We start from the raw sequence: 245,419 nt of genomic DNA on the forward strand, positions 1-245,419 counted from the left end.
AACCCACTTGCCTCATGGCTTCCCACCTACAAACACAAAACAAACATTGTTCAGGGAACCGCTGCCCAAGACACCCTCCTGCAAACAGCACTCACAAGCTCACCTCCTTAGTGCACATCTCGGTCTTCCTCCGTCTCCCTTGAGTACCCACAACACTGCTCTGCATCTGCAAAAGCAACACAAACTGCAGCACCCAAAGGCAGACCTATCCCCATTCCACTCCCCATCACCACTCCACTCTGCACGTTGCCATTGCTAAAACCCACAGGCAAGGCACCTCCAGCTCCAAACAAACATGCACACACACAAACAGCACACCCAAACACAGAGCAAAGCCCTAGGCAGAAAGAACGATTCCCATGCATAAGACCCTGCTGGCCACAAAGCCCTACAACAGCACAACCGTGCACCTCAGAGGCTCAGGAGAAGCCTAAGAAAGAGTCAAATGCCACAAGCTGTGACAGCAAGGGACCAGCAAAGCCAGGACTACGGAAGCACAAGAGACTGGTCAAAAGGACCCAAGACTGCGACCATGCAGGCAAGAAAACCCTGAAAGGATGCCGCAGAAGACGAGCGAAGAGCGGCCGCCGCAGAAGACGAGCGAAGAGCGGCCGCCGCAGAAGACGAGCGAAGAGCGGCCGACAAGTACTCAAACATCACCACAAAGATGGCCAGCCACAGACAGCTATGATGCTAATTCAGTGCAACACACCAGCCCTTCTCACAGGCAGCACAGAAGGAGATATGATCCATTGGCACAATGCTGAGCACTCGGGCCACTCAAAAGCCTCCGGATGCCTACCATGCTACCGATGCAACATCTGTGCCATGCTCCATGAGCACAAAGAACAAGAGCAACATCAACACCTGAGCAAAACACAGGACACCTACAACACACACAGAACACAGCACACAACAACACAGACACAGGCTGGAGCTGCCCGGACTACCACACCCCCCTCTCCCTCTACCTCACACACAGCACCCACCCTCACGAGGCCTCCACACTGTAATGACTGGCAGCCCAGGCACACACCCACCCACACACCCACACCACCCAAGACACACCAACACCCTTGACCCCCTCCACTTAGCTTGGGCACTGCCGTGCATCACCATCCATCCTCAAGAGCCAGCCTCGATGCCAGGCACCTCCTCTCTGACCTTCCTTCAGTCACAAACCTTCGCCCTCACCACCTGCCAAAACAGAGCACAAACCATCACCTGCATGCCACACAGCTCCAGCCTCTTCCCCAAAAAACACCCTCCGCCGAAACACCACGGTCCCTCCGCTCACTTGAAACACGTCCCTTCCAAACTCAGACATCCTGCCCAGCACTAGGACACCCACAGCACCTGGGAAAAACAACACAAAGTCACTCTTCTGCCAGGCAGCACCCAACAGCCCTACTACAAAGGGCACACCGTGCCACTCACCTCAAATCCTCAGCCATCCAGGAAGAGGCCCCCCACAGCACCTGAAAAAAGCACAACAAAAGACATTACTGAGAGGCAGCCCGACACCACCCAACCAAATGATAAAGCTCTCAACAACAAGCTGCCCCCTCTTACCTGCTCAGCCTCTGCCTCAGCACTCAGCTTCTCCACACCACAACTGCATCCTGCACCTGCAAAGTCAGAGAAAACACCACACCTTGAGGGGATGTTTGCAAAACCACACCCCGTCCACACCCACCCCTTGCTCCCACACTTTTACCTGTGCTGCTCACCCTTCCCCACTGCCATGCTACAGGAGGCCACACCAAGCTCTGCCACGCACCTGCAAAACCAGAACAGCACTGGGCAACAGGCACAGCACCAACAACACAACAGCCCCGCTCCACGCTCTGCTCCATCTCTCACACCAACACTCACCTGGCCAGGCTCCTCCTAGGCACAAGCAACCCACTTGCCTCACAGCTTCCCACCTACAAACACAAAACAAACATTGTTCAGGGAACCGCTGCCCAAGACACCCTCCTGCAAACAGCACTCACAAGCTCACCTCCTTAGTGCACATCTCGGTCTTCCTCCGTCTCCCTTGAGTACCCACAACACTGCTCTGCATCTGCAAAAGCAACACAAACTGCAGCACCCAAAGGCAGACCTATCCCCATTCCACTCCCCATCACCACTCCACTCTGCACGCTGCCATCGCTAAAACCCACAGGCACCTCCAGCTCCAAACAAACATGCACACACACAAACAGCACACACAAACACAAAGGAAAGCCCTAGGCACAAAAAACAGTTCTCACGCATAAGACCCTGCCAGGCACAAAGCCCTACAACACCACAACCCTGTGCCTTTCAGGCTCAGGAGAAGCCCAGGAAAGACTCAAATGCCATGGCCTGTGACAGAAAGGGGCCAGCAAAGCCAGGACTGTGCATGCACAAGAGGCTGGCCAGAAAAACCCAAGGCCACGATCACACAGGGAAGAAAACCCTGAAAGGGAGCCCCAAAGGCAAAGAAGCGCGGCCGCCGAAGAAGAGGCGAAGAAGCGCGGCCGCCGAAGAAGAGGCGAAGAAGCGCGGCCGCCGAAGAAGAGGCGAAGAAGCGCGGCCGCCGAAGAAGAGGCGAAGAAGCGCGGCCGCCGAAGAAGAGGCGAAGAAGCTATGTTGCAAATCTGCAACAACACAATGCCCCTTTTCACGGGCGGCACAGCAGATACAATCCCTTTGCACAACACTGAGCGCTGAGGCCAGTCCCAAAGCCTACAGATGACTACTGTGCTAGCCCTGCAAACTCGTCCTTTGTGCTCCAGGAACACAAAGGACAAGAGCAACAGCAACACCTAAACAAAAGACAGGACACCTACAACACACAACATACAGCACACAACAACACAGACACAGGCTGGAGGTGCCCAGCCCCAAGCACAACCCCACGGCCTTGACCTCACCGAAAACAATCATCCTAAAGCAATACACTCATGGTCAGCAAACACACACACACACCCCTACCCCCAGGACAAGCCAACCCTTGACCCCTCCACTTAGCTTGGGCACTGCTGTGCATCACTGTCCATCCTCAACAGCCAGCCTCGATGCCAGGCACCTCCTCTCTGATCTGCCTTCAGTCACAAACCTTCACCCTCATCACCTGCCAAAACAGAGCACAAGCTGTCACCCGCACACCACGCAGCACCAAACTCTTCCTCCAAAAACACCCTCCTCCCAAACACCACGGTCCCTCCGCTTACCTGTGCCCCGTCCAAACCCCAACATCGTGGCCGGGCGGACACCCGCAACACCTGGGAAAGGCAACACAACACAGTTACTCTTCCGCCAGAAAACGCCCAATAGCCCTACAACAAAGAACTCACCGTTCCACTCACCCCAAATCCTCTGGCAAAAGGCCCCCCCACAGCACCTGAAAAAAAGCACAACAGAAGACATCACCAAGAACCAGTCCAACACCCCCCAGTCACAGAATAAAGCGCTCAATGACAAGCTGCCCCTCACACCTGCTCAGCCTCCGTCTCGGCACTCAGCTTCTCTACGCCACCACTTCACGCAATGCCTGCAAAAACACAGAAAACACCACACCTTGAGGGCATGCCCACAAAACCAAAGTCCTTCAGCACCCACCCTTTCCTCCCACACCTTCACCTGTGCCGCTCCACTCTGCACGCTGCCATTGCTAAAAATCCACAGGCAAGGCACCTCCAGCCCCAAACAAACGTGCACACACAAACAGCAGACACAAACACAGCAGAAAGCCCTAGGCACAAAGAACAATTCTCACACATAAGACCCTGCCGGGCACAAAGCCCTATGACACCACAACCGTGCAGCTTCAAAGCTCAGGAAAAGCCCACGAAAGAGTCAAACACCATGGCCTGGGATGGAAAGGGGCCAGCAAAGCCAAGACCATCACTGGACAAGAGGCCAGCCAGAAAGAAGCAAGGCCATGATCACACAGGGAAGAAAACCCTGAAAGGGAGCCCCAAAGGCGAAGAAGCGCGGCCGCCCGAGGCCGGCCACAGATGCTACGATGCAAATCTGGCACGACACAACGCCCCTTTTCACGGGCAGCACAGGAGGAGATGCAAACCCTTCGCACAACACTGAGTGCTCAGGCCACTCCAAAAACCTGCAGACGCCTACCGTGCTAGCCCTGCAAAGTCTGCATCGTGCTCCATGAGCACAAAGGACAAGAGCAACATCAACACCTCAGCAAAACACAGGACACCTACAACACACACCAAACACAGCACACAACAACACAGATACAGGCTGGAGCTGCCCGGCCTAGCACACCCCCCTCTCCCTCTGCCTCACACACAGCACTCATCCTCAGGAGGACTCTACACTGTAATGACTGGCAGCACACGCACACACACACACCCCAAGACAAGCCAACACGCTTGGCCCTCCCAACTTAGCTCGGGCACTGCTGCGCCGTCCTCAAGAACCAGCCTCAATGCCAGGCACATCCGTTCTGCTCTTCCTTCAGTCACAAACCTTCGCCTTCACCACCTGCCAAAACACAACACAAGTGGTCACCTGCGCGCCAGATGTCTCCAGCCTCTTCACCAAAAACACCCTCCTCCCAAACACCACGGTCCCTCCCCTCACCTGCATCCTGTCCAAACTCCAGCATTGTGGCTGGGCGGACACCTGCGGCACCTAGGAAAGGCAACACAGTTACTATTCTGCCAGGCAACGCCCAACAGCCCTACAACAAAGGACACACCTTTCTACTGCAGCTCACACCCTCAGCCACCCCAGAAAAGGCCCACACAGCACCTGAAAAAGCACAACAAAAGACATCACAGAGAAGCAGCCCAGCACCAGCCCCACGGCACAGTAGAGCCCTGACCCAAACAGCTCCCCCTCTTACCTGCTCAGCCTCCGTCTCAGCGCTTGGCTTCACCACACCACAACTGCACCCAATGCAAAAAAAACTAGGGTACAAAACTAGGAAAAAATGTTTTCCCTGAACCCCTCCTGTCTCTTCTTTTCTGCAGTCCTGCAGAACAACAAACAATTCCCCAACTCTCATCATCTCAGAAGAGCCCAGTGAAGAAGCTGCATCCCTTCCGCAATAAACTCAAAAACACCAGAAAACAACAGTGACCGTCAACAAAAGATACAACAGGATATTCAGAAGCCCTTTTTCAGCCCAAACAACCCACACCGACATGCTACCCAAGAAAAACCCTATCTCCTACAAACACTTCCCTCTCATAATCACAGCTCCAGCTCAAGCTGCCTCATTGCTCTTCTATTGTTCAATGCCCTTCACATCTCCAAGCGTACAAATAGGTCTTCCAGGATAGTTGTACATCCTCAAATGCAGTTATTTGCTAAGCCCATTACAAACTACCACTCCCACAGCAGATCAAAGGCAGAATGAACTCAGGGAAGAGAGACCCCCACTTTATATAACCCTAGGCCCCACCCACTTCCCTACCCAGAAACCCTTTGGAGGGGAGGGGCAAACAAACAGCAACCATAAATACATAGGGCTAGGCAGAAGCAATTCTTCTTCCACTCAGCATCTAGAACAGAGAGGACAGAAGGGATAAAGAGACCTCTTCTATGAAATAGAACATCTGTTTTGTTACTGAGACTTCATATAGTATCTACATTATCAAGAGGTAGGTCATTAAACTCCTTTTTACCTTAACTAACACAAGCCTTCAAATTAAAAACTACAAATGAGTTCTGGTTATACTTAGGAAAAAAACTACAACATTCCACAGCGCCTACAAAGGGAATGCTATACCATAGTCCTCTAATGGGTTCAGGTCTGCATAGAATACAGCTGCTCTGGCACGGCAACATTTCCTGAAGGGCAAACCAGGATATCAAAATGAACTCTGGGAACAAGCCCTCTGCTGTAATAGGAACACTTCCTAAGAGGAATGGGTCTTCTATAGTACCTAAAATGATGAGGAAAAAAAGTCAGTGGCTGGAATGACTAGTTGTCCAGGAGAATACTATATCTGTATCACTAACTGGAGAACTGACACAAGGAGATCTCAGGATGGCTCCAGAGGGCACAACAGGGATGCTAAGAGGGCAGAAAGACCAATGCAGCATTCTGGGGCACAACAAAGAATAATCCAGAATAAAATAAAGGGGCTCCTCACAAGTCTGCAGGACCAATGGAAGTCTATGCAACACAACAAAGCTCTACAGAGGACTCCAGATTGGATTACACATTTCCAATGGAGACTAGAGAACAATAAAAAAAAAAAAGCCAGTAGAGAATAACTAGAGTTTCCCCAAGGGGTCCAAGGGAAAACAAGGCTGCTAAGACCACTAGATGATGAACAGAGAGCACTGTTCAGAAAAGTTCTGAGGACACTACAACAATCTTAAAGGATTGACAGAGCCAAAAGATGGCTCTGGGAAAAAAGGAAAGCTGAAAGAGAACTCCAGAGTTCACTAGAGGGGTGCTAAAAAGCCTACACGACCAACAGAGGTCTGTGGGGAAAAGATAAAAGGCCAAAAAAGTGGGCGGGGGGGGGGAGGGGAGAAAAATTGAGAGCTGCTGAAAGGGCTGGAGGGCCAACACAGAGCTCCATGTTGCAACAAAACACTCCAGAAACATTTTGAGGCCACTACAGGGGTCCTAAATCAGTCTAGAGGATCAAGATACAGCTCTGAGAAATGAGGAAAGCCAAAAAGAGACTCCAGAGCACACTACAGGGGTTCTAAGGGGTCTACATGGCCAAAAAGAGAGTCTGAGGTGCAAGGAAGCCCTCAAGAGGAGTTCAGATGTGACTACATGGCTCAAGAGGGGTCTAGAGGGCCAGAAGACAGCTCTGGGGAACAAAGAAAGACAAAGAGAGGTCCCAAATACAAGACCAACAAGCACAAAAAACTTCTAGAGCACAATTACAGCCAAAAGAGGGTTCCACAACAGACTGCAGAGCTGCAAAGACAGCTGCAGGGCCAAATGAGGGCTCTATGATCCAACAAAGACCTCCAAAGGGCTTTGGGAGGGACTACATGACCTGGAAGTCCAAAACAAAGCTCGGTAGCACTAGGAAGGCTGGAAAAGGAGTGCATACACACTAGAAAGGTACTGAGGGGCCCAGGAAGCCAACATACGTTTGCAGGGAAAGATAAAAGAGGAAAGGCCACGCAAGAACAGAGGACTGTCAACAGGGACAGAGAACTAACACATGGCTCTGGGAACCCAAAGGTCTCCAGAGGACTCCTGATGTGAACACAGGAGTTCTAAGAGCTCTGGGGAGCCCCAAAAGCGAAACCTTCCAGAGTAGTCCGGAGGGAACTAGACGGGTGGGCCTAACCGCAAAAAAGCCTCGGGGGAACACGAGAAACCTGCGGAGGGGTTCTGGAGGACCTACACAGTACCAAAGGGGTCTGGAGGACCAGAAGACCGCTCTGAGGTACAACAACTACAGCAAGACTGATTCAGAAGACACGAGAGGGCTTCTAAGGGCTCTCCATAGCCACAAAGAGACTCTGGGGAAGGAGGAGGAGCTCCGTAGGGATTCTGGGCCACCTAGACAGTTTCAGAGAGCTCAGCACAAGCAAAAGACAGCTCTGGGCAGCAAGGAAGAGCCAAAGAGTGGTGCGGAGTGCTCTACAGTGGTGCCAAGGAGCCTAGGGAGCCAAGATCCAGCTCTTGGGCATAGGGAAACCTGCCAGAGTAGTGCCGAGGGCACCAGAGGGGGCCCTCAAGGGTTTACATGGTCCAAAATCCCACTCTAAGGAAGGAGGAGGAGCTGAGGAAGGGGTCTGGGCCACCTAGACAGTGCCTAAGGGGTCCGGAGAGCCAAAACAGTGCTGTGGTCTCCCCAGGGGCTCTGAGGTGGATAGAGCAGTGCTAAGAGCTGTGGGGGGCACCTACACAGCTCTGGGGCACGCCAAAGGTCTCCCCAGGGGCTCTGAGGTGGAGAGAGCAGTGCTAAGAGCTGTGGGGGGGCCGAAGACAGCTCTGGGGCACAGGGAAACCTGCCAGAGTAGTCCCGAGGGCAGCAGAGGGGGCCCTCAAGGCGTGTGCCTAGCCAAAAGACCACTCTGGGGAAGAAGGAGGAGCTGAGGAGGGGGTCTGGGCCACCTAGACAGTGCCTAAGGGGTCCAGAGGGCCCGAAGACAGCTCTGGGGCACCCCAAAGGTCTCCCCAGGGGCTCTGAGGTGGATAGAGCAGTGCTAAGAGCTGTGGGGGGGCCGAAGACAGATCTGGGGCACAGGGAAACCTGCCAGAGTAGTCCCGAGGGCACCAGAGGGGACCCTCAAGGCGTGTGCCTAGCCAAAAGACATCTCTGGGGAAGAAGGAGGAGCTGAGGAGGGGGTCTCGGCCACCTAGACAGTGCCTAAGGGGTCTGGAGGGCCAAATGAGTGCTCTGGGGCACCCCAAAGGTCTGCCCAGGGGCTCTGAGGTGGATAGAGCAGTGCTAAGAGCTGTGGGGGGCACCTACACAGCTCTGGGGCAGAGGGAAACCTGCCAGAGTAGTCCCGAGGGCACCAGAGGGGACCCTCAAGGCGTGTGCCAGGACAAAAGACCACTCTGGGGACGGAGGAGGTGCTGAGGAGGGGGTCTGGGCCACCTAGACAGTGCCTAAGGGGTCCGGAGGGCCAAAACAGTGCTGTGGTCTCCCCAGGGCTCTGAGCTGGATAGAGCAGTGCTAAGAGCTCTGGGGGGCACCTACACAGCTCTGGGGCACAGGAAAACCTGCCAGAGTAGTCCCGAGGGCACCAGAGGGGGCCCTCAAGGCGTGTGCCTAGCCAAAAGGCAACTCTGGGGAAGGAGGAGGAGCTGAGGAGGGGCTCTGGGCCACCTAGACAGTGCCTAAGGGGTCTGGGGGGGCCCGAAGACAGCTCTGGGGCACGCCAAAGGTCTCCCCAGGGGCTCTGAGGTAGATAGAGCAGTGCTAAGAGCTCTGGGGGGCACCTACACAGCTCTGGGGCAGAGGGAAACCTGCCAGAGTAGTCCCGAGGGCACCAGAGGGGGCCCTCAAAGCGTGTGCCTAGCCAAAAGACAACTCTGGGGAAGGAGGAGGAGCTGAGGAGGGGGTCTGGGCCACCTAGACAGTGCCTAAGGGGTCCGGAGAGCCAAAAGACACCTCTGGGGCACGCCAAAGGTCTCCGCAGCGGCTCTGAGGTGGAGAGAGCAGTGCTAAGAGCTGTGGGGGGCCTGAAGACAGCACTGGGGCACAGGGAAACCTGCCAGAGTAGTTCCGAGGGCAGCAGAGGGGACCCTCAAGGCGTGTGCCTAGCCAAAAGACAACTCTGGGGAAGGAGGAGGAGCTCAGGAGGGGCTCTGGGCCACCTAGACAGTGCCTAAGGGGTCTGGAGGGCAAAAAGACACCTCTGGGGAACCCCAAAGGTCTCCCCAGGGGCTCTGAGGTGGAGACAGCAGTGCTAAGAGCTCTGTGGGCCCCGAAGACAGCTCTGGGGCAGAGGGAAACCTGCCAGAGTAGTCCCGAGGGCACCAGAGGGGGCCCTCAAGGGTTTACATGACCCAAAACCCCACTCTAGGGAAGGAGGAGGAGCTGAGGAGGGGGTCTGGGCCACCTAGACAGTGCCTAAGGGGTCCGGAGGGCCAAAAGAGTGCTGTGGGGCACCCCAAAAGTCTGCCCAGGGGCTCTGAGGTGGAGACAGCAGTGCTAAGAGTTCTGGGGGGCCCAAAGACAGCTCTGGGGCACAGGGAAACCTGCCAAAGTAGTCCCGAGGGCAGCAGAGGGGGCCCTCAAGGCGTGTGCCTAGCTAAAAGACCACTCTGGGGAAGGAGGAGGAGCTGAGGAGGGGCTCTGGGCCACCTAGACAGTGCCTAAGGGATCTGGGGGGCCAAAAAACAGCTCTGGGGCACAACGAGTACTGCAATTGTAGTTCAGAAGTCACGAGAGGGCTTCTAAGGGCTCTGCATGGCCACAAAGAGACTCTGGGGAAGGAGGAGGAGCTCAGGAGGGGGTCTGGGCCACCTAGACCGTTCCTGAGGGCTCAGCATGAGCAAGGGACAGCTCTGGCTATCAAGGAAGAGCCAGAGAGTGCTGTGGAGTACTCTAGAGCAGTGCGAAGGGGCCTAGGGAGCCAAGATCCAGCTCTGGGGCACAGGGAAACCTGCCAGAGTAGTGCCGAGGGCCCCAGAGGGGGCCCTCAAGGGTTTACATGGCCCAAAACCCCATTCTGGGGAAGGGGGAGGAGCTGAGGAGGGGTCTGGGCCACCTAGACAGTGCCTAAGGGGTCTGGAGAGCCAAAAGACAGCTCTGGGGCACGCCAAAGGTCTCCCCAGGGGCTCTGAGGTGGAGAGAGCAGTGCTAAGAGCTGTGGGGGGGCCGAAGACAGCTCTGGGGCAGAGGGAAACCTGCCAGAGTAGTCCCGAGGGCACCAGAGGGGACCCTCAAGGCGTGTGCCAGGACAAAAGGAGACTCTGGGGGAAAAGGAAGACCTCTGGAGGGGGTCTGGGCCACCTAGACCGTTCCTGAGGGCTCGGCACGAGCAAGGGACAGCTCTGGGCAGCAAGGAAGAGCCAAAGAGTGGTGCGGAGCCCTCTAGAGCAGTGTGAAGGGGCCTAGGGAGCCAAGATCCAGCTCTGGGGCACAGGGACACCTGCCAGAGTAGTGCCGAGGGCCCCAGAGGGGGCCCTCAAGGCGTGTGCCTAGCCAAAAGACAACTCTGGGGAAGGAGGAGGAGCTGAGGACGGCGTCTGGGCCACCTAGACAGTGCCTAAGGGGTCCGGAGGGCCAAAACAGTGCTGTGGTCTCCCCAGGGGCTCTGAGCTGGATAGAGCAGTGCTAAGAGCTGTGGGGGGCACCTACACAGCTCTGGGGCACAGGGAAACCTGCCAGAGTAGTCCTGAGGTCACCAGAGGGGGCCCTCAAGGGTTTACATGACCCAAAACCCCACTCTAGGGAAGGAGGAGGAGCTGAGGAGGGGGTCTGGGCCACCTAGACAGTGCCTAAGGGGTCCGGAGGGCCAAAAGAGTGCTGTGGGGCACCCCAAAAGTCTGCCCAGGGGCTCTGAGGTGGAGACAGCAGTGCTAAGAGTTCTGGGGGGCCCGAAGACAGCTCTGGGGCACAGGGAAACCTGCCAAAGTAGTCCCGAGGGCAGCAGAGGGGGCCCTCAAGGCGTGTGCCTAGCTAAAAGACCACTCTGGGGAAGGAGGAGGAGCTCAGGAGGGGATCTGGGCCACCTAGACAGTGCCTAAGGGATCTGGGGGGCCAAAAAACAGCTCTGGGGCACAACGAGTACTGCAATTGCAGTTCAGAAGTCACGAGAGGGCTTCTAAGGGCTCTGCATGGCCACAAAGAGACTCTGGGGAAGGAGGAGGAGCTCAGGAGGGGGTCTGGGCCACCTAGACCGTTCCTGAGGGCTCAGAACGAGCAAGAGCCAGCTCTGGCTAGCAAGGAAGAGCCAGAGAGTGCTGTGGAGTACTCTAGAGCAGTGCGAAGGGGCCTAGGGAGCCAAGATCCAGCTCTGGGCACAGGGAAACCTGCCAGAGTAGTGCCGAGGGCCCCAGAGGGGGCCCTTAAGGGTTTACATGGCCCAAAACCCCACTCTAGGGAAGGAGGAGGAGCTGAGGAAGGGGTCTGGGCCACCTAGACAGTGCCTAAGGGGTCTGGAGAGCCAAAAGACACCTCTGGGGCACGCCAAAGGTCTGCCCAGGGGCTCTGAGGTGGAGAGAGCAGTGCTAAGAGCTGTGGGGGGGCCGAAGACAGCTCTGGGGCACAGGGAAACCTGCCAGAGTAGTCCCGAGGGCACCAGAGGGGACCCTCAAGGCGTGTGCCAGGACAAAAGGAGACTCTGGGGGAAAAGGAAGACCTCTGGAGGGGGTCTGGGCCACCTAGACCTTTCCTGAGGGCTCGGCACGAGCAAGGGACAGCTCTGGGCAGCAAGGAAGAGCCAAAGAGTGGTGCGGAGCCCTCTAGAGCAGTGCGAAGGGGCCTAGGGAGCCAAGATCCAGCTCTGGGGCACAGGGACACCTGCCACAGTAGTGCCGAGGGCACCAGAGGGGGCCCTCAAGGCGTGTGCCTAGCCAAAAGACAACTCTGGGGAAGGAGGAGGAGCTGAGGACGGCGTCTGGGCCACCTAGACAGTGCCTAAGGGGTCCGGAGGGCCAAAACAGTGCTGTGGTCTCCCCAGGGGCTCTGAGCTGGATAGAGCAGTGCTAAGAGCTGTGGGGGGCACCTACACAGCTCTGGGGCACAGGGAAACCTGCCAGAGTAGTCCTGAGGTCACCAGAGGGGGCCCTCAAGGGTTTACATGACCCAAAACCCCACTCTAGGGAAGGAGGAGGAGCTGAGGAGGGGGTCTGGGCCACCTAGACAGTGCCTAAGGGGTCCGGAGGGCCAAAAGAGTGCTGTGGGGCACCCCAAAAGTCTGCCCAGGGGCTCTGAGGTGGAGACAGCAGTGCTAAGAGTTCTGGGGGGCCCGAAGACAGCTCTGGGGCACAGGGAAACCTGCCAAAGTAGTCCCGAGGGCAGCAGAGGGGGCCCTCAAGGCGTGTGCCTAGCTAAAAGACCACTCTGGGGAAGGAGGAGGAGCTGAGGAGGGGCTCTGGGCCACCTAGACAGTGCCTAAGGGATCTGGGGGGCCAAAAAACAGCTCTGGGGCACAACGAGTACTGCAATTGTAGTTCAGAAGTCACGAGAGGGCTTCTAAGGGCTCTGCATGGCCACAAAGAGACTCTGGGGAAGGAGGAGGAGCTCAGGAGGGGGTCTGGGCCACCTAGACCTTTCCTGAGGGCTCGGCACGAGCAAGGGACAGCTCTGGCTAGCAAGGAAGAGCCAGAGAGTGCTGTGGAGTACTCTAGAGCAGTGCGAAGGGGCCTAGGGAGCCAAGATCCAGCTCTGGGGCACAGGGACACCTGCCAGAGTAGTGCCGAGGGCCCCAGAGGGGGCCCTCGAGGGTTTACATGGCCCAAAACCCCACTCTAGGGAAGGGGGAGGAGCTGAGGAAGGGGTCTGGGCCACCTAGACAGTGCCTAAGGGGTCTGGAGAGCCAAAAGACTGCTCTGGGGCACGCCAAAGGTCTCCGCAGGGGCTCTGAGGTGGAGAGAGCAGTGCTAAGAGCTGTGGGGGGGCCGAAGACAGCTCTGGGGCAGAGGGAAACCTGCCAGAGTATTCCCGAGGGCACCAGAGGGGACCCTCAAGGCGTGTGCCAGGACAAAAGGAGACTCTGGGGGAAAAGGAAGACCTCTGGAGGGGGTCTGGGCCACCTAGACCTTTCCTGAGGGCTCGGCACGAGCAAGGGACAGCTCTGGGCAGCAAGGAAGAGCCAAAGAGTGGTGCGGAGCCCTCTAGAGCAGTGTGAAGGGGCCTAGGGAGCCAAGATCCAGCTCTGGGGCACAGGGACACCTGCCAGAGTAGTGCCGAGGGCCCCAGAGGGGGCCCTCAAGGCGTGTGCCTAGCCAAAAGACAACTCTGGGGAAGGAGGAGGAGCTGAGGACGGCGTCTGGGCCACCTAGACAGTGCCTAAGGGGTCCGGAGGGCCAAAACAGTGCTGTGGTCTCCCCAGGGGCTCTGAGCTGGATAGAGCAGTGCTAAGAGCTGTGGGGGGCACCTACACAGCTCTGGGGCACAGGGAAACCTGCCAGAGTAGTCCTGAGGTCACCAGAGGGGGCCCTCAAGGGTTTACATGACCCAAAACCCCACTCTAGGGAAGGAGGAGGAGCTGAGGAGGGGGTCTGGGCCACCTAGACAGTGCCTAAGGGGTCCGGAGGGCCAAAAGAGTGCTGTGGGGCACCCCAAAAGTCTGCCCAGGGGCTCTGAGGTGGAGACAGCAGTGCTAAGAGTTCTGGGGGGCCCGAAGACAGCTCTGGGGCACAGGGAAACCTGCCAAAGTAGTCCCGAGGGCAGCAGAGGGGGCCCTCAAGGCGTGTGCCTAGCTAAAAGACCACTCTGGGGAAGGAGGAGGAGCTCAGGAGGGGATCTGGGCCACCTAGACAGTGCCTAAGGGATCTGGGGGGCCAAAAAACAGCTCTGGGGCACAACGAGTACTGCAATTGTAGTTCAGAAGTCACGAGAGGGCTTCTAAGGGCTCTGCATGGCCACAAAGAGACTCTGGGGAAGGAGGAGGAGCTCAGGAGGGGGTCTGGGCCACCTAGACCGTTCCTGAGGGCTCAGCACGAGCAAGAGCCAGCTCTGGCTAGCAAGGAAGAGCCAGAGAGTGCTGTGGAGTACTCTAGAGCAGTGCGAAGGGGCCTAGGGAGCCAAGATCCAGCTCTGGGGCACAGGGAAACCTGCCAGAGTAGTCCCGAGGGCCCCAGAGGGGGCCCTTAAGGGTTTACATGGCCCAAAACCCCACTCTAGGGAAGGGGGAGGAGCTGAGGAAGGGGTCTGGGCCACCTAGACAGTGCCTAAGGGGTCTGGAGAGCCAAAAGACAGCTCTGGGGCACGCCAAAGGTCTCCCCAGGGGCTCTGAGGTGGAGAGAGCAGTGCTAAGAGCTGTGGGGGGGCCGAAGACAGCTCTGGGGCAGAGGGAAACCTGCCAGAGTATTCCCGAGGGCACCAGAGGGGACCCTCAAGGCGTGTGCCAGGCCAAAAGGAGACTCTGGGGGAAAAGGAAGACCTCTGGAGGGGGTCTGGGCCACCTAGACCTTTCCTGAGGGCTCGGCACGAGCAAGGGACAGCTCTGGGCAGCAAGGAAGAGCCAAAGAGTGGTGCGGAGCCCTCTAGAGCAGTGTGAAGGGGCCTAGGGAGCCAAGATCCAGCTCTGGGGCACAGGGACACCTGCCAGAGTAGTGCCGAGGGCACCAGAGGGGGCCCTCAAGGCGTGTGCCTAGCCAAAAGACCACTCTGGGGAAGGAGGAGGAGCTGAGGAGGGGCTCTGGGCCACCTAGACAGTGCCTAAGGGGTCTGGAGGGCAAAAAGACAGCTCTGGGGCATGCCAAAGGTCTCCCCAGGGGCTCTGAGGTGGAGAGAGCAGTGCTAACAGTTCTGGGGGGCACCTACACAGCTCTGGGGCAGAGGGAAACCTGCCAAAGTAGTGCCGAGGGCAGCAGAGGGGGCCCTCGAGGCGTGTGCCTAGCCAAAAGGCAACTCTGGGGAAGGAGGAGGAGCTGAGGAGGGCTCTGGGCCACCTAGACAGTGCCTAAGGGGTCCGGAGAGCCAAAAGACAGCTCTGGGACACAACGAGTACTGCAATTGTAGTTCAGAAGTCACGAGAGGGCTTCTAAGGGCTCTGCATGGCCACAAAGAGACTCTGGGGAAGGAGGAGGAGCTCAGGAGGGGGTCTGGGCCACCTAGACCTTGCCTGAGGGCTCAGCACGAGCAAGAGACAGCTCTGGCTAGCAAGGAAGAGCCAAAGAGTGCTGCGGAGTGCTCTAGAGAGTTGCGAAGGGGCCTAGGGAGCCAAGATCCAGCTCTGGGGCACAGGGAAACCTGCCAGAGTAGTGCCGAGGGCCCCAGAGGGGGCCCTCAAGGCGTGTGCCTAGCCAAAAGACAACTCTGGGGAAGGAGGAGGAGCTCAGGAGGGGCTCTGGGCCACCTAGACAGTGCCTAAGGGGTCCGGAGAGCCAAAAGACAGCTCTGGGGCACGCCAAAGGTCTCCGCAGGGGCTCTGAGGTGGAGACAGCAGTGCTAAGAGCTGTGGGGGGCCCGAAGACAGCTCTGGGGCACAGGGAAACCTGCCAGAGTAGTCCCGAGGGCACCAGAGGGGGCCCTCAAGGCGTGTGCCTAGCCAAAAGACAACTCTGGGGAAGGAGGAGGAGCTGAGGAAGGGGTCTGGGCCACCTAGACAGTGCCTAAGGGGTCCGGAGGGCCAGAAGACAGCTCTGGGGCACGCCAAAGGTCTCCGCAGGGGCTCTGAGGTGGATAGAGCAGTGCTAAGAGCTATGGGGGGCCCCAACACAGCTCTGGGGCAACCCAAAGGTCTCCGCAGGGGATCTGAGGTGGAGATAGCAGTGTTAAGAGCTCTGCGGGCCCCGAAGACAGCTCTGGGGCACAGGGAAACCTGCCAGAGTAGTGCCTAAGGGCCCCAGAGGGGGCCCTCAAGGGTTTACATGGCCGAAAACCCCATTCTGGGGAAGGAGGAGGAGCTGAGGAGGGGTCTGGGCCACCTAGACAGTGCCTAAGGGGTCCGGAGAGCCAAAAGACAGCTCTGGGGAACGCCAAAGGTCTCCGCAGGGGCTCTGAGGTGGATAGAGCAGTGCTAAGAGCTATGGGGGGCCCCAACACAGCTCTGGGGCACCCCAAAGGTCTCCCCAGGGGCTCTGAGGTGGAGAGAGCAGTGCTAAGAGCTGTGGGGGGCCCGAAGACAGCTCTGGGGCACAGGGAAACCTGCCAGAGTAGTCCCGAGGGCACCAGAGGGGGCCCTCAAGGCGCGTGCCAGGCCAAAAGGAGACTCTGGGGGAAAAGGAAGACCTCTGGAGGGGGTCTGGGCCACCTAGACCTTTCCTGAGGGCTCGGCACGAGCAAGGGACAGCTCTGGGCAGCAAGGAAGAGCCAAAGAGTGGTGCGGAGCCCTCTAGAACAGTGCGAAGGGGCCTAGGGAGCCAAGATCCAGCTCTGGGGCACAGGGAAACCTGCCAGAGTAGTCCCGAGGGCACCAGAGGGGGCCCTCAAGGGTTTACATGACCCAAAACCCCACTCTAGGGAAGGAGGAGGAGCTGAGGAGGGGTCTGGGCCACCTAGACAATGCCTAAGGGGTCTGGGGGGCCAAAAGACTGCTCTGGGGCACGCCAAAGGTCTCCGCAGGGGCTCTGAGGTGGAGAGAGCAGTGCTAAGAGCTGTGGGGGGGCCGAAGACAGCTCTGGGGCACAGGGAAACCTGCCAGAGTAGTCCCGAGGGCAGCAGAGGGGGCCCTCAAGGCGTGTGCCTAGCCAAAAGGCAACTCTGGGGGAAAAGGAAGACCTCTGGAGGGGGTCTGGGCCACCTAGACCGTTCCTGAGGGCTCAGCACGAGCAAGGGACAGCTCTGGCTAGCAAGGAAGAGCCAGAGAGTGGTGCGGAGCGCTCTAGAGCAGTGCGAAGGGGCCTAGGGAGCCAAGATCCAGCTCTGGGGCACAGGGAAACCTGCCAGAGTAGTGCCGAGGGCCCCAGAGGGGGCCCTCAAGGCGTGTGCCTAGCCAAAAGACAACTCTGGGGAAGGAAGAGGAGCTGAGGAGGGGATCCGGGCCACCTAGACAGTGCCTAAGGGATCTGGAGGGCCAAAAAACAGCTCTGGGACACAACGAGTACTGCAATTGTAGTTCAGAAGTCACGAGAGGGCTTCTAAGGGCTCTGCATGGCCACAAAGAGACTCTGGGGAAGGAGGAGGAGCTCAGGAGGGGGTCTGGGCCACCTAGACAGTGCCTAAGGGCTCAGTACGAGCAAGAGACATCTCTGGCTAGCAAGGAAGAGCCAAAGAGTGCTGCGGAGTGCTCTAGAGCAGTGTGAAGGGGCCTAGGGAGCCAAGATCCAGCTCTAGGGCACAGGGAAACCTGCCAGAGTAGTGCCGAGGGCCCCAGAGGGGGCCCTCAAGGCGTGTGCCTAGCCAAAAGACAACTCTGGGGAAGGAGGAGGAGCTGAGGAGGGGTCTGGGCCACCTAGACAGTGCCTAAGGGGTCCGGAGAGCCAAAAGACAGCTCTGGGGCACGCCAAAGGTCTCCGCAGGGGCTCTGAGGTGGAGACAGCAGTGCTAAGAGCTCTGTGGGCCCCGAAGACAGCTCTGGGGCAGAGGGAAACCTGCCAGAGTAGTCCCGAGGGCACCAGAGGGGGCCCTCAAGGGTTTACATGACCCAAAACCCCACTCTAGGGAAGGAGGAGGAGCTGAGGAGGGGGTCTGGGCCACCTAGACAGTGCCTAAGGGGTCCGGAGGGCCAAAAGAGTGCTGTGGGGCACCCCAAAAGTCTGCCCAGGGGCTCTGAGGTGGAGACAGCAGTGCTAAGAGTTCTGGGGGGCCCGAAGACAGCTCTGGGGCACAGGGAAACCTGCCAAAGTAGTCCCGAGGGCAGCAGAGGGGGCCCTCAAGGCGTGTGCCTAGCTAAAAGACCACTCTGGGGAAGGAGGAGGAGCTCAGGAGGGGATCTGGGCCACCTAGACAGTGCCTAAGGGATCTGGGGGGCCAAAAAACAGCTCTGGGGCACAACGAGTACTGCAATTGTAGTTCAGAAGTCACGAGAGGGCTTCTAAGGGCTCTGCATGGCCACAAAGAGACTCTGGGGAAGGAGGAGGAGCTCAGGAGGGGGTCTGGGCCACCTAGACCGTTCCTGAGGGCTCAGCACGAGCAAGAGCCAGCTCTGGCTAGCAAGGAAGAGCCAGAGAGTGCTGTGGAGTACTCTAGAGCAGTGCGAAGGGGCCTAGGGAGCCAAGATCCAGCTCTGGGGCACAGGGAAACCTGCCAGAGTAGTGCTGAGGGCCCCAGAGGGGGCCCTCAAGGGTTTACATGGCCCAAAACCCCATTCTGGGGAAGGGGGAGGAGCTGAGGAGGGCTCTGGGCCACCTAGACAGTGCCTAAGGGGTCTGGGGGGCCAAAAGACTGCTCTGGGGCACCCCAAAGGTCTCCGCAGGGGCTCTGAGGTGGAGAGAGCAGTGCTAAGAGCTGTGGGGGGGCCGAAGACAGCTCTGGGGCACAGGGAAACCTGCCAGAGTAGTCCCGAGGGCACCAGAGGGGACCCTCAAGGCGTGTGCCTAGCCAAAAGGCAACTCTGGGGGAAAAGGAAGACCTCTGGAGGGGGTCTGGGCCACCTAGACCTTTCCTGAGGGCTCAGCACGAGCAAGGGACAGCTCTGGGCAGCAAGGAAGAGCCAGAGAGTGGTGCGGAGCCCTCTAGAGCAGTGTGAAGGGGCCTAGGGAGCCAAGATCCAGCTCTGGGGCACAGGGAAACCTGCCAGAGTAGTCCCGAGGGCACCAGAGGGGGCCCTCAAGGCGTGTGCCTAGCCAAAAGACAACTCTGGGGAAGGAAGAGGAGCTGAGGAGGGGATCCGGGCCACCTAGACAGTGCCTAAGGGATCTGGGGGCCAAAAAACAGCTCTGGGACACAACGAGTACTGCAATTGTAGTTCAGAAGTCACGAGAGGGCTTCTAAGGGCTCTGCATGGCCACAAAGAGACTCTGGGGAAGGAGGAGGAGCTCAGGAGGGGGTCTGGGCCACCTAGACCGTTCCTGAGGACTCAGCACGAGCAAGAGACAGCTCTGGCTAGCAAGGAAGAGCCAAAGAGTGCTGTGGAGTGCTCTAGAGAGTTGTGAAGGGGCCTAGGGAGCCAAGATCCAGCTCTGGGCACAGGGAAACCTGCCAGAGTAGTGCTGAGGGCCCCAGAGGGGGCCCTTAAGGGTTTACATGGCCCAAAACCCCACTCTAGGGAAGGGGGAGGAGCTGAGGAAGGGGTCTGGGCCACCTAGACAGTGCCTAAGGGGTCTGGAGAGCCAAAAGACAGCTCTGGGGCACGCCAAAGGTCTCCCCAGGGGCTCTGAGCTGGATAGAGCAGTGCTAAGAGCTGTGGGGGGGCCGAAGACAGCTCTGGGGCAGAGGGAAACCTGCCAGAGTAGTCCCGAGGGCACCAGAGGGGGCCCTCAAGGGTTTACATGACCCAAAACCCCACTCTAGGGAAGGAGGAGGAGCTGAGGAAGGGGTCTGGGCCACCTAGACAGTGCCTAAGGGGTCTGGAGAGCCAAAAGACTGCTCTGGGGCACGCCAAAGGTCTCCGCAGGGGCTCTGAGGTGGAGAGAGCAGTGCTAAGAGCTGTGGGGGGGCCGAAGACAGCTCTGGGGCAGAGGGAAACCTGCCAGAGTAGTCCCGAGGGCACCAGAGGGGGCCCTCAAGGCGTGTGCCAGGACAAAAGGAGACTCTGGGGGAAAAGGAAGACCTCTGGAGGGGGTCTGGGCCACCTAGACCTTTCCTGAGGGCTCGGCACGAGCAAGGGACAGCTCTGGGCAGCAAGGAGGAGCCAAAGAGTGGTGCGGAGCCCTCTAGAGCAGTGCGAAGGGGCCTAGGGAGCCAAGATCCAGCTCTGGGGCACAGGGACACCTGCCACAGTAGTGCCGAGGGCACCAGAGGGGGCCCTCAAGGCGTGTGCCTAGCCAAAAGACAACTCTGGGGAAGGAGGAGGAGCTGAGGACGGCGTCTGGGCCACCTAGACAGTGCCTAAGGGGTCCGGAGGGCCAAAACAGTGCTGTGGTCTCCCCAGGGACTCTGAGGTGGAGAGAGCAGTGCTAAGAGCTGTGGGGGGCACCTACACAGCTCTGGGGCAGAGGGAAACCTGCCAGAGTAGTCCTGAGGTCACCAGAGGGGGCCCTCAAGGGTTTACATGACCCAAAACCCTACTCTAGGGAAGGAGGAGGAGCTGAGGAGGGGGTCTGGGCCACCTAGACAGTGCCTAAGGGGTCCGGAGGGCCAAAAGAGTGCTGTGGGGCACCCCAAAAGTCTGCCCAGGGGCTCTGAGGTGGAGACAGCAGTGCTAAGAGCTGTGGGGGGGCCGAAGACAACTCTGGGGCACAGGGAAACCTGCCAGAGTAGTCCCGAGGGCAGCAGAGGGGGCCCTCAAGGCGTGTGCCTAGCCAAAAGACAACTCTGGGGAAGGAGGAGGAGCTCAGGAGGGGCTCTGGGCCACCTAGACAGTGCCTAAGGGGTCTGGAGGGCAAAAAGACAGCTCTGGGGCACCCCAAAGGTCTCCGCAGGGGCTCTGAGGTGGAGACAGCAGTGCTAAGAGCTCTGTGGGCCCCGAAGACAGCTCTGGGGCAGAGGGAAACCTGCCAGAGTAGTCCCGAGGGCACCAGAGGGGGCCCTCAAGGGTTTACATGACCCAAAACCCCACTCTAGGGAAGGAGGAGGAGCTGAGGAGGGGGTCTGGGCCACCTAGACAGTGCCTAAGGGGTCCGGAGGGCCAAAAGAGTGCTGTGGGGCACCCCAAAAGTCTGCCCAGGGGCTCTGAGGTGGAGACAGCAGTGCTAAGAGTTCTGGGGGGCCCGAAGACAGCTCTGGGGCACAGGGAAACCTGCCAAAGTAGTCCCGAGGGCAGCAGAGGGGGCCCTCAAGGCGTGTGCCTAGCTAAAAGACCACTCTGGGGAAGGAGGAGGAGCTCAGGAGGGGCTCTGGGCCACCTAGACAGTGCCTAAGGGATCTGGGGGGCCAAAAAACAGCTCTGGGGCACAACGAGTACTGCAATTGCAGTTCAGAAGTCACGAGAGGGCTTCTAAGGGCTCTGCATGGCCACAAAGAGACTCTGGGGAAGGAGGAGGAGCTCAGGAGGGGGTCTGGGCCACCTAGACCGTTCCTGAGGGCTCAGCATGAGCAAGGGACAGCTCTGGCTAGCAAGGAAGAGCCAGAGAGTGGTGTGGAGTACTCTAGAGCAGTGCGAAGGGGCCTAGGGAGCCAAGATCCAGCTCTGGGCACAGGGAAACCTGCCAGAGTAGTGCCGAGGGCCCCAGAGGGGGCCCTCGAGGGTTTACATGGCCCAAAACCCCATTCTGGGGAAGGGGGAGGAGCTGAGGAGGGGTCTGGGCCACCTAGACAGTGCCTAAGGGGTCTGGAGAGCCAAAAGACAGCTCTGGGGCACGCCAAAGGTCTCCGCAGGGGCTCTGAGGTGGAGAGAGCAGTGCTAAGAGCTGTGGGGGGGCCGAAGACAGCTCTGGGGCACAGGGAAACCTGCCAGAGTATTCCCGAGGGCACCAGAGGGGACCCTCAAGGCGTGTGCCAGGACAAAAGGAGACTCTGGGGGAAAAGGAAGACCTCTGGAGGGGGTCTGGGCCACCTAGACCTTTCCTGAGGGCTCGGCACGAGCAAGGGACAGCTCTGGGCAGCAAGGAAGAGCCAAAGAGTGGTGCGGAGCCCTCTAGAGCAGTGCGAAGGGGCCTAGGGAGCCAAGATCCAGCTCTGGGGCACAGGGACACCTGCCACAGTAGTCCCGAGGGCCCCAGAGGGGGCCCTCAAGGCGTGTGCCTAGCCAAAAGACAACTCTGGGGAAGGAGGAGGAGCTGAGGACGGCGTCTGGGCCACCTAGACAGTGCCTAAGGGGTCCGGAGGGCCAAAACAGTGCTGTGGTCTCCCCAGGGGCTCTGAGCTGGATAGAGCAGTGCTAAGAGCTGTGGGGGGCACCTACACAGCTCTGGGGCACAGGGAAACCTGCCAGAGTAGTCCCGAGGGCACCAGAGGGGGCCCTCAAGGGTTTACATGACCCAAAACCCCACTCTAGGGAAGGAGGAGGAGCTGAGGAGGGGGTCTGGGCCACCTAGACAGTGCCTAAGGGGTCCGGAGGGCCAAAAGAGTGCTGTGGGGCACCCCAAAAGTCTGCCCAGGGGCTCTGAGGTGGAGACAGCAGTGCTAAGAGTTCTGGGGGGCCCGAAGACAGCTCTGGGGCACAGGGAAACCTGCCAAAGTAGTCCCGAGGGCAGCAGAGGGGGCCCTCAAGGCGTGTGCCTAGCTAAAAGACCACTCTGGGGAAGGAGGAGGAGCTCAGGAGGGGATCTGGGCCACCTAGACAGTGCCTAAGGGATCTGGGGGGCCAAAAAACAGCTCTGGGGCACAACGAGTACTGCAATTGCAGTTCAGAAGTCACGAGAGGGCTTCTAAGGGCTCTGCATGGCCACAAAGAGACTCTGGGGAAGGAGGAGGAGCTCAGGAGGGGGTCTGGGCCACCTAGACCGTTCCTGAGGGCTCAGCACGAGCAAGAGACATCTCTGGCTAGCAAGGAGGAGCCAAAGAGTGCTGCGGAGTGCTCTAGAGAGTTGCGAAGGGGCCTAGGGAGCCAAGATCCAGCTCTGGGCACAGGGAAACCTGCCAGAGTAGTGCTGAGGGCCCCAGAGGGGGCCCTTAAGGGTTTACATGGCCCAAAACCCCACTCTAGGGAAGGGGGAGGAGCTGAGGAGGGGGTCTGGGCCACCTAGACAGTGCCTAAGGGGTCTGGAGGGCAAAAAGACACCTCTGGGGCACCCCAAAGGTCTCCCCAGGGGCTCTGAGGTGGAGAGAGCAGTGCTAAGAGCTCTGCGGGGCCTGAAGACAGCTCTGGGGCAGAGGGAAACCTGCCAGAGTAGTCCCAAGGGCACCAGAGGGGGCCCTCAAGGGTTTACATGGCCCAAAACCCCATTCTGGGGAAGGGGGAGGAGCTGAGGAAGGGGTCTGGGCCACCTAGACAGTGCCTAAGGGGTCTGGGGGGCCAAAAGACTGCTCTGGGGCACCCCAAAGGTCTCCGCAGGGGCTCTGAGGTGGAGAGAGCAGTGCTAAGAGCTGTGGGGGGGCCGAAGACAGCTCTGGGGCACAGGGAAACCTGCCAGAGTAGTCCCGAGGGCACCAGAGGGGACCCTCAAGGCGTGTGCCAGGACAAAAGGAGACTCTGGGGAAGGAGGAGGAGCTGAGGAGGGGGTCTGGGCCACCTAGACCTTTCCTGAGGGCTCGGCACGAGCAAGGGACAGCTCTGGCTAGCAAGGAGGAGCCAGAGAGTGGTGCGGGGTGCTCTAGAGCGGTGCAAAGGGGCCTAGGGAGCCAAGATCCAGCTCTGGGGCACAGGGAAACCTGCCAGAGTAGTGCCGAGGGCACCAGAGGGGGCCCTCAAGGCGTGTGCCTAGCCAAAAGACAACTCTGGGGAAGAAGGAGGACCTCCATGGCGGCCTCTGGGGAACAAGAACAGTCCCAAGGGGTCTGGAGGGCCTAAAGAGGACTCTGGGGCACAGCGTTCGGTTCAAGAGTCGTCCCGAGTATACTAGATGGCTGCTAGGAGGGCCGGAGGGCCACAGCGGGGCTCCAGGACAAACCAAGGTCTCCCCAGGGCTTCTGATGGGACTAGAGGGGGGCTAAAGGGGCTGGACGTCCAAAAGACACCTCTGGGGCCCAAAGGAGGCGGCAAGAGTAGGCCATAGCACACTGGAGGGGGCCTTCAAGGGGTTTATGGGGGCCAGCAGATGTCTGTGGTGAGAAGAAGGTGGCCTAAAGGGGGCTCCAGAGCAGAAGAGAGGGCTGCTGAGGGGGCTGGAGGGCCAACCCAGGGCTCCAGAGGGTTTGTGAGTCGACTCCAGGGGGCCTAAGGGGTCTCGAGGGCCAACATACAGCCTCGGGGAAGAAGACAGGCCAAAAGAGTAGCCCAGAACACACTAGAGGGATGCTGAGGAGACCCGATGGCCAACAAATTAAAACCTGGGGAACAAGGGTGACCTCAGGAGGGCTTCAGAGGCAACTAGACAGTTCCTAGCCAAAGGAACTATTTGCCAGCGGAGGGCTGGCAGACAGCTCTGGGCAGCAAGGAAGACACAAAGAGTGGTCCAGAGTGCCCTGGAGTGGTGCTAAGGGGCCTGAGGAGCCAAGATACAGCTTTAGGGCTGACAGAATGTTGGAAGAGTAGGCTAGAGCGCACTAGAGGACCGCTTGGGCCTCCATGTCCCTGAAAAATGACTCTAGGGAACAAGGAAGACCTGAGGAGGGGTTCTGAGCAGATAAACGGGCGCCTGTAGGTGCTGGAGGGCCAGAAGACAGCTCTGGAGCACAACAAGCATCCGAGGACTGGTTCTGAGTAACAAATGCCTCTGGAAGGTTTCTGAAGGGACTAGAGGGCCAACAGAGGTCTGTGGGTCAAAATTCAAGGCCAAAGTGGAGAGTAGGGCAGCCTAGAGGGGTGCTAAGGGCTCCAGAGGGTTAACACAGAACTCTGGGGTACAACGAAATCCTACAGGGCAGTTCCAAGGGGACTACAGGGGTCCTAAGGGGTCCAAAGGGCCTGACTGTTCTGGGGCAGAAAGAAGTTTGGAAGAGTCATTCAGAGTGCACTAGAGGGATTCTCAGGGGTCTAACATTGCCAAAAAAAGACTCAGGGGTCAGGAGGGCCAAAAGACAGCTCTGTGGCATAATAAAGGCCTCTAGAGGGGTTCAGGGGTGACTGGAAAGGTTCTAGTGGGTCTAGAGGGCCAATAGAGCTCTCTGGGGCACAGGAAAGGCCAAAAGATGGGTACCGAGTTCACTAGAAGGGTCATAAGGGGGTTATATGATCAAAGGAAGCCTCTGGGAACAAAGGTCCTAAAGGATCCTGAGGGGGAAAAGAGAGGTCCTAAGGGATCTGGAGGGCTAAAAGAGGGCTCTGGGACACAATTTTGGCCAAAAGAGACACCTAGAGTAGACTAGGGAGGTTGTAAGTGGGCTAGAAAGAAAAAAAAAAAAAAAAAAAAAAAGCAAGGGGGCACAATGAAGGCAAAAGGAGGGGTTCTGATGGGACTGGAGTGGTCCCCTGAGAGCTAGAAGGCTAACAGAGGGCTCCTGCACAACGCAGGCCAAAAGAGGGGTACTGAAGGAATTAGGTCCTAAGAGAGCTACTGGACCCCAAGAGGGCTCTGGGGCACTACAAAGGCCTCAGGAGGGGTTCTGAGGGTACTAGAGGGCTCCTAAGGACTCTACACACCCAAGAGAGCCTCTGGTGCACAATGGAGGGCTTCTGAGAGGATTGGAGCAGGCCTAGGGGGACTAGACATCAAAGAGAGGCCTCTAGGGCACAGTGAAGGCTTTGGGAGCAGTTTTGAGGTAACTAGATTAGAAAATGGAAGAGTCTTGAGAAGATTAGAGGGCATTCATTGGGTTCTAGGATGGCATGTCAGAAGGATGTCTCCAGCTCAAATCAAGGGCTCAGGAAGGGGTTGTTAGGGAGCCCAAGGGCCAAAGGAGGCATTCTGTGGGGATTAGATGCCGGGGTCCTGAGGGGAAGAGACAGCACACAGTGGGCACTGGGGCACCCCAAAATGGAAAAGGACTGGTTCTGATGGGACTAGGTTGCAAATGGCCCTGGAGCGCGACAGGAGAACACAGGGTTCTGGGGTGCTTTGAAGAACAAACATGGGGGTTCTGAAGGGAGTAGAAGATAATTGAGAAGGCATAAGGCAGGCTGCAAGGAAATGGAGGGCTATAGTATGCACTAAGAGGCAAAGAAGGAGAACAGAAAGGGATCTGAGAGAAACAGAACTCCCAAGGAGGAGCTCAGGTGGGATTTGGGGGCATTTAGGCAATGCTGGAACACAATGAAGGCCAGCAGTTTTGAGGCTACATGCCACATGGATTGATTTTGATCAGACTAGAGAACACAGAGAGCTCTGAGGTAAAAGAAAGGAAGATGGAGGAGTCTTGAGGGGACTGGAAGGAAAGGGGACCTGATGGGATAGAGGGCACACAGAACGGTCATAGGGATAGGGCATAGAGAGGACTCTGTGGTGCAATCAATAGAAAAGGAGGGCTTCAGGGCACACTGAAAGGGTGCCATGAGCGCCCAGGGTTCTGGAGTGCCCTCAAGGCAAACAAAGGTTCCTGAGGGGAGCGTGTGGCAATCAGAGGGCTGCTGATGGGACTAAGAGACAGTGAGGTGGGCCCTAAGGGGCTCAGAGGGCAAACAGAGGCATCCTGAGAGGACTACAGGGAAAAACAAAGGCTCTGGGATGCACTAATGGCAAATGGAGGGGTTTTGAGGGACCCAGAAGAAAGAGAGAGGGGACTTAATAGGACAAAAGAACAAACATAGGAGTCTTGATGCTACCAGAAGACCCACAGACACTAAATGGCAGAGTAATCATGCAGGAACTAGAAAGCAGCAAAGACTTCCGAGGGGACAGGAGAACAAATGGAGTGTCTTGGAGCACACCTGAAGGCAAATGGATAGGTCCTGAAGGAACTAGGGAGCAAACGGGTGAGTCCTGGGGTGATGAGGCAGAAAACTGAAGGTTCTGGGACATTAACTCACCTGCCATAATCCTTCCACTTGGACCCTGCCTCTTACCTCTGAGAAGCAGGCCTTTGCTTTCATTCCGCAGGCAGCTGTCAGCTGTTGCGTAGTCTTGGCAGACAACTTGAGGATCACTGCCCAGGCAGTCTTGACCTACAACACCATGTGCTCAGAACAGTTCTCAGGAAGTCATGTAGAGTCATAACCTGAAGGGCAAAAAGCAAATCTCTTCAGGACAGTTCTTATTTCATCATAGGAGCATTTTCCCCCTCTCTTCTCCGCTGTACTGCCTCTAACAACACATCTTCCTCATCACTGTTTTCCCCTGCTACTTCTACTCCTGTCAGTTGCCCCTGCATCTTAGTCCTCTAAAGCACCTGTTTCTCATCCACATGTACTTTTATGCCCTGTTGCCCATTCCCCCTCCTATTTGTCCTATACCAGGCAGCTGAGACCCCCTGGCCTAGCTCTTAGCCGCACACCCCTTTTGATCCGGCCAACAGCTCTAACAGAGCAGAGGGCAGCACAGAGGGTGGATGCGAACATAGCACACCTAGGCACTGAGCAACACAGAAGCAGCAGCAAGGCATCCAAGAGATCCCATGTTTGTAAAGAAAATATGTAGAGGCAACTGGGGATCCTCTGCAGCTGTGCCCAGGGCTCCTGGAGGCTCTTTCCACCCAGTTAAAGGTAGCTGAACACAGTGACCTTGGGAGGCAGTGACACAGTCCCTGGGGCTGCTGTGGGTGCCTGCGGCTGTTCCAGGGTCTCTCCGGCTCTTTTAGGGTCCTCGGACAGCCACAGTGCTGGTTGCGTTTCCTTGTGCTGCAAAACAGGACAGCTTTGCACCATTCCCTCCCAGCGCCACCACTCCTCATAGTTGTTGCTGCCTACCTGGCCCCAAGCCTGAACAAAGCTATGACTATCAGGAGCCCCCACCGCCCCTCACACTCTCCCTGCCCTCCCCAGGGACAATAGGGACATCCCCAGGCCCTGGGGAAGAACCCTGTCTGGGCACACCAGAGATGGAAAATACTTCCTGCCCTGTACCAGGGAAAGACAGGGAAATTCCACTGCCTCGGTGACCCATGGACACTCTCCTGGGAGCAGCAAATGTCCAGTGAGGAACAGAGACACTGGGCCAATGCTGCAGGGCTGAGAAGGCACAGACACCTGGAACTACAGCTCCTGGTATGCCACAGAACACAACGTGGCCAGCGGGTGGGAAACCCGCTGACAGCTGCACCTCCTGCCACCTCGAGAGACACAAGATGGTCTCCCAAAAGCCCCGCAGGGGAAGGTAACACCTGCCAGCATGCCCTGCAGATTAAAATGGCCGCCGGGAAAGCTACTGCTGGAAGACTACTCCTCCCGGCATGCAGAGCGAAGCAACATGGCCGCCCGGAAGCTCAGTGCCGGAAGTTTACTACTCCCAGCATGCAGAGTGAAACAACATGGCCGCCCGGAAGCCCCGTGACGGAAGACGACTGCTCCCGGCAGGCAGAGCGAAACAAAATGGCCTCCCGGAAGCTCAGTGCCGGAAGTTTACTACTCCCGGCAGGCAGAGCGAAACAACATGGCCTCCCGGAAGTCCCGTGCCGGAAGGCTACTGCTCCCGGCACACCGCGCAAAGCAACATGGCCTCCCGGAAGCCCCGTGACGGAAGACTACTGCTCCCGGCAGGCAGAGCGAAACAACATGGCCTCCCGGAAGCCCCGTACCGGAAGACTACTCCTCCCAGTATGCAGAGCGAACCAACATGGCCGCCCGGAAGCCCCGTGCCGGAAGACTACTGCTCCCGGCATGCACGGCGAACCAACATGGCCGCCCGGAAGCCCCGTGCCGGAAGACTACTCCTCCCGGCATGCAGAGTGAAACAACATGGCCGCCCGGAAGCCCCGTGCCGGAAGACTACTGCTCCCGGCATGGCCCGCGAAACAACATGGCCGCCCGGAAGCCCCGTGCCGGAAGACTACTGCTCCCGGCATGGCCCGCGAAACAACATGGCCGCCCGGAAGCCCCGTGCCGGAAGACTACTGCTCCCGGCATGCCGCGGTCCTCAGCGCTCTGTGAAGCTTGACCCTCGGGCGATTCAGTTCCTTCCCGTCCCAACCACCGTCCCGCCCCCTGACACCCGGACGCCGCCGAGCCCGGAGCGCGGCCCCGCGATCCCCAACCCCGGCCCGAGATTCCCCCGACGCCGCCGGACCGGCCCCGGGTCAGCTCCGACACTGCCCCTGCCCCCACTGCGACTCTCCCAGGCCTTCCTCTGGGATCTCTCCTTCCCCCGCCCCCCCCGACACGGTCCCGGTCTGACCCAGGACCCCCCGCGCCACTCCCACCGCGCAATAAACCAACCCCGCCAGCCCCGACGCCCCCCCGTCCTCCCTCCCCCCGCACCACTGCAGCCCCGACGCCCCTTTTCCTTCCTCCTCCAGCCCCGGTGCAACCCCTTCCTCGCTCCACCCTCGCCCTGGCGCCCCCCTTTTCTCTCCCCTCCTCGCCCCATCACAGCCCTGGCCCCCCTCCTACCTCTCCCCCAGCCCCAGCGCACCCCCTTCCTGACCACTCCCCGTGGCCCCGGTGCTCCGCTCTTCCCCACCGCCCAGGTGCACCGCCATCCTCGGCGCAGTTTCCGCTGGCCCGAGATGCTCCCGTCTGCCGGGACGCGCGCACCCCCCGGCCCCGCTCACCTACTCCGCGGTGCGGCCGCAGCGCCGGTCCCGGCGGGCGGTGCTCAGAGGCAGCTCCGTTGTCCCAGACCGGCCCCTGCACGAGCTTCCTCCCGACTGCGGCCCCAGCCCCGGCGCATGCCTGCCGTGGCCCCCAGCCCCACCTGGGGCTTGTTCCAGCCCCAGGGCCCACAGCTGCAGCCCTCAGGAACCAGGGGAAGGGAATTACCCTCAGCCCCATCAGGGACAGCTGGGGCTGCCAGGGCAGCAGAGGCACCCCAGCGCCTGAGAGGTGCTCGCTAAAAGCTGAAGGGAGAGCCCTGGGGGGTACAGAGAGGAAAAGGGAGTATTCAGGGCACAAGAGAACAAATCGAGACCTCTGGGTGCAATAGAAGTTAAAAAAAAAATATTACCAGGTGATGATAGAGCAAACAGAGTGACTCTGGGGGCACCAAAAGGCAAAGGCAGGACCCTGGGGCACACCAAAAATCACCCAGAAAACTCTGGGACAGGGGATAAAGATCCTCTGGATCTTTCCAGGGATCCTTGTCCTGGATCCCTGGACAAGGAACTTTGCAGTGTGCTGCAAAACAAACATCGGGCCCCAGGGCACGCGGAAAAGCACACAGAGGGCTTGCCAGCAACCCAAAACGTGAATTGAGCTGTCCTGAGGACCACCAAAGGGCAAATGCAGGGCTCTTGGGCAAACCAAAATTCAAGTGAAGGGCCTTTGTGCACACTAAAGTGGCCACAAGGCATGTCAAAGGGCTCAATGCAGCTGACGGCAAGGTGCCTACAGGCTCCCCCTTTCCCCAGGAAAACTGTCTCCCAGCACCAGGCACACAGGCCCCCGCCACCGACACATGAGGGACATTGCGGAGTGCTGAAAGCAAATCTGAGGGCAGTCTGGGGACTTCACATGGCCCTGGGGGGGGCCCTGGCTGCCCCCAGGATAATGGAAAACTCCACCAAGAGCCCCAAGGGTCGAGGCAATGCAAGGGAAGTTACCCCGAGCCCTGTGAACAGCACTGGGGTCCCTGGGAACCGCAGGGACCCCCAAGTACAAAGGATGTGGGGACCAGCTCCCAATCCCAGACACAATGTGTAACCTCCTCCCCTGGGCATCATCTTCAGGCAAAGCGACGGCAGGAACCACAGACACGAGTGCAAAGAATAAAGCAACTGTTTATTGTTTTACTGCGCAGAAGCAACACCTGGGAGGGAGTTTGCCATGGAGCTCAGTGCCAGCATGCTTCCCCTTACCCTGTGACACCTGAAGAGTCATCTCTGCACCAGCGTTCGTCGGTCCTTTGGGGAAGGGTCAGCTCCTGCTGCTGCCCTTGACGCGGCAGGCGTCTGAGTAGCTGACAGCCTATCCCCTCTACTTTTTCCTTCAGGGATAGGATTCAGCTCTGACAGGTGAGAAGATCTTTGATCTCTGATCCTGCCTGTCTGCACTACTGCCCTACCCCAGACTAGAGCCCTGCAAGACACTTTCACAGCTCTCACCTCACCTGTCACATCACCACTCTCAGTGCGATGGGCCTGCGCCTTATCAAATCCAGACCTCAGGTCAGTGCACAAAGCTGAACGCTGGGAACAGGGGAAGGTTAGGAACCCCAGAGAAGGGTTTGCACCCTGCTGCTTAGGCTTCGGGGCTTACAGTTTATTATCTAAGGATTCAGCCCTTGTCATTTATCAGTAAGGCGTAAGCCCTGAACCCTAAGTGACAAACTGCAAATCTTGGAACCCAAGTGGTTGCTTTAAAATTTACGGATGAGGTTGGATTTTAAATCCTGCGCCCTGATCGCTAAGTCAGCAAACTGTAAACCCTGACTGATAAAGACAGCCCCACAAAATAAAGTAATAAACCATAGCCCCTGAGTGACAGACCCTCAACAACAAACTAAACAATAAACCTCAAGTGAAAAACTCCAAACCCTCAGCTTTAAGCAAGAAACACCAAAGTACACATGAGCGTGCAAGTTTTGCCCACAGCTTAAGAAGTTTCCCCTTCATTTAGAAGTACAGCAGAACAGGAAGATATGCATCAGAATCATGTTACAGTTGCTGTTTATAAGCTTGGTCTTAGCCACCATTCAAATGTGAGCACATGCAAGAATCGCTCCACAGGACTGCAGTAAGCTGCACTTCCACTGAACCTACCTGAAACATTGCAAGCGCTTATTCAACTCCATTACAGACAATTAATATTTTTGGTCCCCTCAGCTCCATGGGCAAACATCCACAGCCAGTGACTCCAGCAACCACCTAGGGGACAACCACCTTCCACCTCCCAGCCCTGCACACACACAGTGCAGCCCCAAGACTTAGCTGCGTCCACGCTGCAAGTCAGAGCTCGACCTTCATGGCCAGCCACAGATCTCCGCAGAGCTCCCAGCTGTGACACCGCTCCTTCGACTGCCAGACTATGCTTCAGCACCTGCAAAGAAGCCAGAACAGTTACTGAGAGGCCAGGCAACTGCGCAGCCCTCCTAGAACTACTCCCTAGTCCAAGGCCCGTAACTGTTCCCACAATTATGACTGACCCTCTACACTGCTCCAGTCACTCTCTCAGGCTCCGTTTTATCGCAAGGATGTCACGGCAGCCCTCACATACAGTCAGGCTCGCTCAGGCACTCGGCCACCTCCAGCCTTCGGTAGATGGTCCTCCTCAGGGAAACTGTGCTGCTGACGGACACTCTCAGAAAGCACTGTCCAGCCAAGGCAGGATAAAAACTAAGGCCTCCAAAAACTCCAAACTCTGGAGGCTGAGCTGATGGGAAACTGACTCTGGCCTGGACAATGACAGAAGAAGGATTTTGCTTCACTCGTTCAGGCTGCCTAGCATGTGGCCCAAGTCAGACAGACCGTGCTGGATAATCCCTGTGACATGACAGCGTGCCGGAAAGCAGAGTTGAAAACAGGCTCCTGGAAGAGGAGCAGAGTAAGGCTGATGTAGGGAAGACAACAGTTTGCATAAAGTCAGAAAACAGGGCTCAATGCCAGCGACACGATCACGACTCAAGCTGCACCGCGCAGCAGCCCTGTCTGCGCACAGGCAGACAAGACACAGTAACTGCAGACTGCACTGACGAGTACGACAGACAACAGTAGCTCCAGACTGCCCTACCACAAGCACCTGTCCTAACACCCGAGTACTCGGAGCCTCTGCTAATCTCTGCCTCCACGACAGCTTCCCCAGAAGCCTCTTCACTGTCTACCACATCCCCCACAGCATCTATGGCCCATTAGTGCTCCCCCACTGCACATCCGCAGCCCCATGCCTCTGCACATAGAGACACTGCAGGGGTATCTGACATGACCTGAACCAGGCAGATTGATGGGACCCTCTGGTCGCTACTGATCATCTCTGCTGAGCACCAATTGCCTCTTGACTCCTTCCACACCAGACAAAACACAAAGGAATGATGAACTTTCAACTGGACAGAGGAACAGGGAGCAGAACAGAAGGAAAGAGGGATAGAGAGCTTGGCTGACAGATGGAAAAAGAAAGAGAAGGACAGAGACCTAGCCCCAGGGTCAGGGCCCTGGACAAAGGAAGAGAAAAAGAGGACAGAGGGCCAGACAGGTGGAGGGCTGAAGAGAGGACCAGGGAGCAGAAGAGAGAAAAAGAGGGATGTAGAAGTGGACAGAAGAATAAAGAGAGGAAAGGAGGGAAGGGGAAGCAGACAGAGGGATGGGAAGCAAAAGAGAAGGGTGGAGAACCAGACAGAGGAACGGGGACTGGAAGAGAGGGAAAGGGAGCCAGTCAAAGCAATGGGAAGAGAGCGAGAAGGACGAAGAGCCAACCAGAAAGGTGGAGAGAAAAAAAGTAGGAGGGAAAGTCAGACAGAGAGATGAGATAGAGCAGGGGAAAAGAGGGATAGGGAGACAAATAGATGGATGGGGAGCTGAACAGAGGGACGGAAAGAGAAAGAGAAGGCTGGAGAGGGGGACAGAAGGCTGGAAAGGTACAAAGAGACAGACAAGAGCGGCAGAGAGTGGCAGTGGGAGGGGGAGCTGGACAGATGGACAGCGGGCAGGTAGTGGGACAGAGAGGGGAAAAGGATGATCGAGAGCTGGATAGAGTGATAGGGAGCCAGTTGGAGGGAGGAACATATTGACAGAGGGATGGAAAGAGTACAAGAGGGATGGGGAGCTGGGCAGAGCAACGAGTAGTTAAACAAAGGGATGGGGCACCGGACAGAGCTATGGGAAAGAAAGAGAAAGATGGAGAGCTGGACAGAGGGACAGGGAGCAGAACCGGATGGACCCAGGCAGCCTGCCCGGGACAGCCCTCGACCCGCTCCAGCCCCGCTCACCCGCCGAGCGCTCTGCACACCGTTTTCCCCAAGTCCGCCTGTGGGCCTGCTTGCCCGAATCCCTGCACCTCCAGAGCGCCTGCGTCCGCGAGAGCGAGGGCGCACGCACGGGCCCACACCGGGGAGGAACCTTGCACTCCGTCACGCCCTTTTACTACTGCTTGTGCATCAGCCCCTTTCAGACCGTCACGTGCGCACGCTTAACCCCCCAAATTCTCTCAGCCCTTAACAACTTCCGTACTCACAGCACCTAGCTTTCCCACGCTCTTCCCCGTCTTGTTTGAAAACCCTCCCAGAGCTCTTCTGTACTTACGTGCTTCCTTAAAACAGCATCACCGAAATCAACAAAACGGGTCGAGCGGCTCCTCCTCAGGTTGCTGGCCCTCGGAACACTATTCTGCAAATGAATCAAACCACCAAGGTCACCGGGAGGTTCCTGTTTTGGAGCTTCCTCTCCCCCCTCCCGCTCCCCCCCCCCCCAAGCTTTCATTACGGTTCCCTAACCTGGGCAAACGCAGGTCCTCCCTTAAGCACTGCAACAGTTTTTATTCTGGGGTCCCAAGTTCCCGTTATTACTTGCTGCTAGGCAGCAAAGCAAGGCGAGGACAGGTCGGGTCACAGGTTACCCATCTAGCCATCCTAAATTCTCATTTTAGGCCTCGCCGGTTACTCCGGGTAAACAGACCAAAATAAAGCTCCAGACAGGCAGGTGAGGCTTCACACAGACCTCGCGGGCCTGCTAGCGCCAGCGATGCCATAGCGACTGGGCTACCAGGCGCTACTCCCCCCTCTCCTTTGCTGGTCCACGAAGCGTGGCTCACGGGTCACGGTAAGGACGCTGCCAACCTTCCTACGGCCGAAGGCTCCTCTTCGGAACCGGGCAGAGAACCTTTCCGCTGGCATTTGGATTCTCCTGGCCGCTCCTGACACGCGATAACTGACAGAGGTCTGAGGGCAGCAGCCCGTAGTTCTTCACGGCAGCATATAGTCCTTCCCCAATGTTCCGAACGCCTAGGATTAAGGCAACGTATAAACACAAAAATACTACCGCTATGGGGTGGGTGTAAAGCCAAGCTACAATTCCTGCAGCCAACGAAAACCTCTCCGTGTCTGACAGAACGAGCCACGCGCATCAGCGCCTACGGCTCAAGGCCAGCAACCCCTCCCAGGCGCCGTTCTTCTGGCAGGCTGCGGGTCTGAACTCCTCCGTCTTGTCTGGCACAGGATAACTTTGTCAGCCAGCGCTCATCGCTGGGGGCACGGTAAAATCCATCGCCCTACCAAAGCATAAAGCACAGCAAAAAAAGCGGAGAGCGCCGCAGGAAATTTTTAAGAAACCAAACTCGTTTATAGGCGCAAAAAGCACACACACTAAGACACACGCAAGCAAGATCAACGATAGCATGCAAGGCACAAACACCGCTTCCCCCAGCCCCCGTTCTGGTCACTATGACGACCCTCGGGTTGCTGTGAAAGGGAAGCGGGACTAAGTAGCCGCTAGAGATTAATCTTTTGGAAGCCTTCTGCGTCCACATTTGTGGCACAACCGCGCTCTGCCCCTCATTCAACTCAGACACGCAGAGGAAGATCCGCTCCTCGTAACGCTTGCGCAGCAACCCACCCCCCGTTACGCTTCGTGCCCGCTGTGCCACTTGGAGAGAGGATGCGCTGCTGTCTACTCGTTTCCCTGGCATTAGCTGTTCCAGAGGGAATTGAGCAGATCGGCCTGCATCTGTGCCATCAGAGGCAAAAAAAAATAAATCTCAAGGGCAGCTACAGCCCAGATTGCCACTAAGCAGTCCTTCTCGCAGCCGGAGAATTTCTGTTCGGGCCTCAAAGGGGATGGATGTAAGGATGCTGCTGCCAGCACCCGCTTTCCCTTACCGCTGTTTTCTAACGGTGCTGCTCCCGCGGAAGCAGCAGACGTGGAAAGCATTGCTGAGAAAGGCTTGCCTCGTCCCGGCAACTTTAGGGCAGGAGATTTTTTACAGACGCTTCTCTCAGTTTAGTGAAAGCGGCGTTGTGTTCCTTGCTCCGGCTCCGTTCCCGACTCCCTCCAGGAATTTCCGCCACGGTCTGCTGATGCCCGCAAAGCTATCTTACCACTGCTGGAGGAAATTAAATCCTCCTAAAAATCGCTCCAAGTCGGAACTGATGAGGAGGACCCTAAATGCCACGAGGCTTTGGCCTTTCTCCTATCTCCCCTCTTCCTCTTTCCCCAAATACCATGGCCATGTCACTAGCCTGGGGTTGCACTAACTGAGCCTTCCTGAAATCACTCTCTTAATTTTACAATTCAGACACCTCTCTCTCCCCTCGCTTCCTTCTCGGTAACTCTGGTCACTTGACTATCATTCCCCTAAGATAATAATTTGCTGTCTTGTAGCTTTTAAAATACGATGCTTCATAGACACACGAAGTCTACACGTGCACAGAAACACACGCACGCAGCATACTTTTTGTAGCGCGTACAGACCTGTGATATGTTGGCCATCTGTTATCCTGATCCCCATCGATGGCGATCCTTCCTCACCAGGAGGAACGGGCTTTGCCTCTTTGGGAGACGGAGGCAGCTTTCGGCTGGTTCCATTTGATTTCATTCCTCCAGCTCGCTTACGTTTTTCCGGTCTCTCCAGTTTCAGCCGCGGCAATTAATCTACAAAGCATCACATCTTTCCCTTTTCGTAGATGCATGTAAGATAGCGACACCAAACAGAAACACCCAAAGCAAAACTACGGCAGACACAGCTAACAGTAGCCACAGGGTAGGAACGGGTTACTTAGTCCTCAGCGCTGCCCCTGGGAGACAGAAATAACAGGCGTTTGTTATCACTAGTTGCCCACGCCAGAACACCTCCTTCTGTAGCAGTTTCTGCCGAGATGAAGGGTCCGCTAAACTTCGTTCCGGCTTCCTTGTTTTATCCGGTGCCTTAGGTATTAATCGCCAAAAACCGCTCGCCCGTCTTTTCTCTTCGTCAGCTTTTGCTATCGTTGCTTCCATCCCTGTAACAAACAGGGATTGTTAAACTTGCGTTTTTACCTCCAATGAAACACTTAAATTCACGTGTGTTCTTTTCCTCTTTACCATGTTCTTCCCCCCCCCACCCCGCCCCGTCCTTAAAGGAGAGGTCTTAATACAGCGCTTTGCATCACGCGACGCGTTACAGGGTAAACAGTTTGGAAACATTACATACGGCCGTTAGGACTAGGTTATCGGACAGGCAGGCACATCCCCTAATGCTCACCCACGCCATTGTTAGAAAAGGGATTTAATTTAGCTGTAGCCCAACTTAGCACTAGTGCCTGAAGTAGACGAAGGCTGCAGGCGTGAACTGGAAATGAGCTCGAGAGACAATGCTGAGGATGCGACTGCAAACCCAGCTAGAACCAGCCCTCAAAGATACAGCACGCACTGGACAGAGGTAACTTCAGGTAAGATAAGGCACCGTGAAACAGGCACATAGCAACCGTCCCGGGATGCAGACGTGAACCAATCAAAAGGGAAGAGACCACCGACTCCAGTACACAAGACTGGAAGAGACTGTCGCTGGCAGGTGGGGAAATAAGACTGTAAGGAGTAGAATTACCGGCAAATTTCTTTGTTCGGGGTCCTTCCCCAGAGGCACCCAGCTCGAGCTGTTACTTTGCTGTACCGGCGTTTAAACAGATAATTAATTTTGCTGCTAGACGTCCGCGAGACTCTGCTCCTCAGAAACCTAGGGTCGAACTGTTTCCATAACGCCACCTTCCACGACAGCTTATTCGTTTTTATTCCGGTTCGGTGTGATTGTACTGTTCAGTGTCCTTTCTTGAACCCTCGCGTACGCGTGCTTAACCGGCAAGTCTCTTGGTCTTTAACTACGTGGAAGAACGACAGCGCTTCGTTTGCCCGCCTCCGTTTCAAACCTTTTGTTGACACGGCTCCTAGATTCCTCCCGTACGCGGACGCTCGCTTCAGAAGCGATGCCCAAAGCGAACAACTGGATCACTAGGTCTAGCTGCTTCTCTTCAAGATGTCCTCCTTCGATGGGTTACCCTGCCAGACAAACCAACAAGACCGATGAGGCCATGAGGGGATCAGACTTTTGGATCGCTTCTCTAAGGCTTTCAGGGTGATTGATGTAACCGCTTCTCTTCGCGTTACTCAAAGCTACGTTCCTCTATTACTTGGGACTAAACCGTTTCCGGTGTCAGAGGGGCTTGCTGTTTGTTTCAGCTTTACACGCAGTCCATAATCTGCTAGGCATCATCTCTAGTCCCTTCCGCTTTCACAACACTTTTGGTAAGTAAAGGTGGTAATTAACAGTACCCATCGTCCTATGGGCTGGAGGAGCACCTCTCTCCTTCTCCGAGGACAAGCCACATTTAGAGAGTCCTCTTGCACGCGCAGAGGGAAAAATCTGTTTGCCACCTCTGCATCTATCTGTCCCCGTTAGTCACCAAGAAGGGCTGTAAGTTCCCTTTTCTCTAAGGAGAGCAGACAAGAGGAGGTGTCAGGCTGCTGTGCCACTGCTGGAGACACCCACACCCCCGTGCAGCGTACGAGCGCCTGGGCAGACGTCAGAGGCAACGGGGGACCCATCAACACATATTGGACTGGGGAACCCCGTGGCTTCGGGGCAGCTGTGCAGGAGGGCGCGGGGCTCAGCGAGGCTCAGGGGGGGTTACAGTCAGTTGGTGCCCGGGTTGGCTGGGGCCCACAGTCTGTGCCTGCGACTGGGGGAGGCCTCAGGGTGCCTGGGCGTATTTTTCCCCTGTCCACCTTCTCGTTTCCCTAGCTACAACTCTCAAGTAAACGTTCTTGGGGGCACGCTAACTGCACCTGGCTCAAAGTGACCTTAAATCGGTTTGGTCCGGTAGCTTTAAGCTTCCTTGCGACTTACCAGCACCCTCGGGCAAGCCTGCCGCGACGGGAGCCGTCCGCCCAGCGCCGCTCCGGGGCCCGCCAGCCTCGCCGCTCCTCCCGGCCGCCTCCGCAGGGGCGAGCGCCCGCCCCGGCCGCGCCGGGGAGGAACCGGGGCCCTGAGGGCGACACACGGCAAACGGACGGTCAAACCCGCGCTCCCGGCAGACCCTGGGCCGCGCTGCCGGCGCCAGGCCCGAGCCCCCTCCCCAAACCTCGCCCCGCACCTCCGCCTCCACGCAGCGACGGCCCCAGCGGGCAGAAACCGCCCGACGCCCGCGACCGCCCGAGGGGACGCGCTCACCTCACCGGGGCCCCCAGATCCCCGACTCCGGGCGGCCTCGGCCCGCACCCGCCGCCGTCCCAGCGAAAACTCCGTCCCCGCGCGCCGCCATGCTGCTCCCCGCCGCCGCACATGCGCCGCCCTCCGCGCATGCGCCGATCGCGAACAGGGCGCGGCAGCGCCGGGGGCCCGGCTATCGAGCACCGCGCATGCGCCGGCTCCGCCCCGGGCGGGAGGGGAGGGGAGGGGAGGAGCGAGGAGGGGAGTGGGAGGGACGGAGGGAAGGGGAGGGGGCGAGGGGGGGAGCGGGAGGGGGGGCCAGGCGGGGAAGAGCGCCCCCGCGTGCTCCCGGCGCGGGGCTGCAGCCCGCCGCCCCCGCCGCGGCCCCGCGGGGCTCGCGCTCAGCGGCGGGCGCCCCGGGGCTGCTCAGTCCGTGCCCGAGAGCCCGCGGCGATCAGCGAGCGGGCTCCGGTGCTGCACCGGTGCGAGGGCACCGCGGAGCAGCGCCGAGGCGGCACTGCCCGTCCCCGCGACAACAGGAAGGAAGCACCAGTACGGAAAAGCACTCTGCGCTGCGGGTCTGTGAGCACGGGGAAGGGGCGAGGAGCGCGGCCCCTTCGCTTACCCGTTACCCAAACACGGCGGAGTAGGGGCGAACACGGCGACCGGCACTGCGCGGGTGCGCGCCGGCTGGCTGCAGTATTCTCCGTACGCCGGCGAGGGCAGCGGCGGCTGCAGAACTGGCGTTTCGACACCGGAGGGCAGCAGTGAGCACAGGGAAACCAGTGCGCAGGCGGGCGCCTTACCGGTGCAGTACTGGCTTGTCGACACGCGAGGGCAGCAGGGAGCACGGCGGGATCACCGCGCATGCGCTCGCTCCCTGGGTGCAGTACTGCACTGTCGACACGCGAGGGCAGCAGGGAGCAGGGCGGGATCACCGCGCATGCGGTCGCTCCCTGGCTGCAGTACTGCGCTGTCGACACCCGAGGGCAGCAGGGAGCACGGCGGGAACACCTAGCATGCGCTCACTCCCTGGCTGCAGTACTGCGCTGTCGACACGCGAGGGCAGCAGGGAGCAGGGCGGGATCACCGCGCATGCGCTCCCTCCCTGGCTGCAGTACTGCGTTGTCGACACTCGAGGGCAGCAGGGAGCAGGGCGGGATCACCGCGCATGCGCTCCCTCCCTGGCTGCAGTACTGCACTGTCGACACGCGAGGGCAGCAGGGAGCACGGCGGGATCACCGCGCATGCGCTCGCTCCCTCGCTGCAGTACTGCGCTGTCGACACGCGAGGGCAGCAGGGAGCAGGGCGGGATCACCGCGCATGCGCTCGCTCCCTGGCTGCAGTACTGCGCTGTCGACACCCGAGGGCAGCAGGGAGCAGGGCGGGATCACCGCGCATGCGCTCGCTCCCTGGCTGCAGTACTGCACTGTCGACACGCGAGGGCAGCAGGGAGCACGGCGGGATCACCGCGCATGCGCTCCCTCCCTGGCTGCAGTACTGCGCTGTCGACGCCTGATGGCAGCAGGGAGCACGGCGGGATCACCGCGCATGCGCTCGCTCCCTGGCTGCAGTACTGCGCTGTCGACACCCGAGGGCAGCAGGGAGCAGGGCGGGATCACCGCGCATGCGCTCGCTCCCTGGCTGCAGTACTGCGTTGTCGACACGCGAGGGCAGCAGGGAGCAGGGCGGGATCACCGCGCATGCGGTCGCTCCCTGGGTGCAGTACTGCGTTGTCGACGCCTGATGGCAGCAGGGAGCAGGGCGGGATCACCGCGCATGCGCTCACTCCCTGGCTGCAGTAGTGCGCTGTCGACACCCGGGGGCAGCAGGGAGCAGGGCGGGATCACCGCGCATGCGGTCGCTCCCTGGCTGCAGTACTGCACTGTCGACACTCGAGGGCAGCAGGGAGCACGGCGGGATCACCGCGCATGCGCTCGCTCCCTGGCTGCAGTACTGCACTGTCGACACGCGAGGGCAGCAGGGAGCACGGCGGGATCACCGCGCATGCGCTCGCTCCCTGGCTGCAGTACTGCGCTGTCGACACCCGAGGGCAGCAGGGAGCAGGGCGGGATCACCGCGCATGCGCTCACTCCCTGGCTGCAGTACTGCGCTGTCGACACTCGAGGGCAGCAGGGAGCACGGCGGGATCACCGCGCATGCGCTCCCTCCCTGGCTGCAGTACTGCGCTGTCGACACGCGAGGGCAGCAGGGAGCAGGGCGGGATCACCGCGCATGCGGTCGCTCCCTGGCTGCAGTACTGCGTTGTCGACACCCGGGGCAGCAGGGAGCAGGGCGGGATCACCGCGCATGCGCTCGCTCCCTGGCTGCAGTACTGCGCTGTCGACACCCGGGGGCAGCAGGGAGCACGGCGGGATCACCGCGCATGCGCTCGCTCCCTGGCTGCAGTACTGCGTTGTCGACACGCGAGGGCAGCAGGGAGCAGGGCGGGATCACCGCGCATGCGCTCACTCCCTGGCTGCAGTACTGCGCTGTCGACACGCGAGGGCAGCAGGGAGCACGGCGGGATCACCGCGCATGCGGTCGCTCCCTGGGTGCAGTACTGCGTTGTCGACACGCGAGGGCAGCAGGGAGCACGGCGGGATCACCGCGCATGCGCTCGCTCCCTGGGTGCAGTACTGCGTTGTCGACACCCGAAGGCAGCAGGGAGCACGGCGGGATCACCGCGCATGCGCTCACTCCCTGGCTGCAGTACTGCGTTGTCGACACTCGAGGGCAGCAGGGAGCACGGCGGGATCACCGCGCATGCGCTCCCTCCCTGGGTGCAGTACTGCACTGTCGACACCCGAGGGCAGCAGGGAGCACGGCGGGATCACCGCGCATGCGCTCGCTCCCTGGCTGCAGTACTGCACTGTCGACACCCGAGGGCAGCAGGGAGCACGGCGGGATCACCGCGCATGCGCTCACTCCCTGGCTGCAGTACTGCGTTGTCGACACTCGAGGGCAGCAGGGAGCAGGGCGGGATCACCGCGCATGCGCTCCCTCCCTGGGTGCAGTACTGCACTGTCGACACCCGAGGGCAGCAGGGAGCACGGCGGGATCACCGCGCATGCGCTCGCTCCCTGGCTGCAGTACTGCGTTGTCGACACGCGAGGGCAGCAGGGAGCACGGCGGGATCAACGCGCATGCGGTCACTCCCTGGCTGCAGTACTGCGTTTTCGACACGCGAGGGCAGCAGGGAGCAGGGCGGGATCACCGCGCATGCGCTCGCTCCCTGGCTGCAGTACTGCGCTGTCGACACCCGAGGGCAGCAGGGAGCACGGCGGGATCACCGCGCATGCGCTCGCCCCCTGGCTGCAGTACTGCGTTGTCGACACCCGAGGGCAGCAGGGAGCACGGCGGGATCACCGCGCATGCGCTCGCTCCCTGGCTGCAGTACTGCGCTGTCGACGCCTGATGGCAGCAGGGAGCACGGCGGGATCACCGCGCATGCGCTCGCTCCCTGGCTGCAGTACTGCACTGTCGACACCCGAGGGCAGCAGGGAGCAGGGCGGGATCACCGCGCATGCGCTCACTCCCTGGGTGCAGTACTGCGTTGTCGACACCCGAGGGCAGCAGGGAGCAGGGCGGGATCACCGCGCATGCGCTCGCTCCCTGGCTGCAGTACTGCGCTGTCGACACCCGAGGGCAGCAGGGAGCAGGGCGGGATCACCGCGCATGCGCTCGCTCCCTGGGTGCAGTACTGCGTTGTCGACGCCTGATGGCAGCAGGGAGCACGGCGGGATCACCGCGCATGCGCTCGCCCCCTGGGTGCAGTACTGCGTTGTCGACACCCGAGGGCAGCAGGGAGCACGGCGGGATCACCGCGCATGCGGTCGCTCCCTGGCTGCAGTACTGCGCTGTCGACGCCTGATGGCAGCAGGGAGCACGGCGGGATCACCGCGCATGCGCTCGCTCCCTGGCTGCAGTACTGCACTGTCGACACCCGAGGGCAGCAGGGAGCAGGGCGGGATCACCGCGCATGCGCTCACTCCCTGGGTGCAGTACTGGTTGTCGACGCCTGATGGCAGCAGGGAGCAGGGCGGGATCACCGCGCATGCGCTCGCTCCCTGGCTGCAGTACTGCGCTGTCGACACCCGAGGGCAGCAGGGAGCAGGGCGGGATCACCGCGCATGCGCTCACTCCCTGGGTGCAGTACTGGTTGTCGACGCCTGATGGCAGCAGGGAGCAGGGCGGGATCACCGCGCATGCGCTCGCTCCCTGGCTGCAGTACTGCACTGTCGACACGCGAGGGCAGCAGGGAGCACGGCGGGATCACCGCGCATGCGGTCACTCCCTGGCTGCAGTACTGCGTTGTCGACACTCGAGGGCAGCAGGGAGCAGGGCGGGATCACCGCGCATGCGCTCCCTCCCTGGCTGCAGTACTGCGTTGTCGACACGCGAGGGCAGCAGGGAGCAGGGCGGGATCACCGCGCATGCGCTCGCTCCCTGGCTGCAGTACTGCGCTGTCGACACACGGGGCAGCAGGGAGCAGGGCGGGATCACCGCGCATGCGCTCGCTCCCTGGCTGCAGTACTGCACTGTCGACACGCGAGGGCAGCAGGGAGCACGGCGGGATCACCGCGCATGCGCTCGCTCCCTGGCTGCAGTACTGCGCTGTCGACACGCGAGGGCAGCAGGGAGCACGGCGGGATCACCGCGCATGCGCTCGCTCCCTGGCTGCAGTACTGCGCTGTCGACACCCGAGGGCAGCAGGGAGCAGGGCGGGATCACCGCGCATGCGCTCGCACCCTGGCTGCAGTACTGCACTGTCGACACGCGAGGGCAGCAGGGAGCACGGCGGGATCACCGCGCATGCGCTCGCTCCCTGGCTGCAGTACTGCGCTGTCGACACGCGAGGGCAGCAGGGAGCACGGCGGGATCACCGCGCATGCGCTCACTCCCTGGGTGCAGTACTGCGTTGTCGACACGCGAGGGCAGCAGGGAGCAGGGCGGGATCACCGCGCATGCGCTCACTCCCTGGGTGCAGTACTGCGTTGTCGACGCCTGATGGCAGCAGGGAGCACGGCGGGATCACCGCGCATGCGCTCCCTCCCTGGCTGCAGTACTGCACTGTCGACACGCGAGGGCAGCAGGGAGCAGGGCGGGATCACCGCGCATGCGCTCGCTCCCTGGCTGCAGTACTGCACTGTCGACACGCGAGGGCAGCAGGGAGCACGGCGGGATCACCGCGCATGCGCTCACTCCCTGGGTGCAGTACTGCGCTGTCGACGCCTGATGGCAGCAGGGAGCACGGCGGGATCACCGCGCATGCGCTCCCTCCCTGGCTGCAGTACTGCGTTGTCGACACGCGAGGGCAGCAGGGAGCACGGCGGGATCAACGCGCATGCGCTCGCTCCCTGGGTGCAGTACTGCGTTGTCGACGCCTGATGGCAGCAGGGAGCAGGGCGGGATCACCGCGCATGCGCTCACTCCCTGGGTGCAGTACTGCGTTGTCGACGCCTGATGGCAGCAGGGAGCACGGCGGGATCACCGCGCATGCGCTCGCTCCCTGGCTGCAGTACTGCGCTGTCGACACGCGAGGGCAGCAGGGAGCACGGCGGGATCACCGCGCATGCGCTCCCTCCCTGGCTGCAGTACTGCACTGTCGACACCCGAGGGCAGCAGGGAGCAGGGCGGGATCACCGCGCATGCGCTCGCTCCCTGGCTGCAGTACTGCGCTGTCGACACCCGAGGGCAGCAGGGAGCACGGCGGGATCACCGCGCATGCGCTCCCTCCCTGGCTGCAGTACTGCACTGTCGACACCCGAGGGCAGCAGGGAGCACAGGGAAGCCCAGTTCGCCCTCGCTGGCTGCAGTACTGCGTTGTCATCGCCCGAGGACTTCATGGGGGGAGTCGGGGGCAGTGCTCCTGCGTTTTCCGCCTGGCTGCAGTTCTGATCTGTAATCAGGTTATGGCAGCTGTGAGCAGTGCGGCGGCGCTGCGCAGGGGTGAGCCGTCCTGCTGCAGCGGTGGAATTCCATCGCCCGAGGGCAGCTCTGCGCAGATCCGCACCAGTTCGCAGTCGTTCCTCGGCTGGCTGCAGTACTGGGGTTTAACCACCCGAGGGCAGCACTGTGCCTGCGTTAATCACCGGGCTGCAGTACTGTTTGTCGTCACTTGGGGGCAGCAGGCAGCAGAGCGGTGCTGCTGCGCCCGCCTGAGCTGAGCGGCTGCAGTAGTGGGGTGTCGCCGCCCGAGGGCAGCAAGGAGCTGGTCCGCCTCAGTGCGCGTGCAAGACACCGCTGTCTGCAGTACGGGGCCGCCCGACCAGAGGGCAGCAGCGGGGGCGGTGCAACCATGCGCATGCGCCGGTCGGCTGGTGGCCACGTGGAGCGTCCTCTGGCGGCGGCCGCTCCCCGCCCCCCCCCCCCCCCCCAAAAAGCGGCCGTTTGGGCCTCCCCGACGCTTTCGTATCGTCCCCGCTGGGCACCTCTCTCCTGCCGGAGGAGACGGTGGCGGGGACCTCCCGAGCACCCCGTGTCCCGGCGGCGGCGCAGCACCGGGGCGCAGCAGCGCCGAGGGGTGGCGGCAGCACCTGGGCGAGCAGGCGGAGCAGGCCTCGGGCGGTGGGGCGGACCGGGTGCCCGCAGTCAGGGCCCAGGGCATGGGCCCCAGCCGGGGCTTGCCTTGTCCTCATCGATGTATGGCAAGCTTGCAGCCACTTCCATCTGGTTAGGGAAAACAGCATCATTCCCTTGTTCCAGCTCTGCTCCTGACGCCTTTCCAGCACCTCCCATTGCAGTGGGCTGCTGCTACTAGAAAGTTATGGATAGGCTGCTCTAAGAAATGCGACCCTCTTAACTCAGGACTGATGGGAAGGACCCTTTATTTCACACAAAGCTTTGGCCTTCTGTCAGCTTGCTGTTTCCCCAATTACAGAACCCGTATACTGATCTTGGGGTTGCACTAATTGTGTGCTGTACTCAAATTGACCTCAAATCCTGCCCCATACAGTGATTTTTTTAAGGCTCTGATACTTTGCTCTTGCACCTCTTCTGTAGCTCTGCCCACCACTGCATTCTCCATGTAAGATAACACCTTTTCTGTATTCTCTACAGGCAATTCTTTAATGCCTCTGACAAGGACCACATGTTATTGCAGGTGCATTGTTAAACCCCTACCAGACTGGAGGCTAGGAATGTTGTTTGTCTCTTATCTGTAAAAGACAATCTGTAAATGGACTTTTCTTTAGTAAGGGGAATGGCAAAGAAACAGCGCTGTAATTGGCAGCCACTTGTTATCATCTTGCCACTTACCAACACCCTTGGGCACACGAGGTACATAGGAGCTATCCTCCCTGGGACACCATGCAAAAATACTGCTTGAGGGGCGGGCGGCCTGCTTCCCCACACCTTCAGGTCATTTGCATCTACATGAGTGAGGGCACCCATACAAGCCTCCTTTGGGGAGGACCCTCAGCCCTAAAGGCAAGACCAAAACAAAACAGGGAGAGTCAAATACACATTCCAGGCAGACCCTACCCTGTGCACTCACGGTGCAGAGTACTGCCAGGCCCCTGAAACCCCCCAGGCTTTTTTCCCCACACCTTTGCCTTGAGGTGGGCAGGAGAAATCCAGGCACCCGCAGCCACCCCAGGGACACCCTCACCTCTCTGGTACTGCCGAGCCCTCAGGGCAAAGTGGTCCTGGTCCTTACCTGCCCTAGGTGACAAGAAACTCATCACCAGCACACAGCCCTACAGTGTGCCCACCTCTGCTCCTGCTGCTTCACCCAGGCTTCATGACTGAAAGTGCACCCGCTTCCCTAGGGACACAAACATCTGTTTGAATAATGGCGACAGTCTTGCTACTGGGGATCACTTGACTCTGTTCCCCATGGACAGCCATGTTTCTGCGCTCCAGCATCATCCAACTCCCTGGAGCAGCACAGGGCAAAAGGTATTTTTGACCTACAAACATTTCAGCACATAAGAATGAAATGCTGTGATGGCATATCTTACTTGACAAGCTTATTTCTATATGGGGTGCAAAGTAAACTCTAAGCACTGCTGTAATTCTGGATTTGAAATGCACATGCATTATTACTGTAAAGGCCAAAGTAATGATTTCTTATGCAGAGAAACAAATTCCAAACCCTGCTACCTATTAAGTGCCACCACAGTTATGACTTTATGGAAGGGGACAGACGCACCCTGTTTTGATATAATACCTTGTAAATGGGGCAGGAACAAGCGCAGACTGGACCAGCAGCCACCAGCACTGGCAAATTCAAAATGCTCATTTACAAATCTGTTACACATGTGCGTATGCACAAACACTAGCACACTGCCCACTCACTGAGACAGATTCTCAGTGACATGCCCAGGGAGTGCAGCAATTAATTCCTGTGATGACCAGATATTTTGTGATCCAGTTGGGGGCGAGAGGGGAGAGAAAAATTAGTAAGTCACTGCCCAAAGCAGCCCTGGACAAGGGCTAATTTATTGTGTGGGAGCGGGGAAAAAGTGTGTAATGCAAAAAGTGTATGCATTCATATAGTTCTACTTTTTTTCAATATCTGAACAAATGCTTTTTCTTTCTCCCAGAAGAGTTCAGCACGCGCTCTGGACAAACACTGTAAGGCCAGCATATCCTGCCTCAATATGAATAAATGCCAAACAACACTGAATGCTGTTAAACAGCTGTTAAAACCATCAGGATTCTCTTTCTCCACTCTCTACAGAAGCTCAGTAGCTAGTCCTCCTCCTTCTGTCTTGACACGTCTGGAACACTGAGCTATTGACTACTCTCAGCTGCCTCCTGCAACACTACATCAGCATTAGAAGCACATCCACCATGCTGTTTGGTACTGGCTCAGAAAGGTGTTTCCTTTACTCTGAAAAAAAAAAAAAAAGGCAAGGTCATTCCTGCAAAGCACATACGTATATGAACATAAGCACGAGGGAGGTGATGCACAATGACACAATCTTTGTTTTACACTCAGTTATGACGGTAAGACAGTTAAGACAAACGTCAGCATAGAAAGATGAAAAGGTTTTTCAAAGAGGGCAAATGACAGCTGGAAATACTAGCCTCAGAGAGAGACAGAACCTGTGACCACCCAGTGGTACATTTGGTTCACAAACCTGAATGATGCACAACAGCATATCCAATAGGCTGACACGGTGCAAAGAGATTCCCCTCCCTTCTCCCCAGGCAAGGAAGATAAATGAGTATTAGTTTCATTCAAAAAAAAAAAAAAGAACAGTAATTCTGTAAAGTCCAGATGTTTCCACCTTTCCACTTTGAGACAAAAAGGCCCTCAAAACATATTAATGCATGCAAAAAACTGCCTGTGCGCTCAGTTTCACAGCTAAGTGACTTTGCTTTCTCTCCTGTTTAAAAACATACATAACCTGACACCTAAGAGTTTGGGCAAGGGAAATGAAGAGCAGAAATGTCTCCAAATTCCAGGGCCGAAGTTGCACCTTGGCACACAGTTACAGCATGCAAAGTCATTATTACAGCTGCTAATGGAATATTATCCTTTTGTGCAAAAAATATTATCCTTTTGTACAAGTATAAAGTGAATGTACCATAAAAGCCAGGCATAGCGAATGAGTTTCTCTAGGATTTCAGGTTCAAAATGAAGCAAGGATGTCTGAGAGAACTGGGGCACATAGGAAAAGGAAATGGGGTAGATGTCTTGAGATTTTTTCCGATCTTGAAGTGGGATTATAAAACCATTCCCATTGTCTGTGTTGGCTGTTGTCAAAAACCTTTTATAATGGAGATTCTGAAATCTGCTGGGGCAGATCCCAAGTAAGGGATGTTTGCATAGAGTATGTCTACCGCACTAAAGCATTAAAATATCAGCACTCTGATCATCTTTTGTGGTCCCACAGGCAACAAGCCAAGAAAGCTTGTTCAGTTTCTAACATATCTGGAATTTTTGAGCAACGATCACAGCCTAAAGGCTGTTACCATGTGAAAAAGACTAATGGCTTGATCACCCATAAACCACTTACCTGGCTTGAATACTGCAGGTATTAATAATGAAAGTATACAGCCTTCTAAAAAGGGCAAATACTGTCTTTTAGAAGTTTGTAGTAGATCCTCAGGGTTGTAATTTCTTTTGATTGTTAGCCACGTTCTTGCAAGCAAGCTGCAAAAACTTTAAGACAACAGAAAACTTTGCCTTCAAGTCAGAATTTTCTGCTCCCTGGGGCTTACAGCAACTCTATTGTCTGGTAAAATCTGTACTAAACCTTACAGCAAATCACGAGGTGCTTTCTCCAGGAGGTCTGACCACTGTATCCCTTTCACTGCAGGTTTTTCTTAATATCATGGTCCATGCGATAAGCAAAATTGTACAATCAATGTTTAAATCTGCTTTAAGTGCTTTTCAGAAGAGAATAGCTTATCAAAATGAGATATTACAGCGTTTAGTCTTCACTACATGTGGTACCTTGATGGCATGGACTTATTTAAAACACCAGAAACGTACACTTTTCACAGTATGTTCAAGGAAGAAACATACACTTCGTCTCAAGCATGACTGTTGGTAAAAAGCTACAACGGCGTTAGATAACAAACCTAGACAGGCAGTTACTCACTTCAGGCCTTTGGCTCTAGGCGCTTCCAGTGGATGCAGTCAAAGATCTCTTTTTCACGACCCACTGGTAGGACCTTCCCAGCAACTCCAGCGAGCGTGTAATAGATGAGATTTAAAAGGCAGAAATTCTGTACTACCCCAAACTGCCAAATGAACTGCAAGATTAAGACAAACTGCTGCAAGCAAAATGGATTTGGACAGAAGCCACAGACCTTTTCACGTGATCACAGCGGTATCGAAGTATTAGGTCCTATTAGTGCCAAAGCAAATGAGACATCTAATTGCCTTTGAGGCCACAGGCTTATGCAATTTTAAAATGAGAGAAATGGATAGTCAGTCCTCCTCCCCTCCACATCAGGTAACACCTTTTCTTTATTCTCTGCAAAAACCATTCTAGCACTTCTCTAACACGACTGTGTGTTACTGCAGGCATATTGTGAAATCCCCATGGGACCTGAAGACAGGTTTGTCTCTAAATGTGACAATCAATCTGTAAATTGATTTTCTTCAGTAAAGTCTAGGAAACACGTAGCTCTATAACTGACAGCCACTTGTTATCTTCTTGGAACTTTTCAAAACCCTCGGGCATGCATGCTACACAGGAGCTATCTTCCTGAGGATGCCACACCAAAATCCTGCTCAAGGGCCAGCCCAGCTCCCCACATCTCCAGGCCGCCTGCATCTGCAAGAGTGAGGGTGCACACATCAGCTGCTTTGGGGAGGAACCTCACCCCTAAAGTTGAGAGTGACAAGGAGACTGAAGAAAGGGGTACGGAGGACAGAAGAGAGAAACAGAAAGGGAAAGAGAGGGACGGGGAGCCAGACAAAGGGATGGAGAGAGAGACAGGGATGGGGAGCCAGACAAAAAGACAGCAGGCCAGAGCGCAGAACAATGAGTTAAAAAGAAGGCTGGAGAGGCAGACCAAGAGATAGGGAGCAGGAGAGAGGAAAAGAGGAACAGAGAGGATGAGAGGGACAGGGCAGGGAGGGGAACAGAGAGGGGAGAGGAAGATAGCGATAGAGAGAGGGACAGGGGTGTGGAAAAAGAAGAAAAGACAGCGAGCCAGACAGAGGGATAGAAAGAGATGGATGGAGGGCCTGCACAAAGGGACACGGAGCAGGAGAGAGGAAGAGAGGGATGTAGAGGTGGACAGAGGGACAGGAAAAGAGAGAGGACAAGCTGAACAGAGGGATGGGGAGGGAAGAGAATAAAAGAGGGATGGAGAGCTGAGCAGAGGAACAGGGAGTCAGAGGGAGGACTGGAAAGAGCAAAAGAGGGATGGAGAAGCAGAGGGATAGGGAGAGAAAGAGAGGGATGAGGAGCTGGACAAAGGAACAGGGAGTGAAAGAGAAGGATGGGGAGGTGCACAGAGGAACAGAGGTCCAGAGAGAGGAATGCAAAGGTAGAACGAAGGATGGGGAGAGCAAGAGAGGGACAGGGATCTGGACAGAGGTGCAAAGGGCCAGACAGTGGTATGGGAAGTGAATGAGAAGGCTAGAGCAGTGGATAAAGGACTGAGGAGCCGACAGAGAGGTGGGAAGCAGAAGAGAGGAAAGAAAGATGTTGATAAGCGCCACACAGGCAAGCATGGGACTCAGGATGGTGCAGCCCATAGAAGAGGGATTTGCTCTGGAGTGCTCCCCAAGAGTCTAGGAACCTCAGGTGCACCACGGCCAGAGTCACCACACTGTGGGGTTGCCATAGCCCTCCAGTGACCCCATGAGTGCAGAGCAAACCTGCTCAGCAAAGGGGAAGTGACACCGCAGACTCACATCATAAGCATCTACGTACTGCTGAATATGCATACTGATAGGTGTTGAATGTGCATACCGATAGCTGTTGCCCATACTGCTGAGCATCCTGTTAACCATCCTATTGGTATCCATACTGTTATCGCCTGAGGACCTCTGTTCTATTGTCCAACTGTGGTCTGGCATTGATCAACTGAATAATGAACTAAGCCTGGGAAGGAAAAAAGGAAGTCACATACCTCTGTGTGGACTCAGACTCACTGTCAGCTGGCCTGCGGACCCAACAATCCACCCGTCAGTGGGGACGCCCCTGACGCCAACCACCAGAGAGAACCTGAATCGTCTCGGCACAGCTCGAGCGTGGTGAGAACAATCTGGGGAAAACTGTATCGGCAGGGTGGCCCATAAGGACAAGGAAAGGGCGAGAGCGGTCATTATACCGTGCATCTGAGAACGGTCATTGTACCGTGCATCCGTGGCTTAACCACAGAGCTCTGATACGTGTATTCTATGTTTAGTTCTTTACTATACTTTTTAGCTTTGTTATACTTGTAAATTGACTGCTGTTAATTGTTTAGTGTTGTCCAGTGTCCATCCTATGTGTAGAACCGCTCAGCTCTAATAAATTCTTACATCTAACAAAGGATGATCTCTCGAGTTCAGTGCAACTAACCGCAGAAGCCAAAAGAATCCCAAACACCCCTCTAGCGGTCTGTCACAGAAGAAGAGGCAGACAGAGAGCTGTAGAACAGGTGGCCAAAGGGTTGGAGGGCTGGCCAGAGGGAGGAGGAAAAAAAGAGACAGATGGAGACAGATTAGAGCCCTAAGAAAGGGATGGAAAGAGAAAGATGGAGAGATGAAAAGAGGGATAGGGAGGTGGACAGAGGGAAGGAAAGAGAAAGATGGAGAGGTGGGCAGAGGCACAGAGTGAGGAAAAGAGGTACAGGAACTGAGACCGAGGGATCAAAAGAAAAAGGGAAGGATGGGGAAACAGGATGAGGGACACTAAGAGAAAGAGAGGAATGGAGAGCTGGACAGAGGGATAAAAAGAGAGGGACGGAGGACCAGACAGAGGGATGGGGAGCAGAAGAGAGATGAAGAGGAATGTAGCGGTGGAGAGAGGAACAGAGAGGAAAAAAGAAAGGGGAGCTGGACAGAGGGCTAGAGCAAGGAAAAGAGGCATGGGGAGGCAGAGGGACGAAATGGGAAAGAGAGGCATAGCGCGATAAGGAGAGGGATGGAGAGCCGGACAGAGTAATAAAGAGTGAAAGAGAGGAAAGGAGAGATACAGAGGCAGAGAGATGGACAGGTAGCTGGACAGAGCATACAGAGTGATAGGGAGAGAAAGAGAAGGATGGAGAGCTGGACAGAGGGACGCAGAGAGGAAAAAAGGGATGGGAGCCAGACAGAGGGATGAGGAGCAAAACAGAGGAAAAGAGGGATGTAGAGTCAGACAGAGGGACAGGGAGTTGGAGAGGCGGGTGGGGAGAGAGAGAGAGAGAGGGACAGGGAGAGATGGAAAGAGGGATGTAGAGCCACTCAGAGGGATGGAGAGGGAGGAGAAGAGGGATGGAGAGCTGGACAGAAGGATGGAGAGAGTAAAAGAGGAATGGAGAGCCATGGAGGGATAGCAAGAAAGAGAGGGATGGGGAGAGGGAAAGAAGGTCGGGGAGAGGGAAAGAGGGATGGGAAGCCAGACAGAGGGAAGGAGAGAGGAACAGAGGGATGGGGAAAGAGAGAAAGAGGAATAGGGAGCTGGACAGAGGGATAGGGAGCAGAAGAGAGGGACAAAAAGAGAAGAAAAGAGGAGAGATGGAAAAAGAAAAAACAGACATGGGGAACCAGACGGCACCACTAACCAGCCACATCTCTCCACTTCACACACCATCCTATCTAACACGTTCCCCTGACAAGAACCACAAAACTGACATATGTTAACCTACCCACCACCACAGACAAGCTACCCAGCTATAAATATTAGTAACCGTAGCCATTTTTTTTCAGCTTACACAGTAACTGAGTTACCAGGTAGCTTCAAAAAAAAAACGCCCTACCAAGAAAAAAAAAAAATTCTCCCCAGGCCAAAAAAGCTGTAGTACAAATGCATTAAAACGCCACCACATAAAGTGGATGGGTGAAGAAGAAAAACCAAACAGCTGGCCAACCAACAAAAGTTTTTTTTTTTTTTTTTAACTAAAACTGTAAAACAACAAAAATGAAAAAAATCCACAGGCATAGAGGGTGAGACACATTCATCACAATACCAACACATTCAATAACCATATAAACTTCCATTCACCACTACACATCACACCTTAGAAAACCATAGCCTTACATTCATCCCCAACCTCTCCACCTATACAGATACACACACTGCAGGAACACTTGACCAACTCAAACCCACACAATAGGAACGCTGACCAACTGCAAACCATTCCAACTGTGAAGAAGGCCATGAAATTTCCTGTAGCTCAGTTTGTGCCCATTGTCTCATGTCCCATCTCCGGGTACCACTGAGAAGAGTCTGGCTCTGTCTTCTTCACGCACTCCCATCAGGTATTCATATGCATTGATAAGATTCCCCCTCAAGCTTTATCTTCTCAAAGCTAAACAAGCCCACCTCTCTCTCAGCCTCTCCTTGTATGACTGATACCCCAGTCCCTTAGTCACCTTAGTAGCCCTTCGCCGGACTCACTCCAGCACATCCATGTCTCTTGTACTGGAGCGCCCAGAACCGAACACAGTTCTCCAGATGTGGTTTCACCCATGCTGGGTAACTGGCTACCTCACATACCAGTTACCTCACCAGAAAGGCTCATAAGATGCACCAGAGCTCCAGCAAGTTTTAAAGGTCCCACGGGTGAACCAGGACCTTCTGAGAGAAGCTGGGATCCTCAGTGGGTGATGCCTTGAGCACAGGCCATTCACAGGGTGGTAACAGCCACAGCCAATCAGGGGTGCAAACACAACAGAAGACACTCTCACCAGCCCATCACCTTCCACAAACCCCTGGCTGACCCAGGAGAGTGCGACAGGAATCCCCAGACTGTCAGTGAGGAAAGGCCCAACATCAGGACCATGTTGCCTGCGATAAACCCTGACTCCTGCAGTCCGCTCTGCTAGTACCGACAGCTGGTGCTGAGGACCCCACAGGGGTGCCAGGGACTGACCACCTTGGCGCGTGTACGTACCTCATCCAGACCCTGCCACCCTCTCCCCTGCCCTGTGCTGCCCAGCCCCGCCACCCAACCACTCCCAACGCCTGCTGCCGCGCACGGCTGGGAGGCCGCGCCACGCAGCACACACAGGGCCCCAAACGGCCACGCGGAGGCCCGCCGCCGGCGACGCGCCGCAGTGCGTGCAGGGCCCCAACGTGGCCAACAGGAAGTCCGGTACCAGAAGGCCACCCCTCCCCGCGGGCGGCCTGGCCAACATGGCCGGCCTGGCCAACATGGCCGGCCAGCAGCACACGGCCAGACGACTACAGCTCCCAGCGTGCCAGTCCGGCGCGGCCGACCAGCTGTCCTGCCGCGGGGATCCTGCACATCCCAGCATGCTGCGGGAGCCAACATGGCAGGCAGGAAGTCCTGCACTGGACCGCATCTCCCAGCTCTCTGCAGGGCCCGGAGGCGCTGGGAAGGCGCTCTGCGCCTGCCGGGGCGAAGGTCGGTTTTGCTCTTGGAGTTTCTCGCTGTGTTTTATGGCATACCCGTTCACTCCCTGCTCCCGAGGACTGGGAGTCTGGGACAGGCAGTCAGGCACATGGCATGGCAAAGGATCCCCTTCCCGTAAGGTCCGCTCCCACAACAACACATCCCAAAGAAAGCTAAGAAAGCTCTGCCTTCCTAAATGCGTCGCTTCTACCAGCTCTTGCCCCCAGCCACATACAAAACTCCCAGAGACTTCGGGCCTTTACATGGAAACTCAATTGCTCACAACTCATTGTACAAACGGAGGATTCCAGGACAGGGGAGAAAGGGCCTCAAGCCCCGTCAGCTCCAGGGAATGGCTGTGTACTGTTGTGACTGAGAGCTTGGGCTGCAACAAAAGGGCTGAGACCTCCACAGTGTGCCCTAAACATGTTTGCAGGGCAGCCACAAGCCCTCACATGCAGTTGTTCATGTCTGGGCAGTTTCCACAGAGACCACGGAGGGGACTTAGCACAAGATCTCAAGACAGCCACCTTCCCACCCCACATCCTCCATAAAGACGGCCACAACCCTCAGCCCCAGCTGTACCTCTTTTGAGGCCACCGTGATCATCCTTACAACGACCAAGATAAGTCCTGAGGCCGTCATGATCCTCCACACGCTCCCATCTTCAGATGGGGAGGGCATGGAGAAAGTGGCCATCTTGCAGGCCCCAACCCAAGAAAACCACAAGCGTTGCCATAGCACATGGCACTGGGTGGTGTGGGTGCCATGGTGCCGGATGACGTAAGAATGCCACTGGAAGGTGTTGCCATGGTGGGAGCAGGCACTGGGCCTGTCCTAGGCATGCAAGACCCACTGCGGGGCTAGTTTCAGGCCCTGAAGGATCCCACAGCTGCGTGGGAGGCAGTGAGACCTGCTCAACCTGTGGCCACGACAAGTTCCAGCTCAGCTGCGGTGCCCAGAGGATGCTGGTCCTGCCTGAGGGGACAGGGGTGCCTCCCTCCCAACAGCTGGCAGCACTCTGCTGGGCACCCTGCCCACGCTGCAGGCAGGAGGCTGGAGCTCTCTCCATGCTGGATGCTGCCAGAGTCTTAGCCCTTCCAATTGGCCATTTTGTCCCCGTACCTACAATCTTTGAGGGCAGGCCCTTGTCCTCTGCCTTGGCCATATTGCTGCACTAAACTGCCCACATTACCCATCTCTGGGGGCCTCTTGGGCTATTTGGGGGTGGGGGGTGGGGGGTGCACACTGTCTTGGTCTCAAGATCCAGAGGTGTCTGGCTCAGTGACCGATCTGGGGCTGAGCAGGAGGCAGGATTTTCCAGTGGTTCTCCACGAGGGGACTTGGCTGCCACTGGGTTCTTCCACTTTCAACTATATAGTGACCTTGGGGAGGAAAATAGGCAGGAAAGGATGTCAGAGGAGGGATAAGACCACAAAAGCTCTTGGACCAACCCTCACTATACCCAGCCACGTTTCCACAGGGTAGGAGCAGGGGAGGTGTCCCCAGGCACAGCCTCAATCTACAGGTAGGGCAGGAAGTCTAATCCCCTACTCTCATCCATCTCTGCCCACAGGCCAACATCAGATACCCTAAATATAAGTCTTGGCCAGGGCCACAGCTTCAGCACAGGTCTCAGGGCTGCATTCCCATGCCCAGCACTGCATCTCTAGAGACAGGATGCTCAGGAACTGCTCCAACATCAGCTCCTGCATCAGTTCTTGGTGCAAATCTGGGACTACAGGCAGCATTGACACAAGGCCTGCAGACAGCTAAGCACCTTCCGTGGTACCTCTGGCTCCCACACCCCTAATGCTGAACTCCATTTCTAAGCCCCAACTCTAGCCCCTACATTTAACCCCAACCCCTACCCCTCAACTCTAACTAGCCTCTAATCCAAACCCCAACTCCATACTCAACCCCCCCAACACTAAAGTTAGAACCTAAGCCTAAACCCTGCCCCGAACACTAACCCCAATATTAACATGGTCCCTAAACCCTAATCCTATATGCTAACCCTCTCAGCTCAAATCCTAAATTAACTAAGCCCTAATAATTGTAACCTGAATCCTTAATTAAACCAAACCCCTAATTTAAAGCCTAACTTGAATCCTAATCCAACTCCTAATCCTACCCTTCTTCCTAAATTAACCATGCCCTCAGTCCACTTGAAACTTAACTTATTTACCCTAAGCCTAATATTACCATCACCACAACCTTCCTCATAACTCTTCATCCTGGAATCTGCCTTATGTAGGGTACAGAGGAGGAGGGGAAAAAAAAAAAAGTGTCTTGCAACTTTGTCCCTCCACAGAACATTCAGAAATGTGTTTGTTTCACTACTTCCCTCTCTCTGTCACTTCTTGTCCTGCTCTTAGAACAGCACTCTCTCCTAGATTATAAAACTATACCAGGAAAGGATCAAATTGTGTAACACCATCCCAGGGTGGAGCCAGGCATGTTTGTGGGCTAGACACAGTATGCCAGTATGCAGAAAAAAGTGGTCATAACACAAGGCTGAGTAGGCAAGAACAGTTGAACCATGAATACATAGAGTAGTGTGGTGGTTTAAAGTTCAGTAAGTGATTGAAATGGAAGGTGATGAAGACTGTTCTAGGAGAACAGATACAATATTTGGAAAGGAGCCATACTACTTAAAACCTGTAGAGCTGCATGAAGTGCATAGAAAAAATATCTGTAAATAGCACAGCACAAAGAAGAGGCAGGAAGATAAAGGCACAGTGACTGTCAGGGAGTAGCAAGGACCAGCTGCTCCCTAAAGGATAGGGAACCAGGAGTTGAGGGCAGTAACACAACTGGCAAGGCAGGGGCCTCACCAGCCAGAGCCCAGCCCAACAGTCCCCAAGCAAGTTGGGTGGGTGAGTGGGGCACCTGAAAATGGTAGCCAAGTTCAACCAAGAGTCCAAATCATCTGGCAAGTTCACAACAATGAGCTAGGCCCCAGATCAAGTCAGGAAGTCAACCTACAAGTCAGAGAGGATCCAGTCCAGTGAGAGCAATCAGGGTCAGACACAGTCCAGTGATCATCAGGCAGGTCAGAGGTCAAGCCAGGAAGTCAATCCACCAGTCAGAATCAGCAAGGTCCATAGCTAAGCATAGGCATAGCTGCAGCTGAAAACAGACAAACCTACAACGTAGCTCAAACACACACTGAGGGCCCAGGACAGAGCTTAAATGAAGTCGCTGGGCCTATGGGCAGGATGTGTGGGTGGAGGCTTCAGGTGAGGCTGGTCAGGGCCATTAAGTCCTATCAGTGCACTAAGGGCCCTGACAGTGGCTGGTATGCATCCAGCTGTGTTGGAGGAAAGGAGCCCAAAATAATGGGTACCAGTCAGCCTCAAATTTTAGAAGGCACTTAGCATGAGCCACTGGTTCTGAAGATAAAAGATTTTAGTATCTATATATGAACTGGGTGGCTAAGCTTGCAGCCTGCTTGGTGGAGTCCAGAAAAAAAAGTACCTCAGCCTGAAGCAGAGTATCTTCTAGCTGCTCAGCTGTGTCATGCCCTAAAATTTGACTGACTTGAATAGCTCTCCTTTAGCTGTGTCTTAAGTTTGAGCTGAACTCCACCACAATTTTTGCAGTAGAATTACTCTTTCTAAACTTGTACTAAAAGCCTAACTTTACCTTTCAACTCCCCGTTCAAAGAACAACATCCTTATCTACCTTCGTGCATGCACCCATGTGTTCTTCATATTGTTCTCACAAGTGCTGGGTTTAATCAGAGAAAAGCAAAGAAGCAATGAGAAACCCATTGCTGAACATCTGTGTTCCTCCTCTTAGAATCCTGGAAAAACAGCCTGCCTGTTGCTGCTGCAAAAGGATAACGTACATGGGACTGTTGTTACTGCTTGAGATGTGATTGCTGTTATTATTATTTGCTTTTCCTGCCCACAGCAGGAAGTGTGCAGATCCTCAGTTTTTCGAAAGCAAAAATAACTTTTGTCCCAACTGCTAAGATTTTCTTGGCAACCTTCCAACTAGCTGACATCCCCCTGCCCCGTGGAATACCTATACTGACATATAGGAATTTTTATGAAGCTTGCTTGTGTAAAGGTTACTATTTCCACTTTCAATTTCACTGAGTTGCATGCTGCAATAATTCTAGGTTTTCCTTTCCCCTTTCACCCTTCTCCCCTCTCCACCCATACTTCTTAACCTTGTTCTTTCAGTCTGTTAACTCTAACCTAGAAAGAAACCTCTCTTCATTGAGCTGGTAGATTCCAGCTCGTGCATTCTGTCAGTTATTTCTAATATGAATGGCTGTTTGTACAGTACCTCTATTGGGAGGCTGCTAGTTGTTTGCACAGCTTCCAAGCTATAGCCCTGGCTGCAATTTTTTTATTGACTGTAAATAGTAACTGATAAACGCACACCAAATGACCAAGCGCAGGAACTAGACCATTCCAAAGTTAAGGATTTCCCATCTTCATCTCTTAAACTTGTTCCCTATGGAACATGGCTGAAGAGGTTGAAACTCTTACTTTTGGAGTCCAGTGAAGAGATGAACACAGATTAAAAAAGACCTGTAGGGCAACAGTTCTCACCTTTGTCAAGTCCCATTAAAAGCTGTATGTGTATGCCTCTGTGTATATGCCTATGCACATAGGTGAGCAGATATCTGAAATGTTGAGACCATCAGTTTTTGTCAGAAGCAGAAAGAAACCGGCTGTTTCAAATCATCCCTTAAAATGGTAGCAGAGCCTTGGGATTATAATCTCATGCATCAAATTCTTACCATTGACTGATTTTATTAATTAGTCCTGGCTTGACCGGTAATCCTCAGCTCTCTAAGCCGTTTAATATAGAAAGTGATCTCTTTCTAGCCCTTAGATATGAATTTCTGTAGCAGAAATGTGTGTGTGGGGGGGGGAACCCTCCTATGACATTACTTTTACATATAGGAAGTCATGGAATTTTCTTTTTTGAGATAGACATAAGGTAAGCAAAAGAGATACAAAGAAACAAAGTATTTATTGTAAAAGCTTTTCTATGAATCACTCAACATCATACAATGAAGATACGGTGGCTACAGAGTAGAGGGAGTCTCTCTCTCTCTCTCTCTCTCTCATACATGTATTCTTTCACTCTCACAAACCCACAGTTGTGTTTTGCTTTTTTTTTTTTTTAATTGGAGTTCCTTTCTTCAGTGAGATTGGAAAAGGTGTTTTATCATACAGGACCTGGCAGAACAGATACATCCTATTAAGCAACAGAGCAGTTACAGAAAGGAGAACTCTCTCCTCAGGAAAAAAAAAAGAAGCTTTCATTTCCCCCCCTCATCTCTTTGTACTGCCCGTGGAAGAGTTCTCAACACAAAAATCAGGCAAAATACCTGCAACACCTGACTACAGTCTCAGCAAAACTAGGAGCCCTGGTATGTGGACAAATATTGATCTAGGCACCAATATTTTCACTCAGCTTCAGCAGGATAAACGCTAGAAAACAGGGTGTAAAACAAGCTGTCAGCTGAAGCGATGTCTGCACTAAAATTAACAATCCTGCAAAGTGGAAGAGCTGAATCACTGTTGATAATGACGGGAAATGTTTTGACAATGTGTCTCAAAGTTACTTGCAGAACATTTGGCTCTGCCCTGCATGCCAATTTCCCAGGCTATATACCAGCTGAGACCAACCCTCTCACATCTGCGCTCTATATGTACACATGCATACACACAAACACACAGAATAGACTACTGTATCACATGTGCTATGTCCAACAGCACTCTGCACATTATCCTGTGCTACAATTTAATGGCACTTTAGTGGCTCTCTGCTCCATTTTTTCCCCACTATTGTATTTTTTTCCCTCTAGTCTGGCATTTTCCTTCCATGATCAAACATTTGTTTTCGCTTTAATTTCTAGAAAGCACTTGGTCTGAATCCTGACTCACTGCCAACAGCACTAAGGACTAAAAAGTGTGCTTCAAAGCTGCCACGTCAACATGTCAGCTCCAAGATACATCTCCCTTCCATTGGGAAGCAGGAATTCTGCTTTAACCCTCTCCTAGTTTTATGCTGTATTTTCTAACAATCTATATTACTATTTATATATTGTTAACTACTTTTATGCACAGAATGCTTTGTTGCAGTATGCACAGATTTGCATTGTACTGTGGCAGAAACTGAAGACCCTAAAAAATCTTCTTCTTTTACACAAAAAACCCACAACCATCTTGAACTTAACATGAATTTATCATTCCAAATCTGCCACAATTACATGCCTGTTCAGTACCACTACCTTTCATTTTTGCATGCCCAAGCAGTATTTGGTCCAATTCCTACCAGTATTGCTCCACTGTTTCTCTTCACATGTAATTTCTCTTTTCTGCAAACTGACAAGTTCCTAGCTGCACTCCTGGAATGCAGGACAAAATTTTTCTCTTTGCCTCGTCTGTAAAAGGCGTGAACTGCTTCTGAACACAGGAAATGAGAATCAAAATATCAAACCCAGTTTAATCAAAGGAAAGACACCTGACAGCTATTTCTGAGACTTATCACTGGCAAATGGCCTTTTTATTTACAGTAGGGATAGTGGGATATAATAATTTAGATTTTGGCTTGGCATATTTGGCATCACATATACTGGCTGACTGGCACATGCGCGCACGCACGCACACACACACACACACACACACACACACTGCAGTAGCGTTGGTGCTTAACATAGATTCATCTTCCAGTGTTGCTGTTATGGTTCCACTGGGCAGCGACATTACACATTAGTGTCGTTTAATTTGCTCTGAAAGAGACTTGGAAATAAACCCATCCAATCAATTTTACAGACAGATTCTTAAAGTGGATTGGGCTCCGTTATCTTGCCAGCTGTGGCATGTGACTGAAGTTTCTCTGTACAAATATTTGCTACTTGAATGGGAAAGTTCTTAAAACTAAATTTCCCTGGCAGACATCCTGCAGACATCTATCCCAGTCCCCTGCCCATCTCACATCCTTACATATCTTATTCTGCATTTCTTATTCCTGGAGACTGAATGCATCCCCTGAATGTAGCTGCTCTGTTTACCACATACAGAAAAGAGCTTTATACACTGGACAGCATGCACACAACTGACGCAGCAGTGTAATAAATACGGAAGCACAGCAGCAGATGACCCCCACTGTTTTCCTTCGTGATACTTGCTTGTAACCAAATTAGTGGAGTCCTACAGTAAATAAGATGTGAATGACATTTACTGTCTGGCAACCTCACAGTCCCTCACTAGACTCAGTTTAAGACTGAAGGATTTCACGTTTAAACATAAGGAGGGGTTTTAACATTAAAAAAAAGATCCAGACCAAGCCATTCTCGGTAAAAGGCCTCAATGCCCAGGGCCAAGAGGTACAGCTGTGCTTTTTTCTTACACCAATGGATGTGCATGATGTTACTGCCATCATATGACTGACTGCAATCAAATGCAAATTTTCCAAGACATTTCTGAACACAATGGACAGAGTAAAAGCTATGGCACTGCTAATATGGAAATAGAGGCATTAAATAAATAAAGGGGAAAAGACTGTCTCTTTGTGACTGGACAGAAGAAACACTTACGTTCAACTAAGAAATTGGCAAATATAGTAGAGGAGAAAAAGACAATATTACAGCAAAACACATTATTCAGAAGAACTGCCTCCCTTCACCACATGCGAACTTGATTCTCTTTCCATGAATGTGAAAGAAAGGAGGGGTAGCATTACAATCCTCTTCTGGGTTACATCATCAGAACACAAAGTTGTACTTTGGCAGCTGCTTTTTGGACTAGAAATCATGTTGGGTCATTAATTACAAGCTTATCTCTGCATTAAAAATCTTGGGGGGGGGGGGGTGAGGTGGGGGAATTTGATGCAGATGTCACTGCTTCCAAGTAAATACAGTATAATGTCCATAGTCTGAATTTGCTGTACATTTGCAAAGACGTTTTCCAAAGGATGCTTCATCTGGGCTACTGAAGGCTGATAGTGCTTTGTAACTCAACAGCATCCTATATAAGCAGTAAGTATGAAGCATGGGGGACTGAATAATTCATAGGAAGAGGCAGTTCACCTATGATTAGAATGTGAGACCAGTCCAGGGACTCTCTTATGTCCTGAAGGAAAGAGACCGCGGTCATGTTATATGAAGCTGTACCGCTTGGATTCTACACCAACTTACAATTAGGGAAGTGCTTTTCAGTGCTGATCCCTAATGGCAAACACAGAGAGAAAAATTTAAAAAATCTCATATTTTACATATATGCTTATTGTTAATACCTGCTGTAGTCAAGGCAGATATCAACAAAGCACCCTTAAATCACTTTCATATTTTCAGAATGCCTCATTCTTGCTTCAACCTCAGCTTTGCTAACCCCAGTGATATTGAGAATGCCCAAGAAGCTCTTATCCTGGGGACAGTTCTCTTCCTCTCAGTATGGCACATTGATCATACCCATGAATATCCAGACTGTCTGGATTTATCAGTCCACCTTTCACTGCAGGGGCAAGGGAAAGAAGGAGTATTAAGCATCTGCAGAAGAAATGTCCTGACTACAATTCTGTCTTTCAGAGAGGCTCATCATTTCAGGAATGAAAATCCTCCTAGTTTGTTCTTTCACATGGCGAGATGGCTTCTTGCACTGCTCCAGCTGGAACAGAAACTCTGTTTGAGAATATAAAGCATTCCACGGCTATAAGAAGGACTATCTTGTCTAATTCCAGACAAAGTACTATTTGACACTCTTAGGTAACAACTAAAATAACATAGGTTTAGAACAGCCTTTATTTCTCTACATCTGTAGTCTCCTCTAACACCCATCTCAACCTCCCCCCAACCAATACCACCCATGATTCTATGGCACAGCCCATTATGATTTGCTGTGTAGTGTCTGAACTTTCCACTAAAATTTAATGATGCAACTTAATGAATGAACCTTTAATCTTCTTTAACATTGACACCTGTATGGAGCACAGAAATCTTCTGCTGTCTCTGGCCTGGAATGGTTTGAGACACACCCCGCCATGGGCAGGATTTTCGAGGGTCACTCTAAAGCTGGTGTTCTGACTGGTGTGCTGATGGTACGTTCTCGTCCAGTCAGGAAGCAGGTCCGTGTGTAACAGTGAGCCAAGTAACACTCATTAAGTCCACCGGTTCTGTGGTCAAGATGCCAATGGGCTCTCATGAGCAATGCTTATGTGTTACGCACTCCCAGAGACTGTTCCAGTTCCTGACGGCGCTGCTGAATCTGAAAGAAAATGAGAAACTGTACAGTTCTGCAGATTCACTTGTTCAGTGGCAGAAAGATTCATTCATAAGCCAGCAGTATGGCTCATTCCTTTTTACCTTGCAGTAGAAATATCGGCTCACAGCCTCTTGGGACCATGGCTCATGATAAAATTCAGCTCTGCGTTCTTCCTCTGGGTTTCCAACCACATCAGTCATTACCTGTGACAAAGACACAAGCGTTTTTCGCTATAGCTCTTCTACCACGTAGAGAAACATTCAGATTTACCTACAGCCAACATTTATCCATGCTACTAAATAATACATGTTCAGGACTGTTCTGTAGTCCTTAGGCAACTGGACAAGGAATGGCTTGTGTCCTTACTACCAAAATAAGGTGGCCACATACAAACTGTGAACTGTGAACAGTTCCTAACCTATGCTAACTCCTGAACTGTGCCAAGGAATAATTTAGGAGACCACTAGTTTCCCAGGCTAAGTGCCACAGACCACTAATAAGTTAACAGCATGGACAGTTTAGTACCAGTGTCCAGGAAATTTCCCCACCACTCTATATATCACTAGCAGCTGTAGCCAAAGAATCTCAATAGTACCTATACACACCCATGAACAGCATAGAATTGTTACGAGCTGGAGATCAGACTGAAGTACAACTCTTTATACCACTGTAGCCCTTAAATCATATCTTACCTTGATTCCAAGGAAAGATCTAATGGGGAAAGTATTATGGAAAAATAACTTTATTGAAATATAAGAAACAAACAAACAAAAAAACCCTAATAATTCCAAAATGGCCAAAAGCCTTAGCTGATTTTTCAGTCTTTAAACAAGTGCCAAGAGAGTAAGATTTGAACAACCACTAAAAAGAAAAAAATCTAATGACTGTCTCCAGCACCAGAGAATCAAGGGGAAATATAAAATTAACAGCATCTTCTTCAGAGTAGTGTGTTGCAACCACAAGTCTGATTTGGCAGGACAGAACAATATAGGAAAGGCTTTTTGGGACAGGGTGTCAGTCAGGGAGACCACAGAACAACAGAAAATATGCAGTCAAAGAAGCTCCAGAATACCTTAGTTTGTAAGCTCTTCAACCTGAAAGGCTCCTTTATTTAAATATTCTTTCAAATGCCTGTTCTTCTTTTGAATATAATATAAATAATAATTAACTATCATAGACTTAACAGTAAAATTTTGTGAAACTATTGATTAACAAGCTAGATGTTTGTATTTGAATGACACAATAATTTAATTGCAATCATATTATGACACCATTAATATAACTAGGTTTGAGGTATCTGAGTTAAAGACAAGAAATGTGAAATTTTGTGAGAAACGAGTTCTTTATTTTTGCTAGCAAACAACTGAACTTCCCCACATTCCAGTTCTTGGGTATCTCAGCACTAAGCTCAAAGATAGCTGATATTTAATCTGCCTGTTTCTTAAAAATGATTAAATCATGAACTGACAAAAGCCCCAGACTGTTGTTGTACTATACAATCCTCTTGCGGAGTTCTACAGAGCTCGAATTTTACAGTCATATTAAACCAATGTAGCCCTGTGCTCCAGTCACACTGTCTAACCACAAATTCACCTACCACGCCCGTTAAGCACTGCTGTTCCACTGGAAGGGGAATACAGCCTGGCCTGTCTTTCCTATATACTTTCTGCTCTGGGATGGCAGGGCTACACTCACTGTCTTTCTTCCACCGATTTTCCATCCTGGATGTTTTAGCTATACATGCCATACACGTAGCTCTAATTCTAACATTCTGATTCCAGTATCCATTCTTCTTCACACCTTAGCTCACCTTAAGATCCCGACTTTGGGATCGGAGAAGGTCCTGAATGTATCCTTTGGGATCTTTGGAGAAACTCAGCATGAAATCACGTTGTATTTTTAACTGATTTATGGATTCAATTGTCTCATGAATCTGACAGAAAAAAATAAAGCAGATGTTACTTAATTCATCCCATGCTCCAGTGACCCTGACGTCAGCTCTATTAGTTTCTTTGTGCTTCACGTAGCATACAAAAGTGACAAGTGGATACCACAGACTTATGAAGGATCCCAAGGCATCTCTCCCCTGCAGGAGGGAGTTAACTCCAATGTCACAGTCACATTTAGGTTTCACGTGCATTTCTGCAATTAAGTACATACAGGATTTTTCTCTACTGCGCTGAACTGCTGGATGGCACATTATAAACAATACTGAAGATCTAAGTCATGCCACGGGATGATGTAAGGATTTCCTGTGTATACTTAGTTTTTTGGCCAAGTCTGGGATTTTTCTGGAAAGGTGCTACATAAATATGTCTTTAAACAGGCCCCAATGCAAGAAAGCAATTATTCCCCTGGTGAATCTACATTTAACTTCCATACCCTATCATGATGCTTAAAATTTGTTCTCGTGATTGCCTGGTCAAGTCCATATGAAATAAACTTACATAATAGCAATGAACTTCTAGACTCTTTCTTGCAAGACAGCCTACTAAAATCAGCATGACTGCTAAAAGAAGACAGGTAGATACAATGAGCAATCAGGGGTATGGAAGGTTTACAGAAAATGAGTCATACCTTCAGAAATATTATGAAAGAATTCTATATTAACCAGCAGGTGAGAATGCGACTCCAAAGAGGAGTCAAGGTTCTATAATCATCCTGGATAGCAAAACCAAGTACGATCAATGGAAGCACAGTCAAAGAATCATTTGGACATACCCACATGCGCACAAAAGCAAAGTTTTGTTACTCTGTTCCTCTAAAATTCTAGTTTAAGATTATAAAATCACTTTGTTTAATTTTCTGTATGCATCCATTTTGCCAAAACAACTAATGTGGCCAAGTACGGGGTGAAAAATCATCCTCCCCTGATCTGGTTATGCCAACAGAGCCCCTAATGCAGGCACAACTATCTGGTATATTAACAGAAGAGCGCTTCTGTCAACTTAAAATCATTCCTTATTTGGGAAAATGATATAGTGATGCTGGAGAAAACCTTCTCTGTTGGCATGCACTGAGTTTCCACTAGAGGACTCTGTGACAGCATAGCTATAAATGGTACAGACAGCAGTAGAGTAGTCCATGCCTGTGTGCCCAGAAGTGACCTCAATAACTTCACTAATCACAGCTTACACTCTGCTGTAGAAAATGTTTAAACAAAGGTGATGAAGACATGGGGCAGGGGGAGTTGTCACTGCACTGGGAACAGAATAACTCTATGCATGCTGCATGCAAGCCTATATAGGTTGGGAACCAACTGGGTGAGCAGCAGCGCTGTTCAAAAGAATATTTCTCAACAGCCATAAAACAATAGATTCCTCAAACATTACCAGAATCCATAGCAATGCTGGTGTCCAAATCCCCTTTAAAACAATACGAAGACCACAGCTTAATATTTGTTTGGGTGTGTTAGGGGTAAACAAACAGGAACTTGGCCTGACTCTGTGAAACACAAATCTCAGGTACATTATCTCACACCTCATTTTCCCTTGCTCTGAGAAAGGGAAAAAACCCTTTGTTTACCCACAGCTGGCTAACAGACCCTATGACAAGACTCCCTAATACAGCCTACAGACCTCATCACTGCTATAACACAGATATGTTTATTTTAAGTGTGCATGATCCCCATTGGTTAATACAGGAAATAATTCTGCCAAACTGTTCCAACTGATTTTTCTGCCATTTATTTTCCACAGTTGAATCTACTGCAGTGAGTTGTTCTGTGGCAGTGCATGCACAAAACACACCCAGAACATGAGGTTCTCTTAGCTTTTCCTCACAGCAATTTAGCAGAATACCATGACTGCTGAATAAAATCTTGTAGTAAAGCAACTCATGTGGTCCTTGAAAGCATTAAAAAAGGAAACAGCAAGCAGGAATTCTGCATTATTTTACCTCTGCAAATGGTACAGGAGAGACTCATCCGGGAAAATTACCTAGGACAGAACTCAGTTTGAGATTAATATAACTAAACTTGGCCATCTAAATGTTTTTGTATGTAATTATGTTTCTAAGTTCCCATTACAGTCAAAAGAGATCATGACAATATAATCATTGTGGAGATCACACAGCAGTTCATTTCATCCTAAAGCAGATATTTACAATCTGTTCAGCTCTGTCATGCTCTATTCTCCTTTAACTGTGCTAATTAATCTCCATCTAGTATAATATTTAGACACCTAAATTCTGGCGACAATCTTGAGCAGAAAGTTACGCTTGCTGTCCATAAGCCAAGTGGCATTTCGAATACGGACACAGCATAGAAGAGAGATGTAAAATTATTCAAGGACTGAATGTAATGCTGCTACAGTACCCACTTGCTCAGATTCTCCTAGCAGTTCAGCTTCATTTTCTTCCTCCTCCTCCTTAGGAGGTCACCATCCTGGCTATCTTACTAGGAAGTAGTGTCAGCATTACTATCCCAGCTGTTTCAAGTGTCTTTGGTCCATTTGGCTCTCTGCTCCTACACAGAAAGCTGCTGCCCTTCAAGCTAACCACGTACCCTCTCTTCGCCTCTTCCCATTGGCTTCTCTCACTAGCATAAATCAAAACCTAATTACTTTTACTTCCCAATTTATCAGCACCACTATGAAAACCTCAGTTTCTGCCTGTCAAGACTTCTGTAGCTCAAAACATACCCCCTCATCTGAATTGCAGTATTAATTTTTCTTCCATCACTGGTTCTGCATGCTTGTATTTCCCCCACTTTCCCTGCATCTCACTCCATCTCACAGAATCACAGAATGGCTGTGGTTGGAAAGGACCTCTGGAGATCATCTAGTCCAACCCCCCTGCTCCAGCAGGGTCATCTAGAGCACATCGCCCAGGATCGTGTCCAGGCAGGTTTTGAATAGTTCCAGCGAAGGAGACTCCACTACCTCTCTGGGCAACCTCTTCCAGTTCTCTGTCACCCTCACAGTCAAGAAGTTTTTCCTCATGTTCAGACCCAACTTCCTGTTTGTGCCCGTTGCCTCTTGTCCTGTTGCTGGGCACCACGGAGAAGAGGCTGGCCCCATCCTCTCGACACCCTCCCTTCAGATACTTGTACACATTGATGAGATCGCCTCTCAGTCTTCTCTGGGCTGAACAGGCCCAGCTCCCTCAGCCTTTCTTCAGAGGAGAGATGCTCCAGTCCCCTCATCATCTCTGTAGCCCTCCGCTGGACTCTCTCCAGCAGGGCCACGTCTCTCTTGTCCTGGGGAGCCCAGAACTGGACACAGTACTCCAGGGGAGGCCTCCCCAGGGCTGAGGAGAGGGGCAGGATCACCTCCCCTCCACCTGCTGGCAACACTCTGCCTCATGCACCCCAGGAGACCATTGGCCTTCTTGGCCACAAGGGCACACTGCTGGCTCACGTTTAACTTGTTGTCCACCAGCACTCCCAGGTCCTTCTCGGCAGAGCTGCTTTCCAGCAGGTCAACCCCCAGCCTGTACTGGTGTATGGGGTTATTCCTGCCTAGGTGCAGGACCTTGCACTTGCCTTGGTTGAACTTCAGGAGGTTCCTCTCCACCCAGCTCTCCAGCCTGTCCAGGTCCCTCTGCATGGCAGCACAGCCCTCTGGTGTATCAGCCACTCCCCTCAGTTCAGTATCATCAGCAAGCTTGCTGAGGGTGCGCTCTGTCCCTTCATGGGCACCCAGGTCATCGATGAATATGTTGAACAAGACTGGACCCAGGACTGACCCCTGGGGGACACTGCTACAGGCCTCCAGCTAGACTGTGTGCCACTGACCACAACCCTCTGAGCTCTGCCATCCAGCCAGTTCTCAATCCACCTCACCGTCCACTCAGCCAACCCACACTTCCTGAGCTTACCTAGGAGGGATGTGATGGGAGACAGTGTCCAAAGCCTTGCTGAAGTCCAGGGAGACAACATCCACTGCTCTCCCCTCATCTACCCAGGCGATCATCCCATCATAGAAGGCTGTCAGATTGGTTAAGCAATCTCCTCTTAGCACTACTAATCTCCTGCCCTTCCAGGCTCCCATTTCTTGCTCCACTATCTTATCAAGCCCTCTTGAATAATCATTTTAATTTCACACTCATCTTTCATGCCTACTGTTGAAGAAGGATTAACTTTATGTACAAACAGCAGGTTAGTTAGTGGAGAGAGACAAGCACTTTTGTACTGTGATTCACCTGACCTATTTTAGATTCTACCTTAGGATGACATTACTTTCTCCCTTATCTCTCCAGTGATTGCAAAGGGAACTGGAACAATTAGCTCAGATGCAGACTTCTGAATTTGGACTTCCACAAGTACTATTTCTCCTCTAATTCTTCTGCCGGTAATCCTTCTCCATAACCCCAAGCCTCTTGCCCAAAGAAGCATCAAATCTTGCATCAAATTTTTCCCACTACTTCCCCAGCTGATCCTAGGGAACTTTGGTGTCGTCTTCAACCTCTCCCTTTCTGGTTCCTATACCAAAACAATGCCTGACTTTTACAGTTTTTTTCTGTACAACTTTTCTAAGATACAGAATTTTCTATCAGCAGATATAGTGAAAGTTCCTATAACACATTTTAATTACTATAACACTTCTATCTAGTCTTGCTAACTGTAATCTCTCCCTGTTTATATCCAGCAGAAGACTGCTGCCCTTTATTCTTACCATGTACCTTCTTTGCCCTTCCTTAGTGGCTTCTGCTTCTCAGCATTAAACAGAAGTCCATGAGGCCAGTCTTAATTGCCTACTTGTTATATTTTCAAAGATGAATCTTTCTGTTTTGTGTCAGGTTAGAAGAAAAGAAGATCTGGAGGCAAAATATTAGGAGTCATTTGACTGTGGTATCTAAGTATCTGCATTAGAAGAAAATAAAGATTAAAGGGCCTCTTCTATGCAGCGGACAAACTTATCACATTTATGCTAGTTTGAAAGCAGAGGTGACTATATTTTCAGAGACACACTGAACATAAAATATTCTACTAAACTGAAATTTAAAAAATGAAAAGCTGAAGCTCTGTCTTTCAATATACAGAAATATACTCATCTAGATGAATTAAATGATTCCTCTTGGCTGTTACAGCCAGGAATATTGCACTTCATGGAGCACCCTACAACAGTATTCACAAAGCCTGCCTTCCTGTAGAGCCTGCACTGAGGCACTATGCCCACCAGTGCTGCGAGCATACCTGCGCCACCTCAGCCCCATAATCCTGCCCACCTCATATATGTAAGGTATGTAGACCATACCTTGAAAGATAATGTTCGATCCAAACCACCTGTTCTGAAGTATTTTTAGTTGCAACCAAGTCATCTTATTTTCCACAGAACACAGCAGAGCTATTAAATAAATAGTTCAGAGGATTCTGAAACCGTGTAGCACCCACAGTGGCACACACTCTATGTCACCTGCCAGGAAACTCCCTATACTACTTGTGAAACTCTGCTTCCAGCACCTTCCATCTTTGCAATTGTGTCAGGCCCCAGATCATGTCCTGGGGTGGCACTCCAATCACCCCACTGCACTGCCATTGCATGTGACAGCTCCCTTGAAGCACGTTCAATGGAAATGTATGTATCTCATAATACTACTCCCTCTGATATATGACACCAAACCCACATACAGCTACACATTCAGTGTGTGTATAAGCATGTATATGCCATTTGAAACTTTAACTCCTTTATTCCAGGAATAGTACCTTGTTGTCCAGTGCTGTAATCTCCTGTTGATTAGCTGTTGAAAGAAGGAAACTACTCATCTGTCCCTTCAATGGGTCTTCAACTTCTACGTCTATGTCGTAACAAGCTGTCTTCTTCTGATCATTGGGGTCAACACTATGGAGAGGATAATAGATCATAAGAAGTGCTGTAATGAATCAGAATAAATATCCATCCAGTCCAGAACAGACTCTTTGATAATGCCTGTGGCAGGTGCTGCGAGAAGAGTTTAAGAACAGAGTATCTTTGTATATAGCTCTATCCTAGTATAGTCTCTCATCTTTCATCAGTCAGCATTCAGAGACTTCTGAGCTGCAAGTTTTATCTGCACCATCAATGTTAATAGCTATTAATGGACATAGTCGCCATTAAATTGTCTAATATCTTCCCGAGACCAGTTGTAACTCCAGCCTCCATGGCAAGCCCCACTGATAAATACCGTTCTTCTGTGTACTCTGTTCTACTGTGTCTTTTTTGAGATGGGGTAATCAGAGCTGTACACCACCACTCCAGATGGGGGCATATCATGACACGTTATTCGGTTCTCAGTTCCTTCTCCAGTAATTCCCAGAACTGTAATTGTCTTGGGCAGCAACGTAGCACTGTAATGACTCCCAGATCCTTCCTGAGAGGAAGTGGTGAATTTAGAGACCATCACTTTGTACATAATGTTAGGATCAATTTTTCCTAAATGCATTACTTCATCTTTGAAACAATGAATTCTTCAATTTTACTCTAGAACGTCTCAGCTGTTCAACATTATCCACCCCCTACTTCTAATAAATTACTAATCCAGGACAATGGCTTCTGTGAAGGATTGGGGGGAAAGTTTTTTTTAAAAATATACGTACACCATATAAAGCAGATCATACTTATTCACATGCTTGATTAATTCTTCAAAGGATATAGCCAGGCATGTCTTCCTGTTACAGAACTCTTATCAAATCTTCCCCAGCATACCACATTTCTATTAATTCCATTCTCTGCTACAGTTAGTACCAACTGGCCTCCAGTATCCAGGATCATTCATGGCATCATGTTAGCTGCTTTCAAAACCCTCTGGCACAGAAGGAGATTTTAATAGCTAATGCATTATACTTGCTAGTTAAGCAAGTTCATGTTTGAGTCCTGCCTGAAAAATCATTTGCAATTCCTCATTTTGTCTGTGCTAAATTAAATTCTATTTGATACTTCAGTATGATAAAGTTTTTCAAACATTCTCCCTCTAATAAAAAACCGATACTGCATACTTACGGGACCTTCTCTAATCTCTGAAGTTAAGATTGATCAAAAGAATGAATTCTGATTTCCTTACATGACTTCAAATAGTTGATTATCTTCCACGACTAGTGCTTTTAAACGTTAATAATTTGTCAGTGTCAACAACACACTGGCAGCCTTTCTACTTCCAATACGTTTAAACCAATTATTATGTTGTTTTCCATCTTTAGCAAGGTAAATGTCAGTATCTTTCTTTGGCTTGTCCTATTGTGACTTTATCTTTAACTTTGGGGGGTTTAGACTTAACTCTCTTTCTTTAGATTTAGGCTCAAGTTTATTAGCAAGGACGTTGTTTCTCAGCCCACTTGCTGATGAGCTAGACTTCAGTCATTGTTGCTTGTAATATATAAATGCTGACTTCTGAACGCTATTTTTGAAATGGCTAGGTTATGTTCACCTGCTGCAGCTAGTATAAAATTGGCTCATGATCTAATGGAGCTTGTTAGAGCTGGGAGAGCAAGAGGTACTGGCTTTTGTTACTTCTTCTGAAGATGGTAGGAACAGGCTAGCCTAATTCTAAGGAAGCTGCCAGATCGCTAGCAAGGATCAGCGTCTGATGATTAGTTGCTGCTGCTGCTGTTGTGGTTAACCAAATGTCTGCTGCAAAGACTGCTTTATATGTCCTGCTTAAGTAGCAATTGAAGAATGCAGCTCCAGTTGTTATTTCCTGCATGAAATGGATCAAATTCTAGGAAATTTCTGGACCTAGGAAAGCTCAGTGAAAGCTGGAGTTGAACCTAGCAAGGGATGTGATGGGCAACGAGAAGGGCTTCTAGAAGTGAATCAGCAGCAGAAGGAAGACCGAGGCAAACCTGGGCCTGCTGCTCAGTGGGGCAGGGGATCCAGCGGCAAAAGGCATGGAAAAGGCCGAGGTATTCAGCACTGTCCTGGCCTCTGTTTTTCCTGGCGAGGCCCGTCCTCAGGCCTCCCGGGTTCCTGAGCCCAGGGTCAGAGTCCAGGGGAAGCAAAGATACTCGGAGAGACCTTGACACGTTGGCGAAATGGGCCGGCAGCTCAACGTCATGAAGTTCCACAAAGGCAAATGCAAAGTTCTGCTCCCGGGATGGAATAGCCCCATGCACCGGTACGGGTGGGCATCACCCGACTAGAAGGCAGCTTTGCAGGAAAGGACCTGCAGGTCCTCATGGACAACAAGCAGAGAATGTGCCCGTGGTGTATCCCAGCTATGAAGAAGGCGGACTGCAAAATGGGCTGTATTAGCACCAGTGGTGCCATCAAGTTGAGGAAAGCGGCTATTCCCTGCTAAGCCACACCTGTGAGACTGCATCTGGACTTCTGGGTCGAGCTTGGGGCTCTCCAGGGCCAGAAAGACAGTGTCATACTGGAGCGAGGCCAGCAGAGGACCACCAAGATGACTGGGGGCTGGAGCACACGCTGTACCAGCAGAGGCTGCGAGAGCTGGGTTTGCTTCAGCTGTGAGAAGAGAAGGTGAAGGGCGAGATCTTATTGCTGTGTGCAGCTACCTAATGGGACGGTGAGGAGAAGACAGAAGTACCTGGAGGTGCACAGCGATAAGATGAGAGACAGCAGAAACAAGCTGCAACAGGTGAAATTGACTCCATGCAAGGAATTTTTTCTTTTTTCTTTTTTTTTAAAACCACGATGGTAGTCAAACATTGGAACGGGTTCCCAAAGGATGCTGTGCGATGTCCATCCTTGGAGATAGTCAAAGCCCAGCTGGACAGTGCTCTGAGCAACCTGGTGTTGCTTATCAGGTGATGTAATCTGAACCTGCTTTGAGCGGGGGTTGGTCTGCATGACCTCCAGAGGTCCCCTTCAATCTCCACTTTTCTATTATTCCACACATGTAACACAGACTAAACTACAGTTAGATTTTATTTAATACTATGCAACTGTGAATAGATAGAATATGCAGTGATCCAGGCCTTGTGGATCCAACTGGCATCTCCCAGAGTTCATTAGCTTCAATTCTGTGCTCCAGCTTTTCAGTTCTATGGTTGTATCATGCACTCAGATTCAGTGTTTTGACCAAGACCACAAAAGCACTTGGTAAAGATGGGTGTATCTAACAGCAAGGCTGCAATTCCCAAAAAACTCTGTTTTTTTTTTTTGTTCTTTTTCTGTTATCACTTAAATATGAAGTGTGTTGGTGGTGAAGGTTCCCTAGATACCTGAAAGTTGTATTTCATTTATGGCAAAAATATCTGTTTTGACAAGGATGCCAGAAGCTCAGTGTCTTGGTCATGGTAACCTTCTCTGAATCTGGACATTCTTTTATATACATCTGTTAAGGAACTCTGACTAGTTGGCATTCTTAGAGTAGGACTAACTACTGAACAGCTGACCCAATCTCAATAAAGCATGCATGGACTGTCCACTGTATTATAAACTTTGTACTGTTTTACCTTTTACATAATTACTCAGTAGTTAGCACGATTGCCCATGATGTACAAACTATTATTTCAATCCCCGTTTCCCGCCTAATTGGATTGAAACTCTCTCATTTCTCTCCCCTTAGGAAAGAAACCTGACCAACTCTCTGAATGCTATTCTAGTAGTGATAAGAAGGAAAAGAAGAAATTTTGCATTCTCCTTTGGAAGGGTGCCACTCTAGTGAAAATAATTCGGAATTTTATAGGCCAGAATGACAGAGAAAATGACTCTATAACAAAGTCCAGGGCACTCACCTGTCATTAGAAAAACTGTATTCTGGTCCTTACTACTGTACCTATTCCTATATTTTATACAGTGAGTGTTTTGCCTATGACAGTCCTGAGCTGACTGAACAGCTTACCTGATGATGTGGTTTATCACTATAGGGTCTGGTGGCAGCAGCAGGTTAGTGAGTCTCTGAGGAATTTCAGAAAACTTTAGCCGTGGACAGTCAAAGATCTGGAACACAATAAAGCGTGTTATCCTTGTCCAAAACCTAACTTGCAATTAAACAAGAAAGTAAGAAATCAAAGGTTCAAAAGTAAGGTGATTTCAAAAGCATTCCTTAATTCTGGCTCCATACACAGTATTAACCTTCGGTCACTTCTGCCCCTGCAAATTGCTACTGCACTTACAATCTGGGCTAGCTTACAGCTGCATCAGATGATAACACTTTCAGGTGCCTCACCTGTGGAGCAGCTGCTGAAGGGCACAGCTCACTGTAACAGAACATCAGGATCAACTGTATCACTGATGAGGGAGAAGTGACCACCTCTTCGCTCACTAAGGGTCTGTGGAAGAGTACTTTGAGAAAAAAAATCTTTTCTTTTTCCAGAAAAAATGTAAAAAGCACTTTGTTTTTTTTCTCTGAGGCTGTTTCACAAAATATTTTATGTCAAAGAAAAAACAAGAGAATAGTGTAAGACTTCAAGACCATTTGCAATTTTTGAAAATTTTTTTTTTAAGATTAAGAAAAAAGAAAACAGAATTTCAACATAGTTTTACTTATTTTTAACCAAAACCTAAGTAACATCTTGGAAGTGATCCACTCCTCCTCCAGTTCTTCACCATTGCATTGGTTTCCTTTTCTTTGCCATGCTCTGAAAGCTAAATATGTATTGGACTCAGGAAGAAAAGATCATATTTTGAAAAGGATCAAAGCATGTGATTTTTGGATTCTTTCCTGTTAATAATTCCAACGCCTTGTCATGAGCCTAGAACAACTGCTTACATCTTAAGTTTTCTGAAATATCATTAGAGCATTTTTATTCTTACTGGGAGTGTTAGTTCTCTGAACAGGTGAATAGCCTTTTCTCTAAGAGGTACTCCATTTAAAATTAAAAAAAAAAAAACCAACCTATCTTGATATCAACATTTGCCTTAAAAATATGCTGTTGCCTGGAGGCAATTTGTAAAAATGTTGAGGCCTATGCAAAAGAAAATGAAAAGACTTCTTAGGGAAAATAATTTTACATAATAGAAGAGTGATGCTACTTAGAGTATTATATCAATGAACAGAAACATGCTTTGCAGCTCTAGAGGTAAAGGATGCAGGCAGCATTGAAAAGGATGGACTGTCAGGTAGTAGAACCAATGTAAGAAATCAGATTGTTCAGCTATGGAGCCAAAGTTCCTTAGATCCAGTATCTTCTGAAATGCCTGCTTTTGCAGGGTGAGGGAATTTGGTAGTAGAAATACCTAGAAGACAGCCCTGGCTTCTGAAATACCTTGGGACCTTTTTTCTTGCTTTTGCTTGTAACAGAGTGAATTTCAAATCTGCCCACAGATATAAACAGTATTTCTAAACAGCAAAGGATCCTTCTTCATCAACTCTAAAATCCATCTGTCTAATTTACTGGACTCGTTTCCATCTAAGAATTCAGTCAGTTAGTTTCTAAAGACCTTGGTCTTTAGAAGTACTTGGAAGTACTTCTTGGAAGTTCTTGGAAGTACTGAGCCTGCAACTCACTATTTCAAATCTGAATCTGATAGTGATAACTGATGACTTGCTGCTCAAAACCTTCGCACACCAAGCTCCAATCTGCTATTGCCACTGGCTCAGCGCTCATGTCAGACTCCTAACGTGGATGCTCAAGAGAACAGAACTGTAAGGAGGGAAAAGACAGCAAGGACACACAAAAGAGACAGAATGGGTGGGAAAGTAGAAAAAAAGGCTGAATGGAATTCTCCTAAAGCATCTCATGTTCCTGTCTCTACCTACTCTCAATTGAAGTTCATCACCTACACTTCTAACCAATGCCTCTTACAGCCGATATGACTATAGCAATTTTGGTGTCTGACCTAACTCATTTAGGGGTAAATTTTTACACTGTACTGCATTGTATCATTAGACATAACTGCAAGCACATCAGCGTAGGATCTAGAAAAGCCAGCTTACCAAAAGGGAAGCCAGGTATCTAAAAGGAAATGCTAAGGGCAGTGAGGTGTTATCTTCTGCTCCTTTTAGGAATCTAGGCATTTCCAGCTACGGTTGTGAAATTTTTCCAGGAGTTATGCACCTAAGCCTGGATACTCTGCAGAAATATCATCAGACTAGAAAGCATTCCTACTCCAGTTCCCTTACCCTCTGTATCACAATCTTAGAGTATCTGACTGAAGAAAAGAAAAAAAACCTCCTCAGATGATTGAAATGTTTCATTTGATTTAACAGGATTTCCTAAGTACCACCATTGGTTTGGAAATCAAGATTTATCTACTTTTAAAATTTTGCCAGAGATCTAAGGAGAAAGGCAACACTCAAATCAATCCCATTTATTCTTTACATCTATACAAACATTGCATTTTATGAAACTATCCCAGACTAGCCAGCTCCTGCAGGCATTGAGGGTCAGCCTTCTAGAAGAGAAATCAGCTACTTCTCAACTCTGTCATCTGACTGATTGTCTGAAGATGAGAAGACACAGGTCAATTATCAGGTATGATGGTATTCCTGAAGGCTATATGCTCTGATATGAAGGAGACCTATCAGCTAATAGGTCCCCTGACGAGGTACAGGAAGAGAAGATGGTTCCAGCAAGCTCTCATTCTAGCAGGTTCTTAATGTTACACTGAAAATGAAAATACATAGAAGCATAAACATTAAATGGCCCTCCTGCACTCTAGTAAGGTATGAACTGCTGTACTGGGTCAGACAAAGGATTCGTCTAACACACTATCCTGCCCTTGACAGTGGTCAAAAGCATATGCTTGAGGAAGAACGTAAGAACAGGGGAAACATGTACTGGTCCTTCCCAAAAGACCCTCCCCAGCCTCCACAGATTTGCAATTACCTCGTATTTATAGTAGCACAAGACTTTTTTCCCATTAATTTGTCTAATCACTTTTGAACCTATATAAATTTTTATCATCTGTGATGCCCTATCACAAGCAGTTCCAATTTAACTATGCTTTACTGCTTTTTAATTTGCAACTTAGCAGTTTCAGCTAATGACCTCTAATTTTTTATTAAAAGAAGCAATAAACAATCACTCCTTGTTCACCTTTTCCATTCTGCTCATGATTTTTCAAATCTTTTTCATCTCTCTTCTTCCAATTACCTTCCTCTCCAAGCTGACACAAACAAAACTAAGTTGGCTACAGATAAATTGAGAAAGGAAATCAAATGCCCTAGGCATCAGAGTGAGCAGCTGAGTAATTTTAACAAAAATTCTTATATGTTTTTTATGATGGAATTTCATAATGTAGGAAAAAGATTACATGCTGTAGTTCTCAGAAAAAAACAGGAGGGTAGACTATACGATCCAGAAGATTACTTTGGTTCTATATTCCTAAAAATGCCTCAAATCTCAGGATTATTTTATTCAAATGTTCAAAACCCCAGCGCTGTCTTTAGGGTCATTCCAAGCATTAGTCACTTTAAAATGTGGTGGTGGTGATGGGGAAATGAATAAATGAAAACAAATGGTTAAAAAGAAAACTAGAACATACCTTTAACTATAGCACGTACTTCCCTGCCCATTAAAACATTTTTCACTTATTGTACCTGCCACCACTTTCCCTAAACACGAGCTTGTCACAAACACTACCTTCAGGTACTTTCAAAATAAATTCGATACGCTGAAGCTACAGGAAAAACAAAGCCCATGGAGACAGTGATAGCTCATATAACATTATCTTTACAACATAAATGTAATCTTACTAACAGAAAAGGTGGAGATGCCTTTGAGCGGCCTTTTTGGCTTAATTCTAGAGGCCATTGTGGAAGAAAAAAAAATGAATGTGTCACTTTCAGTGGAACTTTTCAAAAATGGAAACATGTCTCTACATGATTTGTCATTCAGAATCAGCAGACTATTTGATGTTTGCTGGTATAAAATGGTATATTCCAAAAAAGAAAGAGTACTCAAGACTAACAAGGTTCTCCTTTCTGGAAAGGCCATAACTGGTGTGGGAGTGATGAACCACTAGATACATTTTTTGACAATGCTGGCATACGAGGAGGGTGCTTGTTACATTAGTGATAGTGTCTGCTGAAAGCTATTCAGTACTGAAGAAAATGCACATTATTAAGGGCAAATGCAAATCAGTAACTTCTGCCCATCCAAAATTTGTGAAAAGATATGACAGTCTGCCTCTGAAGAGGCAGCGCATCCAAAAAGGACTTACCTGCTGGAAGTATTTGTCGCAGTTAATGTATTCCTTATCATGGGAGTCTTGTAGCTTATTTGTTTTGATGTACTGCCAGAGAGCCTGGATGATGGCTGATCGCGTCTGCGTGTGTATCCCCAGCAAACGGGCTAATCGTGGATCCAATTTAAACTGTGGAGGCTGTGGCAGAAAGAGAAGGAGAGGGAGATGGAGAGAAGAGCAGACATTGCACAGGTATAAAGTTTTGGTTCTAATTCTCTGGGGACTTTGCTCCTCAGAAGAAAAACCCAATTCAGTGGCAGAGTTTACAGAAATACAAGTTGCTCAGATGTGTAGCTCCATCAAGCTCTGGAAGAACTGTATCTCGGGATGAAAGGAAAGCTGAACCCTCTGTGGCTCATTCAGTTCCAGGCACATTACTAGCAAAGGGATACTACGACTTTTGCTGTAAGAACGGAAAAGATTCAACCGAGGCTCATTAGAAATATGTCAAACAACACTGAGGTTCAGCAGGCATCAGTGGGAAGTGCTCTAAACACCACTACTGCTGTCTGTCCTCTGCTCAATGACGTAAAGGAAAATCTTATGACTGGGCACACATCCAGTCTTTTTCTTGCAATTAGTTATAAGATTGGTGAGATTCATTACTGAACATAAGTTTAGTAGCCCCTAGTTTGTGAAATGAGCCTACCAATGTGCCGAGTTAATCAGTAAATTACAGATTAAATCCTTCGGTTAGAATTGTGAAATTATCAAAAGAAGATGTTTCAAAGTCATAGTTACAGCTTGAGAATCAGCTCCTCTTAGATCATGCTTCATGCTGCTTCATGCCATCCATCCTACATGACTGCTCCTGGCCATCCACCTTTACTGGAACTCAACAAATTTGCTGGAACTAACACTCACTTTTCCATAATTTATCTTCATTCAGCTAGCACCTGTGGCCCATTATAAGAACTAGGACATCAGTGTTCAAAGCACTGAACAATGAGACAGTGCTGGGCCCAAAGTGCTTATGGCTAATGAAAGGTAGAAAACATGTACATCTGTACGACAGGATTAACCCCAGGATTCCTGAATCTCAGACCCAGTGATGAAACCACTGTATAACACTGCTTCACAGGGAACACTACAGGCCAAGTCTTGATCATCAGGCTATGTATCTATGCACAGTTTTAATTAAACTGGAACAGTTTCTAGTAAGAACAAGATTTAGGCATAGATAACTGTAGGTTTTAGCCTAAGGCACAGCTAAAGGAAGGATACAGGCAGTAGAACTGCCTCTAGGCTGCAGAGGTCCTAAATTCCTGACTCCCTGTCTATGCTCTGTGGAGCCTTGAAAGCCGAGACCTCTCTGCAGCCATGTAGTAAGAGCTTGCTCCAGGCAACTGCAAACACAGGGCCCAGGGGGTCCCCCTACTGGGGTCTGCAGGGCAGTAGTGCAACACTACCAACTGCTGAGACTTATCTACAAAGAAAGTCCTCACTCTTTTTTTTGTGTAGGCAGATGTTTCTGATCTATGAGCCTGATCTGGGGGTGCTGGTATCACTTACTCAACAGTACTTGCACCCCAATTACTCTGTTGGTACTTGACCATGAAGTCCCACTCTGTGCAGGCTAGAGCTCTGCCTGACTCCTTGCATTACAGCTGCCAGCACAGGGCATCTCCTAGTGAAATCAAAGCTTCTGCTTCAATCGAGGCTTCTGCTGTTGCTAGTGACTGCTCAGTCGTCTCACATCAACAAATTCCCTTGGAATTCTGTTTTTCAGGAACGTTCCCACCATTCTGCTGCACACCAGAAAGTTTATCTGACCACAGCTAGTCAATGGAATATATTCCTTCTGCGCCTGACTTCTGTCATGCTCTTCAACAACCCTAATCAGCATCTCTAATAATATATGCTCTTTGGATACCTTGGAATTTGGTGCCTCTTCAAGACCAGTACTCACATTTAGACTGCTGGGTGCCAGGTCACCCAGAGTCAGCTTTGTAACAAGACAAAACTTAAGGAAAAGAGAACATCTATTTGAAAGTATGACTTTGTAATAATGGTAAGCATAACAAACCTCATTACATTTTCTTAATAATAAGGATTATCACTGGCCATTTCAGCATCTCAGTTAGTTCATATACTCTCTAAAAGTAATAGAACTTTCTCTCTATTAGCATAAAATGGAGTGTCTTTATCCTGGATGCTATTTGTGTGGGGGGAAGAGAATGATACAGAACAAATTCTTGGGGTTTTATAGTCAAAATGTATCTAAGACTGAACAGCCATTGAAAAGGGAGGTCCCACCTCTTCTCAGTAGCGCATTTCTGTCCCTTTCCTCCGGACAGCAATACTTCTTTCAGGGATGGTTTCAGTCAGATTAGTGAGCTCCACAGCTGCAAAGCTGCATAATTACTCACGCTAAGAGAAGGAAGACTGGTAGTGAACACTCATGAATGAAATGAGAGTGCTTATTTGGAGCAACTTCAGTCTTACATAAGCTTAAAACAGTCTGAAACTGTGCCCAGGAACCTCTCCCTCTTCCATCCCAAGACAGAATGTCCTACTTTTGCTTGTTGGGTTTTTTGGTTTGTTTGTTTGTTTGTTTGTTTGCAGGGAACTGATTTAGAAGAACGTTTTTTAGCTTTCAAATGGATCAGTTCCATGACTTGTATAATAGTTCAGCCCACAAATACTACTAGTCCAATAAAAATCATCTCAACAAAAGAGAGGAAGCAGGAATGCCTAGCAAGGAGTAAGAGTGATGGCAAGTCTATCCCTTGCAGGGGCAATGTTTGCCTTATACCAGATTAAAGCGACAAAGAAACCAAAACCTAGTAACTCAGGAAAGCTGTGTGTTCTGCTGAGAAATATGGCTGCCACAGCTACACAGCTAGTTCAGGTACAACTAGCAAAAGTGGCACTCCCTTCAATTGCACCATGCAGGACCTCACACAGAACTCATGTGCGTCTCCTCTGACTGTTCTCTAAGAAGCCCAAAACTCTGAGCTTTGACTTCATAGTCACTGCAATTTAAGATGCAGTTCCCTCTCCTGTATGTACAGCCTCCATCTTTTATTACTAGCAACAACACTTTACAACGCTCATAATAAAAAAAAAAATTCTTGCTAATGTTCACCTTACAAAGTAATCTAGAGATGATTTGGTATGAACAATCTTTTCAGTCTTTACCACACCTAAACTTTGAATTTATTTATTTACTAATTTATTTTTATTAAATTTATTATTTAATAATAAAGAGTTTATACTTTCTGGCAGATGGCCAATAAAATATTAATTACCATAGTGCCAAGAACAATTCTTTGCTAGACTATACTAGAAATTTACTTGATCTATCCCCTTTATATTTTAAATGATTTGTCAATTAATTTGGTATTATCCTAACCTCTTTGGAATATGTGACATTTTGAGTCCAAGTATATTGTTTTCTGATGTATGTGACAGGACGAATCTTCTCTACTGCACTGTGTCCCAATGGCTGTATTCTCCATACCGAGGGCAGAGAACTGACCTGGTAATCTAGCATGAGGAGTAATGTGCACCGCACGCTGACATCACCAGGTCTCTTCACCTGGAAGCCATCGGTCTCCTGGGTTGTAGGAGTTCTGTGCCACTGCCAAAGGAAAAACAGAGTAAGAAGGTTAGTCTTGTTTTCTCTGATGTGGAAAACCCTGTATGGCCATCACGGTTTATCTGCACAGTACTCCATGCAAGAATAAGGCAGATAACAGGCCCTCCGAAGATGTTGCAATTAAAAAAAAAAAAAATTAAACCTTTCTCTCTCCTTACATATCTATTTTAGTGCACAACTTGTTCTTGATATCAGTAGGCATTATTTCTCAAGAAAATGCTCATACATTTGTCATCATTTCATACATCCTGTTAGTAAAATAGTACAACTTGTACTATTTTACTACTACATCTATGTTTTAATACTATATAGATTCTGTTAATAAACATTCTTAAAAAGACCAACATTTTGGAATTTTGAAAACTTTGACTGTACTTTGAATGAGATAATGAACGCAAGATAATTTAAACAAGACAGATAATGGGTCCAAAACTGTTTGTTTGTGCTAATATCAAGTTTGTATGCAAACGGCGCATTGAACGTTCTACCTCCACAAGATGGTTGTCAGGTCCATAAAGGTCTTTGTCCAGTTCAATTACCAAACTCTTAAAAAAAGAGGAAAATTTACGCTTCTGTTTGCTGAGCTGTATAAACAGAAGAAACAAATGTTAAAGATTACATATATTAGCTTGTGTTCTGTGCTTCCTTTTCAGACTTTCTCCTTCTCTTAAGCATTAATTCCCAGAGGGATCACATGTATGATCAGTCCAGTTGTGTTCTCCCTTTGGTAGTTGCCAAAAGCAGGGAAAGATGCAAGAATCTCAGCAATCGTGAAACAGTATGCACTTAAGGAAAGATGTCCCTGACTCTCTTAATCTCTTCAGAAAGGACTGACTTGTCACCTGAACAAGGACACTGTATGCCTTTTAATTTAACAGTGCGTATTTTTTTATGAATGCTAAATTCCTGGTCAGAATTATCAGGTGGCAGTAAATTCTACAGATTAATCATGCACTAAATAAAAGTATTCTCTTTTACATTTTGCCTTTCCATTTAATTATCAGCATTTGCTGTTTACTACACAGATTGTATTTTCCATATTAAAAGCTGTGAGCTCTATGACCACGTAACCTGACTTTCTGCAGAATACAGGCCACAGGATTTCAGTGAATTTCTTCCTATTTAATGCAAAGATCTTTTGGAAACACATCCTCCTTCAATTTAAAATTTGCCAGTGACTGAGAAGCCATCCTAAGCCTTGGCAAGTTGTTCCAACAAATAAGTGCGTCCTTTGTTAAAGCATATGTTTCAATCTCCAATCTGTATTTGTCTAACTTCAACTTCCAGATGCTGCACTTTGTTACCCTTTCATCCTCTAGCACCACCATCATTCTGATACATGCACAGGTATCTCCAGACAGACATGTCTTGAAAGCCTTGCCTTCTCCACAAATATATATGTTCTTCATCTGTTTATCTTATCACACACTCAGCTTGTGACGTCTCTGTAAGTAAGTGACACCTTCGTTATGGAATTCCAGCCCTCCCAGAGGAAGCTGAAATCCATAACTGAGGCTTCTGAGCACTTCAAGATGATAAAACTTTGACTCCATTCTTGCTCTGACCATCCCTACATCCTCTTGCACTCCCTAGGAAAAAGAACTACCCTCTTGTCCTTGTTATCCTATTCCTCACAAGAAGCAACGCCTGCTACAGGCCCAATTTATCACACCTTGCATAGCCTGAATCCTGCCCTATCTTTAAAGGAAACTAATAGTCTCAGCACTGTCCTCTCCATCCCACTCCTTCCTCAAGTCTGCCCTAACCCTAAACCTAACCCTGCTGCCTTCCCTACCTCTCCCCCAACATTCCCATTATGCCCTTATCCCTCACTTCTGCTGGACATAGTGTCTTCCCAGCAACAACAAGCCAATGCTGCCATTCAGAGATGTCCTTTACTGAGTTAGTGTCCGTAGTAAAGTCTGTCATGCAACAAGACAATCTCTAGATCCTTGCCAGCCCCAGTGAAGCACAGGTAAATCATACGTCATCCAGGAGTTTTCCCTCCACTCGCAGCTCCCATGATGCAATGCTGCCATCAGAGTCATCTGCATCAGATTTTGCAGGATTAAAAGTGTTGGAGATGTAAAGTCTCAGTTTCCGCTTTTGCTGTTAAACAAATAGAGAAAAGAAAATTACATATCAGGTGCAAGCCCAGGTCTTTAGGCAGCCATGGGAAAAGTGATATTTAGGTACTCTGCATGTTTAGCAGAGAACCTGCATATTTAGCATAGTTGGACCGGGTCATATCACAACTTAGTATTTGCATATACATATGAAAATTCACCGAAGAGCTGAATCTGAAACTCCCTTTCAAAACCTCTGGGAAACACAAACAATTTACCGTTAGCGGAGAAAGACCATAGGCCATGAGGCTATACACCCTGTACTTCTTTTTCAGATCTTTGAAACGTTATCGTAAGAAAAGCAACACATCATGCCCTTCCTTTCTAGATACCAGTTAGATTACTAAGATTCAGCTGCAAACCTCTTGCTACATGAATGACTTTCATGGCTGCATCACTTCAGATTTGTGAATGGCATTCACAAATTCAGCTAATACTGCAAATTAGATGCCTTGCACAGCTCTGCCCATCTTCATTCTACCATCATGCAGAGCCTGGTAATGGTCTTCCTGCACACCCATACACACTCACACACCACCAGACCTTCCTCTTTAATTCCCTTTTACTCTAATTAAACACATCTATGGTTTCCCAACTTGCAGCTCCAACTTGCTGTGAGACCTGAGTGGAGGAAGGCACTGTGCTTCAGAATCCCCAAGTTCGGTGCCCAAGCCTTTAAGAGAAGGAACTAAATCCACCTGCTGTCATTTTACAGGCCAGTTAAGAAAGTTCCTCACTCAGTGTACTGGCCTATATTTTATTCCTCAGTCCCCTTCCCTCCCATGTACATGTGGAAAACTTGGACATTAACTGATGTATGGATTCCTGAAGGTGGCAGAGACAGTGCCAAAAATTTCTTTGGGAATCTAATCCCAAATATCTGTCTATAACATAACGACAAAAAAAGTTAGAGATGTCAAATTCATACATCCAGAACAGTCTTCACCTAACGTAAGAAAGGAGTAGTCTTGTAAAACTGACACAGACACATACATATGTACATATACATAGGTATGGGAGAGAAGAAAGGCTACAGAACAGAAGATAGTTACACGTATACTGGGGCAAGAATCTAAAAATCTGACATGGCATGAAATAGAGGCATATGGGAGGCAGGGAGGTATGGCTCAAATGGAATAGGAAAATGACTTTACTTTTGCCAAATCTAGAGAGGATAGCAACAGAAAGGTTTGACGGAAGAATGCCAACAGTATGCAGTGAGAGGGAATAAGGATTTTTAGAAGTGCCAAGAGTCAAGACAGTGACAGATTGACACAGACAAGACCAGACAGATTGGTAAGAAAAATATTCCTGGAAAATCATATTCCTTCTGCAACCTTTCTTACAGGATTTTTGTTGCTAAAGTGCTTTTCATTATATAAAAAAAATTGTAATGCCCTAGAATTTTTCTTTGGTGTGGAGGACTTGTGAAGGACTTTGCATTTCTAAATTCACAACTCTTCCAAATAACTGGCACGTTTTATGCATTTTCCTAAACGTTATCCCCACCTAGATTATTTGCAAAATTGTTTTGATGTACATAAGCTGCCTTTTTCTTCTGTTCCTCCTGGATGCTCTACTGACAGTTCAGGTTTATATCACTGAGTCCGCTTCCTCTCCCTTTGATTTCCAATGACATTATCTCCACTTTCCCTTTACCCTAAAATCTCCTTCTCTCCTCTTATCTTGTCATATACAGGTAGGAACTGTGTTTCCTCCAAGGACTGACATTACCTCACCAAAATCATCCACTGCAACATCATCTTCATTCGCATCTGAATATTTTAGCTGTCTTCATTTACCCTAGTTTTCAGCTCCTCATACAGTCCACCCACAACAGAGTTTGTAACATTGTCCAATTCCACTGTGAAATACAAAATACCTCTCCTTGATGCTTTGCACTGTTTCCCTTTGCTAATCCCTCATCATTCTTCTTTCAAGTCAGGCACAAACCAGATGCAGCTTACATTTCAGAACAGGTCTCCTGCTGTGTTCCCTATACTTTCTCTGCCCTGCCAAAGTCAGAGTCAGCACACCATTTGTTTGTTTCTCCCACATCTCCACATCTCTCTCTCCAATTTACTGTTTTCTTCTGTGCAAAGAATACTTTTTTCTCCCTCAAGTCTGACATCACAATCCTTTCCTCACTGAAACCCCTACAAATCAGCACGCTTCTTCCACATTGCCATCAGAAACTTAGAATAATTACGAACAAAAATCCTACGTAATGGCCTTCTCTAAAGTTATCTTTTGTCTTGCTTTCTGTGCATCTTCATTTTAGACTGAGAAACATTTAGCCTTTCAATCCACCATGCTATAGGTACTACTTCAGCCAGGACTGACAATCTCTAAGTACTGCGGAATGCTGTGCCTTTAGCCTCTGCCCCGCAAAGAAATTCCTCGTGACAAGCAAAATGTGTAACCTCCTCCATGGAGGTGGTCTTCAGATTTTGATCCAAATGATACTGCAAATTTGCAACACTATTAAGGCAATGATTAGAGCTCTCCCAAATGCAACACAAAGAAAGATCCTTGCTCCTGACTCATAACAAATACCCATGGAATCCATCAAATAGGGTAACTGAGCAGCAGCTGCAACAGGACCCTAAGCTGGTCAAGAGCTTTCAGATACATTTGCCTGCACCCTGTCCTCAAAGGATGCATGCCAAGAACCCCAAGAGAGCCTTAAATCTAATACAAATCTTTATTAGAACATAAAGTGGAATAAGGTAACATAAACAAAGAAAACACACATTTGTTGGTTAAAATGGAATAAAAAACCAAAAAGGGTTTGTACACAAATTTTCCTCTGCCTATATATCCTTGAAAATGGTTCACTTCTTCAGGCTTGCTCTTAGTCCAGCAACTCTCAGGGATTTCCTGGGTTGCAGAAAATACTGTATAGTCATTTCTGGGGAGACACAGAAAATTCTCTCTTTTTATTCTCCAAGACCCAGTTGTGCTTGTGCTCCTGACTTCTCTCAGGAGTTTCCAAGTTTCTGCCTTTGCTTCAGGTTTCTTACTTAATGTGGCAGTCTCTCATTCTATTTCCCTTTCTGATTGCCCCACCCTGCACTTAGGATGGCACAATCTCCCCATTGCACTGAGGGTTCCACCAGGCTCAGCGCACTTTAGGACACGGCAAACACTAGCCTTCCCTTCTGCAGCCAAGCTGCCACTTTTAAGAAGAACCTAACATAACACAGTAAACTGAAAACACATATCCTCCATCACGGTTGTCATAATCAGCAGCTGAACTCTGCAGCTTCAGTAGCAGAATCTGAACTGCAGAGTGCAGACAGATCTGTTATGGATATGCTGGTAAGCACTCTAAAAAATTTGTGGAAAAGGTGTTTGGGCAATGAGCATTGCTTGAACAGCCAAACATGTCCTCCTTTGTGCAGTACTGTACTGACCTGGAAATGTTCCAGCCTTCACACGTACCTTTCTGAGGCTTCTGCCACCATGTCCTTCTGTTTGCCCCTTAGGAGCTGCTGCTGCATCTTTCCCTTCTTCCTGCCCTTACCAGGATTATCGCTATCACCTCTTCCTTATACATGTCTAGTGTTACCAGCACTACTGGCTTTCCATAAAAGCTACCTGAAAACAGCTCAGCTCAAGAAATTCTGAGAGGCTGACTATCTTGGCACAACACCTTCCACTTCCAGGAATAAGACAAAAAGACACTGGAACTTACCCTGCCCATACTTAACATCAATAGTGATAATATCTACTTTGAGCGGTGGCATTCCAAAATAATACATTTAGAAATCTCTAGCAAAACACGGATCAGAGCTTTAGCCTTGCAAATGAGTGTTTTCTTTGGAGCAGCAGGCTCCTTCTCCTCTGCTAGGACTTTCCTCCTGTCAACTGTGATAACGCTACTGTCTCACCTGATGAAGCAAGATGCTGGCAGAGACCCAAAGGTATAGCCTGAATCCTTTCTGAAGGGATCTACCCAGTGAGTAACAACTTCAGTGCTTACAGCTATACTGCTACGATAAGGATGTCCAGTCTTGGAACACATCAGCTCACAGATCATACAGTAGTCAACGCTGAGCTCAAGGAAGAAGACTACAAAGCTGACAGTGGATGGAGTTTTACAGCCCCTATGCAGACCACAATGTCTCCAGGACTGAAGATGCGCACCCAGAATTGTTGCACGCAGTTCACTGCTTGACAGTACTTCTGGGTTCCACAGTAGTATCAAACTCATATCCAGAAGGCTCTGAGAGTAAGATATTCCTCCAACTCCTTTTGATCAACTCCATCTCATCCTCCATCTCATCCATGCAGAAAATGATGCAATGTTATTTATATGCAGCTTAGTTACTTTGTAGCTTAACTACAGGGATGCAATATACTTAGGCAAGAAGCCACGGCCATTTAGGACTTTCTGCAAAATTTCTTAGCAATGCAGGTTACTGAAAGCATGTCAAATTTATCCTCCTCTGTGTATGGCATCTTCTCAGAGAACAGCCAAAAAAAAAAAAAAAAGGGGGCCTTGGTTTTTACTGCTAGGATTCTCAGGAGCCTGGAGCAAACACTAAAGAGAAAACTTACAGCTCTGAGGGAAGATGAAAGCATCACAGGTAATCTCTTCAAATACACTGAAAGTTTACTGCCCACAAAGACAAACAGAGGAGAACTTAATGGAGATTGATCAAGGTTGTGAACCAAATAACCTCCAGCCCAAAAAACAGTAAATGTTTAACCTGCTTACTCTTGAAGTGCAAGATACAGGTCTTTAACATGCATCTTCGACTTGTCTTCAACAAAATGAACTTGAAATAGCAAGCCTATTAAAAAGAAAAGCCTGCCCAAAAAGCACTATATTTCACTTACAATTTCTTCTTGAGAAAAAGAAAAAGAAAAAAGAACCATATGTGGCAGAAGATTGGTCATGTCAGCAACAAACTACTGCAAATGGCTCAGCTAGGTTAGCAGCATGAATAGTAGGAGAGTTCCTGTGCAATGAAACAGATCCAACCAGGAGGCTGACAGGAATGCTGGAGCAGAAGAACTACAGCTTTTCCTTTCTCTCCAAGTTCTTCAATGCCATCTTCACACAAATCAGTAGAGCTTTAGGTTGAAGTAAATGAGAGAAACGCTGGAAATCCATCGAATCCTTTAGAAAACTAAATTTGGCTACTTGTGACGCATTTTTACAGTTCCCATTAGCATCAAGTCCCCAAAAGGTCAAATCAGAAACTAAGCATTTGGTGAGATACCATGATCTGCGTGATGTTCCAAAGGCAACTATCTCCATTGACTGCTGATGTTTAAAGTCTTTGGTGAACTCTCAGGCAGAACGCAATACCTCCAGGACACTTCCAGGAAAGTTTTGCCTGGGACTTCAAACAAACTGACACAGGCATAAGCAGATAAGCTCTTGCTGACTGAATCAAAGAAATCTTGGTGCAGATCTCAGGAATAGTATTAAGCGCTGTATGCATGCCTTAAGTATAGGCCTCCATGCTGCACCTCAGCATAGCATAAGAACCTCATGCACAAAGCACAGGAAAGATGAAAATTTGTGAGAATAACTGTTTAGCAGTCTCACAAAAAACTTTTTAGGAAACAAAAAGAACAGTGAAAGATATAGTAGCATGGAGACCAGAAATCAGGTGAGACAAAAAGAACAGTGATCACTAATAGCAAGCGTTATCATTACAAAAGAATGAAATGAAACAGAGAGCATTCATACCAAAACTAGAATATAGAGGTATCACTCACCCAGAGAAGTAGCAAACAGATTTGTCAAAATTTGCAGAGGAAATAAAATTAGTTTGGTAATTCATGATCAGAAAAGATCGAAAAGAACTTCAAAAAGGCTAACTCAAACCAGGAAAATCAGTGACTTAGTAGAATATGAATGGGTTGTGATTATTAAAAGGACTAAAAGGAACTACCCAATATTTACAGAGTTTGAAACACAGGAAAAAGACCTGTGGACAGTTCTATGAAGACTTCAATTAGAAAAAAAGTCATCAAAAATCAAAAAAAATTATAGGGCAATAAAATGGAGAATATTGCACAGAATAGTCTACAGAAATTGGTGATAGCAGCTCATTTGGCATGCAATACTCTCTCAGGAAGACTACTGCAGAATCCGGAGGTGTATACCAAGAGGTGTTAAGCATAACTAGGTGCACAGAAAAACTCTTTGGGCAGTGACCGGGCAGACTGAAATTTTTATCTTAGAAAAGAGAACATTAAAGAACATGAGAGATATTTGAATTATTTGCTGGTCTAAAGAAGGAGATTAGACGTTTGTGTGTTTCTTTCTCTCGCAACGCAAGAAGCAGAAGACACTAAATGAGCTCGAAAGGCAGTAAATTCAAACCTCATCAATGGACATATCTGTCCATATATGCTGTACAAAGCCTAACAAGTCATAATTAACCTGTAAACTCATTGCCAAAGAACACAGCTGTAAAATTTGCAGGTTTTTAAGCCAGAAGAGACTTTATTGTCTAGTTCAATTTCCTGTGCAACATAGGCTCTAATCATCCATCAAACAGGGCAGCTCTCTTTAAAGGACATCCAACGTTGACTTAAGGACTTAACATAATGAAAAACCTATTACATCTCTGACATCTTGCTCCAGTGGTCATAAATATGCACGTTACTTCAGTCTGAATCTGTGTATTTTCAATGACCAGCTGTTGCACTACAGCTGAAAGCTTTTATTTCTTAAGAAAAAAAGGGACGGGGAAAGAGTGGGTATCATATGTAAAGAACCCAATAACATCCAGTTATACCAATATACAAGAATTTTCAAAAGAGATAACAAACCCTTCTGTGTGTCAATATAAACTGATCTCTGATTACTGGAATTTAGGTGGAACTGTTACTTACAATCGCAGATATTCTGCAATGGTTTCTGTCACCTTCTTAAGAAGTATTTAATACTAATTGGTAAGCCCACGGGCACCGTATGGATCCTGGATCCATGCCAGTCCCATAATTCCTGTCATCACTGCAACTGGCGGGGGTGGGTGGTTAAGCGAGATTTAAGCACGTCATTTCTCATCAAATACTTAAGCAAGTTTGTGATGGGTTAAGAATGCAAACACGTTTTGCTTGTTTGTGCTGAGGTTGATGAACCTTTGCCCTGGTGGCTAGATTTGGTCAAACTCATTAAAAGCAGCTTAACATGGCAAGGCCAGGGGCACAACTTCTGACAGCAAGTAACTATACAGGCAATAAGTCAATCAGTAATGCAGTAACATATTGGTGTGGTCCCATCAACAACTTACTTCTCTTGATAATGAAGTATGCAAGAATCCCCTGGTTCAGTCTGAGGAAGATCACTTGGAACACCTAGGGACAAGTTCAAGGATGCCCAGAAGAGGACAGACTCACCCAAGGCTTGCTGACTCTGAGGAGACCCTCAAAGAATGGGTGACTGCAGATCAATGTGCATGTTAAGGCTAATGACAGCAAGATAACCACAAGTTGTGACCCAGCTCTCCCAATGTATGACTGACTCCTATTGGAGGACACATCTGTTGCCAGACTGATGTCCTCACACTAGGGAAACGGAGAGCTACTTTTTTTTTTTTTATTTTGTAAATTTTATGGCTGATATTTAAAGATGAGAAAGTTCCTAACTGCTTGTTTAAATTGAAATTGAAACCGTCATAAATTCTGTATTGCCTGCTACATAATCTTACTTTAAATGGCTTGCGCAGACATTTCTCTTAGAGAGTTTTAAAATATTCCATCAAAATCACTGTAATACCTTCATGCCTTCAATGGGCCTTAGGGACACTGTGCTGGCAGCAACAGTTAAGTCCAGGTCACAGGCATTTGTAAGATGTAATGAGCTTCAGAAACTCATGAAGAGCCAATCTAAAAACAGAGATTTTTATTTCCCCTCCTTGACTTGGAGAAATTTTGCTTCTCTGACAATTACCACCTCTTTCTAATTTTAAGCTTAACATTATTCAGAGCTGCCTTCTTCCCATTTGTTCTTGTGCCAGCACTGTCCGTCAGCATTGTCTGTGGCCCTTCTTTTCTCCCCCTCTAGAAAAAATACAGCCACTCCCAATCCCTCTCAACCTTCATCGTGCTGGCACACTAAAGCCAAGTGGTGAGTCTTCCTTTCCTGAGGTGGTTCCAGAAGTTTTTTTTTTTTTTTTTTTGCACGATCATTCCAGTTTAACCTGTTAGTATTGATGACACTGTATTCCGGCTTCAACAATCAAATGAGATGTCACCAGGGCCTTCTGCTGTAACACTTGAACTTTCCTATTGCGACAGACAATTTCACTTACTGATCTACCCTAAGGGATTTTTCTTTTTTTCCAGGCACATCACATTAAGTATACGACTGTTATTATGAAAGTAATAAACGTCACCTTTAACGCTGCTTCCAATTATTTGGCTCCTATTTTATAACAGAAATTAATCCTATTAATCCCTATATGCACTTGATACTAATAAGTATCCTATCTCCTTAAGTTCAGAATATTCTTTCTGTAAGACAGTCAATTCTTCATCAGCATTGCCAAGACCTCCCAGCTTGGGGTCATCATCACATTTCAGAATTAACTGCCTAAATTCTGACATCAAAGTCACTAATGAAAATATTGCAAAAATTGGTCCCAAGGTTTTAAAAATTAAATAAAAAATTTGTTTTGATGAAGTCAAATAATTACCTAAAAAGATGCCCCAAGGGCAGCTCTACCCTGGGAGACAACGGTTCACCAGAACTTCATGGAAGGTCAACTTGGCAAAGTCTTCTTGAAATATCCTCTGCATTAAGCATCGACAGTGGCAGGCATGCCAGCACCAAGTCCAATACCACAACCACAGAAGACAAAGTACACTGTCCTGTGCCATAGCTCTCAAGGTGCAGGGGGGAATCCCCAACACCTAAAACGTGTTAGAGCTGCCATTGCTCTCAACTGTCTTAAAATTCTTCTAGCGATCCCCATCTCCTCTTTCTCTGTAACATCCCATGAAGAAAGAATAAAATCTTTTACTCAAGTTGGGGCAAAGAGTATCTACCTCATTTGTTGACTGCAGTAAGTGCAGGCTTGATTCCGGGAGCTGAACGGCAGTTGGGTTCAGAGTATGACACAAAAATCTCTACAAATTATTTGTTCTTCTGCCCCAAGAGTATCACTTGGACGTTCCAGGTTTAGAAGTCAGTACATGCACAATATGCGAGACTCTCAGAATGACCGAACAACACAGCTCAGACGTGAGGTACTGTGGACACAAAGGTATTCTGAGTGAAAACACCCTTGCTCGAGAGGACACCGGGCCAAGTGGCAACCTTAAGCGTTTGAGAAAAAAAAAAAAAGGAAATTGCCTTCTGCCAACAGTCACATAGCAATTCATCAGTTATCTTAAAACAGGCAGAAGAAGAAAGTATCCCAACCTACAAAGCCAGTGAGAGACACCGAGACTTTGTCACTGTACTCAGACACTACTGCTGTTTTTGAACCTAAGAACGGTGACTCTGGGAGTTCATCGCTTAGTCTGAGGAACTGCAACACCAACCAGTCCACTGCGAAACCCTGGATAAGTCTTTGGTTTGAGTGAGAAAACAAATTATTGTCTGTGGCCAGGGCATTGAACGGGAGACTTGCATATGGGATGGGCCACAAGATGCCTCTCTTTCAGACAGGGGATTCCTGAGTTAAGTCTTGGGATGCAAATAATCTTCCCCAACTAATTTAAAGTTTATCATGTTTATGCCCACAACTGACCAGTTATCTTTGGCTTTTTTCAAAGACAATGGAGAGAAATAAGCACTTTTTAGGGCATGATTCATCTATCTTATTTCAAATGTCAACTATATGAGAGGAACTGTGCCTTGGACTCCATTCCTACACTGACCAATCTCTTGACTGTAAAGGGAGCCCAAAGTGACTAGCTTACATAAAAATAACTACAATGTATATGTCTGTTCTTAGCCAACTAAATCCCACCCTCAAAGTCCACCATGGCCCTTGATGTTCAGATTTTCATTAACTCAGTCTTCTATAAGGACACCCACTGGTCACAGTTGAGCCATATGGCTTCAGTTTCCTTCAGGCCATGGACCTCAGTCTAGCTGTACAACTGGTCCCACTGCAGTTCAAAGCTGAAACAGCCCTGCCTGCCTGACTACCTCCCAAAAAGTCCTTTCTGGAGTCTGAGGACAAGAATCGGTGGTTCTTTTATAACGTTAATGCAGGGCTTCTTACTTCAAGTCACATACAGTTAAAGCTGGTCTGCAAATGAGGAATTCTGAGATTCTTGTCATGGGTATAGTCTAGGAATGTAGGCTCGAGGAAGAGGAGAGAACACCACTAGTACTTCAGAGGTAGAAAAAAGACAAGGCACGATCTGGACTGGAAAAGCTGGCAGCTGACAGGGGCTGCTGACAGTGGTAAAATGAGCTGGCAGGTGGTGAAGGCTATCTTCTCTCCAACCCTAATCAACCTCCAAAAATCCAAGGTCTCCTCCTTGCTTTCTGAGCAATCCTACAGCTGTCATCTGTTTCAGCAGCACGGCTGTTCATAGAAGACCAAAGCAATATCAATAGGCCCAGTGTATTTTATGCACTATCCTCAATCAAAAATGGTTAAACCAATCCCCCCTAAAATTTCTCAGGAATAACTAATCCTTCAGACAGAAAACAAAGGCCTGAGCAACACTAGACCCTAAGCCTGTGGTTCCTGAAGACTTTTCCTGGCTACAACCTAATCACTGTGGCCTATATGATAACTGTAATTGCAACTGATAATTCTGAGCAGTCCTACATATTATCACATACCTAGACAAATTTAATTTTTTCCCAGGATTACAATCCCAGCTTGGGAACTACTGCTGAAAGGCAAATTATTTCAAAGTTGCAAGAGCTCTGGCAGGAGTTTTAAGATGGAAATGCAGAGATAACTTTTACTGCTGTTATCTCCAATTAAAATGAGATGAAAATATGTAATATCAGAACAAGCAAAATTTATCGAGGCTTAGCTCTATTTTGGTACATCTTGAATTTCACAACTGCTATGGCTGAATTCTAGACATGAATTTGACAAACATCTGTTGATCATTTTTCAGAAACAGATTTAGACGTTAACTAGCTGAGTAACTGATATTTAAAATGTGTCTGCTGAGCCTTAGATGGAAATGGAATTTTCTGGCTACAGTTTTTGTAGAATGTTCTGTCTCATATTCTCTTCCTCATCTTAGACCCTAAAAATCTCCACTGTATAGCTTACAGCTGGGAGATCATGTATTGCTCAATTCCACGGTGGAGGAGTTTGCCAGAGAATAGACATCTCCCTGCAGATTTACGAATGCAAGTCTAAGTTTTCAGTTACTTTTAAACATGGCCAAGTTCCTAGCTGGTATAAAATAATGGTGCTCTACCCACATTAAGAAGCTAAGACAAATTATACCTGCTGAGAGGCTGATCTACTATATGCAACAATGTTGGACCATTAACTTGTCATTTAAACCATCCATACTTCAGTTTCCTATCTGTAAAATGGGTATCCTATAGAAATTCATTTTTTCCTTTTTTCTTCTGCTTCGTCTATTTCAATTGGAAAAACATTAAGAGCAAAAAAAATTCCTATCTTTTAAAATACCTAAACAGTGACAAACACAACGGAACCTTGATCTTAGTTGGGCTGATTCCCACTACTGTGGTGCAAACAAGAATGACAGCTTTACTCCACAGTAGATATATTGCTACAAAACTCTTCATGCTACAGGATTTACTATATGAATGGGTATGACCATTCAGTATAGTCACAAGAACTAATAAGTAGGATGTAAGAAAAAAATTCTTCACAACAAGAGTGGCCAAGCATTGGAACAGGTTACCTAAAGAGGCTGTGAAACCTCCATCCTTAGCAATTTTCAAAGCTCAACAAGGCCTTGAACAACACTGTTTTGAGCAGGAGGTTAAACTAGATGACTTCCACAGCTCCCTTTCAACTTAAACTTTTCCATGTTGCAATGAAGTAGACTTGGAAAACTGGTGAAAAGTTAATTTCAGTAGTATATAATGAACAGGGAAGTGCTGGACTTGATCTAACAGGTATCGCAGAAAATGTCACCCATCCATTTCTTATATGAATTGTCCTTTTATAGAGTATGCACATTTTTATATTTTTGCAGGCTCTTTAACAATTTTTCTCTAAGTAATTCTTCCCATTATATGCTTAATATCTCAGAAGTTTAGCCTTTAACTGAATTCTAATGGGAAATTTAGCATGACTTCACTAAATCCCTCTAATCTCTTATTTTTTTCCTTCTAATCATTCTAGTACAAAATTTCAAAAACAGTATTTATAAGCCCAGAAGCTATTACCCCCTTTATTAAAGGCTTTCAGAAGCAAGAGCTGGTAATATTCAGTGAATGTTTTCCACCACCCTTCCACATATGCTGTTCCCCAGCTGCTTATGCATAGGAGCTTTGTCTGACTGTTTCAAAATATCTCTGTCCACAGGCCTTTTCCTGGTTCCCCAGAAAGATCATTCTAGCATTTAATACATGTTCCCCCCCCCCTCCCCCCCAACTCAACCTACAGATTTTTCATAACATACCTTCATTGGTCTCTTCAGCGCTTCCTGAATATCCACACGTTTCCGCATAATGGTCTGGTCTAGTTTGCGTTCAAAGGCCAACAGATCCATGTAGGCCTGGGATTCAGGAACCAGCTCCCGGATCTGAGAAGGAAGCAAGGAATATCCAAGCACTGGAAGCAAAGAATCTACCATGTTCTGGAGCAGTAATACTGACACCTGCCCAGCCCTTAGACAGATGAACTAAGAAAGAAGGGGTTACCCCTAAGACTGTGGTTCCCAACTAGTGGGGCAGGTCTGAGTGACGTGATACAACCATAGAACTGAAAAGCTGGAGCATAGAATTGAAGCTAATGAACTCTGGGAGATGCCAGTTGGATCCACAAGGCCTGGATCACTGCTGATCTTTTCAAGAGAGGCTTAGCTACAAGCAGCCTGGGAGCCACCGTTTTTGGCAATGCAACGTATTTTAAATTTGTCCTGTTTAAACTAAAAAAGGCTGTGTCTCTCTAGGCTAGGAATAAAGGCTGGGTGTTCTTCTTTTTTTTTTAAACAAGTGTTAACCCAGCGTAAGTCAAAACCGTAATTCAGGAAGGCAACCTTTGTTAACACATCCTCTTGGCTATGGTGAAATCTGCCTTCACAAGTAAGTTTCAACAAGACCAACTAAGAAGTGTCAACTTATGATTTGGCCAACCGTCACTGGTATTTTGAAATATATCTTATCTCTATTAACAAAATCCTTTCTTATTTTCTCTGTTGCAGAAAAGCACAAAAGAGGTGACAGGAAGTAGGTTAGGAGGGAGAAAGGGATAGAAGTAAAGAGGAAGACCTAAAAATCTGAGCTGAGTGATGGGCAAGCATACTCTTACGTGGAAAAGTCAGTTCTTAATTGGGAATAACTCATGCAGGCAAACCATAAAAGGAAAGGAATTATAAGTAATTATAAACAATCTACTGGTCTGCCTTGTCTATTTCTAAGATATTCACTCTAGCTTTCACCTATCTGATTAAAATACTTAGCTGTTAGAATATGTCTGTTCCATAACAACTAAAAGCTACTTGGCATTCCTGTTTTGCTTTAGAATCAGAAGTCTCCAGTTTGAATTCAGTATAAGACACAAACATACATGTGAGAGAGACTGGGCAAAGAGGAAGAGGCCAAGACAAGTCAGCTTCCCTTGTGTGAGTACAACTTTAGCACTGTGTATATACATTTTGCGCAAAACTGTTTTACTTCACAGAAGAAAGCTCCAGCCTTCTCCTGGACCAAGAGTAGTCAGTTTCTGTTGTAGAAAGAGCTACTAAAGCTATTTGTTTCTTGATGCTGACTCATGGCCACCTGACGCCAGATCTTGCAACAGAGGCTACTTACTACGCTGACCGTAACTGGCATCTGTTCGTCTAGCTTGTTGCTCTGTATATAAATTGGTAGGGAGCTCAAGGGGACCCTAGTAAAATCATTTTGTTTTGCGATTATATCTTGTCCCTCTACCTGCTCACTGTGTACTACAAAAACCTAAGAACTACTGTAGCAGGTCATTCCAGCAATCCATCTATCCTTGTACTGTACTTCTGACTGCATTAGAAAGTTGATGCATTTTAGCGCCTACAGTATCCTAAGGCATGGCGTTCCAGGACCTCAGTAGGCAGTGCGTGACGAAGTAGCTCTTTCTGTTCATTTTGAACCTGCCATCACTTTATGCCTTCTACTTTTAGAGCTGCAGAGGCAGTGGGTAGTCATTCCCTGTTTACCTTCTCCATACAGCTCATAGATCTTATAGTTTTCTGTCATCCCTTTCTTATTTTTTCTCTTTTCCAGGCTGAAGAGGAACAATCACTCACTTCTGTTTTTAGACTGATCAAGAATATAAAAAAAAAAATCTCTTTCAACCTTATTTATTGGTTTGTTTGGTTTGAGATGCTAGAATACCCGCACTCTTTGCAGTAGGAGTGACACTTCGGAGAAGCAGAAATCATGGAGCCAAAGAAACGCGCTGGTTTTGTCCCATAAAACTGTGCTGCTTTAGCTAAACGACTGGTTTTTTAAACTATTTGCATGTTTCAGTAAAGCCTTAGTAGCAGCAGAATAATAAAAGAAAGTTAATATTTTAAAGAGTGAAGCACAAAGACCAAGCACTGCCCTGGGAACCCAAGTAGTTGCCAGACAAACGCTGAATAAAGAGAGCTAGGGAATACTTCCAAGGCATAGCAAGTACAAGTCTTTGGATTCAACAGCGTACCACAATGCCCCTATCCTGTCCCACACAGAACAGAAGATTCCTCAGTTCCTTCAACAGAAGCAATCAATCAGGTTGTGACTGCTGTCACTTAAAAATTCTGGACCCAGAGCATAGCTTCAGTCATCTACCTCTGAGCCACACCACAGTCAGCTCATGAACTCCTAGGCACAAGAGAAAGCTGAGAGCTGGGATCCAACTGGATCCAGGATCTGATGACATTTCTAGTAAGTACGCAGAAACAGCAGTAATCTTGAATAAATGTTTCTGTTCCAAACTTACAATGAATTACATCCCCTATCACATGAGAGTGAAAGGGTACTTCCTATTCCAACTATAACCAAGCTGGATGTTAAATTGCATTTAAGAAAGGATAATTACTTTGAAATTAACGAACAAAGACAAAACTGCATGGAAGTCCCTGAGCTGCAAATGGCTGCTGGTTGGGAGAGCACTTGGGAGAAGTATCGCATATACTTGCCCGGGTTTGTACTCTTTTGCAGGTATGTGTTATGGACACAGTGGAGATGGGATACCGGGCTAGATCACAGGTCCACTTAGCCCTATTTGGCTGCTCTTAGCTTCTTTTGCTTTCTCAACCTAGTATTGAAATAATTTTTTGGTGGCATGATAACGATCCAATCTCATTCTGTTTCCCAATTTCCCCTTAAGTATGAGAGACAATTAAGGGGGAGTCCCAGCAGTATCATGATGAAGGATTTTCTTTGTTCCTGGTATGTCTTAGTTCAAAAAGATAAAGGTATTCTACCTCCAGCCAGTACTACACAACTCATTTTTCAGTCTTCTTCACAGCTAACTGAATCTCAGCTATCTTGGTGCTTATATGATAAGGATCTGGGTAGCCTACATAATTCCCTCCTGCTGCACGGTTTGCCCTAACTTAAAAATTCATAACTCCATGTAAGCCTCAACTATTCTAAAAAAGTTCAGAGTATATGCATAGAGAGTATTTCAAGACCTGATTTCTCCTTTGTGGCCTTGAGCCATCTTCAAGAATCTACAGAAAACACCTAACAGCAGCATCTGAACACCTGATGTTCTGAAGCAAGTAGATGAAATCTTATTTCAATGCTTAGCATGCAAAGGATTTAATGACAAGGATGTGGCTTGCATGTTAAAAAAAAAAAATCTATTCTCTGTTTCAGTCATGGAATTATATGAATAACTGGAACAGCTTGTTAATAACATCACTAAGATTCTTTTATTTCAATTATGAAAATTCAAATGTTTCAAAAATTAAAAAAATTAGGAAGAGCATATTATTCTTAAGCTATGTACATTTGACTTTTATGGATTTTTTTTTAATCAGTGGTGACCAAAGCCTAAAGAATACATCTGTGAGACTGCATCTGGACTTCTGGGTCGAGCTTGGGGCTCTCCAGGGCCAGAAAGACAGTGTCATACTGGAGCGAGGCCAGCAGAGGACCACCAAGATGACTGGGGGCTGGAGCACACGCTGTACCAGCAGAGGCTGCGAGAGCTGGGTTTGCTTCAGCTGTGAGAAGAGAAGGTGAAGGGCGAGATCTTATTGCTGTGTGCAGCTACCTAATGGGACGGTGAGGAGAAGACAGAAGTACCTGGAGGTGCACAGCGATAAGATGAGAGACAGCAGAAACAAGCTGCAACAGGTGAAATTGACTCCATGCAAGGAATTTTTTCTTTTTTCTTTTTTTAAAACCACGATGGTAGTCAAACATTGGAACGGGTTCCCAAAGGATGCTGTGCGATGTCCATCCTTGGAGATAGTCAAAGCCCAGCTGGACAGTGCTCTGAGCAACCTGGTGTTGCTTATCAGGTGATGTAATCTGAACCTGCTTTGAGCGGGGGTTGGTCTGCATGACCTCCAGAGGTCCCCTTCAATCTCCACTTTTCTATTATTCCACACATGTAACACGGACTAAACTACAGTTAGATTTTATTTAATACTATGCAACTGTGAATAGATAGAATATATACAATATATCCTACAAATAAAATGTACAAGAAATATATAAAAATAATGTTAACATAGGAAAAGAATACTTATATTTTCCCAGGAAGGGCTCTGAAGGAATCAACAGAAATGCCCGTTTATCCAATATCCTGCGAGTAAATTTAAGGATACCTCTGAACCAAAAACTGCGGAAGCATTAACACCGACAGAAAGTACGCAATGAGAATAGAGTAGCCATACAATGCAATAGGGACATCTCCATAAAGTTGGGCTATTCAGGCAAACTGTCTAAGACACCATTATTGACAGAGAAGAGTTATGAAGCCAGTCTGATCATTTCTTCTTGGACCAGCAGATTTGTCATGAATAGCTTTAGGCTGGAAATCTGAGGAAGCTTTCTATCAGAAACAAAAGGTTCTTGAACAGCCTTCCGGCAGTTTCTTGCCCGCAGTACTTCTAAGTACGTTAACCTGGTTAAGTTACACAAAAGTTTACATGATATGATTCATTGTAGTAACAGCATGCTGGATTTCACGAGCAAGAGATCTTTCCATTCCTAACTTTTAGCTAGAAAGAAGTAATTCAGGACACTAGAATAGGGAACAATCTCTTGAAAGTAAAAAATTCTGAAACGATTGAGAAGTCTTGGTGAGTGGATGAAACAAACACCCGTGAGTGTAACAAGAAGTGCAATTACACCTCTTGTTGAATAAAGTGGGAAGCAATTACAAATAAAGGCTTGGTGGCCTTAAGACCTTGCTGAAATCAACACAGGAATAATATGGAGATTTCCAGAGTGAACATTTTACTAAGGCTTTAGACACACTCGGCCAACATAATTATTCAAAGATGACAGAAAATGACTTTCAATGACATTATCTGGAATTGAGTAAGGCACTTGATAAAGCACTGTGTGTGAAATTGTGGCTGAGGAGAACAGGGAGTTTAGCACAAGAATTATACAATAGGTTAAAAAACTGACTAAAGAGGCCAGGATGCAGGACTGAGCTGGAAGCAGAGTATCAACCTACATGTGGTACAGATGTTCAGCAAGGAATGATCATGGGGGCCAGTCTTATTTCATATTTTCAAAACTGTCTCAGTACCTACTTTCCAAACCAAAAAGAAAATCCCCCAAAATGAGCTAACGAAATATGCTGGTAACATAAACTTGGGATGTGTTGACAATTCAGAAAAAGCACTCCAATTTAACATAAATAGGAAATTTAATAGAGCGAAGAAATTTAATAGTGCAAGCTGTGACATCATGCACTTTGAAATAAGTATTAAAATTTCTGTGACAAACTTGAGAAATGAAACCTGAAAAGGAAAATTTCCAGCATTTCTATTAGGGGACACAGATCTTCCCAGTCACCAGGGCTACGGTAGACTTCCCTTTCTCCCTGGACACACATTCTCATTCTCATTCTCTCCCCTCTCTCTCTCCCCTCCCCTCTTCCTTCTCTGTCCTCCCCCTCTCCTGCTCTCCCCCCAACTGCCTTCTCATCCCCTCTTTCCCCTTTCCCTGCTCCTTCTCCCCCATCTGCCCCCCTTCTCTCCCCCCACCCCCAACATTCTTCCCTTCAAACTAAGATGCACATTCCCAGAGGGTAATCTTCCAGTTATCCTGGGAGTCCCCACTTCACTGTAAAAACACAGCAAAAGAATCTCTCCAGAAAGTTATGACTTTCACGGGCTTCCCTTCCTACTCAGTAATTAAAGACAAGATGATTTTCTTGGGGCTTCCAAGGCTTGGAGAATAAGTGCCGAGTTGCGTGTTAGTGCATTTTATACTGTAGAGGTAGAAGGTGCGTGGCACAGTCTCCATCCAAACTACTGTTTGGCAAGCTAGCTAGCATATAGGAGTCATACAGCACTTATAATGAGGCATTTCAACTCTGAAAAGTGCTAGAAGACTTCTTCAATCTCAGAAACAAAAATGGTTTTAAGTTGAAGATGTGCTGTTCCAAGAACAAATAGATTTAAGCTGAATGTTAGACAATTCAGATTTTAAATCTGAAAAGTTTCTAAGCATCAAAGCCATGAGAGTCTGTCATCAAAGCAGTGACAGCAACAGCAAGGAGGGATATAACCTATTTTCTTTCAAGACAGAGCATGATCGGGCAAAGCAGAGCTGAAATTGCCCAGCAGTGACAACTCACTTTCCAGAATTCTGGCTGACTAACCTTAACACCTCTGAAAACAAGAAATAAGATGCAAGATATAAAGAAGAGGAAGTGTCCTGGGGATTATATAATTTAATCTTAAGATACTAAATCATAATGACCAGAACCTGCAACTGACACAGAATAAAGAAATAGGAAATACGGAAGAGGACAGGGCAATATGATCTACACCATGGTAAACAGGGGACAAGAAAACAATGTGAATTATTGAAGGTATTTGTACAAGCAAAAAACTAGAAACAAAGAATGGAAGACATAATTTACAGCATGGGGATTCTCACTACTTCTTAAAAGGATTTGGGAAATGGCGGAAAGGGTTAGGGGAGGAAACAGCCTGGCAACACCACAGTAGCCTAACAGGCTACTGCAGTTCCTGAAAACATGATAAGGGAAATACTGGAGCAGGACTAAGGATTTTATAATTACTGCCATATTTGTCAATAGCATCATCACTACAAGAACATCAGAGTCACAATGCAAGAAATCTACTGACAAATTTGAGAAAATTCTGAGAAAAACTATTGAGATGATTAACAAACAGAAAAACACGATGTAAAATACAAGGCTCCAGGAAGTCAGCTCATTTATCTTACATATCTGTGTGAAAAGAAAAAAAAAAAAAGAAAATTTTCTCTGTCTATCAAAGTGACAACACAACGCAATGGAAACAGAACTTGAACTTGTTAAGCTCAGACTAGAAATACGGTACAAATGTTTAACAGTGAGTGTAGCCAATCACTGAAAAAATTTGCCGTCTGCTGCAGGGAACTTTTCCTCACTAGGATTTTAAATACATATGCTCTTAATTACAAGTAAATCCTCAGGCCTGTCTTGTACAAGAAGTTCAACTAAAACCAAAACAAATCAGCAGTAAATTCTCAAGGTAGGGTCAGACTTCAGATTACTTGTCTAGTTGTGTGATACAAAAAATAAAACAGTATTTTTTCTTCTCTCAGAAAATCAAATATATTCTTTTTCTTGTCAAAGTGCTCCATAAGAAGGCTTTCCGCTCTCTAATAAAATCAAATGGACCTCTCAGTACAATTATGAGACATGTATTTATGTACAATTATGCAGACAATCAGGAAAAGAGCTCACATCTAAAGTCTGGTTTTATATCAAACACGGTGACAGAATATTCATAGGAATGACAGACAAATTGGATCATGAGTAGTGGAATACCTGAGCCCAAGGTGGAGTTAGAGGTGTTCCTGAGTTGCACTCCTCATTGCCATTGACACACCTGACAGCAGAGGTATTAGGAGAAACACCTGTGGGAATCCCTCTTTTTGCAGAGGAGAGAGGCATCTCCTAAACTCTTAATACTACATAAATAGACTTTAAAATCAATATTCCAATATTCGTCTATTGCAAACAGGTTAGCTCTTGATTTGCCCCCTTTGAAAAAAAAAATACAGTAAACATTTCTACAATTTCTGCCATCAGAGATCATAAATTCTGGGAAGAGCGTTTTTGGCATAGACTATCCTCTAAACGGGGGGGGGGGGGGGAGGGGGGGGGCAGGGCTTAGCATCCCTTGGCGAAATGTGGACCTTAGCAAACCTAATAAATATGCCCCTCTCAGTCTCATTGACTTTCAGCATGGGATGCGTGTATAAAATCTTCCCTGGTGACTGGGTATATCCCACTCTGCTAATGATATTAACACTGTACAATATTGAATTCTGAAAGAATATGGGTCTCTTCAAGTAGGAGGACATTTGAGAGCTGACAGGAGTACTGTTGGCTGCAAACTCATACAGATGCAATTTGCCTTCCTTGACTTCCATGAGCCTTTGATATTGAGGCAGTCCTTCTTTGCTAGTCAACTCATATCAGAAGCATCTACCACAGTTGCTTCCAATAGCAGACAAATGCTAACGTCACCTATGTTCTGAGAACAGTCCATTTTGGAACTCCTAAAGTAAAAGTACCAGGCTGAACTTCTCGGGTAATGCTGATGCAGTCCTCAAACACACAGATGTGTCACTGAGTAACGCGCAAAAAAAGTGATTTGGGTAGATAACTGTATAAGCTTCAGCAATCACAGAATAATCTGGGTCAGAAGGAACCTCTGGAGGACACAGAATCACAGAATAGTTGGGGTTGGAAGGGCCCTCTGGAGATCATCTGGTCCAACACCTCTGCTCAAGCAGGGTCAGCTGCAACAGGTTGCCCAGGACCATGTCCAGACATGTTTTGAATAGCTCCACAACCTCTCTGAGTAACTTGTTCCCATTTTCAAATGCCCTCACAGCGAAGAAGCGTTACCTTATGTTTAAATGAGATTTCCTATGTTCCAGTTTGTGCCCAATGCCTCTTGTCCTGTCACTAGACACCGCAGAGAAGAGTCTGGCCCCATCTTCTTTACACCTTTGCATCAGATACTTATATATATTGATAAAATCCCCCCAGAGCCTTATCTTCTCCAGGCTAAACAGTCCCAGCTCTGTCAACCTCTCCTCCTATGACAGATGCTCTAGTCCCACAATTATCCTTTTGGCCCTTCACTGGACTTGCTCCAGCAGATCCATGTCTTTCCTGTACTAGGGAGCCCAGAACTGGACACAGTACTCCAGGTGCGGTCTCACCAGAGCTGAGCAGAGGGGAAGGATCACTTCCCTCGACCTGCTGGCAATGCAGCCCAGGATACCATTGGCCTTTGCCATTAGGGTGCAATGCTGGCCCATATTTAACTTACTCTCCACGAGGACCTTCTCTGCAAAGCTGCTTTCCAGCGGGTTGGTCCCCAGCCCCTGCTGGGGCATGGGGTTATTCCTCCCCAGGTACAGGACTTTGCATTTCCCTTGTTGAACTTCATGAGGTTCCTCTATGCCCCTATCTCGAGCCTGTCGAGGTCCCCCTGAATAGCAGCGCAACTATCTGACATAGCAGTCGCTCCTTCCAGTTTTGTATCACCTGCAAACTTGCTAAGGGTGCATCCGGTCCCATAATCCAGGTTATTAATGAAGATGAGGTCATGCAGACCAACCCCCGCTCAAAGCAGGTTCAGATTACATCACCTGATAAGCAACACCAGGTTGCTCAGAGCACTGTCCAGCTGGGCTTTGACTATCTCCAAGGATGGACATCGCACAGCATCCTTTGGGAACCCGTTCCAATGTTTGACTACCATCGTGGTTTTAAAAAAAAAGAAAAAAGAAAAAATTCCTTGCATGGAGTCAATTTCACCTGTTGCAGCTTGTTTCTGCTGTCTCTCATCTTATCGCTGTGCACCTCCAGGTACTTCTGTCTTCTCCTCACCGTCCCATTAGGTAGCTGCACACAGCAATAAGATCTCGCCCTTCACCTTCTCTTCTCACAGCTGAAGCAAACCCAGCTCTCGCAGCCTCTGCTGGTACAGCGTGTGCTCCAGCCCCCAGTCATCTTGGTGGTCCTCTGCTGGCCTCGCTCCAGTATGACACTGTCTTTCTGGCCCTGGAGAGCCCCAAGCTCGACCCAGAAGTCCAGATGCAGTCTCACAGGTGTGGCTTAGCAGGGAATAGCCGCTTTCCTCAACTTGATGGCACCACTGGTGCTAATACAGCCCATTTTGCAGTCCGCCTTCTTCATAGCTGGGATACACCACGGGCACATTCTCTGCTTGTTGTCCATGAGGACCTGCAGGTCCTTTCCTGCAAAGCTGCCTTCTAGTCGGGTGATGCCCACCCGTACCGGTGCATGGGGCTATTCCATCCCGGGAGCAGAACTTTGCATTTGCCTTTGTGGAACTTCATGACGTTGAGCTGCCGGCCCATTTCGCCAACGTGTCAAGGTCTCTCCGAGTATCTTTGCTTCCCCTGGACTCTGACCCTGGGCTCAGGAACCCGGGAGGCCTGAGGACGGGCCTCGCCAGGAAAAACAGAGGCCAGGACAGTGCTGAATACCTCGGCCTTTTCCATGCCTTTTGCCGCTGGATCCCCTGCCCCACTGAGCAGCAGGCCCAGGTTTGCCTCGGTCTTCCTTCTGCTGCTGATTCACTTCTAGAAGCCCTTCTCGTTGCCCATCACATCCCTTGCTAGGTTCAACTCCAGCTTTCACTGAGCTTTCCTAGGTCCAGAAATTTCCTAGAATTTGATCCATTTCATGCAGGAAATAACAACTGGAGCTGCATTCTTCAATTGCTACTTAAGCAGGACATATAAAGCAGTCTTTGCAGCAGACATTTGGTTAACCACAACAGCAGCAGCAGCAACTAATCATCAGACGCTGATCCTTGCTAGCGATCTGGCAGCTTCCTTAGAATTAGGCTAGCCTGTTCCTACCATCTTCAGAAGAAGTAACAAAAGCCAGTACCTCTTGCTCTCCCAGCTCTAACAAGCTCCATTAGATCATGAGCCAATTTTATACTAGCTGCAGCAGGTGAACATAACCTAGCCATTTCAAAAATAGCGTTCAGAAGTCAGCATTTATATATTACAAGCAACAATGACTGAAGTCTAGCTCATCAGCAAGTGGGCTGAGAAACAACGTCCTTGCTAATAAACTTGAGCCTAAATCTAAAGAAAGAGAGTTAAGTCTAAACCCCCCAAAGTTAAAGATAAAGTCACAATAGGACAAGCCAAAGAAAGATACTGACGTTTACCTTGCTAAAGATGAAAAACCAGTCAGACAGCGCAACCAATCAGTTATGAGTAATTCAGTCTAACTCATATATATCTAAGACACATATATATACATATATAACTTCTGCTAAACTCTACACTGTTTGCTTAAGTGCTTAATGACGTGAAAGAAAGCTCTAGGTCACATCTACAGATCAGGACTATGATGAATAGGTCCTTATGAGTTACTCTTAAAGCTCCAGTAAAAGCAATTCAGTAGTTCCTGTACGTTCACTGGCAGGTCATCACCTGTGAGCAAAGCCAATCCTCTGAAGCACGCAGTTCAAAGAAACAACTGGAGGGGTAACCACAAAGTCAGTCAGAATGGAAAAGCAGGAACTCTAAGACAGAGTGTCAGACAGCACACACAAGCAACATACTCTGGAGACTTTTGCTACAGATGCTCTGTAGTACAGCAATTGGGTCACAGAACGATGCAGGTTGGAAGGGACCTTGGGAGGTCTCAAGTCCAGCCTCCTGCTCAAAGCAGGGTCAGCTATGAGGTCAATTGCTCAGGACTTTATGCAGTGAGGTTTTGAAAACCTCCAAAGGTGGCGGTCCCACAACCTCTCTGGGTTCCAATGCTCGGCTGTCCTGTTGTGAAAAAGTTTCTCCCTATATCCGGGCAGCCCCTTTCGTGTTTCAGCTTATGCCCACTGCCTCTCATTCTCCTGCCATGCACCGCTGCGAAAGAGCCTGGCTCCATCTTCTTGACAACCCCCTGTTAGGTATTGGCGGGCTGTTATTAGGGCCCGTCAAAGCCTTCCCTTCTCCAGGCTGAACAAGCCCCCGCTCCCTCAGCCTCTCCTCATAGTGCATGCGCTGCTCCAGCCCTCTGACCATCTTGGGGACCCGCTGCTGAACTAGCTCCAGTTTGCCAATGTCTTTCTTGTACTGGGGGCCTCAAAGCTGGACGCAGCGTTGTAGATGTGAGCTAATGAGTACCGAGTGAAGAGGGATAATTGCTTCCCTCAGGCTCCTGGCTGTGCTCCTGTTCCCACAGCCCAGGATGCTCTTAGTCATCTAGGCTGCCAGGGCACACTGCTGGCTCACACGCAGCTTGCTGCCCATTAGCCACTACCCTCTAAGCCCAATCATCCAACCAGCTTTTTACCCATCCGGTTGTTCGCCCATCCAGACCATAATGCTCCAACTTGGATGCAAGCATTTGACGGGAAACAGTGTTGAAAACTTTGCTAAAGCTGCAGTAAAAGGCATCTGCTGCTCTCTCTTGCCCATAAATCCAGTCATCTTATCATAGAAGACAGTCAGGTTGGTCATACATGATTTATTCATGGTCCAGGGTGTGTACTCTGCTGCTCTTGAACTCCACTATTTCATGGCTGCTACCAGCCAAGGCTGCCATTGATTATCACATCCCCAATCACTTCTTTCTTGTTAGTGAATAACAGATCCAGCTGTGCCTCACCTCTGATTGGCTCAGAAGGAGAACAAGCTGGAGGACAGCCATGCAGTGACCGAACAACAACAGGATAGGTATTAGGGTATGAGAGCAATGCAGAGGAATCCCATGTGGTGGTCAGCGCACAGCAGCAGGAGTTGACTGATTCTTTATATAGAATGAAGAACAGAGGATGAAAAGGAGAGACGAGCTGTGCAAAAACCCATCAGTACAGATGGGCCAGAAGTCCTCATGGGAATTTAAGGGGCAGGTGACAGTAACGCTGCCTAGGAAGAAACTGAATGACTCAGAACTCAAAGAGCCTGATGTCTGGTCATGTTTCTTTAAGGACACTTTGTGACATGGAGTCAAAATAGAGGCACAACTGCTAGACTTGAGCTGCAAAGGCCATGTCAGTTCAAGAGATCTGGGTCCCCAGCTATGAATGAAGATGCCGATGAACTTTTCAGAGATTGAATGAGTGTTTCAGTGACCAGAGAAGATGCAAAGAAAGGGAAACAGACTGGAAGATGAGAAGGGAATGACTCAAAGGTAAGGAAGAGAGGGTGCGGTGCAGCATGTGGCACAGAACTAGAGTTAATGTTGAATATACTCCAAAAAACTCTAAGCCTTATGTTATGTTACAGTATGACAGTCTGCGCTTAACCAAGTCTCTTTCTTTTAATTCAAATTGTATTTTAGACAAAGGAGATGCAGTAGATCCAGTCTACTTGCATTTTAAGTAAAACATTTGCCATAGTCATAAAGGGAAACACTACTTAAGACTGAGAAACGGAAATCAGAAAAAGAACACTGTTGCAAAGAACTAGATAAAGCGGGACAACAACAGCACAGAAAAAGAAGCATTAAGCAGGACCGTGGACTGGTCTTGAAACTGATGTCATTTTCATTAATGGCTCAAGCACAAAAAGGAGAAGTACGCTAATGAAACTTAATAATTACATATTTGGGTGGCATTGTGAATACAAATACTGAGAATGTGAGGAAGCCGAGAATTGTACAATAGATATGGGATGAAATTTAACATTACAAAGCACAAGGCCACATGCCTGAGAGTCAACAATTTCTGCTATAATATGGGAATTCACCAGTTGCAAACAACAGAAAGCAGAAATACCTAGGAATATTAGTCAATCACAGAATGACTATATGCCATATCAATGTGGTAAGGCCATAAATTAAAAAAAACACACACAAAAAAACCAAAAAAACATATGATCCCAACGTGAATCACTCAAGCTATTTCCAGTAGGGATAAAAATACATTAACACTATTCAAGCACTAGTGAGACTGGTGATCTGGAATACTATGTATAGTTCTGGCCTCCCGAGAGGTGAATTTGAAGAGGTTCAAAAGAGGTGAATTTAACTTGGGATTGATATAATGAAGGACTGTGAGGATTAGAAGTGTGGGGAGCCACTCTTGGGAAACTAAAAACACTTGACTAGGGGAAAAAAAAACTATCAGATCTAAAATATCTCAAGAGGATGGACCCTAACTAGTTTTGAGGCAGTAATTGTGTGACGGGGCCATTATGATTGAGGGAATTGGACTGGATGCACCAGGATGTCCATAATCCTATCTTCCTACATTTAATAGTTAGCTAGGCAGAACTGTTCTCATTCAACTAAATCTGGACAAAAATACACCCTGCCCAAATAGCTAAACCATAGCAGCTGAGTGACCCTATACAACTGGCAACCTGTTCCAGCACCATAGCACAGGCTTGATCAGAAAGCCCGGAAGTCCACTAGTAGATTATCTAGCCAACTGCCTGACCCTCTGTCACAGAAAATAATGCTGAGAACCCACTTCCTTTTCCATTATTACATAAGAGGGTTTTCAAGAGTAAAATTTATTTAAATATCCTCCCCACGCCCTTTCCCAGTTCCCAGAAAACACATGTAAGAGTCTGCAAAAAGCCTGTGATGCTTATTGGCTGGAAAGTGCTCTAGAAGTTGCTCTGGGAAGCTCAAGATTTTGCCCAGGTTTTGCAAGCATTCCATAGCCACCAACGCAAATCTTTCACTTGACAGGACACTGATGTACAAAGTGTTTTCCCACTGCATGAACGGTAACAGCAAGGAGGTTCTAATATGCTGATTGCAGCCTAACGGCATACCTTAATCCAGAAAGTCCTATCATTAATACCACCACTTCAACTGTGCTGAGAAACTCCTCTGTAGATAGGGCCCCAGCAGTTTGTGGTGTCTTATCGTCTTATCAGCTAAAATTGCTGTTCGCCAACAGCAACAAAGACACTGAAAAACAAGAAGACTTGGTGATGGCATGGCTCAGAAAGGTGCTAGCATCTGTACAGCACTTTGATGTAGCTGAGCAGGGCTCTACCTATTAAAGAATTACTACGGATTTGATAAACAGAGGCGTAAATCTTCCGTTGCCAGAGAAGTTTGGTTACACCTGTTCCATCTGAAACTTTTTATTTCATGAAAGCCCTGGACAAAAAAGCCCTCAAATGAACATATGTTTAAAGCTACAGTCTCATCATACAGGATGTATAATTATCTCTGAAGAGAATGTGAGATTCATAAATTTGTGCAAGACGGACAGAACTGAAAGCACAAAAAATGTAATGTTCATTCTAAGTAAGTACAGGCTCCAAGCAGAGCAGGAATGAGGCTTTAACACAAACACCATGAAGACTGCAAATAGTTCCAAAAGGGGCTGGATTTAATGGTAGCTTAGTCCTCCCAAGGCAGCAGCATGAGGAAACTAATGGCTAACCTATGAGGGGGGCCATACTTTCAGAGGGTGGCAGGAGTTGCAAAAAGAGAAGTGATATTTTGATGTGAGGAGTACCAAAGTGGGCTCACTTCTTCAGATGGTTGGCACTAGGTACCTATGGAAGGTCACAGAAGAGAATATGGAGGTTGCCATGAAGCTTGGGTTTACACCAGCCGTGGAAAGGTAGCCTTGAAAAGGGAGTGGAGCTCTGCATGCCTGTCAAAGGAATTCTGAACCCAGAAAAAGCACCAGAAGCCAAAGAAACTGGATCTGGGGTGTGACAAGGGAGTATGTTATGAAGGCTAAGGAAGCTTGCCTTTTGGGATCAAGTACTTTATGAGAGAACTGTATTTAAGAGGGCGCAGGAAAGGAAAAGTCTGGGGACAGTGAAAGAGAAGGAGAACAGAGAGAAATTCTAATGTTTGCAAAGGAAGTGGAAGATTTAAGCATTGAGAAGGAAGCTGTTCAGATCAAGCACAACGAGCCACTGAAAACTAGACATATCCCCAGGAGACAGAAGAATTAATAACTCTCTCCAGGCCCCTTGAACTCTGTTGTGTACTTAGATTAATTCACTTTGGTCCTACTAGGACACAACTGCAAAAATTAGAATCTGGCAGCCCTACTGGGCCGGCGAGATCTAAGAAGGAGTCCATCTCCTACAGGCACAGCTGAACTCTGAACCAGCTTTTGGTCCGCCTCAAATATTGATCTAAAACATCTTTAAAACCCAGAGGGTCCCAGCATCAAGTCATGTACTTCACAGCCCAGCACCACTGTCCATCCAGCAAGTGGCAGTGCTGGCACAGCTAACCCAATGCACGAGGATGACACAGGCCGGGCTGCACTCCACGCTCCCAGCCCCCAGCCCCAGCCCCAGCCTTGCTCTCTAGACTTTCACCCACTGCCTACTTACTTTTTAATTAGATTTTTAAACAAAAAGTGAAAGTATTTGCTAAAATCCCCCTAATTACACTAAGATGCTGAACTGATTGTGAAGGGAATAGGAAATGAAAGCGACTCACCCTCTGAGGGAGAATTTTGTCAGCCATCTTCCTCCTCTTGGCACTGTACATTTTTTAAAGAAAAAAACACGTTACCATGGTGACAGATCTAGGAGTAACGAGGCCACCTGCTAAATTATCCTGACATCTCCACATGCTGGTGCACAGCTGTGCATGCATCAGCAAAAGGGTCTCACCCATGCCCAGGACCCAGGACCCCATCTCTCAGCAGCCTGGGGAGGTGGTTAGCTAAGAACAAATCAGGGCTGTCTGTTACGCATCTTGGAAAGAAGTGTGCAAGTTCTTTGATCACAGGATCTTCTATGTACTTGCAATGTATGCAAGTACATGTGTACATGCCATCTATGGATACAGAAAGAGCATGTAGGAGGACAGCGTGCATGTGTGAAAGTGCACATAGACATACCTATGCATATGCACACTTAAGAGGTGAATGCCTGTGGACTGAATGTGAACTTGTTCAAAAAGATCAGAGTATGTATTCATTTGTACCCAAAATTGAGTGCCAATGTTCATGTGTGTATGCAAACACACATATATATGTACACTTCTCTATGTACATATATTCGTTTCATTGAATCGTATGTGATTTTACAAAGGTATGTGCGTTTATATCTTTACATATGTTCATCTTTATGAACGCATATGTGGGAAGACGTCTCTGTGCCTACAGTGCATATGCATAGCATGTCCAAACCCATACACAAGCACAGATATAGAGGTATTCTTTTAGAAACATGCCTGTGTTCATATACATACACACAAATGTATATGTGCATTAAAAAATGGTACTGTCAGGAAGATTTCCAAATATATTCCCTTTTGAATTCTTCAGATTCTAAAAAATCATTTCTGCCCATCAAAATGTCACCTAGCTTTCTCTAACAGGGCCAAGAGGGAATTCAGGCCTAACTCTTCACCTCTGTATTTTGTGAGGCCTTTATCTTAAGCAGGAGATGAATCACTCATTCTGTGACAGACAAATGGGAGAAAGCAATGCCTGCTGCTGCTCTGTCAGGACAGAAGGATGCCTTACCATTTCTACAAAGGAAGTCCCTTATCAGCCACGTCCACGTAAAAGCTGCTTCCACACACATCAGGGTGGCATACTCCTTTCCTACGCTTAGTGATGAGCCTAGTCTGAAATACCAGATTCTTTCCCCTCCACACAAAAGCCAAGCCTGAGGCACTCTTTGTGGCTGGAGGTACAAACTAAATCTAGCTCTCCTTCCTTAGGGCCAGAAAATTCATCCACACAATCACACCCAACTTCTTAGCTGAACAATGTCCCTTTTTAAAAGTTAAGGAATAATGGGACTGGAGAATTCCTTGGTGTGACCCTCCGAGACCTTCCATAGCTTACAAAATCAAATTTACAGTGAAACACCACAGATTCTGCAGAAAAAGGCAGGAAGCAATATCTGAGCAAGCTACATTTTCCCCAAGGGAAATGGAATATGCACCTGCAGCAACCCCAAAGGCTTGCATTTAAAAAAAAAAAAAAAAAGTCATTTCAACCAGTTCTCCAAGAATCTGTTACAGAAAGGAGACTTAATCTGCTTTTTGTCTCTACCAAACCTGCCAAGAAAGGACGATTACACCTTCTTGGCCCTTTTACGCCATAAAACATAGGGCTCGATTAAACCCAGAACGGGACCTGAGGTGTTGGAAAGGTTTGCCTGAAAAACTAGACAAGGTTCAATGGGAGACAACAGGGAGGCAGAAACGAACAGGGGAAAGCATTCAACACATTACTGGGAGGGAAGGCACGTCAGAAGAAACAGAGAAACTTGTCTGAGCATCTAGGAAGTACTGGTATAAGCTGGACTCACTGCAGTAGAGGTTACTGTTGGGTTGCAAAGTAGATGTGGTGAAGTTAAGGCGGCCAGGGAAAAAATTTCTTCCTTCTGTGATTTATGCCATTAACTTCTAGGGAACAAATTATTCTCATTTGATGATCCCTGGAAACTGGTAAGTGCCTAAAGATTACCTTAATTATCCAAGAGTAGCACTCCGTCAGATTATATCTACCCAATATATTTGAAGGCTAGGCATTATTTTGTGCAGTTTCCTGAAAGATCTCCTGGGAGGTCTGTGGAATGCGCATTTTGACTGGTGCTGGGCAAGGCCTCCGTGACGCACATACATCTCTTGAGCTCACATGCTGCACCCACACACATTCCTTCTGCATTCAGTCTTATTATATTAATACTCTTGGGATTGGTGTCCTTTCCAGATGCATCCTAGATATAAGCGTTCCCAAGTCTGGCTTGCTGTTCCAAGGCATATAACCTGGACAGAGCAGGGTTCCGGAAGCACTGAGCTTAGAGAGTCATGTTTTACTTACACCTAGATGGGATGACACCACCAAAGCGCTGTCTGAACACAGACTACATGTATATATCTATAATGACTTTGCAAAAGGCAGACCACCTAGATGACTGTATCCTATGTAGTTGTCAGGAACTGGCTCACACTTAGGAATTCCATCTGTTGAGGTCTCATAATTTGCAAAAAGAAAGTAGAGAACTGTTACTGAAGAGAGAATGCATTCAGTAATGTACAAAGTGGGCATATTTTAAAAAGAAAGTTCCTTTAAAAAAATCTTCTAATTCTAGGACATTACTTCCTATTAATTTCTCCAGTGACTGTATACATAGGAATGCCTGTGAAAACTGAAAGTTTTATGACCATTCTGCTGACATTACCCTATAGTGACCATAGAATAAGTATGCACATGACCAACTAAAAATCTTTTCCATTTGTGTCTTGTTTACAAACCATGTTGTTAGTCAGTCAGAAAACAGAGAAATTACACAGAATAGATAAACGAAATAGTATTTGTACTGTATTTGAAGAGAACTGCTCATTAACAAGTACTTCATAGACTGAATATAATGGCCAGATTTTTGTGTCCTGATACACATGCAAGGAAAAAACATTGTAACTGCAAAACCAAACATCAGTAAAGGTCAGTTTGTTCAGAGACCATTCACAAACAGAGTAAAGAGTAAAATTTACCAGTGTTTTTTCCTCCTTTAAGAAACTGAAATCTATAAATCTTCTTGTCCGTCTTCCTCAAACTAAAAGGTCTTACCTATTGATAAAGAGACCAGTTTTTCTTCCTCAAATTGTTCTCCCATGTTTCCTTTCTGGAACACTCACCTCCTGGTTCGATTTTGAGTGACTTGCTGCTGCTGCTGCACTTGCTGCTGGACCTGCTGCTGCTGGACCTGCTGTGGTGCGGTGCGCTTTCTTGTTGTTTCCATCACAGTCTGGGGCATCCCAGGTCGCACTGAAGGGCTTCCAACATATGGAGGGCCTGGGGGACCCATGGGAGCCCCCTGATGGGGCATTCGAGCTCCTGATGGCATCCCAGGACGCTAGGGAAGAAGCAATACAGAAAGAAGAGCCAGTTTGGTCAACTGCTTCCTCAGTAGAAAATATACTTGTACATAATCAGGCACTGGCTTAGGCAAGTTCCCAATTTTGGCCATCCTGATAAGCACTAAGTAGCAACACTAAGCAGAAGAGCTCTGGCCTGGTATTTCCTAGCCATCAGAAAGAGGAACTCAGTGACAGAGTAGACACGAAACATGGATGAAGAACAGGAGGCTTGGGAAAACGCTCAGTGGTCAGTAACATACCCAGGCCAGCCTACAGCAGACAGCTCTACCTTAAGACTGAACAACAAGTTTCATGGCAGCCACATGCAGTCCAAGATGGTTTGATCCACTTGCTAATCAAAGCTGCAAGCAAGACCATATCTCCAGTGCTCCAGACTTTGCACTGACTAGCAGGCTGCTTTGATCAGTAGGGACATTGCAACAAGTAAAGGTGAATCATGAAAAGACTACGGTAAAGCATTTTCCACTGAGCGTCCTCTCTTTCACTTACACTGGAGAGCAGTGTAAGTTCATAAAGTGACAAGAATCCTTTAAGAAAAGCTCATCTCTTTGATCAAGCCTCCACCAAAAAAAAAAAAAAAAGTGATTTTTTTTCAGCACTCCCTTTAGGCATTCTAAAGTTCTGACATTTATGCTGACCTCAGTGTGCTCTGGAACAGATATTTTGGGTCAGACCACAAGCTTAATGCTGTGTAAGACACACAGTAAACTCCATTCTAAGCCCTAAAAGTTTATAGCTGTCAAGGAAAAACACGAGCAAAATAATTCCCACCTGTAAAATATAGTTCAAAACAGAGAGAAGAGATTAGCTCCATTCTAAGAATTATCAAAATGTTTATTATATATGCCTGGGTACCTATGGAAATACACACACATGCATGGACACACTATTTTCATTTGAACCAATATGTAAATAAGAATGATCATACACAAAAGTCTTTTGAAAGTCTCAAGTCCCTCTCCAAAGGCTTTTAAAGAAACCAAGAAGCCATTGGCATCCATTATGGATAGAAAATTGGTTAAAAGATAGGAAATGAGGTAAAAGCAAATAGTTCCGACAACAGAGGGAAGGCACATGCAGAGTTCTGCTGGGACCTGTGCTGTTCGACATATTCATAAGCAACCTGGAGAAAGAGAAAAAGCAAGGAAGTGAGAAAGTTTGTTGATGATGCTAGGTTATTCAAGGTAGCAAGGTTGGAGGCCAGCTTCAAAGAACCACTGAAGGACTTTATGAGACCGCCTGTACAATTAAGTGGCGGATGAAACTGAATATTGCTACATATAAAGTGATTTACATGGGAAAAAACGATCCAACTGTCATACACAAAAAAAATTAGCTGTAAGCTGACTGTTGCCTAAGAGGAACTAGATCTTGGAGTTAAAGCAGACATTTCCAGAAAAATCAGCTCACTGCTTACTAGTAGTGGAAAAAAAAAACCATTAAACATTAGAAATGACAGGGAAGAGAACAGAGAACATCACTGTGCCACTGTCTATGGTTTGCCCTCACGCTGAAAGTTGTATGCAGTTCTGATTCATGTAGGTCAGTAATGGCAGGGTAGACCTGGAAAAAGGACACACAAGAGCACAAAGATGTTTAAGATATGGAACACTACCCACACAGGTAAAATTAAGTACGCTAGGACTCTTCCGTCTGGACACAGGTGATCCAAGGTAATCTAAGGGGGCATTTGCAAGAGCTCTGCAAAACCATGAGTGGCCTGGAGAGGGCAGATGGGGACTGACTGTTCACTGCCCCTTTCAGTACAGAAGCTAGGTCCAACAGAGGAAGCTAGGAGGAGCCAGGCTCATAGACAACAAAAGGAGGTGATTCATCACACAGTGGTAGTCAACTTGTGGAACCCCTTTCCAAAGGATGCTGCAGAATCTAAGAGTCTGTATTGGCTTAAGGGTAGGCTGGACAAGCAGTTGGAAGAAGTGCATGGAGGGGCACTAAATACATAGAAACCATATTTGGCTCAGAAAATCCCCTGAGCTGTCAACAGTTAGAGAAGTACTCAATACAAACGTCCTGTCTATTCTTTGTCTGTTGCAGCCATCTGCTATGGTTGCTGTTAGAGACAGCACTGTAGGCCCAGAGGCACCTTTCCCAGTAAAGCTTCTCCTACATGATGCTCTAACTCCTACATTTCCCAGTAATTAAGCACCTGTTCTGGCTGCAACAGTGCTTAGCTGCATCTCCAAATTAACCACTCAAATCCATCACAGTCCCCAAGCCCTGATGATCATCACAAATCTTAGATAATCCTTGGGCTTGGACGCACAAAGGAAATGGGAGAATGAAAGAAAGGAAACTATCAGTAAAGAACCAATGGCTATAATTGGCGTGGATAAGGAAGGAAGGTCAAGGCAGAAGAGAGACCAGCACAGGAAGCCAAGTGGGTACAAACAGCAAGTATTGGTGCAGAAGACGGATTGCATGCAGTAACGATGGGTCTTAAGTATGGCCACTGAGCATAGAGAAGCAGGAGGCAGCAAACAGGCAAAACAGAGGCTTTGTGCAGGATTGAAAACATTTTCTCACATAAATATGGAACTATGAAAACTGCTGGGACAGAGCAACTCTCTCCTTTCCCACTTACTCACCCCCACCCTCTGACCCAGTCAGAATCAGCAGAAACAAATGGCCCAGAAAATACTTCACACACGAGCTTGTATTTAAGCTCTTTCTGTTGCCTGCCAATCCACAAACTGTGACTTTCTTCCAGCAGAGAGCAGACCAAGGGGGCCTGCTGTTGCCTGTCCATCATCCTGGGACATTTGATAGCCCTTCAGAAGAGACAGGATCCTGGGCACGGTCACCTCATGTTCATCCTTCCTGGAGACTGGCCACAAGGATCAAACTGCAGGCCCGCTTTTCTGACTCTACAAAGGATACCTTAAGGCCTGGAGAACAAGGCCAGCAAGCCAAGCCTACTCTTGATCTAGGTTTGACATCTTTGAACTACCTTCTCTACCCTTTGTTAGGCATTAAAATAGAGAGGTAGGGAAAGGATGAAACTGAGGAAAAGGAGACCGCTCAAGCAAATGAAGCGACATCGTAGACAACATATTCAGTCCTAACCTTTGGCCTGCCTCATTCCTTCTCTTCTCATATTCCTATCTCCTGTATTGTCTGGAGATAAAACATCACTCACAATGCAAGTGCCCTCTCCTTGCTGCAAGCCCACCAGACTCCCAGCAGATAGAGACAGAAATGCTTTCTCTACCTGAACACATTTAACAGGAAAACAGGGGCAGTGCTCCCGAAAAGCGTCTTTCTCTTTCAAACACCTATGCAAGAGAAGACAGTGACAGACAACACTTCACACAATCTTTCACAATGCTGATACCACAAAAATGGCCACGAGATTGAAAAGTATTACAATACTATTATAGCTTTTGAAAGAGATCTCTGAGGTGCCAATGGCCATAGGTTTGGATCTATCTCTTCCCCTCTTCCTCACGTTATCTTATTAGAGGAATGGGATCCGTCTTGAATAAATATCATCCATGGTGAAGGCTGCAGTGCAAAACAGTACTGACACATCCTTCTTCCTAGGAAGTCCTGCACCCCAGACCTGCCTACCCAACACAACTCTGTTCTCACCCACAGACCTACCCCCTTTTTTCTTCCAGTGATCTCATATACATACATTACTCTGCATGACTCCAACAGTTTAACTAGACAGAGGGCAAAAACACTGCTAGGCGTAGGAAACGAGGAAGGACACAGTATGCCTCCAACTGAGACTAGAGCCCTTTGGACAAAGAGGGAACACTCTCCCAGCTCTGAGGAGATGAAGCAATGAGCTGCTGCATGTGGAGCAGCTGGGTAAGGCCAAACAGAACAGCACACAGAGAAAGGCACGCAACTAACTGCAGCCAGAACAACCATACTGGTCACAGTGTCGGTCCCCAAGAGTTCTGCCAATTGCCTGCACTTCCTCACCACTTCTGCATCAGTAAGTGGTCCATCACTGCCCCGACCACCTCTTTTCAAAGCTGAACACCTTGTCAGTGCAGCAAGCACACCACCTCCACAACAACTGCTGCCAAGTTCCTATCACTACCTTCTACTGCACTGTTTCTCAAGTCACCAATTTGGTTCTTCCGTTTTCTTCCTTTCCTGACCAAACCTCCTATCACATCAGATGACTGCATCTTTCCTCCTCCTCTTCGCCATTCTTCAAGTGGTCTTCTTCTGCCTGATGGTAGAAACGAAACAACAGTGGAATGGTCCTTTTCTGTTTATTTCTACCGCAGAGTCCTTTCTCAAGGGACATCAACATCACCAGCAGTAGCCAAACAAAATGCTGCAGCAGAAAAAATTACGGCTCCTGACTGAACGTACCAACTGGAGGACAATAACCTGGAGAACTCGCAGGTTTAAAAAAAAAAAAAAAATCTCAGGAAAAAAACCATCTATACAAGCCTTAGGAAAGGGACTGAGCAGTAGGCTGGGAGTCCTTGCAGAGTAATATAGTATTGGTTGTACATACAGATATTTCCTGTTCTGAAAGACAAAGACACCATCCACCTTGGTACCATATAGGAGGATTCTGATGATACACAGTGAGCAGCCCTAGGCTCCTGGTTAACACGGAAACTGACAGATTTTAAGAAGAACAACAAAAATTACCAAGTATGTTAATAGTGTATTTATAATAGAAACTGAAAAAGAAACTACCTTGGCTAGACAACATAGACTGTCAAGGCATTGCCACTAATGTCTGTAAGGTGTAAACATAAGCACAAAGAGAAGCCAGATGCTATGTGGACATGAGAGGGGGTAAAAGTAACTAGAAGTAACTGCAACAGTTAAGAAATTTAGGCTAAGCTGATATTGTCTGATGGCGACAGGTGCCTGACTGCCCAAATGGTCTCCCAACAGCGGATGTCCTACTGAGCGTGTCACTTAAAAATGGACTTGTAGAAGTGCAAGAAAGAAAGCTGTACACAGCTTCTCTCCTCTCCTAAGATAACTACAGATATGCTCTCATGTGGGTTTCCATTTTTAATGTCTATGAATCTCTTTGAGAGTTACTAAGCAGGAATGTCAGCATTTCAATTCTTATTGCTCATCTGCCACCTTCATCTTCTATTTCCCAAAAGCACATCCTAGAATCAGGGTTCAGGTGTTCCACAGCTGTGACTTCCAGGTTCTACCTATTACGAAATAAAAATCTTTAATTTAGAAAACACTATATTTACATAACTGTGAACTGCAACTTAAAACAAAGCTCAGGTCAGTGACCACCTTTTTATTTCATGCATGTCCAAGCACAGCTCAGAACAATTAGACACTCAGTCTCAAATGAAGCACTTGGACGTAACCGAACGAAAAAATAAAAACCAGCCATGAGAATTCTAACTAACAAACCCTATATACCATTTTTGAGTTCCATCAGCTTGCTGGTTTTAATAGATCTGATCACATATGCTACCTTGATCTAATGTATGGAATGGATTTTGTGTGAAGAGCAACTAGTTAGACTAGGCCTCTTCACTCTTTAAAAAGGGATGGGAGTGGGAACAACAGCTCTCCAACGTCGTGAGTAGAATGGAGACTGATCAACTGCCAACTGTCTCCTCCAGCACAAGAGCTAGACAGCAGCTAGCAGGTGGCAGAATCAGGTACTTCTTTATATAAGACAAACTGCAGAAATTCTTGACACAGAACACTGTGATTGCTAAAGTTTATATGATGGCAAGGAAACAGTAGTTGGACTAACCTACAGAAAGCAAACCCATACAAGGGACTAAACAGAGGGTACCTCCAGTTCTGAAAACTCCTAAGCTACTATGTGCAGACAGAGTATGTGGAGGAAGCAGCACTGTTTTTGTCTTGCTCCTATGTTTTAATGCAGTCTTGTGCTATTGCCCTTAATGGGGGACATAAGGCTAGATTATCCAGTGTGACTGTTTTCATGTTCCTACAGTACTTCTTCTTAAAAACACAGAAAAGCCATTCATATTTGTTTAACAAGGCCATTTTGCATAAAATCATACTGAACATTATTAAAACCTCAGATAGAATGAATTTGTTTTTTGTTTCTTAATTATAATGTGAACTTTTCTGTATTTGCTAGCCTGCAGTTAGTCCAGAGTTTGGGCAGGACAAATCTACAGTTTCTATTGTCCCCTTGCTTATCCTTTTGAGCACCGTACAATGTTATCACGCTACCAGTCTTCCACAAGCACCTTCCCAATCAAATTGGCTCACTGAGGTCAGATCACTTTATTTCCCTAGCCCGCTCTATACTCACTCCAAACATCTCCTTCTTTAACATGACAAAACAGGAAATAGACATGAAGTAAATCAGTGACTCCATTCCAGAACCCTTTCTCTGATAATGTCCTAGCACCAGCAGCCATACAGAGAGCCCTGAATCAGGGAAGTGGAAAAAAAACTGTCTAAAAATGATTGTTCATGAGGCTCTTTTCTGCCCCATTATTGTTAGTTGATTTATGCTCAGACAAGATAGCATTTATAGCCATGAAAATATAAAATTAGTAGGATATTCTTCATTAGTAAAGTTACACTTTTTTCCTACCCAATATTCTCCTCGCCTCAGTGAAATCTTCTAGAACTGATCTCTATAGATAGATGACTTGCTGGAAAAAACAATCATTTTTATCCACTTAAAGTAGATTGCCTTTCATTTTGGGGGAAGAATATGTTTAGTTCTTCCCATTATAGTAAAACAAGTAGCATTTTTTTAATATACTGAAGTATGAGGAAACAGGGCTGGAAGAGCCCTTTACAGGTCATCCAGTCCTTCCGCTTGTCTCAAAGAAGTGTCACCAGTATCTCCATCATCTTTGACACGTTTACGTCTTTAACCAGTTCCTAGGAGCCTCCACTGATTTTACAACTTTCCCAATCAATCTCCAACTGTAGATATTACAAAAAACAAGTCATTTCCTTCCAAACCTAACCACCCTCAATCTTCCATTTTCTTACTGATGCAGTCTTCGCAGCCCTCCCACTAGCACTGCCCTCTGAGTTGCTTTTCTTTTTGCTTATTAGCCATGCAGATGACCAAAACAATATTCCTCTAAGTATATGCTACTGATTTTCAATATCTTCTGTATTACTCTCTGCCCCATTTCTTAATCAGGCCAACATTTTACTCGCTTTCTTAGTGGCAGTGGCTGCTGCTACACACCAGGCAGCCCACAATGACATCCCGGCCTTCTTCCTGAATGGTTACAGTTCCTTCAAAACCCAGCAATGTAGGAGGAGATGCGCCGTTAACATTTGCTTATGAAACTCAAGTGTTCACCCCCTTCTCTGATAAAACCATCAGATACTCCATACATGTCTTCAGGGCACGAGACCTGTCTTTTAGTCTGTTTTCACATTGGTAATGAGTTATTTATCATTATATCATATATTTGTTTATATCATGGTATGCTTTGAAACCCTTCTTTCACTGTAATAAAGGCTGTTCCACATACTATAGTTTCCTTACTTACTGTAAGAGTATGACCAGATTTGAGAGGCAGATAAGCACACAAATAGACAACAGGATCAGTAGAGGTGTCATATAAGGGATGCATAAGTTTGTATAAATTAGCAGTCTTCATGCGTAACTGATATTAAACAGCAGAGATTAGCAGAAAGTACGAAAAAGCACATGTTAGGAGAAAATAAATATGAATAAGGACTTATTTTATCAGGAAGAGCACCCTAAGCACAGCACAAGGGACAGAACAAGATCACTATGGGAAAAAAAGGTGATTTGAACTGATACCAGGTAAATTGTACATACAGATATGACTTGATAGTTAAGAAAGGGACATAGACTTTTATACATATACCTTGTGTATAAAAGGCAAGCACACTGGTTTTGAAAGGAAGATAAAGGGGGAAGAGAAAAAGGACACAGAAGCAGATTAAAGAGGTCAGAATAACAGCACAAGAAAATGAACCTCTCAGCAGCTTCTTGTGTGAAGAAGACACAGACAAGGTCGACAGTACGAAGTACTAAAGAGGAAAAGATTACTGCAGTTGAGTCACAGGAGGACAGATATCTGGTGAAGAGCTTTGACAAGATCTACACCATTGATCTTCTCAAGGCTATATGGAAAGATAACTGGGTAAGAAAAAGAGAGAGAGGGAGAGGGAGAGGGAAAGGGAGAAAGAGAGGGAGAGGGAGAGACAAAGATGACATCCAGGCATGGAGTTCAACCAACAAGGAGGCCTATGATGGGGTCTACTGGATGGAAAAAAAAAAAAATGAGAAGAGGAGTGGCCTGCAGGAAGATTAATAGCTCCGTTTGGGTCAACGAAATTTAAGGCAACAGCTGGACACCCAGAGGGAGATGTCATAAAGGCAGGCTGAAACGTACTACTGGACAGTAGAAAACACATCAATAAAGAGATAAATCAGCCTAAAGATGGTCATTAAAGCCATGTTTATCCATAAAAATGCATAGAAATAGAGCAGAGAGCAAAAAAAGGACAAAGTGAAGGATGAAGCCTTAGGAAAAAAAAAAACCTTTCTCTCCTCCTACGGAAACAACGCATAAGACCCTGATGAAACAAAATGGGAATAAGACAATTATAAAAAAATTAAAAAACAAAAACAAACCTTGTTTACATAAGAAAGGGCTAACCAGAGATATAACAAACTATCAAAAATTCAAGCAGAATGAGGACAAAGTATTGTCCTTAAGATTGTTTAACCATTAAGATATTTCATACTACAGGGGTGTCCCATTTGAATGGGACAAACAGGGAAGAAGACTCCTTCTAAGCTGGCAACGTGGAAAAGAAGAACAAAGGCAAGATGAAGTATCCAAGAGCAAAGGGCAAAGTGACCTCAGCAAAGGAGAATATGTTTCCAGCAAGATCAAGTGAATCCAAATTCTAACTGCCCTCAGGAAATGCTGCAAATTTTCCTTTTCGTTAAAGCGTTCACATAGCAAAAATTTTTCTCACAACATTCTACCTCTATTTACATCCCCCCTATCTTTGCCAAAAAAATAATGCCTGCAATAATCAAATAAGTACAAAGATAAAATACAAAATAAATAACTTGAAGAGGAGGTTTTTCCTGAAGTGAGAGTAGAATCTGACTCCAAGGAATTCTGATAAAGTTTCATTTTTCAAGGACTTAATTCAAATGCTGCCACACTGTATGTGGTAATAAAACTGAATAGCTAGCAAGATGTGAACACAAGGCAACAGCTGTGATGGCACATTCATTTATTTGGGAGAACATAGGACCTGAAGAAGTAAAATGAAGTATGATTTTTTTTCTCTTTTTTTAAATAATGGAAGACTGACTACCTCAACTTGTGCTTTGATCAAAAGTTACCCGAGACGAGGAAGAGACTGATGAAAAGAACAAATAAGGAAGCAGAAGCCAAACTGAAGAAGATCATCATGGAGGGTAGGGGAGGAGAGGGGAGGTAAGGGCAGGGTCACACAAGAAGCGTTTCTGGCAAGAGAATAACAGACAAGAAGCCCCAGCCTCACTAACAGGAAGAAGATGACATACAAATGCAGATATTTCATGCAAATGCAGATATTCAAGTAAGATGCCACTAGCGGCTCAATTCCCAGTGCAAGTCAGATTTCCTTAGTATCCAAATAACTAATGGAAACCACTTCTACTGTATTCATTCTGGTATAAATTAAAAATTCCAGTGCTCAAGAGGACAGCATGCTCAGCTAGATGTAGAAGAAACACATTCACGTAACTATTTTAGCCACTCTTCTTGATACTGAAGGAAGTTTGCTGGTGTGCAAATGCAGTAGAAAACAGAATGCCTTTTCCTGGGAAAAGGGAAAAGCATTCCACATGCCAACGCCTCCCACTTTGCCTATGCTTCATCCTTTACTATAGCCATCCTAGCTATAGTAATCCTGAGCCAGAACATCTTAATGACTCCACATGTCCACAACAAAACCACTGCCACAAACCTGCACACCAGCTATTTGATTGTCTCTGTACATCTGCCAATCTAGCAACAGACTGCTCCTGCACATTGGCACCAGGTCATCTGTTCACTGTTCTCACAAAAACAAAATGCCACCTAGAAGTCCTTGGCCTTGCAGGTCTCACCATATCCAGGATCTGCAAGTCACCAGCTAGATTCTATGCATCTGGAGTAAGCCTGAATTACAGAGACAATTCTGCAGCCTGCAGTGAGCTCCCCAGATTTCTATGACTGTTGCACAAGAACCTCCACCTGATGTCTTCAAAAAGATGTCACAAGAAGGTGCCAGAATCCTCAAGAGAGAAATCACCCAGGACTATTGGTAACCAAACAATATCTGCATTCTTTTGGACTTTTCAGTAATCTTTTTTTTTTGTTGTTGTTGTTAAATGTATATAAGAAATCCACGTTATAAATGGTGACTGCATTCAACCGTTTGAGAGTCATCTATAAAACACGGTCTCCAATGACAGTAAAACAGGGGTTAGCATTTCCCCTTAAAAGGAGACTGAAGATCCGATTCTTAAACAAAAGCTAGAAAATTTTTAAAGACCTCAAGGATTCCTTTAATTAACCATGGCACCCTGAAATTCTCTTGTGGGTGAGTGCCTATAGACTGTTGTAGATCTGCAGAGCTAATCTCTTCAAGCCCCTGAAAGTCACCTGTTAAGTAGCCAGAGGATACATAAGAGCCAAGTCTGGAGACAAGAACCAGAGGCAGTACCACAAGGCTTCATCAGGCTTTCATCAGAATTGTTTTTCAAAACACAAGTTTGATTACAGAACAAAGTGTCCTACAAGCCCATCTGGGTCAGATCCAGTGCAGATTCTGCACTGTGAACAGGCTCAAAAGAACGCTATTCACTATTCACTATTCATGGAGAATCAAAGCAAAAATCACAGCACACATCCCCCCAGACACAAGCCTGTATTATCAATGAATCAGTACATATTCTGGGGGCTTTGCAGACCCCGGTGCTCTCCTGGCAAGGCAGTTACCAGTGCCCCAAGAGCACGTTTCAGGAGCCAATCCAGCCCAGCACAGAGCCTCCAGTTTCCACTCATCCCTCTATTCAGAGCCAGCCAGCTCACTAACTTTCCCGACTCACCACCCCATGGACCAGAAACTCAAAAAGTTTGCTTTTCGTAGCTTTGCGAGCCCCTCCTGTAACTTCATCTGTAGCCATCAGGGTCTGCTCAGCCTCTCTCACTCTCTCTCTTCCTCTTTCTTTCCCTTTTCTGCCTTTTTCTCCAACTCTCCCCTCTGAGTCCTGCTGGGCTCTCACACTTCTAATAGCGCGGAGTGGGGAGGGGGCCCCTTCAGGGCCTTCCTGACGGCCCACTCGCGCTAAGCCTCAGCTGCTGCATTCCTCCACTGATAAGCCAGAAATAGTTTGTGCTGCCGGGTTCTGTGTGTTTACTCTGCAGGGACAGAAAATCCAGCTTTTTAAACCTCTCTGTCCAAACACCAGAGATAAGCAGGAGGCAAACTGAAAACACGTCTCAGCTTTTTAGTAGCAGCGCTGCAACCTCTCCTCCTCAGCACAAGGGGATGGTAAATTCTGGGGCAAGGGGGAAGGGGGAGGGGGCAACTTCAGCAATGACATAAACTCAGTGCTTCACGGAGAGACTTTTCCCATTAGAAAATGCAGCAGGCAAGCAGTGAGAAACAATGGTTTTCCCTTGCTCCCACTGCTCCTCCTGCACTGCATTTCCAGGCCTTTTCCCCAGAGACCTGGCAGGCAGCACACAGAAACATTCACTGGCAGCGTTTCCAGCACATGAGACTGAGAACTAACCCCTTTGGACGAGAGAGAGAAACAGCAGGAGGCAGAAAGCTGGGAACAGGGAGGGACGTGGTGTGAGAGCGAGGGGAAAGAAAGAGTGCGAGAGCAGCAGAGGAGGGGGCGGGGGGCAGCATGGCGGCGGGGCGCAGCGCCTGCTTCGCTCCTGCCCGCCCGCAGCCTCCCCTCGGCCCGCTCTCGGGCCGCTGCCATACCGCCGTGACGGGGCCATCAGAGAGACCCCAGGTGGCTGACCGACTCCGACACTGCTAACGCCACGGCTGCCATTACGCGTCAGGGCTGGCTGCTGCCGCTCACACAAAGCCCCGCGCACGACAAGGCGCCTGGTCTCGGACCCTGCTGGGGCCGCGGAGCCGCCGCCGCCGCCGCGCCTGGGGGGGTGAAAGCGGGGCGCGTCGGCCCCGGCCCTGCGCTGCCCCGCTGCCGGCTCAGGCCGGGCTTGAGGTGCAGCGGCGGCCATTCCGCGCAGCGGCGCCAGCTCCTCCGTAATGGCAGAGCGGGTGGCGGCGGCCCGGGCGGCGATCTGCCGGCTGACAGCTCCTCCGTGCCTGCGCTGGCCAGGCCTGATGGCTCCCGTCGGCCTACCACAGCAACAGAGGACTGTTGCCAGGCTGCGAGAGGGGTTTATCTTACTCCTCGGCTTGAAATTCTTGTCTAGGGGCTATGAATTTTCTAGCAAGGCCACGAACAGAAGAGAGTCAGACCTGAAACAATTAAATAAATAAATGTCTGCCCTCAACTAGTACTAACAGCAAGCACAGAGAAGACACAGAATCAGCTGGCAGTGAACAGCAAGCCGCGAACATCACACAGCCCTCTGCACGTGGGGACGAAGGCAACGACCTCCACTGATTTTCAGGGTGACCCCAAACTGAGCACTACTCTGTGGGGATACCCATGGGAATTACAGGAATTTTGGGACGGCAGGCATTGCTGCCTGTTCCCACTCCCCCCTCAGCCTAGTCTGTTCACGAGGAATACGCCCAGTAAAGCAGCATGGCCTTATTCTGTGCAAAAACCCTTCCTGAGCTTCTGGCTGCCTTGAATCAAACGCACTTTATCTGGAACCACACTGTGCGCTGCCAGCACGGGCCTGCGTCTCTGCAGCCTTTTGGTTCCCCAAAGCACACACTGCCATTAGCTCCTGTCTTGCGAGCCCTCTCCCCTGCTCCCAGCACAATGTGCTGTTTCTTCCCTAGAGATCACAGCAGTTGTTGGCTGCTGCGCTTGCTAGAGTGCCGCAGCTTTCACTGCAGTGGGATTACTGACACGTGTCTTTGTGCAGGTGTTGCTATTGCCATTGCTGGAGGGGAACTGGGTTACAGTCCCGATTCTGAGAGAACAGTACAAACAAGCAGCTGAAACATGCCTAAGCGCAGAACGGCTCGCAGGAGGCTTTAGGCATCAACTGCCGGACGCGGGCTGACGGCCTCCGAGCGGCTCCGGCGCGGCCGAAGACCCCGGCGCGAGCTCCCCGGCCCCGGCGGCCCGGCCAGGCCCCGGGCCCTCGCCTCGCGGCGGCCGCCCGGCCCGGCCCGGCCCGGCCCGGCGCCGCCCGCGCTGCCGGCGCCGCGAAGCGGGACGGTCCTGGCCCCGGGCGGCCGCCCCAGCCCCCCGCCGTGGCGGGCGCGGCTCCGGGCCGCGGCGCGGCGCGCAGTCCCCCCTCGCGTCCCCCCGCGCTCCTCCGCCAGCACCGACGGCACCGAATGGCAACGGCGCGCCCGGCACGGGCAGGGCGCGCGCCAGCCGCGGCCCCAGGCGCGCCGCGAGCGAGCGGGCGGGCGGGCGGGCGAGCGGACGCGCCGGGCCGGGCCGGGCCGGGCCGGGCCGAACCGGGCCTCCGGCGGCGGGCGGCGGGCTGCCCGCGGGCCCCGGGCGCGGCGGCGCGCATGCTCGGCGCGGCCGCCGTGAAGGTCAGCCCGCGGCCTAGCGGGGACGCGCGGGCGGGGGCGGCGGGCAGCGCGGCCTTAACCCCTTCCGCGCCGCGCCGCGCCGCGCGGGCCCGGCCCGGCCCGGCCCGGCCCGGCCGCCGCAGCGCGCTCCGGCCCGGGGCGCTCCCTGCCGGCGCGGAAGCCGGGCTCGCCGCTCGCCAGCCCGGCGCAAGGCGGAGCCGGGGCGCGGCGGCAGCCCGCGGGCGGCTCCCGCTGCGGGCGCGGGCGCGGCAGGCGCCTCTGCCCGAGCGAGGAGGAGGTGCGCGCTGCGGCTGCGGCTTGTAGCAACAAGCTACAGTTGCCCCATCTCCCTCAGTAGGAGTCTTTGCTGCATTCTGCAGCAGGAGGGTTTATGCTGAAGTGTTACTGAATTTCAGTGCGATACAGTACAACATGAGTTGTGTTCTAGCTGGATGTTCTTCACGGGAATTACATGAAGAAATTTCCTTAAAAGAACATCAGATAACAAGGTCAACCACACTTGAAAAGTAGGAGATGGTAGATTCACTGTTGCCATAGACAGAGTAAGTAGAAGTCCTGAGGGAGAAAAAAATGCTCGTGTAATAATAAAACTCGGCTCTTGGCACTTGATAGTTCTCAAGGTGCTGCAGAAAAGAAGTCAGTATAACTGTCGCTTTTTTTTTGCAAATGGAAACTAAGGTACAAATGAATGGAAGTGACTTGCCCAACCTTACCTAGCTGAGAATTAAACCCATTTCCTGTGATTCTTCCACTCACTACAATGCTCTAAGAAAAACTAGTGTATAATGCATGTGCACAAAAGGATGAGGGGTACAGTGCAAGAATGAATTCCTCCAAATTACAACTGCTTGACTTTGTAAATTAAATACTTTTGTTTTAAATTTGTTCTTTTTTTTCTATTTTCCCCACATGTTTTCTCAGAAAATGTAGAAAGTAAGTATGTTAAAAAGTGCCTGGTTCAACCCAAGTATCTTCCCCAACTGCTACAACTATGTGGGCAGCTCCTAGACATTTCTAGTCTAGCACGTCAGCAGCATGGGACTGACTCTAGAATAGTTGTATTCCTTTACTAGTTTTTAAAGGTTGAGCACACTGTGGAGCTCCCTCAATCCCTCCATCCTCCCTTCAGGCTCCCTTTGTGTTATATTCCTAACTCATTTTATTTCAAGGAAAGCCTGAAATTCTCCCTCCGCACCTCTTCTTGGGGCTCTGGAGGCCACTTCTGTCCAACCTGTTTTTTTGCTTTGTTTTTCTTTTTTTAAAATTCTGTGCTATTATTCAAGCTTTTAATATTTTTAAACTATAGTGATCAGGCTATAAAAGCTGAAAAGATAAGGTGGTGTTTTTTGATGATATGTTTGTTACTGCCTTCAATTTTCTGATCTACAGGTGATTAACAAAGTAGATAAAACTGCTGGTTGTCCTAAAGAGGCATGGTTTCTTTCATCCAATTTTCACTCAAGTCAATAGGGCTCTGTCCACTGAAAGGTAAAATATTCTCTACAGTTTTAGAACTGATGTAATATGCCATAGAAAAAGTACTGAAAATCAGGCAGAAAATGTCCCAAGGCTGAACCTTTGCTTATTGTAATAATGTTTTTTCAAGAAAAAGAAAAGGCTAGGGGAAAGAAATAGCAACTAGGTCCTGAGTTCAGAATTATTCAATATTCTCATTAACAGTCTCAATAACAAACAAGATAACAGGCTTATTAAATTTGCTAGCAGCATAAAGTTAGGGGGCGAATTGTAGGGGTGTACTAGGAGAGAGGACTGAAATTAAAATCCTGAGAAGCTGGAGAAGTAGTCTGAAAAACCAGGCATAATTCAATAAGAAATACTGCAAGGTTCCACATCAAGGCAGGAATAATCAACTACATAAATATAAGATGGAGAGCGACTGGCTAAAGAGTAGTTTTTGAGAAAAATATTTGGGGATCGTAACAGATCATAAGCTGAATGTGAATCAACACTATTACACCCACACAAAATAAGCAGACAAATCATAAGAGCATTAGTGGTGAATGCTGCCTCACTTCTCTCTTCCCCTTGGTTACAGCAGAAGCAGTGACAATGACACTATAGATTCTTCTTTTTCTCCTCTTCTCATTCTATCTCTGCTTCTTTCCCATCCTTCCTCCTCTTCATGGCACAAGCAGTCATGGCTCAATTGTAATAGTGCTGAGGAACTAGCACTGCTGTGATAAGAACTGTTAATATTTCGATTGGACTATTTGCAGTTTGGGGTTCTGTGCATCAAAGAAAATGTGCTGGTGGTGGGGAATAAAGATGGTTCAGAGAACAGTAAGTGTGGTCAGAACTGTAAAGCCTGAAGAGGAAAGAGGAATCAACAGTCTTCAAATATCCAAAAGGCTGGTGCAAATAAGGGAAAAAACTTCTTCATCTCCATAGCACAAGAAATAATGGGCTGAAATTGCACCCAGGGAAATTTAGGTTAGATATTGAAGAAGAGTACAGCAGGAAAAATAGAGATGTTCTGGAACAGCTTGCCCAGCAAGGATGTGGAATCTCCATCACGGAAGGTCGTTAAGAACAGGTCAGACAAGCAGAGTGATCTGGACAAGCAGTTCAGAGTGAGGTAGGTGGTATTGATTCCGTCTTGGGAGAGGACAATGGACTAGCTGATTCCTGGAGGTTGCTCCTGCCTTATTTTTCTATGGAAACTGTATGGAATTTCATGAGACAAAAATAAGGCTTTTCTCTAGCTAGAGTGGTTTCTCCTGACACATTTCATTGATTTGCTTCAAACAAGTTTTAGCTGATCCAAAAATGGTCCTTTAAATTTTTATGTTTGGAAAAAGAATAAGCATCTGATTGCTAAAACAATGTGACGATAAGGAATCTAAATATGCAAATTGCTGCTAGTTCCCCTTTGAGACTTCCCAAGTATCACACAACTTTTGTACTGTGGCCTTCCACTCTCTCCCCGACTCACATATCTTCAGTTACCCTCTTTACATCATTGTCTCAGACCTACCTTTTTATGTTAGGCCTTTCTACTAACTATTTTTCAAATCTGTCTGCAGTGAAGAAACACCATAAGAAAGAAGACTTGAAACAAAGGCAAGAAAGAATAAACGTGGGCAAAAAAAGCATTTGCGTCTATCTCCAAAGGTTCCAAGCATTCTTCTACAGAGGTGCAGAGATAATTACAATCTTACTTCCTGATTATTTGTAAAAGCAATCAAAGACAACAGCAGGAATGTCAAAAAATGGAGAAAAAGATAATGTAATACTATAGGATGCACAATGATGAGCCATCAATTCAACCATATTTCCATACTTCCATATTTCAACCATATCAACCATATTTGTTTTACCCAACTCTGCACAATCCTGTGTGACCTCACAGTATGCTGTCCGGTCCCACTATGCTTCTACCACCACTCTTTCATCCTCACCAAACCCACTTTCCACTGGTTGTGCAGTGACATCTGTGCATGGCTCCTCTCTTTCACTTAGCAGAGAAGCAAAGCGCTACAGGCAGCCCATGGTTACCCCTGCTCTCTTTTTCCAGGCAAGGGCCAGAGCAGAGCTGCCAACTATAAGAAGTTAGTAGGAAAAATCACTTTAAACTCTTGTATTCCTATGGGACACCTACTAAAAAACTGAGTTCTTTGAATGACTGAATATCTTTCTGTTCCTGTGGCTATTCCCTTTTATTCTTTTACCAACATTGTCCTTAATAGTTCTTTGTTTCTGATGGTTTACGTTTTGAAGTATTTACAGATAACAGTCATACCCACACTCAGGCCTTCTTTTCTGAGGCTAACTAAACAAGTGAAACTGTTTTTGGTCACTTAAAATGGATGCCTGTTTCTCCTATCATTCCATCAGCCTTTTCTGCATCAGTCCAGTCAACCTGTCTACAACATGGGTAACCAGAACTGTGCCCATATTCTCTAGAAGGCCACGTACAATGGCATTAATACTTCTCTCACCAGCAGAAGTCTCTACCAAACTTTCCTAGGATCTCAATTGCCTTCCACAATATGAGTGATAAACCCAGATTCTCCTGCAGTGGACTAATGTACTGGTCTGTTCCTCCTTAATTGCTGCCAATAGATAAGCCTCCAGCTTACAGTGCTGATTCTTGTTAGGAGTCCCTGAGCGCATGACCATATGCTATGTATCACCAGATATCACCTGATTTCTATTTGTTTAGTCTTCATAATCATCTCATCCTTTCCATACGATAACTTATTCTCTTCTGGTTCAATGATACCTCTCTAATTTGAATCATTAGTATTTCATTACTACATTTCTCTTTTTTTGTGCCATGGACATTAATGAAAATATTAAATGACATCAATACCAAGACAAATCCTGAATAGTTTTTGTGTGTTCTTTACTGAGTTCCTTACCTGCCCTGCATTTCTTCTATTAGTATGTCTTCTGAAGCTCAATGAAATTTTCAGGTAGCACTGTATCAAAGACTTCACTGAAGTCTAGATAAATTAGATTTACTGTTTCCCTTGTTTAAAAAAATAGTTATCCAAGGAGGATATTTGATTAGTAAACTCCTGCTGCTTTTTATCCCATCTACCATTTATGTCCTGGTCATGTTCCATTATTTTCTCTTTCAAAGTTCATTCTTCAGTATCGCGTGCAGTTGGGATCAGACTAATATAGGTGCCTGGAGCACCTTCACTCTTCTCTAATGTAGGAAAGTCAACGGGATTCCCTGTTTCTTTATCAGGAAAAAAGATTTTCTGAAAGCCCATTTTGATTAATATTAATAATGCTAAGATTATATCCAGTTCTTACTGAAAATTCAGCTTGACAAAGATCTTTAGTTTGAGCAAATCAATAATAAGTAAATACTGACTAAAGGAAATATTAATATACACAGCTAAGGAAGAAGTGAGAAAGCACTAGCAGAAAGCACTAGGAGACTGGAGAAAGCACGTAACCAAAGAAGGAAAGCAGAGCAACCTTGGCATAGGCTAATAAATCCACCTCCCATTTCAGCTAAACTAGTAGAACAATTATTAGGTGAATAAAAGCACAATAGACGTAGAGCACAATGGAACTGAGACCAGTAAGTAATACTGATGATCACAGAAGAACTGTGTTGCCAGACAAGCCCAAGTGTCTTTTTAAAAGATTTTATTTTGCAGAGTAATTAAAACAATCGCAAAGAGATTGCCCCCCAAAAAGTAAACGTTGATCTCAAACAATATATAATTAGAGCGAACATCAGAGAATTTTTTGAAAATGGCAGCCCCTGGGAAAATGACAGATGTAATTTAAATGCAATTTAGCAAAATGTTATTTTATGTCTGAAATTCTTAACATGAACATAATTTGTATGCAATGCCAGGCAAAATAAATATTAGCTGAAAGGTTATAAACAAAAGGGGATTACAAATGATAAAAGCCAGTGGAAAGGAAGAGGCTATTAAGGACTCCGTGGACAAGTGTTATATCTAGATTTTTTTACCATCTTCCTTAAAGATCTAAAAGGGGGGAGTAAAAGGCATATTGATTAAATCCTCAAATGACAAGATTTTGGGGAAGTTTCATACCCAGTGAGGACAGAGGAAAAAGTTCAAATGGCCCTAATGTTAGACATAAGACAGGCTGGAAAAACACAAGCAGACGGTGGAAGATAAATCCTGAGGTGAAGGAATGTCTATGTTGCAATATGTCTGTAGAAGCAGACGAGAGAGTTTTCTAATCTTTTCAGCTTTCCATTCTCCTAGTACATAAATCCATATATGAAATCAAAGAAATACGGAAATGCCAGGCACAGCAACTCATGTCACAGAGACGTGATTACAGTACTGAGGCTTAAGTGGGACAACACACTTTCCACTAAGGATCTCTTGCTCAAGCAAGAGAGTATTGCAAAAGCAGCAGACGTCCAGCACAATACAGTCGCTCCTCTCCTCATCTCTCTCACCATATAGTACAGGCACAGCAGGTTGGCAGATCACAGCTCAGGGCAACAAACTGCATTTGGCAATGGGGTTGTGAAGTCATAAAGTGTGCACAGTAATATACTGCATATGTTCCCAGAAAAACCAGGTCTGAATGACAAGGGACATAAATGGTGGCACAAATTTCTTATTAAATACAAACGGACCTCAAAACATATGTAGGGGTTAGAAGAAACCTAAGCTGAATCATTATGGCATTCAGTGCTTTGCAAAATAAATAGAATTTACAGGGATATACTGGAAAAACTCAAATGGCACGGGGAGTGTGTGTGTGTGTGTGTGTGTGCACTGTGAGAGAGAAAAGAGTATGTGCTGTACCCTATGTCAGATTATCTGTGATGTTTCATTGTCCTTCTCATTCTTGGTACTCAGTTGCTTCTAGGGCCCAACAGTACTAAGTGGTACAGATACAAACAATATGGTCACTGTCCTTTACAGTTTACAAACAAAGTTAACAGATGGAAATGGAAAAAGCACAATGTAGCAGAGAGACAGCCCTAGTCATGGTGACAGGCAGTGGACTTGGCACACCAGCTGTCTAGCTATGCTTATTTTGAATAGCCACCAAATTCCTGCTCTGCACACCCCACCCTCAGCACCTGTTTTCTGACCAATTTATACCCAGCCTGCAACTTGAAACCATAGGAACAATGTACTTGTGGGGGATTTTGACTACCCTGCTCTCTCTTGGGAAACCAGTATGCTTCATTCCTGAGAGAGACTCTCTAGTGCTCAGATGTTGCACCCAAGCTAGTACATGTACATATGATACTGCTGGTTATAAATATGATGGCAAATAATAAGGCCTAAGTCTCTGCTAAGATTATAGAGAGAAAGGCTTTCTAGATTGTTAGTTATCAACGCAAGGATGCCAAGAAAATCAGAAAAATGTGTCCCTAAACCTAGGTAGTTAATATCCCAGATATTAAATTTCGAGTAGGATATTCACCTAGTGTAAACAAACATTAAAAAGTTACAAAAACTGGTGAAAAGTTTAAGTAACTGAAGTTAAATGGACTAATATTCCAGCCATAAGGAATATGGGGAGCAGAACAATGGAAGAAAAAACCTACAAACATGAAAAAGCTTGTCAAATTATGCTCTTTAGAAAAGTTTGCCTGTAACATAACTGATTCCTTTGCTACTTCGTCTGATCAATAACAGCTCTTCCACTTAATCTGGTTTTGTCTTCAACTAACACTGCTTCCTTTTGGATTTTTCCATCAACTTCCTTCTCTCCAACTAATGCTTTTTTTTTTCAGTTTCTCCACCTACTTCTGCCTTTTCAGCCAATCCTTCCTTCCCGCAATCAAACTCCTGTCATTGCGTATCTCACCACTGCAATTCTGCCTTTTCTGAACTTTGGAAATACTTTTTGACTCTGATTAAATCCACTTGGGATGCTGCTGACAAAAATTTGCTCTGAAACGGTCTTAGATGCTGAATAAAGGAGTAAGAAAGTGCCCACTTCTTATGTATCCATCTTCTCCGTTTGCTGGTTTTACCCCATCCTGCCGCAGCTTTGCTGTGCGTTTATCATGCCTCAGGGCTGCAAGAAGTAAGTCAACAATCACAGTTCCTCATTAGAAATAATTTAATGAAGAATCAGTTGCAGGCCTATGGCCCTCCCCCTTGTTATGGCCTTACCATTATGCTTACCATTTCTTTTCCCTTTTTCCCCCATTATATGTTAACTCCATTTATCTGTAAAAGAACCGGTTCTGTGGACACTCTTGCATGCTTATGGGACACAGCTTTCTGATATTTCAAAGCAGACGAAGCCCGAAGGAACACCCTCGGGAAACAACTCCTTTCTGTCTGGCAGCTGGGGAAGAATGGACCACATACAACTAACAAAGTTAATAGTCTTTCAACTTATAATCTTGTTAAAGACTCACAAAATAAAAATGCTTAGGCTCCTCGCTGCAGCAGGGACCCAAACACACACCATGAACAAGACCAGGAGTCAGTCATACTCAGAGTGACTGCTCTTTCAGTCACTTAATTTTGCTAGAGGACAGAAGACACTCTCCTAAGGCTTATAAAGATGTGACTTACTCTCTTGATTTCTACAGCAACAGTGCAACATCTGCTCCTAGATGGACAGGCCTTTTCTCTCCCCTCCCACAAAGCTGCACTAACTGTGTAGAGAGGATCCTCTCTGTTTCCTTTCCCATCCAATACACACACTGAATTCTAAAGTAGTTGATCTGCTCACACGACTGGAAGTGCTGCGATGGATGGATACAGGCTCTTCAGCAAGGCAAGGCCAGGAAGGCAAGGAGGAGGAGCTACCCTTTATGGGAGAGGGCAGCTGGAATGCCTGGAACTCTGCCTGAGGACGGATGATGAACCAGCTGAGTGTTTATGGTCATGAGTAGCAGGCAGACCAACAATGATGTCTGCCACAGAACCCCCAGTGAGGAGGAAGAAGACGACGAGGCCTTCTTCAGAGAACTGGAAGAAAAGCCTCATGTTCACAGGCCCTGGTCCTCATGGAGGACTTGAACTGACCTGATATCTGCTGCAGGGACAACACAGCAGGGCACAAACAAGCCAGGCGGTTTCTGGAGTGCATTGATGACAACATTCTAACACAGGTGAATGAGGAGCTGACGAGCAGAGATGCTCTGCTGGACCCGATTCTTACAAACAAGGAAGAACTGGCCAGGGATGCAAAGGTCAGAGGCAGCTTTGGTTGCAGGGAGCATGAGACGGTGGAGTTCAGGATCATGAAATGAGGGAACAAAGCAGAAAACAGGATCACAACCCTTCAGGAGAACAGACTCGGCCTATTCGGGAATTTACTGGGAAGAATCCCATGGGATACGGCCCTGGAGAAAAGAGGGGTCCAGGAAAGCTGGTTGATTTTCAAAGCTCTCCTCCTCCAAGTTCAAGATTGGTCCATCCCGATGACCAGGAAATCGAGCAAAGGCAGCAGGAGGCCTGCATGGATGAACAAGGAGTTCCTGACCATAAAAAGGAAGCCTACAAGAGGTGGAAGCAGGGACAGGTGATCTAGGAAGAATATAGACACTGTCTGAGCATGGAGGGATGGAGTTAGGAAAGCCAAAGCCCATCTGGAATTGAATCTGGTGAAGGATGTGAACGTCAACAAGAAAGGATTCTTCAAGTACTTCAGGGTCCACTGCTGAATGGGGAAGGGGACTTGGTGAAACAGGGCATGGAAAAAGCTGAGGTACTCCATGCCTTTTTCGCCTCAATCATTGCTGGTAAGACCGGTCTTCAGCAAACCCAGGTCCCTTAGACCAATGGGAAAGTCTGGAGGAAGGAAGACCTATCCTTGGTGGAAAAGGATCCAGTTAGGGAACATTCAAACAAACTGGATGTATACTAGCTGATGTCATTGGGAAGCCGCTCTCAGTTATCTTTGAAAGGTCATGGCAACTGGGAGAGGTTCTTGAGGACTGGAAAAAAGCAAATGTCTCTCCTATCTTCAAGGACAAGAGAGAGGATCTGGGGAACTACAGGCTGCTCATCCTCATCTTGATCCCTGGGAAGAATGAAGTAAATCCTCCTGGAAAGCATTTCCAAGCACATGAAGGACAAGAAGGTGATTGGGAGTCGTCAGCATGGATTTACAAGGGGGAAATTGTGCTTAATCAACCCGACAGCCCTCCAAGATGAGATCACTGGCTTGGTGGATGAGAGGATAGCAATGGATGTTACTTATCTTGACTCTAGTAAGGCTTTTGATACTGTCTCCCATAGCAGCCTCACAGACAAGTTCATGAAGTATGGACTAGATAGTATGGACTAGTGAGGTGGACTGAAAACTGGCTGAACTGCTGGGCTCAAAGAGTTCTGATAAGCACCACAGCGTCCAGTTGGAGCCGTTCATGAGTGAAGTACCCCAGGGGTCGACACTGTGTCCAGTACTATCTAATATCTTCATTAATGACCTAGCTGAAGGGACACAATGCACCCTAAGCAAGTTTGTAGATGATACAAAACTGGGAGGAGTGTTTGACATGCCAGATGGTCGTGTTGCCTATCAGAGGGACCTTGACAGGCTACAGAAGTGGGCAGAGAGGAGCTTCATGAAGTTCAACAAAGGAAAATGCAAAGTCCTTCACCTGGGGAGGAATAACCCCATGCAGCAGTATGCACTGGGGGCTGATTAGCTTGAAAGTAGCCTTGCAGAAAAAGCCCCGGAGGTCCTGGTGGACAAAAAGGTGAACATAGGCCAGCAATGTGCCCTTGTGACAAAGGTGGCCAACAGCATCCTGAGCTGCATTAGGAAGAACATCGCCAGCAGGTCAAGGGAGGTGATCCTTCCCTTCTACTCGGCGCTAGTGAGACCACATCTGGAGTGCTGCGTCCAGTGCTGGGCTCCCTAGTACAAGAAAGCCATGGACATACTGGAGTGGGTCCAGCAAAGGGTCACAAAGAGGATTAAGGGACTGGAGCATCTATCATACAAGGAGAGCTGATGGGATGAGGGACCAGACAGGACCTCCCAGCTGAAAGAACTGGGATTGTTTAGCCTGGAGAAGAGAAGGCTCAGTGGGAATCTTATCAATGCGTACAAATATCTGATGGGAGGACATAAAGAAGACAGAGCCCGACTCTTCTCAGTGGCACCCAGCGACAGGACAAGAGGCAGCGAGCACAAATTGAAATATAGAAAATCTCACTTAAACATTAAAAAAAAAAAAAAACTTCTTTACTGTGGGGGTGGTCAGACACTGGAACACATTGCCCAGTGAGCAACTTATCCCATCCCTGGAGATATTTAAAACTTGACTGGATGTGATACTGAGCAACCTGCTCTAGTTGACCCTGCTTTGAGCAGGGAGCTTGGACTAGATGATCTCCAGAGGTCTCTTCCGGTATCAACTATTCTGTGATTCCAGGATTCTACTCAAAAAAACTTAAGCATTGCAAGTAACTCAAATACACGTTCATTCAACATGCAGTAGGTTCACATGAGGAACAACAGAATGGAGAATGACATCAGAAACAAGCCCATGACATAATGCCATATAATACCATTACCTGAAAACACATGGTGCAGAGCTAGCTACTGTCTTTTTGTAAGTAGAGCAAAATTAAAGGGCACAGAGATGCAGAAAAGAAAGAATCGGGGTTAGAGAGGCCACTTCAAGAGGAGAGATTGAAAATACTAGGCTTTTTGTACCTTGTAAGGTATATATTAGGGGATACAACGTAAAGATAAATAAGGTGAATAATGAATGTATTTCCATTTGCCCTCTCATGATGCAAGACTAGGAAGACAGTCAGTGGAATTAAAAGCAGGCTGTTCCTAAAGAAACTTATAAACAAAAGAACAAACACACTGCACAGTCAGACCTGCTCAATAATACCTATACCTATGCCTTCCTTTTCTTTCTATGCATACAGAATACTGCTTTTAAAATCATTTTCCCGGTCCCTCACTTTTAAATCATCACTGCTCCACTAATGCTTCTGCATCCCACACCTCAGATTTAAAACAAAACCAAAAAGAATAAACTATGTTTAGATCCTACTTCTAGCCCCTACTAGGCCTAATTTTGCCTATTATATATATTTTCCTTACTGTATTATTAGTTTCTTATTTGGTGGATGTCGTGCAAATAGATCTGCCACTGCTTTTGCATGGCTCTCCATTTCATCCTTCAGATACCAGAAAGGTTTGCTGAGATATAGACTCCCTGTATACACAGCTTTTTTTTTTTTTTTAATTTGTTCTGTCTACTCCTCTGAAAGAATTAGTATCAGAAGCTCTGATGCCTCTCTGGCTAGCAAGAATATTGCTTTCCTTATGAAGAGCTGCAACCAAGCCTTCAGTGCAGGCAGTTAGCGACAGAAGAAGGAATTCCTTAGATAGGAACAATAGCACACAATTAATCTGTTTTACAGGGAGCCAGGAACAGCAGCACACTACAACACCACATTATTCACAGCTCACTCCTCCCTGTCAGCTGCAGAAGTGGAGCACCTGGGTGCACAGACAGCCTCCGCTTCAGGTATGGTCAACAAAGAGCTTGGTGCCTGCCCTGTTAAGCCCTGAACAGAGTCTTCCCTCTAAAGCGCTTCACAATATATTTCCATGGGAACAGATCATGCCTTTCCTGTTGCCGAGGAGACACAGTCAATGCTTTCTGAGACTGAGGAACATTTCTCCGAAGCATTTCAGCATCTTTAAGATCATAAGGAGTTTTACACAAACATAAGCACCTCCCCCCAGATAAACAGATCAACTGCTCTCCCCATTCCTGTTTTTCAGAACATATTTTAGGCACTTTGATATGTCAGATTATTCCCAATAGCTGGTTCTGATATCAAAATTTAAAATGACATCTTTCCTGCTATTGTTCTGGTAACTCTTTTGAACCACTCTCACTGACCACGCTTGCAGTAAAACTAATTCCTTCCTCTCAGAGGGTTTCTCTAGGTGTTGATCTGTACTTAAAGGAAAGCTGGTTGGCAAAGCCAGTGTCACTCCCTACTCCATCATCTCCCACTTCCACTGTTTTTAAATAGAAAACGTGTTTGTAAAATCAAAGGGCTCTCTGAATGCTTGAGGCCTTAGGGTGGCAGTAGCGCTGGACGGCAGTACAGGCACAAAAGAGGAGGAGGAGGAGGTGAATTCCTACAATGTTTCCGAGCTTTGCTGTCAAGTGTTTGAGCTGCTCAGTGAAGCTGTGGGCAGCACGGAGACTGTGCCCCGAGCAGTTTCCTACTGCCCCTGTGTGGCAGCCTTTACCAGTGAAGTGATGAGAAGTTATGCAGTGTAGGTTCTCAGCAGAGGAAGGACCTGCAGGGCAACTGTGGAGGAGCAGCCCTACAAGCTTAATAAAACATTTCTCAGGTTGCTGTGGAGAAGCAAAGGCAGTTCCTTGGGGTTGCAGGCAAGCAGCACGCACCTGACCACTGATACCACAGATTCTCTTTTCACATTCTCCCCTCCCTCACGCAATTTTTTCCCCATTCTTTCTGGCACAAATGCTCTGGAGCATAGACCTACCACAGAGGTGTTTGGAAGCTGAGGATCAGCAGTTTGGGGAGGGAGTGACAACTGATTAGGGAGTATTAGGCTCCTGTTCATCTGCTGTGGGGAAGGAGGGACAGTTAGAGACTATGCTCAAAGGAGTGATGGATGGTGTCCCACAATGGAGGAGCCTGGAAGCTTGTAATTTCTGGCAGCAGAAGGGCTGCTTCTCCACCCTTAGATCTGAATTTACAGAATCAGTGCAGCGCTCTAACAGTCAAGGGGAACAAACGCCATCTACTATAAGAGGCTTTAGAGCCATCTGGGTCTGAAACATGCATTAACCCCCAGAGAAAAAGGCACATGACAGTGGCTGGAGACTCTCTTCTGCAGGGGGTGGAGGCACTCATCTGCCAGCCAGATATGCTGTAAGGGGAGGCTTGTTAGTAGCTGGGGACCCTGATCCAAGGTATCACAGGGAGACTGCTGAGGCTCATCCAGCCCTTGCTGCTCATCTGCATGGGCAACAATAATATTGCCTAGGGAGTCCTGGAGCAAATCAAGAGGGACTACAGAGCTCTGGGGGCAAAGGGGTAGAACATGGGAGCCCAGGTAATCTCTTTGATCTTACAGGTGCATGGAAAAGGCTCAGGTAGGTGTAGATGCATCCTGCGTGTTAACAGCTAGCTGTGTGGCTGGTGTTAGAGAAAAACAGAGCTTTGGCTTTTGTGACCATGGTTCCCTCTTTGAGGAATGAGGACTGCTAGCACGAAGTACGATTAATTTGACAAAGCGGTAGAGAAGCATCTTTCCCTAAAGGCTTGCCAACCTAGTGAGGAAGGACTGTGGTAACAACCCAGTATGTTAGGGGATGGTGAAAACAGCTTGCAGGTAAGTGAAGAAACAGAGATGGGGCAGGGTGATGAGAGCGAGAGAGGGAAGGACCTCCTTGGGAAGGATAAAACAGGTCGAAACAGGCCTGCCTTAAAGTGCCTACACACAAATGCACACAACCTGGGAAATATAAAGAGAGCGCCACAGCTCCGCAGGCAGATGCAGAGCTATGACATTGTTAGAATGACTGAAATGAGGGACAGGTCGCACAACTGGAGTGCTATGACTGATGACTATGGGCTCATCAGGAAAGATAGGCAGGGAAGACAAGGAACGGGGATGCCCTTTATGTGAAGCACTAGCAGCTTGAAAGTTTGGAGGACCTATATGGGACATATGATAAAGCAGTTGAGAGCTTGTGGGTCAGGATCAGAGGAGAGGCTAAAAAAGGCAACGTGATGGTGAGAGTCTGTTGGAGGCCACTCAAAAGGGGTCAGAAAGTAGATGAGATCTTCAAGCAACTTCTGAAAGTATCCAGATCATGGACCCTGGTTCTTATGGAAGACCTAAACCTCCCTGACAGCAGCTGGAAGAGCAACACAGCAGGATGCAAACAGTCCAAGAGTTAGTCTCATGAAGTTCAACAAAGGAAAATGCAAAGTCCTTCACCTGGGGAGGAATAACCCCATGCAGCAGTACGCACTGGGGGCTGATTAGCTTGAAAGTAGCCTTGCAGAAAAAGCCCCGGAGGTCCTGGTGGACAAAAAGGTGAACATAGGCCAGCAATGTGCCCTTGTGACAAAGGCGGCCAACAGCATCCTGAGCTGCATTAGGAAGAACATCGCCAGCAGGTCAAGGGAGGTGATCCTTCCCTTCTACTCGGCGCTAGTGAGACCACATCTGGAGTGCTGCGTCCAGTGCTGGGCTCCCTAGTACAAGAAAGCCATGGACATACTGGAGTGGGTCCAGCAAAGGGTCACAAAGAGGATTAAGGGACTGGAGCATCTATCATACAAGGAGAGCTGATGGGATGAGGGACCAGACAGGACCTCCCAGCTGAAAGAACTGGGATTGTTTAGCCTGGAGAAGAGAAGGCTCAGTGGGAATCTTATCAATGCGTACAAATATCTGATGGGAGGACATAAAGAAGACAGAGCCCGACTCTTCTCAGTGGCACCCAGCGACAGGACAAGAGGCAGCGAGCACAAATTGAAATATAGAAAATCTCACTTAAACATTAAAAAAAAAAAAACTTCTTTACTGTGGGGGTGGTCAGACACTGGAACACATTGCCCAGTGAGCAACTTATCCCATCCCTGGAGATATTTAAAACTTGACTGGATGTGATACTGAGCAACCTGCTCTAGTTGACCCTGCTTTGAGCAGGGAGCTTGGACTAGATGATCTCCAGAGGTCTCTTCCGGTATCAACTATTCTGTGATTCTGTTTCTGCAGGGTGTTAATGGCAACTTCTTAACATGGATGCAAGATGAGCTTACAATGGGTGATACAAACCTGGAGCTGCTATTCACTCACAAGAAATAAATGGTTTGGATATGATAATCAATGGCAGCCTTGGCTGCAGCAGCCATGAAATAGTGAAGCTCAATATCCTGAAGGGAAAGAGGAAAGACAGTAGCAAAGTACGGACTCTGGACTTTGGCTTATTCATGGAACTGGTAGATGGGATCCCATGGGAGGCAGCTCTGAAGGGCAAAATAGCTTCAGGGAAGCTGACAGGTGTTTAAGGACAGCCATCTCCAAGCACATGAGTAGTATCTCCTGATTCTCAGGAAAATGAACAGATTTATGAGGAGCCCAGATTGACTAAGCAGGGAACTCATGGTGGAGCTCCCAACATAAAAAGACAGCACACAGGAGGTGTAAGCAGGGACAAGCTACAAAGGAGGAATTTAGAAAAAACTGCCTGGGCATGTAAGGATGGTGTCAAGAAAACCAAAGTTGGGCTGGAGTTGAGACTTGCAAGGGATGTCAAGGGCAAAAAGAAGAGCTTCTACATTAGTAGTAAACAGCTAACCAAGGAAAATGCAGGCCCAGTGCTGAATGTGGTGGGTGATTTAGTGACAGCAGAGGCAGATAAGGCTGAAGTACTCAACGCTTTCTTTCCCTCAGTCTTCACCAGCAAGGTTTCCCACACTTCTGTGATTAGCGAACGTCTGTGATTAGTGAACAGGCTCAAGAAGAATGACTGGCAATGGACAAAGATTGAGTCAGGACTGCTCGAGAGAAATCGACTTATGCAAGCTCCTGGGACCCAACAGATGGTATCCAAGGTTGCAGAGGGAGCTGGTTGATATCTTTTCAAGGCCACTCTCTATCATCTTTGAAAGGTCGTGGAAGTTGAGGGAGGTCTCTGAACGCTAGAAAAAAGCAAATGTTGCACCTATCTTCACAAAAGGCCAAAAGAACAATCCAGGGAACTACAGGCCGGTCAGCCTAAATTTAGTCCCTGGGAAAATCATGGAGTGAGTCCTCTACAAACACATTTCTGGGAACATGAAAGAGAATAAGGTGATTGGGAGCAGTCAACATGGATTTACCAAGGGTAAATCATGCATGACCAACCTGACTGTCTTCTATGATAAGATGACTGGATTTATGGGCAAGAGAGAGCAGCAGATGCCTTTTACTGCAGCTTTAGCAAAGTTTTCAACACTGTTTCCCGTCAAATGCTTGCATCCAAGTTGGAGCATTATGGTCTGGATGGGCGAACAACCGGATGGGTAAAAAGCTGGTTGGATGATTGGGCTTAGAGGGTAGTGGCTAATGGGCAGCAAGCTGCGTGTGAGCCAGCAGTGTGCCCTGGCAGCCTAGATGACTAAGAGCATCCTGGGCTGTGGGAACAGGAGCACAGCCAGGAGCCTGAGGGAAGCAATTATCCCTCTTCACTCGGTACTCATTAGCTCACATCTACAACGCTGCGTCCAGCTTTGAGGCCCCCAGTACAAGAAAGACATTGGCAAACTGGAGCTAGTTCAGCAGCGGGTCCCCAAGATGGTCAGAGGGCTGGAGCAGCGCATGCACTATGAGGAGAGGCTGAGGGAGCGGGGGCTTGTTCAGCCTGGAGAAGGGAAGGCTTTGACGGGCCCTAATAACAGCCCGCCAATACCTAACAGGGGGTTGTCAAGAAGATGGAGCCAGGCTCTTTCGCAGCGGTGCATGGCAGGAGAATGAGAGGCAGTGGGCATAAGTTGAAACACGAAAGGGGCTGCCCGGATATAGGGAGAAACTTTTTCACAACAGGACAGCCGAGCATTGGAACCCAGAGAGGTTGTGGGACTGCCACCTTTGGAGGTTTTCAAAACCTCACTGCATAAAGTCCTGAGCAATTGACCTCATAGCTGACCCTGCTTTGAGCAGAAGGCTGGACTTGAGACCTCCCAAGGTCCCTTCCAACCTGCATCGTTCTGCGATTTTATAATTTTGTGGAAAGCCAAATAAATAATTTGAAGCATATTTTTTGAATTTGTGCTTCAGAAACTGACAGGGATGTTACTTATCTGGAGGAAATGCTTGAACAGATTCTAAAGCTAGAAGGTCTATTACAGTAATTGGACCTGGTCTTCTATATGATGGCAGCATTTCTATGCTACCCCTCTGGCTCACTCTAGGACAGTATTCAAGGCCAAGTATCTTTATATTATTGTTCTGTTTTCATACTCTTCCTTAAAGTTATTCTTGGCCACTGTCAAAATACTGAGTTATACCCATGACCTAACCCAGGACAGCTGTTCCCATAACACTGACCCAAAGCAATGGCTTCACAGAATTTGCTGTTACTTGAACAAAGGCTGTAAAGATGACGGAAAGTTATTATTGGATTTAAAGAATCGCAGTGATCTAGAATCTACTGTATCCTGACATTTGTTCTTCCACTGTTCAGTTATCCTCCTTGTAAAACTATGCCTTACCTCATGTTTGAATTTGCCTAGTTTTAGCTCCCAGACACGAATTCTAGTCTGCCTTTTCCACCTTGCCAAATCCTGGGCTGAGCATGGCCACATACCTTAGGGCAGTAGCAGCAGTAATTCCTAAATTCATATACAGCAAGAGGCAATGTTCACCTGTGCTATGCGTATCAGACCAGGAATCCCTACTTTCAGATAAAATGGCCTTGTTAACAGACCATACTCCCCATATAGGTTCTTTCAGATCAAGATCAAATCCCTCCTTCAACCTTCTCTTGGGTAAACTAAAATACTGAGTCCTTGTGGTTGCTCATCATAAGGCAGCTTTTCTACACTTTTGATCTCTTTAAAGGTCTCTTCTGAAGATGTTATCATATTCCATCAGCCTTTTTGAAGTGCAGATACTTGAAAGGGAACAAGTATTACAGTATCAGGCAGTAATGTTCCTTGAACAGCATCATTCTACGACACCATTTTCATTTGTTTTCTACCATGATCCCAAAGAACATCTACAACCACTCCCTCTAGAAAAACTGATCTGTTTGTTTTTCCATATATGATCTATGTATATTACTCTACTAAAAATGATGGGTGTTAGAAAGGAAATAACATATAAATCAACTATATAAACCATCCCCCCCAATTATTCATCACTGCACTATCATCTGATATCTCTTCCCAGATCTTTATAGGATCTTATTTTTGCCTCTCAAGTACTTGCTTTCTTAAGAAAAGAGAAGCATTATTCAAAGTGGCTTTACAGAGGAGATTTCCACTTAATATATTGGGAGCTTAGACACCTATTCATACATAGACACCTACGTATCTATACCTAAATGCAGGTGTTTTAATGTGAGAATTGCATCCCACCCTGATGTTTGAAATATTACAAGAGCTGTACTCTCCTGGGACAATGCAAGTTAACCATGCCCTAGAAAGCGAGATCTTGGAACAGAATATTCTCTGCAAACAGGAACCAACCGTAGAATAAACACTCTAAAAAGACCAGGAAAATCCAGTATTGCCTGTTTTTAAGGAGCATTCTTCTCTGAGAAAGTCTTGATGATGCTAATTCTTACCATTGCTTTCATTTTCTGACACTACCATAGAGCACAAGATCATGAATCAACAATGATATGTTGTCTGGGGGGAAAAAAAAAAAAAGAGTAAATACTCTTCCAGGATGTACAGTCTGCAAGACACAGGTGCAATAGTACAGCCTCATCTGGAATACTCTCTGCAGTCTTTGGATCTGCACTTCAGAAACATAAAAAAATAAAACTCATACGGAGATAATGAGGGAATTAGGGTGGCTTATCCTAAAGAAGAGAAGACTGAAAAGGACATAAAAACATACAGGTTGCTGCAAAGGAGGAATTAACATCTTCCACGTCCATCAGAGACCGCATAAACAGTAATGGTTTTAAATAGTATCAGAGAAGATTCAGGTTTGGCAGAGAGATGCTGGAACAGAGTGCTTGGGGAAGATGTTTAAAGACCACCACCGAAGGTTTTTAGACAAACGCTTGTCAAAAAAGACAGGTATGGCTGATTCTGCCTCTGGACAGCGGATAGACTAGCTGGGCTTCAGGTAAAGTTGATGCATATAAAAGCCTTCAACTACTCAAGAGCCAAAAGATGCATACCAAAGAAGCCAGAGGGACAAGGGAGAGAGGAAATGATTTATAGGTGGACAATGACAGTGCCTTGGCAGCATCCCACTGTTGTTTTGTAGGACAGCACTAGCCTGGGCATGCAGAGCAGGCAGCAACATTAACATTAGCAGCCCTCACCAACTCGTTTCCTCCCGCATCCAAGGATTCAGATTACTCCATACTCTCAGTGCCAGCACAGTTCCACTGCTGGTCAACTAATGTAGCTCATCACAAGAGCCTGAACTGGTCAAGAAATACATAGTGAGAACCCCTGAATTACATAGCCTCTTGAGGTCTTTGGTGAAGCAATTTTCCCCAAAGAGAGCTTTGAGCCCTAGATGGAGAAATACTTGAGCCTATGGTATCCAGGAGAAATCTTATTACTGCCACTGGTTGTATATGGAAAGACAGAAAATACAGAAGTGGGTAGCAGGATAACTTAAAGCTACAACAGACTGCAAATCTGTGAAGGGTGTCGTCGTTATCTGGTACTTACCATACTGAACACTGGAATGGAGGGTTGGGCTTGACCTTTTCTACCTCATGTGATTTGGACTCGTGAAATTCAAGTAATCTGTTAGGAAGACAAAAGCGAATGCCAGACCTGTGGTGCCTCTGAATTATGTTTCTATAGTCACAAGCCATGGAACAGAAGATCTTTAAGGATCATTCCATTCCTGGATGCCCAAATGTCTCTGCTCTCAAAGGGAAGACAATAATATTTACCTCCACTGCAAAGTAAAAGTAAAGGTGAAGGGATAGAATTCTGCATTCCTGGCAAATGGAATTATGTTTATCAACATTAATCCACAACCCTGTATATGTTTTCACTCATACTATTTCTCTGTGACATGACCTGTATTGTTTACAGGTGTCTAATTATTAATCTGCCTTTCCTATGAAGCTCAAAGTGAAGGAACTTTTGGCAGAGGGCAAATGTTGAGAGATAATGGTAGACAAAAGCCTTAAGGAAAAAGATAGAACTAGTAGCAGTACAGGTCTTTGCACTGATTAACAGCAGGAACAAGAAGAAAACTAACCCACAGGCTATCCGCTCAGAAGCACTGCTTTGTTTTTGCAGGAACAGGGCCTAGCCAAAAGGGATCAAGCAGTCTTCTTATCTACACAGTTAACATGAATACAGATTGTAGTACTCGTGCATACGTTATTTCACGGACATAAAAGTAACACTCCTTTCATGCACACATATATCCTAAATATATGAGCAGCCTTCATGAAAATATATATGCCCAGTACTTGAAAAAAGAGCAGATTAATCCAAACTGAAACCGTAAATATTAATCAAACCAAAAATACTAAATAGTGAATACTGAACAAAAATGACTGAGAGTTTTTAAGAAGGAAAATGTACACAAAACCTGAGGAGCTCTTTGTTTAAGAGCGCTTTATTAGATACTCAAAAAAACATAATCACAAACAATAACAACAGAATCAAAAAGATACACTCCTTTAGAAGGGAGAGAATCAAAAATAAAAGGGCAACAAAATATAATAGACAATGAGAGCAATCCTCATAATTTTACACTGCCATCATTGCGATATCTAAGGTTCAATTACAGAACTTAATGTAACTGATTCAACGTCCATAACTATGCAAAGTCAGAAACGATATGAACAATTTTTTTAAAAAGTTTTAGTAACAAAAAATTCTTAGAAATTATTCATGACTAATGCAATATCAAGAAGTTGTATAATTGTTGACACTAAACATTTCTATGAAGTATTTAGAAAGAAGTCAGATGATACGCTCACACTTTATATTGATGACAAAATGCTTATTACTACAACCGTTCCTATACAAAGGTGCTAAAGGCAGACAGCTTTAAATTATTTGCTTGATACTGCTATTCAACAGCATTATGAGAGATGACTTGTGTGCTCCTCAGACCATCATTGTGAACTCTTAAGAAATCTTGAAACACTGAATAAGAATGAAAGAAAGGTAATATTGTACCAGATAATTAAGAACCGTGAATTGAATGACTTGATTAATTATAGGCCAGTAAGTCAGACAGTCTAACAGTATTGTTGATTTATGACTCAATAAATATTAGTGCTACTGAAAAGTGTGTTTATAGTTAACACAGATCAAATTAGTTTTATGGAAAACGTATCTTGTCCAACTAAGCCGATAAATTTTCATAAGGCTATTTTTAAAATGAACAGCCAATTTGTCCATCCAGCTTTCCATAAACCACCGACTGTGTGGGTACAGTTATACTGAGAATATAACTGAGGTCAGAGCTGAGGCTCTAACCAGCCAACTAGCTGGTAGCACAAGGTATTCGGTGGGTTTCATCTCAAATCACTGCAGACGTGTGCAATATATGCACCTATTGATGAGCTGGCCACCCCTGATAGTCAATGAAGAGGAACAGGCACTTTTAGGGAAGTTTCAGGAGATTACAGAATGACCTATATTGGGCCTTTATATTACACTGTGGTGAGTTAAACCCTCTATTCACTGTAAAGAGAATCTGTGATGACTAGTTCAGCTGCAGACATGTGCAGTTAATCAAATAAACCACATCCCTTTTATCCATTTGTAATGCACGGTGCTAGAATCTAAGCAGAGAAATCACTGAATAGTACAACAGGAGCATTTTCAATAACGTAACTACTTATTAAGTGCTCTGATGTACAGTTACAACGTGCCTGGTGTTTGTAAACTGCTACCCTTCAATTAGCTGCTGTGATAACAAATTGCTGAGCAAACTCCAGGAATAATAACCATGTCAAGATCAGCATTAGCTGAGGAACACTTTGTCTCACTATCTTTAGCTGAGCCACACAGTCCTTGTTTTTCTCATTTTTCAGGAATTTCTTTAGAAGTTGGGAACAACAGAGGAGTACTGTTCAGGTTGAGAACCAATGTTTATCTCATTTACAGGTCCCAAAACTTGTTATGGTAAAATAGTGAAGGGGAGAAACAAACTACCACAAGAAGCAAGAATAAGCAGCCAGAGCAGAGTGGGAGCTTCTTAAATCAGCTTTACCAAGAAATCCCATTTAGATGAGACCATGACTTAAATGTTTTCCAAGATAAGAAAGAAGTAGAGCAGTGGGAAACATATTTTACAAGTAGGAAGCAGGAAAGGTGAAGAAAATTCACAATAAAACACTTGTAACTAGCTGAGTTTGTAGGTATTTGAAACAAACTAATTTGGATTGATGTGATATAATTGGAAAAAGAATAAATGCAAGATTGCCACATATTGGTGGCTTAACGCTGGCACTTCAGGAACAGAGGATTTTGAAATAAAGCACCAAGAAAGCCAAGGGGACAGTCTCAGGACAGTTTAAGTGCTGGCCTGGTTAAGTGAAACCCTATTTTGACTCAAATATAAACTGCTGAAGTATCTGCTGTACTCTGTAACATTTTGAATAAAATACTCAACCCTGCACAAAACCAATATAGCACGTCATATAATATGTGTCAAAAAAGAAAAAATCCAAAATAATAAGAGCTAAATGAAGAACTGGCAGTAGACAGGACCTGCTGTCTGCCTAATATAATTTAATAAATTTACCAATAATACAGGAGAAGTATGAGATGGAAATGAATCTTTATTACGTTTGCATAAAACACAAGGAGAGAGGACAAGCCACTTATACTGTTATCCAAGTCATGTGGTGAACTGGGAACAGAATATATATATTATATATATGTTTATACCTCTCTATAAATGTGCATTCAGAGAGTCTGAAATGGGGCAGGGAGGTCACTTGTTGCATGGGAGGCACACTCTTAGGAAGCAACAAACCTGAAAAGGTCTTCTGAAACTTGGAAGAAACAATGGACGCAAAATGTAAACGCAAAGCAAGAGTCAAAGAGTTCATGCAATTCTGGGTGTGTAAGCCAGGAATTACCTGGTACGAGCAGCCAGTATGTACTTCTGTAGCACAACGGTCATCTTGGTGTCCTGTAACAGCCATGAGGAACAAAGCCAAAGCACAGCTGTAAGGGGGAAAATAGGAGGAAGGGAAATAGCCATAGAAACTCTAGAAAAAAATACATTCAGTACAAAAACATGAAGGGGAGGAGAAAGACATGGTAGGACCAGATAAGGAAAAGGGATCGAGGGAGGATTTAAGGACATACAGAAAGCATTAGCTAGAAAGTGACATAAGAGATCCAGGAAGAGAGCGCAAATAAATTATTGAGACAAGAAAGAAGTCAGGACAGAGCACAGGTAAGTGCATATGGAAAGACAGGCAAGAAAGAAAATCCACAAAAGTACAGTCAGTGACTGAGGAGAACAAAAAACAGATGCAGGACCGAGAAGTAAGAGACAAGGTGCATCAGATGGTGTCAATGCTATGTGATGGGGTACAGTCAGAGCTTCCTGTGGCCTCTTCCAAGAACTATTCAAGGGCTTGCCAGGAGCTATGCCCCTGCTGAATAGCAGGGTGCCACAGGGAAACTGTGGGGCAGCAACAGGTACCCAGGGAAGGCATGTCCACACAAGCCTTGTCCACATGGGCTCAGCATTCAGGATTCAGACAAGGAAGAGATTTGGCTGAGCAGAAGAAAGCGGTGAGAGACAGAAATACAGCCCAGGCCCAGTCCCTTCATGTTCAGCAAAGCCGTAAGAGCGCTGCTCAAGGCCTGGCTTCCTCAGCACATAGCTGAGTGATTGGTGCTGTTTTAACTTGCCTTCCGTTCTATTCATACCTGAAAAGCTGGGTAAATTTGGCAGTAACCTACAGATGCTCCAAGGAACTAGCATGAAAGTTTGTAAATAAGAAGTGACCTGAAACACTTAGAGAAAATAAGCCAGTACTTTATCATATAACCATAACTATAAATATTATTACCCACCTTAACATGTAATACTTTTGTTATAGAATTAAATGTCTTTCATAAATACAGTGTTGAATATTACTGTGCATTCTAATATGCATAACAGTATTTCTCTCCACAGCTGCAAGTTCTGCTACCACGATAGAAAAAGTGAGACTCTCTAAAACCCAAGTGCTCAGGTCAAATCTGGTTCCTCCCACCTAGCCATCACATACAGCTCAGTTCTCGCAGCTGAAAAGTTCTCCCCAAACCACGCGAAACCAGTTCACACTGTTTTCTTTCCAACTCTTTTCTAACAGGAGCAAAGTAGATAGCAGGCACGTAAGGGAGGCTAAGTCGTCCTGGAAGAAGAAAGCTTGCCATATTTACTGCTCTTTCCCCCTACCATTTTTTATATACTCTGCAGCTAGCTTTTGTTTCCTAATCTGCATTTCATCTCACAACAATGCCCATGCCCACCTCCAGAACTCTGGTCATTCACCAGAGCTCCCAAAGGATTTCCTAATCTGCCCTGCAAAACCTCTTACCCTTTTCCTCTGTCATTTTCCAGGCACTGCTTCCTAGCCCACCGCGGTTCCTCTGCCTTTTGACTCTTCCTTGGACTGTGCGCTTCAACCCTCACTCAGATGTCTTTATTACAAAGAAATATTCAGCTCTCAGCTATGGCAAGAAGCAGTGGTGCATGGGAACATCATTCCGCACAGTACCAACAGAGTATAGGAGAGTCCAGTTTGATGTGCAGAATAGGCTTCCACAGAGCAGTTCAAGGAGGCCCAGAAGGGAAAGCAGGGGCAAGGACAAGAGTCATATGAAACAGTGCATATCTAAAAGGTGAGTAAGCCATCAGAGTAGCATTAAGTACAGATATATGCTTGCTAAAATATCTGGAAATGTCCCACTCTTTTACATCTGAATTAAGCAATTTAGACTTCAGGGAATTTCAGTTTAATTTTCTAAGTGGTGTTTTTGTTTGGTACTTCCTAGGTTTGTTTTTCAAATTAAAGATGACGGTACTCTGCTACGCACAACGCCCACCAAAAAGCAGCGTAACAGCCCTGTTAATCCTTTCTCTCTGTTCTGTAAATCCTTCTCCCATCCCACATCACCCTGACCTACTGGATGGTATGATCTGATATCTGTGTTCTGCTTCTCCCCAAGACACCTTTATCCTTGCATAAGATTCAAAGAAAAACCCTGATTTTACCACCTGCTCCCAGGGACCTCTCATCTGTTAGCACCATGCAAAATACCCACAACATGACTTGCTAGGAAAAAGACAATTGGGCTTGTGAAGTTCTAACTCCTTTTGATAAAAACTGCTTTCCAAAAAAGTTCTCCTATCTTCACTCCTCTCCTCATCCAAAGTACACTCTATAAACGGAAACAAAGTATTTTTTATTAATTTTTAAATCAGTAAAGAAGATCTGTATAGGTAAGGGAAATCTATCTAGTCCAGAGGGACTAATGCACTACAGAAGCAACAAAGTTAAAGATGGGGAAGGGAGTTTCAGCTAGACTACTTAAAAGTCTATTTTTTTCTCTCTCTTAAAAGCTGTTTAAAGCTAATTACTGGCATCTGGAATAAAAGTAGCCTTTATCATTTATTATCCTTATATTAATAAGAGTGTGAAAAATTCACAATTCTGACACCATCAGATCTCAGACAAAAGGTCCACTTAGCCTGCAATCCTCTCTCCTTCAACATTCAGTAATAGATGTTTGAAGAAAGACTATAAGAAAAAAAATAAAAAGAAAATCTGAAGAAGGGCTAATGTCCCCCAAATCCTGTATATTATTTACAACTTTATCAGGTGCTCTAATTAAAAGTATTCCCGCACATTAAAACATTTGCCTTTTTTTAAATATGCGTAGAGCATCATAGCCACTAAACACTATTACTGTAAGAAAGAAGGTATGCATATTCCCCTTGTATGACCTTTCTGTTTCCAACAGTCAAGGTTTACTAACATCCTGAGCCAGAGACTTAATCTGGACTACCATGTTTAATAGCCACTAATGGACTAGTCTAGTATCTTTGAACCCATTTATACTACAGACTGCTAAAACATCTTCTAGTAATGAACTCTACAATCTGATTTGGCACTATAAAATAAATACCTCTTCGTTTTTGTTTTAAACCTGCTGCCTGATAATTTCATCACACGCCCGTAAATTCTGTAAATCACATGTCCACATGTTCTATAAGTTGTACTTTCCCCTCAGGATAATCTCTAACATAGTCATCTTTATCTATCTTTTCCTAAGAATCTTCATATATCTCCTCTCCACATCTCACTATCCTCATCACCTTTTCTGTAATTCTTCTAGCTTTACTAGTCACTGCATCTCAAAGGATATAGAACTGCATGCACTATTCAGGGCATGGGTGAACCACAGATTTATATAGTTGTACAATAAGAACTTCAGTTTTGTTAATTCTTTTCCTGTAATACCTAACATCAAATTTTCTGTTTGAATTGCTACTGGGTGTTAGGCTGTTAATATTTGCAGACAACTATCTATAAAGATGCTGAAGTATCTTTCCTGAGCCAAAAGAGAAAATTTCGACAACCATGTGTTTCCATTGGTAGGCTTATTTTTCCCACGTGCGTTACTTCTGAATTCATCAAAATTCAGTTTAATCTACCATGTTATCATCCAGTTTTAAGAGATTCTTCCACAATTCTTGAGAGAGAGGTTTAGGTTCTATGACCTAATGTCACATCATCAGCTAATTTTGTTGCTTCATTATTTACCTCTTTCCAAATCATTTATGAATACCCTGAACATCAATGGGGGACCAAACTGTCACTCCTCCCGTTATGAAAACTGAACATTTATTCCTATTTCCTATTGCCTTTGAGGAATTTCCTTACTGACTACATACTTCCCTTATTAACCTTTATATTTTTTAGAAACCTTGCTGAGAGCATTTTAAAAACATGCAAGTACAATGTGCTGACAGACCCACCCTTGTTCACAGGATCCTTCAAAGAACCTAATCCTAATAGAAAATGGGCACAATAGATAATAGAACATGGGCATAACAGATCTGTGGGGCATACTTTGGCTCTACAGAAGACATGCTGACTCCTTCTCCACGATGGCATGCTTATAGCACAAAAAGGACACCAACCCTTTGAACCCACACACCAGAAAAGGCAGGACTTGACATCACTAATTACAACTTCATGTACAATTTACAACGCTAAATACAAACACAGGAGAATAACTGCAGCTCCTGATAGAAGCACTCACTCGGAAAATAAAATGTGAAAGAACTGTAAAAAGCCTGACAGAAGATATTACAGAACATGATATTGGTCAGTGGTTCTCCCGCCCTTTTATCACACTTCAGCCAATGCTGGTCGCATCTCAAGTATATACTCAGCAGAATTAATAGAGATCCAGAAACAGAAAAATTAGGAATTAAATAATTATCTTATGCAGAGGAACTGAAAAAGGGCTTGTTTATATTAAAAAGGAGAGGAAAAAATATACAAAATTAAGATTAGCCCTGAGACGAAATTAGGAACACTTTGTTTTGTAACAGAAGAACTAGGGGTCCACCAACAAAAACACAAGGCAACAAATTAGAAATCAAGAAAAGCTTTTTCATTCAGAATAGTTAGCCTGAGACACTAACTAGCATAGGGCTTGACAAGAGACTTGGAAAACGCAGAAAGGAACCACCTAGGCAAGGAGCATTTGGTTTTCTTGACCCTATGAGCCACACAGTAAAATCTGTACATGGCCAAGAGCCACGAGAGACATACCACATGCTTCAGTGGCAGGGGGGGGAAGTAGACCAGGCAGTCACAGAAATGTTATGACAGCAGATATCTCACATGCTCCTTCACACTGCCTTGGGCCCAAGCCGGTCCGTGCGTACCTCTAAATCCCAGGGAGACTCAGTGATGGCGTTCTCGGCAGGCCCACCGGTTTGCTTTCTTCCAAAGCTACATCTGGACTCCCAGGCACAAAAATGGCACCAGTATTACTCACGAACCATACACAGACATCCTTGGACTAGACACTTTAATACAACAATACACAGAGCTGTAATATTAAATATAAAAAGAATAAAGAGAAAGTCTGGAAAAAAACAAGACCATAGAACAAAAACAAACTCTACTGGGAACTAATAGGAACCTTTTGTAAGGGTAGCTTATTGCCTTGCACTAATCATGAGAGATTTGAAAGACTGTTCTAGGGAGGTGACTGGTGCCTGGACTATTTTTTTCTGGTTATAAATAAGCACTATGAAATATAAATAACGCACCTAGTTTGCTGGCACAAATCAAACAGCAGATGCTTATAGGGAAACATAGTTAAAAGTGAAGGTACGTTTATAAGGATAGTGACTAGTCCAACAACATTCAACAACATCGTTCAGACTCTGGAAACGAATACAAAGTCACCTCTCACAAAATGAACTGGAGTACAGGACAGAACTGTCAGATCAGGACATGAAGACATCTTATTAAGATGGATCCATTTAAATCAAGTGCGTTTTTAAATGCAAGGATCAGTCTGGGAACAAAGAACAGAGAACATTCCCATAAAGTGAGAGATCATTTCTTGAAAAGCAGAAATTCTGAAAAGGAAATAGGGAGCACAGTGGGAAAACAACTCTGTCTGAAGTACCTGTGCCACACCGTGGCACAGAGAGCCAAAGCAACCCTTGGTCTTATAAAGAGAAGTGAGCAGGAATAGCAGGATGATTTGAAGGAGATATGGTTTCTGCACTAGTGAAGTCCATGTTCGAATACTGAGTAAAGTTGTGCCACGTACAATTTACAAAAAAGCCAAGAAAGTGCTTCAGATGGCTGAAAAATGTTGTCTGTGAAAGATCTGACTAATTCAACATGTGTAATGAATGAAACATAATGTTGGGAGATGACACGATTATGACATTTAAGTATATTCAATGCATGTACAAACATACTCAAAAAATACCAAGTGCTAAAAAGCTTTTTAATGAAATCAGAAAAGACAGAACAAGAGCCAGTGGCAAAAAGCTGACACCAGACAAATTACACTAAAAAGCATTACCACATAACGTGTCAGTTAGGAGCATGGAAGAAAAACCCACACTCCTAACAGACAGTTACAGCGGCACTCTCTCTTACGCAAGCACAACGGGCACTGCTGGAGCCTTCATCCCTTGCATTCAGGATAGCCTAAGTGTCAGAAACAAGATACCTACAGAATCAAAGAAAGGGGCTAGCATGGCCATTAGAAAAGCTTCGGATCCTTCCTTGCCCCAAGACAGTTGTGACCGGCCTAAACCATTCTTAACAGATATTTCTTTAAGTTCTTAAAATCTCCAGTGATGGAGGCTCTCTACAGGCAGTATATCCCATTTTTAATTTACAATACCTAACCAAACTGCTAGGGCAAACTGCATCTTGTCTTTCTGAAAGATATAAGTTATTGGGCTCATAAAGGAAAGTCCATTAGTGCCTGTAAAATACAGGTGTCAGACAGATGGTCCAAAGGTCTCTTTTAGCCATAAGATCCATTAATCTGTAAATAATCACCCAAAGCACAAGCTCTGCACTTTTGCTTACAACTACTAGTCTTGGTCACTGTCTGGGTAGTAATTGAACTGGCTGGTATGCTGATCAGACTCCATGTGTTTATCCCTATGATATCAAAGAAGAAAAAGAAAGAATAAAAAAGCCTTAAATAACCTTGCAGCATCTCATTTCTCTACCACAGAACTGGAAAGATTTACAAAATTATCTACAGCTCACTTTTAAAAAATCATTCTTCATTGGCCTAAGGGTTGCAAACATAGCTCTTGCTCTCCATCTGGACGTCGCCTTGCGACTATAAATCCTTCATTTTCGGTGAATCATATTTATTTTGTCAGGGGAAGAATGACTGTTTTAAGTGTTTAAAAAACATGAATTAAAAAACTCTGAACTTTATGTCTTGTTAAGCCTTACAATTTCACTGACTCAGGTCAAATTTCCCTCCTGTCATCAAAAGCACATTTGCAAACTAAAGGCCTTGTGCTTAACAAAAGTCAAGTTTATACTATTTCCCACTTTGGTGCTGTAGCTGAGCCTATAAAATTAAAAACATATCATTAGTAAATTATATTTTCTGCCCTGCAGTCGAGGATCCTGAAAGAAGCTGAACCATCTTTAAACAAGTATTTTAAAAATTCATTCACAGGCAGAGAACATGTGTGTCAAATTTCTGAGTAAAAAGTAAAAGGTATGCTGCTGACGGACTGAAGTTGACACCCATGCAGCAGGCAAATTCTTCAAATTCTGCTAGAGACCCTTTAAAAAAAAGGGTGACAGCTACACTCGAAGAAAAATGCTTCTATCCATAGCTTTGGACAACTACCATGGGCAAAGACAGATATCATCATTATAAAGAAGAGTACAGAACAATAAAGGCTATTGGACTATCAAAGGCCATAAAGGAAAGGACAGGAAATTTGTGTCTCAAATATCAGAGCTAATGAAGAGAGTTAAAAAAAAAAAATGGAAGAGAGATCAAAACAGTTTTCCATAAAATTCATGGGACCCTTGTCCAATACTGAGGTGCCAGGGCTACCAATATATCCAGGTATGAGAACGACCATGTCACTGTTACCTCTGTGTTTACTGAGAAACAGTAAACCAAGATGCTCCCAAGAGCCTCTGAGACTGTCAGTGCATGAAATCCAAATGTGTCTCACTTGATGACCTCCGCACAACATGATTGCCTAGACAGGAAGACCTACTAGCCACTATCTATGTTACGAAAGCATTATGGAGAATATAGCAACTTCTATGTGAGCTAGAAGAAAAAGTATGCCTGTTGTAGTTATTTGCCTGTTTCTATGCACTTATGACACTTCTGGATAAAAAAAAAAAATGTGGATAACTCCCACTGTACAATACCAGAACTCTCAGTCCTTTACATTGTAAAGTAAGAACCTTTCCATTCATCCAACCCCACCTTTCCAGAAAAGCTTAAATGCCTTGATTAGTATTCAGTTTACTGGGAGATCAGCAAATTCCAGGTGTTAGCACAAGCACTCTGTTTGAAAACCACTGTGGCAATATCATACTGAAAGAGGAGTGAGCCCCAAGTGATTTAGAGTACTGAAGGTTGTTAGTTTATGTGATAAAAAGCTTGCATGCATGCACGCAAAGGAGCACAGAGGAACAATGGTAAGTGGAGGAACCTAAATAATATCTTGCCCAAGCCCCTTCCAGGGTTGTCCCAGGAGACCCATCAGTCCCATTGTCCAAGAAGGAAATCCATTAAGATAAAGTCAATGGAGTGGCTCTCTGGATCATCTTTTGGACTGAGGGAGGGTTACCGATCGGGGCTATGGGACATGTTATGGGATGCAGGAGAAAAGCATTTGGGGATTGCACGAGACTTAATACGGGGTGTTTAGCAGAGGAACCAAAGGCAGGGAAAGGGAGGGATCAAAGTGGTTTTCAGGGGGGGAAAAAACATGGGAAAATAGAGGAATAAGGGGATGAAAAGGGCTGGTTGTGCGTAAACACAGCTGGTCAGTACGCTTGTCTGGCCATGTCCTGCACCTGATCAGCGCAGCCTGTCCTGTCGTCTCACTAAAATCCATTTCTGACTACTTTGCTGGGCGAGGGGCTCTCTATTCTGTGTGTGTATGTGTATGGAGGTCTCAGTGCCAGCAGCTGGTGTGGGAACCTGGGTCACAGGGACCATGTGTGTGGGGTGCCAGAAGTGGCCTGGAAGCCAGGCCTACGTGCATCTTTAAGGATGAGACCACAGGAGGAGCTGGCTACCGGAGGGACCAGAGGATTCCCGGCCAGCTGCTGGAGAGACCATAAGGTATGGGTCAACTGATACCCGCCTGTGCACGTGTCTGTGTCTCAAGGGGTAAGGCACCTGGGAAGAGCGAGGATCCAGGGCCAGCTGCTGGACAGGCTGTGTGCCTAAGCCCAGTTACTGGAGGGATCCATGCTGCGTGCGTGTGTGCGCAGGCGTGTGAGAAGCAGTGTACATCGGGAGTGGGGCTGTGCGCCTCGGGAGCTCACATGCCCAGGTGCCAGCAGTTGGGGAGACTGAGGATCCAGGGCCAGCTAGCAGGTAAACTGAGTGCCTCAGCCCAGCCACTACAGGGAATCACACTGTACATGTGTAGATATAAATTTCCCACTAAAGGACCTTCATCCTGCTCAGCCAGAGAGGGAACAGGATGAGACTGTTGGTGCTGTTTGTCTTTGTGTGAGTGCTGTATGTGTCCATCTGTGCTGGTCTGTGTGGCTGGCCATGTATATGTATATACATATATATACATATACGTGTATATATATATAAATGTGTGTGTGTGTTTGTGTTGTATACATGTGTTTGTGTGTATGCCTCCTGGGAATACATTCTCAGCTACCCCACTGGCTGGATGTGGGGGCACAGAGCTGTGGCAGCCTCATCTCTATCAAGTTACTGGATTCTGTAACCCCTAACAAGGTTAAAGTCACCACCTTACTTTTCATTGAGAAACTAAAGGAGTTTTAACATAGAAACTACTGATTCCAGTGAGAGTTGCTCTCTGCAGAAAGTCAGACTAGAGTAGCAGGCATACACTGCAGTAACTCTTGTATCGATGGGCTCCTAGCAAGTTTGTCAGCATAGAGGACATAGCAGTAGCCTAGCAGGACAGTGACAGCAACAAAAACACATGGAGCTGAGCGTCAGAACTGAAAAGCAAAGAAATCTCCCTAGGTGACAGTTAGAAAAAGCCTTTTGCCAAATTCACTGCCTAGTGTTCAGTGGTCACCTTGAACCAAATGACATGCATAAGTTCAAACACAAGTCAAAAGTCACAAATGCATTTCCTGTGTTTAGTAGGTTATTATTCTCATTGTCTTTATTTCCAGTTTCTTTTACTAAGCATCTACAGTCATCCCACTCTTGTCTCTATCTCTGCCAGCTAGCTCTCATCCATATCTCAGTCTTGTTCTTTCATTTGAAGCTGGAGTGACAAGAGCTGCCTTTCTAAAAAGCGTACCCTTACTCAGCAACAGCTGAGAGCTGAACGGAGGCACCCACTACCTTTAGGAAAAGGCCAAAGTGAATGGTCTTATAGTTCTTCCTGGACTCAGAATCCAAGAGAGCATTCAGTTAAACGGAAAAGGGCAGAATGGTAATAGAAAAACATAATCTGGGAAGAGTCAATGGATGGAAAACACAGCTAGACTAGTCCAGATCAGAAAATTGGAACAACTCCTCACGAGTTTTTGCTTAACATTGAAATAGCAGACGTAAGAATTTGGAGGATTTTCTAACACTGTTTACCCAAAATTGCTGATTTCATAATTAGCTGACTGCAAAGACTGAAAAGGTATATAGATGAAAAAAATTTCAGTATTTGCCACATTTTTCTAAGCTTTTCCCACACATCCGTTGCTAGTCGGAGACAGGATACTTTGGTCTGATTCAGTACAACAGGGTTCTTATGTTTACATAAGCCATAATCAGTAAATTGGTACTAGTATCTCTCTGTAACAGACGTTCTTCAGCTCAGCCAGAAGTGAAAAGCCAGTTATAGCAGGCACTAGGCAAAGTTTTTTACTGTGCTGAAGCATACTAAGTGATACGTTTGTAACAGGCCCAGCTAGATGGCAATTACAGGGCTAACTTTTCTTATTCTCTTTCTTTCCTCTATCAGATCTACTCTTAGCGACTGCATTCCCTCACCTTACTCTCTCTGAGCTAGTCTACTTTGCCAGAATTGGCTCCCTCCCTGACAGCACTGGCAGAAACACAGAAGTAGCAGGCTAGGAAAAGGACAAGCCAAGGTTAATAACAGTAAGCAGCCAGGTCAGGACTTACTTCGGATGATTTCCCAGATGTCCAAAGCCAAATGTTTCCAGTCCCAATAAAAGCCACTGACACCTTCTTCCCTCCTAGAACAGGTCACTTTCCAATGGGCTAAACCTACCTGTACCACACTAGGTAGATGACGAACGCCTGGAGTCACATGTGTATGGACGAAGAGGAAACAGGAAACTTATCCAACAGGATGGGGGCAGGAGACCAGCTATTATGTCATGATGAATTAGCAGGAGATATTCTAATTGAACTGAAGCAGGAACAGCTCTAAGACAGCAGGCCCGGGATACATTTGGATCCAGCTCTGAAACGAGAAAGTACATACTGAGTGTGAGAGAAGCAATATCCAATATAAATAAAACTTGCTAGTATAGCACCAACCCATGTGACACTTCACAAGCAGCACAACTGGAAAAAAAAAAAAAGAGAGAGAAAGAGCAAGAAAGAAAAGTTGCAACTGACATAATGATTAAGGACTTCTCTACATAGAAAATTGCAGACAGATGCACATCCATGTTGCCAAAACATGGTACTTTTGCTCAGGCACCAGGCCACGCTAACAGGCTATTCAACTTTCAGGCTGGAACAAGCTTGTATTTGGGTATGCTGGAGAAAACATGAAGAAAATACACTTGTCTACACCTGTCAACAGAGAGATGCTCTAATAAGACTTCTATATATTCACAGAATAGTTAAGGTTGGAAGGTACCTCTGGAGACTCCCTAGTCCAACAAAGAAGCAAGGATATCTTCTCACACAGATGTACTTGGTTATATTTCTGCTGGACATCTCTGATGACCCTTGTGAAAGCAGGCTAGTTCAGGAACTTTAACCAAGTCATCTTGCTTTCATTCTTCAAAAAGGAAATCTGTAAAGGCTATCAGAATGCCACAACATTTCAGCAGCACTGTTAGCTGCCTTGGTAGGCTGGTGAAAACTTTGCAGACTGAGAGATCCCATAGGTCCAGTGCACAATCATGTAGCTTCAATGGCTGCCTGTTCATGACAAGTCCCAGAGAAGATGAGACAGGGTAAGAAGGAAAAAGGAGCTGCTCCTTGGAAAGAGCTGAGCCAGCGGCACCTGTGTATACAGAGCACTGCTTCTTTTGACAGCTCTCTGCTGCAGTTGATGAAGGAAAAAAGCATTACAGCAGAACAGATGGGAGCACCAGTACTCACAGCATTCATGAGTGTAAGCTCACGCCTAGTCAGAAAGTTAGAGGCAGATGTTCGAAGAACAGATAGGTAAGAAAGGGAAATACAAGCATTACAGTGCCAGCCTAGGCAGTGCTGATCAACATAAAAGAGGAGATGATTCCATCAGGGACAGTAACAAGGCCCTGGGTCCAGCAGGGTCAAAACAAGGCAAAAACAAAGGGCAGAAAGAAGAGGAGAGCATGGTGAATTGTGCTAAAATAGAGATGAAGTCAAGCAAGGACAGTGTCCAGGAAAGCAGTGGCTGATGCAGAACACAGCAGTGGAAGCAGTGCAAGTGAAAAGGGATGGGCCAGGAGAGCAAAGTAAGCCAGCACACAAGGTATAGAAAGGAATATCACTGCAGCTCTGTGGAAAAGGAGGCAACCAGTGGCTGACAATGTTGGGAATATCAGCAATCACCCAAGGGGCAGGGCCAGGCTGGGACTTTCTTACCCACAGCTAGAGGCAGGGGATTACATTGAGGGAAAAGGGTTGGTTTCTCACGGTGTTGTCCCAGGGGCAAACAATACCCACGGTTGCTGATTGCTCCTGAGGCAGTACCAAGGAGCCAGTCATTTACATAAGCTGGAGGATTCCCCTGGGAGGGCAGTGCTATGGAGTCAATCTCTCCAAGAAAGGCAGTGCTGACAACACCAGGCCAACACAACCCGGACTAGCGCTAGTGCCTGGGAATGACCTAGTCTCCTAGCCAAGTAGCTGGTGCAGGACAGCAGCTTCCCTGGGAAAGGAAGCAGGTCTCTCCAGTAGGCAATGGCAGTGGGTTATCTCCCCCACGGTACTTGTCTCTCCTGAGGTTTCTGTCCTTCCTGGGGAGGAGGGAAGGAGAGCAGGAACAGCTCCTCACAAGGAAGGGAGCAAGGCAGTTGGTGTCTTGCAGGTTCAAAGTTGGTCTCTTCTGGAATAAAGTTCTGGGAGCACAGGTATCCCCAGGGTGGAGAGCTGTCCATCTGTCTAAGGTGAGAGATGCGCAAAGTCGTCAGCCATCCCAGGGCTCAGCGCTGAAAAGCTCCACCTCTGCTCAGGGATGTCAGTTTTTCCTAACTAGGGCAGAGAGATTGGTCTCACCCAAGGAAAGCTCTAGAGGTACCAGATCAACATTAGGAGTCGGATGTAACTACTAAGAAGAAACCAGTATACCGCACAAATGCTCCCCCAGACCATGCTAACAGTCGCTCTCTCCTCAGTCCCCCAGCTGATTTCTACTTCAGTCTCTCCCAGCAACTTGACACATGGTCTCTCTGTGGGCCATGCTGACAGAGAAAATGCAGGAGAGCTCAAGACCCAGGGAATGGGAGGGAGGGAGCAGCAACCTCCAGGAGCCAGAGAGTGGTGGCAAAGGGGCTGGTTTCCCTGTGGGGGGTCAAGGAGATCTTCTGGAAGGCCGTGCAGAGCATTAGTCTCTGTCCATAGACATGGATGAGCTTCTCCCAAGAGCACGAGGGAGTATCTGGGACTATGCATCTCCCTCTGAAAGTACATCTGGGGGGCAGCTTACAGGTAGCAAACGGACACTGTCTCACAAAAGGAGCTGAAGGCTGGTTGTCCTGGGAGCACTGGTGCCGGCTGTCGGTGCCTCCTGGACACGGTGCTGGGAGCAGGACCCTCCTCGGCAGGAGCAGGCCGGCGCGAGGCGGCGGCTCCGGCGGCTGCCGGGGAGGGTCAGTCCCGGCAGAGGGCAAGGCTCCCGAGGGGCTCGCAGTCCGCACTCGGGAGGCGCGGACGGGACCGGGCTGCCGGCGAGGCGGCGAGGCCGCCGCAGCTGGGCGCGGCGGGCGGGGGCGGGCGGCGGGTCAGCCGGCGGGGGCCAGGGAGGCGGCTCCGCCGGGGCAGCGCCGAGCCGACGGGAGCCCCGGGGGCGGCGGGGCTGCCGGTCGGGGCGCCGCCGGCGGGGCAGTGCCGTGCCGGGCGGAGGCGTCCCGCAGCCAGAGCTCCCGCGGGGCCCGGCGCAGAGCCGCGGCGACTGCCGCCGCGGGGCCGAGGCGGACGAGCATGCCCGGGGCGGGGGCGGCGGGGCCCGGGGCGAAGCTCACCGTCCCGTCCATGCTCCTCCCCGCCGCGCCGCTCTCCCGCTCGCGCCGCGGCCGCCGTCCCAGCGCCGGGCGCGGGGCGCCTGCGCGGCGCTGCGGAGAGCGGCGCAGGGACCGTCTGCAAAGTGCGCGCCGCGCGGGGGCCGCAGCGAAGCGCCGGGGCGGGCTGCCCGCAGCGCCCGGGCCGCCGGGCAGGGGGCTGCCGCTGCGGCGCGGCCGCGGCTCTGCCCCGCCGCGCCCCGACCCCTCGCGCCGCTCCGGCGGCGGCTGGGACCGGCCCCGTGGTCCCCGCGCCCGCCGCCGAGCCCGGGGGGGCGGCGCGGCGCCGAGCTCCTCCCGCGGCCGGGCGGGGGCAGCGTCCGCGGCTTCCCCACCCCTCGGGCCGCTCCTGGCCCGCGGCCTGGGGCCGGCGCCCGCCCGCCGGCCGGGAGCCCCGGGGCAGCCTCGGACGAGCTGCGGGGCGCCGCTGTGCCCGCCTCAGCGCCGCCCCCCCCCCCCCCGCCGCCTTCCCACCCCCGCCTCAGCGCCCCAGCGCCCATCCCCGCTGCCTCAGTGCCTCCCTCCCGCCGCCTCAGCTCCCCCGCCGCCTCAGCTCTTTCACCTCCTCCTCCCCCGCCGCCTCAGCTCCTTCGCCCCCTCCTCCCCCGCCGCCTCAACACCCCCGCCGCCTCCTCAGCTCTTTCACCTCCTCCTCCCCCGCCGCCTCAGCGCTCCCCCCGGCCCCTCAGCTCCTTCGCCTCCTCCTCCTCCCCCGCCGCCTTGGTGCCCGCCGCCTCACTGCCTTCCCCCGCCGCCTTAACACCCCCGTCTCAGCCCCCTCCTCCCCCGCCGCCCCCTCAGCTCCTCGCCCCCTCCTCCCCCGCCGCCTCCTCAGCTCCTTCGCGCCCTCCTCCCCCGCCGCCCCCTCCTCCCCCGCCGCCTCAGCCCCCGCCGCCCCCTCAGCTCCTCGCCCCCTCCTCCCCCGCCGCCTCAGCCCCCGCCGCCCCCTCAGCTCCTCGCCCCCTCCTCCCCCGCCGCCTCAGCCCCCGCCGCCCCCTCAGCTCCTCGCCCCCTCCTCCCCCGCCGCCCCCTCAGCTCCTCGCCCCCTCCTCCCCCGCCGCCCCCTCAGCTCCTCGCCCCCTCCTCCCCCGCCGCCTCCTCAGCTCCTCGCCCCCTCCTCCCCCGCCGCCTCAGCTCCTTGGCCCCCCCTCGCCGCCATCCCCGTCGGACCGTGCCGTGAGCGGCCTGCCCCGCCGCGCGCCCCGCGGACCCACCTGGCGCAGGCGGCGGCGGGGCGGGACGGGACGGCGGCGGCCGCCCGCAGAGCAGAGCCCTCGGGGCCCGCCGGGGTGTTGTCGGCCCGGGCGCCCGCGCTGCCACCCCGGACTGATGTGAGTGAGAATAGCCGGTGTCGAAGAGTGAACGTGGACAAAAGCTGAGGAGAAGGTGCAATATTTCAAACTTTAAACGGATCTATACCAAGGACTATTATCCTGTGTATGTTTTCGTACACCCCTCCCAATACTTACTGGATTAAGAGAGGGGTGTGGGTCTGATACACTGCCCCAACTGCTATCGAAAAAGGAAAGGAAAATTATTTAGTGAATATCCAGTGGAAAATATTTATGAAGTACACTTTCAAAGAATGATTTGAAGGAGCACTGAAAAAAGAGGGTGAGTTAAGTTGAGGAAGCACTGGAAACAATGAAGGATGAGCATAAAAAGATGATTTAAAAGGAACAGTTAAGGGATTGAGTAAGGAACAGCTGCAGAGGAACTGATATGATATGACTTATGATAGATATGTGAATAAGTAATGCTCAAGGCCAAACAGTAGAGAGCAAATTCTGCTGGAAACAAGTCTTCATGCTGGAGTGAAGAACGGAGGAGTCTACTGAGAAAGAATATTTTAGTTCTCCTGGAGAAATCTGCACCTCTGGATGAGCCTACGTTGTCCTCTATATCTGGTCATCTGACCTGACCAACATGAGCTCCACAACTTGTCCAGGGAGCAGCCTAGACTATCTGCACGTGGTTGGCTTGCACCCCATAGCCCATTATGCCCTTTCCCTTTGCACAAGAGGGTCACCATTGCCCTCAGGAGTCTGCCCTCCCTCTCCTTCCAGAGCGCTAGCAATTCGCTGTGAACCAACTGCTTTGGAGTGAGCAAACCCAGCAGCCTGTCAGCTGTGATTGCAATAGGGACAGCCATCCTAGGGACCGTGCATACGCAACTGCTCCACTGAGCACAATAACAAGAGGAGAAGAGGAGACCGCCCCATGGAGTGCCCAAATGGGATAGGCTGCACATCACCCTTGCACTGGAGAGTGATGTCATTTATATTCCAGAGCTGTGGAGAAGATTGATGGGCACCAAGATCAGATACACTATTTGAGTTTGTAATACCTGCATTTCTCTGTGATCAGCAAAGACTATTCCAACAGGGTAAGCAAGCCTATCTAGGAGGACATCCAGAGGACCAAGCCACCCATACCAGACTTAAAGAAGAGAAAGAAATATAGCCAAGGACACATGGAGCCTTAAGTACATACAAAAGTATACAAAACTGGAGCACACCAGGGTAAGCACAGCTGGTGACATAGTAGACTACTAATAAGGCATTGTATCTTCTCAGTTTGAAAAGGCCAAAGATGACAGTCATGGTAATTTGTCTTCCTGGCCTACCTACGCGCTCAATATAGGCTAAAGATTCTGTATCATGACCCTAATACTGGGTCTGCCATTTCTGGCTGAACTAAAGCATGTCCTTGAAAAAGATCCTTTTGTGCTTTGCAGCAAGTGACATAAAAATGGTGGTTCAAGGTTAAATCATAAGTCGACCTGACCCCCTTATCCTGTTTCTGACAGTGGCCAACACTGAATGCCTAGATCAGATCATGAAGATAGGGCAAACATATAAGCGATGCTTCCCTAAATGCTCTCCTAGCTCATAGTGATTTGTGATTCAAAGACCTCCTGTGATGGAAGTGGTGGCTTTGTATTTAATAGCCCTTTATGGGTTTCTCTTTTGCAACTTTCATCCACTATGTATTCACAGTCATGAAATTTAAGGCCTTGAAGGACCATCCAGTTTGCATACTTATGTATGACAAGTCATTTCACACAGACCTCCAGTAACACAAACCAAATAAATTATGACTTCTTGAAAAAGTTACTGCTCTGTAATTTCAGTGGCTAGTCACTTTCACCACTAAAAGCGTGTGCCTGTTTTCATTTGGAATTTCCTGTTTCAGTTTAAAGCTGTTGACTTTGGAGGTAAGGCATAAGAACAGCAACACCACTTGATTAAAAAACTCTTTAGAATCCAGTATTTTTTCCTAAGTGATTGTACTTATATGCTGTAATCAAATCACCTCAGAAACTTCTTTCTAAGTCATTAGAGTTCTGCACTCACATTGTAAAATATTTTTTCCAATCTTCGGATAAATTTTGTGAACCTCTTGTGCACTCCATTTTTGTAATGTTTCCTTCAAGCTTTCAAAAAGAGCTAGGTTGCCAGGGGCCTTGTTGCTGTCTTCTCTCACATCAACTTGTTTCCTCAAGTTTGTTTATCTGTATAGATCTATTATCTCATGTCTTAACCTTAAATGGTAAACTTTGTGGGACTAGGGTAGCTCTGTATGTTAGTGCCTAAAATAGTGGGTCCTGGTCAGATTAAGCTGCTTGCCCATTAACACAGTCAAATTATATTCAGACTTACTTTTCTATATGGTACAGTCCTCTTTGTGGCATGCTTCATTTTCTCCAGGTATGTAAGTTTGCTCTTGGCTACTTTAAAAGAAAATGCATTTGAATAGCCTTACTCTGCTACACAGGGCTCTCTGTGGTTATCTTATCTTAATCTCTGTTTTCTGCCTTACTCATTTTTATGCCATCTGCAGATTTTATCAGTAGAAATCTTACATGTGCTTTCAAATCATCAGTTAAAGTGTTGAACAACACGGGGTGGAGAACTGTCCTCCCAGGACCTAATTAGAAGTGCCCATATCCAACAAACGGCACTTTTTTGATATGTCAGCCCATCCTCACTTGTTACATTTGTGGTTATATAGCTTTCTATCTAAAAGTTAGAGCATTGCCCTGAATGAAATGATTTTCAAGCCTGTAATGGCCATATGATCATCCTTAACTCCACTTGCAATTTCAAGGGCTGAAATGAAGCTGTTTGCCAAGTCCTATTTGCTATACAACAACCTTGACTAGTATTAGTTATACAGTAATGCCAGCTACACCAAATTTCTTATCAGTTAGCATTTCTGAATTCAATTGCTTACAGTCTGTTAGGAATCAATGAAGAGTACTTAACTTTTTTTTTGTTTTGTGTAACACTGGATGAATTCACTCAACACTTAATTTGACTTTTCAATTTTCTAATTTGACTTTTTCTTTCCTCTTTACAGCATTTGCTCTATTAGCATCTTACTATTGCTCCTACTAGAGCTTAACCTTGAAGGTTAACCGGTCTCCCTGTAATATGCAAGCAGTTAATCTCATCCAGGAATGCAGGCATTTGATCAACAAAACCAGAATCTTCAGCTCATTGACTCAGCAGTTCATTATCAGTATTTCCTGCCTTTTCTTTCCCACAAAACTAGATTTCCCAAAAAATTGCCGCTTCCTTCAGTTTTGTCCCATGATATACCAGTAGTGACTTGCTAAACAATGTTTCATACCTATTTTGTTTTGCATCTTTGTTTTACCTAAATGACAATGGATGACATCTCACTGTCCTGCCTCCCATGATTCTCTTTCTACTCTAATAAGGACTCCTGCTTCCCCTATGTCATTTTTCATACCTTTTCCATAGCAGCTTGTTTTACATCACAGATATCCCCAGCTGGTATGATCCCTATAGCTTTCACTCTCCTTACAGCAGAGAGATTTTCTGGCAGTTGACTTGCTACATCTCTGTCGATGTTTAATATTTCAGTTTGGTTGTATGATCCCTTTTTTTCCCCCCGATTCATTGTAAGTTACCAGACTTGCTTGTCCTGCTTACGCTGTTTTTTACAACCTCCAATGCTCATTGCCAGTCCTTCCAAATGTGTGATCTAGAACGATACAAGGACTCCTTGGGTATTACACCACTTTGAAACTTGTATTTATACATGCGTCCCCTCTAAAACCATCAACTCTTATTTCATGCATCAGAATCTCTTTTGTCTTCAAGAAGAAAAACACAACACATCAAAAGCAAATAGCAGCAGGGATTCTTACACTGTCCGTCTTTGCTACTCATAACGGAAGGAACCGTTTCCCAGTTAGTTTCTCTTGCTCTCAGTCTTTGAAGGTTTGCTTAGCAACAGACACGCATCATAGTAAGACGTTCACCAGAGATCTGACTTTTTCGTACGTAAATGTAATCAAGACATCTCTTACTGTTTTAATAAACAAATTTAAGTTTTTTATTTCACTTGAAGCATTTTGTCAGACATTGAAATACTTCTTTTGAAACTTTTCCATCTTTCAGCATCTCTTTTGAAGCAAAGACATCGGCCTCTAGCTCATACTCCTCAGGAATATAGCGAATGTCATCTCTTTCCTTATACACTACTTACATAGCCTTGAACTGGCTTAGTCATATTCACTAGCTCATCATACAGATGAGCTAGTGAAATTTACAGATTTACACCATGGCTTTGGCCTTTGCTTTCTAGGATACCAGCTGGAAAGCAGCTTTGCAGAAAAAGACCTGGAGGTCCTAATGGCCAAGCTGAACATGAGCCAGCAATGGGCCCTTGTGGCAAAGGCAGCCAACTGCATCCTGGGCTGCATTAGGAAGAAGAATGCCAGCTTGGAAATGTTGCCAAGCTCAGGGGGGGATCGTATCCATGTGTACATATATCTGATGGGAGGGCATAAAGAAGACAGAGCCAGACTCTTCTCAGTGGCACCCAGTGACAGGACAAGAGGCAGTGAGCACAAACTGAAATATAGGGAACCCTATTAAAAGTAAGAATGAACTTCTTTACTGTGAGGGTGATCAAACACTGGAGCAGGCTACTCAGGGGTGTTGTAGAGTCTCCATCCTTTGAGATTCTCATAATGCGATTGGAAAGTCTTGAGCAACCTGCTCTGACTGACCCTGCTTTGTTCAAGGGACTAAACTTGTTGGACTAGACAAAACTCCAGAGGTTCCTTCCACCCTTAACCATTCTGATTCCGAATAGGGAAATGTAGAACACAACCTGTTTACTTAATTGCTGGATAAATTATTTTAGGTAGCTGTATTACGTATAAGCACAAGCTTATCAAGTTTTCTGATTCATTCTGTGTAACAGACCTGGCCTCGTTTTGTCCCAGCAAGCTAACACACGCCATCTGCAAACTCTGCCAACTATTTTCCTCTTAAATAATCAAACATAATGAATGACATTGGCCCAAGAATCTGTTCCTGCAGGAGCTTGCTGTAAACATCCACCAGATAGAGTATCTCCCTTTACATCAATATCTGTGAATAACAGACAGCTTTTCATCCATTTAATATAGACTATATAGAAACATGAACATCAAGTGGAACTAACAACCACTAAAGATAAGCTATCAGTTGCCTACTTCCACTGACATGCATGTAGCATGCAAATGGATATACCTGATGGTCCTAAAACCACGTATATTGAGGTTACCTAGAACCAGGAACACAACCAAAATGTATGGAATAACCCCAAAGAATTTTCCATCCTCCAGAACAGTTGCACAAGCTGACAGCTTTAAAGTTTAATTTGGGTAGGGAGACTCATCAGGTCATCAAGATAACCAGATAATCAAGTTGAAGCTGAACTGTTAAATCTGCTAGCCATGCTATCTGCTCATCTGAAAGAGAAAGTGACATGTTTGTTATTTTCAGAGATAACGCTGCTCCATCTGCAGAAGGCAAGAGTAGTTTTTTGGGGACCTTCAGACAGCACCTGGCTCCTCTCTAGGGCATACAAGGTATAATACTGTGCTGTTAAGCACAACTGAAGCAAGTTTGATGCACATCAAAGGGAAGTTAATTTCCTTCCCCTTCCTGAATTACACAGCAGAACGAATGTTCTGCAGTTGCAGAGTCAAACACAGCAAAGGGAAAACGCAGTTTTGTCCAGCAGCAAACCAGACCAGCCATGTTATGAGCACGCGGAGACACACAAGCACATAAGAGGGTGCAAGGACAGCGCTGACTGTAACATAGCCAAGCTAATCTCGTTCCAGTAAAAATCTCATTCACTGCCCAGCAGAATTGTATGGTTTAAAGTAAGTTGGGCTCTACAGCTTGTTTTACATCCTTCATCCCAGATTGAGGCCCCGTAAATCAAGAATCTATAAAATTTGCAAGTAATCACGTTAGTCTGCTTGGAAAGAAACTTTTATTTATTAAAAAAAAAAACAACAAATAAACAGCCTCTCTTCGCAGCCCATGCCTGTGCCTCAGAGCAAGGCTGTGAAAGTCTTCCTCTTCCCTTGACCTCTCATGCCCTTCTCCCATGGCCAGGCTGGGAAGAGGGTGGAAAGTGCCAAGTGTTAAGGTGCTAGGAAGCTCTTGATGTTTCCAGTCTCTCAAGTGCTGTTGGCTTGTTCCTGCTCAAAGAGGGCCATGGCTAAATGCGAGCGGGATGCAAGTCCCTCTAAGTTACTGAGCATACAGCGATGGTATAACTCCTCACTCAGTCGCGGATTGCAGCTCCTCAGGGCATATTTCTGCACTAACCCTGGTTCCACAGCCCGAAATAGGTGCAGGCCAGAATAGTGGAGGAAGACATCAAATACCTCCATGCTCTCCAGCACCTCATCCCGGTCTAGGATATCAGCTGCTAGCTTGGTACGTGCTGTCATATAGTCAGAGTTATAAAAGCAGGCCTCAGCAAAGGAATGCTTATCAAAATGCCCATCCCTCAGGAAGTCAGTGCTGGAAGAAGCAGCTTGCTCACCACGGTACACCAATGCAGGGTTGAACTCCTGGAAATGCACTGGAAAAAAGACCTGCCAATTGCTGATAGTATTCATGCGGCAGCGGTTCAGGAACTCCATGTTGATTTCTGTCCAGACACTGGCTAAGAAGAACAGGGTGTCCACAGGGTGCTTCTTTGACACTATATCCATGAGTTTCACTTGAGACGGCACCTCGGTTTTGACACTAATCCAGGGGATTTTAACTTCTGCATAGCGTTTCTCCAGCTCTCCTACCATAGCTTTGACCCCAGCAAAAACATCCACCTGGCTGACTCGCTGGGCATCATAGGGGTGATAGATGAAAAGCAAGGTCAGCAAGGCATTATCATGTGTGTCCAGTGTGTTCATAGCAAACATATCCAGGAAGTTTGCCACAAAATCCAGGTCCTGCACAGTCAAGGGAAGCACCAGTTGCACCCGTGTGGCCTCTGTTACATATGGCATGGGAATAATTTCCACTTTACTTAGGGGCCGCACCAAGCTCACTCGTTTGACCAGAACATGACTGTGACCCTTTTGGGTCACAGCCTCCAGCAGGAGATCCAGTGTATATTCCATGCCCCGTGTGGGATCAAAGCGCCGATAGCCATTCAGCAACTGCCGCTTGCTAAAGCGGAGCAGAGGCTGGTAGCGGCTGTTAAGTTGCTCAAGTGCTGACTCAATAACGTCACTGACATCTGCTTTGCTGGCTCCAGAGAGCTCACACTTTGGGGAACCATCAGGACAGGAGAAGAGGTGCTGCTCAGTGAAGTAGTCCCAGCTGATTACCTCAAAACGGGACTTGGGAACAAATGGGGCATTAATGCCCACAGGCCACGTCAAGCCTGCCTCGCCTGCAGGGGTCAGTGACGTCAGGTTCCTGATCTGCATCTGTACAAAAAGAGAACTCTTACTGATCATTGCCACTTTCTCAAGGAGGTCTAGTCCATCTCCAACCCAGACCTGCCTCAGCATCCAGAGCTGTATCTTGATAGCGTCACATGAGGAGTTTTGGATAACACGGTAACAGAAATGCCATTTCTGGCTGCCTGACAGTAATCTACATAACAGAAGCAATAATGTCCTCTCACAAAGCAGAAAGTAAAGAAATCCTGCCTGGCTCAAGAGTTTCAGCTGATATCCCTCACCCGCATACCTGGAGTTCCTGAATCTCCTGATAGGCTCTGTCCAGCTGGATCCTGCTGAAGTGCTTGTGCAGCCGATACATGAGGGTCACATCAGAAACAGGGTGCACAGCAAGAGCTGCTTGGAACTCCTCTTCGTCCTCTTTCTCTGGCTCGGCATTTTTGGCCAATTCATAGGTACGATAATGCTGGCCCTGAAGTGGACAAGAGCCAGGAAAAACTGGCCTGGAACTCTAGATTTCACAGCGAAGCCTTCCCTCACCTCAGGCATGCATCCACCCCTCTCTCTGGGCTGGCTACAATACCCAGAGACAAACATGCAGTGGGCTTCCCTCCACCTGTCCCATGCTACATGCTTGTTTGTCTCAGTACCAACATGCCCTTTATCCCAACTGCCTCCCAAAACCTGAGAACGATCATTTGTCAGTAGGCGGGCGGCAAATGAAATTGTCTCCAGTCTCCACTCCAGCCTCTCCACTTTGGTTATGGGCCTCCCCCACACTGTCACACCTCACAGCAGAGGCTCACAAAAAGCCCGTTTAACGTGCAATAGGGCTAGTAAGGGTATAGGTTCTGTCGGGCTTAGCTAGCACAAAGCCCTGGGGAGGAAGGTAGTACCTGGAGCTGGGAAACACAAGTGATGCCAAGGAAATCAATGATGCAGCGCCCCAGCCACTCATCTGGGCGCACGCTAAGGATCTCATTGCGGCAGCTGTCCAAGTACTGATGGAGCTTAAGCAGCAGGCTGCGGGAAAGCAGGTAGCCAAAGCCACCGTGGCAATAGCGGGCCTGCTCATCTCCCCCAATAAACTCCTCTGCTCGCCCCAGGTAGACATCTTGATTAATACTTAAGTGCGTCACCAGAGCCTTGATCTGTTCAGCCTGGGCATAGGTATCATCCTGCATGATGTAGAACCAGTCATAGTCAGAACCAAAATGCTGGTGGATATAATGCATGGTCTCATACATCAGCCAGATGGGACGCTCATCCCCATGGGCCACCAGCACCATGCCGTGGGGCACCTTGGCACTGCGCAACCCTGTGAAGTACAGCAGCCGTGGGAAATGGTGGGCCACTGTCTTGTTCACTGCCACTGCCAATGTATTCAGGGTAGCTTTGGAGGTCAGCACTGCCACAAATAGTCTCTCATGGAATCCCAGTTCTGTCTGGATGTAGCGAGTTCTGTAAAGGAAGGACATACCTATATCACAAACAGCTGGATGACAAAAAACAAAGGGACTGCTTTCCATGCTTATGGGAACTTCAGAGAAGTCTTTGCTTGCCGGAGTTCACCAACAGTTAAAATAGCTAAACCTAGGTTTAGAGCCTTAAGAGTAGACTCGTTAGTAAAAATACCATTTCATAAAAATACTTGTCTCCTCCAAGAAAACTACAACCTCATATCATCCACACAAGCTAGAAATGTAAGCAAATATAAGCCTTAAAAAAAAAAAGCTATAGTAAGTTATACACATTCTTATTAATTGCACAGAATTTCATTAATCAATAGACTGATTAGAATGTGTCAAATCATTCTTCAAAACTTTGCTCTTAGACACAAGTAATAAAAGAAGGAATAAAAATTTCCAATCTTTTTTTTTGGGGGGGGGGGGAAGAGATCACTTGTTATATACTTTTATTGTGCCCCTTTATAGCAACAACCTTAGCCATCACCCTGTTACTAAAAAGCAGTTGTAGCAGCATAAAATACTACCTCGGATATTTCAAAGGCCATTCCAGCGTGAACCTGTTCCCTTGCGCAGAGTCGCAGAACCCCAAGTGCCATCTACACGTAACCATTTTCTATGGAGGAGGCTGGGCAAAGGAAAGACTTTTACCTGAGCACTTTCTTGTACGGCTTGTTGGGGTCCCTGTAGTAGGGAACGATCCTGGGCCTGAAGTCCTCGCGGTCCTGGCCCGGTGCCCCGCCCGCGGCCTCAGGCCGCGCTCCGCCGGCGGGCGGCCCGGCCCGGCCCGCCGCCCCGGGGCACGCGTCCTGGCCGCCGGCCTGGCTCCAGGAGGCGCGCAGCAGGCTCAGGCTGCAGCCCAGCGACAGGCCCAGGACGAGCGGCAGCGCGGGCCGCAGCGCGGCCAGCAGCGCGGCCAGGCGCATGGCGGCTCCGGCGGGGCCCGGCGGGCGGCGAGGGCGGCTCCGGCCGCGGGCTCGCTACGGCCGGCACGGGTCGCCGGCGCCGCGGGCCATCGCGGGCGCCGGGCGCGTCAGGCGGCGCGGGGCGGGCGGCAGCGGGGCCCCTGCGGGGAAGCGAGCGGCGCCGCTCTCACCTGTGGGCAAGGCGGACCGCCCGCGCGCAGGCCGCGGCCGGCCCCGAGCTCCGTGCCGGGGGCGCGGGGGGAGACGGCAGCTCCCGCCCGGCCGCGCTCCCGCCGCTGCCACCTCAGCCGCCTCATCGCCACCGCGCGCGCGCTTCCGCTTCCCCTTTCAGCTCTATGGTGCCCTGGCCGCCGCCGCTCTACCCGCGGGTGCCCGTCACCTCTATGATGCGGCGAGCCACCGCCCTCCGCGCGCTGGCTGGGGCGCGCCCAGTCCCCGCCCGCGGCACGGCGGGGGGCGTGCGTGTGCCGTGACGCGGCTCAAGCCGCGCCCCTCGCGCGCGCGCGGCGCGGTGCATGCCGGGACGTGCAGTGCCTCGGCCCCACGAGCCCGCGCCCGGCCGAGCCGACAGAGGGAGCTCGGACTCTGTTTCCCAGAGTGACGTCAGGGACCGGCGTGGGTGACGTTCCGTGCTGCTATTGGCTGCCGTTCCGGAGGGGGGTGGAGCGTGCGCACGCGGTAGCAGCTGTGCTGTTGCGACAGAAGGAAAGCGCGGAGCAGCCGGTGCGGGGCCGGGCCGGGCCGGGCCGGGGCGGATCGGATCGGATCGGATCGGGCCGGGCCGGGGCGGGCGGCGCGGCGCGGCGCAGGCGGTCCGGCGGGCGGGCGGGCGGGCGGGCGGCCCTCGGCCGGGCTCGGGGCGCCGCGTGCTCCGGGCCGGGCGGCGCGTAGGGCTGCCGGAGCGTGGAACAACGGGCGGCGCGGCGCGGCGCGGCCTAACGGCACCTGTCGCCCCGCAGCCCCGCCGTCCCGCCATGCCCTCGGACCTGGCCAAGAAGAAGGCGGCCAAGAAGAAGGAGGCGGCCAAGGCGCGGCAGCGGCCCCGCCGGGCCACGGAGGAGAACGGCGATGCCGGGACGGAGCCGCAGGAGGCCCGGCCCCCGGAGGCCAATGGGACGTCGGTGCCAGGTGAGAGGCGGCCGCGCCGTGCTGGGCCCCGGCCCCGGCCCGCGGCAGCGCGCCCGGCGGAGGTCGGCACTGCTTGGCCCGGCGCGCTTGGCACGGTGTCCTTGCCTGGGGTCAGCTTGGCAGCCCGTGGGTTCTGGGCTTGGCGGTGCCCAGGCAGGGCCCGTTCACGGATAGCAATTGTGCACAGCTGGTTTTGCCCACAAATCAGTAACCTAGGACATTGGTCCGTCATCAGATGAAATTACATGTGGGCATGGACTTGTGCTGAACCGGACTAGCTGCAGTGTCTCCCGTTAGGGCTACTCTCTCTCCTTGCAGTCAGTAGGACCCCATAACAATTTGTGTGGTTGCTTTCCAGACAAAGCTGGGTGATGCAGGTATTTGCTGCACCCTCTCTTGAGGCTTGCAGATTAATGACAGGTAGTGCCTGTGGGGCCATTTCCCTCTCAAGCAGATACTGTCCTGATTTTCTGGCATTTGATGCCCTGACCTGGGTCTTTTCTGCTGCAGGAACCACTGTAGTGCCTGGGTTCTTCTCCTCAGCTCTTATTGTTGTAAATCTGATATTGCCATGATCCTCTGTTCAGCTGATTCTCTGGGACGTATCTGGTTTGCCAAGCCTAGGAGCCTGGATAACTTAATGAAAGAGACTTTGTCAACAGAGAAATGTTGATCTCCCTAAAGGAAATAGGCAAGGTAAAGCTTGAAGAGAGAGAGTTTATTTTTTGTCCTTATTTTAGCCCTCCTGGTTACCCCCGAGCTGTTGGGTCCAAAAGTTCCTTTCTCGGGCAGCAAAGACTCCAGGCCTATCCACACTGTGTTTTTTTTTGTTTTTAAGAGGTGCTGAGCGCGCGGGACAGAGCCCCCAAGTCCCAGGCCCCCGAACCGCCGAGGCAGGACTCCCCTCCAGAGCTCCCGTCCTCGGCAGCCTCGGCGATCTCGGGGGGCCTGAGCGCGGCGCTGCTGGCTGCTGAGCGAGGCTGCGGGGTGGCGGCCTCGGAGCCGCGACAAGGAGCAGAGCTCGGCGGGGCCGCGAGCGGTGCCCTCCGGCCCCCCCCCGGCCCCGGCTCCCCCCCCCCCCGGCCCCGGCTCCCCCCCCCCCCGGCCCCGGCTCCCCCCCCCCCCGGCCCCGGCTCCCCCCCCCGGCCCCGGCCCGGCCCCGCCGCCCCGCCCCGCCGCGGCCCCTTCGCGCGGCCCAGCCAATCGCCACCCGCTCCCCCCCGCTCATTTGCATGCCGCCCTCCCATTGGTAGAGCCTGGGACTCCGCGGGCCGGGCGGGGGCTGGGCCCGGGCCCGGGGCGCCGCCGTCGCCACGTGGGGCCTCGCCGCGGCTTGCGCCCGCCGCTGCGCCCCCCCCCCCCCCCCCGCCCCGGGCCCGAGCCTGGGCCCGAGCCGGCCTGGGGCCGGAGGGAGCGCTCCGCCTGCGGCGGCGGGGGCCTTGCTCAGGGATACCGCAAGCAAAGCAGGTGCCAGTGGTTCAGGTTGCTGAAGAGCAGAAGCGGTGAGCAGGCGCTGGGAGGAACTCGGCCCTGGGCCGCTGTTTAGCCTTGGCCTTGGCCGGCCTGCAGCGTTGGTTAGGCACTGTCGATGGGAGGCTGTTAAACCAATACGTGGATCAGAGGGCAGGTTAAATGGGTCAGTAAATGCATATTCTTCATTGGCGGTTCCCTGTGAAAGAATTGCATGTCATGGATAAAATTTCTTTGCCTCTCTTGTCACTCATCTGGTTTGCTTGTTTACGCAACCGCTCTACTTGCACTGCAAATTCTTTTAAATGGGGTCCTATGTCAGCATGGTGTACAGGGTCTGCTCCTTTTTACCTGACGCATACCTTCTGCTAAGATGATAGTGATTTTGCTGCATGACTGGTTTTTGCCAGGAATGTTAGGTTTTGACAGCCAGGCTGGTATCCCTCACTGACCTGAACCCTGACAGCCTAAACACCAAGTCTCTGTTCTGAGAAGCTGGAGCTTTGTTAAAATCCCCAATGGCATTTCCTTCTTCAAATGGCAGGGTCTTCCCAAAGAGTGAAAATTAAACTGTAACTCAGGGCTTCAGACAGCATAAGATCAGCAAGTCAGAAAAGATCTACTTAAATTGTAGGAGGAGAGGAAGAGAGGGCCTGCATATAGACAGATATGCTTCTTGAGAATTGGTAGGGCCTCTTCTGGAGCTGCTTCTCTCCTCCTCTCTTCTTTCCTGTCACTTATTTTCTAGCTGAATTCTCTTTATGCCACTGCTTTCCTTAAGAAGCTTGCAGGCAACGCTGCTTAGCTCCTCTCCCCATCCCAGTCCTTCCTGCAGAGAGAGTTAGTCCCATCATACTCTGATAACAGGCTAACTGTTCTGGCAGCTCACTTAGTTCTAATGGTCAGGCTTTATTTATAGATTAGGTGAAAATTGCTGTTAGACCATATATATCCATCTGCTGAACTGAAAAAGTATATTAAAAACCTTTGGGCCTCCTTTTATGTTTCTGTAGAAATGGGAAAATGGTGTTTGTTTTTGAGGTCCTGGCCCTGTCAGAATAGGGGCTTGTGGCTTCCCTTACGACGGTAAATCAGCAACACTTTTGGTCTGTCTCTGCATATAGAAGTGGATGCTCTTACAAAGGAACTGGAGGACTTTGAATTAAAGAAAGCTGCTGCCCGTGCTGTGACAGGAGTGCTGGCCTCCCATCCCAACAGCACCGATGTGCACATCATTAACCTCTCACTGACCTTCCACGGTCAGGAGCTGCTGAGCGATACAAAACTTGAGCTGAACTCCGGGAGGCGCTACGGCCTGATCGGACTCAATGGGATTGGTAAGCTGTGGGGCACGGTGACGTGGGCTTCTTGAAGCTCAGTGATGCTTTCTGTGGTGCTGAGAAGCTGGACAGGTGCTGGTGGTAAATGCTAGAAACCAGAGGAAAGGTTGTTAGACGGGCCTGGGACATGATGGCTGTCCTGCGCACCTCCCCACCCACAAAGAGGGATTGCTAGCAGGGGTGTGAAGGTACATTTTGGCTTTGAACAATGCATTTACGCTTGTTCCTGTGGAGAGTAGGGAGAGATGTCTGGCATCTGATACCTGTCTGCAGGCTTTTTTTTAGCAGTGTCAGTAAACCCAGTGCTGATGCTATGGTGAAAGAACTTGCAGAGTATGGAGGAGTAGAGAGCATGTGGTTTGGCCTGAATGGGAAAACAATTTCATCAGTCCCTGGAGCAGGTGACACTGTACATGGAGGGATGCAGTATATGGGTGTAACTGAAGAAGAGCTAAAAAGAGGGACCAGCTGGTTTACCTTTCAGGGAAATACTTAAGTTCTGTAGTGGTGAGGCATTGCTTTCTTCTGCATTAGGAGTCTTTAGAGTCTGGGGTTATATATTCCTGGTAATAGATGTCAGACGTGGTTAGACAGCAGGGAGCGTACAACAGAGATAAAACCCTCTGAAGTAGGGCAAGGGCTGAACAGCAGTAGTTTTCAGAGAGCTTCTTCATGTCTCAGTCCTGTCCTTGGGATGGTGACCTTGAGCTGGGAGGGCAGCCTATTGCAGCGAGGCAGTAGGCTCTACTTCTTCTGATCTCTTTGCCAAGATACTCCCAAGGTTTTCTCAGTTGGAAGAGGGAGGGAATTGATGGGACCTGACTGCATCTCATGCATTGCTCTGTTACTTTTGAATCTGATTGAATCCAGTGAAAAATTGTGGAGTGTCTGTCTGCACACAGGGAAATCCATGCTTTTGTCAGCTATTGGGAAACGAGAAGTCCCCATCCCAGAGCACATTGACATCTACCACCTGACCCGAGAGATGCCTCCCAGTGACAAGACCCCTCTACAATGTGTGATGGAGGTGGATACGGAGAGGGCCATGTTAGAACGAGAAGCAGAGCGTCTGGCTCATGAAGATGGTAAAGCTTCTCAGAGTCCCTGTGGGCAAGGGACATTTCCTCCACTTTCCCTCCCTGCTGAAGAAAAGGCCTCATTTGGGTTCCTTGCCAGAGTTTTTACATGTTACAGTACCTCTTTCTCCCAGCTGGCCCTGTACTAGTTGACGAGTCCTGTGGGATTCCACTTCTTCTTTAGATGAAATTATCCCGTGCAGCTTCTTAAAGAGTCTCTCAGACTCGGGAGTGGAGGGGGCTGAGTAGTTAAGCAGACAGACTGTGAGTTTTCCCAAGTGTAGGGAGCTGCAGTTGAGAGCCCATTATTGGTAGAAGTACTGACAGGCAGGCTCTCTTTCAGCGGAGTGTGAGAAGCTCATGGAGCTGTATGAACGTCTGGAGGAGCTGGATGCTGACAAGGCAGAAGCACGGGCCTCGCGTATCCTGCATGGCTTGGGGTTCACTCCAGCCATGCAGAGGAAGAAGCTGAAGGACTTTAGTGGTGGCTGGCGAATGAGGGTGGCGCTTGCTAGGTGAGTGGTATACTGCCTGCTGCCTCCTGGGAGAAAGCCTCTCTGCTCCTGACTCTGTGCAGAGCCACTTGCAGAGTTGATTGCTTTCCGGGAACTCGGAGAAGAGCAGGGAGACTGAGTACCTGCATTTACCCTACCCTGTCATCTCTTCTCTCCTTACAGAGCCCTGTTCATTCGGCCATTCATGCTGCTGCTAGACGAGCCCACAAACCACCTTGACTTGGATGCCTGTGTGTGGCTGGAGGAAGAGCTGAAAACGTAAGCGTGAAGGAGTTCTCTGGTTCCGTGGGTTGTGCTTTTCTGCAGGAACATCTGGTCAGCAAACAAGCAAGCGCTACAGGAGTAACTGTCTATAGTTCTGGTGGCTGCATAGCTTGTCGCAGTACCAGCGATATCTTACTGTGCTGGCTGCTACATGTTTCTGCAGAAAGGTTGGTGATGCAAGGATAACAAATTCAAGATAAGCCCCTGTCACTCCCTCAGTGAAGAAAGGAGAAATGCTGATTTGTACTCACTGGAGAAACTACTTTCTGAAAGCTGAGAGGGGCCCTGGCAGCCCAAGTAGCAGCCCTGCATGCCATACCAGCAGTGTGAACTTTCCAGACCTGGCTGCCTGCTCACCTTTCTGCATACTGTCCCTCAATTTTTGCAGAGCTAGAGTATGTGAGTCTGCCAGCTTCATCTTTTTCTAGTATGTCGGGGAGACATTTTAGTAAACAAAATTAAAGTATTAAGGCTTAAGGCAAAAGGTTCAGGAATAGTTATGAAGCTTAGGTTATCTGGGTTGTGGGTCAGAAGTACCGGATGCAAAGCATGTGAGAAGGGCTTTTCATTTGCAGAGGTTATTCCATCAGCTGAAACTTTTGCATGCTTATTTTCTAAATCACATGTTTTAGGAAAGTAATTCGAACCTCTCTCTTTTTGGAGAGGCATTAAACAGTCAGTTTACGGATTTGGAGTGGAGCCATGCATGTTGTATCTAGGAGACGGTAGACTCTAGCAAGGTGAAAGTAAGCAGCACAGGTTGGAACTTCTTCGAAGTGTGACACTAGCATGAGTTCCGTATCGGTAGCAGTAGTAATCCACTGCACAGGTAGCCAGCTCTTGACTCTTCATGAAGACTGGGACCCCTAAGCATGGTGAAGACTGTTGTGAGGCAATGAGGGATGTCCTTCGCTTATTGCAGCTGCGTGTAGCTGCTTTACTCCAGGCTTCTCGCGGCATCTCCAAGGCTGTTATCTTTGTTCTAAATTTGGCTGTAGACAAGACAGTTCTAGTAAGTGTCAATCCTTTGCCACTGTTAGGGCTGCCAAGCAAGAAGCCTTTCCCTGGCGTAGTCTCTAACAGCTTATGTGGTGCCACAGGTTCAAGCGGATCCTTGTGCTGATATCCCACTCCCAGGACTTCTTGAATGGTATCTGCACCAACATCATCCATATGCACAACCGCAAACTGAAGTACTACACAGTGAGTGAATGGTGCACGGACAACCAGCAAAAACAGAGGAGCTGACCTCTGGGGCATGTCTGATGTTTCCATGGTCTCTTTCCCTAGGGAAATTATGATCAGTATGTAAAGACCCGCTTGGAGCTAGAAGAAAATCAAATGAAGCGTTTCCACTGGGAGCAAGATCAGATTGCCCACATGAAGGTATCTGCCTAGATGCATGAATATCTTTCTGATCATATATGTGAGCAACCCCGCGCTTCCTCAACCTTGTCATTGTGGCTTTCAGGCTAAGCTTGTGTTTTGTTGCAGAATTACATTGCACGATTTGGTCATGGTAGCGCCAAGCTGGCCAGGCAAGCCCAGAGCAAGGAGAAGACGCTGCAAAAAATGATGGCTTCTGGCCTAACGGAGAGAGTGGTGAATGATAAGGTAAGATCAGACATGATATTGCGTATAGAGATCAGAGTTGTAGACATGGGCTGGATAAGTAAAACGAGCTTTAGCTGACAGCAAGAATGGCTGACAAACCTGGGAGTAAGAATGGGATGCCCTTCGTAATGCCAGAAGGGTGATTGCAGTGAGGATGGTGTAAGGTTGAAGAGTGGAAAGAGGAGTCTTAATCCTTCCAGGGAAGCGAAGGGGATTTATCACACAAACAGGGCCATTTTGCAGACACAGAAGTGAATGTTTAAAGATTGGAAAGACTGGGGAAGATGTTCAGAGCGCTCCTCCTTGTATGAAGAGGATAAGCCCACATGTGCTTCAAGGGGAGAGAAATATGGTATCGTTAGCCAGTAAGCAGGCTTGCAAACAACTAATCAGAGTAAATCTGTTGAGTGAGTTGCTGGAGGGCCTCATAAATAATCAGTCTGGTGCCTTGGTCTACAGATGACTGTAGTGAGGCACAGTTATACTGGAATAACTGGGCTGTCTTGTGCTCCAGGGTGTCTAACAAGTGGATATTCTGTGTTAACAGACTTTGTCATTCTATTTCCCGCCGTGTGGGAAAATCCCCCCTCCTGTCATCATGGTACAGAATGTCAGCTTCAAATATACCAAGGATGGGGTGAGTATGGGGAGTGTGCAGCAATGCCTAACTCTTGCATGGGTTGTGTGGAGATGACTCCTGTCTCTTCCTTGTTTTGGGATGCGCGGCTTTTGACTAAGCTCTCTGATCAGGCCGCTGCCTATTGCTAGCAGATGAAACTTCTTGGCAGTGTTCATACTGAGTCTGCTGGGGACAGAGCTTTTCAGGTGCAGCATGGATGTTCTGTGTGGTAGTGGAAAGACATAATGTGTGTCATAATCTTTGTGGTTTGCAGCCATGGATCTATAATAACCTGGAGTTTGGGATTGACCTGGACACCCGTGTAGCTCTTGTTGGACCCAATGGAGCTGGAAAGTCAACACTGCTGAAACTGCTCACAGGAGAGGTATACTCCTTGCATCGTCTATCCCGTTCTGTACTTTTAGTCTCGGGGTGGTTGCCAGTGAAGCTGCACTAATTTGCCAAAGCATTCCAATCAGGCCTTAGAAATCTAAGGTCTTGCTGCAACACGGGGTTTTCTCTCTCGCATCAGCTGTTCAGACTGTGTCCTCTTGTGCTGGGGAAGAGATGGTTGAGATCTGTTTGTTTTTGCGTACCACAAAAGGAGAGATTTCATGGTGAAATGCTATTATCTTCCCCTTCTAGCTGCTGCCCACAGATGGGATGATTCGCAAGCACTCACATGTGAAGATCGGCAGATATCACCAGGTACTCCGTGCAGCAGACACCAGGCACATGAAATACTGAGGAAAAAGCTGCCAGGAACGAGGAACCTTGCCCTTCCATTTCTACTTCTGCCTAAGCTTCTCCCACTGCTGTCATTCTGTTCCTGGAGTCAGGGGAAACAACCGTTCTATTGGCCGAATGGGCTCTAGTCAGTGTCCCTCCTCTGAAGAGGCTTGCTATGGTCCTTTCTGTTTAGCCTCTCACCTTTGATGGGAGAGATAGTATCTTGTGACTGGTGGTGAATAAGCTTGCTGTTCTGAAGCAGCACCCCGAAATGGAGACTTCCTTCCCTAATAGTTCAGCACAGTGAATTCACTGGGGGTGGGGTTGCCATCTCTTGTTTTCTGTGCTCAGCTGGTATCAGAGAGGTATAAGTGGGGAGGTGCTCTCAGTCCTGAGGTGGATGGCCTGCATAGCTTGAAGCTGACTTTTCTTCTCTGTCAGCACTTGCAAGAGCAGTTGGACTTAGACCTATCGCCCCTGGAGTACATGCTGAAATGCTATCCAGAGATCAAGGAGAAGGAGGAGATGAGAAAAATCATTGGCAGATACGGTCTGACAGGGAAGCAGCAGGTGAGCTTGAGCTGTTGGGGTTTGCTTTTTGCTCATTAGGGAAGCATAGCTGCTGCATTTTCTGTTGCTCTACTGATGTCTGACAGTGTGACACAGTATGCAGCGCTGTGCACCACAGCTTCTAAATGCTTTCTTCATATCTGCATTTAAAACTGGAGAGAAAACAACTCATGCCTCATAGGAACTTTCCTTGTGTTGCACCAGTGTGTGGGCTGGAATGGGTGACCTCCTCAGAAGCTGGGTGAAGAGGACGAAGGATGTGGCATAGTGCTAGACCCGAGTCTCTTTCAATTATAACTCGAACTAATTTGCTTATCTCTATTTCCGAGATGAATACGAGATTCTTAACTGGGAGAGGGGACTACCTGGTTCAAACAAGAGGACAGGTTCTCCAGTGACGCTGTATGTCAAAACATGACATGCTCCTACGCATCACGTGTTGACAGGGGTTGTCCTCACCACTGCAGTTCAGCCTTGATTTTTATACTGTCCTTCTCCATTGGTCACTCCAGAACTTGAAAGTAAATTTAGGCTTGTGTTAGGATGGAGTAATATTGTCCCTTGGAACGTCTTAATACAAGCTGGATCTTGTTACGGACACTCCTTCAGAAGCCCCTGGAATTCCCTTGTTCTGCTAGTGAAGGAAGTTTAACCTAGGTGAAAGCCTGATGCAGTTGCCCCTTGTGTCATGTAACTGCTGCAAACAGCTTGAGATCTGAATGTTTTGTGGTCAGCGCTGTAATCTAGGGACTGGTGCTATAAGTGTCCCTGCAGAGCTCTGAACAGTGTCTGTGTTTGTCAGGTGAGCCCCATTCGGAATCTCTCTGATGGGCAGAAGTGTCGTGTGTGCTTTGCGTGGCTGGCCTGGCAGAATCCTCACATGCTTTTCCTGGATGAGCCCACCAACCACTTGGACATAGAAACAATAGATGCTCTGGCAGATGCTATCAATGAATTTGAAGGAGGAATGATGCTCGTTAGCCATGACTTCAGGCTCATCCAGCAGGTAAGGAGGGTAGTGAATTTTAGCAAAGCACCTTTCCAGCACCTTTTGAGCAGAGTCATTGAAAGAAGGTATTTTCAACTGATTGGCTCTGACAAAATGATGCATGAATGCAAAAGTCACTGGATATGGTTCCCTTGCCATGTTCATGCTGAGTGATTGTGTAGTCTGAAAAAACCTCAGGCATTTAAGAAAAGAAAAAAGCTAAGAATGAGTCAAGTAGAAAGCATGACACACTGTGGAGGTCTTAATTAGATTTTTTTTTTTTAAATGGTACTGGATTAGTTCTACCAGAATTTTTTGTCACAGTCTGCAGAGGTGAGGGAAGTTGTTCCTCATTCCACATGCATGGAAATGTCAAATGCTAGTTTACCAACTGTGGCTTCTTCTGCAAGTTCAGATAGAATTTAATTTTTCTGTGCAGCATATCCAAGCAGTTCAGCTCAAGAACTACCTTTTCAATTCCCAATTTAGAAGGAAAGGATTTTTTTCTTAGTCCATGAATTAAAAGGAAATGCTGAGGGGTCAAGGATTGCTAGTTCTAAAATCTTGAAGTACAAAATATTCAGAAAACACGGTGTAAGATATTTCACTACAGATATTTTTATTTGACAGTTTAATGTGTGAAAGTTATTAAACTCTTTCCTACTCGCCTGTAGAGGGTAGATGTTAATTAATGTTATAACTTTGATAACACTATAAAATGCTGCACTGTAGACCTCTCCTCCCTGTCCTTGTGTGCTTCCAGGTTGCACAGGAGATCTGGGTCTGTGAGAAGCAGACAATCACAAAGTGGCAAGGCGACATCCTCGCCTACAAGGAACATCTCAAGTCAAAGCTGGTGGATGAGGATCCGCAGCTCACCAAAAAGACCCACAACGTGTGAGCTCTAGAGCAGTCGGTGAGGTGCTCTTCATGGAGACTGACAGTGGCCAATGTGACTCTCCCACCTGCCGACTGGAATGGGACTCTGCTGCTATCTCTGTGGCTGTGTTCTAGGATTGCTGCAATACTGCTTCCCCTTGACTTCCCTTGCGCCTCCATATCTGGACAGATCTCCTCTTCTCTCCTGATCTGGCTACGTTTGGGCAACCATTTCCGTATTTAGATGATGTCCCATCTAGAGCCAGGCCTTGGAATCTAGTGGCCTGGGGTCTTGGCAGTGGCAGTTAGGGTGTCTGGGTTGCAGTGATGCAGAAGTGGAGACCCCAGCTCAGCTTCTCCCACCTCTTCCCTCCCAGTTTCTGCTTCAGTTTAGATACTTCACTTCAAACTCCTCTGGCCTTGGTTTGTTTTTAACTATTATTTAACAGTGTAATTAGCAGATCTGCCTGAGAATCCATCAGTCAATAAAGAGGGAAGAACAGTCTCCTCTTGTTTTGCGAGCTATACTCGTTACTGGGGCATGGTGGGGCAAATCAGCCAGTGCTGAGCTTTTTGAGTAAGGATGCAGGGCTCTCTTTTGGGGTGAGTGTTCAGTTCTTCAGTACTGCAGTTCTCTTGTTGTGGGCAGAACTCGTGGAATAAATGAAGGAGTGAGAACTGAGCCCTGGGGGAATGGAGCAGTGAGCAGGATTCTTACACCTAGGGAGCCTCTGCTAATTCACAAAGAGCGACAAAGAGCGAACTCTAGTTTTTCTAGCTGGTGACAGAGGGAACCAAGCCACAATTGCAATCTTTTTTTTTTTTTTTTTAAACAGACACAGCTCTAAATGCTTCTGAGGATTCAAAGTTAAAAATAGAAAGTAGAGCTATATAAGTAGAGCTATTCCTTCACCTTGGATTATATGGGTCTAATATGAGACTATTAAGAATTTTTGGACTACTTGATCCTTGTTAGTTTAATTATTTTTGTTCTTAATATCAAATTTTTAGACAAGTTTGTGCTGAAACCTCACCTTGTGCCACAGAAGCTTGAAACTTGAATAATTTCTTGAACCAAATACATTTTTCATGCATTTTTGAACAATGAAAAGTTACTAAAAAAAAAAAAAGGTAGCAAAAGCAAAATACTTACAATCTCAGTTTATCATTTTAATTACTTCCAACATATGAGAATGGCCACACTGGTCATGTGAAAAGTTCAAGTAGCACATGTTTATAGAAAAGTAGAAGGGCAGGACAAATACGTAGTTGTCCTTTCTTGGAGCGCTCTCTCAGGTGCCAGCTCTGACTTTTTGAGTAGAATACTTTCTCATTTTTTTCCAAAGGGACCATCCAAGTTGTGGACTGCTGTTAGAGAAGTACTGTGTATCATCCATGGGACAAATATCACAGCAGGAGCTACTTCCATGTTCCTGTTCAAAGCAGAAGTGGATGTTACTGCCTAAGGCGTTAGCCTCCTGCACTAGAGATGACAATTAGTATTCCAGGATTTGTAAAATGGAATGTGCATGCATGCATGCTTAAGCAGAATGTATTTCAGCCTTGATTTAAACCTGATCTGTGGTGACAGTTTGTTAGACTGCACTGAAACAGTTATGGCAGGCATATGTCCTGGGTTACTGATTGCTGTGGGAAAGGCAGCCGCCAGCTGGAGCAGCGGTACCTCACACCGTCTCAGCTAGGGCTTGTCTGATCATACACAAAAGCTGAACTAGAGCTAGACAAACTGTCATGAGAATTGCTCCTTAGCTCCTAGGATGGTTAGCTCTGTGAAAGAGCTAGGTAGCTTGGAGCCTCTACACTGTTACTGTTGCTTGTAGTCTAAAAGGGAGCTACAGCCAAAAGTGACAGATGCTGTGTTCAGTGCAGGGTTGTGGGCCTTTGTTGTGAGTCGACCCATATGCTGTGAAAATAGTGCAAGCATGAGTTAAGCCAAGCACCCAGCTTCCAGAATGAACAGCCTCCAGCTCCAGCTGTGTGTAAAAGTATGAATAAGATGGTAATTCCCCAAATCTGCAAATACAAATTTGACTATACTGTTCAGTGGGTGAGCCTCTGTCCTTGCTATATAACAACTGCCTGTGCTTAATGCTGAGTGCCCAATCACTGCTCCTTGTCCACCAAAGCACTAACTAAACATGTTGTCAGGAAAAAACATAACCCATGTGTGTATAACTGCCAATGCCAGGCACTGCTGCAGCGGAGAAATACCATTTATAACAGCTAACACCTCCTTCACCATTTGAGAGCCTCTGTGTGCTATGGCCAGCGGAAAAGGCAGAATAGTTCCAGGCACAAACCACTCCCTCTTTGGCTGGTGAACAGCCTCCCTGACCACAAACATCTCAGCTACTACAGCTCCATAAATCAGTGGGTGAGTGGAATGCACACCAGAGTGGGAAGCCCTGTGCTACACCTGATCAGTGCACAGACTCTTACAAAGCAGAAGTGGTGATGCTGCTGGTTCCTTCCTTCCAGTTTGAGTCATCCACCAACAGCTCCTGACACTGATAGACATCACTGAATAAGCCGCTCCTTTTCCCAGAAGAATAGTCCTTACTGCCTATCTTCTGTGCCCAAGCACGTTCACCCTTAGTAAACACACTGATGTGACCATTCCAGCCTGCTCCATGTGGTCACTAATGCTTCAGTTCTTGGGTGGAAGAAGTGGCCCCTCCACAACACTTGGACCCAGCTTTTCACTGTGATGTTCATTTGCTCTAGGGGTGGGCACTCAGATACCTCCCCAGGAGGACAGGCCTGGGATAAAGGTAAATTCAAAGAAATGCTGTTGGCTATAGAAGCACTGGCAGTGTGACCCACACAGTAGGTCTCCCACACTGAGTCCTTTGGAAGATGTGATTTGCTAATGATGGCCAGTGTGAGCAGCATAATCTGTGCCCCAAGCAGAGGGCAGCGTGCATGGCAGCACAGTGCTGCCAGTGTCCCATCTGCCAGATATGATGTATTACCCTTTCATGGGGTCTGTTGTGGTGCCTGCTGAGAGAAAGGCTCCCTTTTCTCTTGTATCTAGAGTAAAGGATAGAAAATGTTGCTATTTGGTTCACTTCTCTACTGGGTTGCTGCACAGTTTGTTTGTTTGGTTTTGGTTTTTTCCTGGCTGAGCTTAATTTCTGCATCATAATTACCTTCCCTAGTGTGAGCACTGGTCTCCAAGACAGGTCAAACATGTACTCAGGGTGCCAGCCTCCCTTTCCTGCTGCCTCCCTCCTGTCCTTTCTCCGAAAGGAGCCTTGTTGTGTGAAGCAGGCAGGACTCCCCGCCCAGGTTAGCTGAGCGGGTGGGAGGAATACTGCCTGTCGGGGTGTTTACACTGCTTTCATTCAGTCACTAATGCTCCCCCTAGTTATTGATCCTCCATTGACTGCACTACCTGTTCCACAGAAGTGGTCCCACCCACTTCCTCCTGGAAGCAGTGCCTCCAGTGCTCTGGTTTCCATCCTTCCACCAAAGCAGGAGCCCTCCTTTCACTAAAACCCTGGATGGACCTGCCCTGGCAACAGCTCCTCTCTGGTGCTCCTGTCCTATGTGAATGGGACACTACTGCCCTTACGCATGTCTTTGCCCTTACAACTCTTACAGCTCTTTCTCAGGGCTGAAAGTCTCATTGAATCAACTGCTTGGAAGCTCCTCCTGGTCAGTGCAAAGTGGAAGTGTCAGATCACAGATGTGTATCCCTCCCACTCTTAGGGGTCACACCTGTGGCCAGTGAGGGACCTGCTGCTATATAACTAGCCCCATGTCAGTTACTTGCTGCTCTGTTAGAGCTTGCTCTGGGAGAGGCTGGGATGAGTGCAGAAGCTGGGAAGAAGCGTGGTCATGCTCCTTCCTCTGGAGACAAGAAGTCTAAAAGGAAGCCTAAGAGAAAGGAAACTTATTCAGTCTACATCTACAAAGTGCTGAAGCAAGTGAGTAAAGAGTTCTCTTTAGCTAAGAACTGTTTCAAGTGTAAAGTTACTTCTGCATCTCCACAATGCAAATGGGAAGGGAGGAAAACCTACTTTTTAGTGAGAAGAAGAGAGTGACTAGGTAAAGGAGAGCCCTAGAGAGGGAGGAGAAGGGGGAACTCTCCTTGGGGTGAGAGAGAAGAGGTGGCTCTAAGGCCCTGTAGGGTGGGTGCCCTGTCAATGGAGCAGCCCTCAAAAAAATAACTGAATGCAAGTCAGTAGGGCAGGAGCAGTTGCTCTTGCTCAAGTAAGCTGAGTACTAAAATCTTTCCTATTTCTGGAGATTTATGGGACCCTGTAATTTACATGAGGGAGATGAGAAAAGAGCTTCTGGAGGTGGCTGTGAATTCTCCAGGCCCCAGCTGTCAGCATGGGCCTCAAAGCAGGTGGGCGTTTTTGCCCCTCATAGGCTGGCTGCCCCAGGGGCTCTGCAGAGGCCCCTACTAGGGTGATCCCCAGGGTGTGGCGGTACCGCGGGGGCCCCTTGCCAGTCTGGCGCAAGTGGCACGTGGTGGCTCAGCCCCTCGGGTGGCTGTTGGGTCCCCTGCTGACAGCAGAAGCAGGGTCATGTTTTTTTTTTGGGGGGGGGGTGTCAGGCCTCGCTGCCCCTGGGATGATGGGAATGTGAGATGGTGCCTGATCCTGCCTGGCAGGTGCACCCCGACACCGGCATCTCCTCCAAGGCCATGAGCATCATGAACTCCTTCGTCAACGACATCTTCGAGCGGCTGGCCGCGGAGGCCTCCCGCCTGGCCCACTACAACCACCGCTCCACCATCACCAGCCGCGAGGTGCAGACGGCCGTGCGGCTCCTGCTGCCGGGCGAGCTGGCCAAGCACGCCGTCTCCGAGGGCACCAAGGCCGTCACCAAGTACACCAGCAGCAAGTGACCGCCGCGGGCCCAATAAAGCGACCCTGCCGCGCTGCCGCCGCCGCCTGCTCTGTCATGGCGCCGCCGGGGGAGGAGGGGCGGGGGGAGGGGTTCGCCGTCGCCATGGGGACGCGCGCGGTTGCCGTGGCGACGCGGCTGCCCGGCAGCTATGGCCGCCGGGGCGGGGAGCCCGGTGTCCTGGGCGGGGGCCGGGGCCGGGCGCAGGCCGGGGCCGCTGGAGGGGCGGGCGGGGGCTCCTCCGCCCAGCGCGGGGCGGGTCGGTGCCCCGGGGGCCTTGCCCGGTAGCCCCTTCCCGGCGGGATGGGCCTGGGTAAGGAGCGAGAGGAAAGCCAGGTGCTGCTCCTCCGGGAGCCTGCTGGGTGTTTCCTCGGCGGTCAGTGTGAGAACCGCCAGTCCGGCCTTGCGCGGGAAGGGGGACCACGTTCAGAAAGGGCAAGCGCGCTTTGCCTTTGGGACTTGGTGGGGGACGGGGATCCAACACGCGCTTGGGTGCCCTGGATTCTCGGCTGCAAGTCCTCGAGGGGGCTAGCAGCACCCCGGAGGGGGATGGAGCGCAAACCTGCCCTGGTCCCTCGATGGTCACATCTCATGTAAATTACAGGAGAACCTCGGTTTGGGGGGTGCGAGCTGGAAGCTCAGTACAAACACACAGCGCTGCTGCGGTGCCTAAATATTCTGCAGAGCTCTCCAGTACAGCCTTTTGCAGCTCAAATGAGTTATCTGCAGTTTTTGCCCCCTTAAAAAGGATAAGAACGAACCAACCACTAGACTTGGAAGCTGGTGGCTCTTCAGGGTCTTGACCTCATGATGAGCAAATGGGGAACTGTTATGTTAATCACACTTCAAAGGAGGAAAATAGAAAACTTTACTATTAAATGAGTTTAGAGGAGGAGGAAAAGTTAAGATTTTAAATTTTCTGAAAGTTTGTCAGGTGTTTATAGAATTGAGATCATTGATAAAGGGATATTTTGAACTGAAAATCAAATCTGATTCAGAGAAAGCAACGCTTAAGGTGTTAAAGGGTGGTGTAACAAAACAGTAACATAGATGTCGTGGAAAACGCTTGCTGGCTGTCAGCAAAAAATATTAAAAGTATGGATAGTGGTAAGATAATGAATACAAATCCTTCATATAAGGAATAAAAACAACAAAGTCTTGCAATGATATAGAACAAGTAGTAAGTACAGAAATATCATCTATTTATAATTATTTTTACTATTTGAAAAGAAATTTTTTTGATTAATAATTAAAAAAAAAAGCTGCTTCCTGGTCCATTTATAGATAAGAGTGCGGTTTAAATAGCAGTTAGATGAGCCAGTCGCTTGAAGGTCAGTGTGCCTAGGTTACTTTTACCTGGGTTTCAAAAAAGTAGGCCAGGGAACTTTTTAGCCCACTGGCATTTATTAAAAATTATTGGAGTGGCAGAAGGCTTTCAATAAAACTAGGAAAGAATCATGTTCCACTGTGGGAAAGGAGAGTAGCGTGGGCAGATGTGGGCCAGTTAGCCTGGTGTTAATCCCAGGCACAATAATGTAAAAACAGCTCTAAGACTTATTTGATAAGAAATTAAAGGATTGGAGCATAACTAATTATAATTAAAGTGGTTTGTGGAGAGTAGATCTTATTTTATCACATCACAAGCTTCATTGATAATGCCATAGATTCTTTCTTTTTAATTTTCAGAAAGATGCACTTTGTTTCTTGGCTTTAATTAGCTCTTTATGGCACTGATAGAACACCCAATTGAAGGCTGATATCTCTGAGCTACCTGGTTCTCAGCAAGTTGTTAAATAAAATCATCAATGGAAGTCGTCTTTCTGGTGGAGTCCTACAGCAGATGATACTCAGTCTGATCAGTTAAAAAAGCAAAATCTCCTGTTGGCTGTCTGCAAATAAACTTAAAAAAATGCCAAGGAAGTCTTTCGTATTTGCATTGTAAATGGTGAAGTGTTCTGGTGGTCTGTGACCATCTATATTGGTTTGTTGGACTGAGCGAACAGCTAGCTGCTGTTCGAAAACAACCAAGTACAACTAGGAGCAGAGACTGCAGGGCATGCTTGCAGAAAGCTAGGGTTATCCTAGGAAGTAGGATGGGCACCTCCACAGTTCTTCAAACTTCTTTTTTCAGTTTTCAGGTTCTCAATTAATTAAAAGATTCTGTTGTCTTTGAGGTTCCTATCGTTCTTCCTAAAATGGATACTTCCCTACCATGCTGGGTCTCTTTGCACAAGCCCGGGTATCCGCATGCTGCTGTACCAGCCAGATCAGAGACCAAATCCCCTGGTATCAGTGGGACACAGTCTGCAGGAGATGGAGTTTTGCAAGCAGTTTATAAACAGAAGAAAAAATTCCCTTGTTTCCTCCTGGAGGAAAATCCTCCCCTCCGGCTATGGGAGGAGGAGACAGAGCAAAAAGGAGCTGGGCTGACTGGGAACACAACGAGGATTTTTTCCCTGGAACTTGTGGACCTTGTCTCTTTCCTTGCTTCCAGTGGCTTTGAAGAGGCAGCTTTGGCCAGCTGGGCTGGGACTGAGGGGCATCTGCTCTGCCTGGGACTGTCATGTTAATGACTATAGCCCTGTCCATTTTCGTCAGGCTCACAGGGAGTTTCCCACCCCCAGGTACTTCCTACAGGAGTGAGCCAAGACCCCCCTGAAGGGAGCATTTGCAGATTCTGTGCGAGATTCTCGCATGGATGGAGCCTACACAGCCCCAAGGGGTGAGTGCGAGTGTTGTGTCCAAGCTAGTGGTGGAGTGTGCGACCTCCTGGGCTGTGGTAGGTCAGCCTGGCTGCCCTTTTGATGAATGCAACACCCTGTCAATGAAAAGATGTGCAGGGCTGCCTCCAGGTTCCTACAAGGAGGTGCTGCTGCCTTAGAGTCTGTGGTGGAATGAAGGAAAGGAATGAGCTATGTTCTGGGTTGAGATGAGATGGATGTCCTTTGCCAGCCTGATGATGGGAGAGCGCAGTCCCAAGGTTTGTTCCAGTGGCAGCAGAAATGAGGGCAGAGGAGGGTGAGGAGGAACCAGAGCTGTGGCAGAGTCCAGCTGACAGTATGTGGGACAATACTGGACCTTGTAGGGCCTATGAGGTGATGATGCGTCTCATGAGCTATGGAGCCATGACAGGTGCCTGTCTCTGAGTGAGCAGGGTGTCAGTCTGGCTCAGTGGTGCATGCCTGACAAGATGTGCGATGCTCCTAGAAAGCAGAGCAGGCAGCACAGTACAGGAGGCGGCAGAACTGGGATGGGGCATGTGACCTTTTCTTCCAGCCCTGTTGCTACAGTGTGGGGCTGGCTGGGGGAGGAGGGGGGAAGATGAGAGGGAAGAGGGTGTATGGGGTGCTCTGTTTCCTTTTGACTGTAGGACAGCATTGGAGAGTGCTCTTTTCTTCCTAGTGTCCTATCTGCAAGCTAAAACTGGTCCTGGGCACAGGTGTCAGAGCAGCATCTCACCTGACAGGGCTGTACTCCTTTTTCCTTTCCCTCTAGCCCTTGTGGCCAGTCATGCTTCAGGAAGAGGCTGTGCAGCTGGTGCAGGTGGGAGAGCAGGTGTGTCAGGGCTGCCTGCGAGCCAAGTTCATGGGGGAGATCCAGCGTAACGAGCAGCATCAAAAGCAGGCCTGAGATGCTATTTGCATCCAGAAGGTCTGCTATTTGCATCCAGAAGGTCGGTAGTTCTGCTAGGCCAAGCTACTCTATTGCTCCCTAGGTCACAGTGGCATGTCTGTGTGAACCCCTACCCAAGCTCTCCCACTTCCCCGGGCCCAGGATGCGCACTTAGGCTTTTTGTGCGATGACAAGCGCTCACGAATAGCTTGGAGCTGCAGTTCTGCCTCTGCCCTGGAGGTGGTTCTCTCTGACTACCAGATGTCAAACGCATTCTGATCTGCAGCATGGATGAGAGCTTGGTGCTGCCCAGCTCCAAGTAGACTGCTTGGGGAGCAAGTAACTTCGCTGTATGGCACTGTGGCTCCCTCAGCAGTTGTAACTGGCCCATGTGGGTAAGATGCTGACAATCTGTGAGAGAGGAGCGGCTGTCTTCTGGGAGTGGCTGGTAGAGCATCTCACACTGGGGGAGCCCAAAAGGAGTAAGGCTTTAGTGGTGCAGGTACTTGATTGTCCAGTCCTGGAGTCTGAGGATCCCAATCCTGCTTCGTTACCCCCTTCCCCACCTCCCGAGGCTGAGAAGCAGCAAGCTGGTAATCGGCTCCATACCCCTCTTGCATCCCTCTGTATCCTTGCAGATCTGGAAGGGCAGCCTGTAGCGGAGCTGCACTGAGCTGAAGAGGCAGAAGGAAATGATCTTTCCTGGGATGGCGAGTTCTGCACAGATCCTGCCCAGGTTGTTTTTTCTGCATTTCCCATATGGGGGCAGGGCTGCCCATCATTACACAGGTATCATGCCACTCATTTCCCACAGTACATCTGCATGGGGCTGTCCTGGTACGTCTGCACTGGGTGCCACAGACAGTCCCTCCCCTCTGAGGGACCACTTTGCATGCTTAGTCCTGATGGGAGCTTTCTGTGAGGACACAGCTCAGCTTCTTCCAGACTGGAAGAAGCTCCTGTGGCTCCATGCCCTGTTTGTGCAATGGCGCTCTAGTGGCTCAGGTGAGGTCTAAGCTCAGCGGAGTTGTCTCAGGAAGGAGGGGGTGGGCTGTGCCACCCATCAGGGATTCACAGGAAATTGGCCACTGTGAGAGTGACACGGAGGCACTCAGCTAACAGTAAAAAGCAAAACTGAACTTGAAAGAGCACCTGCATGGGGCCCAAAGCATCTTGGGACTGCCTCTGTCTGTGAGGGTCTGTCATTTACCAGGTCTACCTGTGTCCTTGCAAGTGTGCCACTGAGTTTTTAATGCTGTATCTTTGCAGCGCTGTGGTGTTCCATGTCCCTGGCCCCACATCTATGTCCACCTGCTTTGTTCTTATTGAGCTATACATGTTCATGGACACGAACCGCTTTTGTGTTGGTCCATTCTTAAAGGCCAGAGAAAGAGCACTATAGTGTAGGAAACCGAATCAAGTGAAGTATTCATGAAAATATCCGGCATATGTGTATTCCTCACTTTCCTTTCTGCAAGACAACAGTGACTTAAATGTCTTTGCTCTTTTTGTCTCATGGGGTGGGGGACCATGGGGCAGAGCACCTCTGGTCTATGATGAATGGTGCAGGTATAGAGAGGGAGCTTTTTAGGCAATGAAGGCTTGCACCAGTATGCAGACCTGTGTGCATCTCTCTTCCCATGTTGCTGGGTCCCTTTCTGCCAGGTGGCTGCTCTGGTGCATCATTAGACATTGTTCCAAATAGCACCGGCAGGAGTGGTTCAGCACTCAGAGGAAAACGAGCTGGTGATGGATAGCTCTGGTGATGCCAAAGTCATTAAAATATGAACCCCTGATGAAGTGCAGCCAGTGTTCCAGTGCCTGCAGCAAGGGATAGAATGACTCTCGTCCTTTCTGTGCTCAGCTGCTGGAGGTGGGGTGTGGGGACAATGCTGGTCTTTGTCCCTTCCCTTTTCCAGTTTGGTCTGAAACAGGCTGTTGTCCCTAAATATTGGTGACTCTCTAACTCATGGTGGCCCAGAATCCCTATCTGGAGAATGTCAGTTGACAAACACCTTGCCGTCTGAGTGTTTGGTGTCCCTGATGCCGTTAGTGCTCTAACGGGACTGAGGGTCTGTGGCATCCTTGGAGCTATTTTCCATCTATGTCCTACCCAGCAAGGATCACCACAAGTATTTTTTCTTGTTTGTTCTTTCTCTTCATGCTCTGTTCACTTTGGAGTCCGCACTGTAGCCAGCAATGATGCTGCATCTCTCCTCTTCCCTGCTTGGTGTTATGGAGTGTGAGTAGGAGTGCTATTCATGAGTAATTATGTGAAAAAAATGAGCCTTATTTGGGATCCATAATATTCAGGGCCAGATAACAGTGGGTGTCAGAAAGCATCCTTGTTCTAATGCCCTCTTCCTGCTCTATTACCTATTGCCAAAGATGGGGGCAGACTGGAAGTCCAGCTATCTGATAAGGCAGTTTGTGATGCTTGTATATGGAGCTGCCAGGCACTATTCAGAGCCCCAGTGACTCGCCATGAGCCTGCACCTCCCTGCCCCTGAGGCTGTGAAGTTTGGGACAGGGCAGAGCACTTCTCTGTGGCCTGAGAACAGAAATGGAAGGAGAGGATAAGGGTGCTCTCATGTAAACAATGCGTACAGGGATGGGCTCAGGAGAGATGCCTGGTGGTACCCTATGTGGTCTCTGAGTAGGGGAAAGGGAGGAGGGTACTTCCCTGTGGCCCCATGCAGGGTGTCGGGTTGGAGAAGAGGATGACATGGGCAGAGTGGCCCCATGAGGAATGGCTGCTGCAGGCCACACGCCGTTTTCCCATTAGCGAGTGTTTAGTTCAGCGTTTTAAATAATTGTGTCCTCGGAATGATATTTAAAATCCATTTGGGAGGCAATGAGGCGGGAAAGTGCCTGTGCCATTGTGATGACGCTGCGCAGGGCGCGCCACACATGCATATTACAAACTCGTTACAGACTCGTTTACACGCACGCTGCTTGCTCCCCACACAACCTCTTTCTGATGGTTCTAATGTCTCTTCCCTGCCATGGCTGCTTCTGCTTGGCACTAGAGAGAAACTTACTTGATAAGGCAGGCCTGGTGTCATCTACAGCAAAAGAAGTGAGGAGCATGCCCAGGGCAGAGGAGTGCTGGGTTTGGAAATGGGGGCTTGGGGGCCATGCTTGCTGGTGGGGCTGTCTCTCTGGTGTCCTGTCCTTCACCTGTGCTCCACGCTCAATACAGAGTGGTAGCTACTTTCTGACAAGCCCTTGCACTTACGTTCTTGCGGGCTCCAGACCCCACAGGCCCTGGGGCTCTCGGCTGCTGTGCTGTGGGCACAGATGGGGAAAGAGTTGCAGCATCTGTACCCAGGATGACTATGAAGCTGAGTACCAGCAGGCTCTGGTGAATGTCCATGAGAAGCTGCATGAGCTGGAGAGACTAGGCAGAAGGGAGCAGATGGAGCAGCAGCTTCAGCAGTGGTTCACTGAGTGCTGGTGAGTGGCTGAATGGGGTGACCCTGCTGCTATCTCTGCCTCCCTGTTCCTCTCTGACTGCCACATGGACACCCTACAGCTGTCCACCTCACCTGTAGAACATCAAAACCCTACGCTGTGTTACAAGACTCCCAGTATCACCTTGTCCTTGTACTGTTGGGGTCCTGGAGACATGAGCAATGTTCATTCTTCTCCCATTGTCCCCTCCCTCCTGATCATACTCAGCCACTTCTAGCCAAGGTCCTGGCTGTGATGTTGCATGGTGCCATTTTGTGACCAAAGTTAGTGGAGTGGGGATGAACTCCCCCCACCCTCCCCCAACCAGGGCTCTGCAGCTGTACCCAAGGGCAAGCTGTGTTCTGCCATCCACAGAGAGCACAGTAACCTCACTGGCTGCTTCCGTGACTTTCCTGGTGAGGAAATAGGTGGCTGTAGCATCCTTTTCTCTGAATAGACCTCTGAGCAGGTAAAAGCAAAGCTGGAGTAGGGACAGAGGCTGTTATATTAGAAGAGGAAGGGCAGGATATCAAACATGGGGCCTCTCTGGGGTTGAAGTGACAAATGGTCTCAGGAGGTGGGGTGAGCTTTCTCCCCACCCCACATGCTGCTTATTCTGAATTTCTAGGGTGCTGGAAACGCATATGTGGTGGGATGGTCTCAGGGTGGAGGGACTGGGTCTCACAGCCTGATGCTGAAGGGATGCTAGCTCTGATGTGATAGCACCTGATGTGAGAAAGGTGAGAAGGCAGGGGAGAAAGAAAAGGGCATGAAATTGGTGAGATCTTGGCTGCCAAGAAGACCAGGAAAGGGGCTGGAGGAGAGACAGAGATAAGGTTCAGGCCAGGGCTTGAGAAGAGCGTGAGGGAGAAGGCTGGGAAAGAAGGGGAGGGTGGTACAGTTGGGAGATGGCAGCAAGCAGAAATAGGGGCTGCAGGACCTTCCCTTTCCTATGTGTTTTGGAGCTATGTCCTCTTCCCTGTCTTAGTTTATGAGAGTAAGTCACTGGGTCGAAGGTTTTTGCCCAGGAAGATGGTGAAGGTTTGATCTTGGCTTCACCCGAGTTCCTGCCAGCGATCAGTGAAGCATTCACAAAGTACTCAAGTAAGGGGGACTGCATACTGTGGTTGGGAGGGAACTGGAGCTGCTGTAACTGCAGCACAGAACAAGAAGCCAGAAAGTGACACTTAATGGTTGGTGGCTTGCAGGGTTTATGTGCACGTGTTTGCAGGCAGTTTAACATGATATATCCCCCTTACTGTTCCCTCCCTCTGCATGTATATGTGAGTAGGGAGGCTCCAGCTGAACCTTTGCCTTGCTCTCAGAGACTACGGTTGCCTGTGGTCAGGGCATTACACTATTTTCAGTACACAGGGCTTTGGGCAGTGGCTCTCCACTTGGCACTTCCTGTCTCACTGACCAGTTACAGCTGTGGTGCAAGAGGCATAAACCCATCTTGGGCTGCCAGTCCCTTGCTTACTAGTGCCTTCCAGTGTGAAGGGAGGAAATCTGAAATGCAGGCATTTAGATTAGCACATGTACTGGATGCTTGGCTTCACTTACCGAGACCCTGAATGTTGTCTGATGCCCCCCTTAGCTGTCAGTGGAGGGCACCTGGCTGCTCTGTATGCCAAGCTTTATTCTTCATGTGCATCCTGGTTCAGCTGAACCAAGCCAGGCTGTCACATGTTTGTGTGTCAGCTGTCTGTGCAGTCACCCTGCCAGGGGATGGCTCAGAGGTGCTGTAGGGAACAGGAAGGGCTCTGCTGTTGAGAAGGCAGCACTTTTTCCCTAATGGTGGCAGTGGGCTGAAACACAAGAGGGAAAGGCTTGACATGAGGATGAATGAGGTGATAAGAGATGTGCTGAGATGTCCTCCTGAAGGATGTGATATGGATATAGAGGGGTCTTCAGGGTGGAAGTCCTGATGCCTGTAGGAGTGAGGACAAAAAGGAGCTAGAAGGGTCCATCTGGTGAAGTCCAGCTACCCCATCTTTGCAGCTCTTTGGGGGAATCAGGATGAATCTAGCACTTTGGAACAGCAGTATGACCTGGAGCTGATCAAGGCACAGAAGAGGAAGGAGGTAGAAAAAGATTCACCTGCTTTTAGTCACAGGATAATGATGTTAACGAGTGAAACAGCTTCTCTGTTCCGTAGGATAGTTGGTGCAGCCCAGGAGAGAAGCCAGGCAAGTCAACAGAAGGGTTTCTAATGCGATCTCTCTGTCCAGCAGAGAAGATGGCATGGTCCAGGAGAAAGGTGGTTCCGGCTGTGTGCTGCAGTCCAGGTGTGGTGCCATGGGATCCCTGCCATTAGCTCTCAGGCACTCCTGTTGCCTTTCCTGGGGTCTCTGCCAGATCTCTCCAGTGACCCCCAGCCCCATCAGTTGTAGGACGGGGTAGAGAATACCTCATTCCAACTGGTTCAAACTCCTGTGGCACCTGATGATTGGATGTTGCCACTGCTGGTACTCACAGCTTGCCCATCTGGAAGGTTCTTCACGTGTTGGCCGTGACACAGCGATTAACAGGTTAGGATAGGGTAGGATAGTAATTTGAGGGTAAGCAAAGCTTAACCAGTCCCAACCCTATGTCAAACTGCCACAACATCCTAGCTAACGCAATCCTCTCCATGTCCTACAGAGTGAGCAGTAATGACTGGGGCAGGGCAGGGTACTTCAGCAGCATCTTTCACCCCTCCAAATGTAACTCAGAAGAGTCAGAAGCCTGAAGACACTTGCTGAGCTCCTGGGGTTCTCACAGGAGACTGTCTTTTCTAGCCTCAGGAAACTTGTTTTATTTCATTCAAGCTGCTTTACCCAAGGTGTGCATGTCGCTTACTCTGCTGGACTGTGTGTAGGCAGCCAGTCTCAATGGCCTAGTGGAAATGCTAGGCTCCCAAGAGCTGGAGGTGTCCAAAGGGAAGGCATCTGTATGCAGTCCCTCACAATTTTCACTACTGCTTCTGCTGCAGGCCTCTACCTAGGTACCCTAACCTTAATTTTTTTTTTCCCTTCCCCCACTTCTGTTCTGTTTCTTCCTCAAGTGGAGGCACAGCGCAGTGCAGAGCAGAGACTTTGCAGAGCAAACTAGCAAGCGTATGAAGAAGGTTTCAGGGCTGCCTCTTGCCCCTCTCCTGTGCCCAGCCTGCCTTGGAGATCAGCTCCAGCAGCTGATGATAAACTGTTGCAGAGGGGGGAGGTGGCGGAGGAGAGCTGCCAAGTGGAACTATTTATACTGTCTGAGTCAGGCCTGTGCCTGAGTCCAGCCAGACACTGGAGTGCTGGAACCCAGAGGCAACCCACAAAGGACACAGCCTTGAACAAGAAGCTCTGGGCTGCAGCAGCTTGTTTACTGTAAGGTTCAGGCTTGCCCCATGTGTTCCCAGTGATGGACTGCACCTTTTCCTTCAGCTCCGCCACGCTGTGCTCACTGCAGCTGGACGAGGAACAGCTGGATCAGTGGAAGTACTCTCAGCGCCTAAGGCCAAGACACAGAGAGGGCAACCTAAACCCAGTGGGCCAGGGATGCCAGAACAGAGCCACTGGAGGTGGCCGCACAGAGCCACTGGAGTGCCGGGACCTGCTGGTCCAGAATGCACTCTTCACTGGGGACCTGGAGATGGTTCGAAAGTACTTCACGAAGGGTGCAGCTATCAATCTCATAATTGAGACCAAGGGTGATGAGCTGCGCTGGACTAGCAGGAAATTTGGTGGGTATGCAGGGCTGGGACGTTGGTGGTTGGGAAGACCCCAGGGTGGGGATCAGGGATAGAGCAGAGGCATCTGGGAAAAGTGCTGGGAGGAAGCCCCAGTCATGGAGACAGGGTGGTGGAAGAGGGACATGAGGGAAAAGAAGTTTTTGGGAGAACAGAGCTGCAGAACAAACTACCAGGATTGTTGCAGGTCTACTGAGAAGTGATGAGAACAGGGTGTTTGGGAGGGGTCTCAGAGAGGAAGAACGTCAGGACTGACCTGACTGAGACTGCTGGGATGGATATGAAGTATGTGTGAGGTGGAGAGCGAGTGCTTTAGTGAGAAGGCATTGAGTGGCATAGGGATGCTTTTCCTGCCTTGTGCCTTGTTGGGTCTGTTCCAGTCCACTAAGAACTGGTCTGTGACATGCTCTGGGAATAGCAGAGAGGTCCTGGCAGTGCCCTTCAGCATTGTGGGCTGCTGCTTGGGAACCAAGCCACAGTCACTCCACGCACCTATTGCTGATGCTATGGTGACATCCAGGTGTCAAGCAGAGCCATTGATATCCCTGTTTCAAACACTGACTTTGGCGGCTGTGGGGGAGTTGATATGGGAGAGTTAGCGGTGATCGCTAACTGCTAGCAGTGATGAGGGGCCTTTGCTCCAGAACAGAAGCATTCATTCCAGGCCTAGTTTTGCTTTTCCTTCATGAACGAGGTTTGCACCCTTCCAGCTATTTTATTCTGAGAGACAAGCTGGGCGAGGGGGGCAGGAATCTGATCTGCTAGAAAGATGACAGAAGCAAGCCTGTTCTGAGTGACGGGAGACAGAAGCCGGTCGCCCTTGGTACTTCCTCCCATCCATACACCTCACCGTACCTTCTGCCTAGGTATGTCTTGTCTGCACTACACATACCTCCGTGCTCTTTGGTCCCTTTTGATTAGGTTTTCATCAATGTCATCTATGAACTTTTCAGTCCTGGAGTAAGTGGCATGACTGATGTAGGCTGTGTCAAGGGGAGAGGTGTCCTTAGGAATGTGGAAGGCCACGTGTTCTTGCTGCTGCCTATCTGCTAGTAGTGTGTTGCAGGCAGGCGGGATTTAAGACGAGGAGTGTCAAGTGTGAAAGGGGAGCATTACTGGGAGTGTTTGTGCTACTCACTTTTTCCATAGATGATGCTGGAGGTGAAAGCCTCACTGTGCCAGAATAGCAGAGCTGCTGATGAAGGCTACTTCCCAGAGGCGTAGGTTCCTTATAGTGTCCTAGCAGCAAGCTATGGAGGATATTGATAAAGCTTGAGCCTGACTGTTTTTTGGGGATCTGAGCTAACGAGAGACAAACACATAGGGTAGGCTTGGAGATGCAAGTGCTTGATACCTTTGGGTGCTGAAAGCTATTTACTGAGTGCCAAGGTCTGTATACCCAAGGTTTTGAATTTTTATAGTCTACGTAGGGAAAAAAAGGCAAAAAGTTATTACTCTTTTTGTGTAACTAAGACCTCTTGTCAGAAAAATATTAATTGCACTTTTTAACTCTGAAGTGTTCCTGTCGTGTGCTGGGCTGACAGACCCTTGAACAGTAAGCCAGTCTGCTTGCAGAGATTTCTGCCCCAGAGACAGCAGAACAGCTTATGTAAAACAACTTCGCCCAGAAATTGCTCTTATCACCAAACTAACAAGATATGAAAAACCTAACCAAACACCTCCGTCCATCAAGCACAGACCACAAATGTACTGCAAGATTTATCAAGCAGGGATACAGAGCAAAAAAAAAAAAAAAAAAGCAAACCTACATGCTACCAAAGTCTTTGGTCCCTGACCTGTAGGGACTTTTTCCCAAAAACTATCCAGTGAGCAGCCCTAAAGGTAGATTCCAGTGACTTGGCCTTTCCTGAGGCCAGGAACTGATATTTTAATATCCCAACTGATATTTGAAGGAGCCCAGAGGAGGTCTAAGTTGAACAGTGTTACTGACACTATCTCGCACAGCCCTTTGTCTCTCTGGCAATGCTCTTGTGAGCTAGGAACTCTGACTCCCGTTGGATACCTATTTATAGCTTTGGGGAAACTGAGAATCCCAGCAGGTGAGGCAGTCTGCAAAGGCTTCCCTCTTTTTAACCCCTTCTTGCACTATGTTGTAGCTAGACTAGTTGGTAGTCAAATCTGCTCAGACAGAGGATGCTGGAGAATATGAGTAAAATATATAGCTTGGTCATTTATTTTTCCCTACTGAGAAGGGTAGAGTTCCTTATCTTATCCTCTTCTCTGGTCCCCCAGATAATCATTGTTTGGTGGTCTATTGGAGTCAGTTAACTTGGTTTATAGCTGCATGATCTAAGTAGTTCCATGACGGGAGCTGTGAGCAAAGAGCCGGCTCTGCTTTACTGCTGTGCTGGATGATGCTAATGTTGTGTAACCAAAGCAGGGGCAGGATGGGCTTATACAGTGGAGCAGTGGGAAGTGGTCTCCCAGGGTGAAGGGACAGTGGTGAGGAACCCTAGTGGAGGGGACTGTCAAAGGAAGGGAAAAGGCAGTACTGAAACAGTGCAGGAGCTCTCTGCAAGACTGAATTTCAAGGAAAAGGAGGAGGGGTTTGAAAGGACAACTGTCTTCTATATTTTTACTTCACTTGTAATGGACCGTTTACCACCTTGTACCTATTCCTACCTATCCTTTGTCTTTAAGCTTTGATAAAAAGAACTCTCCTCTGATTTGTTTAAAAACCTGTCTATTGCCATGGGCTTGGATGGAACCAGCAGATGGGGGGTTGCAGTGCTGGAGATAAGAAAGAAGGCAAGGGCTGGATAATGCACACTGTTGGGGTATGGAGGCAGCTGGGTCAGGCTGTTGTGGCCTGGGCAGCAACTGGGTGATTATAGTCTGTGTGTTAAATGGAGGCCAAAAGGCGAGATGGGTGCCTTAGAGTGGTTGGCTGTGGGACTACTTCCTTCTCTGGCTTCTCTGTGCTGCCCTGTCTCCTTCTCTACCCTCCAGGCTCCTCTCCTACCCTGCCTTGTATGGGGCCTTTCCCTTTACAGCCAGTTGCTGCAGAGGTGTTGCTGCCCAGGAGGAGTGTCCTTTTCTGCCTCAAGGGCAAACATTTGGTCACAAGGTTCCCCAGAATAGAAGAGCTGAGACCTGAGCTGTACCCAGCCTGGGCCAGCAGTGATGTGGCACATCCCTGCTCCCTGCAGAGTGCACCGGGGCACACAGAGGGCTCTTTGGTGCAGAGCATAGGGCACTGGTGGGGCTGCGCCCACAGGCTCAGAGCCTGGTCAAGGAGGCGGCTGCAGGTCCAAGCCCGGCTCCTACCTTGAGTCTGGGTACTGTATCATGGGCACAGCAGACAAGAATCAGGAGCCCATTTGCACACGGAAGGTGAATGGCCCTGCCCAGGCCTACTGGCAGGCCCTGCTGAGGGGGGATCAGGGGATTATAGCAGAGATCCTCAGCAACCCCCAGAATAATCTGAGTCCCAGCTCTGTGTTTGACATCAGCAACCTGGAAGAGTGGAAAAACTACCGTTTCAACTTCCGCTGGCTGAGTATGCAGGGGGTGGTGGGGCAGGCAGCATGGCCCAGCTGGGCAGGGGCTCAGATCCTCTTGCTTATGCTGCAGGGCATCACTGCTGCTGGGTGGGGTGTGGTGGGCACTGTTTGGGGTGTGGAGTGGGGATAGGAGTGAGAGCACTGGAGAGTGGCTGGGTCACCTGTGCTGCTTGTGGGAGACTGTACCTACGTCTTGGAGTGCCAGCTGTGTCCTGGGGTACCTGGCTCTTCTAGCCTGGGAAGCTGCCTGGGCTTCCCTGCCAGACAAGGGAGAATCAAGCTTCAGGTTGTGCTGCTCCTGTGACCATGCCTGTAGCCTGGCTCTGTGTGCCTGTCCTGTCTGTGTGCATCCTGTGCTGTTCTCTTTGTGGGTTGTGCTGGGCAAGGGAATGTCACAGCTCTGCTCTGGGCCCTTGGAACAGCTCCGTTTGAATCTGGTCCTTCCAAACACAGTTTGTGCCACACTGCTTCTGGGAGAAAGAGATGAGAGAGATGTTGAGCCTGTCATGCAATTGGGGACATAGTCCTCCAGCTCAGCCTGGAGGAGCTGCAAGAAGCATGATACAGGGACTGCAAGCGTGATTTGGGCTGTAACAGCTGCAGGCTGTTTGTCAGCAGACCACACCAGCTCAGCAATGGTTCCAGCCAGGTCAGAGTCTTTGAGAGCTGGCAGGTTTCAGCTTCCTGCTCTGTCCTCGGCCCCAGATGCCCACCTCTGCCCAGGCTTGCTTATCCATGTCATGCTCAGGGCCTGAATATCCTATATGCGTGCCCTGGCAGCCTGCTCCCATATCTCCTTGTTTTACTGCCTGGTTCCTTGTATTTGTGGTCCTTCATGCATGGTGCTCTTCCCAGGCCACCTTGCTGCTTCCAGCCCTGCCTGTGCCCCTGGGTCCTTCATCTACTCTCCTCCTGCCAACAGAAGTCCCTGTGCTGCATGACTGAGCTACAGAGGAAAAGTCCGCTCCCCTGGAACAGCCTCTGCCCCAAGGCTCCCTGACAGTGTGACCACGTAGCCTAAAGGGACACCCTCTGACCTATGCCTTTTACAGGCCAGGCAAAGGGCAAGGGCCTTGTGGGGAAGTGGCTGGCAGGAAGAGGCAGCCCCTGTTTCTTGAGAGGGGAGGTATGGCAGGTACCATGGGGGAAAGGGCAGGTCTGGGCCCAGGGCTTTTGTGCGCTCTATCTGGACATGGATCCCTGACCCCTCTCTTTCCCTGCAGGGCTGTGGTCTCTGACCTATCAGCAGGAGCTCACCGCGCCACTGCACATCACGGCCAGCCGGGGCTATGCAGACTGCCTGCAGTTCCTGCTGCTCAGGGGTGCTGCTGTCAACTTTGCACCAGGGGGCAAGACTGCCCTGCATGAGGCTTGCACAGCAGCCAGTACAGACTGTGTGCGCCTGCTGCTCAGCTTTGGAGCTGACCCTGAAGCTGTTTCTGAGGATGGTTACAAGCCTCTGCATCTCTGCAAGAGCCCAGACTCCATCCAGTGAGTTCTGTCTGGTGGGCCATGGTAGACCTCCTTCCCCCACAAGCCTTATCCTATGCAGGAGGGGTCCCTACTCATCTCTGCAGGCGGGACAGCAGCAGTAGCTGCTGAATAGGGTGGCCGCATGGTGTTTTCCCAGAGCAGGTGCCACCACTGAAGTCCAACAGCTGCCTACAAGCTCAGTCCTCAGAGCCAATGCAGTTGAGCCTGGCGCTGCTGTCTTGCCATCTACCAGCAGTGCAGGGCCTATGGGTCGCACTGTGACGCTCAGGCCATGTGCTGTGCAGACAGGCCTCCGGGTGGGTGGGTGGGAGCTGACTCTGGGTGTGAGACACTTACTAAAGCTCTGTGGAAAGCTGGCTACAATTAGGGTAACAGCATGTCTGCTCACCAGCACTCCCAGCTTAAAGCCACTGCTCCAGGGCATGGGGAGTAGGGGTTTCTGGATTCTTGGGAGAAGTGAGAGCCGTGGATTGGCACAGCTGGGACGAGAAGGGTAGGGGGGTAGGTTGGACAGGAGTTAAGAGAGTCTGTCACTAAGTCATCTTGGGCCACATAGGTGTGTCCAGCAGCTGCTGCAGCATGGTGCCAGTGTGAACAGCCGGACAGAGGAGGAAGATGACACAGCACTGCATGTGGCAGCACGGCATGGCCTAACAGACCACGTCCAGCTGCTTCTGCGCTATGGGGCAGAGCTGGAGGCAAAGAATGAGGAGGGACAGACCCCACTGAATGCTGCCTGTGCTCAGCCCCACCAACCCCAGGACATGGAACGCTACTACAGGGTCTGCCAGCTTCTGGTGGAGAGTGGTGCTAACATCAATGCTGCAGACAGGGACCGCCAGCACCCGCTTCACTTGGCCTGCAAGAACACCAATCCTCAAGTAGTGGAATTACTGCTGGCCCGGGGTGCAAACGTCAACATCATGAACTACAGCGGCAACACGGCACTGCACAATATCCTGCAAGCCACTGCCTACAAGCTGGAGCACCAGCCAGAGCTTGTGGTCCGAGTCCTGCTCAACTACGGTGCCATCCGCATCTGGCCTGGCTCCCTCCTTAAGGTGCAGGACCCACAGCTTTGCCCAGAGCAGGGCAGGAATGGAAGGCAGTGGACCCTGAGGTCCCTGTGAGAGCAAGGATGTCACTACTGCCGCAGGGCTTGTCCTCTGCCAGCTTCCTAGCTCTCTGTCCTGTCTCTCTCTTCCCAGTAGTTGGGGGAGGGGAAGCCTTAGGGGATGCCCTGAAGCTCTCTCCTGGGGCGAGTTCTCCTGCTTCTGTTACCACTGTCTGTTCACTAGGCTGTGTGGACGGTCCCTACCCATAACGTCCCTAGTCATTTGGCCTAGAAAATATTAGCTCCTTTCCTCTCAGGTGGTCTGTTTCCTCTCTGGGACATGCCTTCCAACTCATGCTGTCTCTGCAAGACACCAGCAAACGAAGGGTTAATTGCTTGTCTTAATTCCTGAGCAGTGCAATAATTACCCAGCCCGGAGATCAGCAGATTGCTCTCCCCTTTGGGAAAATACAGGAAAATCAACAATTAACACTAATTAATCTCCTATTAACGCCAGATAATGAGGATCACTTGTACAGCCGGAATAGGCTCTGACAGCTACTGCTGGCCTGGGCCATAGAGAGTGGGTGCCAAGAGCCAAGGGGGGAACCCACCTGGGTGCCGCTGTCTGGGGTGGGGTCTGCTCCGAAGACCACATTGGTGGCATAAAATGCACAGGCGCAGTGTGTCCCTTGCACCTACATGTGGTGTAAAACACAGGCATGGTACACACCAGAGATGCCTGTGTAGCACAAAACATGTGTGATATCTTCCTGGAGCTCTGTGTAGCACCTAACATGGGCACAGCGCTGCCTGGGCCCCGCATCGCATACAGCGCAGATACAAGATGTCTCTGCAGCCTCCCTTGGTGCAGGCACACTACATCCCTGAGATGCCTGTGCAGCACTCAACAGAAGCACTGTATGCTGTAGTCTCTCTGCACACAAAATAGGTGCCAGTCCTTGCCCCAAAAAAGCTCATGTTCTAACCAGACAAATATGAGGAAAGGGGCCTGGCGTGAAGCAGAGTACTGGTTGCTTACAAGCCATGTTTAGTGGTAAGACAGATGAAGGGGATCTGTATCCCAGCTACATACCTCAGTCCCTGCACCTGGGCAGAGGCTGTGGGGACCTGACTGGGCTGAAGGCAACCATGCTGCACGTGTTGGGTGTTGGCTTGGTCTCCCTCTTTGCAGGATGCTCTGAGAGCTGGAGTGGTGCTCTGAATCTGCCCACCATCAATGGGTTTGATCCCCCAGGACAGAATGAGGGAAGGGAAGTCATTCCCTGGATTTACTAAGGTCATTTTTGAATATATGCGGCTTTTTCAGTATGTGAAGATGGGGCCTGCAGGAGCTTGACCGCTTGCTGTGCCCATCTGCTCTCTCCCTGGCACAGGTGCTGCGGTACTGCCACACCTGCCCTCGTGTCATCGAGGCCCTGATGAACAGCTATGAGCATGTGCGTGTCTCTGAGGACTGGGTGGAGGCTGTTCCAGCTGAGGTCGTGCAGGTGAGGGATGCATGCTGCTGGCTGGAGAGGGTGCAGCCAGGCTACCCTGGGCAAGGTGCCGGGGGGGATAGGGCGAGGGGCCTTTGGGTAGGACTGGAGGCTTGCAGGGCAGAGGGGTGGTGCCGCTGGGGAGTAGTGGTGGATGTACTGCAATAATTAAGGCAAAAGGGGTAACTAGCTCTGGCTCTTTCTCTCTGCTTCCAGGATATCTATAGCTTTAGCTGGCTCTGATCCTCTCTTCTCTTCCTGTAGAAATACCCACGTTTTTACCAGTCGCTCTTCTCCCTGGAGCAAAGTCCTCGCTCCTTGCAGCACCTGGCTCGCTGCACGCTCAGGACCTTCCTGGAGGGCCGGTTGCTTCGAGTCCTGTCGCAGCTGCACCTGCCAAGTGCCTTGCACCGGTTCCTGCTGCTCGGCTTTGAGGACGTTCTCTACTAAGGGATGGAGCTTGACTGTGTCTCTCTGTGCCTGCGTTCGGTCCCTGCCAGTGCAGCCTGTGCCAGCGCAACTAACCCCTTTCCCTACCTCCTGCCCAGCCATGTTATCTTCCCCCCGCACCAATCCTGCCACCGTGTCCCTGTCCCTGTCAGCTAGCCCATGCCAGCTCTGCCTCATGCACCTATTTTGGAGCACTCTGTTTACCCATGCTAACTGGGGCAAACTCCAGATTCACTAAGAAAAACAAGAGGTGGGGATTAGGGCATTTTGTGGGACCAGCAGCAAGTATTCGCCATTGATTGCGGTGTTAGTTGCAGGATACCAATTTGCCCTATCCCAAATCTGCAACTCTAGCCTAAGCCGAGCCTCTGGTGCCGTGGGCGTTTGTTGGAATACTGCCTTTTATGAAGCCCTTTACAGTTTGTACCCAAGAGCGTTTGGAATAAAACCTGGTCTTCGTTTATGACTATCAGAGTACAACTTCTGCCTTGCCTTGAAGGCTGTCCCTAGTAGGGCCCATGCATGTGACATGCCATGCATAGTGGCATGTAACAGGCACATGCACTCTCAGATGTATGCATTTGTCTGCCCTTCAGAGGGCACGGAGGAGCGTGTGGTGGGTGTGGGGCTGAGGCCTTCCAATCAAGCACTTCTTATGCAGGGACAATGCCTGGGGTTGCCTGGCCTTGCAGCTTGGGGCCAGAGAGCAGTGCTTGTGGCTATGCCGAGGACCTCCACGTGGACGAGTGGCATGGTCAGAGAACACGGCTCCCCTGGATGCAGGGCAGCCAGCGTCTGCCAGAGCACAGTGCAGGCTTACTCACTGCTGCCTGGGCTGCACCACACGCTGGGCAAGCTGAAGGGTAAGGTTTGCCTCTGCAATTTAGAGACAAAGTTATAAAGAGATTAAAGCATCAGCCACCCTTAAATGGCTTGCTGGAAGCTAACCCCATTCCCAGCTGCGGGTTCAGGCTCCGCTGCCTTCGCAGGCTGCTGCTCAGGGCTGAGGCTGCTGGCTGCTGACAGCTTTAGGCTTCACGGACTGACCCCGCACAGGTCACTGTCCACTGCAGTTCTGCTGGTGCAGCCACGGAGTGTGACGGGAAAAGCAGCAAATGTGCTCAGGGCTCTTATGGCCATTGGTGAAATGTCAAAGCAGGTCTAAAAAACACCTATTTTCCCCGAAGCAGAGGAGTTCATAAAGTGGCCTTGCACCTAGTGATGTGTGTCTGCTAATGAGAGACTTTCCTGCATGCTGAAGAGGAGCAGCAGTTGCTGTCTAAAGAAGGGCCCTGACATAATAATTCTTATACCCCTGTTTACTCTTTCTCTCAGACAATCCGTTGCAGTTCATCCATGAACTTGCATGGTAACACTCAGGAAACAACACATTATAAACATTCTTTAGCTTTCTCTTTTCTTGGAGCGCATGACTTGCATCAGGAATGTGTTTTATGGCTTCTTGCTAGTGTTCATCCAATGTATTACATACTGCACTTTCCTACATCGTTTCTGATAGATGTTATATTAATAGCCCAGAAAAGAAACTAACTCAGCACGTGGAATGTACCAGTGCTTTACTTTTGTGTCAGGACTCGGGATTTCTGTGGCAAGACCCTTACACCATTGAGGTTGTGCCTGGGCTAGAAGTTGGAGCAGAAGGATGGGGAACAGTTTGGCCCCATTTCAGAGCTCAGCCCAGGAACTTTGCTTTATTTCTTCAGTGACGCTGGCTGTATGACGTGGGAGATGGAGAAGGTAACCCTGCCATGTAAATTCTTAGCCTAAGGGTGAGGCCGTGTCATGGATGGCAGGGGCTGTGGTAGGGGGACGATGTTGGTGTTGGGCAAGTGTAGTCGTTTTGTTGATGTCAGCTTCCTGTGATGAAGCCTGATGGTCTGCAGCTCTGCCTTGGACAGAGCTCTTGGTTCGCAGTTGCTCACACTCCTTGTGCTTACTCTCAGTCCTGTTGCTATCAGCGTGCAAGGACTAGTGGCCTTTTGCTGCTTCTCAGCACCACAGGAGCGAGGTGCCTTTGGAGACTAGTGAGCAGGAAGGGCTGAGTGCCTTGGCACACAACAGCCCGAGGGTATTCCACTGTCAAACAGTTCTGGGAAACGCTGGCTTTTGGGGGCCACTACTTTGGGGCAGGGCAGATGGGGGCTGTTCAGAAGTGTTCTGGGTTTTGATGCCAGTCACGCAGTGGTGCAGGATGGGGGTCCACCCCACAATGGCTTGGCAAGACACCACTGCAACCTGGTCCATGGCTCGGCAGAAGGAGTACAGCGCAGGGTCCCTGTTGCTCTCAGATCGCTGTAGTCAGGGCTTGTGTTGCTTATGCAGTGCAAGGTGATGACTGTAGTGCATTAAAATCACACACAGACTTCAGTCATCTGGGACTGTTTCTACAGGTCTTAAGGTAGGTGTAAAGGCAGGGAGGGTATTCGAGTTAGAGTCTTCCAAGGGAACAACAAGCAAAAGAAAACCTTTTTTTCACGCACACATAATTATACCCTAGGGGTCTTTGGTACAGGATGTTCTAAAGGCCAAAGACCTGCTAATGTTCAAAAAAAGAATCACAGAAGATGGAGTCATTGGTGGCCATTAACCAGGATGGGCTGGAAGCTGCTGCTGGCTCAAGGAGCGCCTGTACTGCTGCTGGCTGGGAGAAGATACACTGGGGCAGCATTGCAATTTACTCCTCTTGGTCCCCCCCCCCCGGCCGCTCTTACACCTCAGTACCACGTTCGCCTTGAATCAGAAGCAGGAAGCCAGGATGATGTCACCTCCTTCCAGTTCGCCATGCTTTTTGTGGCCTTTCAGAACGGTCTGTTTATGGGAGCAGGTCCTGTATTCGAACTCCCAAATTCTGTTCGCTTTTCTGTAGCATTAATGTTTAGCCAAATCACGTCTGTGACCAGGAGGAGGAGCAGAAAAAGGCAGGTCCCCTTTTGGTGGCAGCACAGACTTGGATTGCCTTAAGCTGGACGTACATCTCTGATGTGGGTGGATCTCCGGGGCTCCCCTCGCAGCTACCGGTCTGGCAGGCAGGGGATCCGGGAGTAAGCGGGAGGGCTGAGGTCAGACAGACGCCGAGGGAAGGAACTGGTCGCTGGGCACAAGTCCTTATAGACTGGTTTTCATCTATATTCCTGCTGAAATTAAAAAGGAATAATTCTGTGGTGCATAAGGCTACCGCTGAGTAGCCGTTTTCCACCAATGTGAGCCTAATAGGAAGAGGGAGTATCTTTCGCAGATTGATTAATTTACTTGGAAAAAAAGATCACAAATCTTTTGGGTACTGAAGCTCTTCTTCAGATGGAAACAGTTTGAAAATTTCTAGCTAAGTATAGCTTGAGAAAACAGGCTCTGAGTTTAACTCAGTTGTGCTAATCAATTAGCAGTTGATTTTTAGAAACATTTACAAGACAAAATTAAAACGGTTTGATGCTCCTGAGCACGTATTGGCAATAATAACAAGCTTTCTTACTTTTTCTCAGGCTTTCCAAAGGGAAATTTCTAATGCAGCACTGAATGCCCTTACTGGCACAGGAGTTGCCCCAGGGTGAGAGCTGCAGGCCCCACGTGGGGCATTAGCGCGGGGCTCGCGGGTCTGATGTGCTGGTACCGAGGCCGCAGCCCAGCGCCCAGACCACAAACTCAGCCACACGCAGGCGGCCCCCGACCGCAACCGTATCCCAGGGTGCCCGAATTTACCAGTCATTTTGTGAACCCGTGGAAGAGTGAGCATTACCATATCCCTGGGGCAAGGAGATCATGACTTAGTTGCACATTGTGTTGATTGCCTCCTTTTATTTGTTTTTATGCTGTCACCTTCTAGTTTCATTTAGTGCCCTTTAATGCGTATACTCGAAGAGTCTGCAGGCAGCTCTAGTCTGTTCCTCCTCACCGTGTTATTGGTGATGTTGTAGATCACTCTCACTCCTTGCCTCGCTCAGGCTGCCGTTCTTGTCGACAGTGTCACTCCCGTATGGAAGCTGCTATAGTTATGTACAACTTATTCTTTACAGTGTGGATGGGAGATCTGCCCAAACTCCTTGATTACCATGGAGTCATATTTCATGAAATTTCATTTCACAAGATTATTTCACTAAGCTTGTAAGTTTTCCAAAAAATGATATCAAATTGTTTGAAATCACATCATTTACTTTAAAATGCTAGATGACATTAATTTGGGTTCTAGCTTTTACTAACTCACCCAGAACATCCCTTGGCTGCTTGTCTATGATTGTTTTGGATCTATGTTGAACTAACTGCACTATAGTTTCTTGAGTATCCATGTGATCACATTTAAATACTAGTAAGACATTAGATTTTTTCCCCTCAGTTATCTTAAGTTCCCCAGTGTGCCATGATTTGTTAGAAAGAAAAAAAAAATCAATGGTTCAGTGAACTCATTAACCAATTAAATACTCTTAGACGCAAGTTATCTTTCTACAGATTATAAAAACTGTTGCTTTAAGTTTGTCTTTAGCATCTTCCTTAATTACTGGTGGAATAAAATGTGGTATTTCACTACCACTGTGAAATATGAATATTACCCATTGTTGTTTGAAACACAGAGCAAAAATATTTATTGAGGTCATCTGCTGTGTGTGTGTGTGTGTGTGTGTGTGTGTGTGTGTATGCACGTGCATGGAAAGTGGTAGGTGCACACATAGAAATGGGGGGGGCCGGTGCACAGATACTGCGCTTCTTTGGACTCTGCTGCTAGGGTATCCTGCTCCAGGGTCCGCATTTCAAAAATGTTGATAAATGGAGAGGGTTCAGAGAAAGCCACAAGAAGGAGTGGTGGGTTGCCAGCAACGGCCGGCAGCAGAGCTCGGAGTGGAGGGGGCCGTGCCGCTGGGCACCGTGCAGCCCCACGCGCAGCCACGGCGCTTGCTCGTCGGTCCCGGACGCGTGGGGTCGGATGGGCTGGTGGCACCCTTCCGCGACCGCCGGGCTAACTGCGTCCAGCCACGTCGCCACACTGAGGTCCGTCACTGGCCCCATCAGAGGTTACCAGACTTTCCGAGGAGGGGTGAGGTGCAGGAAGTGCTGCAGAGCTTGTCCACCATCGCCACAGCGTCCAACGAGCACACAAGGTACACCTAGAGCCAGGCTGGGAGTTGAAACTGGGCAAATACAGACTAGAAAAGGCACATTTTTAATAGCAAGGGTAATTAATCTAGTAGTTAATTTCCTCTTAGAATAACTACATCCATCATGGTGGATGTAGATTTTCCGTCTCTGACATTTAAAAAAAAAAAATCACCAGAAAATTTGTCTTAGCCCAGGCCAGAATCCATCCTGGGTGGTGCTTTGCCTGAGTCTCAGGGAGACCCGACTGCTTAATTACAGCTCTGCCATCCGTAGTCTTGTCATCCTTCCACACGGCTCTATCGCTGGCCTCCATCACTGCTGGGACTGTGTTTGGCACCAGGGTAATTAAACAGTTTCACGTTTCCCTTAATGGTCCTGTTCACTGACACTTCATTGACATCCCTGGCTTCCTCTCCATTTCCTGCCCCACGATGGTCACCACGCTCCCACCTGAGAAGCCTATTTGGGATATTCAGACCCTCCGAGGCTCTTTGACTTGTGTCAAGAGGAGCTTCAAGCGTTTGCCCCAGACTGCAGCCCCAGGCTGAAGCAGCCCCTCCTGGAGTGCCCACAGAGCTCTTTGCTGGACTCCTTGTGTGGTTCCCATGGCTGCTTTGGCCCTGCAGCAGCGCTCCTGAGTGCCGGGTGCCGCTGGTGCTTTCTCATGAGGAGCATGGGTCCGTGTGCTTCCTGCACTTCTGCTGCCAGCCAGATGCCCTGCAGCGGGTCCTGGTGTCCTGAGGTGCATGTGCAAACTTCGGTGAGCAGCCGCTTGCCTGCACATGCTCTCCGGGCCAGCAGCCTCCGCTCTGTTCCTCTGGCTCATCACCAGATGTCAGCAATGCCACTCACAGCTGCTCCTTCCCACCCGCCTTTCCTCGCCCAGCTCCCACCACGGGACACGGGCTTGGGCCAGACTCAGGCAGGTGCATGATAACAGCCTGTGACTTCTTAAATTCAGTCCTATGCCTCACTCTGATACCTGGAAAAATACTGCAGCAACTAACTAAACAATCTGTAAGTGCCTGGAAGATAATAAGGAGCTCAGTCAAGACGCAGAGTTGGTCAGCGAAGACTGCTTCTTTTTGCATCAGGATAAAAGGTCTGTGGAAAAGGGATAGAAGCAGCAGATGTCATGGGTCTTGAATTTTTTTAATTTCACACAGTCTCACATGATGTTCTCAAAATGAAGTTAAGGCAGGACAGTATAGAGTAAATTACTATTAGGTGAGAGCATATCTAGTCAGAAAATCATATTCAGAGTTATTAACAGTACTCGAACTCCAGTGATACATGGAGGGGGTTACCTGGAGGCCTGTCCCACACGTCGCACTATGCTATAGTTGTTGAAGACTTGCTTGAAGGAACAGAGACCACGCTTATGTACTCTGCAGAAGACGCTGGGCTGCAGCCCCAGCCCCAGCCCCATCTCAGCCAGGACACATACCAGGTTCTTCCAGAGGCCCAGCAAAGCCCAGCTGCAAAAGCTAAGGTAAGGCCTCACCCACCAGAAGTGGTGCAAGCTGCAATCTGCAGGGATGTATTCTGAAGAAAGGAGAACTGAGTGATGACACAATAATAGTCTCTAAACTTCAAAAAATTACCTGTAAAGAAGAAGAGAATACACTGTTCTTCACTTTCATGGTAAGTACTGAGGGCAGGGAGTCAAAGTGCAGGCAGGGACATGTCAGTTTGGCCCCAGCAAAAATTTTTCCTGTGACCTTGAAGGACAGTGGCTGTAAGGAATCCTTGCCCTCCCCAAGTTCTTCCCTGAGCAGCTGTCCCTCTGCAGTGGCCACCAGAAGCACTTCTGAAATCACTTCTTTAAATTGTGTGACTTCTTTAAATTTCTGTGCAGTGTGAGACCATGGGTGGTCTCCACTTACTCACCTGCAGCCTGCTTGAGGCCATCTGTGACTGAAGGAAGAGAGCCCTCTTCTTCACAATGCAGGGCCCAGGACTAGCAGGACTGCTTGTATACACCAAGAGTCCACACCAGATTCCAGTGGTATAGAAATTAGGTCCACGTCATCTTGTGATAAGCCAATACCGTATTCCTGCCTGAAGACAGGCATACAGCATTATTAGGGTACCAGCCCGTATTGTGGCTCGTGTGGCATAATACACTCTGCTCTGACTCCTGCATCCTTGACCAGAGAACATCACCTTTTTTCCAAGCTCTTAGCTCCTGGAGGATGGTCGTAGGTCATATGTTCATACAGTGACCCATAGCTGACAGATGTCATGTAGCCATCTGAATGAAAGCATCTGCAGTGCCATGGCCCTATAACTGCTAGGGCAGAGCAGGGCACTCAGAAAGAGCTTCTTCTAGGCTGAAACTGCAAGAAGTGTCAGACCCAGCTCCTGGGAGGGGCTGTCTGTTCATGGACTAGCTATGCCTACATCATTTGAAGGCAACATGTACAACCACGTGCTCTTTGCAAATCCAACAACCTTCACTCACCAGCTATCAGAAAGTGTCCTTTCCTAACACCATGCAGGAGTGTGCACCTGTGTGATGGGTGTCCCTGGCAGGCGCTTGGGGGGTTCAGCCACTGTAGGTCCTGCCTGGGGTCCTTTGTGGCTGGGAAGAAAATCCCTCCTTGTCAGCCCGGGAAAATGAGCAGCTGGATCAGGGAGACCTCGTTGGGGGGCTGCTTCGGGCACTCTGCCAAAGCACGGGGCTCACAGATGTCTCACGCACAAGAGAGGCCACAGCTACTGCTGACTTTGTGCAAGGCTTATCAAAAAAGGTAAGTATGTGGTGTTGCTCTAGAAAGCTAGCGGTGACCTTAAGTCCTAAAATTGGCCACTCTGAGTTTTATTCTCTTCAAGTTATACTCCTTCCCTACTTCAGAAACCCTGGCTGGGGCCAGGTCCTAGGAAGCAGGCTTTTACTGATACTCTGAGGTCTTGCCAGTAGCAAAACTATGCGTCTGGGAATGCTCTCTCTAATATTAATGAGGAAAATAGTTTCTTATTGTCCCATCTATGGTCCTAACACCAAACTCTGTTCCCCAGGCATGAGGGCAGCTTGGTAGCTGCTGCAGAGAGGTTTTGCGGTGGGAAGCTGGAGACGGGGAACTTGACAATAGGCTAAAGGCCTGTGGGACTGTATTTGCAGAGGCCAGATGGACCCACCCAGGTGCTCCTTGCATCTGGATTGCCTGCTAGGACGGGACTTGCATATTAGCTATTACCCGCCACAGTAAGAGTGCCTACATAGCCTCCTGGCTTAAGCCAGGATTGTTTCATAGTGGACCACTTCATGGGTATAGTCCAAGACAGAATCTGTGCCCAATATGAGCCTAGCTTCTGTCAGCATGACAGTGTGGCCACAGCCAGCCCACCTGTCTAGACTTTCCAAACTTTGAGTAACTGATTTTGCAGCGTTACCCTTGGTTTTAATTTGTTTAGGAGTTATATTGCAGGAATACCTAGAGGCTGTGACCAGATTCAGCCCTGTTTTGCTAGTTTCTGAGTAGAAATTATAGGTGAAACTGGTAGAGGCATAAAGTTAAGGTTGCATGGCACTTTCCATTAGAAAGACCTGCTTTGCTAGTCAGTTTAACTTAACTGTTGCAGTTGTAGTTTACCATGCTGTGTATCTGCCTCAGAGAGAACTTTTCTCTTTGCAGTTACAGCCAACAATTAATTCAGATGAGCTGTAGGGTGAGATTAAGGAAAATAGCTGTCCCTCGGCCTCTCTTTCCTCAACAGGAAGCACCAGGAGTAGTCTCTAGAGTGCTCTCCTTGGAGTAGCAACTTACAGTGCAGGAAGGAGGGCTGCCCTGGATGCTTCTTGTTCTGCCCAGCAGACTGTGACTAACTTTTCCTAAATTACAAGACTCTGAGCATCCCATTTTGCATGTCCTGAGCAAAGATCTTTTACAGGCTGGTAGCTTTCTCCCAGGAAGCCTCTGCCTGTGCTGAGCAGTTTCAAGCCATGCTGGAGCCTCTGTGCTGACCAGACAGGTCATGCACCGTCTTCAGCAAAGACACTGTGTCCAAAGGGCCAATGGCTGAGCAGGACGCTTGCCAGTGTCACCTACTGGCTGCAGAAATGCAGGCAAACAGGCAAACTGACTTTCCTACACTTACATGGCTGCAGGAAGGAACGCATGAGAAGAGAAGGAAGAAGCCTCAGTAGTGCTCATGCAAAAAAATGAGAGGAAAAGCAGTGGGAAACAAGGGCAGACTGGAGAAGGAGGGCCAACTCAGGCAGTGCATGCTGGAGGAGATGGGAGAGGCTGGTCTGTAACCGCTTAAGGGCACTGCCTGCAGAGACTGGGTTTGAATTCAGTATTCAAGCCCTGATGGAGTGAGATCCAGGGCCTAGTGCTGTGTCTGATCAACACAGAGCTGTGACCCAGAAACCCCAAAACTAAAGGGAGAAAGCAGATCTCCTGCTGGGACACATTTATCTCAAGTGTCTTATAACGTGTCCAGCAATGTCTGGAGAGGTCTCCATCAACAACTGAGAGCACAGGAGGACCAGGAGCGTCACAAAATGTACATGCAACGAATGCTTCTCATGTGCCTGGGATGTTGGACAGAGTATCTTCACGGACGTTAAGGGAACTTATGAGACAACTGAGAAGTGGGGGAAGAAGGCAGCTAAAATGGAATAGGACAGCTCCCCACAGGGAGAGCGTGTGGGGAAGAAGAGATGTCCAGGGAGAGTACTGAACAGCAGAGGTCTGAGCCTCAAGTGGAAGCCATGGAAACTGCATTTGCAGTAGACAGTGAGAAACTGTGGAAGATTAGACATAAGATACAGAAATAGAGAAAGCCCCTGGAATCTAAGGGGTGCTAGGGTTACCACATGTAACCTGGACCCCCATGCCTCCAGTCGGGTTCAACCTGCAAGGGTGCTGGAGATAACGCTTGGGAACTCTCACACTGCATCTTGTGTGATGTATGTACTAAATTACAATGTATGCTTTATTTTGCTGGCAAACCTCTTGTTTACATTCCTTCCACTTTTTCTCCTCTGGATCTTTGCTTTCAATCTGGTAAATGAACTTCTACTTTTCTTTGCTTCAAAGTCTCACAAGACAAAGTAAACCAGAGTGGAGTACGTTGTCAGGGCTGGAGCATGCTCCCCCTCTCCTGGAGGTTTGGTTCTCTGGGCTCAAGGCCAACATACAATGCAGCTGTCCAACCAGGGGGGAGCCTCAGCAAGGGCCTGCCCATTTTTTGGCTAGGGAGCTGCTTTTAAGCTCAGGCTCTCCCCCTTTGTCCCTGCCTGAGCTACGCTGCAGGTGCACCCCTTACTGATCTTGCACCGGATCTTATGCCCTGACATTGATCCTGACCCACTGAGTTGATTTTCTGGCTTAGACCTTCCTCACCACTAGGGCTTCCCAGGTGAACACTGGAGTATTGGTGACCCTGGTTACTGTCACCAGATCTGCTCTGCTCACCTCGTTTGAATCCTGTGGGACTGCACCCCCGTCGATGATGCCAGTGCCCTGCCTATCTTGCTGCAGCCCTCTCCTCCCTGCTCCCCTTCCCAAACGGAGCAGCTTGTCCTTGCTGGTCCTGACACTAGTGAACTGAGAGTCAGTGTTTCAAGGGAGGCTGCAGGTAAAGCAAGTGTGTGAGCAGGTAAGTAGAATCTGCATCTTGAAATATGTGTAGAGGCTTGTGGGGTGCTAGCTGCGGGTTTGGAGAGCTCGGTATGGGAGTTTGCATCACTGGTTACATGAAGGACCTTCCCCTTTGGGCACAGGCAATCCTCCTTCCTTGTGTGAGCAGTAGTTCGTTCACAAGCTTTTTGGGTTTCCCCAGTAAGATCACAGAGTACAGCAATTCCCTGTTGCTCTCAGGTACCCTGCTAACTTACGTGATAGTGTGAGGTGGGGGTTGAAGGTTGCATATGAAAGGTTCAGTGAACAAATGATCAGGTTGCAATTGCTCAGGAGTTAGGAAGTTGCTTGCATAACCTTAATTTGGATACTTTTGAGTATAGGTCTTTAAATCCAGTGACTTACACACAAATATGCTTTCATTTTCTCCATGGCTTAATGAAGTGCTTTGATAGCAGTGGAATGAACTCAGCTGTGCGGGTGAAGATGGTTCCAGTCTGAAGGATCCTTTCATGCAGAGACAATTGGTGGGTGAAACAGGAGAGATCGGCCAAGGACAAGTAAAGATGGGCGCTGACCTGCAGACCCTGAGTGTACCCCTTAGTGAGTCACAAACGATTCCTAAGGTGGGTTTAATCTAAATGCTAATCACTGCCAGCATCCTTCCCAGCCTGGAACCTGGGCTCTTGCCCCAGACAAGGGGCTGGATGGCCTGTGCCCTACAGGTGCGCAGTTCTCTTCCTGTGATGCAAGGGCCATCAGTCAGAGGGGAGGTGGGAGGGATTCTTCTTGTGGGACCTCAGTTTTATGATTATTTGAACCTGGGTGATTATTTTGACACTGATTTCTCCACATCTCATTTCCCTGGCTGGACGTAGGGCAGCTCTTGCCATGGAGGGATGTTTTCTTGGGACTGCAAGGATGTGCCATGGTGAAAGGCTTTGACGAGCCTTTGAGAGTTTTGGCGCTCTTGGCACAGCTGTACCCTTGGGGTTCAGATTGTGCCTGTTTGGTAGAGGAAAGCTGAGGCCCCCCTTTGACAGCCTGATAGGCACAGCCTGGAGATGGCAGTTTAGGTCCTTTCTGGGAAGAGCCTGCACCATCTTTGCTGTTGGCTCAGTGAGTTCTGGGTAGAGAGACAGTGTACGAGCATGGCAAGACCTCATCTACATGCTCCACACAGGCTTCATGTGCTCAGCTACGTGGCTGGACCATCACGTCCCACATAAAACACATGATCCAAGGCTGCGGGAAGAAGGGTCCTTTTCTTCCTGCAGAAGGAATCCAGCTGCAGTAAAGTGGTGCCCCAGACCTGCCTGGGGACAGACTAGGTGAGAGGGGTGGTGGGGAAATCCATGTATTCACCGAGGTGTCAGTGCCACCAGGGAGCTAAGCTGGCAGAGGTACTGCACCCCTGGACAGAGTGTGTCTGCAGGCAGGAGCACCCAGTGCTTCTGAGAGAAAAAGGACTGCGCCTGGGTGCTGACAGGCTGCTGCGTGGTGTGCCGCTGCAGATGCAGTCTGGGTGAGTTTGGATGTGACTTAAACTCTGGCATTTCTCAGCTGCCGAGTGCTTGAGGTGGTTACTCCGATGCTAATGCTTGTTTGAAGCAGGGCTTTTGGTTTGCTATGTGCCTGGTGACCACCCCCCCCGCAGACAGGAGCACGACACAGGTGCTAGGTGGGAGCATGCTCCACTTCAGTGTGCCGACTCCCTGCAGGGCTCAGGCCATGCTTTCCAGGACAGACAGGGCAAGGCAGAGCTGTGGAGCTCTAGCTGCCGCGCAGGAGCCTCCAGCCTGCGCCGGTCTTGCTTGCTCTGCAGACGGAGTGAACGCGCGGAAGGCCCCGCTGGCAGCCCCTGGGTACATCTGTCTGACGTGCCGTGAGCGAGTGGGTGGGAGGGGCAGAGCCCAGGGGCTTTGTGCTGCTACAGACCAGCGCGGGCTGGTTTGCGAGTGCCCCAGCCCAAGGGCCCGTGCAGGCTGCGGCCGCCGGGGCGCCCCGGTGCCCCCCGCACCCGGGCTCCCCGCTCAGCCGGGGCTCCGCGCCGCCGGCCCGGCTCTGCCCCGACGGCCCGCCGAGCCGGGCGCCGGGACCCCCGCAGCGCACGGCCGCCCCGGGGCCGCGGGAGCAGCGGGGGGGGGGGAGCCTTGTTTGTCCCCTCGCCCCCCCGCTCCGGCCCCGGCCCCGGCCCCCGGTCCCGCCCCGGCTCTCGGGCGGAGCGCGGCTCCCGGTCCCGCCGAGCCCCCCGAAGGGGGCGGCCCAGGCCCTGGCGGCGGCCGGTCCTCCCGGCACAGCCCGGCGGCCCCGGAGCGGCGGGGCCCAACCCGGCTCCCACGGTCGCGGCGGTCGGTGCTGGCGACCACAAGTCCGTCGGGCCGCTCGGAGCCCGCCTGGCGCCGGGTCCCCGGGGCGCTCCCCGCCGGGCTCGGTGGTCCCAGCCCGGTCGCGCCGCTGGCACCGGTCACCGGTCACCGTCGCCGCGGGCAGTCGGGGCCCGGTCAGGAGCGTCGGGGCGGGCCGGGCCGGAGCGGTCGGGCCCATCCGCTGCTCCGTCCCCGGCCCGGGCACGGCGGCGCCCGAGGAGCGATGTACCGCGCGGCCCGGCCCGGCCCGGCGCAGCCCTGTCCTGTCCTGTCCCGTCCCGTCCCGTCCCGTCCAGGCCCCACAAAAGCGCCCTTGTGCTGGCCCCGTAATTGCTAATCATCAATCACCATTAATAACAGCTGATGAGGCGGGAGGGGGAGGCGCCTTCCCAGGGGCCGGCCGCGCCGCCGGGAGCGCGGAGCCCTGCCCCGCCGGAGCGGGCGCTGAAGGAGGAACTCGACCGTGATGTGCGGAAGATGGATGAGAGCAGAGGGCGACACCCCCGCCCGCCTCCCCTCCTCTCCCCTCCCAGCCCGGCCCGGCCCGGCCCGGCCCGGCCCCCCCGCGGCGGGGCGGGCGGGCGGGCGGCTCCGAGCGCGTCTCCACTCCGCCGCGCCGAGCCAGCGAGCGGGCGGGCGGCAGCTCTCGCCGGGCGCCGGAGCCCACGGCAGGCGGCGGCGGGCCGGGGCCGGGGCCGGGGCCGCGGCGGCGGCGGCGGCCGCGGCGGCGCGGCGAGTTGGCGGCGGCCCGAGCTCGCCGGAAAGTTGGTGCCGGTTAAGCCGGCGGCGCCCACTCGCCATGCAGAGACCCAGCGGCCAGGGGACCGCCTTCTCCATCGACTCGCTCATCGGGACGCCGCCGCCGCGCTCCGGGCACCTGCTCTACACCGGCTACCCCATGTTCATGCCGTACCGGCCGCTGGTGCTGCCGCAGGCGCTGTCCCACGCGCCCCTGCAGTCGGGGCTGCCGCCGCTGGCGCCGCTGGCCTCCTTCGCCGGCCGCCTCACCAACACCTTCTGCGCCAGCCTGGGCCAGGCCGTGCCCTCCATGGTGGCCCTCACCACGGCGCTGCCCAGCTTCTCCGAGCCCCCCGACGGCTTCTACCCGCCGCAGGAGCTGCCCCCGCCGCGCGCCAACCCCGACGCCGGCTGCCGGCGGGGCACCGAGGGTCTGGAGGCGGAGGACCTGCCCCCGGGGCGCGACAAGGGGCCGCCCGAGCCTCCGCTGCACTTCCCGGACCCCTTTCCCGGCCTGGCAGGTAAGGACGGCGCGGGGCCAGCCCCGGCCGGCGGGGCGCAACTCCCCGCAGCGAGCGCCGGCCCGTCTCGGTCGGGGGCCCCGCAGCCCCGAGGGCTCCCGCGGCGGGTAGCGCCGTCCGCTCGGCCCCGTCCGGGCTCGGCCGGCGGGGGCTGCGGGCAGGCGGCGCCGCGGGCCGCGCAGCTCCCCGGGCAGGAGGCGGGAGCCGGTGCGGTGGGGCCGGGGACGCGGCGGGGCCGGGGACGCGGCGGGCAGGGCAGGGCAGGGCGGCGGGGCCGCGCCGGCGGCCGGGGGGACCCGCCGCGGCTGCACTCCTGGGCTGTCCCGTCGGGCCGAGCCGGGCCGGGGGGACCGGGCCGGTTCCCCTCGGTTCCGGACCGTCTCTGCCGCTCAGCAGCGCCCGCAACTTTCGCCGGCGCGGGACAAACTCCGCCCGCCGCGTCCGGCCCGGGAGAGCCGCGAAGCCGCCGGTCGCGGCCGCTCGTCCCGGCGGGGGCCGGGCCCGGGGCGGCGGCGGTGCCCGGAGCCCGGAGCCGGGGCCCGGCCCGGCGGCACGGAGCTCTCCGAGGTCCTGGCACCCGGGCCGGGACGAGCGAGCGCCGAGGGAGCGGCCGCCGCGGGTCCGCGGGACCCCGCGCAGCCTCGACCCCGGCCGCGGCGGGTCCCGGTCCCGGTCCCGGTCGGTGCGCGCTGTCCCCGGCAGGATGCCGCTTCGCGGCGGCCAGCGGGGCAGGGAGCCCGGGGCGCCGGCGGGACCAGCCGGGCCCTCGCTCGCCCGTAGCCGGGTCCGGCTCCCGCTCCGGCTCCGGGCCCGCTCCCCTGCCGGCGGCGTCGCGCTGCGGCCGCGGTGAGCGGGGCTCCGAGCCCGGGCGGGGGGCGGGGGGCGCGGGGCAGCTCCCGTGTCCCTGCGCGGCCCCGCCCCCCCCCCCCCCCCCCGGCTCGGTCCGCCCGGGGCAGTGAGAGCCGCGGGGACCCGGCCGCTGTTCCCGGCCCGACGGCGCGGGCAGGCGGCGGCTCCGCTCCAGGGTCTGCGCTCGGTGCCGGTCGGGGGCTGCTCCCGCCGCCGGGGCGGAGCCGTCGCCTTTGTGAGCCGCGGCCGCTCCCCGAGTGTGCGGGCATCAGCCCCGGTGACCTGTTGCTCTTTATTTCTCAGCCCGCTCCAGCCGCTGAGACAGCGGGCTTGGGGCTCTTTTCTGCGGGGAGACCGGTACGAACCGACCGCTCTGACACAGCCTGTCCGGAGCGCTGCCTCCTGTAGTCACCCCGAGACCCACCTTTCTCACGGGCTTCCTGGCACGGGTCTGTGCTGAGAAGTCCCTGCTGCTTCTTGTAGAGCTTGGTTGTTTGTTCTCCGATTTCCCTTTAGCCTTTCCACACACTTCCTCCACCAGCCAGCCTGGCTCTTTTCCCTGTACTGCCTGGTCTTTCCTCAGCAGGCTGTTGCCTCTGCTCAAATGCCCCTTGAACCTAGTCTCTTAGCAGGACAACTGGGGCTTTTGCCTCTCCACTACTTTTGTGGGTTACCAAGGCTTCAGCGCTCCTGTGGTGCTCCCAGGCCTCTGTGCTGAGTCAAAAGCTTCAGGCAGACTCAGTTCTGCTATGACAGTCTCCTCAGGGACAGAACTGCCCTGGCCCAAACTTGCTGGCCCCACGGTTGGTTCACACCGCTTCTCCCTAGCTGACAGGGCAATGGACTGTGCTGTGCTTGATCTCCCTCCATGGCTGGGAGCTAAGCCCAACATGTTCTCACCTCCTGTGGGACTTGGATGAACTGTTCTGGGAAGCGGTCATTTCTGATGTTGAGAAATATCATCTCTAGAGCTTGCCCTGTCGTGACTGGTTCATATGATGGAAAAAATTTGTTCTGCTACCACTGCTCACTCTCTATTGCCTATTAGCTGTCTCTGAGCACTGTGCTCGCTCTGGAGCCTGCGGTGCATTAATGATGCTTGCACTCCAGCACAGGCATGTGCCCATATGAACCTGACTGCATGGGCTGCTCTGCCCCAGTCCAAGAGGATTTGTCAGGCCAAATGAGCCCACCTTCTGCTTTACCTAACACTTCCCCTGACTGTACCTGCCAAGGCTCTTGGAGATGGACATTAGGGTTTGTTTTACCCAGCATCCTCATTTTCGCCTGATGTGGTTTCTGTGGGCTTGCTCCACAATCAAGGAAGTTGGAGAAAGAGGATTCATGCCAAAAGGAGACATCTAAAACTATCTATAATGCTGTTTGACCTAGTGTCCCATCTGTGACACTGACTCAAAGCAGATGTCCAGGGAAGAGTACAAGCCTATGCAAAGCTTCCTAAAATGACAACACTTTCCCAGCATCCAGCAACCTGCACCTCAGGGGCTTTTTGAGCTAGACATTATTTCTGTATATATAGTAACCTTTGGTGGATTCCTGTTCTGTGACGTTATCCGCTCTCTGGAGTCCACCAGAAAGGAGAGAGAAACTCAGTACCAGCCACATCCTGGGGCAAGGTGTTCCACAGATCTCTTATCTGTAGAAGAATCACGTGGAGAAGAATGGCCACTAAAATGTTTCAAACCTGCTTCTAGCTGTTGACACACTTCTTGAGAGAGGAAAGACATGCAGGGAAACTAGCGGTAAGATGCAGAAAAGCCTGGAGGCTGGTTTGTTTCTACAACTACAACAGTGTGTGATATCTGGGATAAAGGCACCTCCCTTCTCCTGAGACCTGAGTTTGTTCCTGAGCTGCAGAGGTGCCCACTGAGCCCCAGACAGCGGCCCCCAGACCCTTTCTTGCATTGACATATTAACTCCACATTCAGTCAAGCGGAGGGCACAGAAGTACTATGTTGCTCCCCGTGAACATGTTAAAGAACGTGTGTGTTTATCAGCGCTGGGCTGTGCTGGATTATTCTTGATCTGGGTTCTGCTGATCCTACTCTACCTTGACTTGAATAACTTTGTCACCTATTGCACTCACCCATCTCTGCTCACCATGTTACCATTTCTGTAATGAGATCACCAAACGCTAGGCCTCTGTGAAGAGCAAAGAGATGGGTCAATCCTAGTCTTTACCCATTGCCTTCTGGAATTTCAAAATACTTTACTTCATGACAAATACTCCATTTCCTGTCAAAGATCTTTGAAAGCTTTGATAAACCCTTCCACCAAACAGGTGGGTTCCCCTGCTGCCATTACTTCCTTGACGAAGAAATACTAGGAGACTAACAGACTAAGGTACCAATTTTCCTTGTAAAAAAGCTCTGTTTTAGACTCTGTCATCAGCTTCCTTCCAAACCCTCTCCTTTTTGTAAGCTACAAATTGGATGCAAGTTAACCTGCCAGAGACTATTTAAAATTTGGGGTCTGGTTAAGACAAGCGTATCCAGAGACAGCGTCTGTTTCATGAGGTGACGTGTTACCTCATGAAGGTAGCTCAGCCTCCTTCCAGTCTCCTGAGGGCATGGACTAGGCCTACAAGAGCAAACTGCCGGGTCAGTGCTGTTTGACTGTGTGGCTGCTGGGATGCCCTTTGCTGTCGCTAGGGAAGTGCAGACTCAGGGCATCCCATGAGCAATCTTGGTGAAGACACTGATGTCTTCATAAGAGCTCTTCTATCCTGTCAAGGCCTTATGCTCCCTGGACAGAGGTGGTACACAGAAATGAAAGTTCTCCTGCTCTTGGACAGAGTTAGTGCTTGCATGAGACCACAGGCAGCCAAAGTGTTCCCTGGTGCCTGTTGCTACTTCCTCAGCCTGACACATTCTGTGTCTTTGCTGCACCTCCTGGGTGTACGGGAGATCTCTCCCTCCTCTCAGGCCTCTTTCCAGGGCTCACACAAAGAAAGGTGTACTGCCTATTCTTCTGCAGCAGAATGGTGGAGGTGTTTCTTCCTGCTGCAGGAAACAGGAGGAGCAGGGGCATAATTCCATATCTCGGAAGTCACCTACCCACTCTCCAGAAGCCGCAGACCTGCTGCAGGACCAGCAAGGGATGGAGAGCTCCATGACTTAGATGACCAGACTCTCAAGAACAACTCCTGGGCTTAACCAGTTTCTTGCAGTTGCTGCTTGTGTGTTTTCAGCCCTGCATCCTCAGTCACCTGAGAGCTATCTTGCTTTCCCCTCTGAGCCTGGGTGAGCTGACTGGAGCTGCAGTGGCCCAGGGCACAATTCTCAGTCACTGGACACTGCTTAGAGGTTGGAGAGCTGCTGTTGCTCCTTCTATATGTAGGATTGTACTGAAGCTGGCGGTGTTTCAGGACCAGCTCCTTCCAGCAGTGGTTCCTGTCTGTGGATCAGACCTGGAGAATTTGGTGATGTCTTCTGGCCTCAGCATGATGGAACAGCTATTTCATCAGCTTGTGGGTAGTAGAGGGTCCTCTTCTTCCTTAATCCCTGGCTGTGGCCTAGAGCTTCTTCTTGCTTTTTCTCCTGTGAGACCTCTGTTGGATTCCCTTCTGCCAAGAAAGTGACTGGATTCCAGGCCTCCATCCTCCCAGCTGTTTCCCTCCCAGTTCTTCCGTGGAAGTTTAACCATTTAGAGACCAATTTGGGATACAAGAGGCTGGCAAGTTGAAGATTCATTCCTCTATCCCCTATTGGTAGCCTTGCAGGCAACAGAGCAGCAGTGTCTCCTGTCTGGGTGGCCTGGGCTGAGGTCCTATCTGTTGGGTGATGTTGGCAGCCTCTAGCCTGCCCAGCCAGTTTGCCTGTTTGTGCAGACTGGTGCAGGAAGCTAAGCCTTGAGCATCAGCTGCTTGAGCACATTGCTTCTAGGCTGCACAGCTCTGCTGTAGTGCAGCCTGGGGCTAGGGAGGGAGAGCCGGCTGGCAGCAGGACACCCCATATCTTGTAGAGCCCTGCAAAGAGGGTTTGCTGGACTGGCTATGAGTCAGGCTGCTATTTCCAGGAAAGTCCTTCAGTGCCTCTTGGCTGGATGGGCAGCTGTAGATGGTCTAATGCAGTGGGATGGGTCAGAAGGAAGGCTGAGCTGAGAAGCAAGCTCTCAGGAAGTGGAGGTCTGGATGAGCCCTGGACGGACTGTGTGGTGCTCTACTGGGATAGGGCAGTGATGCTGCTGCGGGTTGGCTGCAGGATGGGGATGGTGGCAGGTGCTGGGGTGGTTCATACCCTGGGGTGTATGTGGATGTGCTGGGTTAGTGGGTGCTGCACTGCAGAGCTGGCCAGGCCGCAGGCAGCGGGAGGCAGACCGTGCTGGGTCTGGGAGAGCAGCCTGCCCTGTGCTGCCAGCGCTTCTTGCAGCCAGTGCCCGTGGTGGTGCTGGGAAGCTGCTTGTCCTGCGGGAGTCAATGTGGCCGGGCAGTGCGGGAGGTCTGGGGCTGCGGGGAGACCCCGAGGGTGGGGATCCAGTGGGGTTCGGCTGCTGCCTTGGCCCAGCCTGACCCGGCCACGCCGGCTCCACGGCACGGGAACCCCACGGGCGGTCGGGGGTGCGGGGGGACTGGGCCAGGGCTCCGCGGCGCGGGGACCCCACGGGCGGTCGGGGGTGCGGGGGGACTGGGCCAGGGCTCCGCGGCGCGGGGACCCCACGGGCGGTCGGGGGTGCGGGGGACGTGGCCGGGGCTCCGCCGGCTCTGCAGCACGGGGACCCCACGGACAGTCGGGGGGGCTGGGCCAGGGCTCTGCGGCGTGGGGACCCCACGGGTGGGTGAGGGAGGCGGCCAGGGCTCCGCCGGCTCCGCGGCGCGGGGAGCCCACCGGCGGGGGGGGCACGGGGGCCGCGCCGGTGGGCGCTGACGCTGGTGCCCCGCAGACGGGAAGGCGTACAGCTCGGACGAGGAGAAGCTGGAAGTGAAGTCGGCGGCGACTCCGTGCAGCGAGCGGGAGGAGGAGAGCTCGGCGGGCGACAGCGAGGACGAGCCCTTCCTGGACGGGGCGGCCGGCGGCGCCCTGGGCGCCAAGGGCAAGGGCAAGGGCGGCCCGGCGGCCGAGCAGGCCCCACCGGGCTCCGGGGCCGGCAAGAGCCGGCGGCGGCGCACGGCCTTCACGAGCGAGCAGCTGCTGGAGCTGGAGAAGGAGTTTCACTGCAAGAAGTACCTGAGCCTGACGGAGCGCTCCCAGATCGCGCACGCCCTGAAGCTCAGCGAGGTGCAGGTGAAGATCTGGTTCCAGAACCGCCGCGCCAAGTGGAAACGCATCAAGGCGGGCAACGTGAGCAACCGGTCGGGCGAGCCCGTCCGCAACCCCAAGATCGTGGTGCCCATCCCGGTGCACGTCAACCGCTTCGCCGTGCGCAGCCAGCACCAGCAGATCGAGCAGGGCGCCCGGCCCTGAGCGCCGTCGGGGCGCACGGACCCAGGGGGCGGGAGGGTCGCCGGCCGGGGGCGGCCAGCGGCAGCGGGAAGGGGCCGGCGCGGCGGAGGGGGCGGCCGGGCCCCCGCGGCGGCCGCTCTCACCCCTCTGTACATGTCCCTTATTTATTCCGTGTAAAGTCTGTACATACGGCAACGTGTCCGTCTGTCCGTGCCACGGGGAGCGCGGGCCGCCGGCAGCCCCGGGCCGGGCCGAGCCGGGCGCCTGGGCCCCGCTGCCCGCCCGTGTATAGCTGTGATTTCAATAAATTATTTTCTATGGAGCGAGGCGAGGTTCCTCCTGGTGCCGCCCGGCCGCGCTGCAGGGTCGGGGCGGCCGCAGCCCAGCAGCGCCCTGCAGCCCCCGGCCCGGCCCGGCCCGCAGCGGCGGCAGGAACCCGGGATCGGCAGCCCCTCGCCGGTGCCGGTGCCGGCGGGCCCAGGCAACCCTGCGGGGAGCAGCGACGGCCCCACGGGCTGCACCGGTGCCAGCCCGGTGCCGGCGCTGAGGGACGGGAGGGGCCGGGGCCGGGAGCCCCCCCGCGGCCGCCGCTGCCGGGAGCCCCGGTAGGGCCGCCCCGAGCCCCCGCCGCCCCGGAGCCTCTGCCGGCATCAGCCTGCACCCCCGGCACCTCCCAGCCCCGGGACAGCCGGTGTCCCCTGTCTTCCGGGCCCCACAAAGGTCTGATCCCCACCGTGGCAGCTGGGCGCTGCTCTCCCTCCGCAAGCCCTACACTTCCCTCTGGCCTTCTGCCAGCTAGAGGGTGAGGAGATGGCGCTGCCCTCGGCCCCTGCCCACCCCAGCACGATGCCTGCCCCTACGCTCCTGTGCCCAGCTCAGTGCTCACTCAGCCCCACATGCCACCAGCGCCTATGAAGCCCGGCCTGAAGCTTGTAATGCCCTCCAGCTCTTTGGGACCACTTTGCCTGCTGGACGAGACCCACCCTGAAGCCTTTCCTCTTCCCTCCCCCTCAAGCAGCCCTCCAACCCATTCCTGCATAGGGAATGGTTGGGGCTGCCTGCAGCTCGGGCTCCTTGTTGTCACTCCACCTTGGGGCACTGCCGGCTGCCAGGGCTCACCACCCCACAGCTGAACGGAGAAGAAGGTAAGCATCTTGCCCTGTCTTGGAAACCTCAGGTGCTTCACTGACGTGACAACACCAGCGCCAGCAGCTGCTTCTCTTGCCATGGTGCTGCTGTGGCTCCTGCAGTAGTGAGTAGGGATGGCCAGGCATGGGCACTGTGTCTCCTGCCCCAAGCTGGGGCAGCTTGCTGGGTCTGGCAGGTGTTAACAGGCTCTCTAATGAGGGGCCATCACATGTTGGTCAGAATAGTTTTTCTCATGAGGCCTATTGCATGATGTGCTGCTTCTGAAGCCAAGGAACATCTCAGATGGCTTTGCCCAACCCCAGAGCATGATGAGGCTCGATTCTTGCACTGGCACAACTGCATGCAGTCGTAGGTCAGCCTGGGTCAGCAGAGCTGAGGACCATGTCATTATTCCACTGCTAATTGGGTGTCCAGCCATGAAAGCCTCTGTTGCTGATTTGGGGAACCTCATCTAGCCCAGCCCATGGGGACAGTAAGCTGATGCATCTGTGCAGCCCTGAGGTTCCCAGACAGGGGAAAGGCTCTCTCCCTGGGTGTGGGACATATTGCTGCTGGGACACCAATTGCTCTTAGATTCCACATGGAGTTTAGGCCAAATAGGGTCCAGTTAGTGTTTGGCATCCTTCCCTGGGAGACACAGCTCCCGAAGAGTGGGAGAAACCCCTAGCAGCCAGAGCTGATTTCACCTTCCTGGGTGCAGGCCCTCTCTGACACCACAGCAAGGGCTTGCCCATCTCACGCTGCTTGGGGGAGGGCTCACCCCCTCCCTGTGGCCCTTCCCTCTTTGGCAAGCTTGTCCTCTTAATCTGGAGCGTGGCCCTGTGCTCAGCCCACACAGCTGAATCCTCGTGCAGAGCCCGTAACCCCAGAGCACTGGCGGGTGGCTCTCCTGCCCCACAGCTGCTGGCCCTGGCTGGCCTGCGTGGACAGCAGGGACAGCTGCAGCTTGGAGAGGAGCAACGCTTGGGGCAAGGCCACACTCCGAGATGCCCAGGTGCTGCCTGTCTCCAGGGACATGTGTGCTGCAGGACCTGAGACAGTTTACAGGATCCTTCCGTGACCAGGTTTCATCAGCGCCTGCTCGGGCAGCAGAGCAGGGCTGTCCTGCAGCCACAGCCAAGCAGAGTCTGTGTCACCCAGCTGGAAAGGAGGGCACATCCCTGGGATCTACCTGGCTTGGTGTCGCTCACCACAGCCCCAAAATGGGCTTAGACTGCTCACGTGCCAACATCTGGCATTTGCACTGGATCAAGGTGGGTAAATGTCCTCTGGCAGCCGGCCTCCCGCTGCGGGGCCCTTGGGGAACTGGCAGGTCCCTCGAATGTGCAGCGTCGGAGCTGCCTGCACCTGAGGACCACAGTGCAGGTATTGCCTTCTTCTTCCTTCCTGGGTCTGGGTTTGTCTGAGGCAGAAGACGTTATTACCCCATGCGGCTGCCTGGGGAGGGATGAAATGCCATCTGTGGCACTTGCAACAGCTCCTGCATGAATGAGCTGCTGCTGGCGCCACTGGGCCAGCCGGGGGGTGGCAGGACAGAGCAGTTGTGCAGTGATGAGCCGTGCTCTGTCACTACAGCTGTGCCCACACGAGGCGTCTGTGCCTCTGTCACTGCGGGTGCTTAGCCCAGCACAGCTCAGCGCTGCAAGAATAAGCACTGTGCTCTGAAAAATGTCCACAGCCCCAGGGCTGGGGCCAGTGTCACTGAAAGGAGTTACATTTTGTTTTAGGGTTCAAAATCCCCTTATTCCCATCTGGCAATTCTGGTCAAATGCTGTGGCTTGATGCATCCTGCACCAGAGACAGCATCAGATTATCACGTTACTGGCCCCTGTCCCCTGGGCTGCGCACACCATCCTGAGCGCTGGCTGCCAAGCACCCCCACCGCAGCTGCACACTTGTTCACATGCTGCCTGTAGACTGGATTTGAGAACTGGCGCTTTCAGCTTCTTAACAAATTTTTTTTGGAGATGTATCAGTCCCAGAGCAAGTACACAATGAAACACTACAAACAGTTGTGTTAATATAACTGAAGGTGCAGCAGGGAGGTGTGGGGCAAGAAACAGCTCAGTCAGGTGTTGCTGGAGGTGGCAGACTCTGTGCTGCCACCAGAAGGGTTGGGGAGAGCTGCTGAGTAGCATCGTGCCCCATGCACAGCGCAGAGCAGAGCTCCCCTGCGCCCTTGTGCAGTGCAGCGAGTTTGACACCCCCCTGCGCCACACAGGGCAAAGACCTGCAGCATGCCAGTGAATGCAGTGTGGCACCTCCTGCACTGCACGAAGTGGCCCCAGCACCTCCCAGCACTGCAGGGGGAGAGGGTGCAGCATCCCCAGGAGCTGGGGCTGCAGAGTCAGTCACATGGGTGGGTGGGAGAAGAGAGCAACAGCCAGAAACTGGCAGCAAAGGCAGAGCCTGGAGCGACAGAGCCATGCAGCCAGGAAGGGAACTCTGGGCGTCCTATTTATGTGTAGATATACATGCACATATACAGCTTTTATACACACACACACACACACACACACACACACACGCACGCACGCACGCACGCACGCACACAAAAATCTCTAAACATACATACAGTTAGTTTCCTTGTTTACAAGGAAATTCCCGCTACCCAGACCTGTCCTGCTCATTTATCTGGAAACCGATTCCTTACAGAACAAGAAAGGAGTAGTGCTTGCATCCCACAGGGTATTTATTGACTCAGTGGTCTCCTTTCTGGACAATTTTTCAATGCAACAAAGCTGATTCATAGCAATCTCTAGCAGTGGGCTTGTATGCAGATATGATGCGCCACGATGTGCTGGTGGTGCTGCTGCTCTGTTCATTAACTGTCCTCTCCAGGACTGGCTGGTCTGCTGGTGGCTCACACAGAAGTTCTCCAGAACTTCATTTCAGAGCCACTGTGCAGCAGTAGCTGTGACGGGCCTCTGACCCCAGTAAGGGGCAGGCTGGGGCAGGGCAGGGGAATGCGGCTCTGTGCAGTGCTGTGTTGCACTGTGCAGTGCAGTGCTGTGTTACACTGCACTGGGCTGCACTGTGCAGTGATGCACTTCACTGGGCTGCGCTGCACTGGGCTGCGCTGGACTGTGCAGTGCTGTGCTGTGCTCTGCTACACTGGGCTGTGCAGTGCTGTGCAGTGCTGCATTGTGCTATGTTGTGCTGTGCTGCAGTGTGCAGTGTTGTGCTGTGCTGTGCCGCACTCCGCGGTGCAGTGCTGCTCTGCTCTGTGCTGCTCTGCGCTGTGCTGTACTGTACTGCACTGCTTTCTGCGCTGTGCTGTGCTGCTCTGCACTGCTCTACACTGCTGCTCTGCTCTACACTGTGTTGCTCTGCTCTGGGCTGTGCTGTGCTGCTCTGCACTGTTCTGCTCTATGCTGTGCTGCTCTGCTCTGCGCTGTGCTGCCCCACGGGGGGATCGCTGCTGCTGCGTGCTCTCTCTCAGAGCGGCTCAGCAGGAGTGTCCGGGCACGGCTGGTACTGAGTGCCGAGCAGGCGCCCAGCCTGCAGCAGTCTGCACAGCCCTGCGCACTGCACCGCGGAGCGCGGCTCCCACCACCGTGGGTGGGCTGCAGTGCCAGCGCCGGGGCGGGGGGGGGGGGCAGTGCGGCCTGTGCGCCTCCAGCAGGGGCTGAGCACCCTGCCCGCTGCCCAGGCGCCTGGGAAGGGTCGTGAGCCCCCAACTGCCCTGGATCCTTCGCTGCAGCCCGTGGACTTACAGGCAGAGCCACCCACTCCTGCACCCACTCCTGCACCCACACACCAACCCCTCTCCTGACCCCCCCCGCACACCCACCCACCCACCCACTTCTGACCCCCCCCACCCTGCACCCCCACACCCACCCACTCCTGACCCCATCCTGCACCCACACACCCACCCACTCATGACCCCCTCACCCTGCACCCACACACCCACCCACTCCTGACCCCACTCTGCACCCACAAACACACCCGCTCCTGACCCCCCCATCCTGCACCCACACACCCACCCACTCCTGATCCCCCATCCTGCACCCACACACCCACTCGTGTCTCTGCCCACGTTGGCGTCTCTCCCGTATCCACTCTCCCAGGGCTTCAGCCCCTGCCTTCGCTCTAGCCCCAGCGTCCGCCCTCTCCCCGGCTTCGCTTCCTCCCCGTTTGCTCCGGCAGCGCCGTCCTGGCTGCCCCCCCCCGGATGCGGCCGGGCTCCTCCACAGCCTCTACTCCCTGGAGCCGCCGGCCCTCGCAGCCAACACACCCGTGGGGCTCTGCTGAGCCCTGAGCCGGGGACGCCGCAGCCGGGATCGCCCCACGCAGCGGCGCAGCGGCAGGGAGGGAGGGCGACGGTCCGCAGCGCCAGACGGGCGGCGAGAGCTGCCCTGGGCTGCCAGCCCCACGCCGCGGCGGGACGAGCAGGATGCACAGGGCCTGCGCACCCCGAGGAGGATCTGCTGGGCTGGGAGGGCGCCCGAGGGGCTGGGACGTGCATACGGGGCTGAGCGTGTGCACACATGTGTGGCTGGGATGTGCACACGGGCCCGAGCCTATGCAGCCACGTAGGGCTGGGACGTGCACACGGGGCTGAGCATGTGCACACACGTGTGGCTGGGATGTGCACACGGGGCTGAGCCTGTGCATCCACGTAGGGCTGGGATGTGCACATGGGGCTGAGCGTGTGCACACACGTGTGGCTGGGATGTGCACATGGGGCCAAGTCTGTGCATGCATGTGGGGCCAGGACTTGCACAGGGGGCTGAGCGTGTGCGCACACCTGGGGGCTGCGATGGCCACACAGGGTTGAGCGTGTGCACGAACATGCAGTAGGGACATGCACATGGGGCTGAGCCCGTGTACGCGTGGGCTGAGGACATGAACATAGTGGTGCGTGTGTGCACGAATGTGCAGCAGGGACACGCACACAGAGCTGAGCATGTGCATGCATGTGTGGCTGGGATGTGCACATGGGGCTAAGCCTGTGCACGCACGTGCTGCTGCAATGTGCACACGGGGCTGAGCTTGCACATGGACGTGTGGCCGACACGTGCACAAGGGGCTGAGCGTGTGCATGCACTTGGGGCCAGAATGTGCACATGGGGCTGAGCGTGTGTGTGCATGGTGGGCCACAACGTGCACATGGGGCTGAGCGTGTGCATGCATGTATGGCTGGGTTGTGCACACAGGGCTGAGTGTGTGCATGCACATGGGGCTGGGATGTGCATTAGGGGGCTGCGTGTGTGCAGGCATGTGGGGCCGGGACATGCATACAAGGCTGAGCGTGTGCACGCACGTGGGGCTGGGACGTGCACAAGGGGCTGAAGGTGTGCATGCATGTGGGGCCGGGATGTGCACAGAGTGCTGAGCGTGTGCCCGCATGTGGGGCTGGGATGTGTACGTGAGGCTGAGCGCGCGCAGGCATGTGGGGCTGGGATGTGCACAGGGTGCTGAGTGTGTGCACACATGTGGGGCTGGGATGTGTACGTGAGGCTGAGCGCGTGTACGCACGCGCGGCAGGGATTCGCACAGGGGGCTGAGCGTGTGCACGCATGCTGGGCCGCAATGTGCATGCAGGGCTGAGCTTGTGCACGGGGGGGCCATGACAGACATGCAGGCCTGAGGCTGCGATGTGCACGCAGGGTTGCAACGCCCGGACCCGCTGCGGGAGCACTGTGCAGGACGGGCCGGCCCTGCGGGCAGCAGCACCCCGCTCGCCTGGAGACGCCGTCCGGCAGCGGATGGAGCACGGCTGCGCCCCAGACGGCACGGCGCATCTGCTGCTCTGCAGCGGGGCCAGCGCCGCCCCCGTCCCAGGGTCTCCACAAGCGCCGCGGACCGCGCAGGCACTGGCCCCACGGCTGGTGCAGCGTGGGGCCGGGCCGACAGCCGCGGCCGTGGCCGGGCTGGGATGGGAAGGGAGGCGCCGGGGCCGGGCCGGGCGGGATCCCGCGCGGGAGATGATGTATGGGCAGATGTATCAGATCGCACAAGATAAACAAGCAGTGAATTTCATCAGGGCCCATCATGGCTTTAATTTGGCTGCCTAATGAGTCAGATCCAGCCGCGCAGATAAAAGTTGTCAGAGCCGCAGCCCTAATGAATTTCTTGCCACTTGTAATCAAGGCAGCTTGTCTGAGGGGGATGATTAATGGGCCCCAGAGGAGCTGCCGTCCCTCGGCTTCCATTCCCGCTAATGCAGTCGCCAGGAAATGAACCAAACCCCGCGCCGGGACGGGCCCCGCGCGTGCGCACTGCCTCTGCCGTGCACGTGCGTGTGCACTGGGAGTGCGCTGCGTGTGCATGTGCACTGTGCATGTGCACTGTGCGTGCATTGCGCGTGCGGTGCATGTGTGTGCGCACAGGGTGTGCACTGCGTGTGCGGCGCGTGTGTGCGTGCACTCTGTGCACTGCGTGTGCACTGCACGTGCGGTGCATGTGTGTGCGCACAGGGTGTGCACTGCGTGTGCGGCGCGTGTGTGTGCACTGCGTGTGCACTGTTGGAGCAGCGCGCGCGCCCGCCGAGGGGCCGCGGCGTGCCCCGAGCGGAGGGGGCACAGGGCAGCACGGGCAGACCCCGGAGCCACGGGCCGGATCCAGCAGCTCCCACGGTGGCCTGCGGTGCCGGGCGGAGCCGCGGGCCTGATGGCGGGATGGGGCCGGTACCCGGGGGGGACATGTGTCCTGCAGTGCCGGGGGGGGGGCACATCCCGTAGCGCCTGAGGGGGGAACATGTGTCCCATAGTCCCCGGGGGGGGGGACATTTCCCGCATTGCCTGGGGGGGACATGTCCTGTAGCACTGGGGGGGGGGGGGACACAAGTGTCCCCTAGTCCCCGGGGTGGGGGGGACACACATCCCACAGTACCTGGGGGTTGGGAGGGGGGACATGCATCCTGCAGTGCCCGGGGGTGGGGGGGTGGGTGTCTGGACTGGAGAGAGTCCAGCGGAGGGCTACCAAGATGATGAGGGGACTGGAGCATCTCTCCTAGGAAGAAAGACTGCAAGAGCTGGGCCTGTTCAGCCTGGAGAAGAGAAGATTGAGAGGCGATCTCATCAAGGTGTACAAGTATCTGAAGGGGGAGTGTCAAGAGGATGAGGCCAGCCTCTTCTCCGTGGTGCCCAGCAACAGGACAAGAGGCAACGGGCAGAAACTGAACCACAGGAAGTTCCATCTGAGCATGAGGACACACTTCTTGACTGTGAGGGTGACAGAGCAGTGGACCAGGTTGCCCAGAGAGGTGGTGGAGTCTCCTTCCCTGGAGATATTCAAAACCCGTCTGGACACGGTCCTGGGCAATATGCTTTAGGTGACCATGCTTGGGCGGGGAGGTTGGACGAGATGATCTCCAGAGGTCCCTTCCAACCTAAACGATTCTGTGATTCTGTGTCCTGCAGAGCCCGGGGGTTGGGGGGGGACGTGTGTCCCACAGTGCCCGGGGGGGACGCGTGTCCTGCAGAGCCCGGGGGTTGCGGGGGGGACGTGTGTCCCGCAGTGCCCGGGGGGACGCGTGTCCTGCAGAGCCCGGGGGTTGCGGGGGGACGTGTGTCCTGCAGTGCCCGGGGGGGACGCGTGTCCTGCAGTGCCCGGGGGGGGACGCGTGTCCTGCAGAGCCCGGGGGTTGCGGGGGGACGTGTGTCCCGCAGTGCCCGGGGGGGACGCGTGTCCTGCAGTGCCCGGGGGTTGCGGGGGGACGTGTGTCCCGCAGTGCCCGGGGGGGACGCGTGTCCTGCAGAGCCCGGGGGTTGCGGGGGGACGTGTGTCCTGCAGTGCCCGGGGGGGACGCGTGTCCTGCAGAGCCCGGGGGTTGCGGGGGGGACGTGTGTCCCGCAGTGCCCGGGGGGGACGCGTGTCCTGCAGAGCCCGGGGGTTGGGGCGGGACGTGTGTCCTGCAGTGCCCGGGGGGGACGCGTGTCCTGCAGTGCCCGGGGGGGGACGCGTGTCCTGCAGAGCCCGGGGGTTGCGGGGGGACGTGTGTCCCGCAGTGCCCGGGGGGGACGCGTGTCCTGCAGTGCCCGGGGGGGGACGCGTGTCCTGCAGAGCCCGGGGGTTGCGGGGGGACGCGTGTCCTGCAGAGCCCGGGGGGGACGCGTGTCCTGCAGAGCCCGGGGGTTGCGGGGGGACGTGTGTCCCGCAGTGCCCGGGGGGGACGCGTGTCCTGCAGAGCCCGGGGGTTGCGGGGGGACGTGTGTCCTGCAGTGCCCGGGGGGGACGCGTGTCCTGCAGAGCCCGGGGGTTGCGGGGGGGACGTGTGTCCCGCAGTGCCCGGGGGGGACGCGTGTCCTGCAGAGCCCGGGGGTTGGGGCGGGACGTGTGTCCTGCAGTGCCCGGGGGGGACGCGTGTCCTGCAGTGCCTGGGGGGGGACGCGTGTCCTGCAGAGCCCGGGGGTTGCGGGGGGACGTGTGTCCCGCAGTGCCCGGGGGGGACGCGTGTCCTGCAGTGCCCGGGGGGGGACGCGTGTCCTGCAGAGCCCGGGGGTTGCGGGGGGACGTGTGTCCCGCAGTGCCCGGGGGGGGACGCGTGTCCTGCAGAGCCCGGGGGTTGGGGGGGGACGCGTGTCCTGCAGTGCCCGGGGGGGACGCGTGTCCTGCAGTGCCCGGGGGTTGCGGGGGGACGTGTGTCCCGCAGTGCCCGGGGGGGGACGCGTGTCCTGCAGAGCCCGGGGGTTGCGGGGGGACGCGTGTCCTGCAGAGCCCGGGGGGGACGCGTGTCCTGCAGAGCCCGGGGGTTGCGGGGGGACGTGTGTCCCGCAGTGCCCGGGGGGGACGCGTGTCCTGCAGAGCCCGGGGGTTGCGGGGGGACGCGTGTCCTGCAGAGCCCGGGGGGGACGCGTGTCCTGCAGAGCCCGGGGGTTGCGGGGGGACGTGTGTCCTGCAGTGCCCGGGGGGGACGTGTGTCCCGCAGTGCCCGGGGGGACGCGTGTCCGGCACCCTGGCAGCCGTCGCGTCCATCCAGGGCTCCGGGGTCCAGGACGCGGGGTGGGGGGCCCGGCCCGGCCCGGC

General features: G+C 49.8%; 6 protein-coding genes and 1 long non-coding RNA gene across 18 annotated transcripts; 5 read left to right on the top strand and 2 right to left on the bottom strand.

The window, feature by feature from the left end:
• The first annotated feature begins 28,636 nt into the window (after window positions 1-28,636).
• LOC138066231 (uncharacterized) lies at window positions 28,637-31,074 on the top strand. The gene is made up of 2 exons (XR_011139462.1): window positions 28,637-28,744; window positions 30,404-31,074. It is a non-coding gene; the product is annotated as an uncharacterized lncRNA (long non-coding RNA).
• Window positions 31,075-59,648: 28,574 nt separating this feature from the next.
• Window positions 59,649-169,858, bottom strand: SMARCD3 (SWI/SNF related BAF chromatin remodeling complex subunit D3). 12 transcript variants are annotated; one of them, XM_068933862.1, is made up of 15 exons: window positions 169,830-169,856; window positions 165,544-165,738; window positions 151,272-151,349; window positions 117,526-117,743; window positions 114,361-114,403; window positions 98,204-98,326; window positions 85,503-85,625; window positions 84,005-84,100; window positions 83,397-83,498; window positions 79,892-80,053; window positions 75,627-75,724; window positions 71,551-71,686; window positions 65,716-65,838; window positions 64,007-64,108; window positions 59,649-63,908 (listed from the first exon to the last, which is right to left on the bottom strand). In XM_068933862.1, exons 3-15 carry the CDS (start codon window positions 151,272-151,274, stop codon window positions 63,855-63,857), a joined length of 1,383 nt encoding a protein of 460 aa, XP_068789963.1. In that variant the 5' UTR covers window positions 151,275-151,349; window positions 165,544-165,738; window positions 169,830-169,856; the 3' UTR covers window positions 59,649-63,854. The 12 variants fall into 12 exon arrangements, with proteins under 12 accessions (XP_068789963.1, XP_068789965.1, XP_068789964.1 ...); XM_068933864.1 differs by having other exon boundaries at window positions 165,435-165,738; XM_068933863.1 differs by lacking the exon at window positions 169,830-169,856 and adding an exon at window positions 169,365-169,396.
• A 6,149-nt stretch (window positions 169,859-176,007) lies between these two features.
• On the bottom strand, window positions 176,008-179,847 carry CHPF2 (chondroitin polymerizing factor 2). Its single transcript, XM_009670496.2, has 4 exons — window positions 179,573-179,847; window positions 178,352-178,916; window positions 177,745-177,927; window positions 176,008-177,479 (listed from the first exon to the last, which is right to left on the bottom strand). Exons 1-4 carry the CDS (start codon window positions 179,845-179,847, stop codon window positions 176,217-176,219), a joined length of 2,286 nt encoding a protein of 761 aa, XP_009668791.2. The 3' UTR covers window positions 176,008-176,216.
• A 618-nt stretch (window positions 179,848-180,465) lies between these two features.
• ABCF2 (ATP binding cassette subfamily F member 2) lies at window positions 180,466-191,544 on the top strand. Its single transcript, XM_068933871.1, has 15 exons — window positions 180,466-180,570; window positions 180,807-180,975; window positions 183,570-183,782; window positions 184,688-184,870; window positions 185,205-185,376; window positions 185,539-185,634; window positions 186,741-186,843; window positions 186,931-187,026; window positions 187,135-187,254; window positions 187,802-187,891; window positions 188,148-188,258; window positions 188,519-188,581; window positions 189,044-189,172; window positions 189,975-190,178; window positions 190,924-191,544. Exons 2-15 carry the CDS (start codon window positions 180,822-180,824, stop codon window positions 191,059-191,061), a joined length of 1,872 nt encoding a protein of 623 aa, XP_068789972.1. The 5' UTR covers window positions 180,466-180,570; window positions 180,807-180,821; the 3' UTR covers window positions 191,062-191,544.
• A 3,325-nt stretch (window positions 191,545-194,869) lies between these two features.
• On the top strand, window positions 194,870-195,918 carry H2BK1 (H2B.K variant histone 1). Its single transcript, XM_068933796.1, has 2 exons — window positions 194,870-194,989; window positions 195,682-195,918. The coding sequence occupies exons 1-2, from the start codon at window positions 194,870-194,872 to the stop codon at window positions 195,916-195,918; spliced, it is 357 nt and encodes a 118-aa protein (XP_068789897.1).
• Window positions 195,919-206,372: 10,454 nt separating this feature from the next.
• ASB10 (ankyrin repeat and SOCS box containing 10) lies at window positions 206,373-214,721 on the top strand. Its single transcript, XM_068933797.1, has 5 exons — window positions 206,373-206,694; window positions 211,448-211,715; window positions 212,275-212,779; window positions 214,170-214,283; window positions 214,536-214,721. The coding sequence occupies exons 1-5, from the start codon at window positions 206,373-206,375 to the stop codon at window positions 214,719-214,721; spliced, it is 1,395 nt and encodes a 464-aa protein (XP_068789898.1).
• Window positions 214,722-228,264: 13,543 nt separating this feature from the next.
• On the top strand, window positions 228,265-235,337 carry GBX1 (gastrulation brain homeobox 1). Its single transcript, XM_068933798.1, is given in 4 exon segments — window positions 228,265-228,418; window positions 228,421-228,501; window positions 228,504-229,046; window positions 234,798-235,337. Coding segments are annotated over 4 exon segments (1,299 nt in total). The 3' UTR covers window positions 235,319-235,337.
• Window positions 235,338-245,419: the final 10,082 nt, after the last annotated feature.

The sequence above is a fragment of the Struthio camelus genome, chromosome 2, assembly GCF_040807025.1.
Source record: "Struthio camelus isolate bStrCam1 chromosome 2, bStrCam1.hap1, whole genome shotgun sequence".
NCBI classification, from domain to species: domain Eukaryota; kingdom Metazoa; phylum Chordata; class Aves; order Struthioniformes; family Struthionidae; genus Struthio; species Struthio camelus.

Bases quoted from the DNA above. Each gene is read 5' to 3' on its own strand.
- ABCF2 (XM_068933871.1), top strand. From the start codon at position 180,822: ATGCCCTCGGACCTGGCCAAGAAGAAGGCGGCCAAGAAGAAGGAGGCG. The intron at 186,844-186,930 runs GTGAGTGAATGG...CTCTTTCCCTAG, and splicing joins GCAAACTGAAGTACTACACA to GGAAATTATGATCAGTATGT. The intron at 188,259-188,518 runs GTATACTCCTTG...TTCCCCTTCTAG, and splicing joins TGAAACTGCTCACAGGAGAG to CTGCTGCCCACAGATGGGAT.
- ASB10 (XM_068933797.1), top strand. From the start codon at position 206,373: ATGGACTGCACCTTTTCCTTCAGCTCCGCCACGCTGTGCTCACTGCAG. The intron at 206,695-211,447 runs GTGGGTATGCAG...CTTTCCCTGCAG, and splicing joins CTGGACTAGCAGGAAATTTG to GGCTGTGGTCTCTGACCTAT. The intron at 214,284-214,535 runs GTGAGGGATGCA...CTCTTCCTGTAG, and splicing joins TTCCAGCTGAGGTCGTGCAG to AAATACCCACGTTTTTACCA.
- H2BK1 (XM_068933796.1), top strand. From the start codon at position 194,870: ATGAGTGCAGAAGCTGGGAAGAAGCGTGGTCATGCTCCTTCCTCTGGA. The intron at 194,990-195,681 runs GTGAGTAAAGAG...CCTGCCTGGCAG, and splicing joins TCTACAAAGTGCTGAAGCAA to GTGCACCCCGACACCGGCAT.
- SMARCD3 (XM_009670492.2), bottom strand. From the start codon at position 128,908: ATGGCTACAGATGAAGTTACAGGAGGGGCTCGCAAAGCTACGAAAAGC. The intron at 85,626-98,203 runs GTATGTTATGAA...TTTGTTTAACAG, and splicing joins CGCTGAAGAGACCAATGAAG to CAAAAGCGGAAACTGAGACT. The intron at 64,109-65,715 runs GTGAGCTAAGGT...TCTTTGTCACAG, and splicing joins CCCAAAGTCGGGATCTTAAG to GTAATGACTGATGTGGTTGG.
- CHPF2 (XM_009670496.2), bottom strand. From the start codon at position 179,847: ATGCGCCTGGCCGCGCTGCTGGCCGCGCTGCGGCCCGCGCTGCCGCTC. The intron at 178,917-179,572 runs GTAAAAGTCTTT...CTTCCTTTACAG, and splicing joins CCGTACAAGAAAGTGCTCAG to AACTCGCTACATCCAGACAG. The intron at 177,928-178,351 runs GTACTACCTTCC...TGTCCACTTCAG, and splicing joins CTTGTGTTTCCCAGCTCCAG to GGCCAGCATTATCGTACCTA.